At 45.2% G+C, this 288,358-nt stretch overlaps 5 protein-coding genes across 13 annotated transcripts in view; 2 read left to right on the top strand and 3 right to left on the bottom strand.

Annotated features, from left to right (window-relative positions):
• Positions 1 to 7,098: 7,098 nt before the first annotated feature.
• On the bottom strand, positions 7,099 to 81,924 carry eas (ethanolamine kinase 1). Of its 5 annotated transcripts, none has more exons than XR_008613995.2 (11): positions 81,414 to 81,924; positions 63,911 to 64,237; positions 55,908 to 56,173; positions 46,838 to 46,978; positions 37,105 to 37,247; positions 36,400 to 36,483; positions 33,699 to 33,859; positions 29,403 to 29,568; positions 29,189 to 29,291; positions 28,929 to 29,110; positions 19,593 to 19,666 (listed from the first exon to the last, which is right to left on the bottom strand). XR_008613995.2 is itself a non-coding variant. In XM_050185377.3 (9 exons), exons 2-9 carry the CDS (start codon positions 64,130 to 64,132, stop codon positions 17,106 to 17,108), a joined length of 1,167 nt encoding a protein of 388 aa, XP_050041334.1. In that variant the 5' UTR covers positions 64,133 to 64,243; positions 81,414 to 81,846; the 3' UTR covers positions 7,099 to 17,105. The 5 variants fall into 5 exon arrangements, 2 of the variants coding, with proteins under 2 accessions (XP_050041334.1, XP_054930799.1); XR_008613994.2 differs by having other exon boundaries at positions 28,990 to 29,110; positions 63,911 to 64,243; XR_008613993.2 differs by having other exon boundaries at positions 63,911 to 64,243.
• A 671-nt stretch (positions 81,925 to 82,595) lies between these two features.
• On the top strand, positions 82,596 to 94,831 carry LOC126538524 (succinate dehydrogenase assembly factor 2-A, mitochondrial-like). 3 transcript variants are annotated; one of them, XR_008613992.1, is made up of 5 exons: positions 82,596 to 82,704; positions 89,731 to 89,891; positions 91,750 to 91,859; positions 91,994 to 92,188; positions 94,479 to 94,564. XR_008613992.1 is itself a non-coding variant. In XM_050185381.2 (4 exons), exons 1-4 carry the CDS (start codon positions 82,660 to 82,662, stop codon positions 94,586 to 94,588), a joined length of 426 nt encoding a protein of 141 aa, XP_050041338.1. In that variant the 5' UTR covers positions 82,596 to 82,659; the 3' UTR covers positions 94,589 to 94,831. The 3 variants fall into 3 exon arrangements, 2 of the variants coding, with proteins under 2 accessions (XP_050041338.1, XP_054930798.1); XM_050185381.2 differs by lacking the exon at positions 91,994 to 92,188 and having other exon boundaries at positions 94,479 to 94,831; XM_055074823.2 differs by lacking the exons at positions 82,596 to 82,704; positions 91,994 to 92,188 and adding an exon at positions 88,746 to 88,822 and having other exon boundaries at positions 94,479 to 94,831.
• A 2,222-nt stretch (positions 94,832 to 97,053) lies between these two features.
• On the top strand, positions 97,054 to 131,030 carry LOC126538523 (N(4)-(Beta-N-acetylglucosaminyl)-L-asparaginase-like). Of its 3 annotated transcripts, none has more exons than XM_055074821.2 (8): positions 97,054 to 97,549; positions 98,044 to 98,200; positions 108,600 to 108,712; positions 109,928 to 110,040; positions 111,702 to 111,892; positions 114,203 to 114,310; positions 118,196 to 118,329; positions 124,096 to 130,319. In XM_055074821.2, the coding sequence occupies exons 1-8, from the start codon at positions 97,393 to 97,395 to the stop codon at positions 124,251 to 124,253; spliced, it is 1,131 nt and encodes a 376-aa protein (XP_054930796.1). In that variant the 5' UTR covers positions 97,054 to 97,392; the 3' UTR covers positions 124,254 to 130,319. The 3 variants fall into 3 exon arrangements, with proteins under 3 accessions (XP_054930796.1, XP_050041337.1, XP_054930797.1); XM_050185380.3 differs by lacking the exon at positions 124,096 to 130,319 and adding an exon at positions 130,326 to 131,030 and having other exon boundaries at positions 97,071 to 97,549; XM_055074822.2 differs by lacking the exon at positions 97,054 to 97,549 and having other exon boundaries at positions 98,111 to 98,200; positions 108,559 to 108,712.
• A 10,925-nt stretch (positions 131,031 to 141,955) lies between these two features.
• LOC126538521 (putative transferase CAF17 homolog, mitochondrial) lies at positions 141,956 to 152,144 on the bottom strand. The gene has a single exon (XM_055074820.2). It carries the CDS (start codon positions 151,803 to 151,805, stop codon positions 150,714 to 150,716), a length of 1,092 nt encoding a protein of 363 aa, XP_054930795.1. The 5' UTR covers positions 151,806 to 152,144; the 3' UTR covers positions 141,956 to 150,713.
• A 13,836-nt stretch (positions 152,145 to 165,980) lies between these two features.
• smo (smoothened, frizzled class receptor) overlaps positions 165,981 to 288,358 on the bottom strand; it is a 137,594-nt gene continuing 15,216 nt past the window's right edge. The window contains exons 5-12 of the mRNA XM_050185370.3: positions 270,337 to 270,559; positions 264,464 to 264,587; positions 254,156 to 254,248; positions 240,369 to 240,477; positions 220,999 to 221,190; positions 202,259 to 202,398; positions 174,844 to 174,987; positions 165,981 to 168,208 (exon numbers count right to left, since the gene is read on the bottom strand). Coding sequence (XP_050041327.1) covers positions 166,242 to 168,208; positions 174,844 to 174,987; positions 202,259 to 202,398; positions 220,999 to 221,190; positions 240,369 to 240,477; positions 254,156 to 254,248; positions 264,464 to 264,587; positions 270,337 to 270,559 — 2,992 coding nt within the window. The 3' untranslated portion in view covers positions 165,981 to 166,241. The remainder of the gene's footprint in view (positions 168,209 to 174,843; positions 174,988 to 202,258; positions 202,399 to 220,998; positions 221,191 to 240,368; positions 240,478 to 254,155; positions 254,249 to 264,463; positions 264,588 to 270,336; positions 270,560 to 288,358) is intronic.

The raw sequence follows: 288,358 nt of genomic DNA on the forward strand, positions 1-288,358 counted from the left end.
CACTGTGCCATAACTCTTCACTGTGTGGGGCTCAACTTCTTTACGAGAGCCAGAATCTTGCAGGCAACTCTTGATGTGATGTTTTTTGACACGCTAGGTGCGTGACAGCTTGTTAAGCTTTTTGACAATTTTTCTACAAAAGGAACCATTGCTGGCCCCTGTGGCGCTGCAACTGATTCACCGTGTCATTAAATAAAGTCTCAGGGCTGAGTGTTTGGGCTTCATTAAAAATGGGACATTTCAAACCACAAGAGACGTGTGCCTCTTGTATCAGAGCTCGCAAATGCACATGCCAAAGTTGGTGTACTTACGTGAGCACAAAAGTGCATGTGCTCCTTTGTTTGAGGCCTCTGCTGTTCGACTGCATAGAAAACTTAGCATTCTTTTTTGGGAGATACTCTGGGCTTTTTCCTTGATACCGATGACAAAAAGTGGCATTTAGAATCCTCAGTGCGTGTTACTAGGAGCTGCTTCCTTTGCCTGCAAGGTAGTGTTTTACAGCACTCATTTCTGCTGTGGAAGTTCCAGCACTGTTTCCCGTAGCGAAAAATGTCTAGTGCCTTGGGAAATGCGCAGCAGCACTGCGTATGCCGTCCTTTAACGTGAGAGACCAGCGTGTATTGATTAGGTTTTGTTTGCTTGTCCGAACTGTCAAGTCAGTCAGACATCATTCTTTGCTCAGTGGTCATCTTTCAAAATTATACAAACAAATCGGGGACTGGAAACTTGTACTGCACTGATGGAGCTGCTGTATGGGTTACGCCACTGAGCAAGTGGAATGAGCAGATGACGTGCCTCTGTGCTCAGTTGAAAGACATGCTGCACTGGCATCTCCTGCTCTAGTACTGTGTGTAACACTTGAATTTTCTTCCTAGCGATTTCCTGGGAATTCGGCAGCCTTAATGTCATTAGGTGGCATGCGAGGGATTATTAGCCACATGCCCGCTCTCCCAAGGGCACATGTTACGTGATGCCATTGGGGAAGAATGTTCCACATCCAGCTAGCTTGGCTTTGAGTGGTGCTGGCTAACACTTCTCGGCTAATTTCCCCATTGCTTTCCTTGGCTGCATCGTCTGTTGGCTTTACATGGTCTTGAACAACAGCAAGATTTGTATTTTCATTGGTTGGAGAGGGAGAATACCTGTGGAGGCAGTGTGTGTCCTGACAGAAAAAAAGTAGGGTTCCAACTTCCTCGTTGCTTTTTTTGTTTTTAGTTCACTCCACATCAGACTACATACATGCTTTATAAACACAGCCATCTGTGTTTACATTGCCATTGTAACATTTCAAGCCTTAACTACTGAATGTTACTTAATTAGTTGTGCATTTTTTTTAGTGGTGGAACATCTCTAAATTATAAGTTAAATTCTGTGGTTCTTTGTGCCAAAACCATAATCTGATTATGAGGCACACCGTAGTGGGGGACTCCGGATTAATTTAGACCACCTGAGGTCCTTTAACCGTTAAACGGGTACTGACATACCTTTGACAATTAATTTTCTTTGCGGTCTCTGAAGGCCCTAGACGTCTACACCCTAGAAAAATATAATCTCAAGCCTCGGAGCGCCCTAAGTGATTTAATATCGTAGCTTTTCTAGAGCCAGTCTTGGTTCTGTTTTCTAGGAAGATACTGTGTTGTGATATGATGCGGCATATGCTGTGACCACATATGTGGTCACATGGGAACAGGACATTGCGACATTTTGACACTTGTTCCAACTTGCTCGGTCACCTCGTATGCTGCTATTTGTTGTGAGGGCTGATGTAGTAGCCTAGCATACGACGGAGCAAAAACAAACCAAGTGTCAAAACTGCAGATGGACATGTTGCTGGGCTTAATGATATGATGTAGCGCAAGGGCGCAACCACAAAGAAGAGACACACAGAACACGCCACAGGTGCTTTGATGTGCGGTTATGCCCTTGCACTACACCATGTCATTGAGCGTCAAAATGTCACAATGTCCTGTTCCCATACACTGTCTTGTGACATCACAACACAGTATCCTCATGGAAATGAAACCAAATGTACAAAAGCTGTTTTATTGCATGAGCAATTATATGGACATTCCAGGCGCATTTTTGTCTCCGCCGTCGCCGTGATGTGCCATATAAAGTCCAAGGGCGATAACACTGTCGCTGAGCATCGTGTGCTGCATGTGCGAGTGAAACCATACGTGGAAAGCCGATGATCGCGGCTCAATCTGGCTCGCACGAAAGCAGAAAGCAAGAGAGCAAATACGCTGTCTTCCGTCGTGCAAAAACCCATGGGGGGATGGGAGGGCAGCATTGTGCTCCGGTAGCAAGTGCGCATTTTGCGACCGGATGCAAGAGGAACTGACTATTGCGGGTCGATCTCACGTGCCATATGTGGAGGCAAGCAGAGGGGCAGTGCGGGAGGGAGGGGCGGCTTCGACTCCACTAACAAATATGCACTTTGCACGGTCGCGTGCGCTTTATCTTGAAAGGGATCTGCAAATGGCTCATACCTTTGTGCGTGCTGTGTTCTCGCCACTCTTGCACTGAAGCGGTAGACCACACGAAGGTCACTTCACTCGCTCCTCCTGCCGCACTTGCTCACACCGGCGTTTTGACAGCAAGTGTCTGCGCTCATCGAGTGTGATGTGTTCGCATTCGTTTGCGCACACTGACACCATGCTTGTTACTTCATTTAGTAAGCAAATGTTTCCAAGTTTATACGTCCCATAAAACTACTATCCTTACTTCGTATAGCTGTCTACTAATTTCCTATTGTAATCGATGCTTCGCCTTTTGGGCGAAACTGCAACCTTTTAAATTACTAACGGCACTCTCGGGCTTGTCGCTATTTTTTCTAAGGCTTAGACGTCTAGAACCTTCATTTAACAAAAGAAGTTAAATCAAACGTTCATCTCTTACTACATATTTGTCTACTACATCATGTCTTACTACATACATGTTTTACTACATGTACGTCAGCACTTTTTCAGTGCTTGAAGGCCACATTGATTCAGTCTTCATGTCCTACAACATAGCTCATACAACAACATCAGCGCTGGAGTGGTGAATTTGTTGCGGTATTTGTTTTCTGCTGCACATATGGCAGCACTTTTTCAGTGCCCAAAGACCTTGTTTTTAGAATTGCATGCATTTTCCACCTTTTGACAGATTTCAATAATGGGGTCTGCCACTGACAGCTTGCACGCGAGTCACGCGTGCAAAAGAAAGCTGCTGCTCAACACTGACCTACCTTAGAAGTGCCAGAATGCACAAGAACTTTCTTCAGTAAAGAACTTTGCTTCACAGGATAGTTGATTTTGAAATAGGGTAAAATAAAGCATTTTTCCTCCTTTCTAACCACAGTTTGTGGCAATGACAAGTACATGCAGGGTGTCCCATGTATAATTTGTGCCAAAATGAGAAAAATATACGAGTTTCACATAGCTGGACAGAACCAAGGCAGTGTTGTTTGCCATTGCTGGGAGCGAGTGAGACTTTTTATTTAGCCTAATTGCATAATTAGTTATTAACTTCTCATATTATAACCTGCGTGAAATTGTCAATCAAAAGATTGTAGGTTTATCATGAAAAATTCCCTATCTGACTAGCCTCATGACTAGTCGTGCAGCAGATTTTTGTTTTGCAGACTTTCTTTCAGGCTTGTAAAAAAGTTTTATGTAGTGCATATACAAGAGATTGGGAATTTTTCATGATGACACACAATTTTCTGACTGACAGTTTTGCTTCGATTATAATATTTGAGCAGTTAATTAAATAATTGATAATTATGAATTAGGCTAAATAAAGAATGGTCAATTGCTCCAAGGGACAGCAAACATTACCTTAGTTCTGTCAATCTACGTGGCACTCGCATACTTTTAAGGTTTGGCACAAGTTACGTGGGACACTGCATATGTTGCATAGTGAAGAGGTAAAATGAGGTTTTCACGCTTAAAACGTGAAGCAAATTAGCTGAAAAAGCTTTAGAATGGTTTTCGATGGAGTGAAGCTTGAAAGTAAACCATATAAAGAAAAATCAGAATAAGGTCACGTTTGGTCAAAATAAAATCACGTAATAGGTTTGCATGAACCCACATGCACAAGCCTTTTTGCATTTCGCCCCTACCTAAACGTGACTGCGGCAGCTGGGGTCGAACCCACAACTTCGAGCTCGGCAGTGCAGCATTGTAGCCATTGTGTTACTGCACAGGTGGGAGCATTTCCTCAGAAATCTTTTCTTTCAAATCTGGCATTGTTAAAGAGATTATAAAGCAGCAGGAGTGCAATTTTATGAAGAAAAACGTTTCAAAAACAGCCTCTTGCATGTACGGTCGTGATCAATATGAAAGGGAACAGCTAACTCATGATGCACGAGTTCATATCTAAGAACTTGGTACATATCAATAAGCTTTCCCGTTGAATTTTTAGCATCATTGAAAACTTATAGAGGGCATGTATGTTTAGCCCTTACAGGAGTTTGAAAAAAATGGCGCATTACATTTCACATAGATGAATGTACTCTTAGAGTTCTATGCATGTACCCCTATGGTGCAAAAATAACTGACCCTCTCTTTGGTTTTAACCTCAATTTTTTTTTTAAATTGGCAAAGATGTAGTTGTACTTTCTACTTGATGCTCTTCAGGCTTATGACTATGCGTTAAACAAAAATAAAAGGTAACCAATCTGTCAAATGATTCTCATTTCCAATCTGAAAAATGCTGAGGAGGGACTCTGTTGCTTTGGCATGTGTCCGTACGTTTTCTAGACATATACCAACTACACTTTGCTAATGAGAACAGTTGCATCAGATTGTCTACTGCAATACTACTGTGCTCTTCACATTAAACCTATACTGCCATTCATCATCACCAGAACTTCAACGACATGTAGCCTTAGCCTCCTTTGCATATTGGATATGTATATTGCACCCTGCTGTCTTGCTAATGCTGGCAGGCCTCTACATGAAGCATACATCTTGCTGAAATTTCCTGAATTATCTTGCTGACACTGACATGATGTAGTGCTTCCATCCATGACCAGTGTATTGAAATTATAGGGCAAGCCCTATCGCACGTCTGAAACACTAAATATTCTATAATGACAGAGAAAGTGGTCAACAGTAAAGGTGTTGCAAGATACTGAAGGGCATAACTCCACACTGTAAATTGCACCTCCTGCATGTTTTCAGCAGTGTACATGCCAGTCTAAGATGTTAGGCTACTACTTTTACAGCAAATTATTGTAGGCTATCTCACAGCAGGATAATCTTCTGCAGCTCATTGTTTTGATTACTACCTTGCTAGTGCTTGCAAAAAATCTGCTGTTGGCCTTGGTGCCCACCAGTTGTGCAGTCACCCTTGGAAAAGGTGTTTTTAAAGATATAACATAATCTGAATTGTTGGACAATAAGGGATGTTCACTCCTTTGAACAATTAATTGAATAATGAATTGGCTTCCAAGGCAACGGTAAAATAATTTTGCCAAGCTACAGCAGCGTTTGGCAGCAGATGGATCATTTAGCACACTAAAAAATTTGCAAAGAGGTGTCAAGCTGCTGACAACCATATGTCCCTGGAAAGAGTTAAATGTATTGTGTCTACTGTTTCCTTTGTGCAATATCTCCTACTGATAACTCCAACATCCCAGAATAACAGTGTATGCTTCTATTATCAATATTATTATTATTAATGCAATAGTGTTAAGGAACCTGTGTCGCCGAAAATCCGGCCTCGGACTTCGTTTCAGCAAAAAGATTTTCGAACCACCTATACCCAGGCCTTCCATGCGACACAAAAGATTTCCTAAAGTAATTTAATTTCTCAAGTTAAAATACGTGAAAAAAATGTAAACTACGACTTACGCACAACCTAAAGACATGATAGCTCTCGGATCGTAATTTGACTGTATGAGAAAACGCAATTCTGTTACGTGAAAACTCGGAAACCCCCTTTTCCAGCACTTCTACCATTCACACCGGCCATGGTTTCCGCCATTTGCATGCACCTGCATGCGGGTGTCTTGAGGGCCACAGAGCGGCACACCCGGTTCCTTGCAATACCTCTAGCTGGCGCTCACCTCCATCACATCACGGCCCACGCAAGAGGCCGCATTTCTACCACAAAGCCAACTTTCGTGCATAGCATTTCCTGGTAAAAATTATGGTGACATATGCTCCAGTTTCCAGGAAGTGTGAGAAGCAGTTTGGGACCTTTGAATGCTATCGCGTTCCACTCTTAAAGGCGAAGCTTAAGAGTGGAATATTTTATTTGATCTTATTTAAGCTGCAATCATAATTTGACGCACTTAAATGCAGTGACCCTTATATGGAAAGTTGACTGGACTGCACTTGTATGTCGGATTTGGCAGCAGCAGTGTTACTATTAAAGAGAGCAGCAACCCATAATGCGAGGGGGATCAGTCCTCAACCATGTGGTCAGAAGAGCAATGCTTGGCTTACCAAGCTGAATTTTCTTCTCTGCCCTTGCGACTTCCACCAAACAGCCTTGACCAGTGGTGTCGTCCCAAGTGACTGTCAGACAAAGACAAGATTGTCCAGGACAAGATCCTACCTCTTATCAACCAGGCAAGACTTCAGAAAGCTACCTGAATGAGCAGCCCCTTACCCTTACACACCCAACGCCCCCACACCTCTGTCCACGGATGACTCCAGTCAAGAGCTGCACCTGTACCAGCTGTATTTAAGATATCAATACATCTCTCCTTTACAAGAACATTCAAGAAAGCAGGCTTTCTGTTCTCTTTTGCAGTGGTGTGGTTGTCCTCATTTCAAGCGCAGTTTGCGTGGAAGGTCGTTTTATCAACATCTTGGTCATACCTTAGTGCTGCTCTTGTTGGAATGTCAGTTCCATCCTCTGATACTACTGTTAATAGAACAAACCAGGTTCTATCTTCGTTTATATTACTGCCTCCTCCTGGCTGGAGCTTTTTATTAGTATGCACTAAAAACTGAACACACAGGCAGTTTTCTGCTCTGTACATTTCAAAATGCAGCCAGGATACCAGAACATCGTGCTCAGCGAGCCACTACGGTTGGCAGCAAACCTATTGCTACCACCACCACTGCATTGTAGTAGCAAAATAAAACAAGCACAGAGACATTCAGTGTTTGCTTGAATGTGTTTAATGCTGTCAATAAGAACCCATGTACACAACAGGCAGCCCACAGGCCTCAGTAGAGAGGACAGAGGGGTCATCACAAAAACGGCTCGCTGTCACACAAAGCCTGCTTGGCTCCTCTCAGCCATCAGTAGCAGTAAAGTGAAGTAACCATTCCAGAAAATATTCACAATTAGTGTACAGAACTTGTCAAAAGTGCAGCATGAAGGAAGTGCAAGAAATAACTGTGAAACATCACTTCTTGCGCTTCACTTACAAGATCACCCTGCACAGCAGCATCGGCTCAAACGACATGCCTTGCAACAGACAACACTGCTCCAAAATATTTCAAGTTGGACAACATGTCTTTCTACAATGCCACAGTGTTCCTGAGGCATTAGTCAACAATGAGGTTACACAATCGAGACCTTTGGTCTAGCGAGTCTTGATTTTGCATTCCAAAAGATGCATTCATTTCTTGTGAGGATGGGATGACAGTTCACAGACCACAGGAACTAAGAAGGTACTGCACTTTCTTGCATCTAAGCCACAGGTGTAAAGGCACCCACAATTTTTAATCTAAGCTGCATGTGTTGGGTGCAAGAAAATTCAGCCTTTTCCGGCGTCTCCAGTGCTTCATAAGCTTTGTTTTTTTATTTCATCATACTGCAGTGCATTTCATCAAAGCGCAGTGCATGTCAGATTTAATTGGAACGCTCAGTATGTGAGGAGATGAAACCAACATTTACATTTTGGCTGTTTGTGTAGCGGCTGACGTTGGCCACCAGTCATCAAAGAATGGCTAGACCCTTCTGGGCCTGGTCTGAGATGTCATTTGGGCTAGAGCACAGACCCAAAGCCATGCACTGCACGTGGCCAGACATGCTTAGCTTTAGAAAGAAAAAAATATGGCTAGGCTTATGTACACATTTTATTGTGCACTTGTGCAGAAAAATATCTGGGAGACGGTCAGGCAAATGCACAGAGGCCTAACAAAATGGACAGCAGGGCTCAAAACGGCAGAACAACAAGAACGCACTCAAACTTCTTTGGCCAGAAAGTATTTATGCGCTGTACATTCACACCGCAATGCGCACGTGTGCTGTGCGTATATGTTTTGTGTACATGTGTACATACACGTGTTTGCTTCTAGCCAGCAATCCTAATGTGCTCTTTCTCGAAGCATGCCTAAAGAAGACCAAACCAGCTTTGGTGTCGCTGAACAGGTTCTTAGTAGTGTTTTGCAAATGTGCTATTGCTGACCAGCAGCAACCAGTGATGGATCATGTCCACATTTCACACAACCCTGTAAACAGCCCATGTGCCCAAATTATTCTGGCTGCTGCAGTCTATCGGTACAACCATAATGAAACTGACACCATATACAAAATGCTCACCTCTTGCAACCTTAAAAATATATACAGTGCATAAAGGTGTCCATTCATTTTCTAACTGAACGGAATCACGACGACTTCTCTGTGATGTCCAGTATTCATTTTCTCATTTCCAGTTCGACCTCACAACGAACGCAGCACATGCGCAGTTTATGCTGGCACTGATCACCCCACTGCAATGCCAAACACTTGCAAGTGTTTATTATGTGCACACTAACAATGTTTCAAAACATTGATACATTTTTGTTAGCAGGGATAACAGCTAAAAGAGCTAACAACTCTAAAGGAAGATTTTGCACTTACCACTGCATTGTTGTTTACCTTTTTGTTGCAAATTTCAATGCAAGAATGTATATTTTGGTCCGCATCACACAACAAAGCACCTGGTATCTTTGCTCGCTTGGTTTGTCTAAACACTTAGTTGGCAGTAAAATCAGTCACCTCAGAAGCCTGGTTTTTGGATGGCAAAGGATGCATACAAAAGTTTTTTTATTTTTTCATTTTCTCAGAGCGAACAAGACAATCAAGGGTGCCAATATTGCAGATAAAATTTCTACCGTGTTGCGTAATTGGAGCAAAACAAAAGCAGCAGCATGTTTTAAATCTCTTTCAAAGTTATAATAAATATGCATGACTGAAAAGCACTGCTTCTTGGACAACAAAAATGCAGAATAGGTGCACAAAACACGGGAAGAACGCACAGCTAGCAAACACTAATTTTACTCAATCACAAGGAGCATGTATATATATGCACAGATTTCAGAATATCCTGACACTGTGACTGTCTCAAGCTTTTCATGTGTTTCCTCCATTCATTACACTTGTGACGCCTTGGTGTGCCGATATCTGTGCCGTACATACACAACCAGTACAATGAACATGGATATAACGAAGTAAATCTAAAATGTTCCTCACTGATATCAATGTGTAACGAACATATGCTAATAATGCAGAATTAATGTAACGAAGGTATTTTCATGCAGGATGCGACTTGTTGTAACGAGGTTTAAATGCATCCCATGATTGAGCAAAACAAACAGTCGCTAGACATACTCTGTCCCCTAAACTGTGGTCTTGCCATTTTTAACCTATTGGGAAATTTATTCCGTGCAAAGAATGACGTACAACATTTACTAAACTGGCTCTGTGCAGACTCAACCGAATTGACTAGATCAGCTATCAGCTAACTTCTATGGCAAGTGGCACTGCAGTACCAAAGCAAGACATTAACAGTCGCAGTGTTCCTACGAACACTGCAGCATTACTATGATTGTGTCAGGGTTGCCCCAGGGTTGTGTGGACAATGGACATGGTCCGTGCAAGCTGATGTCATAAATGACACACTGACTGCTGCACACTGACACCCAAGCATGTCTGCTGAAGTCATGTGAAGAACTTCATGTTAACAGCTAGGCAGCGTTTCAACAAAAGTGCCCTGTGCTTCTATCTTACTCCATTATAGTTAATGCGAACTTCTCTTGACTAAATTTAAGTGTAACTGAGCATTTCAAGCTTCCAGGGATTTTGGCAGCTCACGGTTAAATCGGCAAAAATAGTTCAGCTGGGTTTTCAACCAAAGAACAGACACGCTTTTGCAATCTGAGCTTTCTTACAGTCAGTGCATTTATTTCTATTTGCTTTGACAAGTCTAAGAGGCAAACAAAAGTTTAGGACTGCAAAGCTTTTCCGATGCAGATGTTACTTGTGGCAAGACCATGGGTGTGTGTAGCTATTGCCTTTATTCGTATTATATGTACGTTGTCCAATTGTGAGTGCTGTTACATGCGAGATGCCTTGCGAGTTTGGTTTATGTATAAAGAAAGAAAGCCTGGAGTCGCTCCTTTTTATGAAGCAGCATGATAAACATGAACTACTAAAGGAAATGCCTGTCCTGTTCTCTTGCCTATGACTGAAACAGTTACGCTGGTTCGAACAAGCCAGAGTTCTGTGTTGAAATGTGTGTGCTTCACTCTAATCAGTCTAATTAGCCTCCAGTACTGTCAGGAAAAACAAAAGAAAACTTTGGTGCCAACAAGGCTGCTTCAAAGAGGCAAGCTGTATGTTGGTGGCTTCAGTGACCAGAAAATGCCGCCGAGTTCCGTGGTGCTTCTTGATACTTGTGACTAGCTGAATGAGATTATGCACACTTGCTGGAGCACTCCTTGGTGTTTCTTGGGCTGAGCTACTTCTTTCACAGCAGTTCTGCACTCCATAAACATGCTTCAGTTGTGATAAATGCAACTTCCCACCTTTAATTGACGTTTGTATATTACGGCTTCCAATAACTGGCATTACGCATCTCGGTGGAGCACAACTTTGCTATTGCAAAATAACAGCTAGACCTTAAAAGGATGCTCTGAAACACCATCGCCTGCCCGTGTCTCAGTTATCAATCGTTTGCCACTTCTGCTGAATTGGGAAGAGAAAAGCCACCACTATCTGAATCCCTTTAAAAGGAATTAAATACCATACAGGACAATGTAATATATTAGCCACAATATGTTTTCTAATATTTCCCATGACAATTAGGAGAAATATACATTTTCTTCAATATGCTTTCTTGTGAAGATCAACTTATATTTCTACATAAAATAAAACTACTGTATGAACACACACAGACTGGGATTGACAGTGCTGGCAAGTACAAGCCACATGAAAGCAAGACAATGGCTATGGCTTGAAAAGGCTATGCCAAGTTTGTTGCTTCCATCACACCAAGGTGTCTTCTTTCACACTGTGAACTTACCGATCCAGCTTATACACAAGTAAAGCCTGTTTCACATGGTGTAATCTTGCTTGCAATTTTGTACCTGCGAATTGAATGGTGCAACGAATGTGCCATCAGGCGTGGTCCTCTGCACACATGCAGCATGGATCAGGAACCATCAACATGGACCATCAGACGTGCCACTGTGGCTTGCCTGCTTATTTTTGGCTTTGGTAAAGTAATGAGTTTCAAACATGAAAAGCTTTTTTACGAAAACGGCTCCTGCTTTGCTTTACTTTGTTTTTACCAAAGCGGACTGAACAAGCCTATGCCAAGAATAATTCAGGCTCCCACTGGGTGCTCACAAATGTGCAAAATCGCAGCTACCGAGATTGGTGCACGTGCAGCTGCAATGCGAGGCTCACATTTGCAGAAAAGCATAACTGCGAGAAATGCAGCGCAACATCACAGCATGTGAAACTGGTTTGAGATTTAGGACTCATCTATTCAAGGAACTTTTGATTTGGTGTGGGGGACACAGCCATCGCACGTACGTACCCGTATTACTTAACATCTCCCAAGGGTTTCAGTACAATGGGGAAAAAAAGAAGAAAAAAAAAGCTGCACAGTTTGTACTTGAGAGTGCAACTACGTTGGCTTGTAGCATGCACAGTATTGTCCACTCTTAAAGGGAACACACATGCATTATCATAAGTCTATTACAACGGCAGCTGCTTAACTTAATGGGAAGTGTATCGTGAGGGATTCGTGCATACAAATAAAGCACAGCAAACCAGGTAATGCTACCAATTTGAGCAGCACATAAATTGGATGCACACAAATGTAGTCTGCAGGCCTTCCCATTGTATAATCGATAATGAAGCACTAACTGGGAGAGTAGACCACATCGTACTGCACTGAAGTCTGTTCTTGCGCCATCCAGAGCATATGCATAAGGGGAGAAGGAACAACTCAGGCGATTATAAAGCTGCTGTGCTGACAAAAGGTGTTTCAGAGCCTCTTTAAGACACACCGTGCAAGCTCTGTTCTATGCAAAGAATGCACAAAGCATGACATGTATCTGTTCTTGTTATCATAATAGACTCCACAACATAGTAGCAAGTCCCCTTCATGCACAGCTGATTATCCTTGACTAAATAACACACTCTGTTCAAAGCACACCGAGTAGACAGAACAGCCTGTTGAGCAATACACCGTGCTCACATCTCATTCTGATGACATGAATGACGCGATATAGTTACCTTTTGTTATAATTTGAGGCCCACAAACTTTTATAAAAGACTGAACCATGCTACACCTAGGATCACAGCCCATCCTTTTTCGTAAAGAAGGACAAACCCCTTTTGTGACATCGTTCATTTACCATTCAGCACACGTGGCCAAAGGTTAAGTGCGGGAGATTAATAAAAATAATGGCATCAGCAAAATCTCACTTGGCGATATGCACACTCTTTGAGCTTTCAGGAAACCCTGCGGCTGGGTCGATAACTAATCGCTACACTATTGATCAACTACTTTCAGCAATGCTTTCAGGAAACCCTGTGGCTGAGTCAATCACTAATTGCTGCACTACTGATCAACCACTTTTAGCAATGCTTTATCATTTTTATGGTGGTATGCCCATCCATCACAATGCGTCACTGCATTGGAATTTATGTGCTGGAGTTGGGACATTGGTGTTGCTCGTCATGTCAATGCACTTGACAATTGTGACTTACAAAAATATTAAAACTGTAATGTGCTCCCCCCAAATTTTCACTACCATGTTTGCATTTGCTTCTGTGCCAGATTACTGCCCCGAAAGCAACGCACAACAATGTTTGCACGTTTACAGTGCGCACAATTTTCCGCTTGTGCATTAACGGTGCAGAACATTTAAAATGCCCCGCTCACACAACACGATTTGGACCATGCATGTTTATTTAATTTTTTTTTACACAAAATGCATTCTGTCGCGCTTAAAAAATTCTGAGTGTATCAAAGAGGTTCAAACTTTTCTCCCGATTGTGGTAGATCAAGTAGACAGCCCTCAAGAGGTGCAGTGAACTGAATTCCAATATAAATAGTGAAATCTTGTCCCTACCTTTGTACGTTCAACAATGTATTATATGAAAAAAGCACTAGCATTAAAAAAAAAAGCTTCATTTAACAAAATAGTTTTTACTGCAACCTTGTTTAAAGCACTTGTCTAAGTCAATTCAGAACAGGCTCTGAAGTGCAGTGACAATGAGGGCCGCACAATCAAATATTCAATGTAAAGGAATGTATAAATCACACACAGCTTGTCCCACCCTTTTACATGCCCTCTGTGTTTCCAGCAACTAAAGCATAGAACCAAACCAATAGCAAATAGTTTTTCATTTCAGCAAAATATAAAAGATGAAAAGAAAAGAACTTCTAACAGCTAAGAATTAAACTATTTACAGCTGAGCACATACCCAATACTATTTTTTCCACTAAGTGGCATGCATTGTTGCCATAATCCACAAACTCACAGTTTTCCTTCCAAAGACAACTGCAATAGCCTGTTATGCTCAGCAGTGGTAATGAAAAAAAAAATGAATCAAGAAAAGACATTACCATAACAAATTCTATAAAAGGAACAATATAACAACAAGAATGATCAATACAACAACTACAACTGATATTTTCAAAGAAGGCCAATGCAGCCACCAGAAGCTTATCATCAGGAAATCACATTGACTCCAGACGCAAAGTCTTTACAATGTTACAGTGCACATGATAATGTTCTCATTAGCCACTCATCAGCCAAGCTCGAAAGCTCCGATTAAAAGAAAAGTGCAATTGTCGAAGAGCAAAGCACAAACTGCAGTCACTGACACAAGCTCATGTACTGGCAGTGGTGCCAAGTTGTGACAGGATCTGCATCCTTGAGTCTGTATCACACGCAGAGATCAAAATTTAAATTGTGTCTTTCTTGTGAAAACACTGCACACGGTCCACACACAACAACACACAACTTCTAAACGTTACAAAAGTACACAGAAATAGTCACCTTCACAACGCGGTTTTCGCTTTTGTTCTACGTTCTTTTATCACTTAGTGCATCCAAAGTGCAGACAGCATGGACAAGGCAGTGCGCATATCACGGCTTTGGAAGTGGAAGGCATTGTGCGATGAAGATGCTTCTGCTTCAAAGAACTGCGCAACTGATGCACGAAGCTGTATCTACAATTGGTGGCTTCTGCTGGTATACTTCTCTGCCCCACAAAATGCCCACCAACATGTACTGTAGCAGTGCTGAATGTTCGGTACCACAACGACAATTTCTCCTGACCACCCAGTGAATGCGTCTAACAATGATGCAAACATCAAAATGAAGATTAAAGGAAGTTTTTCTCGCCCACAGGGTTGGTCTGTCACGTCTGGTACCACTGCTACGTCAATCGGCGTGCATCGACAGCATGCGTGTTCACTCTAAGTTGTCATCGCAATGCTCTGATAACATGCTGCAGGCAACCTGAAACTGCACAAAGGGCACGTGTAGGCTATAGAAGCTAAACTGCGTCTTAGGAAGTAGTTTGGCAACAAAAAGATATAGCTCATGCACACTGCCAATATTTGTGCAAGTGTTTTTAAGGCAAGCTTTTTCACTTTCTGCAGTCACAGTTTAGCGTAGTTTGGCGTAGCTAATTCATTTCTTGTTTTTTATTCTTGTAGATCTGCAAAAACACCTGGCAGTGTCATATTCTGTTATAGTTTTATTAGTTTTTTTTTCTTTTCTGTAGTTCTGTAACAATACCTGCCAGCATCATGTTTTGTTATATAGTTGCAAGATGCTTATTTTATTTTATTCCAACTTCCTTTTCTCTTTAAATGTTCTGAAATATATACGAGGTCTGTCCAGAAAGCTTGTTAACTTAAAATTATAAACTGTTCGCACTGATCTAGAAATTAGAAAAATTCATTTCCTTTCACACAAATACTGCTGAGCTGCATCAAGTGGGCACAGTGCTTCACTGCTATGGGAACTTTCATCAGCTCATCAGCTCCAGTTGGATTTCATGCTGACTTCTAGAAAAAGTTCGTGCCCAGTGATACTTACAGAACTGATAGATAAACACCTCGACAATCTTCCTTAAAGCGTTTTGCCTCCAATGGAAATATGGGATTCCTGTGTTGGTGTTTGCTGCATTTTCTCACTAAATGCGCAAGTGGCGTTTTTAACACCTAATGTATCTCCATAATGTAGCTTTAAAGATTTGAACTAAATTCCTGACAAGCTCGCTGCTCCTCAAACTTGGCTGTCTCACCCAAGCAAAGAAAAAGAAAGCATGATCAGCGTGCATTACCATGTGTAAAAACAAAGTAACACAGTCATACAATCTAAGCAGTTTTCTGTCGGTAGTACCCAGGACATGCTCATCGAGGTTTATTCAAGGCGCACCAGCGTCCAACTTGCTGCATAAAAAAAAAAAAAGTTATCGATTTTTTGGACGACTCTCATACACCAAAATATGTGGTACATAGCTTTTCTGAAATAAGCAGAGGTAGTATTTCTATCATTTCTTGGAGAAAAGGAAAAAAAGATGGGCCTCCTGAGATTTTGACGCAACTCGTATTGCTGAATATATGATGCGATGTAGGATAGGTACAGTTTTACAACTTTGGTCACAGTAACATTATTCTCACCAAGCAACACTTGTAAACAGAAATCTCTGGAAATCACAGTTATCAATAACAGCTGTCTCTGCACATATGGCTTCGCATATTATCATAGAGATTTACATACATCTAACAGCTCAACTGCCCAGTGACTGACCAGATCCTGAAATTGCCAGCTCTTTGCCTTTTAAATTTATGCTGAAGTATGGGTGAGAAAAGAATATAGCCTATTCTTTGACATATGACATTCAAGACAATTTTTTTCCCCAGATAATTTGGCTAGCTCCAAAGACATCTCTTACAGAGACATCTTTTTTTCCCCACATAATATGGTTAGCTGACATTGCCACCTCTAAGATAGGCAACTTTAAATTGGGGGGGGTTAAGAATTTACTTTGTTTTTCATGCTCATGACAGAAAATTCTCCAAAAGAGTCTTCAAATCCCCATGCACTGACTCATTCGCTTGACTAACCAGGTGGCGAAGACACCATACTGCTTCAATGTGAGATCTCAAACAAACATCTTAATATTTTGTTTGTTTTTCCTGCAGTAGTTAGCACAGGTCAAACTGCCAAGCTTTTTTATTTCTTTTAATTGCGCGGAAGGACTATTCAAAGGCAACTACAGCTCTGACCAGCATCTTACCATGCTGCACCGATCACGAGTAAAGTAAATGACTGACTCCCAGCAGTACAAGTTGACTGTTCAATTTTTTTCTGTAAGTCTGACAGCCTGACTGCCAAAAATGGCTCAAGTGCAAACAAAAAGAGGTATCAGCCTCTACAAACTCACAAAGCTGCAACAAACACGCAAAAGTGTGGAAGGCCGTGACACTTAGTTGAAGAGTTACATGGCTTCACCACATGTCTCTCTCGTCTCTTGTAAAACAAGTACTCATAGCCGGTAGCAAGACACGCAGCATGTGGCTTGCGTAAGGCACTGGAAAAAGCCAGTCTGAAGAAAGACAACTCACGCGAGAAAACTTAAAATACAAATGAGATGTAGCAAAAATATCTGATACACTCTTTGCTCATCACTGCAGACTGAAGAAAACACACAATGCCTCCGCAGTGAACTAACTGTTCAAACATACACAAGCCCCGAGCGAAGGCACCCTCGACGAGCAGCGGTGCACGGCGGCCAGCCGCAAACAAGACTGGATCGTGCTCGTTCCCTGCGGTAGCCGAGGTAGGTCCGGAGGTCGCGTTGCGGGTGAGTTCCATCGGTGGCAGTGGGCACTTCCGCCTGGGTGGCCACTCCTAGGAGGGTGGCAAGGTCATGTCCAAGAACTCGGCCTTATGCCTCTTGTACATGTCAAGCCGCTCCATGGCAAACCTAGGGAAAGTAAAGCAGACGACGTACAGCCCAAAATGCAGGATCTGTTCACGCCCGTACTGTGCATGTTACAGCAAACTTTTATTTTTTTTTACTTTATATGTAGAAGTAACAAAAAAGCAAGAAAAAAATAAAGAAAAATAAAGAAATTAAGAATATACAAAAAATATAAAAGCAAATTTTAAAAAAAGACGAAGCAAGCAACAAAGTTATGCTGTTGACAAAAACAATGAGCCGGAGCGATGCTGTTGCTCAAATGCTAGTCCATGACGATGACTGTCGAAATGTCAGTGTATATGTATAAATAATAATAATAATGATAAAATAAAAAAGAAACAAACAAAGTTATGTGTTTGTGTCTTTATTTGACCAATACAGCTTTGCTGGTCTTCCACCTTCACATAGTGGAAGGGCTCTGAATGTTTTGTTTTGCAGAAGAGACTTGCAGCCTGAAACTGAGTTTTCACAAGATATGAACTGAAACAGGGTGTGAGACCGAGCTAATTGATATTCCATTGCTGAATTGGCTAGCACAAAAGTAGACATGGGGCACAAAAGGGCGACAAGGACCTGCGCTTGTCGTCCTTTTGTGCCCTGTGTCTACTTTTGCGCTAGCTAATTCAGCATTTTTTACAAGAGTGCATATGTCTTTTCTGCATGTTCAAATCATAACTGCTGCTCTCCACTGAAGTGCGCTGCGGCATCACAGCATGGAGCAACATTGAACCACTTAAAGGCAACCCCTACTTTGTGCCTAATGTTTTTCGTGGCACTAGATCACATAAAGATGCCCTTCCAAATTTTATTTATTGGTGCTGCCGCAGTTAAACATAACCTTCTCAGTGGCTATCATGTCCCGGTGATTGACCGCATTCTAACAGGGGCAGAATGCAAACACCCTCATGTTCTGAATAACTGTGAAGGTCTAGGTGTGCACATCAGAGAAACCGAGGTGGTCACAATTAATCCAGGACCCCGCTGAGCCTGTGTAACTCTGGGATCTTAAACCCCACAAATCAATCAAATTGGATGCCACCTTTAGAAATGGATACGGTTGCCATCTAATTATTCGGACGGCTTCATGGCACTGCTACTCGCCTCACAGACAAAAGGTACCAGAATGATTGAAATTTCGAACCACATTACACTGTGCCGTTCGAAAATTCAGACTCTGCCAGCACGATCACATGCATTTAATTTCTGCCATAGAGTCTAGTAGAAAGTGCTTATTATTCTTTTTAAGATGTCACCGGTTCCATTTAAAAACTGAAAATAGCGATGCCACGAGCTAAGCCAAGCCTAGCTTATAAGTTGTAGCAGCTACAATTGTAGCTTGTTTTGTACTTTCTGCACTTACAATGTTCCTCGATGTGTGAATAACAACACGGTGCCAGGTGGCTTCTTTGGCAGCTATTACAAATTTTTGTCACTAAGAATCATTAAAGGGACATTAAAGCGAAACAATAAATCAGCTTAGACTAATGAAGCATTGTTTGAGAACCCTGCAGGCAGTCATTAAAAAATATAATTTGGTTATTAGGTGAGAAAATGAAGCTTCAAGTATCAGTATTTGAATTTCGCGCCGAAACCCCAGCGTCGGTACGTCAGCGTGACGTCAGGGATTCCAAAGTATGTTTTCGCATTTGGGCCGCGTTGGCTGAATAAAGGTTCCCGAAATTTGCCATGTTCAATATTTGGTTCCTTTAGAAGACAATGTAGTCAATCTGTACCACTATATATAATCAGTAGGCCCTAGAAGATGCCATCAAAATCCAAGACGTCACAGCCCCCAGCTGCAGGAACTTAAGTAGGCGTCGCCACCCATATTTCGTCCTTGCGCTTTTTCTGGCTTACCAAACGTCTTAACGTTGTAAGAGTGGTGTTTTTGGTGTTGTAGAACGGTAATTTACTCATGCAGAAGAAATAATTTTCCACTTTAGTGTCCCTTTAAGCGGTTTTAATTTGGCGTCAACTTCACCTTAGATGTCTGTACCTTGTTGGTTACAAACCAACAAGGTGCCACACAGTGAGAGCTGAAAAGAAACAATTTGGCTATCGGAGCACAGCTGACGTCCGTTTAGGTTTCTAGCAGATGAAAATTTGGTGCGTACATTGATAGTACTTTCAACTATCTGTAGCAACAGCAAGATAACGGCTGAAATAGACTGGCCAGGTTACACACAAGCATTTACAGGTGTACGTGTACAGGAACGTGATGCCAAGCTTTTCTGGCCGCTTGTTGATTAAAGACTTATTCCTTAGGGGATCCATTATTTCGGAATCTCGATTGTTTGGACTTTTAGGCAGTCCTCGCCAAGTCCGAATTATTGGTTGGCAACTGCACAGGCATGGGCACAAACCTGTCACAGCACAACAGGAGAGCATAAAACTACTGACAAACGGTCACTCACTGGAGGAAGTCAAACTTGATGGTGGAATGCGCAGACTGAATGAGCGCCCACAGGCACCAGAGCATGCACGAGGCCTGGAAAGGGACAGAGAACATTCGTGTACGAACAGTCTCGTCCACCAAAAAGAAAAAAAAAAGCAGTAGACACAGTGCTATGCGAAATAAAAGTAGACATAAGAGAAGCTGCAAAAGTGTGGCCCGATTGGCCACACATACCTGTATCTACCCTCTGTTTATTTAGTTATCACAGAAGCCTTAGTACCAACAAGGCATTATGGGGGTGGAGGGGGGGGGGGGTTGCACACTGCACCATATGGAATTATAGGACATGTACAGGTAGCACATGCACATCAAAAGCAAGTTTTAATATTGGAATTTTAAAAACCATATCGCATCAAATAGCAGACTTGAAAGAAGAAGAAAAAAAGACATGTCACACTAAACAACATCCATCAAATGCTGGAATTTAAAAACAAGAAAACAAAACAAATTCTAGCAATGAGGAAAAGACATTTATTAGAAGTAGTAGTGGAAACACAATATGCTAAGAAACTCTATGTTTAAATTGTGCATGGCAGAAAAAATTTCTAAGTGAGTCAGTTCTGCACTTTTATTCTCTAACCTTATTAAGTTTACCAGAAAGATGCGGGGCTTAGGTCACCGGAAGGACAAAATTCTTAGAGGCAGAATATCTAGCAAGATAGCATATACCAAATATGAGAAATAAACCGGGCGCTTAGCATCCAAGCAATTTCCTGCTTTTTTAAAACAAAAATTCAGGTGCTTCACAATTGCTTGCACAGGAAAAGTGAGCATCGTTGGCTCGCACACCATCTCCTAAGAAAGACACGGCAGTCATCATCTTGTGCAAGCTGTACACCATTTCTCGATGGGATATAGCTAGGGCTCAGTGCTTTCGGTTTTAACAAAAAAAGAAAAATGAAAACTTTATGCAGACGTTTTTTTTTTCTTTGGGAACTCGGTTTTAACCGAGGAGACTGTAACAAATTTACCAGAGCTAAGAAGGTGACTGGTTTCTGGCTGTGAACCTGTGTGCACTTTGATCCAAGGAGCCTAGCGTGGTCAGTCACCTGCAGCCTATGCAATCCTCACTTCTTGAAGTGATAGCTTTCTTTTCCTCTTCCTCTTACTTTGCGGTTTGTATGTATACATGTCTTTGTGGCAATTTATGCGACCTTGAGAGTGACTTTGACACATGCACTTGTACATGCTGACGTGAACATTGAGCCGAAACATTATTCTGACGCGTTCAAGTTTTCATAGCGGCCTCCAGTGCAGATGTGCACCACAAGTGCGCGACGATGTGCTCAAGGATGAGGGGAGTTCCCACGGCATAGGCATCATGCCAAGATCACACGCACTTTGAAACTGCCCTGACGAAGAGAGTTTCACTCTTGAAACTGTTAGCATAAATAAATTTAGTTTTCATTTTCGCCTCCAATGTGCCATCATTATATATATATATATATATATATATATATATATATATATATATATATATATATATATATATATATATATAGGAGCTTCATTATAACTATAACGAAATTCCCGTCATAAGAAAGTATCAAACTTTTCATAACTCCTTGTCCATAGAACACTAGAACACCATATACTATTTAGAACCTCTATATAGCGAAGTGTGTTTGTATGAGATTTCAATATAATGAAATTTCGCTTCCGGCAGCAGAGGAATGCAGAGACAATAAATGGAAACTTCCGCGGACACAGATGGTCAAATGAGTGAATTACAAATGGCTGCTTGCAAACGCACCTCTCAAATTGCGCTGGCGTGACATGAGCGACCACCAAAGTGGAGCCGCATCATCTTCCATATAAAGTCCAATCGATAAGATCCTATCGCGCCCCCCGTGCACTTAGTGCTTTAGGTACGAGTGAAAGTGTGCGAGGGAGAGAAGATGGTGCCACCTTCCCATGCAAGCAAAGGGAAAGTGGGGTGGGGTGGGGGGGGGGGGGGGCGAGCTTTCGGTAACACAATGAAGCACGTGCGAGGGGGGTAGGGGTTGTAGAAGGCGCACGGCTCGGCCGTGGCTTTGCATGGCTGTAAGCGTGGCCAAGCGCTTACGCAGCCGCGCACCCTGTTTTATAGGTAATCTGCCGCGTGTGTAAAGAGTGGCCGTGCTGAGATGGAGTGGCATCACATAGGGCTGTCTTCCCGCGCATTTAGTATTAGAGGTTGCGTAATCTAGAGTTTCGGTGAACTGTTGGAGTGAGAAGCAGACAAAGCATTTGCACCCTGCTGCTGGCGCTTTTCATGATAGTGTTGTCCCAGTGCGGTTGACACTATCAGCTGCAGGGGCAGAGTGCATGTGAAAGCATGGCTGGCTTCGCTTAATTCGTACCGCCGATGTGAAGATATCATCGACGTGGCATGAAATCATATTGTTACGTAAGACGATGCAGAGGAAAAGCTATGTACAAGTATATTTACAACGTAATACGCCGCACTTGGCCAAGAGGCAACAGTCCGCGCTAGCCTCCAATCGTTGTCGTCGTCTTCTTACTGCTTGCCTCTTCGTCATTGGTAATACTATTCCGTAGCACTACCCCTGGTGGCAAAAGCGCCGTCCTGGAGCGACTAAAGGCCGAACTCGGAAGCAGTGTAGTAGGCCTTGAGCCTACTGACGTGCACGACATCACTAGATGCCAGAGTAGATGACGAGGTTGAGCTCACAGGAGCAATTTCGTACGTCACAGGCGTCACCTGGTGCAGCACGCGGTAGGGCCCTGTGTATCACGAAAGGAGCTTTTCTGAAAGTCTGACGTGACGAGAGGGCGACCACAAGAGCACGAGCGCACCAGGCGAAAACTGTACGTCACGGTGGCGGGCGTTGTACTGACGCTGCTGAGTGGTTTGCAAGTCCGTCAGTCGAGCACGGGCAAGCTGGCGTGCATGGTCGGCGAGGGCGATGGCGTCGCGCGCATACTCGCTTGTTGAGATCGAAGCAGAAGGAAGTGCCGTGTCAAGGGGCAAGGTCGGTTCGCGACCGTAGAGTAGATAAAAGGGAGAAAATCCGGCAGTGTCGTGCCGGGAAGAATTATAAGCAAATGTAACGTAAGGAAGGGCAATGTCCCAGTCGTGGTGGTCCTTAGAAACGTACTTGGACAGCATATCGGTAAGAGTACGGTTTAACCGCTCTGTCAGGCCATTGGTTTGAGGATGGTATGAGGTAGTCAGCTTGTGTTGAGTGGAGCAGGAACGCACAATGTCGGCGATAACTTTCAAGAGGAAGTTACGACCACGATCAGTGAGCAGCTGTTGCGGGGCGCCATGAAGTAAGATAATGTCACGCAAGAGAAAGTCCGCGACGTCAGTGGCGCAACTGGTAGGGAGAGCCCGCGTGATAGCGCATCGGGTGGCGTAATCAGTTGCAAAGGCTACCCATTTGTTCCCAGAGGACAACGTGGGAAAGGTACCGAGGAGGTCTAATCCAACACGAAGGAACGGTTCCACAGGGACAGTGATCAGCTGGAGATGACCGGCAGGTAGCACCTGAGGTGTTTTCCGATGCTGGCAGGTATCACAGGCAGCAACATAGCGTCGGACGGAGCGAGCGAGACCAGGCCAATAGAAGCGACGGCAGACGCGGTCGTACGTGCAGGTTACGCCAAGATGTCCTGCAGTAGGTGCGTCATGGATCTCAAAGAACACAGTCTGTCGTAGATGTTTTGGCACGACAAGAAGAAGATCAGATCTGTCAGGGAGGAAGTTCCTTCGGTAAAGAATGCCGCCCTGGAGGACATATCGGCGAACGGACGCGTTGGTAGGTGTAGAGCGCAGACGCTCGATGAGTGCTCGCAGCGGTAGGTCTCGGTACTGCTCATCGGCGATATTAGCGAAGGCAGACAGAGAAAATGCCGCTGGCAGTACTACTGTTGGCGTCGTCAGGCTTGTCTACCGGGTAACGAGACAGGCAGTCAGCGTCCTTGTGTAGTCGGCCAGATTTATAGGTGACAGTATACGAATATTCTTGGAGGCGTAAGGCCCAGTGACCAAGTCTTCCTGTAGTCTTCCTGTAGTCTTCCTGTAAGGCCCAGCGACCAAGTCTTCCTACAGCGACCAAGTCTTCCTGTAGTTTTCCTGTCTCAGACCATCACGCGCAAAGCGCGTGATGGTCTGAGACAACGGAAAACGGTCGGCCATATAAGTATGGGCGGAACTTCGCAACCGCCCAAACTAGGGCCAGACACTCACGCTCAGTGATGGAATAGTTGCGCTCGGAGGGTGAGAGGAGCCTGCTGGCGTAAGCGATAACACGGTCGTCGCCGCGCTGGCGTTGTGCCAGTACTGCGCCAATTCCGTGACCGCTGGCATCAGTACGGACTTCGGTAGGCGCAGAAGGATCGAAATGGGCCAGAACGGGAGGCATTGTGAGAACGTCGATTAGATGCGAGAATGCAGAGGCCTCGTTATCACCCCACTGGAAAGGGGCGTCTTTTTTCAAAAGCTCAGTTAGTGGTCGTGCAATGGCCGTGAAATTTTTCACGAGACGGTGGAACTAGGAACAAAGGCCGATGAAGCTGCGCACATCCTTGACACACTTCGGAACAGGGAAGTGCGTAACAGCATGGATCTTGCCTGGGTCCGGTTGCACTCCGTTCGCGTCAACAAGATGCCCAAGGACGGTAATCTGGCGACTCCCGAATTGGCACTTCGATGCATTCAGTTGGAGACCGGCGCGACGAAAAACGTCCAGGACTGCCGAGAGGCGCTCGATGTGCGTAGCGAACGTTGGGGAGAATACTATAACGTCGTCCAAGTAGCACAGGCATGTGGACTATTTGAAACCGTGAAGAAGGGAGTCCATCATGCGTTCAAAAGTGGCAGGAGAGTTACATAGACCGAACGGCATCACTATGAATTGATAAAGACCGTCCGGAGTTACAAAAGCAGTCTTCTCGCGGTCGAGATCGTCCACGGCAATCTGCCAGTAGCCGGAGCGGAGGTCAATAGAGGAGAAGTAGCGAGCACCATGGAGGCAGTCAAGGGTGTCATCGATCCGAGGTAGGGGATACACGTCCTTTTTGGTAACCCTGTTAAGGTGCCGATAATCCACGCAACAGCGCCATGAGCCATCCTTCTTTTTTACCAGTACAACAGGTGACGCCCGTGGACTACATGACGGTTCTATGATGTTCTTGGCAAGCATTTTGCGAGCTTCTGCGTGAACAACTTGACGCTCAGCCGGTGACACTCGATACGGGCGGCGATGAATAGGAGGGGCATCGCCGGTATTAATGCGATGTTTAACAGCTGTAGTTTGGGCCAAAGGACGATCGTTAAAGTAAAAAATATTGTAGGAAAACAGAACGCGGTAGAGCTCACGAGCGTGCTCGGACGGCATGTCGGGTGCAATAATTTTCTGTAAGTCGGCGATGGTACAAGTTGTCGACTGCGATGGTAGAGGAGGATCGGCTAAATTGTCGTCTACCTCAATAGATGCTATTGAGTGATCCTCGAATGAGCAAAGCTGGACCAGAGACATCCCGCGTGGCAGCACTTGTGTCATCAAGCCAAAATTGACCACTGGCAGGCAGACGCAATTCGCCGTAATACATAAAACGGTATGAGGTACCGTGATCCCGTGTGTAAGGAGGACATCTTGCGTAGGAGCCGCGATATAGTGACCGTCGGGCACTGGTGGGGATGACAGTAGGTCGACGTAAGTCAGTGCTGAAGGTGGCAAGCGAACGAAGTCGACGGAACTGAGGCGACTGGGGTGTGGTTCAGCGGGATCTAGAACAAGCAGGTCAAGGCGGAGAGTACTGGCGGAACAATCGATGAGAGCAGAATGTGCGGAGAGGAAGTCTAAGCCAAGGATGATGTCGTGGGGACAGTGGGCGATGACTGTGAATAGTACAATTGTGGAGCGGTCGGCGAAGGAGACACGGGCGGCACACATACCAATTACGGGGGCTGTTCCGCCATCGGCGACACGGACAACATGCGTCGTGGCGGGTGTGATTATTTTTTTCAGGCGGGTACGAAGGTCAGCGCTCATTACCGACAAATGCGCCCCAGTGTCTATAAGAGCAGATACAGGAACATCGTCGACTTGCACGTCAAGAAGGCTCAGATGAGTGAGCAACGTCAGTAGAGGATTTGGTGGCGTAGGGAGCAATGCAGCGTCACCTCGAGGTGCTGCATCATCTACTTTTCCGGCTGGGAGCGGCGTCCGAAGGGAGTCGACGAAAAGGAGCGACGGGGCTGGGGAGAGCAAGATTGTCGTCGTTGGGGCGAAGGTGAACGAGAATAGGGGCGGTTCAGCGCAGGAGAGTCAGTGGCAGCATTATCGGAGCGTGCGGCATAGGAACGAGAAGGGCCACCTGAGGGGCGAGAGTAGGCAGTATAAGCAGACCGGGTCGGAAAAGTCCAGCGACTTCGACAGTGCCGAGAAATGTGCCCGATGCGACGGCAGTGAAAACAAATGGGCTTGTCGTCAGCAGTGCGCCATTCAGATGGGTTGCGGAAACGTGGTGGGTAAGAAGATGCGGGACGGGGTGGAATCGAAGAAGCCAGATGGGTATCAGGGCGATGGGCCGAGCAGATGGTGTGAAGGCCCATGTTTTCGAACTACTGGCGGACAACTGCCTGGATCAGGGAAACCGTGACTGCAGGTGCGTTGGCGGGGCTGGAGTCGAAGGCAGCCGGATAGGCGGCCTCAATCTCATGCCGGACGATCTTGGTAATATCGCCAGTGTTGTTGGGACGAGGAGCGTCGGCACAGGAAGATGTCGCTGGGGTGTTGGGCAAACGGGCAAACTACTGGTCGATACGTCGGCTTTTAGAGAGTTCCAGGCGGCGGCACTCTTTTATAACAGCATCCACCGTCGCGACATTGTTGAATACGAGCAATTTGAAGGCGTCATCGGCAATGCCTTTGAGGATGTGGGATACCTTGTCTGACTCAGTCATGTGTGCATCAACTTTGCGGCACAGAGCCAAGACGTCCTGAATGCATGTGACATAGGGCTCTGTTGACGCCTGCACACGGCCGGAAAGCGCCTTCTGCGCGGCAAGCTTGTGACCGCAGGGGTTGCCGAACAAGTCTCGGAGCTTTTGCTTGAGCGAATCCCAACTGGTGAGCTCATCTTCGTGCGTCCGAAACCAAACTTGAGGTGTGCCACCGAGGTAAAAGACTACGTTGGCGAGGATGATAGTAGGGTCCCACCGGTTATTGCGGCTGACGTGTTCGTACAGGCTGATCCAGTCCTCGACGTCTTCCTCATCTTTGCCCGAGAATACGCCAGGGTCACGAGGAGCAGGGAGAGTGATGTAGGTCGCTGAAGTGGCAGCAGGTGTCGGAGGCGGCTGAGTCGAGTTGTCATCGCCGGGACCCATGAAGCTAGACTCGACGTACCGTTCACTGCGAAGCTCCGTGACGAGGTACAGGGAACGTCCACCTCCACCAGATATGTTACGTAAGAAGACGCAGATGAAAAGCTATATACAAGTATATTTACAACGTAATACGCCGCACTCGGCCAAGAGGCAACAGCCCGCGCTAGCCTCCAATCGTCGTCGTCGTCTTCTTACTGCTCGCCTCTTCGTCATTGGTAATACTATTCCGTAGCAATATCATTCGTCATTGACTCCTGAATTCTACAAAATCAATTGTTTTCTCATTCAAATGAGATTTTTTTATTGCCCAATAATTCGGAAAATTCTGCTGCCCCTTTCCATGTAATTTGCATAAAAGGTCAAATTTCAATACAAAGAAATTTCGATATAAAAAAGCAAATTGCCGATTTAACTACTTCGTTATATTGTCACGTGGAGTGACGTATGAAGAACACAGTAGCAATACTGTGAAAGACGAAACTAACTTTTATTGGGTGAGCTTGTGCCCACACAAACAGGCTACACTTAAAGAACGGCGAACACAGTCGGCGATCGTCAAAATCTGATTAGCGGGTTCAGCGGGTCAAGCGCATCGGCTTTCCTAGATCAGTCGTCGAATGTTCCAGAGTAACCGCTAGGACCCGCGTGCGTTCCACACAGTTCTACATTATTCGTGTCACGCACACATGCGATCAGATTACACAAGGTTCGGTCACAGACAGCGGATGGAAGCATTGATAACATTCCAGAAACTTCCGATACATGCAGGTGCGTCCTGCGCTGTGCGATAACATTTGTTAGGCGGTGAAACGTGTCGCTTGATAAAGACAAACAAGTACACATGTCAATATTGAGGTTTAACTGTGTGTATAACCAGCCATCAGAAATGTAAGTTCACACACACACACATATATACTATATATATGAACTTAAATTTCTGATGGTTGGTTTCAAACTTTGTTCCCTGAGCACAGAGGCCTGAGATCACGAATGCACGCATAAAAAGGTGGAATAAAACAATGTTACGAAATTCCTTCTGCGAGTCAGTGCTTTCAGACATTTGGCATGCTAGGTATGTTGTCTCACTGGCACAATTTACTTATAAAATGTGAGCGCACACTTCTTTTAACTGACAATCGAAAAAGACGTTACAGGATGTGTTCATCGACGAAATTCGCTGCACCTCTCCCGTCGTACTGTGGCACTGTGGTGCATTCCTATGAGGTCAAGCACATGGTGTCCCATGATGCGACACATCTTATTGTCGAATAGAATTTTCGCTTGCTCTGTAAAGTCTACCATGGTGGCTGAGGGATCGTTCGTCAACTGCAGCACGTCTCTTGTTGTAATGTGCCATTTTGCCTTGCTTTCTCATCAAAGTTCGCGAACACCAATTCCCACAATGCATGAGATTTGCATAATTTTTCTTATTGCATCCCTTTTGTGTGTCTTGCAATGAAAAGGAGACACAACATAGAAAAAAGAAGGGGAGAGGTGCAGTATTGCACCTCTCCCCTTGCAGTGTTGGATGTATTGTAGGCAAGTTTGTTGATGGCAAATGGGTTCATATGTACCATATTTACACGACTGTAAGTCGACATATTTTTTTTTATTTGGAAATTTGAAGTAGAGGGGTTGACTTACAATCTAAACCAAAATATGGCACCGCCTAAAAAGCGAGACCAACGAGATATCAGGGGAGCTACAACATAGTTACAATTTTATGTTTGCTCAATGGCCCTACTCGTAGCTTTTCACTATCCTGCGCATTTGTTTGCTTTTCGGAGGGGTTTTTCAGAATTTTTGAGAGTGTTACAGTGCACACAGCACTCACGGGGGGGGGGGGGGTCGATAGTTGATGGAAGTGGAGCTGTTCTATTCGCGGCAGCACCCTCAGAACGGCGGCACTTGTAGGGAGTATCGATAGTTCATAGAAGAGCAGACACTGCTCACATGTTTCTTTTTCCCTGTAGCTTTTAGTTTGACACGTTCGACTTGACTGCCGGCTACGTACTGCTACCATGCTTCCTCAGTCGTCATGAGTGCTCCAGTCCACTCCAGGCCCACTCCATTCGGCGCTCGTTCACAGCAGCCTCCAAGAGGGCTGCCATCCTTTCCGCCAAAGAAACAAATCACTGCGCAGCGGGCCACAAGTTCGATGTTTCTGAACAGGTGGTGTGACAGTGGCGACTGCAGCGAAGCAAAATTTTCACCTGTGACGGCAAGTGAAGAATTTTCCACGGGCCGAAATCTGGATGCTTTCCGGAGCTGTAGGCCAAGATTGCGGGGTACATTGTTGAAATCCATGATCGGTCCCTGCCAGTGAAGTGCGACATGGTCATGAAACATGCCCGGATCTTCGCCTTTTAAGGACCTGCTCCGCCGTGAGTACAATGAGTGGCTGGCGGCAGAAGACCGCGAACTTACACCAACCAGACCTGTCAAAAGAGCCTCCCTGATGGCTGCGTGTGGTTGGGTGCATTTGGCATGGGCTGCTGTTCCACAAGATGATGTGGTGTGGTCTTTGCGAAATGTGAAATTTCGCTGGACGACGATGCGCTGTAGGACCGCAGCAGCGATGACGATGGCAGCACTAGTGAGGACAATGGCACAAGTGAAGTTGAGTAGTCCAGTGACCATGTCAGCTACTAATAAATTTTCGTTATCGAATGCACCTTCAATATGCTCTTTTTTTTTTCCCTGTCACACAGGATATGAGGGGTCGACTTACATTTGAGTTGACTTACAATCGTGTAAATACGGTACCTCGTGATATCTGTGGTGCCTTACTTTTTGCAGCTCGGAACCACCCGCAAGATGTTACAAATAAGCTAATTCATTTTTGTTGCAAATACCAAATGCATTGTAATTCCTGTATGGTCACATCCCTATATGACATTGGTTCCTTCGTATAGAGTGCTTCTCGAAAACTTTGTTATTCTATACATTAGATGCAACTGCATTGTTGAATAGCAGGATGTGTAGCTATACAGCACGTTTCGGCATTTACAAAATTAGTCGACCAGGCACTTGCCACACACAAAAAGAAAGAAAGAAAGGTAAGGTGGATGTAACAAATCATCCACTAAAGAAGCTGGTGAAAGTTAAAAAATATATATATTGAAAAAAAAGAATACATTTTCAAATGAAAAAAAAAACACAGAAAGAAAGTTGCAGTTCTGTCCAAAAGGTGAAGCATTCATATTGATCGACAACTATTAGACAACTAAACAAAGTAAGGTTCGTAGTTTTATTAACCACATAAATTGCAGTTGCCATATGCTTACAATTTAAATTAACAAGCATGGCATCACGCACACACACACACAAACAGAAAAACATGAACAGATCATATTCGATCACTGTCACAGTGCTGGCATGATGGAATAGCACTGGCATTGGAGAGCGAACACTTTGAGCTGCTTCTCACTTCGTGTGTCCGACATTCGAGATTATGCAGCCTCCAAGACTAGGTACGTGGGACGACATTGCATGTGAAGTGACCAACCATCCGGTTCATTCAGGCTTTGCACCTGCCACAGATTACCTCCAAGATATGGCAAGTGGCCTGGATATGCACTCAGCTGCACGGACAGCCATGCGTAGCTATGGCTGCGGTGAAGGAGTAGACGCATCCTCGCCTGCCCTCGCCTCTTAGCCAGAGCACACATTTGATCACATGATCTCCAACACTGGGCTCGCAAGAGGACAGCACGCGTCGAGCCCCCATCCTTGCTCCTTGCCGACTCACCCTTGCAGGCTTTCCCACAGAGAAAAAAAAAATCTCAGAGAAGCCTTGGCATACAACGTTTCTCGTACATATACAGTTCTATACTCGCACTATAGCAGCAATAATAAATAAAAAGTTGTTCTACACATTCAATAAAATGCTACTTGTGCTTTTCTGTTCGATTCAAGAAAAAAAAAAAAAATTCATGGCGCTATCCTTGAGAATGATGAGAGTGGTAGAAATGTTTTGCTTTTGCCGGGCCCTGCTCTGCTGGCACAGTCGCATCTCAATAGTAGTAGTTTCGTTATCGGTACTGCTGCGCGGGCTTTTCTTGCTCACGAAACTCGCTCTAACTGCAAGTTAGAGAAAATGCCGCGTCCATGTGATGTCATCTTATGCCAGAATGGTGTGTGCCACTTGACCAAGAGCAGATGCACCAATCAAGCCAACTTGACTTGCCACTGGGTGGCACAGAGTGAACCTCCAGCCGTACCTCAGCAAGCACTCGACAGCTTTGTCCGCATCACATTGTGACGTGTCTAGCAGGAAGACACCAAAATGGCACCAACTCGTTGGCACAATTACAGTGCGGCGTTTAAGCGGAAGGTTATTCTTCACGCCAAATCAACCAACAACTTAACAGCAATGCATCATTATGGCGTTTCGGAAAAATGCATACGAAGTTGGCGGCAACAAAGGGTCAAGCTTTTTGCATGCACAGGATCATGAAAGTCCTTCCGGGTCCTAAAGGAGGGCAAGTATTCTTTCAATGCAATGAAGTTGTAGAAAAGTGAGTGAAAGGACAGCAGGACAAAGGCCTGAGCGTATCCTACGAGGACATTCAGGTGAAGGCTCGCAGTGTCGTGCATGAATTGAAAATCGCCTGCAACGTGTTCAAAGTTTCGGAAAAGTGGTGATGAACTTTATGTAGTGGAACGGGCCAAGTTTCAGGCGTGCCACCATTTGCCAGAAGCTGATGCTTACAGCGAGAAGAAAGAAGCCTTCGTAGAGTTCATCAGTGAGCTTAAGGCACAGCATGCCATCACACTCTGCCAGATCGGTAACGCCGGTCAGACATCTTCTGGCTCGACATGCCAAGCAAGCGGAGTGTTGCAGTGAAAGGTCAGCAGCCAGCGCGCCTAATGATGACGGGCAATGAGCACAACCGATCTACAGTAATGGTGTGCTGCACTATCGATGGCCACAAACTTCCTCCTTTCATTGTCTTCAAATGCAAAATGATGCCCAAAGAGAAATTCCCCCCAAAAGTGATCGTTTGCGTGAACAAAAAGGTTTTTTTTTTTTTACTGAGGAGACGGTCCTAGAATGGTTCCGCCTCGTCTGGCTCTGGCACCCAGGCAGTCTCCTAAACCTAAAAAGCATGTTGGTAGTACTGGACTCATTCCGTGGCCACAACACAAAATGCGTCAAGAGAGCCGTGGTCAACGTGGAGTGTCAGTTGGCAACTATCTCAGGCTGTTTGACTCACGTTCTTCAGCCTTTCGACATGGAATTAGGCAAGCCATTTAAGGATCGGAGAGGAGCACTCTACAATGAGTGGTTGGAACAGGACGATAAGCGCCAATCACCAATGGGCACGTGAAGTGGGTGTGCAACGCGTCGTATGGTCTGCTGACAACATGGTGCGGGAAGCTTTTTGTTAAGTGCTCAATCATGATGGCGAGTTGAAAATTGTTTGCGCAACGGCGCAAACATCGAAGATGCATGTAGTAGCCCAATAAATGAATTTATTTTTTTGTGAATGCGGCCCATTTTTAGAATAATTATTGCGTACATCTTTCTTTTTTTTCCGACCGGGAGGTAGAAAGTTGGGGGGGTTGACTTATATTCAGAGTCGATTAATACGCAGCAATACAGTAATACTTTGTTAATTCGACCCTTCTTATTTTGGAAAATTGGATCATTCGGACTCATCCTTTGGTCCTGGAAGGCGCATGCATTATTTAATGCAATGAAACTCTCGTTAATTCAGACGTATATGGCCACACATCGGTTAACTCGGACAAACTCAAAGCTCAGCGGGCGTCAGAGTACTGCAAATGTGTGACGTAAAACAGCAAAAATGGTGTCAGCGTCCACCAAAATGAAGCAGCAGAGTCTGCATTGCCACAGTCATCAGGGTATATCATACGTGAATGACAGCAATGCCAGAAAGCTTCGTGCCTAGTTATGCCTCTAAAGCCTGCCTCTAAAGCCTGCCTCTAATTCCTGCGTTTACCAGCACGCAGAGCCCCGCACTGGCTGCGTGCCTTCATGACTGCATAGTTACCATACATGATCGCGGCGATAGCAGCCATGGTTTCGTCCATGGCAGTTGCGGCTAACAGTAGTTTCATTTCGGCTCAGTATGTGCGTCGGCCGAATGCCTTCAGAACCGAATGGTCGCCATCCACGATTGCATCGACAGCGGCCACGGTTTCACCCACAGCACTTGCGACAAACAGTAGTTTCATTTTGACAAGTTTTCGAGGATGAAAAGTGCCGGCTACATCGCGATGGACAGCAACCAGCTCATTCATTCAGTAAATAAAAGCATGTTGACACAATAAGCATTTGTTTATTGTTTTCTTGGTACCCTCAATAATGCAACATTCGGTTAATTCAGGCATTTTTTTTCTGTCCTGTGAAATCCAAATTGATGAGGTTTTACTGCATACGATAGCCTTCTTGCATTGTCGTATGTGAGTGCCACCTCTGACATGGCATAACGCAATCTTCCCATGTGTAGTGGCTCCTCTATAAGAATGTGTACATTCCTCATAATTATGAGCAGGAAGTTAGTGCTGTGTCTTGTGTCACTATTGCTATCTGTCTTCGTCCTTGCAGCACTACTCAATTTCCCAGCATCACAAACCAACCGAGTCCAAACTACTCGTATTGGTGAGTAATGTGTGGCTGGCTGCTAAATACAGACTGTGAACACATCCCTCACTGCCACCATTGTGGCCCATTTTGACCATTCGTTCACTCACCAGGGCAAACTTATTCACTTGGATGTAGAGGACCTCAACATCGCGGGTGGAGGCGCTCTCACCACGGCCTGCCAGCCTGTGCCACTCATCCAGGTAGTGCTGCAGCCAATCGAGCTGGAACTTGCGGTCTGGATAGAGGGAGCTGTCGAAATGCTCCACACCTGAAACGCATGGCACAGTGAAATGACAACGAACCAAAACTGCTTTTCAAAAGCTCAGGCTGGTCTGCTAAAGCAATAGTCAAAATGCCACCCAAATGCCTGCCACACTGTATTTCCAAGCAAGATTTGGAAATTCTGACACAGTATGAAAAGAATCCGAATTGATATCTTATCTTATGGAATCAGATTTGATAACAAGACGTACACCGCAGTGTATACTTTACACCAACATTCAATGTTATGCTTAGCCAGTGGGGACTGGACCATGTAACTTCAGATTTATTTCAGGAAAACTGGGTTGTCTTAAAACTGAACAAAATAAGTTCTTTTTAACAAACAACCTTTAGTTTCACCGTGAGTCATTGCGGTATTATTATTGTTCCTGTCATCTTGGTTGTCACAGTAATTCATGAGCTGAATTGGACAGGATGTGTGATATCTAATAGGTTGAAGCAACAGGTACAATTAGTGGCTGTATACTGGAGTTTGCACACAGGGTTAATTTTCATAACTGACAGCAGAACTTATGTTTAGTTAAGGCAAGTTTGTCAGGCTTGGCTGCTGACTATATTGCTTCTTCTTTCTACCTGCCATGGTTGCATAGTGGCTATGGCACTGAGCTGCTAAGCAAGAGGTCGCGGGATCAAATCCCGGCCACGGCGGCCGCATTCAGATGGGGGCGAAATGCAAAAACACCCCTGGTACTTAGATTTCATCATCATCATCATCATCATCAGCCTGGTTACGCCCACTGCAGGGCAAAGGCCTCTTTCATACTTCTCCAACTACCCCGGTCATGTACTAATTGTGACCACGTTCTCCCTGCAAACTTCTTAATCTCATCTGCCCACCTCACTTTCTGCCGTCCCCTGCTACGCTTCCCTTCCCTTGGAAACCAGTTTGTAACCCTTAATGACCATCGGTTATCTTCCCTCCTCATTATGTGTCCAACCCATGCCCATTTCTTTTTCTTGATTTCAACTAGGATGTCATTAACTCGCGTTTGTTCCCTCACCCAGTCTGCTCTTTTCTTATCCCTTAAGGTTACACCTATCATTCTTCGGTGCAGCGGTGCAGTGGTGGCGTAGAGGTAGAGCATCCGCCTCACGTGCAAGAGGACCGTGGTTCGAATCCCGGTGCTGCACAATTTTCACCGGATTAAAAAAAAAAAAGAACAATCCGCGTGTTGATAAAATTGCATAAATAGGCCTGGGGTGCGGCCTGATCCTGGTGACCAGAACCGGTAACACACTCCCTCACCAGAGCAGGATTGGCCACCCTGGTGCAGTACTTGGCCACAACCTCCTATATGACTACAACAATCAAACTTAGATTTAGCTGCACATTAAAGAACCCCAGGTGGTCCAAAGTATTACGGAGTCCCCCACTACAGCATGCCTCATAATTATATCGTGGTATTGACACATAAAACCCATTAATTTTTCTCTTGAATAGCAGCTTGGGCTTGTTGGTTTTCCATCCTGCTAGTAACAGCGCAAAATGTAGACAAGGGACGAGACAAGAAGACACCACAAGCGCTGACTTTCAACAACGTTTATTCCAAAAGAAACACGGCTTCTTATAAACATTGCCCTCACGTGTCGCAGTCACGTGATCACACATCATGTGAAACAAGCACTTTTTTTCCTTTTATACACTCAAGATAGCGGTTGCACGTGCAAAAGCTCAAGTTCTTTTTTTGTCAGTAACAAGGACGGCGTGCTAACGCATTGGTCACGAAGTCTAGTAATCTCGGCCGCCTCAATTATCTCCCGGACCAGCTGGTCATTGTGTTTCTTCAGCACTTCACAGCGTCTAAATTCTGCGGCGCAATCTTTTGAGGGGCAATCCCTGATATGTATGCCAAGATTCCTGTTAGCCTGCTCGACGCTAGCCTGCTCGACTTAGCGTCGAGCAGGCTAACAGGAATCTTGGCATACATATCAGGGATTGCCCCTCAAAAGATTGCGCCGCAGAATTTAGACGCTGTCGAGCAGGCTAACAGGAATCTTGGCATACATATCAGGGATTGCCCCTCAAAAGATTGCGCCGCAGAATTTAGACGCTGTGAAGTGCTGAAGAAACACAATGACCAGCTGGTCCGGGAGATAATTGAGGCGGCCGAGATTACTAGACTTCGTGACCAATGCGTTAGCACGCCGTCCTTGTTACTGACAAAAAAAGAACTTGAGCTTTTGCACGTGCAACCGCTATCTTGAGTGTATAAAAGGAAAAAAAGTGCTTGTTTCACATGATGTGTGATCACGTGACTGCGACACGTGAGGGCAATGTTTATAAGAAGCCGTGTTTCTTTTGGAATAAACGTTGTTGAAAGTCAGCGCTTGTGGTGTCTTCTTGTCTCGTCCCTTGTCTACATTTTGCGCTGTTACTACCATTAATTTTTGCTTCTTCTTTCTCTCATTTTTCACCAAACAAAGCATAAGACTCTATTTGTGACTGAAGTTTCACTTTGTAATAAACAATATAAAGGTATATTGCATGTGAAGAGAAAAATTTCAAGGAAGAAAACGGAAACGTACCTCCAAATTCACAAAAGTGGTTTCCAATGTCTAATGCCTGGTAGTTGTTGTCGGCATATTCGAAGTCAATGAAGATCACTCTGTCTGGAATAGTAGATGGAAGTTGAATGGCCAAACTTGAGTCGCAAAAAGTAGTCATCAACCAGTACTGTGACCACGATTTGACGTGAGAAAAAAAAATTGCCTAGCACCAATTTTCTAGAATGCTTTCTACAAGACCCCGAAACCAATATTTTAGGAACACCTGAAATCTATTACCCTTCATGCTAAAAACTAGTCTTATTGCATGGTGCACAAAATACGATGTGCACACTGTGACAAATACTCATAATAGCAATTTATGGGCTTTCACATCATCAATCTGCACCCGGGCAGTAGTGCATAATTTGTAGTGGAGAAATTGACTTTTGCCTCATGGTCATTGCATACGATTTTGCCGTCTGGCCCTGCAGCTGCCATGACTGAGAACTAAAACTACTCTGTTCAGAAGCAGGTCATAGTGCTAGACTCGGTTCATGTCCCTTCTGCCCGAAGGTACTGTAACATTGTGCTTGCATTATTTTATATTTCAACGGAGAGGAAGCCAAGAGTGACAAGGCATGTGCAATTCTTGCAGCTACAAGCAAGAGGACTACAAAAACACGAAGGAGACATGCAAGACAGCACCGCCAGGAGCACAAACCCTGAAGGCCCACCCCTTTTTACCTTGTTTCTCCTGGTAGATGATGTTCTTGACGAGCAGGTCATTGTGGCAAAACACAACAGGTGAGCCCAAGCCCGACAGGTGCTCCTCCAGTAGGGACACCTCCAGCTCCAGCTCTGCTCTGCTTGGGATGCACGACACAAACCTGTGCGAAGACAGGTCAGTCCAGGCTCACGACGACCACTGAACAAGAGCAGCGCAGTAAGACGCGTGTGGTGAAAGTAATCTACAAAGCAATTATTTCTGAAAACGCCAGCAATGATGACAAGGCTCGCTGCTGAAGTGGCTGACTGCTGAACTTACAGGAATAATGTGAGCTAGCTTAAAGAGACACTAGCGGATATAGCTAGAGTGACAGACTGCACGTGTGACAGCAACTGAGCTTTTGCTTTATGCCACCAAGAGGTAACTTAGTTGTGGAGAACATCGCAAACAGAGACAGCATGCTCCCTTCCTAAGTGTAGCACACTAGCAAGTAAAGTGCAGTTGCGTGAAACTCTTTTGTCACCCCCCGTTGGGAGTCCTGTGCTGTGCAGTGTTTCTGCAGAGGTATCAGATAAACAAAACCGAATTGAACTGAACTGAATCTGAAAGGTTATGCCCCGCTGTTTCTCGAGAGTGACACAGAGAGGGTGCCACATGCCCGTAAACAGCATTGATCCAGCGAACACCTCTGCAGAGGAAGCCAATAACTTATTTCATTTTCAAATGCAATGCAATTTGTTTTTGTTATCGCTCATTGCGTAATCTACACAGGTCACTGCTGAGATGACGTACATCAGCAAGAGGTGTTTTCTCAGTTCCTTAGTGGTAGTGCACTTAACTCTCTCCTATTTACATGATCTTCCCTCTTGTTGAAGCTCTGTTCTCAGCAATGGTGGTGTATTTGTTGTTGTTCAACATCCATCAGTCCGGCCTTATTTGGCTTTTGCCTCTGGTGTTTCTTTATGCAGAAACAGGGACCGTGGCTGGATGTCATTCTGCTGTTCAATAACAGTTTGTGCTTCCTTCAAGTAGATACTGTAGAAACATTCTGTGCATTTCATGCAAAAATGTGTCATTCAAGGGCAATATGAGGTCAGTTCACTGCAGTCAGAGTGTTCTCCTCAGTTGGGGACAGGCAGACAGCATGCTGTTAGCAGAAGATGAGTCAGTCTTGAGAAAGAAAACAGAATGACCTAGCACACAGTACTAAAGCTTGCCGACTGATTGTCCTACCGTAGCAACTGCTTTATAGCCAGCCAAATGTGTTCACTTGCTGTTTTTCTTCCGCAACTAATGCTGAATACAGCATAAGCAGATCAGCAAACAGACCTTCTTATACACCAACTCTATGGTGTACATCGTGGTGCCGTGAAGGTGTCCGAGTTATCGGGCATATCTGAAAAATTGGTCATCGACTATGAATTGCGTGACCACGATCAAAATGCACAGTGAAAGTGCTGTTTACAGGAATAGGATGGGCAGCACCCGTTACAACATTCCAACAGTCAACTGTGTGTGTGAACAACGATAACAGAGGTGAAGGTGGCTTACAGAGGTGAAGGCACTCAGTGTTTTAGTGAGATGAACTCATTTTTCTAGAACTATTAGAAGGCACAGTACTAGGTCCCACAACTTGTTCCTCAAAGCAACACCACACTTAGGTTTCATATTCTTATTCCTTTGGGGCACGGGCCTACTTGACAAGCTTTAGGCCATCATCATCTGTAGGATTCTTTCTGTACCCTTAAATTCTTTTCCGCATTCCCTTTCCCGCCTCTCCTCCTCCTCATAGAACCATTTTGTCACTGACCCATTTCTTTACACAAGTAGGTTGTTACGTACGTGATGGAAGAATTCTCTGGTTTTCATTAAAGAGCTTCTGCTTTTTCTAAAGGGTGTTTTATTTCTAGACTATACAGATTTTTTAAGATGGCTACGAGCATAGCGAAAGCAGCATTTTTTCAGAGGAGTTCCTAGGTGAGGCAGACATACTCTGCTGCAAATAAAGCAAGTTTCAGAACACTAATCAACAAAAAAAGTTTGACCTTTTTATTAGAGCCTTGGTGGTTGTTGCTTATATAGCAAATCTCGAGGCGGTTGCATTTTAATGTGCCCCCATTTTTTTGGAAACCTTGAGAATCACACCTAATTCAAGACAATCATCATTGAATTTCAGTGCTCAATCTAGGCAATAACGAAGCAGCGCGCACCCTGCAGCTACATCGAGTAGAATTCCTTGTGACAAAGTTTGAACGATGGCATGTCGTGGCACACACTGATACAGCAGGTCGCAGCAAATGTTTTACAGATTAAAATCTGCTGTACCAGTGTCTGCCACGACTGGCCACAACGTTCAGCTTTAAGAGGAAGCTTTAGCCCCGGCCCAACTTCCTTACATATAAGGCTCGCACAAGACAATGCAACTACATGTTTATTAATTATCTCCTTGCCCACTCACTATCACGCAGCTTACAAACTTGCATATTAATGTATTTTTGGAACTGTGAAGGCATTTGATTTATTGTGTATCTGCTTGTCTCTAATAGATGTCATTCATCCCAGCCTAAGAACGGGGAACTTGAAAGATATCTCTCACGTAATGAATGTGAATGACACTCAGAGTTTTGCAATCAGGACCAAGAAAGCACAATGTAAACTGAAGGGAAAAATAGATGCGCAAGCATAAAAAGGTGTTTGCTGCCAATAAAGGAGAAAAAGGTACAGCAGTGCAAAAATAAAAGAAAGAGAGTTGCTAAAAAAAATCTGGAAAGTCAGCAGTGAAGAAATTCTTAGCATGGCCTAATCATATTCACAGCGTTCAACAGAGTCTTATTTGAATTCAACTGAATCCTGAACCCCTTGAACGTGCCTCAACGTGTGAGCACAGCCTCCTGTATTTTTGCAACGCCATCCCAATCAAGCCAAAATTGCTGGAAGCCAATGGCTCATGGTGGCAGTGGCCCCTTCCCAGACATTTTACTGCGACAGCAGATGTAAGCTCAAAACTGATTTCGCTCTGTTCACCTGTCCCTTCCGTGATCCCGATAGAGACAGTGGCCTCAGTCGTCCTTGCAATGTTGTCAAGCCACCTTGACATCCGCAGCTTCGCATCAGCATGGGGCGAAGAAAATGAAAATGTGGCCCACGACCACCGCTGCATTGCTTGCACTGTAGAAATTAGAAGTCCTAGCAAGCTGGGTTACATATAGAGCTGCATTTTGAGCCACAAAGTAGAGTTAGCACCCACATCCCTGTTCTGCGTAATGAAATAGTAAACCACGACCGGTACATACTCGGTTGGTTAACAAGGAAACTTGAGAAGAAATTAAGGACCGTGTAATGAGTGATGGAACAAAAAATGTTAGCCATAAACCTCAACAGATAGGAGGACAGCGACATGGATTAGAGAGCAAGGAGGGTAGACGATATTCCACATGACATCAATATGTGTAGGGCAGACAGTCAGTGGTCAATCACAATTACAGAGTGGGTGCCAAGAGAAGGGAAGTGCAGTCGAGGATGCAGATAATTAGATGGTGCAATGTAATTAGGAAGTTCGCAGATACAACTTGGAATAAGCTGGCACAAGACGGGTAAATTGGAGATCGCTGGGAGAGGTCTTCATCCTGCCAGCCGACATAAAAAAAAGACTGATGATGATGATTATGATGACTTCTGTGCTGTTCATCCATCCGTGTTTCATGTCGTGCTTTTACATCGCTGCCGCTCTGTGTTCTGTCAGTCTACAGAGTGTTGAAATTTGTGACACTCAAAGCTCAGTACACGAGCAATTTTATATTCCATCCCCAATAGAATGTGGCCACCAAAGCCGGGGATCAAACTCGCAACCTTTTGTTGATCAAACTCGCAACCTTTTATTCCGTGGCATTTGTGCCTCCCTAGTGAGCGGTGCACTTTTGCACCTGCTTTCCACATGGCGGCTTTTCGTGATGTAATTTTTCTGGGCAACGGTTGATCGCTGAATATGAGAGAACTGCACCTGCTTGGGTTAGACAGCCTCCTCCTCTTGCCATCTGTTATGCCTTGCTCCTTTCAATGGGCCCACTGCTGGTACACATAGTCAGTAGTCACGGTGCCAGCAAATGTTGAGCTTGCATCACATTGACCTGCTAGCATCGCAAAACACAGTGACAAAGCAAAACTTCTGTGCCCGCAGCATGTTGCCAGTGTTACACGAAGACTCGTGGCTCAGTCACCAGAGACATCCAGTGTGATGGAAAAGCTAAGAGTTTAGCCTGAATCGAAGTTTTGACCATCTACTCAGCACTGGGGAAGGAGAACGGGAGTAAAAAGAGAAAGATAGAATTGTTTAGATGAATAGAATTAAAGTGGTGGTTTGAATGAACATGAACAGCAAAGACTCTTCAAAGTCTAAAATCCAGACAATGCTAATGCAAGAATTCGATGACAGCCTTTACAACATCACGCTGATGACACGTGTCCAGCCAATGTCCCATGAGAATATTTTTGCGCAGAGGTTCGTTGCTGAAATCCAACAAATCATCTGCCAGTGATTCTACTGGGTACCGTGGGAAGATGCACAACATGTGTTCTGTAGCCTCAGTCACTTCTGTGCACGATGCAAGCACAGATACACCAACAGCCATATAATGGTCGTCAATGAGGCACGCATAAGTAATGTGTGGGTCGACCCAGATGCAGTTGCTATGACAACGTTGCTCAAAAGGACAGACTCGTGGGCTAGTTGGTATGGCATTATTTATGCAGTAGCACAAAAACCACAGGGCCGTCTGCTCCTTCAGCCGTCAGTGTGCTTTTAGCACGACTGTGTTAAGGGGGGACGTGGCATTCGATAACAACTTTCTTATTTCTTTGTGGATTTTTATGAAAATTTGCAGACTTATCAGCAATGTTTCTGTGATACTACTGTATAAATTTCATAAAGATATCTTTAGAACTTTCTTATGTATAATATTTTTCTCCTTCTGGCCTTGTTCCAAACATGAATCACTTAAAACATATGACAGAACACTTGTGCAAAGCGCTGTGCATTCTAAGATGAATGGTTGAGGTTGTGACATTCTTAGATTTCTTTATTTGCAATGCAATTTATTTTAGTTCTCATTTTTTAAGAGGTGACTGTACCACAGGCGTTTAGGCTGTGAGCAAGTAGCCATATAGTTAATTGTAGTAAAGTCAAACTGCAAAAGCAAGAGTGTCATGCCCTGGACAGTACGTCCAGGAATACAGGCAAAAAAAAAAAAAAAAGGAACCGAAATAGACCTAGTGGTAACAAAGCAATCAGTGGTACAAGCAAAGCAGGAAGCAAGAGAAGTCATTTTGAGAAAAAGGCTTTCAAAGTTGTACCTTAGATTTTACATTATCAATAGGCACCAGGGTTGTAGTCTTTTGTGTCCTTTTCAGTGTTTGGCTTCTCGAGTGCCCTGCCTTTCGTTTGATGTGCCTTGCTTGACTTTTATTTTCCGCAAGATATCCTTTTCAGCTGCTCTGCGAAGAGCACGTTGTCCCGGTTGCAGTCCAAGTATTGCACAATACGCAGCATACGCACAGCATGCCCCAGCATTGTATTTGCAGACTGCCTCATGGACAGCTGTCTCTGTCGCAACCAATGATGCGTTTTTACCTTTTGGCAGCAGCGATCATATGAATGAAGTTATTCGCAGCGTTTTGGGTTTTTTTCCCCTAGGCAACGGCTGAGAAGCTGCATGTCAGAAAGGCATTGGTACACGGGCAGTAATGCATCGGCAACATGCTTTCCAAGCCGGTACTTGTGAGAAGGTGGAGGCTTCCTCTCTGTTTCTGCAGCCTGATATTGGCATCAACTTTGGGGCCCCTGTGGGCAAAGGTCACAATGGGGGTCTTCATCGGTAGATGTTATATGATAATATGCTGCCATCACGGCCTTTTGCATGTCTTGAACATTGTCGTTGTCATGCAGAGCCATGCCATAGTAATTTGTCAGTTTCTTTATTAAATCTTGAGTGAGGCCATCTTTCCCTCCAAGATGTTGCCCTTTCTTGCCTTTTGTGATCAGAGCATGCAGAGCCGCCCCGTCCTTTTCTTGACATGATTAATGCAGTCCTCCTTTGTAAATGGAACAAATCCATAAGTCTTGTCCTGACAGAGTGCTACAAAGGTTCTACTGTCACCATCACAAACAATGTTTGTATATCGCAAACCATGTTTGCTAAGTGACCTCCTGAATAGAGTCAACGCTGCTTCAACCTCCATTCTGCCAGAGTTCACACCTGTGTTTTTTTGGCAGACGTGTGGTGCTTTCCAATCATCATAGCCTTCTTCCCCTTCATTGGGGCCAAGTGTGCAACCATGGCATCGGTCTGATAGGACCACACAGTCGAGCACCAGTCCTGTGAAAAATTCTATTACAGTGCCGACACCTAGGTGGGATGTATGGCCACGTGTTAACCATGTCCCATCATAAACCACTGTTATGTTGTTATTAAAGGTAGAATCCATCTCCCTGCAGACACTGCGCACTGCCACCACAGCATCAGAAAAAATATTGGCAGCAGATGTCTCACTGGCAGGTCTGAACTCAGCCTTGAGAGGTTTCCGAAAAGTTCTATGATGCAACCCTCTGTGGGAGACATTCATTATTGACCAGAAATCGGTCAAACCTGTTGCCCCTTTGCCAATACTTTTAACAGCCTGTACAGCTCTCATATTCAAATAAAAAAATTGTTCTTTTCTTTCGCGGCGATGATTATCCCTTCGCGACAGCACCGCAAAACGCGCACGTCAGTATTATTTGCGCTGCTAATCTATGTCTTGTTCCCAGCTGAATTGAAAGTCCTGGTTGGGAGCACTGCTGGCACTTAGATTTTCCGAGAAGGGCATTCAGGGCAGTCATTTGAACGATGAGAAACTCTTCCGCTTGTTCCGTACAGGCAAGCACCTCGCCTTCACCCGTCAGTTCTATTTTCCAAGTGGTCACCGACACTGAACTTAGTTTTGCTTACACTTTCGCGGTGACCTCCCGGGATGCTTTGGCCGATACAAGAGGTGGCTCCAGGCACCCCTGAATGGTGCCGCCCGTACTTGTAGATGGCGTAGCAACATCGTGCGAAGTGCCGAGACGATAATCGGACACATCCGAGGCGCGATCGCTGGGTGCATCCGACGATGTGGAACGCGGCACGACAAGTTCAACAGTGCCACTGCTGCTCGCACGAGATGTTTCGCCTGCGTAAGAAGTGCCAGAGAGCTACTCGTCAACATCGTCGACACAAGTAGGTATTCCGCCCATGTGTGAAGTGCTCGGCGGCGGCTCCTGAACGGCATCATCGGCACGCGTACACATCCTGCCCGCATGTGGAGTCCTCGGCTGCACGTCTGTGACTTCTACACTATGCTGCACAGTACTGCGACGTGACCTTGAAGCAGTCTTTTTCACCGTCAGAGATTTTCGCTTGCGAGTGCCATAAGCATGAGCCGTCTTGTACTTCAGTGGTCGCCGACCCATGGTCACCAGTAAACATCTGAAACTACGCCCCGCAAGCACTGATGAATGCGTCGAGCTGATATGTCCAGTGTAGCGTATCACAACACAAACCAGCTTCTGGAACTATGCTCCTCACGCACTGACGGCGAGCCAATATGTCCAGAGGCGCATATCGCAACACAAGTCAGCCAAGTTCCGCAAGTACTGATGAATGCATCGAGCTGGTATGCCTAGAATAGCGTATCACAACACAAACCAGATTCTGAAGCTATGCTCCTCACGCACTGGCAGCAAGCCGGTATTTACACAGGCGCATATCACAACACAAGTCAGCTACATTCCGCAAGTACTGGTGATCCTGGCGAGCCGAGATGCAAGGAGGCGCTTATCACTTGTGGAGTCCGCTGCCGAAACTACGCTCCGTACGTGGTCGCGAACAATGCGAGGCGATGTCAGACGTGCGAGCCACGGGCGATATCAGATGTAAGCTTCTGAAACCATAACTGCACATACAGACGAACATCACGCGCCGAGAGGCGTAGCCTGCGCGCAGCGGCGTAGTAGCAGAAGACGCACACCGTCAACAAGGCCAATGGCGAAGCTCCAATAGGCCATGTGACGGGCGTGGCCAAGCGGAGGCCTCGGGACGGCCTTGAATCATTTGCTTTTTGTTCGCTTGCTTCTGAATGGAGAAGGTGGATGGCACGGCAAATTTAAAGACGGAGAAATGAGCTTTCCAACAAGAGCAAAATGGCTGCGCTCGGTTGTGCCATTGCGGAGATATCGTGGCTTGAAAAACGCTGTTTTTTCGCTATTTCCGTGGAATTTTTTCGTCACATTGGCTGCTACAAAAATTTTTTTTAGCACTTCTACGTGGTTTTCAGCATTCATATTTCGGAATCAGATAAAAATAGTTATAGAAACGGAATATGTGCTTTTTAAAAAATCAATTTTTTGGTGATTTTTCGCGATACGAAAGCCAGGTCCCCCCTTAAATATGTTACTGTTTGGCCTACTTGTTTCAATGCTGGTTTTCAAGAAAACGTGCCACTTCTGCTATATTTCTCCTGGGCAGCCAAGATAACTGGGGTCTCTCATAAGCTTTACTTCCGCCATGCATAGATTGAAGTAGCCAATGGTACCCACTTTTCGCAATAAATACATAGTATGCTTACAAAACATGCTTATATACAATACAAAACATGCTTATATTAAGCAAGTGATATGCAGTAGAGACCTCAGCAATATCAACACTGAACTGCCAAAAAACGGGTGCATTGAGTTCACAATAAAGAAGCAAAACCATATAACCAACATTTTTAAAACTAGTGAAGTCAATATAACGAGCTTCCATATAACGAAGTATTTAACGTTCATAACTTTTTCATGAACACCATGTCTGCTGAAGCTCAATATAACAAAGTGTGCTGGCACACATAATTTCATTTAATCGAAATTTCACTGCCATTGCAAAGGAGTACTGAGACAGTAAATGAAAACTGCTATGAATGCAAATAGAATTACGTGCGGCTGCTTATGAACACAGCTCTCAAATCACATGCTGTGCGACACAGAGCGTACGTAGCTGGCATGCCCCATTTTTCAGGTAATCTGCAGTAGGTGCAAAGTTTGGGCGAGCTGAGATGGCTGTGCCTTCATGTGTGGTGTCGTCCTGTGTGTTTTGTGCTAGAGGTCGTGTAATCCTGAGTTTCGGAGATGTGTTGAAGCAAGAGGTAGACTAAGTGTTCGCTCCCTTCTGTGAAAAATACTTTGGTGTAACCTCACTCATACAAGAGCCAACTAGCCAAATTTCTTTTCAAGAGAATCAGCGATGGTAGCTTTTGAGGTTTGGGGCGTTTTGCGTGAAACGGCCCTTATAGGAAATGTTCAGATACAGCTTTCAATTGCACGACAGTAAATTTGCTGTAAGCATGCTCTACTGTAATAGCTACTAGCAGGGCCTTTAGCAGGATTTACTTGAATAATGAACACACCCTCTAAAGAGTCATCAAACAGTGGTGCTTCTTTTTCCTCGCAATATGACTGCAGGCATCATTCTCCTACCGTGAAAAATGAATGCTTGCCATCTGGTACTGCTGTAGCTGATGTGTGCTTCTGACTTATTAAAAAAATATGGCATGAAACAATGCCTACGTGCAAAATTTGAGCGTCACTTGAGCCAGCAATTGACTTGGAAGAGCCATTTATACCACCTCTCCCTCATTTATGCAACATAATGCATATGTATGTAAGACAGATGTGTGCAGGTAGCAGTGCCTACCTACCTGAGGTTCTTCTCGATGTCATCAAAACGTGTGGGCACCAGGCGCAGGTACTTGTGCAGAGTGGGGAAAAGAGAGGGCGCCACCTGTCCTCCTTTGCGCAGCTTCACAGAGTGCATGCGTGCTAGCGTCTGTGCTATCAGCCTGCAATGACGCACAAATTGCACCCCAGAACTTAGAATGCAGCAGATGTGGGTTCATGTAAAGGGACAGAAGGCACTTCCAAGGAGCCACCACATAATGCTAACTTAACCAATCTTGTTGGAAAGTTCTGTAAGCTTTTACTGCCTCCCTGCAATAAGCAATGTGCCATTTCATGAAAGTTCCGCATCACAAACAGAAAACAGAAATGCATGCTGTTAAGGAATGCACTCCCATTTCGACCATGTTAATGATTTTCCATGATGTATAGGGATAATGAAATCATGGAACTTGATTTTTTATTAATTCATGCTGATGTGCATGTTGTATTTGCATAGTGTCCTTTGGATCAAGTTTCCATTTAAGAACATCAAGGAAGATAATTTGTTGCAAATCTCATAACACACAGTACCCATAACAAAAGGCGTAGATGGCCACTGAAAGGAAAGTCTCAAATACGTCCCAAGATGGCGCTAGCTAGCCTGACATTTAGAAGCATGGCCTTTGAGATGTCCACAAGACAACACTATTTAAATGTCTTGCTCACCAATATACACCATGAAACCTTGATATAATGAACATATATCTAGCAAATTATTGTATATAATGAAGTAACTCTGCCATTAGGAAAATTAATTTTTTTCCCCGATATCTGCATGTATGTTTATAAAGAAGGTATTTTCATGCCTGATGCAATTTCATAATAACAAGGTTCAACTGTTTACACTGTCTAATTTGGATGTCTATGAGCAAGGCATCTTATCTCTAATAGAGTCTACAGATTTTGCAGATACATAAGTGCAACTTTATAGGACACCAAAAATTAGTCTGCAAGGAGTTTTCATTCTATCGACTATAAGTTGACGTTACAGTGAAATAAACTGCTCAGGACCTCAAAAATTCTTTGTTGTACCGGCCACTTCATAGTAAAGACTGTGCACCACACCATTGCTAGTAGAGCAGGTAAGCCCATCCATCAAAAAAAAAAAAGAACTTATTTAGCATGAATTCAGGAGATACTGCTAATTTCCTTCTGCACACTTCACCCAAAGGAACGTGTGAGTGCGACCCGACCAACCTTATGGTATCAAGGTTCATGGCTTGCTCCGTACCACAATCTGGGAGCAACGCAGGGTGCAGCATCAGAGCATCCAAGGCCTCTTTTACGTCCTTTGTCAGGATTCTTGGTTCACCTACAGGCTCTTCAATAATTGAAATCTTCGTTGACTTTTGCATCCTTTTAGTCATTGACGGCTTTAAGGACGTCATCAATCGTCAGTTCTGAGCAACTTCCATCGTGAAAAATGACATATGCAATGTTTGAACCCTCCTCTCTGTTCTTGTGTGACCTGCAGGTGTAACTTGAATGTATAACATTAGTTGGAGACCAGAGTCCTTCCTGTATTCTTTTTTTCTCTCTCTCTCCACAATTGTTCATCTTTCCTATAAACACTGAGAATGTCACGAATGTTCAGGTTCCAACTAGCCCAGCTTTTATCTTTAAATATTGCTGTATCACCAATTTCTTCAAGGGCCCTTGAAACACTTTTTGAACATGGTAAATCTGTTAATGAGGCTCCTGTAAGCAAGTGAACCAAATATTATTGCACTGCATGCCGCAGGGCAGTTACAAAATTGTAGAACAGATTGCTGGCTCTCTCCTTTGCATATAACATCAGCCACTCCATAACAAGTGCGCTGAAGCAAACTCAATAAGTTTGATGGGTTAGGCAGATTTTGTGATGATGAGATCATTCTCAGTAATGCTATTATTGCTAATTTTAGTCCTATATATAGGACTATGTAAACACACACACACACACGCACGCACACACGCACCCCTTTCCCCCCCCCCCACACACACACATTGCCACCAGGTTTCACGAGCCAGCGCTGAGAAAGAAGTGACTGGAACGCACGACAATGTGTCCGCATCTTCGTGTTTGTGGCCCGATTTGTAGACGACGCTAACATCGAACTCCTGCAGATGGAGACTCCATCAAGCTTGCCCGGACGGGTCTCATAAGTTGGCTAACCGACACAAAGAATGGTGGTCTGTCACTACTTGAAAGGGCAACCGTAGAGATAAGGCCGAAATTTCATGATGGCCCAAACAACCGCTAGACACTCTTTCTAGCAGGTGGAGTAGTTCATTTTGGCGCATGAAAGGGTGCGACTGGCGTAAGCGATCACTCGCTCAAAGCCTTCCTGGTGTTGAACGAGTACAGCACCAAGACCGATGTTGCTTGCAACGGTACGCACCTGGGTGTCAGCGTCCTCATCAAAGTGAGCGAGGACGGGCGATTCCTGCAGGCGCTGTGAAAGCTCGTCCTGCTCATCCATCCAAACGAAGGGTGTGTCCTCTCGCGTGAGGCGTATGAGTGGTTCGGCGATCCGGAAGAAATTAGCGATGAAGCAACGATAGTATGCACACAGACCGAGAAAGCAGCGAACTCCTTTCTTGTGACGAGGGGTCGGAAAAGCAGCAACAGCAGATGTTTTGTCTGGGTCAGGCTGGACGCCGTCGGCGTTTACGGCATGCCCGAGAAACTTCAGCTATTCGTAACAGAAGTGACATTTTCCTAGCTTTAGTGTGAGATTAGTGGAGCGGAGCGCCTCAAGTACCGCCTCTATACGCCTCAGATGTTCTTTGAAGGTTGCCACAAACATGACGACATCATCTAAGTATACTAAACAACTGTGCCACTTCAGACTCGTCAGAACAGTGTCCATCATCCTCTGGAATGTGGCCAGTGCAGAACACAGGCCGAATGGAAGTACTTTAAATTCGTACAGTTCATCTGGGGTAACAAAGGCAGTTTTTTCGCGATCTCATTCGTCAACTTCGATTTGCCATTATCCACTCTTCAGGTCTATAGATGAAAAATACCTGGTTCGCTGCAGTCGACCTAACAAATCATCGATCCGTGGAAGCGGATAAACATGTTTTTTTTTATGTTGTTGAACTTTCTATAGTCAACACAGAACCGAAGCGTTCTGTCTTTCTTTTTGACGAGGACTTGCGGCGACGACCAAGGGCTTTGGGATGGTTGTATGACGTCATCATCAAGCATTTCTTTCACTTGTGCATTAATCACCTTGTGCTCTTTTGCCGATACGCGATAAGGCAGTTGTCGTATGGGACGAGAATCGTCGTACGTGATTACTCGGTGTCCCGTGATGGGTGTGTCTGGCATACCTTAGAAGAAGATGCGAAGCACTCCTTGAGCCGAAGTAGCAACTCGCGCAGCGCTTTCTGCTTTTCCTCCGAAAGGTCTGAATTGATGTCGATATTGCCGAGTGTCTGAGCTGGGTTGTCCTTTGGCAACGTCTGCTATGGGCTCAGAAAAAGCGATAGTAGTACGAAGAAACAGGTGGCGATGTTTTTGGCTGAAGTTCGTCACGAGGAGCGCAGAATGTCCACCTCGAAGCATAATGAAACTGCGGGCTGCACATACACCATGAGTCAGCATAAGGGAGGAATTGCCCTCTGCAATAGCTTCGCCGTCACGCAGATCGTCACAAACGACCGCTACCAGGACACTTGCGCGTGGTGATAAAGTTACACTGTCTGCGTAAACCCGAAGCGTGTTACGTCGGCAATTGTCGCGGCTCTTCGCTGCTCTCTCTGTCCGAAAAGTGACTGTGCGCTCCCGGAGGTCTATAATGGCACCATACTCTGGCAGAAAGTCGACGCCCAAGATGAGGTCCCGACAACAATCGCGGAGTATAAGGCAGCTGGCTGGAAACGTACACCCACGAATTTGTACTCTGACCATGCACATGCCCGACGGTGTTACGATATGCCAGCCAGCAGTACGAATTCGTGTTCCAGACCAAGGCGTGACAACTTTTCTATGTTCCGTCACTAGTTTTCCGCACAAGATTGAGTAGTCGGCACCCGTATCCAATAACGCACTAACATGGCGGCCGTTGCGCACAACATGCATGTCTAACAAGAGTCTGTCGCTGAGTTTGGCTGCTATAGTCGCTGAATCGTGCTGAATAGACCGTGCTCGCGTCGATGGGAGGTCTTCGGAAGGGCGATTATCGGCGGCCTCGCCCCCGAAGGTCGCTGTTGTTAGTTTTCCCGGTGAGGGCTTGGCGATCGTCTCTGCGCTGCCACTGGAGGGCTTCTAGGAGCTGGAGAAGATCGCCTGGGGGACGGCGAGCGCGACGGCTGCCACGGGAACAGTGGCATACTTTGCTGGTTCACCTGCCGAAAGTTGCATTTTTTCTTTTATTGCATGCAGCGTTGTAATAATTAAGGTTGCAGTGATTTTGGCAATTGTTCGTGTGTATGTGTCCAGTTTCTTAATGAGCAATGTGAAATTGGCTAAACGAAAAGCTGAGTGGCCACCATACAGTTTTACACTGTGCGTTAAATTGCTCCCTGTTCTCATTTATGTGTTGGCTCAGGCTCTTACTGAGGTTAGTGCATGCCGAAATGTCTGGGGAGTAACATTATAGGTGGGAAGTCGTAGGATGCAAAGGTGTCAGTGGTAGCATGAGAACGTTTCGAGTGCCTCAAAATGCCGAGTCATAGCAAACATGACAGCTTTGCATCCGGCTCATCAGGCATATAAAGCCAACAGGCAATGAAGCCAAAGAAATTATAGAGGCAATTAGCTGTGGTTGAAATTGAAACACAGAAAATAATGAAGAGAAATGAAACTGGACAAAAAGATAACTTGTCGTTGGTGGGGACCAAACCCACAACCTTCGCAGGATTAACAAAAATTGGGCCCCTCTGTTTACCCCTTTTCTTTTCCTTCATGAGTGCCCGACATTGTCATAAAAGTAAGTCTTTTCTCTCCCTCTTTTTGTTCAGCTTACAGAGGTGATTCAGGGACACCTCACTCATGCACCATCTTGCAGGGCAGTGCATGAGCATAGGAATCAAAACCCATCTTGGTTGTCATCCAGTCTGCACACACGCACAAGTAGGCGTCCATGGGTGGTCGAGCTCTGGCAACACAAAAAACGTTCCCACAGTGGCTAAGCAAGTGTAGTTGGCCTAGTGTGGCTTGTCAGGTTGTTCCAAGAGTCATGCAAGAAGAGCTACCTTCGCCAAAAAGACAGACGTGGTGGTCCAGGTGAGTACAGCTGATTGCGCACTCAAGTAGAGCAAGAGCCACACATGTGTGAATCAAAAGTAATGGCCAACACGCTGCAAAGAAAGCAAAATAAAATGCCCAAGGCCTTGATACGAGGGTGGGGCTTTGTGGCAGTTGTACCCTTGCCATTCCCCACTGTGTAGCATTCAGCGCACTAGTGGAGACGAAATGTGAGAGAAAGTGGCGAGATACCAGCTTTCTAACTTTGCTTATACATGTACATGAAGAATTAAAATCATTTTTGTGACAGTAGATTCGTGAGGCGACACCCCCCAATGGACAGGCCTTTCTACGATTACATTGAAGGGCGTTTCAGGGCCCCTTTCAGTCATTTATCATCTTGCCATGTTCCGCTGCATTACGGTCATGTACCCATGTAAACAGTGCATAAAGGTGGAAAGCTAAAAAAAAAAGAAACTCTTTGTCCAGTTTGTATGCCAGTAAAGCAGTTCAGCATTCTCGAAAGTAAAAAAAAACAATCAAGGTCTTATTTTAAAACTTTTTGTGCGCAAACAAACAAGGAGGAAGAATAGGAGCAACACAAGGACGAGCACTCGTCCTTGTGTTGCTCCTATTCTTCGTCCCTGTTTGTTTACGCACAAAAAGTTTTAAGATGAATCTGTTCCAACTAGGCTGACTCGCAGTTATGCTCAAGGTCTTATTTTGCTTTTTCGTTGTATCCAGCCTGCAAAGTCTGCAAGGCTTATTTAAAAACATTGCCAGCTGCATCAAGTTTTACTGCATGTCTAACCTGTCTGATGATTAACACAGCTTATGAAGGACAATAATATCCTGTTGCTTAGTACACGTAGAAAACTGAACCGCATTTCCTTCCTTCATAAAATTTCGGAAGGAAAGCTTAGCGTTGCTCCCCCCTCATTCCTCAGGCACTCCACTACTCGAAGGACCCGCCAATATAGCAAACACTTATTACAGCCTATATTTTCTAAAACAAACTCATTTAAGCATAGTTTTTTCCCTAAAACAATAGCTGATTGGAACGCGCTTCCTGAATCGGTTTTTCGCTCTCCTGACGTGGAACAGTCCCTTCAAACTTTGTTTCTTCAGTAGAAAGGAAACAATTTTCTTATGAGAAATTTCAATGTTCATTGCTTTCATTTATGCTCTGTCATCTTTTAATTTTTCATTCTGTTGTATGTCACATGCAATGTAATATTTCTTTTTCTTATTTTTTTTTGCATGTACATGCTGTTATGATTTGTTTTTTCATGCCCTTCCTGCTTGGGCCAATCTGGCCTGCAGTATTGTGAAATAAATAAATAAATAATGCATCTGCAGTTTATTTCCTTAAATGCATAAATTCTTGAACAATGGACTTAAGAGACGAAGAAATACCAAACCAAAATGCAAATACAGTGAAACCTCGTTAAACCGTACCAGCTTAAACAGTAGTTTCGTTTTAAAAGTTGTAAAGTCAAATCCCCGACTCAGTGGCCATTGAACATAATTTGTTTTGTATCCGCATAACTAGTACCAGCTTATTGCGTACGTATCGGTTAACACATCATGTTTCCCCTTTTCGGTGCACAAACACGGCGGTGCTTCATCTCCATCGGGTGGCCCGGCAGAACAAGCCTCAGAGATCTGAACAACGACCTCCAAGTGCCCTGTGCGTTTGCGCGTGAACCACATCGATGTGAACATCATTTCGGCACCGGTCCAGAGAGCATTGTGGCGTTGTGTAAGCGAGGACTCGTGTCATGCCGAAGCTCAGATAAAAAAGACGCCGGGTGCTCAGCATAGAAGAAAAATTAGACATTGTTCATGTAGTCGAACGTGACATGAAGAAGTCGGCGCTGGCAGGCAACATGGGTCTACTGTTGACTACGGTGTGTGGCATTTGCAATGTGAAAAAGTTGATCGGTAGCGCTGCTGCGACCACGAAGAGATGTCGGCTTCGAGGGTCGACTTTTCACCATCGTTGCCTCTGTTTTGCCGAAGTGTCGCCCAGCAACAGTGATAAGGATGACACAGAAATCGACAGCTTGGGCGACTCAGGCCTGACAGTGGCAGAAGCTGCACGTTACGTCAACCATATGAATACAATCGTCACGACGAGAACAGCACCTCGCAATGAAAAGGTGCCCCGCGACTTCTGCAATGCTACCGTGCCTGCGCACGGAGAATATGCAACACTAACGAGGAATCTGCAATGCGAGTGTTTGCTGAGTACAGGGGGCTAGTTGAAAAGCTGGCTCGCAGCTTCAGTAAGTTTGAGGCCACTGTCGTCGCTGCTAGGCCACTGCGGCATCGAACGAAAATAACACTTTTGTCGCGGGAAGTAAAAAAATACTGCATGTTTTTTTTCCCTTTCATCATACTCTCTCTCTTCCGTTTTTGACAGGCAAGTGGGCGATCTCATGCTATTTCGGTTAAGCAGTACTACCGTTTAGTATGTACTTTTTGCGAACTCCGGCCAACGACGGTTTAACGAGGTTTCACTGTAGTGGTTTCAAATTGCCGACGCTAAAACAGCAAATGAAGTCTACCCAATACAGCTTACACAGGGAAAACCGATATACATGCCCAAAAGAAGTTATATATAGTACAGGAAGCATCTCTTAAGTATGCATGCATACACTATCAAATAATTTTTGGTTTCTACATGGCTCCGACATTTCTGCAAGTCATTGCTCATATATAGCAGATGTCTCGTCGCAAACAGCTTCCTGCCACTCATTTCTTGGGTGTAGCGCACAATACACACTAAGTCCTTTAAGAAACCACAACTGTCAGTGAAAATAGTTCACAGACGCTCAGCTAAGCTAAGCTAAGCTAGGAGGACAGTGCAATGGTTGGTGAAATGAAAAACAATAGTTGTAATATTCGGAGGCATGAAGATAGCAACGTGGATTAAAGAGCAAAACATGGGTAGCTGACATTTAAATTGGCAGTGGCTTAGCTCAGCTAACCTTGGATACGCAAAGCAAAAGCTTGGTCTAACCTGGTTAAATCTTGGTTTCACTGTGGTTAACCTTCGATTTAGCTGTAATTATTATACTTATGTATACAATCATCGTTAAGCCAGGTATGACGGCTGTGCCTAGGTCGGTGGGTAGACATGACTGTGATTAGGCTTGGGTAGACACACGTCGTTCAACGGTGTGACGCCTGTTGTGCCACAGGGAAAGCGCAAGTGCTAGACATGCAAAGAGATGCTGCAAACATGCGCAGCGTCGAAGCACAAACGGACAGGGTGCGAATGCAGTCACTATACTGATCTCGATAGTGCGACACCTGTTGCATTCCAGAACCTCTGCAGTGAAGCAGCTCGCCTGGCGATATCCACCGAGTGGTCAGACGCCGCGTGGCGACGACGGCTCAAAGCCTCCCGCTCCCGCGCAACGCTCAGAGACGACGGCCTGTCCTCACTCTCATCCATGGCCAAGCTTGCATTGACTAGGCGAGCGCGACGGTCCTTTTAGCCAGGCACGTGGCAAGTCACGTGATGCGTTTCCAAGGCTACAGCGCAGCTGCGGTCAAATGAAGGTCAAATTCGTGGCAACGGCAAAACTCGGCTCGACAAGGTTAGTAAAGCTTTCACTTTAAAAATGGAGCTGGGCAGCTTATGTAATGTGTAAGGCAGATAAATGGTTGACCATTAGAGTTACAGAATGGGTGCCAAGGGAATAAAAGTGCAGTCGAGGACAGCAGAGAATTATGTGGTGCAATGAAACCAGAAAATTTGCAGGCACAAAACACAGAGCCAGCTGGTGGGAGAGACGGGTAACTGGAGATCACTGCCTTTGTCCTGCAGTGAACATAACTAGTATGATGACGATGATGATGATCACCTGGAGATGTGCGGGTCTCTGACAAGCTGCGTGTCGCCCACCCGTCCAGGGTTGAACCCGTAGCAGAGGCCATTGCGGAAGGCACAGTGCAGTGGTGCCGCAAGGCCATGCGCATGCAGCAGGCGCATGTTGAGCACCTCGGCCGACCTGTCGATGAAGAGCTCTGTCTTTTGGCCGTAGATGCGCATCAGCAGCGCCTCCTCGCCAAGCTCTTCTCCGCCTTGCCAGCAGCCAACCAGCTGGTTTGTGATGCCATCTGTGAACGTCTGCAGGAACAACAAGACAGATTTCATACACTTCCAAACAAGGAACTCCTCTCAATGCTTTTTTATTAGCTGTATTCGCACAAATACGACGCAAGTTCATTTGCCCTAATTATCAGCATAGCAATGCACTATGCGTTATACCTGGGAGCACACTATGCACTTAATGCAAGATTATCTTTTTTTTTACCAATGCCTGGTGTCCAATCACCCAAGAAGCAGAAGAAGGCCCATTTTAATATGCTACACAATATTCCGTAAGTGAATGTTCCCATACATGTAACAGCAATGCAACCGCTCCAGGACGGCAATGTTCACAAGGGTTGTTCTACTGGCTCAGCTATGTTGTTCAGCTCACACAGCAAGGACTGATTTGATCTTATGTTTGGCAAACAAAGCTTGTTGGTTCTGATTCATAGTGAACGAATAACAGTGTGAAAAGACAAGGATGAGAAGGCGACACAGACAGCACATGCATGTGTCGCCTTTTCGTCTTTTTGTGCTGTTATTCGTTCACTGCAACACGCAAATACTGCTTTCAGACTGATGATGGCAAAAGTGTAGATGAAGTTAATACAGTGCAACTTGCACTGAAGGGCTTAATAATGAACGAAAGCAAAGCAGGGACCGGTGCACTATGGGAAGGCTCGGGATTAATTCTAGGTGCCTCGAGGATCATACAACAGCCATTGTGAGAGGCGTTGAATGTTTCCTGTACGGAAGGCACTATCTCACAAATTTTTTCTCAGGAAAAGTTTTTGAATGCACCTGATATGAAGTGAGCTGCAGTCTGTGGTACCCCATGACCATCTGGATAACTCCATGAAAAGCTGCATGCATGCATCTCCCTTGCTTAGGTGTGGATCACCCCCAAAGGCCCTTACCACGTCACACAGCAAATTTTGGTTATATGCTGGAAGCAGGGGCGTAGCCAGGGGTGGGGGTGGGGGGGGGGGGGGGCTTATGGAGCTCCAGCCCCTCGCCGAAATTTTTTCGAGCTATCCATGCACGGCCGACCAAAGCAACCTCCGGTGCCAGAAATCATTCTGGATTTTGTCTAGAATGTCCTTTTCAGGCTCGAAAAGACATTTTACCGCGAATATTGCGAACTCTGGCTGGATTTCGCGGCAACGCCCATGCATCGGGAGTCACATAATGCAAGGAGCTCCATCCGAGCACCAAATTTCAAGGGCATTTTGATGGTGAACGGGCTCGCCGGGGCATCTCGCGGAGACTGCGGAATCTACGGAGCGCATGGATGTCAACTACGAAACTTTATGGGTATAAAGGTTTCATAAACTTTTGATGCGAAAGGTGCATTGACATTTCCAAAGTTGTGCTTCAGATTTTCAATTGCGGAACTTTGTGGGTTTAATGTAGTTATGAGCATTTGACGCCAAAGGTGCAATGACTTTTCTAAAGTCTTATATCGGAGCATACAACGAGACAAGCCTAATCAACACACTTTCAGGCAAGATAAACAAATAAAGAGTAAATCAATCAAGTTGACAAAGCACGCAGTGAGATCCCATAAGAAGAAGCGTTGTGGTGGTTCATTCATGCCGTCATGTCACATAAAAAAATATCAATTTTTTTTTTTCACCTACGCCAAAGCATCCATGCCAACACACTAAAGCCAGCCAAGGGAACTACGTTCCTATTTATTTTTCTACTTTGACTTTTACTCGCGAAGACACATTGAGCCTCTTCATTTTTTTTTTTTTTCTCCCGACCCTACCTGCAGGCTGCGAAAGCCAGCCACAGTGCATGCGTTTTTCTCATGTTGCCCCGATCATCACGCAGCGCACTTTGGTGCGCGTTCGGTTTTCTCTGGCCGAGTGAATTTCGCCTGGCAGAGTTTTGGACGTTTCGTGGATAGCAGACTAGAAAAAGAAACAATGGTCGCTAGCCCCCATCACTGTGGGGACCCGACGGATTGCATCGTGTTTGCTTGAGAGCAACTTCTTCGGAAACTGCGCATACTGAGCAGTATGCGTATGGTTCTCGGTGGACCAAGCGTCTCACGTTTTTTTTATATTCCTGTGGTAGCCACATTAGGTGTCCAAAGTAGGCATTCGATTGTGGCCAACATACTTTCCTTCACGTTCTTTTTTCATTTCGGTGCTACTGTCCCACAAAGCGAACAAAAAAATACATTGTTGCGGCGCAGCGCATTGTGGCATGGTGAAAGTTCGATTTTGTTACTTCTTCTTTTCCGGAAAGAAATGAGCTACGGTATGCTTCAGTTGCCGGATGCTTTTATTATATTATTGCAATAGCAATTATATGGACATTCCAGGCGCATTTCTGCCGTCGCCCTCATGTTTCAAATAAAGTCCAAGGGCGAAAACATCGTGACCGCGCGCCGCATACTGCATGTGCGAGTGATCGAAAGCGTGGCGGCGGGAGGGGGGGTGGAATGGGTGAGCCGACGATGGTGGCTAAGTCTTGTGTGCGCAAAGGAGAAAAGCGGGGAGCAAGCGCGCCGCCTTTCATCGCGCGCGATACATCGGGGAGAGTGGATGGAATGGGGGCGGGTTCTAGGATTATGTGAATCTGTGATTGCGCAACATGTTTACTTGCCTTGTTTGACACATTATATACAATGACTTTTTCTTAGATAGGTAAATTTATTGGAGACTTATGCGTATACTTAAATGTGTATACATGCAGGTGTTGTGTATACATGCAGTGAACTTTGTTACTAGTGACACTTTTTTGCACTTTATCAAGCTGTATCTTCGCATCTGTATATGCCGTTGTATCTTCGCATTTCTAATGTACGAGGGCGAGTGAAATGAAAGCCTACCCACCCCACACAATAATGGTTCGGTTCATTATCTGTGACGCATGCGCGTAGCACACAGGCATCTCTCATTTACAAGTGACACGCAGGTGTGATGATAAATGTTCTTTAATGCTCCCATACATGGTTGAACACGGTTGCATGACGTAATGGGTGCTCCAGAAGTTGAGCAGCGTGGTGCTGTGAGGTTTTTGACAGCTGAAGGTGTTTCCCAAAAAGAAATTTGTCGCCGTATGGCTGCCATGTTCGGTGAACATTTCATTTCATTGGCCACTGTGAAGCGTTGAAGCAAACGGTTCAAAGAAGGACGTGAATGTTGCAAAGACGATCCAAGGCCGGGCCAAAGCCATCGTGCAATCACCCCCAACAAAATTCCAAAGTTGATGCTCTGATGAGACAAGTACGGAGGATAAGCATCGATGAACTGGCAGAGCGTGTGGACATCAGTCACAGTTCGGTTCACGCCATAATTCATGAACATCTCGGTTATCGGCTCTTGTGTCCGCAAACGATGCCCAAGATTTTGAACCACCGCCAGAAGACGCAGAAGTTCGGCGCTGCCTTGACTCATCTGATCCGGTATCATAATGAGGGTGACGACTTCTTGCCCACAATTGTGTCCGACGAACAAGGTTCGTGTCGGACGATGACGTGAAAGAGTCAGTTATAGACTTTTTGAAGCAGCAACCCAAGGAGTTCTATGCGACATGAATCACGCCACTCGTTAGTCAGTGGTACAAATGTCTAAATGGTCATGGAGACTACTTTTAAATAAAGTACACCGTTTGTCATATATTCGCATCGGCTCACTTTCATTTGACTCACCGTCGTATATTCTGCAGAACTCTTGCTTTTTATATGTGCTCTCTGTTCCGACTATAATTTAAGTGCAATTACTCACAATACACGACTGGTTGCAGGTACTTCTGCGCCACACATTGGAACAAAGAACAGCGTCAGTAAGATTTTTCCCTGGCCGTTGCATTTGTACAAGAATCTAAGCAAGGTTCTTGAATGACAGAGTTTCATTACAATATTTGTCCTCAGCTTCTTAATTTCATGGACTTTACATTTTTCATAGCAGCGGCATGCACTGCCTTGCTGGTTTCGAACTGATATAGTTTTAAAGTTCGTGTGATATTTCCTTTACTTATTAAATAGACAGAAAAGATGGAAGCGTTGACATCAGGTATTCTGGGCACAATTTTTGGCACATACGAGTATATTCTTTTATGAAAAAATACATTTTACTTGTTTTGACAGTGTGTAGCATTCCAGAATCTGTTTGCAGCATCTTTGGCAATGGCAATGCAGTTATTATTCATGTATTTGAAACCTCGACAAATTGTTTAAGAGGAAGCATTAGCTCGGGCCCAACTCCGACACGGCCTATTGAAATAAATGTAAAACGCAGAAACGCTTTTCTGAGATAACCCCTGGATCACTTTTAATGGAATTTGTTGCACTTGAAAGAGAAAGTTAAATTCTAGTGTCTGTTGGAAACGGAATTACTATTTAGGCTCTGAATTTTGTTTAAATATCTTCAAAATTTTGAAAGTTCGCGAAAGAATAGAAGCACGACGTTTAAAAGCTAATAGCTCTGCATCAAGATCAGATATCGTGGTTCTGTAAACGGCATCGATTATAACAGTCAAAGCAGACAAATTTGCTATGTCAATTTATATCTTACGTGAACTGGTTACGTTGTGTACAAGGGTTCTGCAAAAGCCGTATTTCCATGATACTAAATTTCTTGAGATTCATGTGTAACATATCAATTTTGTCCGCTGTAGATACACTATTAGGTGCAATTCATAGAATTGCGATATTATTTTTCATTGTTGAGTTACAGTGTTAAACTTGATAGTTTCGTTTTCTGAAAATCTGTGATTTTTTTACCAATTTTTCATAAAGAATTGATAACCTAAATGAAAAAATCAAAACGAAAAGTCAGTAGAATTTAATTTTTTTTTTTAATGCAGCAAACCTTGTCAAATTTGGTGCAGTCGTTGCCGAGAAAAACGAATTCTCCTTCTACATGTATTTAGATAAGAGTACACGAGGTAAAGCTACTTCTTAAGGAGGAGGCCGAGCTGCAAAGTGAGCCCCCCCCCCCGAACGAAATTTCTGGCTACGCCACTGGCTGGAAGTTGTTACATGCCCTCTTGGGAGCATTCTACCGCAAGAACTTTTCAAATTGGTTCATTAATTGCCGAGATAGAAATATTCCAATACCGCGAACCTTTGATTTTTGGAGGTGAGCGTCGCCGCCAACAAGGACATCTCTCCCCTTACCCTGAACAGCCTCTGCAAGAGAAATTCCCTTCCTACCTTCTCTCATACCAGAGCTTAAGGATTGTGTGACGCATATGTCACAGTCCCCACCTTTTTTTTTTTTCTCTCTTGCTTTTTTGCTGTGCGGTGTACTTCTGCTGATGGTTGCGCGTGCAAGCTGTTGAGTTTGTGTCATTTCGATTTAGCATGCTGTGCACGAGAGTACGCGGCCAGTGGCATAAGTCAGTGCTCAGTGATACACGAACACTGAGGCAGGCACAAGAGGATCACAAAGCACGACTGAACACTGGAACACGGTAGAAAATGACATAGTTTCGCATAACATGGTAACAAGCAGAAGAAACTCAAGTACATATCTCCTGCTGTGATGCAAAGTAAAACAAAAACACGCAGGCATTCAGTTTGTTTGTTTCATTATTTCTCTAAACTTTAATTTGTCTATTGAAGGAACAAATTAAACAAACAACAGATGTTCCCTTGAATAGTACAACAGATGTTCCCTTGAATAATTATCCAAGTGTCACATGTCACTATGAGCGATGTCACAGCATCTACATGTACATAGGTGCACTTGCTGATATGCGCCATCCTCCTGTCTTGGAGCACGGTGCCAGCAAGGAGAAGGGCAAATGGCATTTAGTTCACGATCACATCCGTGAGTGTGCGTAGTATGCAGTGCATTTGTTGGCTCTATATGGCCAGACATGATGAGGGGCCCTTTAAGGACACATCTCAGCTCATTCTTTGGCAAAAGGGTGTTGAATTTGTCTTCCTTACTTTTGTATGACTGTAATGAATGACAAACAAGAGAGAAGTCCAAAGGAAGATAGAAAATTGTAATGATGAGGATTAGTCAAACAGGGAATGTCGCTTTAAGGCAACACTTCGCAAGACCTCTAGTTGAAATGTTGGCTTAAAGCGACATTCCCCGTTTGAATACTCCACATAATTGCAATGACTGACAGTGTTTTATGCCCTAAAGCTGCACTGTGGTCTATCAAAAATGTTGTGGAAGACTGAACAACTTTGGCTAATTTGGCTTCTTTAAGCATGCCACTTACGTTTAATATAACACACACAAGTGTTGTGTAACTGGCTGGCAGGAAGGCTGCAGGTATGATGATGATTATTATGTTTATTGGCATCCCCTTTGAAACAGGGCAGCGACAAATATAGTCACCTCCCTTGCTTTAACTAATCATGTTTCACATCTATCGCAGTCTAACATTTTGCTCAACTCTTCTTGATCTTTTTTTGCTCATTCATTAAAACGTCCTTTTCTATAGTGTTGTGCAGTTACCTATGCTCGTAACGGCTATGGTTGTATCAATCTGGACCCCGTTTGTTTTCCACCAATAGTGTAAATGTCTCTTACTTATCCCAACTGCTGACCAGTTAATGCTTCCAACCAACTTTGAATTGCAGAGCTTCTGGATGGTGGATGTTACCTATGGGCCTTGCTGAGTGAATATTTCTTGGAATTCCACTGCAATATGCCGAGTAGTTTGTGCACTTTTGCCACAGCAGACACATGCTTCGCCCTGCAGCGCATGTTTGCTGCGGCATGTCTTTATACTCAGGCAGACAGCTCGGGCTTCAATAGCAAGGTGTCAGCAAGTAAGCAGTGACGCCTATGGCTTATGTATACAGCAGGCGTCTGTTAATTTAACTCCAGTTAACTTGATCCCCACTGAAGGTCCTGGCCAGTACCCATGCAGTTATATGGGCCCAAACTTTCATTATTTAAATAACAAAATTGGCCTTTGTCAGATATTTAGAACTTGACCAGTCAATATGCATATGCTTATGGTGACTTTAATAGCAATCCCTTTACTGGCAGCATCTGTCTCAGCAAAGCTTGGGGGACAATGAATGCGTCATCTCCTGTCGAAAACGCCTATTTCTGGCCTGCCCTAGAAACATTTACAAGCAATAATGGGAGCTCACAATGTCCGATTATGGTATTTACCCGATTCGATGCACACCTTTCTTATTCCCCAAGAAAATTGAGCCAAAAATCGTGTCTGCAGCGTCCATTTGATTCACACCACATGAGACGACTGTACTGTGGTGAAGCTGACTTTAGAAAATTAGCCGCCACTGTTCAGCAAAGACCCTTGCCTACTTTTCTTTTACTAAAAAATAGTGCGCATTTAATTTTTACTTTGTTTAAGGGCTTTAATGCTATCTCTAAATTGGTTTTCTACTTTCTACAGATAGAAAGCGGGCGCGCATTTGATTCAGGATTGTGTTGGAACCGGCAAATACTGCCAAATGAATCAACAGTGTGTTTTGTCATATTTTTCTGAATCTTCTTTAATTCAGGCTGCCGGATAATTCGACCAATTTCGTTGGTCACGTCAGGGTTGATTTAACGGAAGTCGACTGTATAAACCCCAGCCAGATCAGGGAGTGTGTGTTTTGGTGCATTCGTGTCGGTGCGGCAAGCTGCCGCCGAACAAGGGCGTCTTCTGCCTGGTGGTTGTGTGGCACCTAAATTCCCATAAGAGTGGGAATTGCAGACTCATCTGACAATGAGCATGCAGTCATAACAAAAAAACATGCTGCAACTGTTCAACAAACTTTACACAAGTACTAAAGCTGCCCGAGGCATCCAAAGGGGTTCGAAGATTGCTTGCCTTGAATCGAACAGAAGCCAGGTCCCAGCAAGGGCGCACGTGCTGGAGCACTCGTAGTGCACCTTCTCGCAGCGATACCTCGCTGGAGCCATCCACAAAGATGTCCACCACGTCCAGTGGGGGCTCACCGGCACCGTTCTGCGCACACACTGCCGTGGCCGAAGCTGCAGAGGAAGCCGGCTCTGCAGTTGGCTCGGCATGGTTCACGGCTGCGGCAGCCATAGGCAACAGCCGTGTCGGGATGGTCAATGCATCACCTCAAGAGCCCGAAGCATGGCACCTTCCTTGCCTGCCTTCCAGGCACAGGCAGAGAGGCAGTGATAGCACCTGCAGCTGAGGAGGAAAGCCCACGCTATGACTCCATGACACTCAAAGACTCTGTAGCGTTCTACGATGGCCTAAGGATTCAGTACAAGCTACACCCACAAACCTCTGTTGGGCCTGACCTTTGTGTTCTAAAACAGTCCCCTAGACGTCAGCTGTGACAGAAATTAGCAAATGTAATTGACTGGCGCATATATAACAAATTCTCAGAGTTCAACAGCAGTGTAAGTTGAATCTCGTTAATTCGAACATGCTTAATTCCAACTTCCAGTTTATTTGAACTGACACTGTGGACCCGTCAAAGTTACGTGTATTCCAATGGGTGAAAACGGCTGGTAACTCAAACGCGCAAGCATTTACGAGGGTTAATTAGAACATACCGCACTCCTACAATGCTCTCAGCAACGCGCCAAATCATGCGGCGGCGCCTCCGACCAGCATTGCTCTGACCCCGACATAGAGGACAGGCTAAAGAGAAACCACTCAATGCCGCACACAGAATAAAAAAAATTTTTTTTTAAATGTGGCGGAAATTTCACCCTCTTGCCATTTCTGCGTCACGCCGTAATGCCCCAGCCACCTTAGTGCCAAACGCGTGCCACGGGAGGGATCGGTCCTGGGCCGATTTTTTGTGAATCATCATCATCATCATCATCAGCCTGGTTACGCCCACTGCAGGGCAAAGGCCTCTCCCATACTTCTCCAACAACCCCGGTCATGTACTAATTGCAGCCATGCCATCCCTGCAAACTTCTTAATCTCATCCGCCCACCTAACTTTCTGCCGCCCCCTGCTACGCTTCCCTTCCCTTGGGATCCAGTCCGTAACCCTTAATGACCATCGGTTATCTTCCTTCCTCATTACATGTCCTGCCCATGCCCATTTCTTTTTCTTGATTTCAACTAAGATGTCATTAACTCGCGTTTGTTCCCTCACCCAATCTGCTCTTTTCTTATCCCTTAACGTTACACCTATCATTCTTCTTTCCATAGCTCGTTGCGTCGTCCTCAATTTGAGTAGAACCCTTTTCGTAAGCCTCCAGGTTTCTGCCCCGTAGGTGAGTACTGGTAAGACACAGCTATTATACACTTTTCTCTTGAGGGATAATGGCAACCTGCTGTTCATGATCTGAGAATGCCTGCCAAACGCACCCCAGCCCATTCTTATTCTTCTGATTATTTCCGTCTCATGATCCGGATCCACCGTCACTACCTGCCCTAAGTAGATGTATTCCCTTACGGCTTCCAGTGCCTCGCTGCCTATTGTAAATTGCTGTTCTCTTCCGAGACTGTTAAACATTACTTTAGTTTTCTGCAGATTAATTTTTAGACCCACTCTTCTGCTTTGCCTCTCCAGGTCAGTGAGCATGCACTGCAATTGGTCCCCTGAGTTACTAAGCAAGGCAATGTCATCAGCGAATCGCAAGTTACTAAGGTATTCTCCATTAATTTTTATCCCCAATTCTTCCCAATCCAGGTCTCTGAATACCTCCTGTAAACACGCTGTGAATAGCATTGGAGAGATCATATCTCCCTGCCTGACGCCTTTCTTTATTGGGATTTTGTTGCTTTCTTTATGGAGGACTACGGTGGCTGTGGAGCCGCTATAGATATTTTTCAGTATTTTTACATACGGCTCGTCCACACCCTGATTCCGTAATGCCTCCATGACTGCTGAGGTTTCGACAGAATCAAAAGCTTTCTCGTAATCAATGAAAGCTATATATAAGGGTTGGTTATATTCTGCACATTTCTCTATCACCTGATTGATAGTGTGAATATGATCTATTGTTGAGTAGCCTTTACGGAATCCTGCCTGGTCCTTTGCTTGACAGAAGTCTAAGGTGTTCCTGATTCTATTTGCGATTACCTTAGTAAATATTTTGTAGGCAACGGACAGTAAGCTGATCGGTCTATAATTTTTCAAGTCTTTGCCGTCCCCTTTCTTATGGATTAGGATTATGTTAGCGTTCTTCCAAGATTCCGGTACGCTCGACGTCATGAGGCATTGCGTATACAGGGTGGCCAGTTTCTCTAGAACAATCTGCCCACCATCCTTCAACAAATCTGCTGTTACCTGATCCTCCCCAGCTGCCTTCCCCCTTTGCATATCTCCCGAGGCTTTCTTTACTTCTTCCGGCGTTACCTTTGGGACTTCGAATTCCTCTAGACTATTTTCTCTTCCATTATCGTCGTGGGTGCCACTGGTACTGTATAAATCTCTATAGAACTCCTCAGCCACTTGAACTATCTCATCCATATTAGTAATGATATTGCCGGCTTTGTCTCTTAACGCATACATCTGATTCTTGCCAATTCCTAGTTTCTTCTTCACTGTTTTTAGGCTTCCGTTGTTCCTGAGAGCATGTTCAATTCTATCCATATTATACTTCCTTATGTCAGCTGTCTTAAGCTTGTTGATTAACTTCGAAAGTTCTGCCAGTTCTGTTCTAGCTGTAGGGTTAGAGGCTTTCATACATTGGCGTTTCTTGATCAGATCTTTCGTCTCCTGCGATAGTTTACTGGTATCCTGCCTAACCGAGTTACCACCGACTTCCATTGCACACTTCTTAATGATGCCCACAAGATTGTCGTTCATTGCTTCAACACTAAGGTCCTCTTACTGAGTTAAAGCCGAATGCCTGTTCTGTAGCTTGATCTGGAATTCCTCTATTTTCCCTCTTACCGCTAACTCATTGATCGGCTTCGTGAATCGCCAAGGCAGTAAGGGAGCCGCGAGCGGAGGAGACAGTGGCCCCTACAGTGACGTACATGCGGAAAACTGGTATCGTGAGGACCCACCAGAACGCTCTACTTGTACTGGCATCTTGTCCAGCCTGACCGCTTGTTTCACACTATCTTCTGCTCGCATCAACTCTTGCTTACACTTGTTTTGGTAGGCTTGATTGGTCTCATTCATGCTTCTTTTTTTACAATGACACGTCTAAACCGAGACGTCCCGATGGAAAGGTTGTTGGAGACTGCGCCATATCCGATTCTGTAGGACAAGACAGACACTCAATATAAGGACGCGAAGGCAATACCGAGTACCTCATTCTCCTTGTCTCTTGAACGCGGGAACACCGCAATGGAAGGGAGCACACAAACATGTTTATGATCAGCGGCAATGACTTCGTCATCTTCATAAGACATGACCCGCATTAAGAAAGCAGGACGAAGAAGGTAAAGATAGTGCTGATCTGTCAGCAGACGCTAGAAAAAACACATGAGCACGCAGAGGGAAGCAGCAGTGGAGGCCCAGTCTGGCTCGGCAACTCCGTTGCTTTGGTGGTGGCAGAAGTAATTAGCGCCAACCAGGAAGTTGGCGGGAAAGCAAATCACCTTCTCTCCAGCCCTTTCTTGCCAACTACTCTCCCCTCACCCTCCCTTTCAACTCCCTCATCTTCGATGGTTTCCGCGGGCGGCCGCCTTTGTGCTGATGCCAGCTTAACCCACTCCCCGAAGTTTCGTTTTCTGCCGTTATCAGGAAGCGAGCGTTGGCCGGCATGAGCAGTTTTGTGGTCCTTGCTCGCTGTGTGCTTGCACACAGCGATATTTCACGACTTGCACCGTTCGTGCGTCGTGTTATGGTGCACGAAGAAAGTATATTTCAAAAACAAGTCCTTCTTTTAATTCGAACTTCCTTTAATGCAAACGAAGTTTTGGGCCCCTTCGAGTTCGAATTATTGAGATTCGACTGTATTTTTCACTAAATTCTTAGGATGCTGCCAACTGTAACATGAAGTTCCTGGGAACAAGTTATGACGTCTTGAAATCCAGATGGTTCCTACAGTAAGGAGAAACTACTAGTAGCACTAAGAGCAATGCCATATGGTGGGGCTTCAACTCGGTCTGGTTCCGAGCTAAAATATTACCGAACTAACTTCTTGGTCTGTTTCTGAGTCATTTTAATACTGGTTATGTTAATGCCACTAAAAAATTATTTCTCACTGCAGTTTTGCGTGTTGCGCTTCCATACCACAAATGATTGCTTTACAGTATCAGTTAATCATTTTTTAAATCATTTTTTGATGTTTACAATAAATCTAAGCCCTTCGTCAATAAAATGTAGTTTGCACTTGTGTTTGTCCTTTTTTTTGTGTACACTTTGCACTATCCACAGTATTCAATGCAGTGCCAAATGGCCCAAACTGTCACATTGCAACAGCTTGGGCTTTATATTACATTATAATTTACGCTTTATTACCAAATGTAAACACCAACGATGGCCCTATTAAGTTTTTCTTCCAGCACACATTAACACCCCATCCAAGTATATTATTTTATTTTTTTGCCTAACAACCAGAAATGCTATATGAATGCACATGCTGCTTCAGCCTCCACTTTCTTTATAGACTGTGCTTCTTGTCTTTACTGGCAAACATCCAGTGATTTTTTACGGCTGAGATGGTTATAACTAGTGCAATAAAGGCAGAATACATAGAACAATAAACACACAGGATACACTGTTGCTGCTAAACTTAAAACCATGTTTTACTGCTCAAAACCACAACCACCCACTAATCAAGAGATGTACAAAGCCCTGACTGCAGGAACAAAATATTTATACTAATGAAGTCATAAAAAGAAAACACTGACCCATGTATTTTTATCCAGATAAGGAATCGCTCTACAGCCCAAGTGTCAGTGATAGGGAACTTGTACACATTTCTTTGTTTTTTTAATAAAACACCTTTCCAAAGCTTCCTTGTGAGCTCTCGAAAACGCATCAACCAGGTTTGCTTTTACCTATGAATCATCTTTACGCTGAAATAATCAAACAGAAATGCACCAATAACATCACTTTTGCTTTGCATGCTGCTGTTTTATGGCTGACAACAAGCAACAGAAATGCCAACTTGCACTTCATTTTTCACTTCCTCTTTACTTAAGTCTCCCGAAAATCTAAAAGTTAAAAGGCACCTGAATCTCTTTTCAGTCGTTCTATCAAAATGTTGTAGTGTTTGGAATAGTGCTCAAATTTCATTCAATGTGCAAAGCACATAGTTGCATAACATTCAAATTGACATGGCATTGATGTGCCCAATGATCTGCCACACCTTCAGTGAACCCTTGCGCTTACAGAGGTCATTATCAGTGTGTCGGTTCATATGGCAGAAACCTAATCCAAGCCAGACCTTGGCAGGGGCAACCATCTTTCAACACTATCTCTGCTATCAGTCAGTGGTGATGGAGGCAACATGGGCAGACGGCATGCAGTTGTGCCCTCAGCCAGCTGACGACTTGACACACGGATGTCAGACTGCAAAGCCTGCACTTCCCCAGCGGTCACTTTGAACTGCTGGCAAGACACCAGATATCAGACAAGCAGCTGAGGCCATCACTCTTGTCGCAATGTTTTGGCTCCCATTAAGCATCTGTCCTGAAGCGGAAGTTGGCCTTTATTTTTTTTAGACCCCTTCGTCCACTGGTCTTTGATAGAAGAAGCAAAGGCAGAAGGAAGGAAACAAATGTCTTTGCAAGAAGATGGCTGTCAGCGATGTCAGTTCTTCTGTAATTTAGTTCTCATGAATATAATAAATTTTATGTGCATGTAGAAGACGGCTGCCAGCCTCCTATCTTTCTAATGATAAAATTCTGAATAGACATACAGAACCGAAATATATATAATATTTCTTAATACGATTATGGAAGTTACTGAACTGTGTTAAACAGCACACCATTCCACTGCAAGTTATTTTTGCAATGATGCCCATTGCAATTTTGCAATAGATGTTCCTAGTTAAAGCTCACTGCAAGATCTAACGGCTACCTCAATCATAACGAAAAAAAAAATTGCCAATTATTTGCCCTTCTAACAACAAGCTGGCCTAACCTCCATATTTCCAACTGCTAAACCACTGTCTGCACATGCTTGCTTGCAATGGCACAAAACAGCCTTCTAGCATTAGAAGCCCAGACTTTACCAGCCTATGTTTTTAATTACACAATAAGAAAAAAAAGGCTTTATTTTAAATTGTAAATTCCTAGCAAGAGAATAATCATAAGCATAATTTTAACAATCGCACAAGCGGGGTAAAAAGTAGTCGCTGCTAGCAGATACACAAACATCATGAATCCTATAAAGCTACACAGAACAACCTGTATGACTACTGCAATAGTAATGAGTACACAGTGCTTTAAATTGAAATGTTTCCAATAAATGGAAGGTTCAGAGACAAGCTTCAAATAATCATCAGGTACATAGCTGGCATGTCACCTGAAGCCACCACAAGCCACAAAATGAGGCAACAGCTGTCACACACAGTGTCCGGGAGTGCCCTTGCACCCCCCCCCCCCCCGCATGTGTGCAGCGGCCACGCCCCCTAATGGCCCTGTTGGCCTTGGCTGGGGCAATTATCCACCCCCCCCCGACACATGAGAAGGCTGGCTGGCTTGGAGGCTGTTTGCCTCAATGGCAGACTGTGCCTAAGAACAAAAATAAAATAAAATAAAAATAAAACATGAAGCACAAAGCACAATCCAGAGCTGATCGATGCTAAGGGACATGGCAATGTTATGAAACATGACACAGGTGTTCTATAAAGAATTGATTTTGAATACACTGTACATCATGCAATGCCACAAGCAATGGCCACTTGCTTCAGGGTCATTGTTGGATGGCGCAAGTGTAAGTAAACCATTTGTAAAAGCAAATGCTTCCTCCACCCCAACAGACTACACCAATGTCATGAAACAAGGAAACACCTCTAAACAGTATTAATTTTTAGAAGGACTAAAGAAAGGCATCAAAGGGGTCCCTGAACCACTATTTATCGAAGTGGAGAAAGGCATTTGAAGTGAAAATAGGCTATTTCAGACATACTTTGCCGCAAGAAAGTCCTTCTATGTGTTCGGCAGAAGTGGAGTTAATGGTAATCAAACACAGCCTCCGCTGTGCTCCCATTTTTTCTTCAACGCCTTGCACTTCAAAGGCTACGGCGCAGTGGTGCATGCCTTCTAAATGTCAGTGGCGAGCAGTTCAAATTTCGTTTTGGATGTTAACGCAGACACCATAACTTCCGCTTTTGATGCCTACGACGCGCTAAACACAAGCCAAACGCGGTTGTCCTCAGCGAGGCACAGTGCACTTAGCCAGTGGACTCGTTGTGGCACCCCACGGTCGCCGCGGTATCTACACCATGTAGCTGATTGCACCTTGATGTCAGCTATCGGCCAATAGCCGCCGTCTAAGGTAATGACAAAATAGTGTGTCTAGAAGAGAAAGAGGACCGGGCCTTCTGTTGAAATGAGAGCGTTTGAGAGAAAGGTGACTTCGTGATCCACTTGCGACCTCCACGCACCGTGTACAACAGCAAAACTTGGCTGAGATGTTCATAGCAGCATATGCTACCGGTGGACTATGTTATTTCACCAAGCCCGAGGGGTGGCTCAGGGCCCCTTTAAATTAGTTGACATCGGTAGTCTGTTTCTTCAGAACTCTATATGCATTTATTTGATGAAAAACATTTGCTAGTAGACAAAACTAAGCCCAAAATTTTATTTACAAATTGTATGTGCAAATCATATTGCCGACGTCAGTATGACATCACAAATTTCACTGCCTTTCTGTGTATTTGGGCCACTTCTCTGCTGAAGAGCATTGAAGTCAGTACACTGCATCCTTGCTAAGTCAATTCAATGCGATTACTCAAATAGGCTTAAGAAGATGCTACCAAGCCCCATTACATCGCAAGGAGCTGGTGTAGAAATTTCAAGATGGTGTCACCTCCCTGCATATTAGATTCTGATGTTCTTTAAGGCCTATGAAGCCTCAGCTAGTAGTCATAGTGGCCCACTTAGTCTCTAACGGGTGTACTCTACTTTCCTTAATATCTCACATAGTGTCCCTTAAAGGCCCAGCACAATGCAGTGTCAAGCTACAAGGCTGTATAAAATGCAAAGGCCAGACACATCAGTGAAACAGACCAGGAAGCAGATAACTAGAAACGAAAAGTGCAACAAAAGATACTGTAAGAGACACATGCACACAAAGAAAATGACAAAGCCACGTTAATGAGGAATGTGATTGCTAGGACTGAAGTGCAAACACACAAACGGCAAAGTAACAGTGTGAGCCACCACAATATGCATCTTCCAACAATTGTATTTCAGAAAATGACACCACATGTATAGTCCACTTCTCAGTACACAGAGTTGCCAGAAATCTGCAGGATAAGTGACCAATGGTGTAAAAACAAATAAGACAGTAGTTTCTGTCATCAGGGTTACAAAAGGAGTACCGACACATATCCCTCCCTCCCTCCCCCCCCCTTCCCTGGGCTGTCGAAAGCATTAATAACCTCATTGGTGCTTTCATGGTAAAGTGGGGAACACCCACTCATTTTGGCAATAAGCTGAGAGTGCCTCCATGCATTCTTGTAATTATGTTCGAGTCTACCATTCAAGCACTAAACCAGTCTGTTATGGCATATTGCTTATTTATTTATTTATTTATTTATTTATTTATTTATTTATTTCACAATACTGCAGGCTCTCGTCGGGCCCATGCAGGAGTGGTTACAACATGGAATACACTACAAAAAAAAAAGAAAGAAGTGAAACTACTGTATCCAAAATAAAAAGCATTAGCAGGCACAAAAATGAACATACTCAATAAATACATATACTCTGCTCAAATGAGCAATTCGTGAAGCAGGAATAACGACTACCATAAGTATGCATCGACAAGAGGCTGCATATGAAATACAGGTAACTGCAGTTACTTATCACCATTCAAATTCCAGATTCTCAATACTGTCAATAAATGCGTTGGCAGATGGGCAGTTTATGACTCTAGAGGGTAGCATGTTGCAATGGGAAATGGTGTGTGGGAATATAGAGTTCTTGTGAGTGTTATTATGGCTGGGATGGTGCCGTACCGATTCATTATGATTAGTTTGGGCATAAAGTCTGAATGACGCTTGAATGTATGTTGCTTGTGGCATTCAATAGGAGCCGTGATAAAGCAAGTATAGAAATTTTAATCTCGAAATCATTCTACGTTGAGCCAGTGGTTGAATGTTAGCCTTGACGTGCAGGTTCGTAATGCTCGTTTGACGCAAATATTGTGAATATATAAATCTCAATGCTAAGTTCTGTATGTGTTCTAGTTTGTCGGTTATATACTTCTGGTGCGGGGCCCAAATAATGTCAGCATACTCTAAAGTGGGTCTAATGAAGGTTCTGTATGCATTTAATTTAACACTAGGAGATGTGTTTCTGAGTTTCCTTCTCAAGAAATGTAGTTTACCTAGTGCCTTGTCATATGTGTTATTTATATGAGCTTCCCAATTTAATTTCGTTGTAAGAGTGACTCCGAGACATGTGACCTCATCGAATTTTCTTAGTGGTATATTGTTGAAGCACATTTTTCTTGTGTGTGAAGGAGATACTGGTAGTTTTTGTTGCATTCAGTTTCATCCCCCATTTGTTGCACCAAATTTTTATTGCAGCTAACGAATCGTTTAGTTTTACCTGATCCTCTCTGGTATTCACTGTTGTGTACATTACGCAATCATCAGCGAATAGGCGCATTTGAATAGGCGGCTGAATGCATGAACGAATATCATTGATGTAGGTCAGAAATCGGAGGGGCGCAAGAACCGAGCCTTGTGGTACACCAGAAAAAATGTTGATGTAACCAGACATAATATCATTCATAGCTACGCATTGCTTTATGTTTTCGAGATAGTTCTTGATCCATGATACTGTTTTCTCGTGTATACCAATGGCAGTTAGTTTACTAATAAGATCTGGATGAGGAACAACATCAAAGGCCTTTGAAAAATCTAAGAAAATGGCATCTATTTGGCTTCTGTTATTTATAGCGGTAGCTATATCATGGTTTATCTCAGCTAACTCAGTAATAGTACTTAGACCTGAACAGAATCCATGTTGCCGGCTGTATAGTAGGTTATTATTCTCTAAGTGCAATATTATGGCCTTAGAAATAATATGTTCAAACAATTTACTGGACGCACATGTTAATGAAACAGGTCTATAGTTACGTCAAGTTTAGCACCAGATTTGTGCACAGGTATTACTTTGGCCATTCGCCAGTCGTCGGGTAACGCTGAAGTTTCCAAAGATTGCCTGTAAATTACATACAAGTATCTTGACGTCCAAACTGCAAGTTTTTGCAAAAATGTGTTTGATATAAGATCAAGGCCACAGGGTTTCTTTACATCCAGTTTTTACAAGAGTTGAAAAATTCCTTCTTGGTCGATATCTATTTCAGGCATTGGATCGTCGAACTGATACCATGGAGAGGGGCCATTAAAGGTAGTTCTGTTAAATACAGATTGAAAAAATTCATTAAATTTGCTTGCTATGACGTCAGGCTGAACAACAGTCTCGTTTGAAACAGTAATCTGTGATACGGTGTGCCGCTTCCTTGATAAGTAGCGCCAGAATTTTTGTGGTTTATTCATCATGTAAGAAGGCAGAGTAACAGTGAAAAAAATGCTCCTTGGCCGTTTGGATCTTATCTTGTAGCAAGCATACGAGATCTTGAAGGTCACGTGTGGTTTTATTTCTGCGCTTCCTTTTAATTTTTCATTTTAAATGTATTATTTCGCGTGATAACCAAGGATGTTCTCTGTTCACTCGTTTCTTTCTGAGCGGAATGTATTTTTCTTCACAAAAATGTGCAATATTCTTAAAATGTAACCATAATTCATTTATGTCAAGAAGTAATCAAAACTGCAGAAAACAGGCATTCAAATATTCTGAGATAGCATTGTCATCCGCTCTTGAGTAATCCCTGATAACAGCAATCGATGGCTTAATGCGTTCACGGTTTCCTAAAACTGGGCAGGAGAATACAATCATTTTGTGGTCCGAAATGCCATTTTCAATGTTTAATGTGTTATGTTGAAATAGGCTGCTTACGAACATCAGATCAAGCACAGAACATGATGGACCAGCTATTCTAGTAGATTTCGAAACTAGTTGGTCTAGAGAGAAAGTAAATGACAAACAATAGTGATTCAGCACTTTTTGCGTCAGAGCTGTAGTGCGAAAGATTAGTCCAATTGATTCCTGGTAAATTGAAATCACCTGTGATGATAATATTGGAATGTGAGTTAGTGTGTTGTGCAATGTAATCGTGCATAATGTCTAGATATTCAGGTGGCGCATTCGGAGGTCGGTACATACCACCCAGAAATATGCTTTTTCCATTAAATATAAGTTTACACCATACGCTTTCATGGTCAGGTATGCTGTTTAAAACTGTGAATTTTATATTAGATTTAATTGCGACAGCTAACTTCCCCTCCCGTGATTCTCTGTCTTTCCGTATGAGCCGATAACAAGGTGGAAACACTTCGGAATCCTGGACGCCTTCGTGAAGCCAGGTTTCCGAGATGACTATGAACTGCGGTTGATTGGCTGCAACTATGCTTTCAAGTAGGCTGAACTTATTGGCTACGCTGCGTGCATTCGGAAAAATGCTTGCGGGAGAAATTTTATAATAATATAATATTAACTAATGAATACTGATTGCTGCTGTATTTTCCACAAGGATCACACAGAGTAATTTCAGTTGTGCTTAAGAACTTGTGAATATATATGCCACAGAAAAATAAACCAAATGCCCATACCGGTTGAATAGTGTAAAGTTGTCCTTCGGTTAATTCCCGATCGCTCTATCTACCAACCAAATTCCCACCTTCACTAAAACTAAGTCCTTTAAATGAGCGTCTCTGAAAGATAGAAAGCTTCCCACCTTTTGCTAAATGTTACTTGTGCCATAATAACAGGTGAAACAAGTTAATGCAACTTGCATAAGCGAAAATAAAAGAATTCTGGGGTTTTACATGCCAAAACCACAATCTGATTATGAGGCGTGTCGTAGTGGAGGACTCCAGATTATTTTGACCACCTGGGTTTTTGTACATGCACCCAATGCACGGTACAGGGCATTTTTGCATTTCGCCCTCATCGACGTCCATGACGCCACGCGTACCTTCGTCACTTAATATTTCATGAGTTCTGCTAGGCATTGCTGGCACTCTTACATTCTTTTACTGTGCTGTGCACCAGATGCTTCTTTTTTTGACAGCCATCTACACGTGCATGAAAGATGCTCTGCCAGTTGTTGGCATTATATCATGTCAGTCGAGCTGCAAGATGTGTAGTTTGTTTTGTATGCAAGATAACTTTTCACATATAGTATTTCGGTTTGCTAACAACTGAAGAAAAAAGGCCTTGGTCGTTTTATGCATAGGAAAATACATCACAGCATTTAAGTCTGGCAACATTCACGGTATTACTATAGAATCTTTTTATAAGCAAAGTAAGTTTTTAACTATGACTGCCTGTCAAGAGTTCTGCAAAGCATCACTTTATTTGTATGTTTCTAAATCCCTATTACAATGCAAGAGATGTTACGCTAAGCTGGAAAAGAGAGAGAGAGAAAGTAGTGGCGCATCCTGGGATGACAAACAATGAGTAAAATAAGCCTGCTTATATGGTGGTTGCAACTTCAACCTTCGGTTGACAGAGCCAGCAAGGTTATGTCCCCTCAAAAATAGCACAGCAAGGATACCATAGTGTCGAGGGGCTTATCTTGCAATGCTTGTCCTGCAGTGAGTTCTGGCAGTGAATGATTGGCACACTGAAACCTCCTTTTATTATCATACCATAGAAGCACTGCAGCAAACTGCTATTTGTGTAGTACAAATCGAGAGAAAATAAAGAATCAAACACGGAACCCAAATGCAATTGATACTCCATCATACAGACGAATATTGATTCACTTTAATGCCCTGGAGCAAAAACAGCGCCCTGAGAGATGCCACAGTGGAGGCTCTGGAATAATTCGAAGTGCTTGGGATCTTTTTTAAGTACATTGGCATTTATTTCACAGTGCGACTAGGAATTTAACCAGTGACCACATGCCTAACAAAAGAATGTCATTGACAATGATGCCTAACAAATGTATTTAAAAAATTTAATATATGCTTCACACCTCTTAACAGAAGTTCTTTAGTTGACGATTCAATGCCTGTGCTGTGTGCAAGTATCTTTTCAATGTGCACCCGCAGTGCAACGAGTCAGTCTCAAAGGCAATTATGTAGTGAACACAGGTGCCAACATTTTTGCTTATTTGAAGGCATATGTGACAGCAAAACTGTGATGGCAGAAACTCAGAAACTGGCCTCAATGGGGAAAGGAAAGGCTAAAAGCATTTTGACTGTCTCACTTTGCAGTGAGTAAGGGAAACAGAGGGGCCCAACTTTTGTTAATCACAACCACACAAAGCCAGCAGGCAATGAAGCCAAGGAAAGCATAGGGGATATTTGCTTCGGTCGAAACTGAAATGCATAAAATAATGAAGAAAAGGGTAAATAAAAGTTGATGGAAAGATTACTTGTCACCGGTGGGGACCAAACCCACAGCCTTCGCATTATGCGTGCGATGCACTACCAATTGTGCTACAGCGATGACCATCAATCCGTCCACTAACTCTGGTATTTCTGTGTACTTACTAGATCTAGTCTTGGGACTGTTAGCCAGTGCCACTCAGAGCTATAGCAGGCAGATGTGGAACACCTTTTCTAGCTCTAAGTCATCACATGATACATGAACTTAGAAAGAGCAGGCATGTGGCTAATGAACTCTTGTGTGCTACCTAATGGCATCAAGGTAGCACACAAGATTTGAGATCATCGCTATGAATGGATGAGACGAAGGGGAGCTCAAGTCGCACACTTGAACTATCCTGTGGCCATGGAAAAGATGCAGACTAAGGAAAAAGATAGGGGAAAGCTACTATAAAGGAGGTTGTTAAAATTTTCAACAGGAAATTACAGATCTGGACAAATGAACTAAGTACCACTGTTATGTCCTGGAAGTCTCTAAGCCATAAGAATTTAAACACTCTCTACATCTATACTTTAACATGCAGTCATAACTAATTATGGTGTCACACGGCCATTTTCGATTGCGATCAAGCCCAATCCAGATCTAAACTCTCGACGACCGTGATTGACTCCCTCATCTGGCTTGTGCAAAGGAGCCAATCGTCACCAAGAAATTCGAAGTGTGCCATGTGGCACATGTATAAAACAATCTTTCAAATAAATGCCTTCATATTTTCCGCAGCATTGTGAAAACATTTTTGCAAATTAATCAACTTACATGGAAGTTAATGTGTGTTCAGTTCCTCTCGTGCCATTCTTACCGCTTTTGCTGCACTTTGTGCATTACTCATGATTGACTTAAGAGCAAACAAAGCTTTGTGAACAAATGTTTACCAAGTGCTCTTCAAGTTATGTTCAAAGCCAATACTTTACTAATAGTGCCAAAAAGGTCATTGCTCGTCATGAAGCAACAAGTTTGCTGTACCACCAATGCAAATGTCCTGTTGCATATACATTTGCAAGTATGACAAGGCATCATGGGGTCTGCTCCCTTTCTTATAGAGCAAACAAGGGCCTTGGGTCATGTTGGCACGTGATTCAAATGAAGAGAGTAAAAAGACAGAACTACAGCCATGGAGAAAAAGATAGCAGCTCCAAAACAACATGCGTGTTAGGCTAAGATAAAAAGCATGGCTCAAGAGCGGTACACTAGAGATTACAAGCTATCTATGTGCAGCAGATTTATCTTCACAGCCTCCTCATGCTCACAAAGTCCTTAACGTATGTGACATAACTGGTGCTCTCAGGCGATGCCGCAATCTCCCTTTGTACTCTTATCTCGTCGTCTGCTTTCCGTCCAGACGGCACACAAATTCATGCATGATAGATGCCAGTTGCTCAAGAACAAGATAACTGCCAACAGACTGAGTACGTGGCTTTAGACAACATGTGTCGGTACAGCAGGACAGCACAGAACAATAACTGTGCAAGTAGTCTTCCACTGCAAAAGGCCTGCCATGGTGTCACCACCATGAAGAAGGAAGGAATGCACATGCCAAGTGCTTCCCGAAAATGACAACACAGCAGCCCTGCACAGACATGAAGTCTAGAAGCGTACGGTGAGGGGCTAGTTGGTATGACATTATGAGAACAAAAAAAAAACTGCGCAAAAAAGAACAGGACAGAGAAAGAACCACACGACACGGGCGCAGACTAACTACTGCAAGTTGTTAGTCTGCGCCCGTGTCGTGTGGTTCTTTCTCTTTCCTGTTCTTTTTTGCGCAGTTTTTCTTTGTTTTCATAACTGCACAGACATCCCGTTTGGCCCAGACAGGCGCTAAAAAAATGCCCACGAGAAACAATTCTGCATGCATTTCATTTGTTCAGCAACACGGTCCTGGAATTGGATGCTGCACTAAAAATGGTGGGCACACGAGCACTCTTTGTCATGCAACACACCTCACCACCACAAATTTCTTCAAAACTAAGTAAAAGCAAGGACTGTTGTATGAAACACATGGCAAAGGAAGAATAGGTACCACACACCCACAAAAAAAAAAAAAAGAGATATTGAACCAAAAACAAAAACACAGATTTTTTAATTTAGAGCATGTGCTCTGTCCTTTGTGCATGCTGTTTCGACATTACTCAGATAGGACATTTCCGGTTGGGCTGCAGTTACACAATGATACAACCGAGATTACATTCTGATCTTCTTCTATTCATGTTGAATGAATGAATTATGGGGTTTTACGTGCCAAAACCACTTTCTGATTATGAGGCACGCCGTAGTGGAGGACTCCGGAAATTTCGACCACCTGGGGTTCTTTAACGTGCACCTAAATCTAAGTACACGGGTGTTTTCGCATTTCGCCCCCATCGAAATGCGGCCGCCGTGGCCGGGATTCGATCCCGCGGCCTCGTGCTCAGCAGCCTAACACCATAGCCACTGAGCAACCACGGCGGGTTCTATTCATGTTTTATCACTAATTCAACATGATGAGCTGCCTTTCCTATTCCCAGGGTTTCCATTTGTACCAGTGGTAGATGACAGGGATAGTGACTGTTTGGTACCAAAGTTGTAAAACCTTAAAAACCTTGTAGGCTTTTAAACAACAAAAGGGATTTAAAGAAAAGTAAAATACATAGCAAGATGTGGCTCTGCTCCAGAGAAAAGTTAACACAGCTGAAAAAAAAAAAAAAGAACAGCTTTGAACTCAAAACATACGGCCCCTTGTGACACCTTTATCTCATGTGCTCAGCAGCATCAGCTGTGCAACAGATCGTCTGTTTGATGCATGATGTGGCAGCATTAGTCAAGTCTGCTTTTTATTACACTGAAAGCAAATATTTAAAAAGGCAATATTAATAGTGTACCTGCAACTGTCCACATTAGATTGTGCTGCACAGTGATGTCCCAAGAACATTTTCATTGATTGCAACGGGGCTACATCAAAATGAAAAGCAATATGCACACATCTTTGCCTTGACAGCCTTTTCATGCATATAAATCAAAATACTATACAAGTGCCTAGAAGATGTAATGGGTATGTAACATACACATCGTATTGTCATTGGAAAAACATTTTCCTTTATTATTTCTGTTTTCAAAGTTCTCTACGGATAATTTCAGTCGCGCCTTTCGAGGTATACGTAGCGCCCAGCTACACCTTGGGTTGACATCCTTTCTCTCTCCTCGGGCACCACACTCTTTAGACATGGTGTCATTTCTGGGTATATGCAGAATACACTTATGCTTCATCTATGCTGAATTTTACGCATGTGCAAGCACTGGATATATTTAGCCATAATAAAAACTAAATTTCCTCCCCCTTAGTACGTTTCTTTTTCAGACAATTTTTCGTGACACATCTGCAGGAAGAGATCAACCCGACACAGAATGAGTGGACCGCGCACGCATACGCGCAACAGACTGAATGAATGGGAACGGCAGGCGCGGATCATTAGAGAACACTCTCTCATGCACACGAATGGGATATAATAAACAAATAAAAACTAAACGCACGAAAAGGCCGGCCCTCGCAGGCCAGTTAAGCAGCGTTTCGTATCGGTCTCCGCCGTGCCACTGATCGATTCGCACGTTTAACAGGACGAATCGAGAAGTTAGGAGCGCAACACGGCGCAACACATCGCGACCGAGCGGGGACTGTCAACGACAAATGAATGACGATCCGCTGGCGGAGAGGCAAGTCGCGATTTGAGGGTCACTCGAGCGGCCTGCAGCACGGCACGATTTGCTGACTCCACGTGAAACGGGGCGAAGCAACCGCACGCTTTGGGGCGCGTTACCTGCGTCGTCGTGTTTTCGAGCGCCGGAGCGTGGACCTCGATTCTCCCGTCCGCTGTCTCGTGCTCCGGACTCGCACGGCCGCCGTCCGGTCTCCTCGCTTCGGACGATGAAAAGTCGCCGCTTCAGACGAGCCGCAGCTGCCTTCCGACGGCGGGACACGTGAACGAGCACCTGCACACTCGCGTCTGCTCCCCCGTCGTCATTACAGCCGCGGCGAGTCGTAAAGCGCTGTTAATAACCGACACATGCGAAACTGGGAAGCTGCGAAAGCAGAAAAAAAAAACCACAGAGCGCGCCACTGGCGGCACCTTTGTTCGGCTGCAGACAGTGCATTAAAATACCTTTAACTTCGGGCACGTTGTGGCACTACGGTACTGTTTAACTCGGCCCATCGGACACACACACTTCTTCTAGTATGTCCAGTTTATTGAATAGCATGTGTCCACTACTCGCCTAAAACGAGCCGCTTCGAAAATTTTAAGAGAAGCTCAGCGCAGCATGCCGGATGTGGTTCTCTACCACGGCATTAATATTTTTACACCGTGAGAAACCAGAGGGTACGTTCGATTCGCCTGCACCACTCGAACAGTTCGCGAGGTGCTGCACCCTGCCATTCGTTTTAGCGGTGCAGCAATGGCGTCCGCAGAACCACGAAGTTCGTTTTAAAAGGTGCAGGGCTGGTTCACGATTTTGCTGCACCCGCTCCACTGTCGGTGCCGACTTGGTGCAGGCATACAGGTGCGAAGCAGCGGCGCAGCAGACGACGCAGTACACGGGCGCGAGCACCGTTAAAACCGCGCTTACGCACGTCTGATGTGTTTACGCAACCGTGATGTGTATTTACGTCAGAAACCGATCATACCTTCAGTTCAGGACTTCTCAAACTTACGCACTCCGTGCACATTAATCTGACATAGCATAACGCCTACACCGCGTCTGCACCTTTGCATTCGTTTCGAGTGTTTCGCTGGGCCTGCACCTGCGGATCGAGCTGGGGACGTATTCTGAAACGTTCGCCGCGGCGAAACTGTCGCCGCGGCGAACGTTTCAGAATACGTCCCCTGCACAGTTTCTGAACGTCTCGTGAACCGCCGTAAACTGGTTCACGGTGATGCAGGCGAATCGAACAGACCTTCTATGCTTACACCGTGTTCCATAATCCCTACTAAAACACAAACGAACACCACTTGAGCGCGCCTTTGGCAAAGCTGACTTCCTGTCGTCTGCCGTCGTGCAAGCGGCAACATGTTATTGCGTTCTGCATTTATTCGCTTGCGGCCGTCGACGCTCGTATGTATTAGCTCTGCTGTGATTTTAATTTGTTCGTTGATTCAACTTTGTACCTTAATTTAACAGTCAATGAAAGATGCCATGCATATAGTTATAATTTTTGTAGGTCGTCACCTTGCTACTCTGCCCATGTTACTTGCGCGAGGTTGCCCTGCGACTTACTTGCCGGTTATTTACCAGTGCCAGTCGTTTGTTATCGGTTGATAATGATTTTATATGTGCCTGATTTTCGCACCGGGGGTCTTCTCCCTAATGCCAAAGCTATGTGCGGGTCTGTGTTGTGAGAGAGAGGGGATGAATGGTAGATGGTAGATCAGTGGTGAAGTAGGCGCATGGCGACATTGGTTCATTATGAGCGGGTCTACACTACTTTAATCACTCACACCTTCTGCTTTGTGCTGAAATATTTGCCAAAATGCAACTGGAAAGCTAAACGAAGTTCGTGTGGGAAGTCAGCATTTGTTCATTCTAAGAGTGGTTTTTGTTTTGGCGAACTACGCACGTACGGGCAGGGGGGGGGGGGGGGGGGGGGCATTGTATGCGCGAGGAATCCAGTTATGACGAACCGATTTGATACAGCGAATTATTTGCTATATTGAAACATTAGAAATGTATGAATGTTATCAGGATGATCGAACTTGATTATCATTAAGGTCAACTTGGATGTACCACCAAGCATTGAGTTTCATACAATAATTACTATAACTATGGCGCTAGTGTCTGCGGGAGCTGCAATGGGAGCAGTTGTACCAGCAAGTGAATTATGGGAATTACATGGATTTGCCTAAATTTCGTCCTTCTGGCATCAAACAGCTTTGTGTCTTTATAAACTTGTCATTTTCAACAATGTACTGTTCAAGAGGTAATTAAATATGCATTATTAAAATTGTCTGACAGCAGGATTTTAACACAGGACCTCTAGCATAGAGCCGGATATTTAAACCATTAAGCCACGGAAGCATGTATCGACAAGCGATGTGAAACGCCCTTATGGATTTATCGCAGGCATGAGACGCCTTGACGCCTTGAGACACTTGGCGCGTTTCGATTTGGCCACCTCGACAAGCTCAATTGTTGCAATTAGTAGTGATCGTGCATGTTCGCAGCATCGTCTGCACTTCGAAGAGTATAGATTGCTCTGAAATTTACGACAATAAGATTTATATAGCGTAATATACAAAGCCACAAGCACGAAGATCAGACAAATGCATCTACTTCCCATCATGGTGGTACAACGACTGCAGTGCCAGAATTCTCTCTAGTAATTATTGAAGGAAACTCTGTGCCACCAAGATGTGCCCACCTTTTCCCCCCTCTCGGCAGCATCCACAGATGCAATCAAGACAAATAACCTTGTCATCAAAAACATAGACTTAGCCTCTTCCTCTGTTATATTAATAAGCTTTGCACTATTGTGATTGCTGCAGTAGTTTGGCAAATTGTGGGTCAGGTCACAGGCAGGTGAAAGAAAGCCATTTTCACCTTAAACTACTTCATGAAAGTTTTACTTCATTAAACAGTGAGCTCCATAATAAACATTATTATGCCCTCGTGTCTGAGCGAAAGCCTTTATTCCTCATTTACCATCACAATGAGTAAGTTTAAGTACTTAAGTTATATTGAAATATACCTGGTACAATATAGATTTTTCTTTGAAATAAAAGAAAAAAAAAGATGGGTGGCTGTGTCCGAGGCCGAGAAGAGTAAAATCATCAACTACCAATTGCAGTAAATGTTGGCCTTGTCTACAGATGTTACTAAAGTGTCTGCTTTGTCGTCTGTGTATGACAAACTTGTTAACATAAACAAAATTTGTTATATTTGGCTTTGAATAATTGAAAATACTGGGTATACTGAAGGAATGTTTGTTAAAGAGGAAGGAATCAATGACAAGTGGACTTCTTTGTACAGAAAAGTCTTATAGACATGCAAGCTAGCAGATATATTAATTGAAGTAGCTTAATCCTTGGTGGGGCATGTTTTAGATCTCATTAGTGGTGTTGTCCATTCTATGTTTTTTATCCTGTTTTAGAATTCAAATTCCGAATTTTTAAATATGAGGTCGAAATATTCTTTACAAACACTGCCTAAATTTGGTTTTGTCTAAAATTTTTATTGATTTATGTCACAATCCTGCACAGTCTTCATTTTGACAAAGCTCGCTTGAGTTGCTGGGAAAACTTACTTCTGTTATGACAAGTGACTATATCCTTTGCATATACCGAGTGTTTCATGATGAATGCCTTGAGCTATAAAAATAGAGGATTTTAGGCAGCAGAAGCATGCACATTTCAGCTCGTTGGTTGACCAGAAAAATGGTGTAATGCACAGGGCATAAGGAAGGGTCATTCCTGACAGCCTGTCTCTTGAGCTGTTTTTGATGCCCAATTCTGTAGACAAGAACATTTCTGCTGGCCAATATTCGTTGCGATATAGTGCTTCTGCTAGCTTCCTGTAAGCTAACCTTCACTAATTGGCCAATTAATGCTTGCCCACTAAGTTGGAATCCTGAGAACTGCACTATATAGTTTCGAGATACTAGTTCGAAAACTGTATTTCCGAGATGCATTCCATGTATACATGTACCAATTTTCTCACGAAGCCTTCCTCAAGCACTGCAGAACAAAATTTATCATTCTGTCCTGAAATATCTATTTTCTATACCTTAAATGTACAATCCGAGCACTACACCCATACGGAACAGTACGCTGTACTGAGCACATGCAGTTGAGATTGTACAATGGCAAGTTTAGAAAAAGTTAGAGCATATTAATGACTGTATATTTTTTGAACATTATTCATATTTTTAATGTTATGTGCTGACTGGAAGCAGGCAAGGCCAATAATTTTTTTTTTTTAATGTTCCATGAGGGAACTGAATTTGAGTCTGCAAAAGGGGATTAATGCTTGAGCTAGTTCTGGCACATAAATTTATATGTGAGGGGGGCTTACCATTTTTGCTTGCTCCAACTATTCTTTTGCATCGAATACACCAGTTGCCTTAGCAAGACATTTTCTTAGACAACAGAAGAATTGACAGCTGGTACAGTTGGTGCACTTTAGGAACCTGCTAGTAGCAGTACACAGGGAGTGCGAGACTGTGTAAAACACCACATGGGACCCTGACTCAAAACAAAATCAATTTTGTTGGGAAAGCATCCAGTACACATACAGGAACAAAACATGCATACTACAAGCAATGTAGAAATGAACAAAAGTACCGCCTGGTAATCGGGTATCACCAGGCTGTACTTTTGTTTTTGCCCTGCCTGGTGCATGTGTTTTACAGACACACGTGCACACTAGATCACTTCGGGTGCCGATGACGGGGTGAAGTGATGCCACGTGACATGATGTGCATTCCTCGCTCTTATGTGTTGCACAGATTGACCTCAATGAGCAGACGATAACCCACATAAACCACCTGCCGTAAAGCTGGAAGAACCCTCCCATTTTCTAGAAGAAATGCGGAAAGAAATACTTTCTAGGCAATAGAAGATTCCCATTAAGCACATAAAGTATGGCCCACTATTAAACTGAAAATCCCATTAGTAGTTAGGACAAATTAGCTATTTCTTCAGCTTCAGAGGGCAAAAAAAGCACCGAATACTATTTGACAGACATCATCATCATCAGCCTGGCTACGCCCACTGCAGGGCAAGGGCCTCTCCCATACTTCTCCAACTACCCCGGTCATGTGTTAATTGTGGCCATGTTGTCCCTGCAAACTTCCTATTCTCATCCACCCACCTAACTTTCTGCCGCCCCCTTCTATGCTTCCCTTATCTTGGAATCCAGTCCGTAACTCTTAATGACCATCGGTTATCTTCACTCCTCATTACATGTTCTGCCCATGCCCATTTATTTTTCTTGATTTCAACTAAGATGTCATTAACTCGCGTTTGTTCCCTCACTCAATCTGGTCTTTTCGTATCCTTTAACGTTATGCCCATCATTCTTCTTTCCATAGCTTGTTGCGTCGTCCTCATTTTAAGTAGAACCCTTTTCGTAAGCCTCCAGGTTTCTGCCCTGTAGGTGAGTACTAGTAAGACAAAGCTGTTATACACTTTTCCTTTGAGGGATAATGGCAACCTGCTGTTCATGATCTGAGAATGCCTGCCAAACGTACCCCAACCCATTCTTATTCTCCTGATTATTTTAGTCTCATGATCCAGATCCATGGTCACTACCTGCCCTAAGTAGATGCATTCCCTTACTACTTCCAGTGCCTCACTACCTATTGTAAACTGCTGTTCTCTTCCGAGACTGTTAAACATTACTTTAGTTTTCTGCAGATTAATTTTTAGACCCACCCTTCTGCTTTGCCTCTCCAGGTCAGTGAGCATGCATTGCAATTGGTCCCCTGAGTTTCTAAGCAAGGCAATATCATCAGCGAATCACAAGTTACTAAGGTATTCTTCATTGACTCCTATCCCCAATTCCCAATCCAGGTCTCTGAATACCTCCTGTAAACACGCTGTGGATGTCACTGGAGTGATTGTATCTCCCTGCCTGGTGCCCTTCTTTATTGGGATTTTGTTGCTTTCTTTATGGAGGACTACGGTGGCTGTGGAGCTGCTATAGATATCTTTCAGTATTTGTACATACGGCCCGTCTACACCCTGATTCCGTAATGCCTCCATGACTGCTGAGGTTTCGACTGAATCAAACACTTTCTCGTAATCAATGAAAGCTGATAGGGTCGGTTATATTACGCACACTAGATGCTCTCACTATTAGCGGCGAGAATTAGGAGTGGCGCCCTCTCGCGAGTGACGTCACGGCCAGGACGCCGCTCGCTCCGGCTCACTCGGCTGCCGTGCGTGCTCGTTCCCTTTGTGTATGCTTGGGGTATGGGTGGCTCGAGCCATACGTATTGAAGGATACATCGACTTCTTTCAGCTGCCATGGCTTAACCACAGTTTCTTCTTAAAAAGCGCGTGAGTCGAGAAACTTTGCGGCTTGGATATCGCAAGCTATGCGGCGTTAAAGTGGTCGACTGGTTTTGCAATGCACATATGCGCCGTGTCTATCCGTAAATTTTGCGTAAAAAGAATGTTTGCAAATTCAACACGCGAAGTTGTGTATGATGCTTACATTTAACATTCCCTTAGTATTTAGCTATGAGAGACATTGAATTTTACATGGAAGAAAAATCTTGGTAATTGGCGTCAGCCTGTTATCCGATGTTAGAAAGACACTGCCCAGCGAAGCTGTCATCATGATTCTTATTACTTTGGTGTGTTGTTCTATTCAAATATGGCCATTCATTAATGAGTAAAAAAATTGGCGCGCATTGCTTATGAAAAAGCTTGCTGCTACTTTCATCCTCCTCTGAAACAGGCCTCCAAAAAATGAATTGCTCATGGCTGCTAACACGATTTGGCGCGTCATATAGAGTATTTACATAGTTAATTCACAAACACCATCGTAGCAATCACCTGAGAGAAAAGTTTCGTTGTTAAGATCGAGAGTGAATCAATTGAAGGTGATGAAATGTTTCATAGTGGCCCTCAGTAGCCTTTATCGACAATATGGCACACCCCTGATCACGTAACGGTAGCAATCGACCGTCGGTATGGCGAGGCACGCTATGTTCGCGAAACCCATCAGTTCACTACAACTTGAATTGAAACAATAAAGCATTTTTTTACAGTGCCAACTGGAATGACTATAGTATTCTGGAGCTACTACAGCGCAGGTTAGATTGCCTAGAAAAGGAAAATTCAAGCACCTTCTGTCTCACCATGTCTCGATCCAGCGTTCTTTAATTATACAAATGGATGACTATTTGCTTCGTCGGTACATAAAAGAGAACCTTGCCTAACTGCAGGCTAAATAAAGTTTGCTCCAATCCAATCACAAACATTCACAAAAAAAGCACTGCAAGCCTTGCGTATACTTTCACTTGATTTCTGACCCTCCACCGGGGAATTTCGGTATCTTCAATATGTCCCATACTACTAATGATTGATGCTTTGACTTCTTTCTGGCTGCAGCCATGCGGTCCAACAGGCAGACTTCACTAAAAAAAATTGGGCCGAGCAGCCTGTGTCAGTTCGCCAAACAGATTCGTCATGTATATTCTTCAAGCAACAAGCACCAGTAAATTTCTCAAGTGAGTTGAACGTGAATCACGGAAAAGGAAATATATATTGATACATTTCTATTTGTATTCTGTAAATAGCTGTAAGCCTTCATTAACTTTACTTCAAATTTCCGCCGCTTAAAATAAACACGGGAAGAACCGCCTAATGTTGACAAGCAGTTAAAGAAGCAAGTGGTGCTTGTAGAATCTAAACTCCAGTATTAGTCAAGTCCCCGTGTTACTGCCGAGCATTTCTCTGAAGAATTATACCATGAACTACTCGTCGTGAGCAAACCTGTTTTTTGCGGATTAAAATCAACATAACTGTTGTAGAAGTCATGTATAGCCAGCGTTTGTGACATGCTTGTTGCACCGCGGCAAGTATGGTATCATCACTGGATTCCTGTATGCTACGTTTTTGCGATTGTCCATCCGTGCATGAAAAACCCGCAATGGGCTCTGTTGCGCTTCTTCGGCTGGCACTGTAGCGTTGCCTTTGAGAGCTGCATTGTTGTATAAGAAATTAGCTCTTTGAATAAATGTTCGCAAAGGAAGACGTCGTAAAAATATATTTGAGACGACCACCATAAGTATGCAAGCAGAGAGAACGAGGGCGAACGAATGGAAACACCGCAGAAAGCGCCCGGACAACGCCCAAACTGTAGCAGACGACAGGTGCTAGTCCTTGCCCTGACGTCACGTGAGCGGCGCTCGCAGCGCCCCTGTAGTTCGTTCTTGGGGCTAATAAAATTCAGTTGCAAGTCAGAATCTGTGTTGTGCCTTTCAGTATTCTTTCCCTCTTGTGTGCTGCTGTTATGTTTTCTTGGCCAAGTTCATTCATAGTGAGGAATGGAAAACATTGCACAGAGAAGAAAAGATCCCAGTTTGTTTGTTTGTTCTATGCCAGATGGCAGTGTTCCCCTTTGTCACTTCTGCAGCGGCTGTTGCAACCAATGTGCACGCACTCGGAGGGCAGCAGGGAGACCATCCTCAGCAAGGGCTTCATCCAGAGGGCAAACGAAGACACCGACACCCTGCGGGCGCGACTGCTCTACCAGAGCCGCAAGCGCGGCATGCTCGAGAACGACCTCATCCTCAGGTGAGCGCTTAAATTGTGGTGTCGTGCATGGTATGTGTTTTGCGCGCAAGACGCAAATCATCGGGAGAAAGCATGTGGAAGAGTGTGTCGTAAAAGCAGAAAAGTGAAGAAAATATCATAACCCGGGCTTGACGAACTTTGTAAGATGACTGAGAACAGATATCAACAGAAGGCAATCAAGGGAAGTGTCAGGCTTGAGCTGGAGTTTTGGTGAGGGCACTTGTCTTTGTCACCAAAAAGGAAGTGCCTTGTTGAAATGATGTTGCCTCAATGAATACAAGTGACTCTCTTCAAACATTGTCTCCAGTGGCATTGCTTGTTTGACCATTGTTGATTACTTTGGGTCTCCATCTTTTTGTGAACAGCTTGTCTTGCTTCAAGAACAGACTGTCTCGTAAATATTTGTCATTAGAGTGTGCTAATTTTAAGATGCTGGTAAATATGTACTTTTGCAAAGAACACTGACGGGTAAACAATAAAATGCACTGCGGCTTTCACAGGGGTAGGCCAATCTGTCAGTGTTATTGGTGAAATTGATGAAAGGCAAAGTTTGTCATTCATCCAACTGTAGTGTGGAGCTACAAAAGAAACCCATATACATTTTATCTCAAAAAAGAATCTTTGCAGTTGAAGAAAAAATAATCCTTCTCCAGGAATTAAACCCGAGACCAACACCTTTTTGGGATGGTCACACTACCGTCTGAGCTAACCAGGAAGCTGACAGATTGTAGAGCGAGGCTGAATTGATTGACAACTCGAATCACGGGAATGCAAAGTGTGCACACCCATAGGCTTTCCCAAATCTTTTTCAAAGATTGTGAATTTGGGCTCATTTTATTATGATATGAATGGCTCATCAAAGTTTTTGGAAAGTACTTTCCGTTTGTAAAAAGAAGTTTTGTAGGTGTTGCAGGATGGGGTAGTGCGAGATTGTAAAAAATGCTCACAAGAAAGAAATTATTGTAGTACCTGTGCCACACTTTTGTAGCAGCACAAAACGGCTTATACTATAGGGGCACCTACTTTGAGAAGATTTATTCAAATATGTTTCTGCAGCAGCTGAAATTACCAACAGCAAAGTCGCTGAAAAAGCCACTGTTTCTAAAAAAATAATGTGCTGATTCTCATTCTCTGCTCTGCCAAGTTTGCTACTTACTGCTACTGCTTGCTTTGACTGATTGCTGCTAAATGTGGCTAGTCGCTGTAAAGAACATCTTTGGCCATTTCTTAAGGAAACACCGTGTGGTGGAAACAATCACTGTGGTGTGTCCTTACTGGAGCCTCCAGTGTTTGCAATGTCCAAGCGCAGTCTCTTAACTTGCAGTAGGGTTTCACTTATTCTGGGCACATTCTTTTGCCTGCCGCTTTCTCAGCTCGAAGTATTATTTGCTTTTTGCTTTAAACATTTCTGTCCTGCATTGTTTGCGCGTTTGCCTTGTTGCACTACTGTTTCTCTCGGGAGCGGCTGGTGATCTTGCCATTCATAAATGAGATAAGCATCTACCTTTGTTATAGTGAAGTCACACTAGCATTGATCTAGTTAGCCTGTGCATGATAGATCAAGTTCAGTTACTACAGCTGAGGCTTGCTTGGCCAAAAGTGAGTTGGCATTCAATTTCCTGTGCCACTGAAATGTCCAAGACTTTCTTCACGTCATAAAAATTAACTGCACGGGATTGTTTGGGATAATTAGAACTGCAGGAGACACAAACTGGGACACTTTTCCTGACAGAATTCCCATGTAACTGGGTGACAAAACTCGGATGCTTTGAGAGTTGAATATAACTCTTGAAATCACCTCAGTTGACTTCAAGCCAGGAGTGTGGTTTGAAAATTTTTGTTTTTTCATTTATTACAGCACGTTCGCAGCCAAGCACCTGGCCTCCTTCAATACGGAGCAGCTCCAGCACTACGACAGGCTCATCAACCTGCCTTCCAACGACTGGGACATCTACTACTGGGCAACGGGTAATCATTGAAATTCTGATAAGGCCTTACAGCATGGAAGCACGTGCAAGTGATCAGAGCAGATGCTATTGTGTTCTGCTTAGTTTATTTCTAATGCTTGCTTTTTGCTCTTTTTGCATTCACCAATCCTCTAGAGAGTCATCACACAGTCCTGCTATATCCTCTGCGAAGGCCCTAGCCGTTGTAGTACTACACTCTCTCTACAGAAAGTTGCAGGAAGTGGGAAGGTAACCAGAAGAGTTCATCAGGAAATTTCACAGTGGAGGTGGTTTAGTAGAAGAAAAAATTTTGTGATCCCCCCATTTGGCAGGACAGCGCAACCTCTTAAGGTAAATTTCCTTGGAAAGCTAACTTTTCAGTAGATGAACAAAAAAAAAAGCTTTCTAATGAGGAATCAAACCCAGGGCCAACACCAGCCTGTTCACTGTACTAAATTAACTACAGTAATTGAAAGGCTAGGTGGGAGACGGCAGCACAAGGTCGTAATAATGATTCCTGTGGAAAATTTTTTCCACTGCCAATTATATGGGCACTCCAGCTGTGTTTGCCCCATCAAGCTGCGACAGCAGTCAGCGCATGTGATGCAAGAGACGTGCAGTGCATGTCGCCCCCATGTATCGTTGAGTGTCCTCCGAATAGCTTCAGCGCAGCGCTTAACCTTGCTATGAAACTGCCAATTTCTTTTTTAAGAAAGCTGGCGAAATTTACCTAGTCTTTTAATGACTGATTCATTGTGAACCACCTTCGTTATTGCAGGATCAGCACTTCATTTGTTATTTTCTCTTGTTTGTTAATGTTTTTTGCATGTGCTTTTAAGTTGCAGGTAGGCATGGCCACAAAAACAGTCTGTATGAAACTTGACGTTTCTTGAAAACATAACTCAAGCATTCTAGCTTTTGGTGTCCTCTGGGCAATGGTGTCATTCTTGGCACTGTGAGGAAAGACCGTTGTAGGCATGTTAGTGGCAAAACATTTTCGTTCAGCTGTGTCCACGCGAGATAAGCTCGAACTCTTTATTGAAATTGTCAGTACTAAGTTGAAGTTCCAAAGACTACTCACTGCAAATTTCCAGGTCTAAATATTTATTTAAGAAGCTTTTGCTCTGGGCCTACTCCAATGCCACCTATTCAAATATGTGTAAAACGCAGAAATCCTTTTATGAATAACCTCTTGACTGATTTGAATGAAATTTGTTGTATATGAGAGGAAAAGTTAAATTCTCGGGACTGTTGGAAGTGGAATTTTGATTTAGGGCCTGAATATTTTTAAATATTGTCAAACCTTGGCAAGATTGAAAGAAATAGGATCACAAAGTTCACAAATTTCTAACACTGCATTAAAAACAGATATTGCAATTCTGTAAACAGCATCCATCAGAGCATCCAAAGCAGACAAACTATCTATTAATTTATAACTTGCATAAATTTGTTACAGTGCTTACAAAGGTTTGCAATGTCTTATTCATAAGATATATATTTTTCAGGGGTGTATGATATATCACTTTTGACCACTTTAAATGTATTATTAAATGCAGCTTACATATTTTTTATATCATTTTTTATTGTTGAGTTGCAGAGCTGTAAACTTCATAGTTTCATTTTTCAAAATTTTTGCATTTCCAGAAATTTTTCCTAGTCTTGCAGTCACTTTTTCTTTTAATTGTAACAAACCTCATCAAATTCTGTGCAGTGGTTGCTGAGAAACACGATTTCGCCTTTAAAGTCCTATTCGTAAATTAGTTATATATATTTTTCAGGGGTGTATGATATATCAATTTTGACAACATTAAGTGTATTATTAAACGCAGCTTACATAGTTTCTATATTGTTTTTAATTGTTGAGTTGCAGAGTTGTAAACTTCATAGTTTGTTTTCCAAAATTTCCCACTTTTCGACAATTTTCCCTAGTCTTCCAGTCACTTTTTCTTTTAAATGTAACAAACCTCATCAAATTCTGTGCAAAGCTTCCTCTTAAATAAAAAAAAAAAACTTATAAAATGCCGCACTTTCCCCACACTGCCATTTGTAAAACCCAGGAAAGCCAGACTTCCCCTGCCCTTCCACCATCTGCATGCACAAAGAAGAAAAAAAAAGTGTTTTCGGGGAAGTTTGTGCCATCTAGTAGAGCAGCATTCACATTCAAATGATAAAACGACTGCGTGGGGCATGCAGTAGACAAAAGGAAATCCCTGGACTAGCGAGACTCTTCCCTAGCACAAGAAAGGTTAATTGACAAGAATTGCTGCAAAGGAAACTGTTGACAGTTGCAGCATGTGCTTTTCATCAGTTAGCATGCTTGCTTGTACACTCTTTGCAAAGGGGCAATGCAAGAGAACAAATATACATGCAAGAAAAAAAATTACCCCATATCAGCAAGTGATGTGAAACTAATTTTGGTTGTTACCGCCTCATATACAAGTAATTTTAAGTGCAATTCAAATGTTTCTCTTTAGGCAAGAACTGTTCAGGCATTAAGAGGTCAGGCTTCTTTTGTTTCTGAGAACCTTGACCACTGTTTCCCCCGTTAGTAAGGCAAATGTGCTGCAACCTTCACAATGATGCCATACTGGTACAGAAATTTGAAATGTTTTTTCATCTTGCTTCACTGTTTTTCTCGTAGGTGCCAGGGAGACTCCACCAGAGTTTGAGAATGAGGTCATGTCACTACTGCGAGAGCATGTGCGCAATGATGAGCGCGAGAAAAGATTCAAGCAGCCCGACATTTCGTAGTGGTCTAGGAGCAAAGTGACAGAGGCTACCTGACACGCTTGAAAAAAGGTTTGGGCGTTGAGGCGAGAGTCGCCAAAAAGTTGCCTAGCACAATATTTGTCTAGTCAGCCTGTTGCTTCGCTCTGCCTTCTGGTCTTTTCCCACACAACACTAACCTCTCAACCAGACAGCAGTCAGTTCAAAGAGTGCAAACCCTTCTTCCTGTAGAAGTTGAAACTGCAGATTAAAGTTTTCTGGCACAGGTGTGTTGTCTGTCTGTTTTTCTATGCATGCTATCGAAAATAATTTGCAGAGCATGGCATCGCTGAACACGCTAAATACCGTGCGTGCTGTTTAGAATTTCGGTAGAAAATCTCTTTCATTGTGGGTGATGTTGTGTCAAGAAGTTCAGAGATAAAAATACTGCTCAGTCCAACTTTGATATAAGGAAGGATGTAACAAATTATTGGATATAACAAAGTAAATATAAATGGTTCTTTTCTGATGTAGGCATGTAAACATAAGTTCATAATTAATATTTCATATAACAAAGGTAATTTCCTGCTGGAAGTAAGTTTGCTACTATAAGGAGGTTACAGTGTACATGATTTGTAGGATAAGTTCATTGCATTACTGCAACTAACAGCAGTATACCTCGCCAACGAAAACAACTTGCTCTGTGGTCTTGGTGATCAGGCACCAAGCCACGATTACTGATTGGATGAGGCTCTCGAGGTGACGTCTTATGCATGTACACAAGCAGCACATGTTGCCATGTGTGTGAGGCACTGCCGGCACTCATCTAATGACAGCGCTATGAAACACTTTGTAAGTGTTTTGGATATATATAGTGTGCACAACCTGAAAGTGGGAAGCTTTCCAAAGAGGATAGCAATAATAAGACTGATATGTAGGCTAATTGGTTGAAATGCACATCGGAAATGGCAGTACAAACCATACACATATACAGAGAATAAAAACCAAGAAACATGGCACCACGTTTCGTATGGCCCTTCTCTGTGTACTTGTGTTGTTTGCAGAGTTGTTTCAAGTAGGAATAGTGACTTGGTCAAGTCTGACGAGCTCATAATTAAAAAGCAGCACAATAAAATCACAAGTGCAGAATGAAAGTTTATAGAGCGAAGCTAAATAATTATACAGACACAAGCATTCTTTTCTCTCACTTTCACACCAGTAAAACAGCACAACAGAGACCAGTGTACTAGAAATTCGTTGAAGCAGAATACCAGTTTAGATGATTTCATTGTCCTTCATGATTGAACCCTGCTTGTGCCTGTATTCCTTTCATTTTGGTGTGTAACCTTGCTATTGTTTTTCTTTTCCACATGTTCTGCGCCACTTTTCAATCATGAATGTCTATGCCAATATTCTCGCAGCCTTTCTGTGCATCGTAGTATGAATATCTGCAGTCTGCACATGAATGCACGAGCACTGCACTTTTTAGACAGTGCATAAAATTAAATTTCACGTACATTATACATATAACATATAGTAAATAGAACCGTACCACCATATGTTTATTGTTTATTGCCTTACATGTCAATAATTTTCAATTTCTAGTGCATGAGGTGAAGAAAGGATTAAATTATTGTGTCCTAATAAGTGGAATTGCATTGTACAGCTGGGAAGCTTTGTGCAAAGGTAGCCACAAGCACATTGTTTTTCTTTCAGCCATTGCCGTTATTATACATATATAGTCGTATTTTTATAGCTGTCTATTCGAAAATTAGTGCACTGCATGCTCCTGTAACAAATTAATCTCCATACCAATCTGTAGTATCATAAGACGTACATGCGCAGAAACAATGTTGGCACAAATTAATTTGCCAAATCTTCTATTCTGCTGAAATGAAACAAACTCTGCACAGAACTAGAAAGCAACTTGCTTTTTTCTTTTCAGAAGCCTTAGGTTTTCTTTGAAACATTTTTTTCTGCACTGAAATATCTCTTATGCTTTGTATTAAATAATATGGATAATTGAAGCGTTACCTAGCTTGGAGTTATAACATAAAAAAGGCAGGCAAAGTTGCGAAGCACTGCAAAGCTTTACGGTTTGGGTACATTACTATTTCCAAAGGAACCCACGAATTTATATTGAGAGGAACCACTATCGCATAGACAATGCCCGAAAGATGCCCGTGGTTGAAAGTAATAATCCCCATCCTTCCTTTACGCTGAATGAGGAATTAACTTTGGCTTTGACATTAAAGCAGGCGAACTCATATTCGAACAACGCGTGCCTTTTGATACGGCTCTCAGAAAAAGAAACGTGAACAGTCTTACCCAGACGGTGCGTGTTTCCCGTAGTTGTGCAGTGGCGCGGCATCCGAAAACGCGTCGCGCATGCAGTTTCTCTTGTTTCAGTTTTGGTTTCGCTTTTACGTTTAGTTTCGATGACGTAGACGGTTTTGGTGATGACGACGTCATTGTTTGCGTGTTTATGTGAGTATGCCGGTTCAGATAAACGTGCGTGGACTCTTATCACTGGTTTAGCTCTGACGACAATAATTTGGACGGTTTCGTTGGGCGTTCGTTTCGTTCGTTGCGGGTATCTAGTTTACTTTCCAGTGCATGCGCGCGATGGGAAGCTTGCTGCTTTGCCTTAAGGTTTTCAAGGCCTATAGTCACACGTATCAGCTGGCATTGATTGGTAACTTTTATCAGCGGTACGTCTGGCTCACGTGCTACCTGCGATAGGAACGTGGTGCCACGGTGTTCAAACTCAAGTAACGTGCCTACGTCGGTACGCGTCGGTCTGTCACGCGGTGCTGTGTCTTGGTGTGGTCGCCGACGAACGTATAGCTATGGGGACTGACCGCATCTCGCAGAAGTGCCTGGCGGTAACGGCACTTCTTTTGATGCATTGTCCGCTACTGCTTGCGCTTCACCTAACGGAAGGTTACTGCAGCGCGTTCCCTCTCGTCGTTAACACTTGGGGATTCTCCAACGCTACACTCCGAGGTAGGAGGATGGTGTGCTCCTTGCGTACTACACGCGTCCTTGCTGAAATAAATCCAACCAAAGAAGCTGCGCTTACGAAGCAGCATGCAGTATATGGTTGCCGCGCAAGAACGCATGTAAAACTGCAGCTATAAACACGTGAAACAAATAAAATCTGTCAATAATTCCACTGCCCGCAGGTTGCGGTTCAAAGTTGGTGAAAAACGCAAAACATTGTTGACTGCCACGTACGCATTCATCGCCCCATGAAATTTGGCCCGATTCGACTGGTGTTATGATTTGCCATAGGAGAGTGCCTCTGCAAAGCCAAACATTTTTTTTTTCCCTCAAGCTTTCATATGCATAGGTCCATATTTCCTCTAGATCGTGGCACATATGAATATATACATAGCTACAACTATAGAATGCTCTAAAGATAGTTGTGGAGAAAAATCTCAACTTGTGTCAGTAATAAGAACGGCTTTGTCGCGCTTAAAAATATTTCTTGCCTGCAGCATGGGAAGTGCTTACTGCCGAGAATGGGACAGCGCTGGATGCTGTGGAGCAGGGCTGCGCACAGTGCGAGAGGGACCAGTGTGATGGCACAGTTGGGTACGGCGGCAGTCCAGACGAAGGCGGAGAGACGACTTTGGATGCGCTGATCATTGATGGGTCAGTTGGAGACAATTATTCCCACACCTTGGGAACGTGAAATTCTTGTGTTCCATATTCCCAGCTCGAGCACAGACTTAGTTCGTCTGACACTGGGACCATAGCACTTAAAAAACGTAAACACATTTTATTTATTTCAGGAGTACTGCTGGCCTCTCACATGAGGCTTTAGGCAGGTGTGGGTCGTAAAAAAATAGAAAAAGAAAAGCAGATGTGCTAATACAACAGTAAAACTTGAACAAGGCAAGTCCACAAATGCAGTTACGAAGTCATCACCTAATACAGTGTATCAAACTTAACATTTTGAATCTTTAGAACAATTGTAACTAAAACGATAGTACTTATACATTTTATAAGTCTTTTGCGTATGCACACTGAATAAAAAAACAAGGAACATCAGAATATGAACGATAAGAAACATCTTAGTAAAGCATTATCAGTAACCTTTCTAAATACAAAGCCTTGTAAATACGTAATAATGCAATGGACGCCAATGAAATCTTTCTGGCATACATAAAAGCACAAGAAAATGAAACATAAATTGGAATTTAATACGCATGCATTATTTGAGGCCGAATGATGGGAAAAATAATAAAAGAAAGAGAAAAATCAAGTGTATTTTTCGCAGTTTTGACATGAACAATTGAACATTTGCACAGTTTACCAGGTCTGCAGACACAGCATTCCAATCAGTGACGGTGCGTGGAAAAAATAAATTTTTTAAAGCTTGTGTCTTGCAGGAATACCGTAGTCCCTCAATTCTTTTGGATACTTGGGTCGTGTTAGTCGGTGATGAAATAATTCTGCGTATGTGTTCTTATTTATGCGCAGCTTATCATGGTACAGTGAGACTATCAATTTCCATCGATCTTGCTGTCATCTTGTCTGCAATCCATCCAAGTCGGCGTTTTTTAGAAGTATGCTGCGTGATGTAAAGGAACTGCAGTGATTATAAACAAATTTCATTGCTTTCCTTGAACCATTTCAAGTTTCTTAATATATACTTGGCTGTGGGGATCCCATACCACCAATGATGCACTCAAGGATTGGACGGATGAAAGTTTTGTACGCAATTAACTTCAATTTGGGGTTGATCTATGCAAGGACCTTAGGAATCCTAGTTTCTGCATAGCTCTCTTTTCAATGTAGGCAACATGATCATTCCACTTAAAATCTGCACTGAGTACAACACCTAAGTATTTATGGGTATTAACGAATGATAGTTTATGGCCATTGATTGAGTATTCATACCGTAAAGGGAGTTGTTTACATGTTGTAGTCATAGCCACCATTTTCTTTTCGTTAAGCTTCATTTGCCAGGTTGCACACCAAGAAGATATTCTCGTTAAAGCTGCGTTTAAAAGAGCCTGGTCACATGGGCTACTTATTCCTAGGTAAAGAATGTAGTCATCTGCAAATAACCTTGTAGTAACCGGAATATCATGGGTGATGTCTTCAATAAAAATTAAGAAAGAGCACCTGGCCCGCAAGCACTAAATCCTGAGGAATTCCAGGCTTAACCGGTTGTGAATCAAAGCATATATTATCAATAGAAACTACGTATTTGATTTTGGTGAGAAAGGTGGGCTTCAATCCATGAAATTAAAGTATCATTTTTCAGTATAGGTTTAAGTTTTACAAGAAGTTTTGGATGCGATATGCAATCAAATGCTTTTTCAGTCTATGAATATTATGTCAATTGGGCCTTGTTTATCTAGAAAGGCTGCAATATCATGAATGGTTTCCAGAAGTTGTGTAACAGTAGAGAATTCTTTACGTAAACTGTGCTGCCGGTCGTTGATTAAATTGTGTTCCTCGAGGAGAATTGAAAGGTCCTTGAATATGATGTGTTCTAGAATTTTGGCGCATGTGTACAATAGGGAAATGGGTCTGTAGGAAGAAATTAGAGAAAAGTTAGATGTTTTTGGTGTAGGAATAATTTTTGCAAACTTCCAACCGTTTGGAAGCTCGCCCCGTGACAATGATTTCGTAGAAATAATGCACAAGAACTTCGAGCAGCATTCAGCATACCTCAGAAGAAACGCATTAGGTATGTCATCAATACCAGACGACTTCTTGGATCAGTATTAAGGAGCAGTGACAAGATCCCTTTGTTAGATATGGAGATGTCACTTATTGGTGGAACATCATGAACTGTTTTTGAACATGGTTTTCTACAATCATCATCGGTAAATACTGAGCAGAAGGACATATTAAATTATTCTGTAATTGCTTTATTGTTAGTAACAATAGCCCCATTTACAGACATAATAAAGGGACCCTGAAACGATTTTGACAATTTGTACAAACCTACTGAGTCGTTAGAGTAGGTCTTCCTGGTCATTAATTGACGCATCTAAGTGTTCCGCGTAAAGCGTGTAATTTATTATAAGGTTTTCAAAATGTACATTGCTGCTGATCGCAGCACACTGCTCGGCGGAATTTTCAGCCACCCCTACCCGTACGACATAAATCACCCAATTGACGTCAGTAGGGTAAGCTATCTGATTGGCTGCCTAGGGTGTGACATCGATAATTTTTCCTCCTTTATGGTGCACAAATGATGTTCGTAATAGTTGGAATGTTAGTTTAATTTGTTTCTTTAAAAAAAAGTAACAGAAAGAGAATGCACAAGAACTATTTCTCACTACACTTAAGCACTTCCAGCACACAGCAAGTGTCATCTGCTTGTGTTACAACATGCTCCATTTTGACGAGAGCTCCACAGTCAGAATCGGTCTCAGTCTTTTTGCAAGCACTATGATTCGACTTTGTTGCGTTCTGGACTGCAAACGTAGCGACTGACAGTATGTCAAGCTGCGGCATCGTATCTCTCTGCAAGGCAGCAGACGAGTGGACTAGCTGCAGCGGATTGGACTGCCGCTATCCGATCGGCACCAGGATTTGCGCTTTTACGTCCGTCACTTTACACCGAAAGATTACTAACGTTTGCGAGTCCGGTATTAGGGTATACGCAAGCGCAAGGGGACAGGGCCTGGCTGTTTGACTGTGTCGCTTCATGGGATGAGCAGAAGCGCAAATGTGAATGGTCTGCACGGTGCAGCCACCTGGTAGCATAGAGCTCAACCACACACAGTAGCAGTAACGAAATGTATTCTTCTTTGGTGCTGATGTTAATTTTTTGCAGAGTGTAATCGTGAACATGTTGTTTTTGTAAATGTTTAAGGTGTTTTACACTTGGTTAGAGCAATATTAGCTCTTTGTTTGGCTGGTTAGGCTCTGCGCCAACGGGTGGCTGGGCCATGGAGACTGATCAGGCAGCTCACGTACGTCTACGCTGAAGTTCCCTATCAGCTTGAGTTTATGCCTCCACCTTTTTGTCGAAACGCCCAGCTAGCCTGTGGTTACCAGAATGCCAGACACGTTCGGTGCTGCGACAGAATGCTCGCAACATATGCTTCTTCGATAACTCTCGTTTGGGGTCGACTGCCAAGCAGCTGGCACAGAGTTTCGAGAGGCTTTGCATGCTTGCTTCTAGAGAACCAGAAGTTTACGACACGATGTGCCATTATGACGCAGAGCCAATGAAGGCGGACCTTAGCCCCGATCACTTGGCAAACGAGTTGAGGAGAAAATGCATGACTATGGAGGAGGGTAACTTGTAATCCTCCATAGCTCTCTTAATATAAGACATTTCACACAAATTGTGGTGTGAATGATTAACTTCAGCTGTACCCTACACGTCTACAAAATTTGTCCAAACCGTTTCAGGGGCCCTTTAAGGAAAATTCTTTCTAGGGGAAAATTGCTGCCAGAATTTCGCTGGGGACGAAAGTAAGAAGTTTTCCAAGGTAACATTATAATAGTAATCTTCCGCTTTTTTTATAGTGTCTTTCGACTGTTTGCGCACAATGCAGGCTTTATGCATGTTAGTCAAAGAGGGGTTCTGGTGGTTCTGTTTTCTTATCTTCTTCGCCTTTGGTCCCAAGCGAACAGCTGACTTAGCAATCAACGGGCTTACATTTCTTATTACTTTTACTTTTGTCGGTATGCAATCATGAACGCACTGCAATACAAGGTTCTTGAAGAAACCAAAGACCGTCAACAGAACAATCGTTAGATTCAGAATGTATGGTAAATCGAGAAAGATATGTCTAATGTGGGTCTAGTATTTCTACCTCATTGGCACGTGAGAAGACAGGGACTACTTGTTCTTCCCTCTTGCTTTTTAATACTTCGTTAAGGTTAATGCTCAAGTACATCAATTTATGATGCGATATTCCATCAAACACATAAGTGTCCGACACTCGACATAACATGCTGTTGCTAACAAAAAAGAAATCCAGGGTTGAAGCAGTGGCATTCTGGATGCGGGTGGGTTGCTTAACTAGTTGGGTTAGATCATGAAAAAGGACTATATCAATGAAGCGTTTAGCTGCATTTGATAACGGTACAGAAAAGTCAATGTCCCATGTAACTGAAGGGACGCTAAAATTACCACCTAATATTATATTGCTAGAGTAACCGGGTACGGAACAAAGAAATTCATTAATCTTATCAAACAATGCTTCATCTGTGTCTGGGGGTCGGTAAAATTCGCTGTCTATAAACTTAAGATCACTAGTGTCTACCTTCATGATAATGCATTCGAGACCTGGTATATCGGCCAGTCTTTCAAGTCGTAAAGTTTCCTTAAAAATTATTGCTACTCCGCCACCTTGTGAATGTCTATTCTTGCAGTTGATTTGGTAACCCTGAATCGTGATCTCGTCGTCACCAATGTCGTTGTGCAGCCAGGTTTCAGTAATTATAAGTAGATGAGGTTGATATGTTAACACGACACTGTCTAAATCGTCACTTTTTGTTAGAATGCTACGAGTGTTAAGATTTACACATCAAAAAAAGGCCTGTTAAAGTTTCATTTAATATGAATTTGTCTGGTAGTTGATGTGCAGGCAGAGACCATTTCATGCTGTACTTCATGTAGCGTTAGTGATTGATTGTCAATCTTAATTTTATCATGTACAAGCTTTACTTTTGTGCCCGATTTCCTAATATCCGAAGTACTGTTCTAAAGTAGATTTCTCACGTGCCCAGGGATTGTGGAAAAACCCTTTGAGATAGAAATTCCCTTCCCTTTTAATTTGTAGCAACTTTTCAAGACGTTAACTTTTTTCCTGTAATCGAAGAACTTCACAATCACTGGTCCCCTTTTACCGTGCTGCTTTCTCCCCAGCCTATGAATTCGTTCAGCTGAGCTCACGCTCACATCTAAAGTATGCTTGAACAGATTGTCTACAACGCTATCCATGAGGTCTTCAGAGGCGTCATCAATCTTTTCCGGTATGCCGAACACAACAACGTTGCTACACCTACTCCTATCCTCTAAACCAATTAGCTTACTTTCTAAGTTATGAACGGTCTTTTTGACACTATTAATTTTATTGATGAATCATTTAATTAACACAGAAGATTCCTCGACAGTTTTTAGTTTTGACCCGATGTCATCAAGCCTTTTTTGGATATTGATCTGAACTTCAATCAACTCCGCCAACATAAATAAATGGGCAAGCACAGTTTTATAATTTAGCTTTGAAGGTAGCAAACTGTCGTCATCTTTCTATGTCTGCATCGCTTAAGTGTTACAGTCCTATTACCATTTTCCAAGGAAGACGGCGGCACATGTCTCTGTCCAGAAGTAAAGATAATACAATGACAAAATAAATTGGTGAGGCTTCGTGTATCCTCAGCATTGGTCGAACAATGGTTAATTGGTTGCCACCAATTAGTAGTTTGGAAAAGAAACTTAGTGCTACTTGCAGCAGAACTGATAGTTGGGCGAGTTGGTCCGCCTTCACTGTGTCCTTGTCGATTGTGTGTGCTAAATATTTCACTATGAATTAGTGCTACTGGGTTTGCAAGCTCCCCCACTATAAGCTTTATGGCATGAGAAATGGCTAGTGTATAAGATAACTTGCTTGGAATGGAAAGTGCACTATAGGTTTTTAGTTCTCACATTAGCGATGCAAAAATATAGTAAACTGCACAAAAGTATGTTGTCCTGTCTGGGAAACATTTGTCATCTCTTTTTTGGAATCTACCAATGCAAGCAGATAATGTGACATATGCAAGAGAGCTGGGATAGTTGGTAGAGATTCATTGTAAAGGAGTGCAAGAAGATAATGGACACAGAACACCTAGACACCACAAGCGCTTGTAGTGTCTAGGTGTCCTGTGTCTGTTTGTTTGCATTCTTTTACAATGAATGTGATGCATGATGTTGGCTCGCTGATTGCCATGGTGGTTTCAAGGTGACAATCTGGATTAAGAGCTTAAAAAAATTCTCGCATAAGTTGGGCATCCACAATTTTATTGTGAAATGCCCAATCTTTAGTGCTTGTTTACAATCTTCATATTGATGCAAATATTTTATCATTTTCTATTTGCATGTGGTTTAGAGCAAAACCAAGTTATATAAAAAAATTTAATGCAGTTTGCCGAGTGATATTTTATGGTCCAATTTTTTGTACCCATTGATTGCACAGGCATACCCGCCCAGCAGTGACACGAACTGGTGTAACAAATGTACAACGGCAACTGAATGTTTGACATCCGTTACGTGAATATTTTATTAATAAACTTCATAAACATTTCTGCTTGTCTGCAGCACAGATCGTCATTGCTGCAACATTATATATAGAGCAGAGTTCCTGCTCACAGCATTCCTGCAAAAGAACGTCCACGCATCTTCAACAGACGTTCAGTGTGATATAATGAATAATCAAATAATTGTTACTATTATTCTACAAATTTTGTATTTTTTGGGTTCCATTGTAATGCTTTTTGAATCCTAAGGTTGGAAACTGTAGATATAATAGAGGTTTTGCTGGAAAACAAAGTAAAAGCACATAAAATTTTTTAATCCTGGTGCACTTGTAGAATTAAGATGTAAAATGCTTGTGTCTGTGTGTTATGCTACATTTGAAATGTAGTTTCTGTGTGAGTATATTTTCTTGTGAAAAAAAAAAAGAGCTTTGGAGGCTATTACCAGGCATGGAGGGCAAGGTGATTAATGCATACCTTTTCTTTAGGATGATACCAATTGTCACATACGATGCCTTGTCATGCATTTTAATCTGTCACGGTTTCTGTGCATGAAAGTATTGTATACAATGGGGAGTTTTAGCCTGTTGATAGATGTATTAAAGTTTATGGAACACGAAAGAGACAGGTGTGTGCAACTGCATTGGCGATGGCATCTTGTGGTCCTGATATGTCAGCTAGAGCGCTCATAACTAGAATTACAATTGTGGTCGACCTATTTGCTACTGCAAAAATGTTGCAGCGAAGTCATTAGCATATTGTGGATTTTAGTTTATTCCCCCTGTCTGTGAGAACAGTTACGTAACACAAAAGCACTTCTAAAGCATTGTGGTTGAAGAAAGTTTCATAAGCTGGTGCTGTCAATGCTGCTGCCATCGACATCACTGGCGTTCTGATATTTTATAATGTGGTTATAGACAGGCTAATAAAACTGAAAAATCTGCAAAAGATTGCATACATTAACAATATGCAATTTGTTATACAAATCTTAATACATTCTTGGCAGTGCTGGCCACACATCCTGGCCCATTACGTTGCATCATTTTTACTCTAAAAAAGACAGGAAGCTGCAACCAAAGTTTACTGTGAGCATGAAATGGTGGAGCACCCACGGCACCTGTAGTAATCTCGCCCCTGAAGAAATGGCTGGACTGCCTCTGAAATGTCGTGTTTCAATGAATTTTGATTGGAGATTCCTTAGTTTTGCTTTGGTTAGTGTTTCTCAGCCTGGTGTATCTCTGCTGAATGTTTACCCTTGAATTGCTTCCACTGCTTTATTCTTTCTAAAGTACACCGCTGTACAAATTAAGCTGGCGTGCACCACATTATTGTTGGAGTTCATGTATGAAAATATAATTACTTCTTGTGGTCTTGTGCAAAATAACTCCGTTAAGTTGAACTATCATTTTACTTTGAGCATCATGACCATGAAATGTAGCTTCTTCCACACTTGGCATCTTATTGAAAAATCTGTCGGCTGAACCTGTTGCTAAAATGCACCAGCATGCCAGCCCCCTTTTATGATCAATCCACTCTCCTGTACCGATGCGACATTGGATTGGTTATGATCGAAAAGCAGACATCAAGTTAAGTGATTTAATTTCATTTTTGTTTCATTTTATTTCATTTTATTTATTTTCTGAAAGTGCCCAAGATCAGCTTTCATCATCATCATCATCGTCATATTTATGTCCACTGCAGGACGAAGGCCTCTCCCCGCGATCTCCAATTACCCCTGACCTGCGCCAACCGATTCTAACTAGCGCCCACAAATTTCCTAATTTCGTCGCGCCACCTAGTCTTCTGCCGTCCTCTACTGCGCTTCCCTTCTCTTGGTACCCATTCTGTGACCCTAATGGTCCAACGGTTATCTAATCTGTGCATTACATGACCTGCCCGGTGCTATTTCTTTCTCTTAATGTCAATTAGAATATCGTCTATACCCGTTTGCTCTCTGATCCAAACCGCTCTCTTTCTGTCTCTTAAAGTTATGCCTAGTATTCTTCGCTCCGTCGCTCTTTGCACAGTCCTTAACTTGTTATCAAGCTTCTTTGTCAGTCTCCAAGTATCTTCCCCATGTGTCAGTACTGGTAAAATGCACTGATTGTATACTTTCCTTTTCAATGATAACGGTAAGCTCCCAGTCAGGAGCTCACAATGTCTGCCGTATGCAATCCAACCCATTTCAGATCAGCTTTACACCTTAATAGTGGTGCACTTGTGTTACACAAAGAACATAAAACCGAAAAACAAAACAGAATATCTCAAACAACGTTGGTACAAAGTGCAGCAAAAATTGAATCAAAGACAGAAGCGAAATAATGAGCAAGTAGTGGAGCTGAATATATCAAGATCATCATGCAATATATTTTGTTGTGTTACAGACGTGTTATAGCATTAGAGGTGCAAGAGGAATTCACGTAAAAAATGCTAAGATTACGCAAGTTAGGGCTAGGCACTCAGAACATTACAGCTGACAGTGATACAGAGCCATTTCCTTTCAAAATCCTTTTGTCCTCATATGGCTCAATTGAGTGGGACCATCTTGCTGCTGGAGTAGCAAACATTGAAAATAACTGCCACATTTGTGATGCTTTGGCTAATGTTACTATATACAAAGTCATAACTCAAGTTTATTGAATTTCACTGCATACTTAGTTATACTCGCTGCATATCCCTTTGTTTATGTTTTTGTATTGTAATTCTCTTTAACAACAGCTTTAAACAGCATGGCACAAGACCCAGCAAAATAACTACTGGACTGTATCCAGCAGTTCAAAAAAGCACTGCCCTGTGGTTCTCTCTCTCCTACAATGCCTTTTATGTTGAGGGCAAAAGAAAATGTGGCTGATGCCATCTGTGATGCATTGTGCCGGTTTTTAATTAGTGATGGAGTATGATCAGAGAGGTCAGGGCACCGTTATGTAGTACTGCAGTTTTACAACATGTGACAGTCATTGATCACTGTATTGGCTACCATTGTGTTATGAACATTGAGAATGATGCTACAAGAGGTTTTGTGAGCCCATGCAGATGCACGTTTGCTGTTACAATGTCGATTGCCTGTCACAGCAGAGATCTACCAACTGCCCATTTATTCAACAGTTGTCGCTGGATGGCTGAACCTTTATGCCAAAGATCACCGGGGACACCATTTTACTCTGCAGTTCTGATCAGAATGTCAGAAAACATTCCTTGCATTGGAGCCCAGTGACTGTGGAAGGCAACACAGGTGTAACAGAATGCGAGCTCATCCTTTCACCAGAACTTGATCAGTTTACATCCATGCGGAGCACTGAAACAATAGTCTGAGGTGTCAAAGATGAGGATGATCCGCCACAGCAATGCACCTCCTTGCAGAGCTTATAGGGAAGTGACACATTTTCCTGCAGCTGCCACAATTCAGACCCACTCAATGTGCCAGGTTGAACCTCATGCAGAATTCTGTTTGTAATGCTACAATGCAGCATGAAGGGATGCCAATTTCAAGTCATTAATGAGGTTTGCCACAAACCTCAGAAAGTGCTTGACAAGTTTTAAGGAGAGGGCTACTGGAGAGCAATTTGAGGAATTGATAAAGACACTTAGAGAAGTGTACTGCCTCACCTTGAGAATGAAATTCACTAAATCTTTATGCTACAATTACATGGTTGCACTCAGGCCTGGTTTCAAAACACTTTTATCACGCCTTGTACATTGTGTGCATTTCAGGTAGTGAGTGCATTTAGCAAGTGAAACGAGAGCTTTGGGCCAATTCTGATGCACCAACTGTAGTCGTCTGTGCCTGCCCCCAGATGCTGTTTTTCCTGTCAACCTCACAGCTTGCATCTTGCAGCCCCAGCTACTCCATGGGGGCTGTGGGTGACTTGCGCCGGGTGAAGCATGCCATCTCCGTGGCACGGGCAGTGATGGAGCGTTCCACTCACACGTTCCTCGTTGGCGAGAAAGGTGTGGCTGGTTCTTGTTTGTTGGAAGGGTAAATGTGCTGGTTACAACCTGTGGCAGCTCTGTGCTTGGCCAATACCACAGTTCCCACATTCATTGATGAACTCTGTCATTTGTCCAGTGCCAACTCTTTTTGATACTGTTGACTTGCCTATTCATTTCCTGAATTGGAGCAATGTCACTACTTTCTCACGTATTCTTGTTAGCTAACCACCTTATGGTTGAAAGAGCATGCTTACATGAACACAAAGCAGAAAGAAACGAGCAACAGTCACTCCTGTGCCCCTTATCAGACTGCCTTCTATTTTCAAAGTGTTCTTGTGCATTCCATGATTGCAAAAGTGAGACAGTTAGCTCCTTATGCTTATGCTGGTCATTTTCTCACATTTTAGCTGATTCATTGCACTGTTGTTCTTTTATAATGAGAGTCACGATGACAATTGAAAAAAAAAAATAAAAACAGCTTGTTGTCCATGCTGCTGCCAGTGTGACATTGGAGAAATGGTGCCACGGTAGCTCAATTGGTTAGAGCATCGCACGCATAATGCGAAGACAAGAGATCGTTCCTCACCTTTGGCAAGTTGTTTTTTCATCCACTTTCATTGCCATTAATTTATCATTTCTTTAATTCAATTAGTAAGTACAAGTAATTTCCCCTGTGTTGTCCTCGGTGTCTTTGTTTGTTGGCTTCACATGATATGATCAATAAAAATTGGGCCCCTCAGTTTACCACCTTTCTTCTCATTCGTACATAACGAGGGTCTCGAGTCTGGCAACATTGATGCCTTCAGGTAGCATTTGCGGGTTTATTGACCAGTTGCCTGCACCCAGAAAGATCACATACTCGTGATGCCTGTGGCAGAAAGGGTGTCCCACATCCGCCGCCAAGGTTTGTGAGTGGTGGCGCTGGCTAACACTCCCAAGGTTAGTTCTAATAGTAACACATAAGTGCCCGAGAAGGTGGATGGGGAAACGGAGCCGCAGTAGCTCAATTGGTTAGAGCATCGCACGCGTAATGCGAAGAAGGGGGATTGTTCCCCATCTGCGACAAGTTTCTTTTTCATCCACTTTGATTGCCATTAATTTATCATTTCTTTAATTCAATTAGTAAGTACAAGTAATTTTCCTCGTGTTGTCCTTGGTGTCTTTGTTTGTTGGCTTCTCATGAATGGAGCATGCTGTGTGACTACATGGTCTTTCCAAACTCTGCCGGTGCAGCCACCCAGTTTGCAGTCGAAATGGGCTTCCAAGAAGAGTCGCTGGCCACGAACCACTCCAAGCAGATGTGGGCTGAATGGAAGGCCAACAACTGCCAGCCAAACTACCGCCAGGTTAGTACTGCACTCGTGGTCACAAGTTTTCTTGCCACTTGTATGCTATGAAATAGTGGTAACCAATAGGGAAATAGGCACTTTTACTGTGTGGAGGTTATGGTTATTGTCAGAGTTTTGCAGTTTAGCGTAAAGGGCAAACCATTGACAGCGATACCAAGGGTGCATTGCACTTGAAATCCTCGAACAGCGTTTTAACTACACACGATGGCAACATGGTGCTACAAAGCACCTGAGGCAAATGCCACTGTGCAGCAAAAACAGAACCCTGGCAGCTGCCAGGCGTCTCACAATGTTGGCGTAATGAGGAATGCCACTTGCGGCGTTGCAGGTGACGTGCCTCAACGGTCCATGAGATGAGAGCGACGGAAAACTGTTATTGTTTGTCAGCTCCCAATCCAATATTTAGCTTGGTGTTTACTAGTCCGTTCTGCTCAGACCAGCGTATACACACAGCTGCTCGGCACATATGTTGATGTGCATGCACACAGTACTCGTGCCAGCAGCAGAAGGCAGAACACTGCCCATGCTCCACTGGTGAGCTGAATAAGCGGACAGATATGTTTCGTCCTCTTAGAACTAATCCAGAGTATGTCAGTTTGAATTGAGCAACTTCTGGTTGTCACTATTGCCGTGCGCCAGTGTCCGACTGCAAGAAAGATGAACTAACTGCATTTGGGGTAATGTATGCGTAATGTTGCATGATTCACAAGGTAACCGTTTGTATTTGCTTTTAAAAGCGAGTGTTGGTCCTAATTTTGTGTGTGCACATTGTCAAAGCTTTACTCCCATTTTACAGCATTCACTGTCCATTCTTGGACACCCCTTTCATCACAACATATTGACAGTGCTGTTTCCTGTGTGCTAACTAAACATCTGTTGGTTTTTCTGCCGGGGCTTATCAATAATATGCTTTTGTACTGTGTTACCTGTAAAGGGTGACAATACTATAAAACACACACAATAAAGCACAGCTTCTGCGAAAGAGCCGAGATCACCATTGTTTTTAAACTGCTGCTTTATAACACTGGCTTTCAATACCTATGTCTACCTTTTCTTTCTTTATTTTTTTTGTTTGTTGGCAGTGTGATTCAGTGCTCGAAGTTTATGTTACCTTGGGATCACTTACTTACGAGATCACTTATTATTTTAATGTCCAAGCACCATCAACTGGTTCACGTGTGGGCTGTTAATGCCATTGAAGCATTACATTACCTCAGTGACAACTGCGGCTGATTATACTTGCGTGATATGCTAACGACTTGAAAGTGGTGCTCAGTGTATTTTATGCAGGCCTTAACGACATGATGCATCCATTACAGGCAGCATGCAAATAGATGAGGAGCACCAAGGAAGAACATAGGGCAAGCACCTTTTGTCAACTGAAAGTTAAAAAAACAATTGTGCTAATACCAATATAACAGCCTTAGAACCAATAATAATTAAAAAAAGAAACCTTTAAGGTCACATAAGCAAAAAAGTGGTACCACATGTTGTCACGTGGAAAAATAAGGGTCGCAGGAACTGCTGTAACAGATGTGCTATATTCTTGTGCCAATGTCCTAATCCCTGCATACAACCGTCTCCTGCATATAGACATTCCCTACATATCAGAACTGTGCAAAATGAAGTTTGCCTTTTGGCATCACTGTGCCTTGTAGAATGTGGTTCCGAACCCCCGGACAAGTTGTGGTCCGTACCAGCCAACGAAACAGCTGTCTGCAGACAGGCGTGCCTGCCCATCTGCAGCCAGTGAGCTCAACCACGACACTATTGGCATGGTGGTCATCGATGGCAGCAAGAGGCTGGCAGCAGGCACCTCCACAAATGGCATGAACCACAAGATCCCAGGGTCAGTCCCAGATGTCACGACGCTGCAAGCAGTGTTCCTTTAACTTGCAGCATGATGAATTCAAGGTAACAGCAGATTTGTTGAAGGATGGTGCGCAGATTGTTCTAGAAAAACTGGTCACCCTGTATACGCAATGCCTCATGACCTCGAGGGTACCGGAATCTTGGAAAAACGCTAACATTATCCTAATCCATAAGAAAGGGGACGCCAAGGACTTGAAAAATTATAGACCGATCAGCTTACTGTCCGTTGTCTACAAAGTATTTACTAAAGTAATCGCAGATAGAATCAGGAACACCTTAGACTTCTGTCAACCAAAGGACCAGGCAGGATTCCGTAAAGGCTACTCAACAATAGACCAAATTCACACCATCAATCAGGTGATATAGGAATGTGCGGAATATAACCAACCCTTATAAATAGCTTTCATTGATTATGAGAAAGCGTTTGATTCAGTTGAAACCTCAGCAGTCGTGGAGGCATTACGGAATCAGGGTGTAGACGAGCCGTATGTAAAAATACTGAAAGATATCTATAGTGGCTCCACAGCCACCGTAGTCCTCCATAAAGCAAGCAACAAAATCCCCTATAAAGAAAGGCGTCAGGCAGGGAGATACGATCTTTCCAATGCTATTCGTAGCGTGTTTACAGGAGGTATTCAGAGACCTGGAGTGGGAAGAATTGGGGATAAGAGTTAATGGAGAATACCTTAGTAACTTACGATTCGCTGATGATATTGCCTTGCTTAGTAACTCAGGGGACCAATTACAATGCGTGCTCACTGACCTGGAGAGGCAAAGCAGAAGGGTGGGTCTAAAAATTAATCTGCAGAGAACTAAAGTAATGTTTAACAGTCTCGGAAGAGAACAGCAGTTTACGATAGGTAGCAAGGCACTCGAAGTGGTAAGGGAATACATCTACTTAGGACAGGTAGTGACCGCGGATCCGGATCATAAGACTGAAATAATCCGAAGAATAAGAATGGGCTGGGGTGCATTTGGCAGAAATTCTCAGATCATGAACAGCAGGTTGCCATTATCCCACAAGAGAAAAGTGTATAATAGCTGTGTCTCACCAGTACTCACCTACGGGGCAGAAACCTGGAGGCTTACGAAAAGGGTTGTACTTAAATTGATGACGATGCAACGAGCTATGGAAAGAAGAATGGTGGGTGTAACGTTAAGGGAGAAGAAAAGAGCAGATTGGGTGAGGGAACAAACGTGAGTTAATGACATCTTAGTTGAAATCAAGAAAAAGAAATGGGCATGGGCAGGACATTTAATGAGGCGGGAAGATAGCCGACGGTCATTAAGGGTTATGGACTGGATTCCAAGGGAAGGGAAGCGTAGCAGGGGGCGGCGGAAAGTTAGGTGGGCGAATGAGATTAAGAAGTTTGCAGGGACAACATGGCCACAATTAGTACATGACTGGGGTAGTTGGAAAAGTATGGGAGAGGCCTTTGCCCTGCAGTGGACGTAACCAGGCTGATGATGATGATGATGGTGATGAATTCAATTTACTACTTGTTTTTTTGAATCTTATAAAATATCACTGATACTGATACTGTACTGTGATATCATAAATATTTGTACTGTGATATTTGTATATAAATTCACAGTACAAAACCAACAAGGCTTTCTTATGGGCTGTTAGTACGGTATTCCTTCATAGCATAAATCTCCTGTTGGAAATTACAGTAAGAATACAGTACGAAAAAAATGCATTTTCTTTATTTCTTCCCCAAATAAAATTCAATTTGCTTTTACTTTGAAGTGATTACTCCTCACAAATAATTGTCAGGATGATCTATGTAGCAGGTGCTGACTCCATATTTCCGAAGTGGTGCTGCCGTTTCATTCTCACATTTATGTCATTTTGTGACCTGTGTTCATGGCAGCCATAGCATATTTGTAATTTTATGTCATTAATCCATGAATTTAGTTTTTAATAATTGCTTTTAGGATCCCTTTGACACTGCACTGTTGAGGATTACAAAAATAACAGTTGTTCAGTGGGACAGGTGGAAGCAAGGACACCCCTTAGTGCTTCTGCTGCTCGCTTGTGAAACAGCCGCAACTGTGAAAACCTAATGCAAACTTTGTACTTTTTCTTTCTTTTTAGAAGCTGTGCATATAAATCAACACGAGTTTACGAGCTGCAGAACGAAACGAAATGGTTAAGACAATTATTTCATGTGCATTCCCAATTTTAACAAAGCTCTGCTTTACATTGGAGGCTTCAGTTTAACCCTCGGCACCTTGGCTGCCTCATCATGCAAAGCATTGTGGTGTTCTGATTGGTGCATTGTAGCCGCATCGGGGACTCGCCCATCCCTGGCGCGGGCGCCTATGCTGACCAGGAAGTGGGCGGGGCTGCGGCCACTGGCGATGGCGACATCCTCATGCGCTACTTGCCAAGGTGAGCCATTGCCACCCATCGTTTGATTTTTGTCATTCAGAAGGGCCACCAGAGGCAAATATTAAATGCAACCACACTTGCAAGCTTATTCTCGTGAAGCTCTCTCCATACTTGGCAAAGAAGGTAGATTCAGTGGAGGAACTTGCACTTGAACGTTGAACGTCTTCCTTTTCAATATCTGTGGCTCCCGAACAGTGGCATCGTCAGTATCGCTGTGTGATGTCACAAGTTCTGTAGCTTTTTTTTTTTTCAGATCCGCATGCTTTTATACTGCAGAAGTAGCCCGGGAATGTCACCGGCACATGTTTTAAAACAACATCAGCAATTAACTAGCTTTGGCCAGTTGTTACTGCAACCTGCCACTTCACAGGGAGCTGCTACAAGTACGTGAAAGTGGCTTTAGTCTCTCTGCGATTTTGTTACGCAGGAAAGCTGGATATAGTTGCAGACCTGCTGTGTACCTCAGTGTGCCAATCTTACTTGACTTCATGTTTGCTCTTGTCTTGCCTTCAGAATAATAATAATAATAATAATAATAATAATAATAATAATAATGTTTATTAAAATACAGTAACAAAAGCAGGCCTGCTTAATTCCAAATGAGGGCTTGAGGGGCGGTACCCAACAGCTGGAGACATGAGGAAACAGAGTCAACGAAAATAAATAGATTTAAATGCAATAAATTTCAAAATGTTATTTCTTTATACCTTTGCAGGCATTGATTCAAATTATTAAAAGGAGCAGAATGTAATTTATTTGCAAATACGCTTCCTGTGCCTGGTGAACACAAAAGGAAGAACAAAACGCTGATGTGAACGGACCTCTTGGTCAGGCCTATAAGGAAGGCAAAACTCTTTTTTGCCAGATGTACTTTAAACAGAGTTTTTTTTTAAGCATAACTCAATATTAGGCATCTTCTGGTATGAGAATACACTCTGGTCATGGTTTTTGTTTAAGCTCTACATAACATATTTTAACATAATTTTACAGTGTAAACTGATATGGGCTCAATCAAATAGCTGTTTCGGCTGGCAGTTTTGTCCGTAGGCGCCACCGGTGTCCATTGCAGCTGTCGCTAGGAATGGGAAAAAAATACCCAGTTCCCACCGAGATCAAACCTGGGCCCTCTGCATGGGAGTCAGCTACTCTACCACTGTGCCATGCCAGCATTTGCTAGCTGCTATGGAAACATGCCCTGTACACGCATCCTAGCACGCAAGGAGTCATGCGATGCGAGATGAGAGCCACATATCGTCGATACATGCACACTTAGCATTGCAGTTGCATATTATAGCACCAGGTGGCATGCCATGTAGCAGTTGTATAGGTAGCAGTACAATGTAGATAGAGAAGCTTTAAGGAAGAAAAATAAGATTAAGGAGATGTACACAAAAATACTAGAATGCAGAACACGTGCAGCATACCTCATTAAATTAAACAGGCTAGGTGACTGTTTGATTTAATGCCCTGTTTCAAAGGGAATGCCAATAAATCATCACCTTCATAACAAGCTTCAAGCTTAGCAATGTATGAGCTGCTACAAAGAAGTGAATCTTAGACCTACGCATGCAGTGGCAACCACCGTGCAAAGGGCAGCACGACCCGCAGCTAACTGTTGATGCAGGGCAGAAAGTTCAGTTTGTGCTTGTGAAAACGATGCAAAGAGACTTTGCCATGAAGATCCTGTAGCGCGTGCTGTCGAAAACAAAGCTCCTATGGAGCTGCTCCTCCAGCTTATGCTGTGACCGTGCTGCATGCTTCGTGCAGGCCTGAAACTTTTTTTTAGAAGAAGGTCGAGCGTATTTCGCCAAGTATTGGATGAAAATGCGAGCGATACCAAGCCGTAATGTATTGTATGCTAAAGCATATGCTGTCTGCCTTCATATTTGCCGCAGACACAGTGACTTAATGGATTTCAGAAAATAAGCAATTTTTTGAATTTCAGAGCAAACATGTTCCATATGAGTGCTCCAAGCCATATCAGCATAAAAATAAATTCCCGAATGCTTCACAGGAGATACAGGTTGGTTAGGTAGACTGGCATCTAGCAGCCATCGTCATCTTCTTTGACCTCCCTTCAGCGTTGTTCGGTCAGCATTGTTCCTGCCACGCGACTAGGCCAGCTGCGTGCCCCCTCCAAAAAAACCACTCCCCTTCGAGCAGCCAACAGCTGTTCTATACACACATATGGCCTGTGTTCTCTTACCATCGACTTGGGTCTCTGACGCACCACGCACCTTTTCATGGGTGTTCATTATTGCAGACCTTGGGTGCATGGCCATATTGCATGGCCATATTGGGTGCGGATTTACCGACCTATTTTGTCCTTAGGCACAGTTGCTACAACCATTCATGTGTCGAATAAATGAAACATTGGTACGGAATCATTTAAAAGCATTCCAAAAATGTACCTGCTTCGTCTTACTGCTGTTTACGTAGATCATTTTATTATGAAACGAATTTACAACTTGTTGTGAATCACATCTTTAGGTAAGCCAAAGCATCTTCATAATTAGAATGCCTAGATATAAGCAGAGTGTTGTTAGCATATTTGAACACTTTACAATGTGAAATGTTATTACCTAAATCACTTACAGGCAAGTTAGAGAGAGGTACAAGCATAGAGCCCTGCGGTACACCGCCGTGAAGCTGTAGAATCACTATAGATTTGCGCCAGTGCCACAGTTGGTGAATGATCATGTAAGTGTGATTCATAATAAGGAATAAAAAGAATGCCTGAATCCGTAACAATATGGTTTATTTCGTAGTATGTTGTAACTAACTGTGTCATATGCTTTTGACATCGAGAAAAAGTGCACATGCAAATTCGTTGTTTTCAGTTGCGGAATATAAAACACCACAAACCGCATCAAGTGCTGCTGGCGTACCGCAGTCACTTATAAAACCAAACAGGTTATAGGAGAATACAATATAAGTGTTAAGGAAGCTAAACATTACTATTTTATTGATTTTTTTTCCAAAAAGCAATTGTTAGAAGTATTGATATTGTACAGTAGTTTCCAACTCTATTTTTATTGGCACTATTGTAAAGTGGTATGACTAAGGCCTGCTTTAAAGAACTAGGGTGGTGGCTCGTTTGCCTGGACATATTAAAGGTGGTACATATAGGGTTTGGTCTAGTAATGGCTTAGGAAGATGCCCTGTGCACACTCAGCTTCCTATTGCTATAGCAGCAGACCTCCCAGGTTGTTGCATGCTGCATTCACAGCTATCGCCACCAATTCTACTGCGATAAGCATCTTGACCTATCTGTTTCACAGCAAATTGGGCCTAGTGCAGTTGGAAGCGTACTGCACGCTTTTAATAGGCGGTAACCCAAATGCACCACCATTTCCTGCTGCCGGCAGTGCAAAATGAGTGTCATGTTTTGCTCCGGCGGCATCATAGTCATCTTATTCAGGTGTTGCCTACCCGCTTGATTTGGTTTTGGTTTCCAGGCAGCATCCTAAGACACTATGCAATAGGAAAATGACGTGTGTCTCAGTTTCGCTTGGGTCCCACCAGCCTGGTGCGTGTTGACGTTTCGTGCCGAGTGGGCATGTCAAGCGTTCCGGTCAAAATGCCCTGCTCGAAAAAGCTGCTGGCCCAGGCCAAATTTGAGGAGCGCAAACGTAAGCTTGCCGAAGCCGCAAAAATGACGGGTGTCTCGAGCTGCTCGGGCCCATTTGGTGCACGTCAGTGTCCCACACTGCACCGATGCGCATTGCGTAAATGTCAACTACAGTTGAGTCTGTCAAATTTTTTGTGTCTTCAGATTGTATGTTCTCCCAGATAAGTTTTTTCTCTTGTTTTTCCTTTTTCCAGAATGTATGATCGAGGTTCTGTTGTATTGCTGGTAGTATATAGTTACGATCTGTCCCACAGCTTCCATGCAGTGGAGAGCATGCGTCGGGGTGCGGACCCACGGAGTGCGAGCGTTGCTGCCCTCCATCTCATCGTACGGCACCATCCACAGTTTGTAGGTGCCCTGGTGGCTGTCAGCGTCGACGGGACTTATGGTGCGTATCCCGGGCAGATTTGGGTAATTACACTGTGTCCACACTGTGGAAGATTCTGGAGACGGCAGTTATGCAAACAGTAATTCGTCTGCATGTCCAGCATCCACACAACAAACAAGGCGAGCAGACGATGGAGCCAGAAAGACATTGCTACTCTCTGCCCTACATTCTCCGCAAATGCTAGCAGCAGACTGGTTTGAGTGTACGTAGTGTGAATGGAGATTGCAAACAAATGATGTCTCGCTGCTGTAGCTGTTGCACTGTGCAAATTGTATGACGACAAGCGCTTCTTTCCTTGAAAACAGGTTCTTACGCAAACAAACGGCTTTTGTTTCCAGACATGCAATGCACTCTAGGCTAAGCCGGCTTTGCTAAATCTGCTAGGCTAAATGGTAGTTGTGCTTCACACATGCATGGCGTACGAGCAACAAAGTGTGATTCATTTTCTATGCAGCAAGGTATGAATTCCCATCGAAATCTACACTGAAATGCAGCTCACATAGGGGAAAGGTGTCCCGCCTTGAGAAGTGTGAAATGGTGGTGTTGTGAGTTTGCAAAAGGCTGTGAAGGGCTGCATGACAAAGAGCGTTCGGGTTCCACAGTCAACCGGACGAATTCTACCACAGGGGCATGTCAAATTTAGTGCTGCGACGGGACAAATGTCTGAACCGGTGTGGGGATTATGTGGAAAAATAGTCCAAGGTACGTAGAATAGTACACTTATTTGTAATTACCTGTATGTACCTTACTTTGGCTAATAAGAAATTGGGGCAAAGACTGTCTATTCACCCTCATATAAAGCTCCCAAACAAAGCAGAAATTTAATGTGCACCCAATTTTTTTGGTGAGAAAAATTGGCAAAGGTTTAACTTGGACTGCACAATGGCAGCTGGTTTTCTAGAGTCAGCTTCACCACAGTACATTAAGGTTGTGGTAAAGCATTTGAACGTTGTGAAGGCGCTTGTAGTAGCATGTGTGATTGCACTGCCCAAACAGTTTTCAGCTCAATTGTCTTAAAAAATGAAAAATTAAGAAAAGGCCCATCTTAGAATGGGATAAATACTGTGATCAGACATTGTGAGTTACGATTATTGCTTGAAAATCTTTCTAAGGCCGGCAGGAAACGGGTGTTTTCGTTGGGACTGTCGGGTTCACCATAGGGGCTAGGTGCGTGCATGCTGACTGGTAAAGTTCAAATTATTTGGCAAAGTCCAATTTTAGGATTGAAGTAAAGAAAGTTTGGGCTCAGAGAAATGCATAGGATCCAACTTTGGCTGCAATCAAATTAACTGAAGAATCGTATTAACTGGAGTTGAGTTAATGGAATTCTACTGTATAATGCTCTCCAGTAGTGTACTAAAACGGTGACAGACAGATAGACAGACATACATATAGACAGTCAGACAAGGAACTTTATTGATTGTCCTAAGATGCTTCGATGCCCCCTTTTCACTAAAACAGTGGGGGAAAAAATGCAAAGAATTAAGCTTTATCTACAATACAAAGTGGCACCTTTCAGTTCAGAACCCTAACTGGCAGTCACAGACTTATTTTCTACACGGTAAAGTTTGAAACTCACACGCATGTGGAGAGCAGCACTTCATTTTTCACACACCCATCTGCTGTCACTTTCTTGTTTTCTTTTTTTTTTTTGACTGCACACTTTGTGCTGCCATGATGGATTTTGTTTGTCGAACGGCGGCGAAATGTGACAAGCAAAGTGCGCCCACTGTGCTGCTTCAAGGTACATTCTGCAAATATAAACAAAAAGTTTTAAAATTAACCGCATCTGAAGTGTATGACTAGTGCCATCTCCAGTGCGTACTGGCTGCCTGGCATGTACGAATAGCTTTTCTTGACCAACACTAGTCCCCACCCGGCGAATCACCACCAGCAATATGGTTGGTTCCCTGTTTGGCATCTCATTAGCTTGGTAGCCAGCAGGTTGAAGTAAGGGCAGCAGTTTAGAATGATAAGGCATTTTTTCTCAAAAGCACATTGTTGTTAAGGGGGGGGCACGGGTTTTAGAAAGAAAAAAATCGCGAAAAAAAGAAATATTTTGAAAATGGTATTGTCGAAATTTCCAACTATTATTCCACCACTTCGCCAAATTTTGCACATTCTAAATCAATATTTTAGTCGTAATATAAATTTTTGGCACCAGTATGGGCTAAATATGAGCCGAAGTTTCCATAAAAAGCGCTTTTTCCACTATGCATGACGGCCCCCGCAGTTGTTCGCTTGCGCCGACCCATATATCGTTTAATGGAGCAGTCTCTCATCTTCATTTTCTCTCCACCATCAGCTCTGTCCGCACATTGGCAGTGAAGAAATTCCGCCTCAAAAAGAAAACCCAGTGCGTGCTGTAATTGGTCAACAAAGGCACGTGACCCTCAGTTAGCCACGTCATTGGCTAGACTGGCGTCATCTGCATCACTCCACGGCCGGTCTGCACGCGCCGTACGTGCCAACGAGGTTTCCCACACCGACAGCGATGCCGACCTCGACTCTGAAGTTCACTACGAAGTTCAAATTTAGAAAAAAAAAAGGAAGAGAAGGTCGTTGTACAACGTCGAGAAACGACACTCTGCTGCGCTGCTTCCCAATGGCATCGATAACGCGCGTTTATAGCAGGATTGCCAGATTGGGCTGTTAATAGCCAAATTGTGCTACTTTTTATGCGTATTGGCATTGAAAATTCTGAGTTGGCTACATTGGCTATATTTGGGTTATTTTTGTCTTAAGAAATTCCGAGTCCCGAGGACACATCAACACTGACAAAATTTGTGAACAGCGGCTGATGAAAACCCAAAACTCATTGCTGCTACAAAAATATGTGGCCGATTATGAAAGCTGTGTATTTAGGCAACATCGGCGCTTGGAGGATGGTGGTAAGTTGTGGCTGCCATGTTTATACGTCATTCCAGCGTTAAGCTCTCTTCTTTTTGTTTTGGTTTCGGTGCCATCTGCGACCGATTCATGCCTGGTTCGGTCAGAAAAATGGTGTGGTGGCTGACAGCTGTCGAGTACGTGTTCCATGGCGGCTGCTATACAGCAACTTACACAACCACTGAGGTATTCAAATGCATATCGTGGCAAGTCGTTTTGGCCCGTGGTTCTTCAATGTTTATCAAGGGTTCGTGTTATTTATCAAGAGTTTTAAAGCACCGTGTTATTTATTTGCCCAGTAACTTTAGGAAAAAATTCACAGGTCCCTTTAAACGAGAAACGTGACGGTTCGAGTCTTTATGTACATGCTCAGCGAAGCAGTGTTCTCGACTGTCGATCAGAACGAAATATTCAAGCCTAGTATCACCAAGCCTCAGGAATGCAAGAAACAGTGCCAGAAATCCAATGTTCCTGCTACTGTCTGAGCTTGCTTTGTCCTCACTTGCACTGCAGCTTTCAAACGCAGCCGTCAAACACGTGTTCAGCCAGGTTTTGTTGACAAGAAGAATGATTTGACAAACCGCAAGTCGAATGAGACACTGCAAGCTCTTCTTCACGTGTTTCAACTCTGCAATTCTATATAGTCCAAGTGGCCGTGGAAGTAGATTCAAATGGGGCTAGATTGCATATTTAATCCATTTGTGCATATCCCCAGTGTGAGAAGTATTAACTGGGACTCTTCGTAATGCTTTTTTTTTTTCGTTCTTTGTTTTAGTAAAGCAGCTACATATTAAGTAAAAGTTGTGATTGTTTCATGGTATTTGTTGAACGTTGCATATTATTACAATGATAAGCTCTGTCCTCAGTGAAGATGCCAAGGCAATTGCTCACCAAAGGTCGGTGAGTGATTGTCTTGCCCACCGAACATCAGGATGATAACTCGTCGGTTTTCATACCGAACTCCTGCGTCAATTTGTTCCCTTTAAGCCTTGTGCGTGCGAGTAATTGTGATTATACCTTACTTTTTATATGCACTACTTTATCATCATTTTAATTCCTCTCTGTCTGTCTTACTAGTCATTACATTGTACTTTACTAACTCGTATTTTTCAGCTGTGATAAGGAAAACTACTTCAATATACGTAATAGATGCTTGTGGTACTGTTACGTCCACATTTTATTATTTATGCACACATCGCAGTGGTGGTTGGGCAAAAAGTCCTTGCCAGTTTGTAAAGTTGTATATAGCGTTCTACTGACTTCCTATTCTGATATTTGGTGCTTGAATTTGTTAGACAAAGGGCTTTACTTTGTACTTCATGACAGTCGTGCGCAACCCATATAAATCGAATTTGCGAGTTCCCTAGTGAAACTACATTTATTATTTTTTCAAGTCACCCTGAATGTAAGGTACACAGCCCCAAGGGAGCCTTGGAAATTTCCAAGGGGGCCTTGGAAATTTGGCAACACACGCATTCGTGCCTGCATTCATAGAAACTGGAGTACACGTTTTCATATTGCACGAATTTTACCACCGAATCCCTGCTTAAGCATTGCACAGTTCAACTTTTTTGATACTAATACCACCAGGATTATTGCCAGTGCCGTAACCTACATGGCATTTAAAAGTATGAATATTAATTCACCTCTTCTGTTATAGGCCAGCAGGTCGTTCTGTTTGTTCCCACTGAAAAGCGAATTGCAGTAACAACTGCCGCTTTTTCACACGAGGAACATGCGAGAAGGTTTCAAGTTTTCTCCAGAGTCAAGTGCACCTCCAAGTGGCAGCATTTGCTAACTAAGCGTGGAGCTGCTTTCGAGTAAATTGAAAAAGAAAGAGAGGGCGGGAGAGAAATAACATGTTTATTTTATGAATCAGGGTTAGGAAAGGCATCCCTATTCTAATGCCTTAAGCTTGGGCCGCCTCTTGGGCAGACGATCGTGAACAGTTGAAGCTGATGCTCGAGCTTGGAGCTGGCCATATATTGCCCAACTCTTAAAATGCTCCGGGTACAGTGAAGCGTGAACTAACGTTAGCTCAGAACATGGCTCAGTAAGTAGCAATAACGTCATGAGTAAATCAGAAAAGAAACCCTTTGGTTCATTGTACCAATAAGCGGTGTTGAAATCCACATCTGAGTGGAAGCTCTCACTTGAATTCTTTACGCAGATCTTGAGGCCAGTGTTGTACTCGCAGCATGCGGCGGAAGTAATTTTAGGGCTGGAAATATGTAGTGAAATTTACACCTTCTATAAGACACCTGCAGAGCATCATCAAATGTTTTGTCTATGTTTTTGGCTACTTCTCGCTCATGAAAAATTTGGGTGTGGCTATTTTTGGGCTGCATTTTGAGATCATTTGGCTATGTTTTGTTGGGGCCATCTGGCAACCCTGGTTTATAGTTCAACATTATCAGTGCATGGGCGAGTATCGCTTGACGTGGGGCGCGTCAGAGTCCATTGGCCAGTTCCGGTTACGCTGGCTGCAGCACTCTGTCGAACTATTGGTCTAACGATAGACGCTGTTGTTCTCGCCAATGTGACATAACGTGTGTGCGCGCTCACGCTACGTCGGACTATATTTAGCCCGCCCGCTCCCGCAGTCGAGCAACGCTGGAGATCCCGATCAACGTTCTTAGATATACTTCAGTTTCACAACTCCGTTCGGGAGGTGGGCGAAGTGGTGGTCACGCGAACTAGCGGCACTGCGATCACGTCTTTTGTCACTTCTACCACTTCTGGTTTCGCCTCTGCTTTCATTTTGGTGGTGCAGCTTTGTCTGTCGCTAGTGTGGTCATGTTGTTGGTGCCATGCAATGTGTAGTGGTTTCTTCCGGTGAAAAGTTTCACGCAGACGCGTTTCGGCATCTCATCACAGGAAGAAGTTTCCCGTGCAGTTCTGCTTTGCCCATAGCTGTTCGTGCGGCCAGATACAACGTGAAGCTTGTGGTCACTATTTTTTTGTACTGCGACGACAGCAGAGAGTTCTATATATGGAAACATGCTGCGCCAAAAGAAAGAATGCCCCACAGATAAGTCCAAAGTGTGTGAACGTCATGTTGAGGACGACGATCTGTATTTGAATTCTTGAGAACAAGTATATATTGATTCCTCACTGGAAATGTGGACGCTTGTTCATGGCGCGATTCCATGATTTAGTTATTATCGGTCTTCGCGAACACATCTCGAAGCCAAAAAATGTGATGCAAAAGCGAAGTTCTCTAACAGAAGCAGCTCGAGAGTCAACAGGCATTTCGACGGAAGCTTGCAGGGATGCACTTCATGCAGGTTTCAAACCAAATGTAATTAGAATATTGTTGTGCTTGCCTTCAAAATATGCGCTACAACAGACTGTGATCAACAACCTCATGACTGTGATTTTGCCTTCTGTACTCTGAAAGCGTGTATTTATTGAAGACAAAGCTACGCAGCAGCGATATCTGGATCGTTTTACATGAGGCAACTCGTAGGTGAAATTTTTTTAGTTACGAGAAGTGTTGTCCGTGAAGTGTATCGCACCTAATTTGCTTCATGAAAAGCTGCAACAAAATCCACAAAATGTTATTTCGAGCGCCTATACTACCCTCAAAGGCATAATTGAAATCATCCTCAGAGAAGCAGATGGCTTGACAATTAAGCACGGCCAGGTGAGCATAACATCAAGCCAAAGTAAAGCAGCAAGATACACGATCATATGTGCAACACAAACAGTGTAGTGCACTACTTGCGAAAGGTTATGAACGTTACCTCTTGCTGTAGATGCAACTTTGTTCAAGCAAGCCGCTGAACACAACCTTAGGAGACTACAGAAATGTAAGTATGGGCAACACGATGAAGTAAGATACCTGTGACTTTAAATGTAGGCGATTCTGTACCCCCACAAGCCTCTTTATTCACAGAGATATGAGGTCGTTCAAAACGATCCAGGCATATTCACCATTGATGAACTTGTACAGAATTAAACATTGATTCATCACACTTTCGTGAATCCTGCTTCCGGCGATTTATTCTGGAACACCCCAGTCAGGCTGGAGAAACCATCCCCGAGTGCCTGCATTTGGATGTGAAGATTTGTAGTTGTTCACACGACTAATCAAGCTTGATATGATCACGCGCATTCACTTGACAAAAAAGAAAAGAAAAAGAACGAATATTAAGCGACCACTTGCAGAGCACGTGCACGTGACCTGCCAGTAAAGAAATGCAAGATTATTTTGAAAAAGGTTGCTCAAGTAAATAAAAGACTTCACAGTGTTTGTTGCCAATTTTGTTCGTAGAAAATAAAATAATCCTTTGACCTATGAATGTTTGGTTGTCAAATCGGTTCTTGCCACTTCCTGCTGATCACATTGAGCATACATATTTTTGGATGCGTGAGGGACATGTAAAAGGGCATGCACAAATTAGGTTTATGAGACAAGGAACAGATGACGGGCGGAGGAATTCACCGAGCACATTCAGTTTCCATATAGGAGTTTCGTTTGTTTATTGTTTATAACTTATACAGATGCGAATAATCTGCATTTACACTACTTTAACAAATTAATGTACATCTTAACTTTGGAAATGATGCATTTTTGTGCCGATACAAGGCATTACACTTTTAATGTGACAGACAGATTTTGTAAAGGGCACTCGCCAAAGAATGCTTATGCATTAAAATAATCAGAGGCAGTTAGCTTACCAGCAGAGGAGTAGCATTTGGTGCACCTTACAATCTTAAGCTGCGCGCAATGTGTTCTTAATACCACTGCAAAAAATATACAGGCGCTTGTATTTATTATACATAATATGAATATGCTGCTAGAAAAAAAGCACTGAGCAATCCAGTTTGGCGCTTCTGACTAGGAAAAGTTGGTTGGAAAACCGAATCGCCGCGCCTGGCTGCTCATTTGCCCTGTACAGCTACATCCTCGATACGCCAACCACATGTGCATTTCAAGGTCGCCACAGGAACATATCATTTTTTGCATTAACCTTGGCGTAAAAACATTGACCAGGCAGCTAAATTACATTCAGTAACAAGCAAGCGGTACGGGTTAGGTGGGGGCAAACGACGCATTGCACCAATCATAGTGGACGAAGCACAGTACTGTGCGTGAAGAGAGATGCGACTACAAGTCACATTGACACAGATACATAGACACAATAAAGTCACGGTTACTTAAGCGCGGCAGGTTTGTGACAAAACTCAGAGTGTGTATCTCAACTACATTTACCGATGGAGAAGCGCTACAGGCCAGTTGGTGCAAATGACACATTGCAGCAGGAGCAGACGACGCGTGGTGTGTGACGAAATACGCGACTGCAGCACCGGTAGTTCCAGTGACAGCCACTGCAACCACATCGGCTAGTGAGCTTGTGTTCTGTGGTGAGCTGTGAAACTGAAGTATGTCTAAGAACGTTGATCCTGATGGCGTGTTTTTAGTGATTAATTTTAGTTATATCTGGAACCACTCAGTCGATTTACAAAGTAATTAATTTTTGAAATTAGCATGAAAAACTGCCTGTGTGACAATTTTCATTAAATTTAGCCAAAAATAAAAAAAAGTTTCTAAACCCCTCCTCCCCCTTAATTTAATTGCAAGTGTTTGATTATTAAAGAGAAATTGAAGGCCAAATCTTCGTTCTTTGAAATTTCATGCTAAAACCTCGGTGCCTGTATGCCAGTGTGATGCCACAAACAAGGCATCTCTTTTTTTGTGTGTGAGTTTAAGCCATTGTAGTGTGGCAAAGGTTCTCAAAAATTGCCAAGTGCGGTGTTTGGCTTCTTTAGAATTAAATGCCACCCACCTTTACCTATAAAAAATTAACAGAGGCCGAGCTGCCAAAATCCACGATGTCACATCAAGCTGGTGTGGCAACTTGAGGACAGTGGACGTCACCCGTATTATGTCTTTACCGGCTTTGCTTAGTCTCCTCTCACAATAAAGACGGCTTCATATTGTAGATGCATAGTTTAGCAACACAGATTAACTTATTTTACCTCTTTAGTGTCCCCCTAAAGTGACATTAATGAGGTTGGTAAACTGCTCTTTAAAAGCTTTTTGGCAGGAAAAGGGCGACTGTATCTGGAGAAAGTGAGGGTCAAACTTTAACCTTGCTCATTTCGTGCTGAATCCTTGGCAGCGGCATATTGCACATCATGCATTTCAAAGCATTTTCGTGTATTTTGGCTGTTTGGGCACTGCGAAACTCACTGGATTGAGTTTTCTGCTTCTTAATTTAGTTCTTTATTAGTGACAAAGAGTTAACTAGACCAGAGTACTATATGCAATAAAAATCCATCACGTCATACTGAGCTGGTTTTAGAACTTCAGGACGTAGTTCCAACACGCCTTTGGTTTTTGCATATTTTGTGGCTTACCAAACCTTGTCTTGTGTTTCTTGGGCGCATCTTAAAGGGGCCCTGCGACCCAAATTATGCGTGTTATGTTGTTCCACATTTGCTAACTACAAGACTTGACCCTGCAATGCCTTCAGCACCAGCAAAAGCACTAAAATCGGAGCATTTGATATTTTTATTTGCTTCTGAAATCAGTTTTCTGCGCCGACTGCAGCGTCACACAAACAATCTTCGACAGTGGATGTGATGCAGAAACACGTGACGTGTGCTGATCGTTTTTGTTGGTTGGGCAGGAAGAATATATTGTCACATTGTGGTGACCATCAAAAACAGAGTAGCAAAGCTGTGAATGACACGAAACTAACTTTTTATTGTGCGATCTTGTGCCCACAAAAGCAAGTGACATTCGAAGCACAACGATAGCACCAAACACAGTCAGCGATTGTCGAAATCTGATCAGCAGGTCAAGCACGTCAGTTTTTATACATGACTCATCCTCAAAGTACTACATAATTTGCGTAGCACCTACAAGTGGATTGCACAAGGTTCAGTGCCAACGGAAAACGGATAGAGCCATCGATAACATTCGTGAAACTTGCAATACATGCAGCTGATTCCTGCATCGAGCGATAGCATTTAACATTTGTTTGCTGGCGAAAAGTAGTCACCGGAGATAGATAAACAAGTACACATGTCAATATATCAAGCAAGGCCATGAAGGGAAGGCCTCAATGGGAAAAAGACTTCCAGTATCACAGGATGTATGGCCACATTTTGATTGGAAGCATTACAAGTCCTCTCTGGTTGAGCGAAATGTAAAATGATATACCTCTTCCTGTCTGCTTGTATCTCGAATATGTAAGTTGAACCACTTTCTTTTGGCCATGTCAGTTTTTGTAATTCTTTTTTTTGCATGCACCTTGGGATAACACTTGGAACATGTCGTGATGCAGAATTTGACAGGTGTAAACCCCAGCTGGTCAAAACTAATGGGAAGTGGCATTCATCGTAGCTTAATGTACGGCTTCAGAACATTAAGCCACACAATTGGATTCGTTTCGTTTTACAGAAGATGTCTTATAGTGAACTGCTCACTACAGCTTGACTGCTTTATTTGTGCGATAGGAGAAGCTGCAGACGACTAGCAATAATGTACGAGAACAGCCCTGCACTAATGAAAAAATGGTCGCGGCCAGCTGCTAAGAAGACAGATGCAGGAGATGTGAAGGTAGTGTGCAGCTGTTGCTGGACTGCTTTTATTTGAAGAGTAAGCACACAAGCACGGTATTTTTTCTTGTTCTTTCTTTTTTCTTGGGTTAAACCACTTGACTTCTTTAACTGACTTTCTGCATTGTGCTGGCTGCATATCGATTGATAGAGCACTTATCAGTGCCAATGCATTCACTAGAGGCCACGTTCACCTGCGGGCTCTCCACACATTCATTGCCTAGTCTGTATGTTTGAAAGTTTACTTAACATAATGAACGTATACAATTGCAAAGTACACACTTTTGGGACCCAACAAATTTGTTAAAAGGTCCCTACCGATTGTTATTTGGAAAAAACACTTCTATGGCAGCTGTTCTTTTTATACTGTAAAATCGCATAAAACTGATATAGCTGAATAAGTAAAACAAGAAAATACAGTATTAGGGAAAATTTCACAAATGCGATACATTTTTCTGACAATTTTCTTTGTTACGTCATCGAAAACATCTGTACAGGAAAAGAAAAAAAAAAGAAAAGTGAGGACATGTGCAAGCATGTGCAGTGTTATGCATTGTTAATAAGTGAGTGTTTTAATTGTTTAAGAAATGTATGCGATGTTCTTAGAGTGGTTAGGTCACTATCAAGCTTATTCCAAACTGAGGTGCCTGTAAACTGTAGTGTAGAGCGGCCATAATTAGTGTTTACCTTAGGCTATAAAAAACGACAGCGAGATGCGTTTCCAACATTGCGAAGTGAGGGATGGAGTGAGACTGTTGTCAAGGCTAGTTTTTCATTAACTATTTGATGCATGACTGAGGCGATGTTGTATGTTGTCAAATCGTAAGTGTTGAGGATGTTGAGGGTTTTAAATAAATCTTCACTCTTAATATGCATACTGTTGGGCGCTATAATGTGAAGAGCTCTTTTTTGAAGTGTAAACACCGGTGACAGATGAGTTTTGTATGTGCAACACCAGCTCGCTAAGGAGTAATTAATGTGAGAGTGAACAAATGCGTAGTAAAGATTGATAAGCATGTGGGGAGGGAAATAGTTTCGACATTTCGGCAGCACATGCAAGCCATATGAAGCCTTATGAACTACCGAACGCACATGAAGGCGGAATTTTAAATGGTTATCGATAATAACACCAAGAAATTTTGTCTCACTAGATTGTTTTATCGGATGGATATTGTAAACGACATCTGTATGAATAGCCGTTTTCCTTTTTTCAGAGTGAAATAAGATAAGAACTGTTTTCGTTGGGTTAAGGTGAAGGGCATTCAGTGTACACCAATGGTGCAAAATTTGTAATTCAGAGTTAAGCTTATTAATTAGGTTGCATTCTTCACGATCGGCAATAATAAGGTTAGTATCGTCTGCATAGAGTACAGGGGTAGCACACACAAGCTGCAAAGGCAAGTCATTTATATAGAGTATTTATTACAGTGCATAAAGTGATGCAAACAAGTTACATCACCTGGTAAACGAACTGTTAGCACTCATAATGACAGACAAGTGATACAATCACCAGGTGTACATTTCTTTCATTGCAGGTGCAGCTTGCCATGGCATTCCATTGTTCCCTTACTCAGTGGCCAAGCCAGAGTACGGCACTGCTGTGGTGGAACACGTAAAGTGCACCAACTGAGCTTGCTTAGAACCATCGCCGAGGGAAAACTATAGAGATTGTCTTCGTCTCATCGGAAGAGTTGCAAGAGAAAGCACAGACATAGCACTAGTTACGTCTGCAGTTCATCTTTCGACATCGCAGTCTAGGCGCACCTATGCCTTGTGTGAGGAGCCTGGTGTGGTTAACACTTTTTAAGACAACGCAGTGAGGGCCCAACATTACTGGTCAGTGGCATCAAATGCACCGTGACATTGTTGCACTACTCAGCACCTGCAAGTACATCATGTAAATTTACTCGCAATCATGCACTGGCCAACTTGCTGTTTGATAACCGCATGCGGTTATCTGTTTGCTGAACAAAAGGGCAAGTGTTTACATTAAAGTAGTTCTTTCGCTCCACAGTACACTCCTGTGCTTTCACAATGCAGGCTATTGCAGGCCTTCTCTTGGTAAGCCTTTGTGGCGGAGTGATTTTTCTGCGGCTTAGCTGCGGTAATGAGTGGACGAGCATAAAGTCACGGGTTCGATTACCGGTCACGGTGGCTGCATTTCCAATGGGAACGGAATGTAAAAAGATGCCTGTGCAGTAGTGCGTGCTACATGTGATTTAAATAATTCTGGAGCCCTCCATGACAGTGTCATCTCATTGCTCGCCGTGCAGTTTTGGGACATGAAAAACCCTACAATTCGATTTTTTTTTAAATTTCAGTGTAAGTGTTAGTTTCTAAATAATTTTAGAGAGATCTCATAGTAAGGAGTGCATTCTGTGAATTATGCCATAATTGTACTATACTTAGCTCCCAATGAAAAAGTGGCTCTGCCACTGTTCAGAAAAGTAATTGGTGAGATTTCTGGAACATTAGCATTGCACCAGAGTCAGTATCACAGTGTTATTTAAAGCAAGATAAATGCTGAAGAATATGGCCAAATTTGATATTGACGCGTATATTCCACTTAGAAGACAATGACGATGGGGGCAATAACGGACTCCGTCTAGTGGGTGGCTGAGATTTTGGGAGAGGACGAAGAAGACGTGCCTCGGCTCCGTTTGTTTTTGAACAGGTAGTCCTGTTGTTCTTGAACGTCTCCCTGTCTTCTGTCCGCATTGTACCGCAACACTGGTGGAGGTGCGGGGTACTGAGTTCGCCTGATGCTCTGGAGTCCTTCTGGGAGTCGTTCATCTAGCCCGGAGGCATTGTCACCAGTTATGACACCCGTGCATCGCTTTAGTCGCCGACTGCTAGGCCTTCCCCGGAGTTTTCCCCTCTTCAACCACCTCTCTCCGGCAGCGGCACACATCTCGTAATGGCCGAAACCAGCTCACCGCAAGCACCCCAAAGCAGCCGGTTTCCCAGTCCACAACAGGTAACCGTTCTGCATCCACTGGTTCCTGATCGCTATGGCGGTACAGTCTTCGAAGACATTGAAGACTGGCTTGACAAGTATGAACGCGTCGCACAGATTAACCAGTGGACTGAGCAGCAAAAGCTTTCCCACGTCTATTTCGCCCTTGACGACAGTGGCCGTACTTGGTACGAGAACCGTGAAGCTAGCCTGACGATGTGGAATGACTTTCGGCAGAAGATTACGGATACTTTTGCAAACCCAGCAGATGATGGAGCTATGGGTGCAACAACCTAATGAGTCGGTCACAATGTTCGCCGAGGACATGGCCCGCCTCTTTCGTAGAGCCGACCCGAACATGACCAAAGATAGGAAGTAGCGCTACCTCATGCGAGGTGTAAAAGAGCAGTTGTTCGCAGCGCTTGAGCGGAATCCACCAGTCACCGTCGCTGACTTTATCAAAGAGGCTACCGTTATTGATTGGGCCCTTCATCAACGGTGAGGCAGTACGATCGATTGCCCACCAGCAGTGCAATCAATGTCACCGCAGGGACTGCCGAGTATCGGAATTCCTTGCGTGAATTGATCAGAGAGGCAGTGCAAAAGATTCTGACACCGACGTTGGATAGACCTGTAGCATCAATCGCTGAAGTGGTGCACGACGAAATCAGGCAGGTGTTCCCGGCAGCCGATTTTCAAGATCACCAGCGTCCCATGACTTACGCCGCCGCTCTCCGATGTCCAACACCCATCACAACCACACCGCCGTACCACCAGCCTCCAACGGCCGCTCCTTGGTCGCCGCCGCAAGAGGACGCTTCGAGGCGCGCACCTGTTATGCCTCTGCAGTCACACCAGCAGCCGTCGTTTGCCGCCCCTTGGTCAAGGCTGCAAAACGACGCTACGGGACGGGCACAATTTCAGAAAACCGACGTATGGCGCACCGTTGATAGGCGACCACTTTGCTTTCACTGTGGAGGCGCCGGCGAAATTTCGCGTAATTGCTGGCATCGTGACACGTCATTGCGACCTCATCGTCCGTGGTCCTATGGTCGACGTGCAAATGACGATTCCATGCTACGCCGTGACGACGCTACTTTTCAGGAACCTCCAATAGCGCACCCGAATGACGAATCCATGCTCAACGATAGGTCCGATTTCGGCCATCGGTCACGTTCTCCAACCCCTCCAAGTCAGATGGCTTCACCTACTGGACGTACTTTTGCTGACCTCCGAGGACGAAGGTCGCCCAGCCCACGCCAGTGAAACTGAAGGCGGCGACCTCTGGGGGTAAGGTTGCAGGCCCGCCGCAATACAATAAAAAAGCCCCCAACACTCCCGCTGCAGAACGCTGTGAAGCCAATAAATACCGAAGAAATTGTGAGCACCGACATTGATGTTTTGGTGGACGGACAGCCAGTGACAGCGTTAGTCGACACTGGTGCCGACTTCTCAATAATGAGTCAGGAACTCGTCCTCCACCTAAAGAAAGTAAAGACGCCATGGACGGGAGCACACATAAGGACGGCAGGCGGTCAATTACTGATGCCTACTGGAAGATGTACTTCTAGAAGTAATATCGGGGATTCTTCTTTCATGGCCGCTTTCATCGTTCTGCCTCTGTCTTGTAAAGATATGATTATTGGAATGGATTTTCTGAAAGAAAATGGCGCCGTAATTAACATCCCGGATCGCATGATGACGTTTTATAAGAGTCCTGGTTTAGTCTATTGCTTAATGCCGCAACACCACTCCTTTCGTCTAACAGAAGACGACGTCATCCCACCTCGATCATGTACCCTTGTTTCGGTAGCATGTTACGTACTGTTTCATTGCGAAGGCGTTGCCGATCAAATAACCACGTTGTTGTTCACTCATGGTGTCTCGGTCGCACGAGGAATCGTAAATGTCACCGACGGGTGCACGAACCTGTTGCTCACAAATTTTAGCACAGAGCGACAGCGCCTTCCAAAGGGCACGGCTGTGGCTTATTTTGACGGTGTTGCGGATGTCCGCGGCTGCTGTTCACTACTCGAAGAAGCACCTACGCAAGACCCAGCTCCTGCACTTGACGTCAGCACTGCTTTGTCGCCACACGATCGAGAATGGCTTCTTACGCTACTGGCCAAATTCAGCGACTGCTTTGTGTCGACGTCCAGCGTCGGTCGGACACCTCTAACAAAGCACTGAATAATTACAAAGGATATGGCAAGACCAATTCACCAAAATTCTTATCGTGTTGCTCCCAGAGAATGTGAAGCCATACAACATCAAGTAACAAAAATGCTTAAAGATGACGTTATCCAACCATCAATGAGTCCCTGGGCATCTCCTGTAGTTATAGTCAAGAAAAAGGACAGCAGCTTGCGTTTTTGTGTGGACTACCGAAAACTAAATCAGGTGACAAAGAAAGATGTGTACCCGCTTCCCCATATAGACGATTAACTCGACAGGCTTCGACACGTGTGTTACTTCTCTTCAATGGATTTAAAAAGCAGATATTGGCAAATCGAGGTAGACCCGAGAGACCGTGAAAAAACTCCTTTTGTGACACCAGACGGCCTATACGAATTTAAGGTCTTGCCTTTCGGCTTGTGCTCTGCCCCTGCTACGTATATATATATATATATATATATATATATATATATATATATATATATATATATATATATATATATATATATATATATATACATAGACAAGAAGAAAGGGGGTTAACCGAGGGGCCCGATTTTTATTAGTCATACCATAAGAAGCCAACAAACACTGACACCAAGGACAACATAGGGGAAATTACATGTGCTTAATAAATGAAATAATGAAACGATAAATTAATGGAAATGAAAGTGGCTGAAAAAACAACTTGCCACAGGTGGGGAACGATCCACAATGCGAATGATCCTGCATAATGCGAAGGTTGTGGGATTGTTCCCCACCTGTGGCAAGTTGTTTTTTCATCCACTTTCATTTCCATTAATTTATCGTTTCTTTATTTCATTTATTAAGCACACGTAATTTCCCCTATGTTGTCCTTCTTCTTTTATATATATATATATATATATATATATATATATATATATATATATATATATATAGTGGGCAATTATTGTGCACTTCTTCATCATCTGTATATTATCATCATGTGTGTGCCCGCCTTCTTCAATGTGCGAGTAGTCGCATCATCATAGTGGACTGTGCCGAGCGTTCTTCACCGCATCTCTCAGGCTCAATAAAAGTCGGCCCTTACAGTGACATCACAAGTGGTGGCGGAGCTTCTTGGTCCCCCGTCCTCTGCACGCCTACCCTACTCCCTGGAGCTTCGTTCAGGTCGACGTTTGTGCCGACTGTCCGCCAACATGTCGCGGGACGAGCGGCCTGGTGCTTCTTCCGTAACCATCTCGACATCGCAAGCCACACCTTCTTTGCTCATCAGTGGCCACCAGCGTGATCCCCATCTGTTCGCTGGTCTTCGCAGTGAAGATGTTGAGAATTGGATTATGAGTGCGTAAGCCCTGCTAATCGGTGGGATGACCTACTCAAGCTCCGCCACGTCTCGTTCTATCTGACAGGTGTGGCGAACACCTGGTTTTTCAACCATGAGATTGATTTCTCCAATTGGACCACCTTCAAGCGGCAGCTTCGACAAGTATTTGGAATGCCGGCGGTTCGCTCGCTCCACCCTTGCGAAGAAAACTCTTGATGCTCGCAAATAACACTCTGGTGAGTCTTACACTTCGTACATCGAGGATGCGCTTGCGCTCTGTTGCCGTGTCAGTGATGCTACGGCTGAGTCGGACAGGGTACTTCATAAAGGTATTCTTCATTCTTAAAGGTATTGGGACTGTGGCCTTCAACACGCTTGCCATGAAGAACCCAGCTACCGTCGCCGACATTGCCTTGACATGCCAGTGCCTCAACGAGCTTGAGTCTGTATGCTTGCAGGCGGACTGCGAACATCGTTCTACGGCAGACCCTGACCTACGTGTGATGATTCAGGCGATTATCCGTGAGAAGCTTCAATCACTTGGCTTTTCATCTCCGTTGGTCCTTCCTCCTCAGCCTTTTGGTTCAGCTTTGCATGACGCCATCAAGGAGGAGCTCGCGTCCATGGCTTGCTCTGTGCATGTTAACCCTCCTGCTCCTCGCCCCTTACCAACATACGCCCAGGTTGCTACTGCGCCTCCAACCGGCATCCGTACAACGTTGCCTCTACCCACATGCGCAGAGGTTGGTGTCGCTCCTCCGGCCAATGTCCCCTCAATACCACTTGAGCCTTCATCACCCGATCTGACCGCAGTATCCCCCAGCATATCGAGCGGCCCCTACTACCCTCCATAGCCTATACACTATTACTGTGGTTATCGCGGCCACATATAAAGTTTTTGCCACAAGCGCCAACAAGATGAGCGTCGCGGGTACGGCATGAGTGAATGCGATGCATATTCTGGTGGGGCCACTTCTCAAAACCGGCATTACGCGTCCCCTCTGCGCCGTTCTACACCTCCGCCCGCAACGACTGTGACACTAAACAGTTACCGCAGCACCAGCTGACGCCCACCTTCACCCTTCCGCCGGTCCTCGTCACTGCTCTGGCCTGCCACGGTCACCTCTGACCATCGCCCAGAAAACTAAGTAATGCAGTTTTCGCAGGAAAAACTGCATTTACTGACAGGACTACAATTCTTCCAGCGTGCCCTCGTAATGTGATGTCTCTGTTAGTTGAAGGTGTGCAAGTTGAAGCTTTGGTGGACATTGGTGCCACTTTATCTGTTATGCAGGCTGATTTGTGTAAGCATCTCAGGAAAGTTACGTCTTACGATGGACCACTGCTGGTTACGGCGCAAGGGGACTCTATCCGGCCTTCCGCATTTTGTACAGTGCATATAATGATCGACGGCATTATCCGTCACATACAGTTTGCTGTGCTGTCGCCATGCTCCCACCAGCTTATTTTAGGATGGGATTTCCTTGTCTCTGCTTCTGCTGCTATGTGTTGTGGGAAACGTGTCGTACATATGAGTGACACCGATTATTCACTTGGCGATGAAAAGTACAAGCCACTTTGTTTGCTCGCTGCAGAAGATATCGAGCTACCTCCAGGCTGTCAACAAATTCTGACCATCACGTCTGATGTCGTCGATCATGGAGAGGCGTTCGTGTTACCTTCTGCGTGTTCTTTCACAAAGGCGAGAGCCATTGTATCAGGCCTAGTTAGATTTGACAATGGGTCTGCGTTTCTCGCCGCAAGGAACACAACACTCGAGAAAATTCTCCTTCCTAAAGGCGCCACTTTGGTTTGTGTTGATCCCGAGCCCCTCTGTGTCATTCCCCTTAAAGCCGCTCCCCCTGAAATCGCTTATGCTGGACATTCTTCCTCTACCTCCACTCTTGCAGCCGTTATCAGCCTCAACTTTACCCCCTCGCAGATGCAACAGTTACTTAGTTCGTTGAAGAGGCATGAAACTTCATTCGATGCCCATTCTTCAACATTGGGTCAAACTACCGTCACAACACATAGGATTCAGACGGCAGATCCATCGTACGTCGCCGGCCGTATCACATGTCTCTAGCCGAGCGCAAAATTTTTGACGAAAATGTCGCCGACATGCTGCAATGTGAGATAATCCGCCCCTCTGCTAGCCCTTGGTCGTCTCCCATCGTTTTGCTCCGAAAGAAAGATGGCTCCGTGCAATATTGTGTCGATTACCGAGTGCTCAACAAGATCACCCGCAAGGATGTATACCCTATGTCTCGCATTGACGATCCCCTCGATTCTGTGCAAGGTGCCCAGTACTTCTCCAGACTTGATCTGCATTCAGGTTACTGGCAAATTCTGATTCACGAAGACAACAAAGAAAAGACAATGTTTGCAACCCCAGATGGCCTTTACGAGTTTAACGTCATGCCCTTCGGCCTCTGCAATGCTCCCGCAACTTTTGAGTGCGTGATTGACACTGTTCTGCGTGGCCTGAAATGGAAAACATGCTTGTGCTATCTGGACAATATCATTGTTTTCTTGTCCACATTTGCCCAGCACCTGCAATGTCTGGACGAGGTTCTCACATACCTCGCTAACGCAGGTCTTCAGATCAACACCAAAAAGTACCATTCTGCAAGCAAGACGATCAAGGTGTTAGGACACATTGTGAGCACTAATGGTATTCGACCTGATCCTGATAAAATTCAGAAAATACCAAAGAACTACGCAGTTTCCTAGGCATTGCTTCCTATTTTCGCCGATTTATATGCGACTTCGCCTGTATAGCTGCTCCTTCACAGAATCTACTTTGTTCTGGTGCTCCCTTCATGTGGTCACCGGAATGTGAATCTGCCTTTGACCAGCTGAAGGGCGCCCTCACATCTGAACCTGTCCTGTGTCATTTTGATGAGACTGCACGCACAATCTTGCACACGGACGCTAGCGCCCATGGAATTGGTGCTGTTCTTCTTCAGCGAGACACCCGCGCACTCACACTTGCCGAGAAGAACTATACCATCACCAAGCAGGAATGCCTAGCTGTTGTTTGGTCTGTCCATAAGTTTCGCCCTTATCTCCACGTTCGCCATTTTACCATCGTTACGGACCATCACGCCTTATGTCGGCTCTCCACACTCAAGAACTTGTCGGGACGTCTTGGTCACTGGATTCTTTGTCTGCAAGAATATGACTTTGAGATCACCTACAAGTCTGGTAAAAAGCATCAAGACGCAGATGCTCTTTCTTGCTGCCCGCTTCTTACAGCCGCACTCATCAATGACTCCGCAACCACCTCTAGGGACACAATCACTTACGACTCGTCAACTGCGATTTTCTCTTTCGCCGCTCTTGACCATCTCACTTCGGATGACTATGAATCATTTTCATATCTCAACAACTCGCCGATTCGTACTGTCAACGTATTATAGACTGCCTTTGTGGAGCTTCACGTCTGTTCAACGCCAGGCTCCGATGACAGCTGACACAATTCAAGCTACAAAACTCCGTGCTGTATCGCCATATCCATCATCCTGACAGACAACGCTGGGTGCCCATACTGCCTCGCTGCCTTCATGCTCGTGTCCTTCAGGTCTTTCATGACGATTTTGCTGCTGGCCACGTTGGCATCTAGAAAACTTACAACCGCATAAGAAGTCACTTCTACTGGCCTGGCCTATCTACCAGTGTGGTGAGGTACGTCTCTTCCTGCGCCATTTGTCAGCATCGAAAGTGGCCAACATCAGCTCCTGCCGCGCAGCTACTACCAGTCTCATGTCCCGTGGAACCGTTCGAAGTTGTTGGCATTGATCTCTACGGGCCACTTCCCATGACTCCCGCCGGTAGTCGATGGATAGTTTCAGCCATCGACCACCTCACGCGCTATGCCGAAACAGCTTAAGTCAGTTCTGCATCTGCTTCCAAAGTTGCTACCTCCATTCTTCAAGTCATAATCCTGCGTCACGGCACCCTTCATGTCCTTCTGAGCAACCGTGCAAATACATTTTTTTCAGAACTGGTAGGCGAAGTGCTCAGAGTCTCTGGCACAACTCACAAGACTACTTCAGGTTACCATTTTCAGACCAACGGGCTGACTGAGAGGTTTCATTGTAGGCTCTCTGAAATGATAGCTGCCTATATTCAACCTGATCACAGAAATTGGGATGCAATTTTGCCATTCGTCACCTTCGCGTTTAACACCGCCGTTCAACACTCAACCGGTTACTCACCATTCTACCTTGTTTATGGCCGTTAGCCCAGTTCCTTTCTCAACGTTTCTTTCTTCTCTGCCCCTATCAGTCCATCTCCATCTTCCTGTGAAGAATATGTTTCTGGCCTTGACCATTGTCGCCAGCGTGTTTGTTTCAACATCGAAGCCAGACAGCAGGACTGCAAAGATCATCATGACGCATGTCATCGCATAGTTTTCTACCAGGCCGTCTCCTGGGTTGTGTGAGAAGTCTCAGTCCCGCTTTATTGGCCCATACACGATCCTGGAAATGACTTCTCCCGTTAATTATCGTGTGACCCCTGTTGTCCCCTCAACTGACCGCCGTTGCCGCTCTACCGAAGTGGTCCACATTTCTCGTATGAAGCCCTTCACGCGGCATTCCCTCTACCTTTAGGCTGCAGCCAGGATGGCCGCTCTTGCGTGGGGGAAATTAGTGTGGGCATTTATTGTGCACGTCATCATCTGTATTTCATCATCATCATGTGGGTGCCCTTCATCGTGCGGGTAGTCATATCATCATAGTGGACTGTGCCGAGGGTCCTTCGCCACGTCTCTCAGGCTCAATAAAAGTCTGCTCTTACTGTGACGCCACAATATATACATTTTTGCTGCATCTTGAAGGTCATGGCTTTTGCCAGCATGTCACCAATGCAACTTGTTCAAATCAGCATTGCACCTTTTTGCTGGGATGGTGGGGAAAAAAATAGATAAATTATGCTCAAGTAGTGTACAGGTGTGGGCACCTGAAAATGTATAATTTGAATAGTTAACTTTATAGATGGCTATTTATGATTTTCTTCCAACTTCCTCGCCGTACTAAAGCTATTGACATGTACTAGCAGAATCAGCACAAATGCGTCACACTACTGCTGCACTCATGGAGTGACAAAGCGAGAAATTTTACAAAATTTGATCACCACTGTGCTAGCCCAGAGCAACGTTTACTGCGACAGCACATAAGAGCTTGAAATTGGGTCATGGACCTGTCGCCTTCAATATATCGCGGAGGTGAGCTGCTATCGCTGTGACAGCAATTAAAGCTGTACTGACACGAAAATTTTCTTTCTGGTTTTTGTCTGCTTTAAGGTAGCTGTCGACGCCATAATTATGGTACGAAGCCTCAGTTTCTTTAGAGATAATTATTTGCAGCAACGTTTATGGGAACCATTCAAAATGCACACAAAATGTAGCGCAGCTTGGGATGTGAAAAAGGAGACAATTTATGTCACTAAAAACTGAGGTGGTGGTCTTGAGGTAGTGAAAACAGCCTGGAGCATACAAGTCGGCCCAGTGCAGTGGTTAAAGGCCATACAGTGACATGTTGCTGAAAGCTGCCAAGTCTTTTCAATTATTGTGCACTTCACTTTAGAAACGCAGAGGAATCCACTATTCCCTCTCATCTCGCTGAGTGCCGAATGGAGTCTGCTTTCGAGAGCATGGTCATAGTGTATATGTACTACGTCAGGTTTCGGGGACGTGAATTGCCTCCTTTTTTTATGTCCCAAATCCACTCTGTATTTGGACTGCATTTTGAACTGGCCTCATTCAAAGGTAACATAACTTACTTTTTTTTTTGCACTTTCGAAGAAATGAGGTTCCATAGCATAGTACTGTTGGGTTAAAAGCTATTTAATAAAGACATAAAAACGAGATGAAAATTTTGTGTTGGGGCACAGCTCCTTGAAAAGCTCAAAACTGACTTTGCTCTGTCTGTCCATCGATCCATTCATTATGCCATCATTACTATGGCCAAACCTTTTCACACTACCTCCACTGGTGATTTCAACTTGTGCCCCTGTGACTATGTGCAATTGAGAGCTGGATGCGCTAACCAATGCTCTGTTGTGCAGCTGTGGGTGCTTGACAACTTGTGCGGGATCTTGCCCTCTGTGTAGGCTCCAAGAGACGCACATTTAATTAAAAGCAATAGGCAGTACTACTGCTGCAAACGAGGACAATGCTGTGTGCACTTCAAAAGTGAATGTGCTCTCAAGATTCTCGTAAACGTGATGTCCATTTTGTGAGAGCCTGCTGCCATCACAGCGAATCCAGAGCCGGAGCAATTGATGCAGTCTCCTGAATTTTCAAGCACTAGCTTCTTTGTTATGGTTCAGTCTGTCGATCAATGGACTGTTGGTCTGAAGGAGTGCGAGGAAAAATGTGCTGTGGAGGGGGGAAGGAATGAAGGAGGAATAGGCTAGTACACCGCCACTGCTAAAGATGTACTGGTGATTGGCTCTGTAGAATTGCACAAAGAAAAAACATATGGTACTTGAATATCTTCACTGTCAGAAATGCACTTTCAAGTTAATAATTCTTTCATGAAAATTTCAATCGTGCTGTATGTGCTTGAAGGGGGGGGGGGGGGGGGGGTTGCCTCTGTGGCGGTGTCACAATTGGCTAGAACGTCGCCAACAAAGACAACCGCATGTGGATGAGAATGCACTAGTATGCCTAGTTTGAGCAGCTGTGCTTACCTAGTGCACCTGGAAGACACATATAGTACATATGAAAGCGGGTTTATTAAGGTTGGACGACAGGCGGAAGGACCGCATGACGGGCACAGCAAAGGCAGTCTCAGCCAGCGTCAACAGTTCGCGATCTGCGCTCGCACCTGCTGCCCAGAAAGTGTCCCACTGCTGCGCACGATGCTTCATCCCCACTACAGCACCCCGGTGGTGAAGGGAAGCCATCCTGGCGACTCAAGGCGACGTGAGAATAAGGAGGTCATGATATGGTTTGAGGCAGCTCACGTGGACCACCTGGCGGCCAAGACAACGCTTGTCGTAGGATGAGGTGATCGGCTCAACAACATAGGTGACGGTAGACAGGGACTTGATGACCCGATATGGGCTTTGGCACTTGGGGGCAAACTTAGGAGTCAGGCAAGGGGAATGAAACGGCTTGCGGAGCCAGACGAGGGAGCCAACGGTGAAAGCTTCAGTAGTCGGTGTGCGGTCATGGCGATGTTTTTGGAGGGCTTGATTGTCTGAAGTAAAGGAGCGGGCCAGCTACCGACACTCTTCAGCATATTGAGCCATTTCAGAAACTGGGCTGAATTCGGAGGCGTCCGGACGATATGGCAAAATGGTGTCGAGTGTGGTGCATGGTTTGCGGCCATACAAAAGAAAAGATGGGGAAAAGCCGCTTGTCGACTGTGTCGCGGTATTATATGCGTAAGTGACGAAGGGAAGAACATCCCAGTTAGAGTGTTCAGAAGTAATGTACATAGACAGCATGTCTCCCAGCGTGCGGTTAAAGCACTCCGTTAGTCCGTTGGTCTGCGGGTGGTATGCTGTAGATGTGCGGTGAACTGTACGGCATGAACGAAGGAGCTCCTGAAGGACATCGGATAAAACACGCCCTCTGTCGCTGAATAGTTTGCGTGGTGCGCCATGCTGGAGGATGAAACGACGCAAGACAAAGTTTGTAACGTCACGAGCACCAGCCGAAGGAAGCCCAGCCGTTTTCGTATACCGCGTTAAGTGGTCGATGGCGACGATGACCCATCTGTTACCAGTGACAGAGCATGGAAGTGGGCCATAAAGATCGATGCCGACAAGGTCGAAGGGGTGTGCAGGACACGGTAAAGGCTGCAGGAGACCGGGCGAATGGGGAAATGGTTTCCGTCTTCGACACAATTGGCAAGACTGCATGTATATGTGGACACGTGTACATGCCACACCAGTAATAACGTTATCGGAGCTGCTCATGTTTTCAGCGCACCAGTGTGAGCATGTTGAGGGTCAGCATGAAAGTAGGTGCAGACATGCAGACATTGGACTGCATATGGCTAGGGATGACGAGCAGCCAATTACGGCCCTCTGGTTGATAGTTGCGACGATATAATAGTTCGTCCCATATAGCAAAATGCGTGGCTTGGCGGCGAAGTGCACGTGGGTGTGCAGAAGTTGGCGGAGCGGAAAGAACATTCAGGTGGGAGACGATCCAGAAGTCTTTTCACTGTTCAGAAGGCATGCTTATGGCAGTAAGAGCAGCCAAGGGAAACGCACCAGTTGAATGCCATTCTGCAGTCGATTTCACGGGAGATCGCATCCGCGTCAGAGTGTTTTTGCCCCAATCTGTACACCACACGAATGTCAAACTCTTGTAGGTGAAGAGCCCAACGTCCAAGGCGACCAGAAGGATCCTTCAGGGATGCCAACCAAAACAGTGTGTGATGGTCAGTCACCACATCGAAAGTGTGGCCGTATAAGTAGGGACGAAACTTGCTTATTGCCCACACAATCGCGAGACACTTCTTTTCAGTTACCAAGTAGTTGGATTCCGCCTTGGTGAGGGCACGGCTAGCACAAGCGACAACATACTCGGAGAAGCCTGGTTTGCGTTGCTCGTGTGTACTTCGGTTGGTGCAGCCTGGTCATAATGGCACAGAATGGGTGGTGAGGTAAGCAGATGCCGTAATGTAGTGAAGGCATTGTCACAGGCTTGAGTCCAATCGGAAAGGTTACCAGGGCTAGCAAGGAGCTTCGCAAGCGGTGCTATGATGCCGGAAAAGTTGTGGACAAAGCTGCGCAGTTCCTTTACGGTGGTCGGCTTAGGAAACATTGCGATGGCGCGAAGTTTGTCAGAGTCGCGACGGGAAGAATCGGGAAGAATCCCATGTTTTGAGACTACATGGCATAGTATGGTGAGCTGGCGAGCACCAAAGTGACACTTCTTCAGGTTGACTTGAAGGCTTGCATTGGTAAATCACTGGAGAATCGTGTGCAGATGGGTGAGGTGTATAGCGAAATCTGGGGCGAACACGACGACGTTATCTAGATAACACAGACACATCTGCCATTTTAGACCACGTAGGATGCTGTACATCATTCGCTCAAATGTTGCAGGCACATTGCAAAGTCCAAATGGCGTGACTGAATTCGTACAGACCATCCGGGGTGATGAATGCCATCTTTAAATGATCACACTCTGCCATCAGGACTTGCCAAGAACCCGAACGCAGGTCGAGTGAAGAATTTGGTGCCCTGCAAGCAATCGAGGGTGTCGTCTATGCGGGGAAGAGGGTAAACATCTTTTCTAGTAATTTTGTTGAGACACTGTTAATCCACACAGAACCTAATTAAACCGTCTTTCTTCTTGACCAGCACAATGGGGGATGACCAAGGACTACAAGGAAGGCTGAATGACTCCACACTGAAGCACGTCGTTAACTTGCTCCATAATTATACGATGCTCTGCTGGTGATACATAGTAGGGACACTGTTGCAAAGGGGTGTTGGTTCCGGGGTCAATTGGTTCTGGGGACAATGGTGCTCGTTCGACCTAACGATGCTTGGTGGAAGTCAAACGAACTTCTGAACTCGGTCAGAAGGGTAACAAGATACGCATGTTGATCCGGAACGAGGTTGCTGTCGATGGATGGGAAAAATACGTCCAAGGACACGTCAGCGGATCCGAGAAGCAGTGTCAACGCATTCAGATCAGGCTTGGAAAGTGGCTCGGAGGAATCAATAGGAACGATAACATCACCGGTGATTGACTGAATGCGGCCAAGCATCTCATTGCGGCGTAATGTGAGAGGGCATGAGGTAGTGTTGGAAATTAGTATTCCGGAGGCATCCTGTTGGGAAGTGCTAGAACGGCAAATGGTAGTGACGTATGGTGGCGGCGACTGAATACGTCAGACGGCGTGAACACAAATGTAGTTTCAGAAAGGGCAGCACAGTAAATAGGAACAACGGCGGCACTGAGAGAGGAAAGGGTTGTGTCAGCAGCCACAACAAGCTTGTCAACACCAGGCACGGGCACATGGGCAGAAGGTGCATCGCCAAACACAGACAGCTCCATCTGAGCGCGAGCGCAGTCTATAACGGCGTGATGGTGCGATAAGAAATCCCACCCAAGGATCATATCCTGTGAACACGAAGTTAACACAATTAACTCAATGTTGTAGAGCACATCTCCAATGATGACTTTAGCCGTGCAGGCTGCAACCAGATAAATTCGCTGTGCGCTTGCAGTATTGAGGGAAAACGCTGTAAATGGCATTGTCACTTTACGAAGAGAATGGCAAATTTTCTGACTAATGACGGATGTAGTGGAACCGGTATTGACGAGCGCAAGAGTTCACCTTCAATAAAAACTTCGACGAAATTGGCGGGGGACAAGCGAGGACTTACACAGGTCGCCAATGACGCAGCTCGTGCCTCCGGAGCTGCGGCAGTCAGTTTTCCGTCTCAGCACTGGGTCAGTGACACATAGGTGACAAAGATTGGCGGCATGGTGAGGCTGAGCGACGAGAAGGGAAGGGTTGAAAGGCGGAGTCAGGCTGAGGGTCTCGGTTGTACAGATCAGGTGGTGCGTCCTGTGGCGTGTAGTACTGGGGCGGGAGAGAATAGTCGTGGTACCAGGTGCACCTGGGGCTGCCGTGTAGCGCCGACGACCGAAGCATGTAACGTGACCCGGAATTTCACAAGCGTAGCATATTCGTTGGTTGTCAGCAGTGCGCCACGGATTTACAATGGGCTGCTGTGCATTAGGGGATGGCGCCGGTGGCTGTGGGAGTGGTTGAGGGGCCAATGTTGGCAGCCGCATAAGTGAGTGGTGCGGCAACAGGTCTCGGCTGAGAGGTGGGCAGCAGCACCTCGGAGACTTGCTCCTGAATAACTTTTGTGACAGATGGCGCTACATTGTGCGTAGGCACTTCTGGAGTCTGCAAATACGGCAAACACGAGAGCTGCCGTGCCACTTCCTCACGCACGTATTCTTTGATTTGTGACAGTAGCATATTGTGGTCACCAGATGTGGTTAAAACGGCGAGAGAATCGTCTGTTGTTATTGGCCGAACTAAGACGCATTGTTTGCATAGCTCATCAAAGCTCTGGCACAAGGTCGTAAGCTCAACAACGGTGCGTGGGTCCTTGGCCAGCACCATTTGAAAGGCATCATCGTCAATGTCTTTCAGGATGTGTTTAATCTTCTCTTGCTCGGTCATGGAAGGATTCAGGTGCTTACATAAGTCGATCACGTCTTCTATGTAGCTAGTAAAATTTTCACCTTGTGGCTGCGCACGTCCGCGGAGGCGCTGTTTGGCGCAGGGTTTGCGCACGGCAGGGCGGTCGAACACATGTGCGAAGTGTTTCTTGAATGTATTCCATGTAGGGAAGTCGGACTCGTGGTTGTGGTACCACAGGTTTGTGACATCCGAGATAAAACTAGACATTCTGGAGTTTCGAAGGGTAGTCCCACTTATTGTGGCCGCTCACCTTTTCGAATGTCGCCTACCAATCTTCCACATCGTGGTCATCTGTTCCACTAAAGAAGGGAGGATCGCACTGGCGCAGTGTGCCAGTTGCGAAAACGTGAGGGGATTTGGCGACAGCCAGCTGGGTGGTTTTGTCAGGCATTGTCGTGGCAGTTGGTAGCGTCAGACTTTGGAGTTCCAGGTTTGAATACCTAGCACCTCCACCACTTTGAAAGGGGATCTATTAAGGTTGGGGATCTATCAAGGTTGGACGGCAGGCGGAAGGACTGCAGGACGGGCATAGCAAAGACAGTCTCAGCCGGCGTCTCGTGATCTGCGCTCGAACCTGCCGCCTAGACAGTGCTCTACTGCTGCGTGCGATGCTTCATCCCCACTACACATAGATGTTTTTCATAGTTTTCCTTTGCACTGCATAGCAAAGACCTCATGGAAAAATTGTACATGAAACTGAAAGTGTTGAGAGTGCACATTAGGCACGTTGCCCGTGCCCGTTCCCACCATCTGGCAAAACTACCGTCAAAAAGGCCGCAGGCGTCATTTTGTACCACGATTGCGGATTATTACACCTGCCTTCCATCAGGCTTCACCCCCGCAACTAAGCCATCAATTCCTCCATGGTGTTTGGCTCGACCTGCAGTGCACCTCACCATACCAGGAATCAGGAAAAAATCTGAGCTGTCATCACCTGCTCTTAAACAACTCTGCTCCTTTTGCACGAGAGGTTCGCTGACCACGTACATATTTATACTGATGGATCGGCAACTCTCCAGTGTTCCTCTGGGGCCATGGTTTTCCCAGCGAAAGCCACCACCATCAGTTTCAAGACATGTCACCCAACGACACCGATGGCTGCGGAGCTTGCAGCTCTTCGCGCTGAACTTTGTCTCGTCAGCCAAGGACAACCTCGAAGATGGTCAATATTCAGTGACTCGAAGGCAACGCTGCAGTCTTTGGTATCAGCCCTGCGGCGCGGACCACACGAACAACTGGTATACGAGATTAGAGAACTAATCCATACCTTCCTTGACTGAGAAAGGACACCACGTGACATTTCAGTGGCTTCCAAGTCACTGCGGCGTCATAGGAAACGAACACGCCGATAACGCTGCTTGGTCGGCTCTTCAAGGCGACGAAGAGGAGCCGATACCATTATCAAGCACAGATGCCGCAAGAAAACTTCGAATGCTCAGCTGAGATATCACGTTCTCCTTGTGGAATGCAGAAAGTTTTCAAAGCAACCGGCTGCACAACCTAGACTCTTCTCTACGCCTTTGTGTTCCAGCTGGACTCTGCCGTCGCGAAGCTACCCTGCTTTTTCGAATATGGCTAGGGGTGGCGTTCACCAAGTCTTTCGCTTTCCACATCGGATGGGCCGACGACGCCTCGTGTGATAACTGTGGTAACGAGGAGACTCTTGAGCACCTTCTCTGTGGCTGTCCTTGCTATAATTTACAGACACGACCACTCGCAAACGCGATAGGGCGCTTTGACCGAAGACCTCTTACAGAGGAAGTTACATTAAAATGCCTAGTTATATTAAAATGCTTGAGGCGTCGCGCGCTCCCACCACCGGCCAAGCAACTTGACAAAACGCAAGCAGTCGCGTTTCGGCGACTTCAGACAAACACATACCCACACCCAAAGTACATAAACAAAATCACAGGGGGCAAGGAAAGCGACCAATGTAGGCTCTGTTCAGAAACAGGAACACTCACACACATAATGTGGGAATGCACCTCGCTCCTGTTATCTCATCCCCCCGTCAGCAGCGAGACTGACTGGACAGCCTGGCTCAGTTCCGGGGGCGTCGACCGACAGCTTGAGCTGGTGGACTGGGCGGAGAAGACCAAGCAGGCCCAAGGCCTTACTTGAGCCCAATCCCTCAGCCACGTCCCCCTTTACCCTTCCCCCTTTCAATAAAGTTTATCACCACCTAAAATGCTGCCATCATAAGCCATCGCAGCAGAGGGCGACGAGAGCACTGTTGCAGTATTTAAGGGCTACAGAATTGGACAAGCGGCTGTAGCATGAACAGATGTTCATAGTGCTGCAAGTGCTACTGTGCTGTGCGGCGACAGTGTGCGGCAACAGTGACCAACTGTGATTGTATGTCTGTGCTCCTTTCTTTCTTTATCTTTACTTTGTTATCACTTTACCTCCCTCTCCCCTCTTTCCCCAGCGTAGGGTAGCAAACCTAATCTTCCCCTCTGGTTAACCTCCCTGCCTTTCCCCTTTCCTCCATCTCTCTCTCTCTGTACATGAAACAGCCACTACATTTTCGGGATGCTCATCTTAAAACTGGTGCTAATTTCAGGATTCCTACTAAATGGAGGGCACATCTTGAGCAGTCACTCGCTTCGACTGCTATTTCTGCGTGTTACTCTGGCACTTGCAGAGCACTTTAAAAACTTTTGATAAAGAACTTTGTATAGTGCATTCATTCTTTTTTTTACCAGCATTTTGGTTGCGAAGAGATCAGGCTTTTGAATTTTGCTTCAGTGTTCCAATTTTTTTTCGTAAGCAGACGCACCTGTCAAAGTGCTGCACATCTATGTTAAGAAAATGCTAGAAAACTACCAGTAACTTATTTAACAAATGACTAGAACCAGGCACATCAAGTGCTAGCAAAACGCACCCATGTCCAATGCACACAAACATATAGCAAACTATTGCTCTCTAACATCGCTCGGTATGTAGTGAGGACAGTGCACTTCAAAACTAGACAGCTACCCAAGTACAATGCACAACCCTGCATGTTGCCACCAATAATAGGACATGTTGACAAAGCGCTTGAATTTTCTGTATCTATGTTGTTTCACGTTCACTCTATATGTTCTGTTATGAAAATCACTCACTAAACAAATGCCATATCATAGCGGTAAGGCCATAAATATTAAGTATATACCCGATTAAATCTTGTGTGCAAAGTGCACGATTGTTCTGCTCATTTTCAACTTACCCTTTGAGCTGTAAAAATTTATGAGCTAGTCGGAAACATTAGTCTAACAATGGTGACCTAGCAGGAATTTAACATGGCTGAAGACCATGTCACCTTTAAAGTTATTCACCTCATCTGGTAGATTTTATAAAACAAAACTGTTCTTGCCAATTGTACACAAACTGCAGGATTATCATTATAGGCAGGAATTTAAATCAGCCAGATGAACTTCAAACAGTAGTACCTAGTTTGACATTGAATTAAATTGTGGGGTTTGACGTGCCAGAACCACGTTATGATCATGGGGCACGCCGTAGCGGACTAATTTTTATCACCTGTGGTTCTTTAAAGAGCACCCAATGCATGGTACGTCGGTGTCTTTGCATTTTGTCTCCATAGAAATGCGGCCGCCGCAGCCAGGATTCATTCCCGCACCTTTCGGCTTAGCAGCTCAATGCCAAAGCGACTACACCACCACTTGAGTATATATTCGCGACATGTTCATGCTCAGGTAAGCCCTACATGTTGAAGGTCACTTCCTGAGGTGTTCCAATTCCAGGATTTTCATGGATGCTACCGAACTTGTAGCCAGCAATGGCTTGGTTAGACATGGAAAAATACGAGTTTTTGGGCTTTGTCCTTGGAAGCATGGTCTAGTACAAAGCCCTGCAAAGTGCTACAAAAAACCAAATGGAACATGATGGCAATTGCAGCAGTGTATGTGCTGTGCGTGTTTCCCATTCGTCAAGTTTCCACCGATTCGCCGAGTTGCGTCAGTAGCATTGGAGTTCTGTTGAAGTTATGCAGAAGAAAACTGTACAGCCGGCGTTTGGAAATAATCAACTACAACGTGAAAGCCGTGTCGGGCCGGGCACTGCATACTCCACGATCACGCAACGTGACTGCGACTATTACTGAAAGTCTGTAAGGCGTATGTGCGCTGGTGACATACGTCATCCCACGCTTGCGGTGTAATAGAAGACTCCACAGGGCAAACGTCGACACTAGCGGCCTCTGCACTTCCGAAGGACTAGGTACACGCTGGCCCAAACAGGGGCACGAGGTCCGGCCCGGGCGTAGCTAGATCGAGGTCTACGTGGTCGCCTGTCCCTCGGCGACTGCAGCGGCCGGCCTCGCGACCTGGCGCGGCCACCACCCAGGCTTGGTGACGCTCAGCGGCACGCCCTCCACCTGCAGCATGTCGGCAGCCAGGGCCTCCCGGACGCGCAGCAGCGCCAGTCCCAGCGGACCCCGGTGCGCGCGAAGCTTGCCCAGCGCCGCGCCGGCCGCGTCCCGCACGACCGCGTCAGGCGGCAGCGACGTGTTCGGTTCGTGCAGCATCACGACCGGCATGAGCCGCTTGCGCACCACGCCCGTGTGGTGGGTTCGCGCCGTGAGCTCCTGACCCACGTAGCAGCCCTTGTGGAAGCTCACGCCGCCCATGTAGTCCGCGTTGCACTCCAGGGGAAAGCAAGCCGCCGGAGGAAGCTCGCGAAGCCCTTCGCCCACGCCCAGCTGCATTCGAAGGTGCGCGTAGCTCGGTTCTTTGCTTTCGGCAGCGCGCACCAAAGTCGGGTCGGTGCTCGTCAGGTCCTCTCCGGCGTCCGCTAGCACTCGCGACCCCAGGAGGCTGAGCCTCGGATCGCGCACAACGCAGCGGCCCTTCGTCGTGTACGGCCAGTGATCGCTAGCGGGCGGCGGTTCATCCACAGCGCCGCAGAACGGGTGGAAGACTGCCCACACGTCCAGGTCGTCGCACGGCCCGATCTCGATGGGCTTGCGCAACCGGTAGAGCTGGAGCAGTCGCAGCAAGCCCTGGCGGGCATCGGCGTCACACTCGACGAGCACTTCGTCTTCGCCGGTCCCCGGTCGGTAGATGATCAGGTCGTAGAGGACGCGCCCGACGCTATTCAGCATGAGCGCGTACATGCAGCGGCGGGGCTTGCCGCCAGCCGCCCCTTCCGTCGCACTCAGGTGCCGCGTGTCGTTGGTGACCAGACCCTGCAAGAAGGCGAGGCTCTCGGCACCGCGAAGTCGCACCAACTTGCGCGACTTGGCCAGCTGCTCGCACACGATCAGTCTCTGGTGGTCACTCTTACTGCACAGGCGCCGCCGCGCCGAGGTCGAGAGGTTGGCTAGGGGTCGCGGAAGCTTCGCGGTGGCAATTGTGACGAAGCTCTGCATCTTGTAAGGACGAAAGGTCGATGCTGTCTACAGCAACGCGAAACTGGCACATATGCTGGCACAGAACCGGCGTTACCGTCGCTGTCTCGGTAAAGCATGCGGTAAAGCAACCTGCACATCAAATTGGATTTTACCGCTCTTTCTGCGCATGTGTGAGGAGCCGAGGTTACGAGGTGAAAATTTGGACACCTGCGGTCCTTGGAATAATAACTTTTTGTAGAAAACTCTATGCTTGAAATTTGTCTAGGTACCGCAGGTACCACAGAACACCAGAAGAAAAACTGTACCTTCCACAATGCAACGGAAATAAAAGTAGCGGTGGCGTTGCAAACTAAAGTATGCGACCTAGAGATGGCGCTGGCACTATTACCTTGCCGGCCTATCTTACTGCGTGCTTGCAGCGGTAAAGCTAGGGAAACGACGGAGCATATCTTATTAGAATGTGAAGACGTCTACCCAGCGGTCGATTTAGGCACCACTGGCCTCCTTGAAGCCCTTGGGTTCGGCGGGAGCAGTGGACATTAGTAAGAGGCGATTGGAGGATTGGTGGAAGAAAAGTAGGGAAACGACAAAAGATGGAGACGTACAAAAGCACAATTCGCAATAGGGGATCAGAAAGTTTGGACATGGTATTCCGTAGTGTTTTTTTTTTTTCTTTTTTCATTGGTTAACCTAAGTAGGATATTAGGCAGGCAATAGCTTGGTGGCGCAACCCACCGCCCCGTTCCAAAGGAGACGCTCATAACATCTATCCATCTATCCATCCATCCATCTATCATTACGTAGGGAGCAATATACGCTATAGCAGTCCCCACTCACTCTCAAGTTCAACAAATGGCCATAGAGGGCGAAAAATCAATCGAGGCGTGTTTCAGCGTAAGCGCGCAAGTGGAGTTACTGTAATTTTGTCGCATACTTTGATTTGTGCTTTTTCTGCTAGGGGCGCTGAACATGCTGAATTTTGCGGCCAGCAAGTATGCGGCCTGTGGGGTGGGCAACACAGCAACAAAGAAGGTCAAGCGGAAAGTCAGAGAGGCTGAATTAATCTCATGGGTGGCGGCAATGGAAAAGAAACCTGCCATGAGTAACTACTTAAGGGGAAAAAACGAAATTAGGAGAGAAACCATTTATGATAACTCAAAGGGAAGCTCATTACTTTTCGAAGCGAGATCGGGATGCCTTAGAACACGCACCTATAAAGCGAGATATAAGAATGAAGAAGAAACATGTGCTTGCTGCGGTAAAGCTAGGGAAACGACGGAACATATTTTATTAGAATGTGAGGACGTCTACCCAGCGGTCGATTTAGGCACCACTGGCCTCCTTGAAGCCCTTGGGTTCAGCGGGAGCAGTGGTAAAGCAAACAGGTCCGCAATAGACATCAGTAAGAGGCGATTGGAGGATTGGTGGAAGAAAAGTAGGGAAACGACAAAAGACGGAGACGTACAAAAGCACAGTTCGCAATAGGGTATCAGAAAATTTGGACGTGGTAGTTCATAGTGGGTTTTTTTTTTTTTTTTTTTCATTGGTGAACATAGGTAGGATATTAGGCAGCATAGTAGTAAGAGCTTGGTGGCGCAAGCCACCGCCCCGTTCCAAAGGGGACGCTCATAACATCCATCCATCCATCCATTTTTACTTTACACAAACCGTTGACATATAGCGTCCTCGATCACCTTGCCCCGGAGTTGCCCCGAAACCAGAATGGTGCGCTTTGTACCGCCATGGTGGCGCACTGCGGAGGGTCAACATCGAGGACAAAACTGCACCCCGTGCAGGGTGCTTGCCTGCAGCGCTACATTGCCCCTGGCGCGAAAATGCGCGAACACGCACATTTTATTGTTTGCAGGTGCTGAGCATCTGCGGCAAGCGCTCGAACATTGTCAAACTGCGTGCTCCGACATAACTGGTTGCAAGCAAACACCAATGGATTTTAATAATTAATCCTGACGACCCGTTCCTGACGACCTGTTCAACGAACCTGTCCACTTTCGGCCGCTCTTCACCACATTGTTTTTGGACGAGGTCAATCAGCATGTCGTCTTCGCTGTCAGACGAACTTGAAAAAAGCTCATCGATTGCAGCAACTAGGAGCGCTTCCTTTCTTATTGCCGACATCTCCACTAGCTAACTCCGTCAACTTCGTTGCAACCACAGCTTGCGCAGCTATCGGGCCAGAGCGTCCGCGGGTCTGCCATAGAATGGTTCTGCAGTCGGCAGTGCGCGCGCGCGTCGCACGTCCCGCAGTGCTTGCTGGGATTGCACCCCGGCGCACCGCCGATTTTCTCGGTGCGAGACGGGGCAACGGAAAACCGCTCCAACAGGGTGCGCTTCCGGTGAATCGAGCGTGCGTCTATTTGTCGTACAAAAATCCCTCACGTGACCTGATCCTAGGTGCCTAGGGACAACATCATTTAGGGATTTTTGAGAAGGCGCGACGCTGGCGCCGAGCGACGCCGTGGCGTGTTCGTCCTCGGCGTGATCGTTCTCTGGACCGCGCGTTGTTAAACATTGCTCATGTAATCGTGCGTGCGTTGCTTGTGTGTTGGTTGTAGGTTCTGTGTTACTTGGCGGAAAGCCGTGAGTAGTGGCGGTGCGGCAATGCGGCTTTGGCCTCGATGAGCTCTGGCACTAGAGAATCTGCGTTGTGTGACCCGTGCTTTCTTGAGAACCCGGCGGTGGTGACAATTAAAATATCGAAGTGGCCTAGCGCCTCGGCAGCGAAGTTCTGCGAACCGCGGTGTGGCGTCGCCGTGTCCGACTTTGCTTAACGGACATCGAGGCATGTGCTGCTCGCTGCAAGTCATGTAAATGCAACTGCGTCGACCGCCCACTGTTCAGCGCTGAATGTGTGTTTGGTGTGCTGTGCATGAAACGAGTGGTGCAGCCGTGCAGTGGGGGTGGCGGAGGAGCAGAGTGGCTCCGTTTGCGCGTTCACAGACATGTGCTCCCGTCTTGGTCTCATTAGCGGCTGTCGCGGGACTGTGGTGTGCTAGCTCCTTGCCTAGTATGAAGTTTACAACTTTCTCTCTCTCTTTTTTTTAAATCTTTCCGTCCCCCTTTCCCTTTCCCTAGCGTAGGGTAGCCAACCGGGCTCAGTCCTGGTTAACCTCCCTACCTTTCATTCATCATTTTCTCTCTCTCTCTACGACGCTAGCACACAGCATGTTCACGTTTTTCCGCGCTATATGTCATTTGCATGACGGCCGAGTTGAAAACGAGACATATAGTGTTCTTTGCGTTTGTGTGTTGTAAATTACTTTCTATTGTGGAAGTTCTGGGAGTCTTATTACGCAAGGAGTGCGAACGTAAACATAGACACACATGTGTGTCTGAAATTTTGAATTGCCCATAATACCCTTTACGACTGTTAAGTGGGCTACACGGCCTGTGTGAATCAGCTACCGTATGTTGCGACGCTCTTTCGTGTGGTAGAATGATGCATGGTGCGCGCTTATTTCTGTACTGTTGTAAAAACCATTTGTTTATTCACTCAATACAAATGTACGGCTTCTTCGCCGCAGTACAGCTTAGTTACGCGGTGAAGCATACTAAAAGTGGGAGGGGGCCGCTATCAGCCAGAATTAGTATGTCCTCTTAGTTGACCTGAGAGGCGGCGAGTGCGCGAGTGTATAATTTAAGAACTCTTATTATGTCCAGTGACAGTGGAGATCATTAACTGTAGCACCAAAGTAGTGGACCACTACCAGAACAAAGGCATGTAGTATGCCCATCTCAATTCTTGTGCTTATGCCCGTCTTATTTTTTACAGCAATAGCTGCTATGGGCTAACTCCCCTGGTTGTTCTGATGTCTACTGGTGTTGTCACTGGAATTCCCGAATTTCTTGCTAGAATATTGCAAATAAAGTTCTCATTGTGCTGCGAGGATTCAAACATACGATCAAAAGAGTGGCAGTCCACAATTCTACATTTCAGCCACTCTGCTGAAGGTACAGTCATGGTGAATACTGATCCCGGAGAGCGTGATCTAGCCAACAGGTGCCTAGATTGGCTAACACCTGCTCAATGTCTGCATACTGTATATAGAGCTGGCATCCACACCTTCAAGTTATTACACATCACCTTCCCATTGTGAAGGCAGTCCTATATTAAGTTTTCTTCTTGCATGTGATGACAATGATTGGGTGCATCTGCTTCATTAATCTTCTTCTAGTGCTTGGCTTCTCAGATTTACTGGATGGAGCTGTTGGTGTCTTGTTTTCCTCAAGCAAAGCGCGAGATATAGCAATGCGTAGCCCAAATATAGATTTGAGAAAACCAAAACGAATTCAGCAGCAAGAAGCTAAAATGTTGTTTTGGTGTAGATCAGTGGCTAAGTCCGGATATGAAAGAGGAGGAAGAAAAGCCGAGTCCTTCCACTTCAACACTGAGGCACAACTCCCACAAATAAACATGACTCTTACTTATTTTACTTTTTTAAGGAGATTACTGACTTGCATTGGCAAGTGTTCACTTCAACAAACACTGCATGAAGTAAGCTTCCTGTGCATATTTCACCAGCTACTGCATCATTGTTTCACATTATGAGTGAAACTGCAATTTTCTTGATGCCACAACTTTCCCAACTTTGTGTTTTGCAGTGGGATGTTAGCAGTGCTAATAAGGCACCTAAATACTCATGAATAGTAATACAGAGAAAATAAAGTAAGAAAGCAGCGGCTTTTTGTGCGTAGAGTATGCATACACCTGGTGCTCTTATGGTCATTTTTTCCCTATCCGCTCAGCCATTCTAAACAAGAAAAGTTTATACACAATTAGTTTATACACAGACCACAACTAAACCACAGGTATCGTTGGTAAGCAAAGTATATTTATTCGGTGACATTTTCTGCAGCCCTGCTATTGAGCTTTCCTTCCTTCCTTTTCAGCCGTGCAGGTTCATTAAGTGATGATACAGTTTGTCAATTTTAATCATTGAAAGACTTAGCGAAACCTTTTTCGGGTTGTTTTTTCTTGGTTTCAGACTCTGCACATTGTATTTTAAGGCGTGTTTTTTGTGTTTGTTGCTTTTTCTTTATGGGTAGGGCATGTCAACATTTTTTACACCATTTCAAGTATGTGGTGCCATAGACTGTTCTTAGATGAAGTCTTGCCCTTTCATTCTGTACAATATGATGTCGGTTTTTTGTGTCCAAGGCCGTTTTACAGCGTGATTGTAGCATTTTGCTAAGTTTTGCCTCTGTCACCCAAGCTTGAAAGATTGCTACCCACTGGTGGTGGCATGACACAGGTCATGTTTCTTTTTCAATAAAAGGAAGTCTGTCACTTATCTTGTGCACTGGTTGCCTTTTGTCTCTTTGAATTGCAATTTGTTGCCTATGTTTGCTCTTTTGTTGCATTTCAGATTAGGAATGGCTATCATAATTGACATTTAACCATATTGCACACAGTGTGGATGATATGTAATTGCAATATATGGGCACCATAAATATAATAGAAGTTAATCATTCAAGAATAGTGCCTTTGCATGGTGGTGCAGCCATGAATTGTGGCTATAAGGTACCAGCGCTGCAGATAGCACTGCTTGTGCAGAATATAGTGCAGCTCTACTACTTTCAAACATCATTGTTTTTATCTGCATTTGTATAGCTCCAGTTTCTGTGAACAACACACATCTGGTGGAAGGGTGGCTTGCACCTGCAGTTGGGTCCAATGAATAGCCAAATTTCTGCCCGTTTTCATGTTATTAGCATATTAGTAAAGGCAGTCGTTTTTATAGTAGCCTGTTTGCCCAGTGTAGAAGCTGTTGCAGGGTGTCAGGATCTCATACACATCTTCAGCTTTGCAGGGGACACAGCATCTGGCACATAGTTTGTCACATGCCATGTATTCGGGGCAAGTTGAGTTCACTCACTAGCAAAGGGAGAACCAAGCTTGTCGGATATGAAGTAAACCGCCTGTATACTCAGTGGCCTTCATTTCGTGCGACATATGTGGTTATAGCGACCCTTGTTTTAAGCACTTCTTGTCCAGCAGTGGTCGTTTGCTTTTGAAACACTCAGGATAGCTTTCAGCAAGCTGGACAGGAATAACACTGAAAAACCAGCAGATGTTGTCGCACTTTTCATGCGAAGCTTCATACAGTATGATGAGGGCGTAAATAAATGAGGGTGTTCCTCAAGGCCTTGTAGCACATGTTACGAGTTTGGAGCAACATGATGTATAGCACTTTTTTGATCGCATGCTATAGGTTTAGCAGGTGTGGCCATGGTTGAAGTGCAGTGCAAGGTCAAGAAAACAGATATCTATGAGCAGCACCCTAGTAAGGAGACTGGGAAAACTAATGGGAAGCCTGTTGAACATCTGGTTGACCCACTTGCTGGCTCCACCAGGAAAAGTATGATAAAGAGAAGGAAGTCATGAACACATCGGAAGGTTTTTACATATAAACACTGTGCTAAGGTCATAACATGCCAACAAGTCTTAGTGCGCAGGCTATGCACGACCAACTACATATGCCTTCTGTTCGGACATTGCTCATTGTAACTAACAAGGATGGAGTGGACAAAAAAAGAACAGCAGCTCCATTAATTTAGTTTCACTGGTATCGACAGTGTTTTGTAAGCGTACATTGCCATACTCCCCAATGCCTTCTTGGGTGACATCAGCAAAGACCAGCTTGAGGCAAGGGGTAATAGACGTCTTTACAAGCTAAAAATGCATGAAGCATGGAGTGCACATTGTGTCCAAAAAGTAGGCACTTCACAGGGGCACTGGAGAAGGAACAGGTTATTAACAGTGGGCAAAGACAAGCTACTAAACACCCAACACTGTTGCCATGTAACGACCTCTGAAACAATCCCTCTTAAAGAGGAAATCATCTTTGTGTATCCATAAAGAGGGCAGATGGGTAAAGCCCCTTCAGTAATGCTGCCAGCATCAAAAGCCTATTTTGCACATCCTGAATGCTTCCTTCTTAAGACTTTGCTGGGTGCAAGCATTCTACTGTCCAAAAGCTGTCATTGAGAGCCCTGTTGGTTTGGTGGCAATAAAGTTCAGACGCAATTGCAACAAACCTCCCTTCCTAGTTGGCCTGGATGCTCACGATGCTTATGAAGCAGCACCATGAGGCAAGCAAGGTGAATGGATGCCTCCAAGCCCTTGTTCGTTTATCACACTGTTCTGTTAGTAACAACCATGAGACTTGAAACCAACAAGCTCAAGCTCAGCACTCGCATGGTTACTGCGGAGGATGCATAAAAAGCACAAAAACAGAAAACTCAAGGGAAAGGATAAAGCACCATTTAACACTTAGTACTGCTACAGCCCACCCCCTACTTTTATTTTGTCTGGTCGTGTTACATCTATTTACTATATATAGGCATGAACTTAGGTGATGTTCCCAATCAGTGTCCAATATTTATATACGCTATGTGCTGGTTCAATGAGGTTCGAAACACTGCAATGGAAGCTTCAAGTAGAAAAGGTGCCTGGAAGAAAAAAAAAAGCTGTGCAGCAACCATTTTGGCAACATCTTGTCCCCTTAATAAAAATTGTGCTTTCATATCAACTTGAGCCCTCCAGTTTAGAGTAAAGTACCAGTGCACTTATGAACAATGAATCAATTCTCAAAGAGCATGTGCAGTCCAGCCAAAAGCAGGGGCAAGAATCTGCATTGTGCTCCTGCATTGAAGGTGAATAACACGTACCATAATGGCGAATGTGCTTTAGTAAGCTTAATTGCAATATTAATTTGTAATGTACAAAGAATTGTCAATGAAGCTTACCACGAGCACAGATGCACTTGCAAATTATGTCACAATTGAAAGTAATGAGCACAGTGTAAACCTATGTGCCCTTTCCACTCTTAGTATGCTTTACTGCACGATGCTTATTTACGCCCCTGTATTGCGGTGTAGCAAGCTACAAAAGAAACGTTGCATAATTAGGCTTTTTACGATTATCTTTGTCGCAATTCACTATTATTTCGCGGTGAAGCCTAAGCAATGTACTGCGGTGAAGCATACTAAAAGTGAAAAGGGACCACTGTCACTGGACATAATAAGAGTTCTTTAATCATACACTCGCGAACCCGCCGCCTCTCAGGTCGCCTAAGTGGACATACTATGCTGGCTGATAGTGGCCCCCTCCCACTTTTAGTATGCTTCACTGCGTAACTAAGACGTACTGCGGCGAAGAAGCCGTACATTTGTATTGAGTGAATAAACAAATGGTTTTTACAACAGTACAGAAATAAACGCGCACCATGCATCAGTCTACCACACGGAAGAGCGTCGCAACATACGGCAGCTGATTCACACAGGCCGTGTAGCCCACTTATCAGTCGTAAAGGGTATTATGGGTAATTCAAAATTTCAGACACACATGTGTGTCTATGTTTACGTTCGCACTCCTTGCGTAATAAGACTCCCAGAACTTCCACAATAGAAAGTAATTTACAACACACAAACGCAAAGAACACTATATGTCTCGTTTTCAACTCGGCCGTCATGCAAATGACATATAGCGCGGAAAAACGTGAACATGCTGTGTGTTAGCGTCGTAAACTTCATACTAGGCAAGGAGCTAGCACACCACAGTCCCGCGACAGCCGCTAATGAGACCAAGACGGGAGCACATGTCTGTGAATGCGCAAACGGAGCCACTCTGCTCCTCCGCCACCCCCACTGCACGGCTGCACCACTCGTTTCAAGCACAGCACACCAAACACACATTCAGCGCTGAACAGTGGGCGGTCGACGCAGTTGCATTTACATGACTTGCAGCGAGCAGCACATGCCTCGATGTCCGTTAAGCAAAGTCGGACACGGCGACGCCACACCGCGGTTCGCAGAACTTCGCTGCCGAGGCGCTAGGCCACTTCGATATTTTAATTGTCACCACCGCCGGGTTCTCAAGAAAGCACGGGTCACACAACGCAGATTCTCTAGTGCCAGAGCTCATCGAGGCCAAAGCCGCATTGCCGCACCGCCACTACTCACGGCTTTCCGCCAAGTAACACAGAACCTACAACCAACACACAAGCAACGCACGCACGATCACATGAGCAATGTTTAACAACGCGCGGTCCAGAGAACGATCACGCCGAGGACGAACACGCCACGGCGTCGCTCGGCGCCAGCATCGCGCCTTCTCAAAAATCCCTAAATGATGTTGTCCCTAGGCACCTAGGATCAGGTCACGTGAGGGATTTTTGTACGACAAATAGACGCACGCGGTGATCGAGGATGGTCAGTGCGCACCGGTGCGGTTGATCGGGGATGAAAGTGCGCACCAAGGCGCCCCGGTGCGCACCGGTGCGGGTGATCGAGGACGCTAATAAACAATCGAGGTGTCTAGGGATGTTTTTTTATCTCAGGCAAATAGGCAGTTGATTTTTTTTTTTTAATTTCATTGTTGAAGCTGCTTTTTAGTCATAGCGTCAAGGTTTTTGAATAGAGTTTCCTACAAGAATTTTGTAGGAAACTCTATGGGTTTTTGTACTTGATTAACAACCGACAGCCTATTGGTATCGATGTGTTGGCGTTCGAATACTACGGCGGTAAAACATTTTCGAAAGCATGCTGGTTTCGTCTGCGAGTCATTACATAGACTTGCTGTAAAGAGGTCTACCCTTGGCAAAAAATAGTGCCTCATTTTGTTTAGGCGTTGATTATCATAATGAATGCGGCGGAGGTTGCGGGAGTACGCTTGAAGGTACGTTTTTATGCCGTTGATCTCCATAACACCGTAAGTACGCAAACCGATGTCACAGAACACCCGATGCATCATTGTTCTCCGTCATCGCTTGTTTGCTGTACGCCTACTAATTCTTCATTTCTTCTTCAAGTGTTGTATCCTCCTTTTGTCCTTGTTCTCTTGTGCTTCACTTACAGTATGTCGTTCCGTCAGCTGTAATGCGCATTTGCAAAACCAATGCCTTTGATAAGACGCAGTGGTTATCATAATTTCACTACACGTGTAATAAGCTGGCACATATGGTTCAGATACAGATACCTGTATGCGGACTTGCACGACGTTGATGCGGAGATTAGGATAATTATGACAACCGTAAGGAAGAGGCAGCTGACGGCCGTAAGCTGTTGCGTTCTTACCGCCAAACTACCCGACCTGGTAGTGCTGTAAAGATGCTGTATAAAAGTTACACGCGGTTACAGGGAAAACCGTACGTTCCGTAGCTTAGGTCTTCTTGTACGTTTGTGCTACCCTTATTAATGAGCCATTTCTTGTCTATGTTCTTGACTATATAACCGCGCTTGTGTGGGCAGCGTAGACGTGTGCTTTTTGTTGTACTTGTAAAATGCAAATAAAATATTTTCAGGCTTACTCAATCTTTGGTGTCGTGTGCGTTTATTCCAGTCGAGGCCATCGTGCCACCTGGAAACCGCTTTCTGTCAGTAGCCCTACACGAAATGCAAAAGCTGGAGCGCGGCGGCACAACTCGGGGTAACGGCGGCGTAATAAACGAAAAACCGCTCGGGATGCCCTTATAAGGGGATCCCGAGCGGTTTTTCGTTTATTACGCCGCCGTTACCCCGAGTTCAGTGTGTGCCTTAACTCGACATGACTCAGCGCTACATGTATTCTGCTGCGCCTCGATCGTGCTCCCGCCAGTTTGGTTGCTGTGTGGCAAACGTAGCGCCTACATATGTAGGCGCTACCAAACTGTGCGCCTACATATGTAGGCGCACAGCAACCAACCTGGCGGGAGCACATGTAGGCGCTACGTTTGCCACACAGCAACCAAACTGGCGGGAGCACGATCGAGGCGCAGCAGCCAGAAACCCAGTAAAGCCACAGAACACCTGGTAATGCGGCCATACTGTGCAAAAGTGCAAAACCCCGTTTCCGTATGGATGGATGTTATGAGCGTCCCCTTTGGAACGGGGCGGTGGCTTGCGCCACCAAGCTCTTGCTACTATGCTGCCTAATATCCTACCTAGGTTAACCAATGAAGAAAAAAAAAAAAAAAACCACTATGAACTACCATGTCCAAATTTTCTGATCCCCTATTGCGAACTGTGCTTTTGTACATCTCCGTCTTTTGTCGTTTCGCTACTTTTCTTCCACCAATCCTCCAATCGCCTCTTACTGATGTCTATTGCGGACCTGTTTGCTTTACCACTGCTCCCGCTGAACCCAAGGGCTTCAAGGAGGCCAGTGGTGCCTAAATCGACCGCTGGGTACACGTCTTCACATTCTAATAAAATATGCTCCGTTGTTTCCCTAGCTTTACCGCAGCAAGCACATGCTTCTTCTTCCTTCTTATATCTCGCTTTATAGGTGCATGTTCTAAGGCATCCCGATCTCGCTTCGAAAAGTAATGAGCTTCCCTTTGAGTTATCATAAATGGTTTCTTTCCTAATTTCGTTTTTCCTCTTAAGTAGTTACTCATGGCAGGTTTCTTTTCCATTGCCGCCACCCATGAGATTAATTCAGCCTCTCTGACTTTCCACTTGACCTTCTTTGTTGCTGTGTTGCCCACCCCACAGGCCGCATACTTGCTGGTAAGCTTCCTAGTTCTTTTCCTCCACTGTGAATCAATGTTTTGTCTGTACAGACACCTGAACACTCTCCCAGCCCATTTACTTTCCTCCATATTCCTCAGCCGTTCTTCATACTCAATTTTACTGCGAGCTTCCCTCACTTCAAAACTAGTCCAGCCCATATCCCCTTGCACAGCTTCATTTGTAGTCTTCCCGTGAGCGCCCAATGCGAGGCGACCCACTGACCTTTGGTTCCCGTCGAGTCCTGATTGTACCCCTGATTTAAAGCAAACAACCGCATTTCCAAAAGTAAGTCCTGGAACCATTACCCCTTTCCATATACCTCGGAGGACCTCGTACCTATTGTATCCCCATAGCGCTCTGTGCTTCATTATGGCTGCATTTCTCTTCCCCTTGACTGTTATGGTTTTTTCCTGTGTTTCCACATATCCGTTGCCTTCGTTTATCCATATACCAAGGTATTTATATTCTGTTACCCGAGGTATTTCTTGGCCCTGTATCTCCAGTGTCTGTTCACTGTTTTCATTGAATACAATAACACCTGATTTTCTAACACTAAATTTCAAACCTAAAATGTTGCCTTCCTGTCCACAGATATTAGCCAGACGTTGCAAATCACTTTGCTTGTTTGCGAGCAACACAATGTCGTCCGCATAAAATAAACCTGGGAGTTGCTGCTCTATTACTGTACCTGCCTGTTTGTATGAGAGATCAAACCCGATATTACTTCCTCCTAGCGCCCTCTCCATCCTCACCATGTACATCATAAACAGCAGCGGGGATAAAGGGCACCCCTGCCTCAGTCCCTTGTTGATATGAACTTTCTCCGGGCTCCTCATCCCTTCCCATTCAACGCAAACAGTATTTTCTAGGTAAATCTCTCTCAAAAGCTGTAGACAATCGTTACCTAAGCCTTCCCCTTCCAGAATATCCCACAAAATGTTGCGGTCTACGTTGTCATAGGCTCCTGTAATGTCCAAAAAGGCCACATACAACGGTCTGCTTTCTGCTTTTGATATTTCAATACACTGAGTAAGAACAAACAAGTTATCATCCAAACGCCTACCTATTCTAAAGCCATTCTGAAGCTCTCCCAAAATGCCATTATTTTCTGCCCATGCTTGAAGCTTTAATTTGATCGCTTGCATTGCTAGCCTGTATATTACCGATGTAATGGTCAACGGTCTATACGAGTGAATTCTGTCTTTCTCCCCCTTACCTTTATAAATTAAATTCATTCTACTTTGTCGCTAGCTGTCTGGTATTCGTCTATCTTTTAAAGTTTTTTCCACTGCTTTCACCAGAGCTTCCTTACTTTTTGGTCCCAGTTCATTTATCAGCCTAACGGGAACCTCGTCTAGCCCTGTGGCTGTGCGCTTAGGAATTTTCTCTTCCGCTTTCTTCCAGTTTAAATTTGTAAGCACCAGTTCCTTTTCCACTTGGGTCTCTTTCATGCTCTTTTTTTCTTCAAATACAACCTCGTCCTTGCCTTGGAATGATTCGGCTGTTACTTTTTGGATGTAATTTATTGCTGCCTCTCCTTCCAGTCTGTTTTCATCTTCGTCTAGGATATGTTGTTGTATTGTTGTTGACTTCCTGCCTAATAATTTTATGTGATTGCAAAATATTCTAGGTGCGGCCTTCTTTTTCTCACGTATTTCTGACAACCAACGTTCACTTTCACCTTTTAATTTTGCTTCCACCAGTATTTGAACCATAGACTTTTTCGCCCGGTATATTTCCCATTTACTGGTTATTCATCCTGTGGCAACTGCGCCTTCTTTGCCTGCCTGTGCTCTCGAGATGCTTTCTGTCGTTCGGCGATCGCTTCTCGTATCTCCTTGTTCCACCAGCTTTTCGGTTTCTTTTTTCCTTTCCAACGAACATGTTGTTTCTCTTTCCGTATTTCTGTCGTTACTACACTTAGAAGCTCACCATATTCCCACCCCTTACTTGGCCACTTGCCAAGTTCTTCCTCAACTCTAGTGACTATATTTGCTATTTGTTCAGCGTTCAAATTTGGACTGGCCATTGTGCTTTCCTTGCTCTCTTTCCCAACTACATATCCCATTTTCAAAATGATGCGTTTATGGTCACTCCCTATGCTGCTAAACCCTTCCTCATCGACCCTTCCTAAACCCTTCCTGTTGTACAGTGCCACCTGTGGTCGCATACTTTAGTTCACGATGCCACCGCTACGCTTATTTCCGTAGCACTGTGGAAGGTACAGTTTCCCTTCTCTAAGTTTGTATAGGTGTTCTGTGATATAGCCTTATACGGTCAACGTTACTAGATAGAAGTGATCTAGTAATGGTGGTTACGGTAGCGGCTGCCACTGGCATGGCTGGTCCACAACCTACTACAGTAGGTCGTGGGCTGGTCCGAGGCGGGCGGACGGTGTCGGGTGTCGTCACACGGTCACAGCAAACATGGCGCTTGCCCGAAGCGAAGCGGGGGACGCGAGCTACAGCCGCGTCAGAAACAGTCTATATTTCTCCTTATGATTTTTACTAGAGTTATCTGGCACCCACGGAAATAGTCACCGAAGGCAGCAAGCCGGTGCACAGCCGGTCAGCAGGGAATTTCTGAAAAGTTTGTTAATGTGGTGTTCATAGTAACAGGGTTTTACTGTATACCTATTTTCTCAAGCTGTCTGAATAAAAATGCAAGTCATTGTAACAAAAATTAAACTGCATTGCAACTCTTTGTCGGGTATATTTTATGGTGTTCAACAGAAGGCACAGTATGTAAAGCCACCAATGTCACAGTAAATTTATAACTACACAACAATCAACGTGTGTCTGGTAACCACATGGCAGCCACTGTTCTTGAAGCTGCACAGCACTGACAACTGTTTTCCTTCTTGAGCTGGCAGGAACGAAGACACGATAAATCTGTGAAGATGCAACAAAATATGGGCAGGCAGAGTCTGGCACAATCAAAAAGTCACCTAGACACAAACCCTGGCTCTGTCAGTCCCTGCGGTCCGAGATTCTGTTGTTGTGCTGAAGATGGACCCTCACAACATCCACTGAAAGGAGGATGCGGAAAAGGTGGTGGTGTTGCAAGATGGTCACTGGTGAACTTCTCCTGTGGTTGTGCGACAGCTGTGTGGCACTGTTCCGTACATTGTGCTGTACCGCCATTTCCACTGAAGCTCTGCAGCTCGTCTTCTGCACCGTTGCTTTCCACAGGCGCAAAGAGGTACGTGTGACAGCTGTGTGGACCATCTGAATTTGAGTGGCCCGATGTGGTTGAGTCTAAAGTGTTGGGCTCAGTGCTTCCGGATGCTAGTCCGGTACAGTACTGGTCCATGCACAGAGCTCCTTGCTGGTAGCCACTGTTGGACCCGTGCAGGTATGATGATGCATGTGATGGAGCGTGCAACAGCACCTCAGGACCGTACAGTGGACACGAACAATGCTGGAGCCCTTGATGTACCTGTTGATGGCAGGGAGGCCATGACACTTGAGTGTTAAGGTTGCTGTGTTGAGTATTGTTACTACCACAAGGGTCATGGAGGGCAACGGCTTGGTAGTCTTCACAACATCTTGGTGACACACTCTCTCTCTGCTGCTGGACCAGAGGTGACAATGCAGACGGCGACTGAGTCACAGGTGGCGACACAGAACTGAACCTGTGCAACGGCGTGTTAGTCTTTGATGCCTGTGACGAGAGCTTTGGCTGTTGCTGTTGTCCAGGTGGAGATTTGGATACTCTCGCCTTGGACAGCACCGATGCATTTGACCACCTTGACTGGCCAGACTTGATTTCCCGCATCTCGATTGTCTCTGGCTGTTGTTGCATGGCAGCTGGCCTGTCACCCTGTGCCTTCCTCAAGGGAGTTGGTGTCAGGAGAGTCTCCTGTTTCCGTTCAGTCTGCGTCTCCTGGTGCGTTTGAGGTCGTGATGGCGAAGCCATTGCTGCTGCTGCAAGCACCCTCTCACGCTCTTCCACTGCGCGCTGAGCTGACAGCATGCGAGGACTGCGTATGCCAGCATCCGTGAAGTCTGAATCTGATGTTATGATTGGTATGAAGCCAGTCTCGCTGGAACTGTCTGGCATTGGATGCAGTGGAATGAGCGGCACATGTGCAGGATCCAGTTCAGGGTACGATGCAAAGCCCTGACCATAGGGGTAGAGACTGGGAGGGTAGAAAGGAAAGCCTGGGTAGCCAAATGGCGCGGGATAGCCAAAAGGTGGCAGGGTGGCTTCGGGTGGAGGGTGTCCCGGCAAGCGGAGGCCATTCAGATAGCTCAAGTAGGCGGCGTAAGGATTGGCTGCAGCCAGAGCAGGGTAGCCCGGAAGAATGCCAGGCATCTGAGGAGCTGCTGGGTTGGGTTGGCTTGTCTGAGCTGTGGCAGAAGTCCCATTTGCTGCCACAGTTGAAGAGTTGATGCTTTCCGCAGTGTTAGATGGTGCAGTGATACTATTCCGCATAGACATGCGTGTAGACCCCGATTCAGACATGCCATGGGTGAATGGTGGGTTGATTAGTAGCTCATTGCGCCTCTGTGTGACGACAGATGGCCTCAGCAGAGACAAATGGTTTTGTGAGAGCACACTGCCAGGGTTTAGGTCTCCGGTGCTTGTGGCCCGAGCCACTGACGCTGGTTTGGAAATAGTCGATGCACCGTGCAGGCCGCGTTGAAGCGACGATGTTGCTGCGGCCACCAGGCTTTGCATTGACGAGTCGCTGCCACGCCTGATGGGTGCCGAGTGTGGAAAAGGCGAGGGTCGGTGCAGAGCTGCCATGTGCAAGAGTCGTTCACGCTCACGTCGTGTCTTCCGGCGTTGATGGCGTGCAATAGCTCGTTGTGCTGCAAGCCATTGCTGCTCTGCTGCCACCTGGTAGCTCATCTGCGAGTCAAGAGACTGCCGCCGCACACTCAACGACAGCTGCCGGCTCACATCTGCATCAGGAGAAGGAACAAGATTCAGCAGGCTGTGGACATTGTACCGAATGGCATTGCACAATAAGTTAACCTTTCTAAGTCAGTACACCTAGTGCTTCTGTTTGACTTATGCAGGGAATAAGAAACTTGACAGAATAAACATCTAACACATGCTGTGATGTCAACCCAAGCACACATGGCAGTAACCAGCTATTGTGCAAGCAGCACATATCTTTACATCAATAGCATAGGCACTGTGTACACAATGCTTGTGTTCATTCTGAAACAAATAATGGTGCATTCACAATTGCTTCTGTGCACTAATGCCAAATGATATGACATCTTGAAGGGTGTGTGTCTTACATAGCAAGACTTTCTTGAACCCATAATCTACCTTTACAAATGGTGCTGTTCAAGAGAAGAGCCTGCAAATATGTTCATTTTGCAAGTCTCCTGCCAACCAAGCATTGAAACAGCAATTTAAATAGGTGACTTATATAGAGATATTCAAAGCACGAAACATTTAATTTAGTTAGATAAAAGAATCTCTATTACCACAGAACAAGCAATTAATACTTAAAGCTTCCTGTTATCATCCTTTGTCATCAAACTTTAAAAAAAATTCAAGTATGAGGTTTTACATGCCAAAACCACCATGTGAGTATGAGGCACTATGTAGTTGGGGACTCCGGAAATTTGGACCACCTGGGGTTCTTTAACATGCACTTAAATCTAAGTACACGGGTGTTTTTGCATTTTTCCCCCGTCAAAATGTGGCCGCCATAGCTTGATTCCGCGACCTTGTGCTTAGCAGCCCAACACCATAGCCACAAAGCAACCATGGCGGGTCATCATCAAACTTTAGTTGATTTCGATGCATGCAGCAGTGGACTGGTTAGGTTATTTTGACAAACCTTGCAGTATTGCCAAGTGTGTAGGATCACAAAAGCAATCGTACTGAATCATCACAATCAACAGGATGTTTTTTTTTTTTTTCCTTTCTGCATGAATAGACGAATACTGTACAAAATACTATCACTTTATGTGCCAAAGGTAGGCATCACACAAGAAAGATCACGATTATTTTAATTATAAATTACTCTCTCTCAGTCGTTCCACTAAAAATATTCCTGTTTATAAAATTTTTATACAGTAGAACCTCGTTCGTACTATCTTGAAAAAATGTGAGCAGACATAATAACTGAGAAAACGTACAATCCAAATTAACTAAGAATTTGGCAGACTCAACTGTAGTTAACATTACGTAATGCGAAGCATCGCATGAATCGTTGCGCAACCAGACGCCAACGTGCATGGTGCTGTTGGGGCTCCGGCGGCCCGAGAGATGGCAACGGGAAACCGAAACTAAATCAAGCTGGTGGGCGATGCTGGAGCGAAACGTGATGCTTACATCGCGCCGCCTGTAGCACAGAACGGCGGCGCATTTGGGTTATCGCCTGCTAATAGCGTGCAGTATGCTTCCAACGGCCCTACGCCCCACGTGATTCATCAGCACTCGCAGCGGCGAAGGCCTCGCAATTTCTTCTGGAGTTCGGCAGTGGCGCAAGACATGTGTCATCATCGAAACATTCACTTCAGTTCCGCACGCACATCCCAATTAATTTAGACACAGATCGACACATGCACTAGGAGATCGTGTGAGGCAAAATTCTAATACACACTTTAAAAAAAGTTTGTACCCTTTGCGGTGTATATCTGCCACACAACAATAATCGTCATCTGCGTTGACATGTTTCTGTTATTTAATGCTGCGAGCCCGATACTTTCCAGTAATGAGTCGCATGCGCGTTATCAGCATGACATATCATTCCCGACAGGAAAGTAGCGGACGCGGCGTTTTCAAGAAAGGAAATGCATCAAGGCAGATGACGATTATTGTTGTGTGGCAGAGATACACTCCAAAAGGTGCAAACTTTTCTTAGAGTGTAGATTACATGATGGCTGGTTTCCTGAAGTTAGCTTTGCTGCATTACATTTATGTTACCTAGTGAAGCATACAGGGAGTGAAAAGTGTCTCCACCACTCCCCGGTTGGGGAGTCGTGGAGAATGTCAAAAGTCATCACCGCCCTTTACTATCGTCAGTAAAATGGCACCCGAAAGATGGCGCTACAGTTTCTTGTGCAAAACGCAAACGTGCGGCCATGAACAAACCGAGCCAAGGCAGAGCCCTGGATTTACCAGTGTAGCTGCTCTTGGTCAAGTGGCGAAGACTGTTCGGGCATTGTGCAACTTTACATGAATGTGGCATTCTCTGCTACTTGCCAGTTTGTGGAATTTTCGCAAGCCAACAAAAGCAGCGCTGCACTATGTGATAATGAAACTACTGGAACACGAAAGCGCAGGCGACACAGAGTCAAGCAAAAACGAAAGATTTCAACTGCCGACGTCGTTGTCAAGGGTACTATCAGTGAGCTCTTTTTTCTAAATATCAAATATAACTCTACAAATAGCATCTTCTTCCATGTTATAATGCAATGATCTTATTATTACAAGTGGTTGAGTACTAATGAAAAAATATTGAGGAGTGCCCATGTTATTGGGCTAGTAATTGATTATCGAGGGGGAGTCTCAAATCATGTCCTGCATTTGCCTCAATTTCTTTATTACTAAAGCTCTGTTTGCAATATGATGCCTCAGATGTTCTTGAGCATTAATCTATCATTTTAGCTTGACTTAATATTTGCCTTTAGTGTCCCTTTAAAGGTGCCCTGAACCACACCTCTGGCTTGGTGAAACACATTCTGCGGATAGCATGCGCTGCTGTGAACATCTCCGCCAAATTTTGCAGTTGTGCACGGTCCTGGCATGCAGCTAGTCCTGTTGACTGCTTCTACCACGGATCTTACCGGACTTGCCATGTTGGCTGACAAATTCATGGTAGTGGTCACCCCAACCATCGCAGCAATGACATAGTCTCCGGGTGACAATACAACTTTCTTGCAAACCCTCCCGTGCTCTTCGGCAGCGCTATCTCTGCCTTACTCCTTGTATGAGTGCCTGAAACGTAACATTTGTGCAGCGGAACACTGCCACACGTCATCTCGTCGCCCATGCAGCCACAGTTCCAGAAAATCAAGATGCACAGGCACCCACCATGAAACATCACCTACAACACCTCGCACCCCCCGCCATTTTGGAAATGGCGCTCACCACAGTTGGCGTCCCTGCACTTGGCAGGGAAGCAGGCCTCCAACATCTAATGGCGACGAGTGGTCCAGCCAAACACACAAGTTGCCTTTTCTACGTGATGGACAAAGTTACGAAACAACAGTTCGTAGTTGACACAGGAGCTGACGTAAGCATTATTCCCGCCCAACACCCTAACCGAAAAGCGACATCTGTGCCGTTTTTGCAAGCTGTCAATGGCACCAGCATTCCAGTTTTCTTCGTCAGGCTGAACCTTGGTCTTCAACGAGCATTCCACTGGATTTTCCTTGTTGCAGACGTCCGTCGTGTACTCACTGGAGCAGACTTCTTGCACAACTACGGACTCTTTGTCGACGTCCAACAACGCCATCTCATTGACTCCATCACCCAGCTGTCCGTACCAGGCGTTCCAGCAACAAGCACATCTCCAATCGTGCCTATTTCTGCCATGTTGGACGAACCATTCACCGAGCTTCTAGGCAAGTTTCCTACTTTGACCCACCTGCCGGACTGGACGCAACCAGTCCAACATGACGTGTGCCATCACATTGCGACCTGCAGCCCACCAGTCTATTTCCGAATGCGGCATTTGTTCCCAGAGAAACTCAAGATTGCTCGCGCAGAGTTCGAACATACGCTGCAACTTGGCATCACCTGCCCTTCCTCCAGTAATTGGGTATTGCCACTTCACACAGTACCTAAGAAGACTGGAGACTGGCACCCATGCAGCGATTACTGGGTGCTAAACAACATTGCAGTTCCTGCTCGCTACTCTCTCCCGAACATTCAGGACTTCATGATAGCGTAGCACAGTGGCACAATCTTTTCTAAGATTGATCTCGTTCATGCTTATCATCAACTACCGGTCGCTGCAGAAGACATTCCCAAGACAGGCATCACCACACTGTTCAGTCTTTTACAGCGAAGCTGTTTATGGCTAGGGTTCCGCGCATTTTTGCTCTGCATATGCAAAAACCGTGGGCTGATCCCGTAGATAGCGCAATACTGGGCTGACCCGCGGCACAAGTGAAGACTTCAAGCACTCCTCCAACTTGCAAATATGTTTAATGTCTTGGGTCCAAATAGAATCCGTATCAGACATTAAGCGGATAAGACCAGACAGTACAACAATGTTCCGTCATATCAAGGGCACATTCCAGCCAACGTTCTGAGTTGCGTCAATGCCATTTCCATATTGGCATCAGAACCTTTCGCCATCGATGTGGACTTACTCGCCAGTCAACAGCATGACAAAATTGAACTTTGTACCTTGAATTGATCAACCTCCCTAAATTGGAGGTCATCGTTTTGACTCCAGATGGTACATCAGTTGTGTGTGACACTACTACCGGCACACCGCGACCATATGTTCCAGCCTTCCTTCACAGATGTTTATTCGAAATTGGGCACAACTTGTCGCATATTGAAATACGTACGACACAGAAGCTTCTTTCTAGTCGTTTGGTTTGACCTCAGCTAATCGCACAAGTTCGTGAATGGTGTTGCTGATGTTTGTCGTGTCAATGCGCCAAGATCCAGCGTCAACCTGATCCGCTTGCCAAATCTTTTATTCCACCAGATGCTCGTTTTGACACCATGCACCTCGACCTCGTCAGCCCTGTTGCACCTTCGAAAGGTTACTGACACATACTGACATGCATTGACGGCTACACACGGTGGCCAGAAGGTTCTTATCCTTATCTGACATCTTAACGCCCACTGTTACAGCGGCTTTCATATCTACATGGGTTGGAAATTTGGGCTGCCCATCCACAATAGTCACCGGTTGCGGTCAGCAGTTCGACTCGGCACTTTTCAATGAGCTACTCGAACTTCTCGGAATGACTGCAGGTGGTAAGCAGTTGTGTGACATCTTTCACCAGCATCTCAAGCCCTTCTTTATGGCGCATGAATCGCCGGAGAAGTGTGTTCCACATTTGCCTCTCGTCTCACTTGGCATCAGAGCCGCACTCAAAAGCGACTTAGGTTACTCCTGTGCTGAGCTAGTCTGCGGAACTTACCTACGCCTTCCATGCGATTTCTTTACCGCGACCACCAGAACACGTATGCCATCACCTGCCGACTACGTTGCCGAACTGCAAGCTTTCTTCAGCCAGATATGCCCTATGCCTACACATACGCAAGAAGCAAGGTCTCCATACGTTTCTCCTGTGCTTACCTCTGCTACTCACGTTTTCATCCATAACTGTGCTGTGCAGAAGTCTTTGCAGCCATACTACTCCCACTTGCAACCCACTTTGCCATAGCCCTCACAGTGCGAATCATTGATTAAGGAATGCAAACACCGTGAATGGTATGTTTGATTGCCGGTAACTTCGCTTCTGCTCAACGCATTGAAGAACTTTCTGCAGCAAAGTATTCCTTAAATAGTCTAATTTCATTTCAAATGCATTTCTCAACTTTGATAAACAGTGGTTCGGAGCCCCTTTTATTATAAATGCATGCACGCCATCTGCAGTCATAGTACGAGTGCCAAAGCATCTAATAATTGTACTGGCAGCCATTCAGAGCTGTTTCTGATGTTGCTGTGATCCAGAAATACAAGAGCAAAATTTTTAAAATTATCTGTCTGGTGGTCAATGCCACAAAAATCTCCAAATAATCGGGCAGCCCGAAAAAAGTAATTGTGACGGTAAAATGGTTCTTTTTTTTATAAGTGCCAGTACAGATGAAAATTCCCTTAGGCTTTTCCTCAGTGTTGTGCTCTACTAAAATAAACTGTACATGAAATTTCGTGATGGCAGAAGCAGCGGGTGCACTTCGCGTTCGCTAGTGTTGTGCTCTACTAAAATAAACTGTCCATGAAATTTCGTGATGGCAGAAGCAGCGGGTGCACTTCACGTTCGCTCATCGTGCAGCCATACATGCATCGCTGGTCATTGTGAAGTGCAGGTACTGCACATGTAACCTTGACTCTGCGACACACTGCCAGTCTGGCCTCTCCTGCATAAAATCAGTTTACAGCTTTATTGGCTTTATGCCCACAAGCAAGCTTACAGTATTTTGTCCAGTCCACATGAACTTGGTAGTTGGCATCTTTTTCCCTTCATGCACATGGCCGTAAGTCCAGACCATGCATGTGATTTTATGCCCAGTCACCAATCTGGTCTTCTAGTACAAAGAATTTAAAGGTGAACTTCTTGCAACAGCTTGGTGCTCACTGCACCCACTGGCTACCACACCACTCTGCCATGCTGTTTTATCACCGCACCGCTTTGTCGGCAACCAAAGTGGTGCTTTGGTAGGAATGGTACTAAGTGCGGGATATGGTGATGGTAATGCCACTGCTGGTAAGACAGCTAGTGCCATCTAGTGGTGGCGTGGAAATTCACAAGCATGCCAAAATGCGAATGAAGCTTAATGAAACTTTTTTTCAAAATTCTTGCACTTCTATGTGGGTGCAGGATTTACACGAGTAAATGTGGTGGTTTAGCATCACTATTATTTCTTTTGCAGAGCTTACCAGAAGTGGATGAGTAACGGCGAACTGGTGGAATTGCAGTTGGCCCTGCAACAGCACCTCGACGGTGCAGAAATCCTGGAAGTGCTGCAGCCCAAGTAGATGACAGGTCTTGCGATGTCACGCTGTTCATGTCCAGGTTCATTCCTGCACAAGAACAAGGTCTATGCTTGAACACTTGAATTGGAATTGAATTCTGGCGTTTTACAAGCTAAAACTGCAATTTGATTATGAGGCGCACCATAGTGGGGTACTCTGGATTAATTTTGATCGCCAGGGGATCTTTAATGTGCCCCCAATGGTGAAGACAGGTGTTTTTGCATTTTGCCCCCATCGAAATGCGGCTGTCGTGGCCGGGATTTGATCCCGTGAACTTGTGCTTAGCAGCGCAACACCATAGATGCTATGCCACCATGGCAGGTACTCAAACACTTGGATGATCTTCATGCAGGAAAGGAATTCCAGTAGGATTTTGCCAGCCTCCTATGAAGTCCACAGTAATAGGTACAGCGCGAAAAACACAAGAATGACAGAAGAGCAGACACTACAAGAGCTGAGCTTTCCATTCTCATTCTTTCGGAAGTCTTGCAGGATATTTTGCTGACCTTGCACAGCTTTATTAAATACTCTGAATGAACGGAACCTTAAGGGACCAGGGAAATACATTCCGTTTTCAGGAGTTTCATTTACAGAGAGATTGAGCTGCACGGTACGCGATGCTCTTTCGAAAGGGGATAATAGCGGATAATAGGCTCGGCAGATCTGATTAGAAACCTTCTTGTTATAATATTTATACCTTCATACAGACACCGACTAGAGCTAGCAGCATAAAATCTACCGTATTTACTCGATTTTAATGCGCCCTCGATTGTAACGTGCACCCGTTTTCCGTGACCAAAAAAAAAAAAAGGAAAAGAAAAACGCCTTCGATTGTAACGCGCACCCGTTTGCCATGACCTCAAAATAGGAAAGTTCTTTACAGTACCGTGCACCTCATTCTTTCACACAGAAATACAACTTTCTCTCATTCGGAAAAACAAAGATTTACTCCCAATACACTAAAGTTGCGATAAATAAAAAAAGTTTCAGTTTCGCCTGAATGGCGAAGCATGAATTGCGATAGCAAATTAGTAGACAGCTATAAGGAAACTAAGGATAGTTGTTTTATAGGCCATGTAAACTTTTAAACATTCGCTCACTAACTAAATTAACAAGTATGGTGTCACATGCGCACAAGCAAACATGAACACGTCTCGCACAATGACCACGGAAGCTCTATCAGCGGTAGCAGGAGCAAGCGAATCATGGAGTGAATTGACCTTTGTGCGGCCTCTCACTTCAACACGAACTAAACGATGAGAGCACAGCGCGGTGCACCTAGATGCGCAGACACTGTCTCTATAGCAGATCGTTTTCAAGAGAGGCTCCACGTGACAGCGACGTACGCAGCAGTCGCCGTAGTAGAATGCATTGCCCGTTTGCGCCAGTCCCGCACACAAGTTTCGAGAACTCCAATATCCCGTGATGTGGCCCAATTTTTGTCTCTGCACACGTGATCACTTTCTTTTTAATTACGGCATCGTAATGAAGTCAGCATGTCTTTGCAGTCAGCACGTCCATGCTGACAGCAGAAAACGGGAATGCAGCAGAATGCAGAAAACGGGAAGACGGACGGTGCAACACGTAGTACAGCACATGGGAGGAAGCTATGGCAGCTAGGCTTGAAGCGCGTATGAGGCGGCCATTTTGAAATGCCAATAGCAATATGGTAATGCAGATTTAGGGTCGTACTCGATTCTAATGCGCACGCAATTTATGGACCCGCTTTATTGGAAAAAAAGTGTGTGTTAGATTCGAGTAAATACGATAAGTACAAAAAAAGAAAAGAGACAAGTCATTTAGAGAAAAAAATGACGAAAATCTAATAACGGAAATCGGTGCAGTCACATGCATCGCAATGTGATTTTTAGAGAGCTCATTTCACATGACTGCGATTTCAACAATGTGACTGGTGCGGCGGCCAGGGTTGCTTACTGCCAGGTTTTGTGGCACACAGTGCAAAATTTTTTTACTGTAATGAATAAAATGTGTACATTATAATATTGTTGACGTTTCTTTATTAGGAGCAAATAATATGCATGTTTTGTAATTTAACAATGTGTTGAAGTTAAGATTTGCTTTGGAGTGCGCAACGGCGGTTTCTGAAATTCAGTCCAATGAGACACGGTGCACGTAAACAGCTGTTCGCAGCTGGTTCAGCGCTCAGTGTTATCTCATCTTCCTTCTATGACCTTTCCGCTCTGCCTGCACTACAACAATCTACAAGATGACCTATCAATAAGTTCCTACAGCTACCCTTGCCACATATGCAGTATTCGGAATCTGGCTGCGGCGAAGTCGTCGTGTCAGCCCAACAAGATCATCGCGCTACCCGTGTTCAGCGTCAACTTCTGGAGAAATGATGCGTGTACATTGCTCATGATTGCACATATGCAGTGCCTGCTCCTAGCCATATTCTTGCACCATCTGCAACAAGCACCAACTCGAAAGCCCGTGTCTGCCCCTGAACGAAGCTGCAAATGATCTGTGTGATTACTGAACCTGGAATGGAAATTGTGTTGTGAAATTCAACCTTAGCGCTAGCCCGGCTCATCCATCACGGTGCGTGTGCTGTGAATATATATATGGGAGTCCTCTCTGAATATCTCTAAAGACACAAAAGCTGACGCATAAAATTTTTTTAGCAGTTACCGTCACTTTTGTAGAAACCTGTACGTTGTACCATCGCATTCTAAAAGACACACTTTTTGTCCACTTTTCCTGTGTCTCGCGCCAGTAGTATACTCTGAACTTCTAACAAGAAGACCATATTGCCACATCCTATATGGTCGCTGCAGGTATGTGCCAGGCGATGAAAACGACGCTGAAGTAGCATGCTGGTAGGAAAACAGAGACGACCATGACGTCACATTGACTGCTCTGAGAAAGTGGTTTTGTACGTCCTCTACACCGGCTTTCTTGTCTCCTACTGGGCAGTGACACTGGTGGAGGTGCTGGGTAGGATTGCCTCATGCTTGGCACCCCTTCGCGGAGCCATATATCGAATGCGGAATCACCTTCATTCGTCCAAACTCCTGTTCACTGGTACAGTTGCCGCCTGCTAGGCCTGACGCCAGAGTTCAACCCTTTGCAGGACCTTGCAGGAATGCGTCTACCTACTTCCGCCATGGCCACTGCAACTCCATCGCAGGTGACGCTGCAGAATCCTAAGATCCCAGATAGTTTCCATGGTGACGCTCTTGAAGATGCCCAAGATTGGTTGGACCAATTCGAGTGTGTTGCCAGTTACAATGACTGGGGCTCCCAGCAAAAGCTGGCTGATGTCATTTTGCTCTTCAAGACAGTGCCCAGACGTGGTTTGTGAGCCGGGAGAGAAGTTTGACCACATGGGACGCCTTCCGCACCCAGCTGTTGGACACATTCACTAGTAGCGACAGAAAAGACAATGTGCAATCCCTTCTTGAATCCCGTATTCAAAAACCAAACGAGAGTGTTGCCATGTCTGCAGAATATATCGCCCGCCTTTTCCACAGAGCAGGCCCTGAGGTGGCCGAAGAAAAGAAGTTGCGCTATCTCATGAGCGGAGTGAAGCAGGAACTGTTTGCCGGACTCGTAAGGAATCTACCGATGACAGTGGCCGAATTTACCAAGGAGGCTACCACTATTGAACGGGCACTACAGCAGTGGTACCGCCAATATGATCGCAAGAACTCACCTGCGAGTGCTTCAATTCTACCTGAGAGCTGCGGCACATCTCTGCGTGAAGTTATCCGACAGATTGTGCGAGAGGAGATCCGGCAGCTCGGGATTTCTCCCATGGCACCAGTGGTGGCCTTTGTCGCTGATATTGTTTGGGAGGAAGTTCGACAGGCTTTTTTGTCGCCTGACTGGCAGGCGGTGCCGTGACGATTAACCTACATGGAAGCTGTTTGTCATCCACCCCCCGCCACTTCGATGCTATTTACACCGTCAAACACTACGACGCAGCCGTCACCGCCACCCACGACACCCTATTTTCGACAGTCACCGCCGCCGCCAGCTATGCCGTATCGCCGACAGTCGATCACTGTGCCCTGTCTTATGGCGAATCCCCTGCCAGCTACCTGCTTCAAATGACTGATTTGTTGCGCACCGCTGACGACCGGCTGCTATGCTTTCATTGCGGCGAAGCAGGACATGTTTACCGCGCGTGCCACTACCGCAGAGCTGGGTATCCAAGATTTCCCAACTGCAATTGCCCTCTGTTTAATGCTGCACATACCTGCGACGACAATTCTACAAACTTCTGGATGGAAGATTCAACTACGCCTCGATTGCGTTCGACATCTCCGGCTCGTTACACCCCACCGACCTGTCGCGATTTTCCTGACGCTTCTAGGGGCAGGTCCCCTAGCCTGCGCCGGGGAAACTAGAGGCAGCGACCTCCGGGGGTGAGGTTGCAAATCGTCAAGCTTTCCAAGAGCTCCCATCACTACCGGTCAACGACTATAAAACTCCGACGACTCCAAGCACACTTCCTGTAACCAACGCCGTCAGCGCCGATCTGGTCGTTCGCATTGACGGCCACCAAGTGGCCGCTCTCGTCGATACTGGTTCGCATTTTTCGATAATAAGTCTAAAGGTGGACGACAAGGCTGAGAAAAGTGAAGATGCCGTCGATTGGAAAATGCTCAGACAGAATAGTAATCTCCGGTTCAGCCTTCATCGCCACCCTCGTCATTCTCTTTGAAGGCTGCAAGGAACTTATATTGGGGATGAATTTCTTGAGAGTACGGTGCAGTGATTAATGTCCACGACTTTGTTGTTATATTTTCTACAAGCTCGGACGACGTTGACCCTGCGGAACACCAGCGACCCCGCTTACGCATCACAGACGATGACGTCACGCTTCCGCCGCAAAGCTGTTCCTTCGTGCCTGTAATCTGCGACAACTTGCACACCGGGACTGGCGTCACTAACACATCGACCCACTGGTACTGAGTCAAGGCATTTCCATTGCCAGGGCTGTAATTAATGTACTCGACGGACATGCTGAACTCCTACTGACGAATTTTAGCAGGGAACGTAGACACATCGTTAAAGGCACGGCTGTTGCTTACTTTGACGAATTTACCCTAATACAACACTGCCTCTCAGTGCAGCAGCAAGCAGCGTCCACGGCGGCTATGCCTGCCCCTGTGGTTGATGTCAGTCCCACCTTATTGCCCGTTGAATGCAACAGCCTTCTTGAGCTCACCGATGACTTTAAGAGCTGCTTCTCATCTACATCACGAGTTAGCCAGACGCCACTCACTAAGCACCGTATTGTCACCGAAGCCGACGCCAGACCAATTCGGCAGAATACTTATTGTGTAGCACCAAAAGAGCGCGAGGCAATACAAACACAAGTGAGGACGATGCTTGAGGACGAGGTTATTCGGCCATCTAAGAGTCCTTGGGCATGGCCTGTCGTATTGGTGACAAAGAAGGACGGTAGCCTGCACTTCTGTGTATATATATACATTCGTATATATATATTCTGTGTATATCTTCTATAGAAAACTCAACCAGATCACAAAGAACGACGTTTATCCGCTACCGCATAACGATGATTCACTGGACAGGCCACGAAACGCACATTACTTTTTGTCGATGGACTTGAAAAGCGGTTACTGGCAAATAGAAGTTGATAAGAGAGACCGTGAGAAGACCGTTTTTGTGATGCCCAACGGACTTTATGAATTTCAGGTGCTTCCCTTCGGTTTGTCTTCTGCGCCAGCAACGTTTCAACGACTACTGGACACGGTACTCTCAGGCCTTAAATGGTAAGTCAACCTATCTTTCTAAATTTGAGAATATGAAGTGGGGGGGGGGGGGGGGGAGGGGGGTCGACTTATAATCGAAACCAAAACATGGCACCACCAAAAAAAGCGAGACCAACGATATCAAACGTAGCTACGATTTTATGTTTGCTCTATGGCCCTACCCGTAACTTTCGCTATCCCGCACATTTGTCCGCTTTTCAGAAGGGTTTTTCAACATTTTTTAGAGTTTTACAGCTTACGCAACACTCACGGGGATGTTGATAGTCGATGGAAGTGCTGCTGTTCCATTCGCAGCGGCGCCCCCAGAATGGTGGCACTTGCAGGGAGTTTCGATAGTTCATGGAAGAGCAGACGCCGCTCACGTGTTTCTATTACCCTGTAGCTCTTAGTTTGAAGCGTTTGACTCGATTGCCGGCTACTTGCTACTTCCATGCTTCGTCGGTTGTCATGAGTGCTCCAGGCCCACTAAACATTCCGCCCTCGTTCACAGCAGCGTTCAAGAGGGCTGCCATCCTTTAAGCCAAAGAAACAAACCACTGTGCAGTGGGCTGCATGTTTGATGTTTCCGAATGGGTGGTGCAAGAGTTGCGACGGCAGTGAAGCAAAATTTTCACCTGTGACGGCAAGTGAAGAATTTCCAACGGGCCGAAGTTGGGACACTTTCCGGAGCTGTAGGCCAAGCTTGCAGGGTATGTCGCTTAAATGCGTGTTCGGTCCCTGCCAGTGAAGTGCGACATGGTCATGAAACAAGCCTGGAACTGCGCCTTTTAAGTGGCTGGCGGCAGAAGACTGCGAACTTACGCCAACCGGACCTGTCAAAAGAGCCTCCCTGACGGCTGCGTGTGGTTGGGTGTATTCGGCGTGGGCTGATGTTCCACTAGATGTCGTGGTGTGGTCGTTTGCCAAATGTGGAATTTCGCTGTATGACGACGCGCTGTGGGACCGTAGCAGCGATGATGATGGCAGCACTAGTGAGGACGATGGCACAAGTGAAGATGAGTAGTCTAGTGACCATGCCAGCTACTAATAAATTTTCATTATGGAATGCACCCTCGGGTATGCTCTTTCTTTTTTTTCCCTGTCACGCGATGTAGGGGGGTCGACTTACATTCGAGTCGACTTACAATCGTGTTTTCTCCGTCACGTTCAAGGAACACTTACGGAGACTAAAGGTGGTTTTTGAAGCAATACGCTTAGCTGGTCTAACTTTGAAACCTGAAAAGTGCCATTTTGGTTTTGAAGAACTTCAATTCCTCGGTCACATTAGCCGTGAAGGTGTCTGACCTGACCCTGATAAAATCTCTGCCATTGCTAATTTCCCAATGCCATCCAATAAAAAGGCCGTGCGATGTTTTCTGAACCTTTGCGTATACTACCTACGGTTTATAGCGGAATTTTCGCGCATCGCATGGTCATTAACACATCTCACCAGACAAGATGTCCCCTTCGTGTGGGGTGAAGACCAGCAACGGGCATTTCACGACCTATGGCAATGGCTGCAGACGCCTCCTGTGCTCGCACACTTTGATAAAGACGCTCCGACGATTCTGCATACCAATGCGAGTAATTTCAGCCTTGGCGCAGTGCTTGTACAGCAGCAGGACGGCACCAAAAGAGTGATCGCTTAAGCCAGCAGAATGCTATCAAGAACGGAGGCTAACTACTCCCCTACAGAAAAAGAATGTCTCGCACAGGTATAGGCCATCCTGAAATTTCGCCCCTATTTGTATGGTCGGTGTTTCACTGTTGTGAGTGATCATCATGCACTTTGCTGGCTGACTAATTTAAAAGATCCAGCTGGTCGGCTTGCGCGCTGGAGTCTTCGGCTCCAAGAGTTCGACTTCACTGTTGTGTACAAATCGGGGAAACGACACATTGACGCTGACTGCCTTTTTTGGTCTCCTGTTGAGACTGCAGCGCACGACGATTATGACGTGGCTTTTCTAGGCGTGCTACATACTGTCGCCGTTTCACGCCACCAACGTGAGGACGCAGAACTGGTTCCTCTTATTGATTACTTGGAGGGAAGAACCAGCAGCGTGCCGAGGTTATTCGCCAGAGGGCTGCCTTCATTGTGCTTGTGCCACTACTTTCTCTATAAAAATAATTTTTCACCTAGTGGCAGCAGCTACCTACTTGTCATTTCCGCATCCGTTCACGACAACGTCCTACATGCCTGTCACAACGAGCGAACCGCTGGTCGCTTGGGCTACGCCCGCACATTGGCAAGAATTAGGCTAAACTATTCCTGGCCAAGGCTTGCGGCGGTCGTGAAACATTACATCCAGACATGCCTGGATTGCCAGCGCTGCAAAGCCCTACCCGGCAAGCCTGCTGGGCTGCTGCATCCTGTTCAGATACTGCAAGTGCTGTTCGAGCAAATCGGCATGGACCTTTTTGGTCCGTTTCCACTGTCTACTGTACTGCCGGAAATAGATGGATAATCATCGCCACAGATTATCTTACTAGATACGCCAAAACAGGTGCTATACAACGGGGAATAGCAGCTGAATTTTTGATCGAAGCCGTCGCCCTAAGGCATGGCGCTCCTGCAGTGGTCATAACGGACAGAGGTACTGCATTCACAGCTGCGCTTCTAGATACCGTTTTTTGACTTAATGGTACCACTCGCCGAAAGACCACGGCTTATCATCCCCGAGTGAATGGGCTGACAGAATGTTTGAATAAGACTCTGGCAGACATGATGAGTATGTACATCAACGTCGACCACAAGAACTGTGACGAGATTTTACCATATGTTACACTTGCGTATAACATGGCTCGCCAAGAGACAACATGCGTGACACCTTTCAACCTTGTTTACGGCTGGAAAGTGACAACAAGACTAGTGCCCACGGGCCCACGAGTTTAAGCAATGCACAGAGGAAGCCAGGCAGCTTGCGTGTTTGGGAATCCAAGAACAACAGGACTATGGTGCTAGGACACTACAATCTTCGGCACAGAGCCGTCACATACAACGTCGGTGACCAGGTGTGGGTCTGGAATTCTATTCGTTGACGGAGGTTATCTGAGAAGCTCCTGCAAAGATACTTCGGGCTGTACACAGTTCTCCACCTCATCAGCAAAGTGAATTATGAAGTCCCCGACAGTCATAACTGCCCCAAACGCCGGCGGCATTTGCCCGAGGTTGTGCACATACTTTGTATGAAGCCATACTTTTGCTAATGACCTCCACTTTTCACCATCTGTGCACTGCCTGCGAAAGGTTGCTGCATCGGGACGATGCTTTTTTTTTCCAGACGAGAGGCAAATGCTACATCCTGTATGGTCGCAGCGGGTATGTACCAGGCGATGAAAACGACGCTGAAGTAGCGCGCGGGTAGGAAAATAGAGACGACAACGATGTTGCGTTGACCGCTCTAATAAAGTGCTTTTGTACGTCCTCTACACCGGATTTCCCATCTCCTACTAGGCCGTGACAATATCAATATGCACTATCCATAATGCAGGAACGTAGGCCCACGGCAGGCACACTTGCCATAGCTTTTTTTCACCTTTCTGGCCAGCATCCCACGCCGCTCATGGTTAGCCTGTTTTGTGGAAATAAATATTATTATTATATTTTATAATGTTATTAGATATTACAGTTCCTTCACTGTAATTTATAGCAATCACTCAAATTTCTTGAGCTAGTCATGCATTTAACCTGTATTAGATCAACAGAGTTATGACATGCTTATGTGAGTTATTTTAAACTAGACTGCTCAGCCAGAGAAAGTACAAATGAAAGCCTCAACGTTTATCCCTATCTGGTATTCCTAAACAGATTATATTTTCAGAATTTTACATCTGCTTGCATTGCCTGCAATTCAATGCTCAAAGTTGGAAAAACTGACTCCTTTTCTTGCTGTCAAAAGGCTGCTTCAATGTCGACAGCAAGCTATAATTAATTTAGAAAGTGTTAAGCAATGACTATATTTCTAAGCTTAACAATGTGATTTTGTTGCATGAACACAATTAAGTTTTCTTTCTCCCTCTCATTAACAGCCATGGAATGAAACTGTTCACATTCATAAGTATCAGGATGCAAACATTCTGGAGTTTCTCCTGAGCATTTGTCCGCATCCTATAGTGTGCGTGTTTGTATCAAGTTCTGGTGTTGCAATTGCAGTGATGTACGCATTCTTTAAAATATGGTGCACAAACTAATTTATTGAACTTTGCTTTCAAATCTACAAGATGTAGCCATGCAGTAACGAACACATTAATAAGCACAAAAAACTGCAGATTTAGTGCACATGTTGGAATCTATGTGAAGTAAAGTTTTTGTCAAGTGGTCAATTAAATGCTGTTAAAGTAACTGTGATATACGCAATTGGTCTAATTTTCAACAATCCAACATGTCATATTTTGCAAGGTTTGTTTATGCACCGCAGAGGTCACAACCTTAATGTCATGTAATGTCTATGCACTACACTGTTCACAAACTATACCAAAATGCAAACGGCAGTTAATGCAGATGCGCACTGCGAGACATCAACAAAGCGATGTTTGTTGAGGAAGGGATGGTGCGAGGTGTATGCAGATGAATGAATGACATGTGCTTATGTACTTATTTATTTATATACCTAGCAGGCTGCACGGTTGCAGTATTAGCTGAGGGTGAATAAAAAAGTAGTTACAAAAGGAAGAAGGGCACAACGTTAAGAAAAAAACTGCACCAATAGAATGCACCAACTAGCCCAACAATGTGTTTTACTGGTACAACATTATACAATACTTAACAAACAATAACAGAAAAATTTACCGCCCATGCACCGTATACAGATGGTAAACCAGTGAAGCTGAAATGTGCGGCCCTGGCGTTTATCACTGGGTTAATTCCAATGGCTTATTAAAGTCTTTCTAAATTATTGGTGACATCTGTGTTTCTAATGAGGATATGCACAGATTTGGCCTCGGGTTTATCACATAGTTTACTTGAAATGCCACACATCGCGCTTGGCATAATCACCATCATGGAGGGTGCAATGAGGGGTTGACTATGCTAATGCAGCGGGTTAATCAAAGCCTTTCAGAAGTATGCTACCCATTTGTGTTTCATAATGCGTTAATCGTAGTATTTATGACTCGGTTATGCACTGTAATTACCAAGTGACACACCGGGGCTGCACATTTCATTTCATTAAATACAGGGACACATTATTGAACCTATTGCGAAGTTGGAGAGTGACTGCTGCACGCGCATTCTGCTGCGAGAAAGAAACAACCTCACTATCGGTGTAGCCAATGATCCGCCACACCTTTGCTGCGAGATAATTGTCATCATGATTTTGTCTTAACCCTGTTCTCCTCAGTGTCCCTTCCCTGCAATAATATATAGATAAATGTATATGTTTTAAATGCATAGGCCTTTCTATGCCTACCCAATGAGGAATTTGTCCATCCATCACGTAAGACGAGTGCAATGGCTCATACCCTCTAAATAATAGCTCATACTACTGCAGTAGGGTTTCTGTGGTTGGACCACGAGTGTTTGTTTTACCTAGGCATATACAGCTTCGCTGCAAAAAGAATGAACACCTTTCTGCTGGAGACCAAGACGATCATAAGGTGCACTAACAAATGAAAGGTTATTGAACATGCCGAGTAAATGCTGGTTGACAAGAAATAAATCGAAGTTGCACAAAAAGGAGAAGCAAAAACTGATGTGTGTCTATATAAATCCCAACAGGAAACACATCCATCTCTGAAAGTCTAACAGAGGCCATGCTGACACAAGATTCTCCCACTATCCTTGCATCTACAGCTTCCATATTTTCTCTAGGCAGCCGATCTCCACAGAATGCTGGCTTCTTCCTCTACAATGCACTCTTGACATCTGAGAATGCATTGTAGAGGAAGAAGCTAGCATTCTGTGCAGATCTGCTGCCTAGAGAAATTATGGAAGCTGTAGATTTAAAAATGCTGGGAGAATGTTGTCAGCATGGCCTCTGTTAGAAATGGATGCATTTCCTGTCAGAAAACACACATTAAATTTTGCTTCTCCTTTTTGTGTATGTTCGGTTTGTTGCTTGTTAGCCAGCCTTTACTCGGCATGTACAATAAACTTTCGGTTGTTAGATCTCTCGGTTTTCTTGTTCGTCCTATGTGGTGCCGTTTGCAGCCAGGCTATCCTTTACTTTTTTAGACTGCAACAAGTCACTTTAATGGCCCTTATGATGCTTCTCTGTACCTTATCAAATCTTTTATTTGGCCAATGTGTAGCAAGAATGTATAGTGTGAAGCAGTAAGAACAGGGTACGCTAACTTCTAATTAAAAGGTTTATTGTGAAAATGCAGTGATTTATAAAGGTTACCAGAAAGTAGTACAGCAAGAAAGCCTGATAAACACTAGTGCTTGATGAAACCATACATAATCAAAAACAGGAAAGAGAGAAAATAGAAATAAATATACAAGTCCAGGGAAAAAATAAAATTGTGACCACCAAGTGTACATGCGGCTACTTTCCAAGAAACTAAAGTTTTTTTTTTCCAATGGCATGGAACTGGAAGAGTGTGCTTGCATGAGCAAGCTGTCGGTCTGTCTACTGGAATAAGAAAAATGTTTCTTGAAAGGTGCTGGCACGCATGATTGGTGATTGTAATTTTTTCCTGCACTTGGAATTTTTTCTGTATTTTCTTTTTGTAGCATGTTTATTTATGTTTGGTTGAATCAAGCACCAGTTTTTATGTAGCCTTCAAATCTGTCTTTTTTTTTCCCGGTAAACTGTATAAATCGCCACATTTTTACAATGAACCTTAGTTGGAAGTTAGCCCTCATCTATCTCTAGTGTCATCCTGTTGATACTGCTTCATGGTATGCACCCTTGCAACATATATCGGTCTCTGTGTGTGTGTGTGTGTGTGCGTATAGATTTAACATGATAGATCTGCAGAAACCCGCAAGGTGGAGAGAAGTAATTAATAAAGAGAAAACCAGACATCCACCCGTTCGTAGCAATTACTACAAAGGAAACCCATACGGGTTCCTCGAAAGAAAAGCTTCACAGTTGCCACACACCGGGATGAATTTTTCTTCAACTGTGGGGTTTGTTATTCGAGGAACCCGTATGGGCTTCTTTTGTAGCAATTGCTACGAACGGGTGGATGTCTGATTTTCCCTTTATTAAGCACATAGATCTGGATGTCAAATTGGGGCCTTGGGCGGGGGGGTATTGTTCTTCTCCTGTGCAGCCTCATGAATACAGTGGAACAAAAATACAATCGACAAGAATGAAGCGAAAACACAAAGTGCTTCATTCTTATCCGTCGTCTATCTGTTGCGCTTTAGTTAATAATGAATGCACACCAACTCGTCCAGTTTTCAGTTCTTATGTCGGGCTCATAAGCCCGCTTGTGTCCTGGAATATCTGCATGGCAATGTATCCTGTAATTTAATTTCTGGCCATGTGCTTGCAAGTCGCATGTCAATCTCCTGAATTTCCTGACAATCTTGTGCTATGTGCAGGCCCAGACAGTTTCTGGTGAATCCATGTAGGCATGCAGGGTGTTGTAGTCTGCAAATGTGCACTGAAAGTGCTGCTTTGCTTTCAGTTTAGCTTTTCTAGGTGTAGGATATCCTGGAATGGAACTCACTTGTATGGGGTTTAATTTTATGTACTGTCATTACTGTTACACTGCTATTGCTACAACAGTGTACTATATGTGCCTGATGTTTGCTTGCATCTTCATGATTAGCAACCGCCTTTGTGTGTTTGGCAGTTGCATATGGTCTCCTGGCCTAACTGTCTGCCGCTATATTGCACGGTATGGGCCTGTTGTGCTTCAAGTTCAGGTGCTCCTGAGGTTGTGTTTCTGAAGGGAGAAGTAGTCGTCTTTGCATCTCATATGCTAGCTGGCATAGTATCTTGGGACCAGGTTCTGAGCTCTTGAGGCAAAGAACTTGTGCTGCAGGCTGCAACTCTACTGTCTAGGTGCTTGTTTGTTTAATCATTCTCATAGGTCTTCAAGCATGGTAAAGTTAGAAAGACACGTCATTGCCCGATGCCTGTATTCGATGAGCTGCCTTTTTTATGCGCTGCTGGTAACACTAACGGGGCGAGGATTGCATTTCCATGGCAGTGAGTCGCAACACGGTCATTCAGTGAACATCGCGTCGAAACGAGTCAGCAGTGACGACAGGCGTGCCTTCTCGTGCACCGACAAGCTGTACGACAAAGGCAGCAGCGAGCAGTCCGAGCTGCTGCTTAATGGGGTGGTCACCAGGGTAGCTGACACCTTCACTGCCGTAGCAGCGCAATGTTTGTGAGAAAGCGGTTCGCACTGACTGTTTTCCGCCGTGCCAGCCAAGGGGCCAGTATTGGCGATGGAGTGAGGGACAAGAGCCAAGGGGGCAGTGCTAGGTTTCCTCTCCTCCTGCTCTCGCGTGGCATCTGGCGTCTGAGGGGCTGCGGCGGCCAGCGGGAGTGTAGCAAAGGGTTGCAGGGAGTCAGAAAGGCCTGCCCTGTAGCCTCCGCTGCGACGTCAATCACGATACCTCTGCATGCGAGGAAGTCGCGTCCGAGAATCACAGGCACGGAAAGACCCGGGAGATACACAAAGCACTGGCGATTCTCCCAGTGCACAACCAACCGCACAGAGTCGCACGAGGTAGCCGTGTCGCTCGCGAGGTGGAAGGTGGTGTCGCAGGCTCTAATGCGGACAGAACGCTGGCGCAAATGAGCCATAACCTCCTTGCTAAACAGTGAGACCGAAGCCCAGCTATCCAGCAGCACCACAAACTGTCGACCAGCGATCGTAAGGGCGATAAAAGGCACCGGCATTGGGGAAGAGTCAGTTCCAGTGCAACATGCCATCAGAGCCAGAGGTTCCATTTCACCACCATGTGCTACTGCTGTCGCCGCCAACGAGGGGGATCTCACCAGCTCCTGCTTCGGGTGGTGCACTTTGCACGTTTGGGCAATATGGCTGCATTCATAAAAATGGTAGCAGACAATGCCTCGGTCTGACTGAGGGGGCCTGGGCGCGTCTCGAGCACTAGGTAGCTTCTGTTCGCTAGCCAAAGGGGCCCCGTAATCAGATTTCCCCTCGTGCGCAAGGGCACGGGGTTCGCATTCTTGTTGGGCGTGTGGGGCAGAACAGCGCACTTGGGCGTACAAGTACGGATCGAAAGCACAGCCAGAAACGTCATGCGCATCTCGGTGTTCTCTTGTGGCTGAGGCCGCCTCGTATTTCGGGGAATTACGAGCTAACATGTCACCGCCAGCCCACACACAACAGGGTTTGAGAGAGGAGGACGGCGGTAGAGGCAGGCGGCAGGCTTTTGCTGCCAGTATGTTGCCCTGAATCCGCTTCACATCGGAGGCCAACTCGTTTAGGTCACGATAACGGGCGCTCCGAAGGTAAGCGGAGAAGGTTCGATGGGCTTGACGAATGGCCCACTCCACCTTTTCGGCATCTGGCATCTGACAAAGTCCTGACATACTTGAGCAGAGATTCGTCGCCGTGTTGGGTGTGAAGCCCTAGCTCGCGATGCGATGCGATGCGGAAAAGCGTCCTGAATTCCTCCATCGAACGAGCTTGGTGGCCGACAAGGCAGAACCACCGTGCCGCGTGGGCTGTTAGTGAGACGGGCAATGCAGTGCCTAGCATTACGCTGTCGTCCAGCGGCATTGCCTGCTAAAAGCAGTGCAGCGCCTCGAGGTACTCCGTAGCACTCATGTGGTCCGAATAACCGCTGTACTCCGGGAGAGGTACCCGTAGGCCACTTGGTATGCCCGGCTGAGGGTACAGGAGGTCTCCCTTTAGAGCACTAGGCTGCGAGTGCGCCACTTCCACCAGGACTTGGAGAAGCTGTGCGGCTGCAGTGTGCAGCGGCGTTTGCTCCGGACCAGGCGCGGTTGTCTGAGAAGGGCCAACCTGCGGCTGATCTCCCAAATGCACGCCCAACCCTGAGGGACCAGTAAGCGGCATACAGGAGAGCTGGGCTGCTGCTCCAACAGGTGCATGAGGCCTCACACGACTGGCGAACGGATCGACGGCGGAGCGGGGTAGCTTCCTCACGTCAAAAATGTTGCCTAGCTGCGCATGAGGGAAGCGGTAGTTGGAAAGCGCGGCGACGTTGTCGGCTGAGCAGGGTGGCTCGAGCACAACAATGCCTACAAGCTGCGCTCGGGACAAGGAGAGGCCAGCGAGCGGTTTTGCACCAACAGCGAGGCAGAGAGGCTCTGCTGCGACGCACCGGACATCGAACTGCGCTCGGGACAAAGAGGGGCCAGCGAGCGAGCTCGCACCTATGGCAGAACTGCTCCGCAGCGAATTCATATGAGAGAGGCACTCGGGACAAAGAGAGGCCGGCCAGCGAGTTTGTGCCAGCACCTAAGCTGGGTAACTCCGATACGGCACAGGGGGTACTCAACTGTGCTCGGGATGAAAAGGGGCCAGTGAGAGCGAACAGCACGTCGGAGGGGCTAGTAGGCACCTGTTCCACGCGCGTCTCAAACAGTTGAGGAAACCCAAAACTGGCAAGGCTAGGACTAGGGCACACATCCGAGCGGTCGACATCACCAAGGGGCTGTCGAAAGAAGGGATTGCTCCCGGTGGCCGAAAGCAGAGGGTCGCTGAGGCGAACGTACCTCATGCTGTAGGTGTTGTCCATGTCAAAGGACATTAAGTCCGTAGCCAAGGGATCAAGCAGGAATGAGGGCCGTGAAGGGGCCTGCTCTGATGCCATGCTGAAACCGAGTTGGGTGCCAGTTATGTGGAGATGGGTTTGCACAAGGCTCACCCTACGAGCGACGGTCAGGAAAGGGCACGACACTCCTCAACTCCACAACGCACAAAAGTGCTACAGCAGGGTTCGTCGACTCTCCAACACACTGCAGAGAAGGCTCCAGAGTCAGATTGCCAACAAATGCGGGATTATTCGCCCAACATACAGCACAGTGCGACAGTCATGGCGCTTACGGGCAAAGGCTCACCGCAAGACCGATCGAGTACGCGCGCCCGCTGTGCTAGGGCTAACCTGTAAGCAGTCCACCAAGAGCTCGAGAACGAGAAGCCGTGGGAGCAAAGGTCCCATGTAGCAAACTCGTTGCGGGCCTGTGAGCATAATAATAATAATAATAATAATAATAATAATAATAATAATAATACTAAAAATAATAATAATAATAAGCTTGTTTTATCTCCACTACAGGATGAAGGCCTCTCACTGCGATCTGCAATTACCCCTTCCCTGTGCCAACCGATTTCAACTAGCGCCCGCGAATTTCGTCATTTCATCGCTCCACCTAGTTTTTTGTCGTCCTCGATTGCGTTTTCCTTCTATTGGTACCCATTCTGTAACCCTAATGGTCCAACGGTTATCTAACCGGCGCATTACATGACCTGCGCAGCTCCATTTTTTTTCCTATTGACATCAATTAGAATATGGTCTATACCGTTTGCTCTCTGTTCCAAACCGTTCTCTTTCTGTCTCTTAACATTATGCCTCGCAATCTTTGTTCCATTGCTCATTGCACGGTCCATAACTTGTTCTCAAGCTTCTTTGTCAGCCTCCAAGTCTCTGCCCTATATGTCAGCACTGGTAAAATGCACTGATTGTACACTTTCCTTTTCAATGATAATGGTAAGCTTTCAGTCAGGAGCTGGCAATGTCTGCCATGTGCGATCCAACCCATTTTTATTCTGTGAATTTCCTTCTCATGATCAGGGTTCCCTGTGATTAATTGACCTAGGTAAACGTACTCCTTCACAGACTCTAGAGGCCGACTGGCAACCTTGAACACTTGTTCCTTTGCCTGGCTATTTATCATTATCTTTGTCTTCTGCATATTAATCCTAAACCCCACTCTTACACTCTTCCTGTTAAGGTCCTCAATAATTTTTTGTAAATCATCTGCATTGTTGCTGAATAGAACAATGTCATCGGCAAACCAAAGGTTGCTTAGATATTCGCCGTCGGTCTTTACTCCTAAGCCTTCCCAGTTTAATAGCTTGAACGCTTCTAAGCATGCAGTGAATAGCATTGGAGATTGTGTCTCCCTGTCTGACCCCTTTCTTTATATGTATCTTCCTGCTTTTCTTGTGTAGAATTAGGGTAGCTGTAGAACCTCTGTAGATATTTTCCAAGGTATTTACGTAAGTGTTCTGTACTCCTTGATTACGTAATGCCTCTATGACTGCTGGTATCGCTACTAAATCAAATGCCTTTTCGTAATCTATGAAAGCCATATAGAGACACTTATTGTACTCTGGGGATTTCTCAATAACCTGATTAATGGCCTCTGAGCATCTGCAGCGGCCATAAAGAGCTCAGCGAAAGAGAGCTCGGGTGGAGAGGGTGCCGGGGGGCCGCCACTCGGGAGGCCAATCAGGGTGCGTCCTGGTGACACTTGCTCATGAGGTGATTTGAGCCGGGGAGAAAAAAGCATGGTTTGCGTCAAAAATTAGCTCGAGATGGAAAGAACAAAGACACAATCGACGGCTGAGGAAAAGAATTTCTTCCCTCAACCGGCTGATTGCAGAATATTGCACACAACTATCTAACCAGCAATAGAACGAAGTGTGTGACGCCGCGGACGGCCGCATCAACAGCGGGACGACGTGGCACCTGCTCAAACACCTTTTAGACAGAACCAGGACCAAAGCGGACCAGGGTCGTACGCTGAACAGGATCATGGAGAGGAACTCAAGATTACCACGAAAAATGAGCTCATTGACCGTCTCGCCGACAAGTACCTCCCGCTGGCCAAAAATGCTAGAGGCACGACCACTGAAGCATATCGCGGCAAGGCCAACCCAGAGCTAGATCGGGACTTCTCAACCAAAGAGATACGCACGGCGTTTCAGAACCTAAACAGCAAGTCAGCGCCAGGGCCGGATGGCGTAACTAACAAGGCACTTAGAAACCTAGATGACACCTCCATCGAAACCCTCACAGAGGAAATCAACAAAATCTGGAGGAACGGAGCACTACCCGAGGACTGGAAAACGGCCCTCATCGTGCTCATCCCAAAGCCTGGCAAGGTGCCCAACATCAATAACTTCATACCGACCTCGCTGACGTCTTGCGTCGGCAAGGTAGCCAATACGCGGTCCTAACTCTCGAAACATCTCGAAGAAAAAGATATCTACCCCGCAACAATGATCGGCTTCAGACCCGGGCTATCCACCCAAGACGCCATGAAGCTCCTTAAACATGAGATCATTGACGCAGACACGAGCGACGCGAGAGTAATCCCAGGACTAGACCTCGAAAAGGCCTTCGATAATTTAACACATGACTACATGCTCGACACGATCTCCAACCTCGACCTCGGCACGATACTCTACACTTATACAAAATAGTTCCTGAGCGACAGAACGGCTACTCTCCATCTAGAGGAAATTAAGTCTCAGAAATACAAGCTCGGTGGCAAGGGCACCCCACAAGGTTCTGTCATCTCTCCGATGCTTTTTAACCTTGCGCTAGCCGGCCTAGGCAAGAGACTGGATCAAATCGAGAACGTCAAATACACCATATATGCAGATGACGTAATGCTCTGGATCCCCGGAGGTAGCCTGGGATCCATTGAGAATGCTCTACAGCAAGCGATCGACGCGATCGAGGAATCACACACCTTTGCGCTATGCCACTTCACGTACGAGGCGGCCATGCACAGATAGAAGGTAGGGGAGAAAGACAAACTCAATGTGCAACTGAGGAAGCTAGTCAAACTAGTGCTGGGAATCCCCAAGAACACTGAGACAGAGCTCCTGCTGCAACTGGGGGTACACAATACACTTGAAAAAATCGCCAAGGCTTAAGAACGGGCCCAATTGACAAGACTCTCTGGCACCAAACCAGGTGGAAAAATCCTAGCCAAACTAGGTCATGACATCGCAGCAATCGAGAATCTATACCAAAGCATTCTGACAGACACACGTAACTCCTACATGGTTCACCCACTCTCGCGGAACATGAACCCTGCGGAACATGAACCCTGCGTACCATCAACCCAGAAGGCTGGCATGCAGATTGTTCATCCTGCGCGAAATATGTGATAAGAAGATTCTAGCCTGTTTCGTGGACACGGCACAGTACCCGTCCAGGAAGGCCTTCGTTGACGCCACGGTCAATAAGCAAGGTCAAGTCACAAATGCTCTCACAGTCAAGACCCACAAGTCCGAGACAGCAGAACAGGTCGCCATCGCACTCGCGCTCACAGACCCGACCACCACCCACGTCTACAGCGATTCACGCTTGGCCGTCAAAGCCTTTCAGAAAGGAGCCGTTGCAAGCCAAGCACTACAAATAATCAATAGATCCGCACCGCTGCAGTATCACACCATCTGCTGGTTCCCGGCCCACCTCAGAGAGATCGAGGACGCCCCTCCCAATCTCAATGAGATGGCTCACAGGAGCGCGCGAGACCTAACCCTCCGCGACACCACCTATTCTGGTCGTGACCATCCCAGCAAGAATCGGAACCCTCCCTCCACATATAACGAGATCACAAAGCACTTTTATCTAGACCGCAGAATATACAGCACACCTCACAATAAGCTCACCAGGCCTCAAGCCCTCACGTTCAGAATGCTTCAAACCAACACGTACCCTACGCAGAACAGACTATATTACTACATGCCTGACCTATACACAACATCATATTGCGAAAATTGCCACAGCCCACTAGACGTATATCACTTGCTCTGGCCGTGTGGTTGGACCCACGCAAACAATCAAGACTCCGCCAGGCTAAAAGAAGCATTACGCAGCACAGACCTGGCGGAGCAGCTCTGGGCTGTCCAGCGAGCCCACGATGCGGCCAGGGAGTTACAACTCCCGGTCCCAACGTGGGAGTAGCCCGCTCTATGGGGCCTTGCGCCCCGTAGCTCGCAGGACCTTTCATTAAAGTTATTCCATCCATCCATTCAGCTAGCCGCGTCCGCCATGTTGCCGTTACGGCGATGCATCCCGCAGATCGAGCTGAGCACAATGCACGAGCTGGGGGACGAGGCGTGGGAAGGCACCTCGATCCCCACATAATTTAAAAGAGATCCCTTAAAATTTATTCCTTGTTTGGCCGATTAGAGCCTGTGTCGCATGGCTTTCTCAAGCACAGCAGCCCGGCGTGTCAGCGCAGTGCCATGAATGGCCGCAGGCAGCGAGGGATTAATTCTAAGCATTAGCATGCACCAGCGCACGACTGGTGCAATCTTGGAGGCCATGCAACCTCGGAGGGGCACTTCACGCACACGTGGCAAGTATGTGCAGTGGGAAGCACAAGAGGGGAGCCCGACTGCAGTACACAGCTCATACACGATGTGTTTTGGCGGTGCCAATAGGATGTGTTGCTACATTGCTTGAGTGCAAATCACATTAATGTTGACAGTCATCATGAGATACATTCTGCTGGAATTCTTCCTTTCTCTTTTCCTCAACCGGAACATCCGCCACCTGCGTTCGCTCTCTATCACCTCCCGTCTCCATTTCATCACTTTCTGCATAGTCCTTAGCACCTTTTCAAACTTCTTTTCTATACAGTAAAACTTTAATAATTCGACCTTGGCTTGCTTGAAAAATTCATTTAATTCACAGAACTTGTGCAGTCCCATGATTTGCGATATGAATTAAACTGGATAATTTGAACAGTTTGTGTGCACATCCATCACGTAGTTTCTCGCTGTGGCCTCGGAGACTGGCATGCGGTGACACATTTCCAGCTTTGCACATCTTGAAGGCATTGTCAGAGGTATGGAGGCCACGATGTGTTTCTGGCTCCTGCAATTGCTGCTATCTGATGTAGATTCCTTCTGGTGCTTGCAGCACATAGATAGATGGCCTTCAAGATCGAACTTTGAGAAAGCTGCCTCTGGGCTGTGATTCGGACACCATCGATTGAGCAAGTACTAGATTACGAGATGTGGGCGCTGATAGGCCACACGTTAAGGCCACACGTGTGCGTTAATTTTATGTGTTTGCGCCCGCTACAATGAAAGGAGTGTAAGCATCATCGTCATCAATAAACAAGTTGCTTTTGGCTTTCCTTTTTCTCGCTTTTCTGGTGTAAATACCAGCTGCACTACATTTGCAGTCACGTTTTCTTTACGGTTAATATGCTGTCTATGATTCCCAACTGCATGAAAATTCTCAGCCAAGTGCACAACAGAAGTGATGGACAAGGCTGCCTACACTTCACCGATTATCTGAATATATAATAATACCTTGTTAACTCAAACTCGCATATCATGAAAAATTGGCTAAGCCGAAATTTTCTGCAGCACCAAACCATTTCTCATACTTGCCATGTATTTATTGGCCTTTACCTCGAAGTATTTCTGAGCCAAATTGCAGATATCTTGAAATACTGCCTGAGAGTGGAACAAACACTCCACCACTGGACCATTCAACAAGCTTCGCGCGAGGCTGCCACACCTACCACTAAGTGGTTGCTTTCCCCGAATTAAAAGTTGGAACTCAGCAGCATAACAACTTTGCCACGCAACCATGTGGCATGTCACGTGATGGGAGAGATGTGCAGAGGCAGGCCCTACAAAATAGCATGCTTGACGCAGTTCATTTTCTTCGCTTTATGCAACACACGTGATTTACCATCGGAGGCGTGATTTTTTATTTAATTTTATTCTATGCAATGCACGCAGCACATACTCTTTATTCTACGCAACGTAGAATAAAAAAGCAAGAACCCCACGTGTCGCATATTATTTTATTCTATGCAACGCATGCGGCACGGACTTAACGGGAACAGAAAGTAATATGAGTAGGGGTGTGCAAATATCAAAATTTTGTAATATGAATAGAAAATTAGATAATGATTTGCACATGCATTTATCAGCAAGTTGGGTTAAATTGTTATTTTGGAACATTGCAATTACGCTGTCAATGTTAAGAAAGTAGACTAATAAGCCATTATATTTAACATTGTGTATTTGGCTCATGTTAACTTGGAACGAGCTGTCCTCGCCAGCCTGCACCTTATTATACTGCATCAAATGCCCGTGAAATCAGAGGCATTTGACCATGTGCCAGCCATCACTCATTGCACTTGCTGTCAAGCAATAAGCTCAGAATTGGGGGTAATGCTGAAAAAAAAAAAGTTGTGAGCCATTTTATTCTGTGAAGGTGGATGACCAGCGAAGTAGTTTTAACACATGACACAGAGGTGACATAGAATTTTGAACAAAGGTACGGACACAGGCACGTACCCAGGGGGAACCTCCTTCCCTATCCACACTACCACTCCTCACACACATTCCTAAAGCGCCGACAAATCAAACTATTCGGTGGTCAACATTTTGCTGCCTTTTACAGCGAAAGCTGTATATGACTAACATTCTGTAGTTTTTTCAGCATCCATCAACAGAAGAAATTATCATGTGGGCCGATCTTGGTGATAGTGCAAAAAAGGTCCAAGCTCAAAGGCACATATCTCTGTGGGCTCGGGAACCTGTAACGCACCTTTTGAGATCTTCGGGATGGGCCCACGTATGAGCCCATGCGCCGCGGGTCGGCCTGGCATTGTACTACCTTCGGATGGACCCACGTATGTGGAGCGCTCAACGCCTGGTTCACCTCTGCCGCGGGAGGGCTCGGTATTGCACTAGCTTTGGGATCGGCCCACGTATGGGGAGTGCTTAACGCCTGCTTCACCTATGCCGCGCGTCGGCCCAGCATTGCAGTACCTTCGGAAGGGCATACGTATGCTGAGGTGAAGCTCTTTGCTTTTCGTTTCAGAGCTTATCTTTCGTCATCTCTCGCTGCCATTCCATCTTCACAGAGTGGAATGGTTGTCAATTTTTTTCACTCCTTTTGGATGGCAGTAGTTTTTGGCATCTCCTGGGGTGTGAAGGCCAGTTATCTCATCGATTCGGTGCACGCGCGATTAACGAGATGAGTTCAGTTGTCGCCATCTATTCAACGATCACGCCCATCGCTGTTGCTTCATTAGTTCAACCTTCTTTGTTTAGACTGATCCAGGGACCAGGAAAGGGATTCGGCTCGTAGTCAGCTGGTTTGTATGGCTGTGGAACAAGTTGTGGCCATACAAAACACCAGTTTCGTTAAACCTTTCCTTTTGCTTAATTATTTCCTCAAGTGACGGCTCGCCACGATGCTGGCAGATCCTTGGAACCATATACCCGCGATGTGGGTTAGATAAGGTGGAAAATAGAATAATGCGAAACAGCGTCCGTCATCAAACCCTGCAATAACCGCTAAACCCATAAGCAATATGAATGTCACCCGTTACGTCGCCTGGCTTTTCCCTAATTGTGCATCACTTTTCGTGCAAAATTGGCAACTGGAAACAAGAGACGCAAGGAGTTGAGAAATTAAGCAATCTACTAACAGAGAGAGCCAAGGCAACAGCCAAACAAGAAGGAAAAGCGAAAATTAACAAATTTAACCGTTGTTTATGAAAATATTTATGGATCAACATCTTTTTATTTAAAAAGGAAGTAGAGAAAAAGCCGCCCAAAGTGGAGAATAATTACATGTGTTTTGAATTACGCTTCTACAGTCAAGCTGCCTGACGTAGCCACTTCTCTGCTGTGCTAATGTGGGTGTTTTTCTAACCTTCCGCAGTGTCCTGTGCTCTACGTGGTTATACGGGACTGGTGACCAAGCATCGTTATGCAACTTCCCAAATAACAACACGAGTTGGTTTTGGCACTTAAATTGGTAGAGCAGTAAACGAGGGATCCAAAAGAACTGTGATTGTTCTGCAAACATATATGTTTCTCTATAATTCTGCCAGAGCTAATTAAGAAAACGCTACTAGACAACTTTATTTTATACCTTCGCTTGTTTACTTGTTCTTGGTAGTGTTCTTCCTGCGCTCCTGTCATGCGTGAGTCCATTTGATGTGGTTACTTGATTGCCAAGTAAAGGAGAGGCGTACTTGTGAGGTACACCTTATACCAATTCTCTTTTGCAGGTTTACACATCTTTATGGCGAATGGAGGGCATTATTCACATTTGTAGTAGTAAAGGTACCTCACACCCCCCTCCTTTGCATAGAAAAGTTAACTTGGGTTGGGCCTGATTCAGGGTCATCATGACAATGGGTGTGCGCACACATTCTCGTACCACCTCTTTTATTAAATGCGTCCATCACGTAAGACAGTGAGTGGCTCATATCTCCTTAAGCAATGGTTTATACCACTGGAAGTAAAAAAGATTTTAACATGGCCTACCCGTTACGACGAGAAATGAAATTCTACGTTTGAATGATGAGCTGCAAACGAGCCAGCTGTGGAAGAAGACGATGCTCGAGCCATCACTGATGATAACTGTTGATGATGATGAAGACGATAGTTCCATATTGCCAATGAATGGCTCATACGCCATTAACTCTTTCCATACCATGGTGAAAATAGGAGTTTTTTGCAGGTTATGCCAGATATTTTTTTCTGAAGGAGCCACTGCACTCAATATTTTATGCAATATATAAACAAAAAGCAGAATAAATGCACCTTTCATGCATAAAAGCTTTATGAATTACGTGTATGTCATAAAAAAGATATAAATTGCCAGAATCAAGATTGTGGAGTAAAATTGAACGAAGTTTGGAAAGATACGCTTGTATGTACTAAGAAAAAAATGTAACAAAAATTATGAGATATACAAAATGTATTGCCATCTAATAGGCACTATATCCCAAAAATCAAAATTTTTCATTCAATAGGCTTCCCACTAGAAAAATTTAAGTGCAAGCACTACAGTTTGGCGTGCCAGGCTGCGGCCGCTGATATTCTGGGCTGGCTTGCTTCGTTGTCACTCTCAGAGCCAAAGCCTGATGAAAAGACAGCATCCTCAGGCTCGCTGTTGCCCGATCCACCGATAAAATCAGCCGCAAACACAGCAGAATCACGAGATCTGCGATCTTTCGAAGTGCGCGCACCGCTCCCCGAAGCAGCCATTTTAGCTTTCTGCTTTGATGATTGTGAAACTTCGGAGTGCATTAAAAATTAACACCTTGCGGGAAAATAGCGAACTGCTTAAAAACGAAAATATAGTTATCCTCCTTCACGTCCTATGGTGCAGAGTGTCCGTGAGCGGCGAGGAAGGTCTTGAAAGCGGCGTTTCAAACCATCGATAGTAGGCAGTCATTTTTGCTTGCTACTTTGATGATCTTAAAAGCTTCGGAAGGCATTCAAAAATCACAGCCTGGGGGAAAAAAGCGAACTGCTTAGAAAACAAAAAAAAAAAAATTATGAGGTTTTACGTGCCAAAACCACTTTCTGATTATGAGGCACGCCGTAGTGGAGGGCTCCGGAAATTTCGACCACCTTTAACATTCTTTAAGTTCTTTAATGTGCACCTAAATCTAAGCACACGGGTGTTTTCGCATTTCGCCCCCATCGAAATGCGGCCGCCGTGGCCGGGATTAGATCCTGCGACCTCGTGCTCAGCAGCCCAACACTGCTTAGAAAACAAAAGAATAGTTCTCCTCCTTCATGTCTGATAGCGCAGTGTCTCGGTGGGTGGTGCAGAAGGTCTCTAAACCGCTGTTTCAAACTATTGTTAGTGGGCTAACGATGCCCAATGGGCATAGTGCGGAAAGAGCTAAGCACTGAGGGACAACGGAGCCAGCCGTGGAAGACGATGAGAACAAACACGTGAGCAGTGACACGAGTGCATTCGCGCGGTTGCTCCAAGGGGTACCAACAAGCTAGTTCGCAGACGACGGAAATTCCCTAGCCATACACAGCTTCACTGTAAGGAAAAAAAAAGAAAAGTGCACCCTCGTCTGCAAACACGTGCCCCTCGTACGGAGAGGCTGGCTTTCCCGCGCGGTTTATACGCTTAGTGGCTAAGCATGCTTTGCGGGCAATATTTCGCATGCAGCACGAAATTGTCGCACAATTCAGCACAATATCGCGTCAATATTCTTAGATTACATAGAAAAAAATACTAAGAACCGTGTTTGCTCCCGCAGGGCCAGCAATATATTCGACTTCATTCGAATATGTGTATCCGACCGAATATTCAAACATTATCAAATATCTATTTTTCAAATCGAATATGAATAATAAATATATAATATTCGATAATATTACAACTTTCCGAATATTCGCACACCCCTATAAAACTGATTTTAAATATGTTTTAAGGTACCTTCCCCGTTGATATGTTGCAGATGACGTGTGTGTGTATGTCCAAAGAAATCAATCTCGCAACTTATCTCGACCTTGAAATGTTGTGTCAGTACTGCATTGTCTTTTTATGTCTCCTGCAGATGATGCAGAGATTTCTGGTTGGAGTACCTTGAATCGTGCTAGCTTAATGCGCTTTCCTTCTAAACCATTTAATGTTTTTTCTCTGGAGCCCATTTTGGCTAAAGTTCAGCAGCCGAAGATGCGTCTTCATTGTGTGGGTTAAGTCTGATGGTGGCTGTACATGGACAAGCTAAAGCTCTTTAACAGTGGTACACCTTGCCCAGTAAGTTTGCATGAAACTCCACGAGCCCAAAACAAACATGCCTGATACATCCGACCCGTCCTCGCAAGTAAGAGCAAATGTGCTTGCCCACAATGCACCCGCTGCATGCTAACGTTGCATGCTAACGTTGCAAGCCACTTACCAACTGGGTCGTCGTGTACACTGTGAAAGCTGATTGAGCCCTGGCCCCGATTCAGCTCATGCCGGCGAGAGAATGCCTCTGCTACCAGCTTGTGTCGTTGCACTCGTGGAGCATCCTGTGAGGGCTGCCGCAGGATGGTTCTGCACCAGGGAAGAAGGCACACTTCATGAGTGCCAATATTAGGCATGTGCCAATCTAAAAATTTCTGAAAAATCATGAGCCATTCACTCTGTGTAGGTGGACGACCAGCGAAGCTATGTAGCACACAACAAAGAGGTGACACAGAATCTAGAACAAAGGCACAAGCACATTTATGGCCTCGATCAGTGGACATTGTGACGAAAGGTACGCACACACATTTATTTTTGTACATCCACGTTCATTCATGTTTTCATTTCGGGATATATTGAGGCAAAGAATTTGAGACCGATATCAACACACTGACTGGCAGTGGGCTAGTGCCATCAGTGCCTTCCCAGAGGGAGAGGCAGTATGTGAATGCTGGCATGATGAGTTGCATGGGAGCCAGCTGTGGAAGACAACGACGACTAACATGCGAGCAGTGGCACAAGTGCATTTGCGCAGTTACGCCGAGGGGTGCCAATGAGCCAGCCGTGGTAGAAGACGACGATGAACGCGCGAGCAGTGGCACCAGCCATTACTCATGATGATAGTTTTTGCTCACAGATTTGTTGACAGACAAGAAAAATGCATGAAACCTTAGCCATAAACAGCTTCGCTGTAAAATCAAATACGAATACTGCAATTTGAATACTGAATGATAGTATACAGATAAATTTATTAGCAAGTTTCTTTGACATGTCGGACCATAACAGTTAGGTTGCTAAAAGTGAGAGTAGTCAGCCATTCTAGTAAAGCTTTGTTTACTTGAGGCATGTTAATTTGGCAAATTCACTGATTGGTATTGTCTGGTCTCACCAACAGCATTATTATATAGAGCACCAAATGCCTGCTAACTTTGATCTTGAGGCATTTGGCCCTGTGCATTTGTCACAATTTGTCATCAAGTGAGACGACGCTCAGGAGCGCCAGCAGTGCTTCAAAAGTACTCATGACAAATGAGTGGGGCAAAAGCTGCACTAGCACTGAACTAAAATGAAGTATTGGCATGCTGTTCACTATGACCAGTGATTAGAAAAGAACCACGAGAAGACCGCGTGTTTTCTTTTCACTACAGGTGTGCAGAACTCCTGCAGTACAAGAGGCAAGGCAACCCCCTTCCCTTGTTTTCCTTCAGTATCAAACACCTGATCAGCTCATTGACTTTGAAATACTGTGAAAATATCACACAACCACGCATGTCACACAAGGTCTGAAGGTGGTGGAGAGCACTTTAGAAAGCTTGAAAAAGAAGCTATTATGATTACAGTCGATCCTGGATATATCGAATTATTGTTTATATCAAACATTTGTCAGATTGCCTTAGAAATCCGATGCAAAAGTATAGTGGAGTACTATGCATAGATCAAACTCCCATTCACTGCTACATTTAATACACTGAACACTGTGCTGCACCACACCCCGAGAACTGCGCTTCTCCCAACAAAGATGCGATCGCTTTTTACGTCATCGGAGATGTTTGTTGCCGACAAACTTGCAACGGCTCTGTTTTGCCAGACGCTGTCACACAAGAGATTGAATCTGAAGGGCAGTACATGCCGCAGAAGAAAAATGAGAAGGGTGCTCTCAGTTTTTCTCGCTGCACCTATAGATGACTTGTGCAAATTGCTGTCATTCATTATCACGAACGGCATTTTAGGATTTCGCAACTGGCTGTAAAGAACTTGACGACAACCCCCACTTGAATGGATCTTTATATTACAGCTTGACTTTAACGACACCACAGCACAGCAGACACTAGACATAACCTCCGCCTGTCTCATCGCCCACATATAGTGATTGGCTGTTTAAACGGCATATTGTTGGTATTGTAACAGACATGTGGCCAGGTTCATTTATATGCATTTTACAGTACAAGTGCACTGATGGAGGCATGGTGTGTATCCATATAGGCTAGCTTGCTCTTGCAGGTGTCCATTTTGATCCTTTATGTTTTACTTCACTGCTGGTGTAAATTTTTGGCAGCAACATGCTTATACCACTGCCAGAAATTTATACCAGCAGGGATGTAGAATACACTTGGTCACTGTAATATTAGCTCTGCGCTTGTCTAGTTAGCTCTGCACCACCACGTAGCTGCACCTTGCAGGTCGTTCACATTTGCACCTCCACTCATCTGGTAAAACATCGAGTCCGCTTGCATTCACCGGAATACTGGATACGCCAAGACACTCTGTTATCGAATATTATGCTCTTTATATTGGTATTCGACTTGAAAACTAGGTATTGAAAATTTTTTCAATATTCCGTTGGAAACAAATATCCGAAACAAATAGAATATTAGCTGGCTGTGTGAGAGCAAACATGATTCTTACCATTTGTTTCTATCTAATCCCAGAATATGTGTTTAATTTTGCGGTGATTGCGTGCTGCTGGCAAAATTTTGCCTGTAAAGCATGCTCAGCCACTGGATGGCTATACCTGGCGACAACTTTCTGTGGCAGCACGGCCAAGGCTACGTGGGTGGAGCCTATAAACAAGTTTTATAACGCCAAGTAGTACGACCATTTCGCGCAGGGTTTCGGTTTCGATTTTGCCAATGCATTCTGTGAAAGCACGTTGATCATAACGTTGCCATGTGAGCATGCACTGAATAGGTGTGATCTGTGTGAAAATAGCCTAAAGCCTAATCAAACGTGCATAACATTTATCGAACAATACACAGTTAAACTTCAACATAAAGAACTACAACACAATGAAATTCTCAATATAACGAAGTATTTAACTTTTCACATCCTCTTGTCCATAGAACAGCACGCATTTAAAACCTCAACATAGCAAAAGTATGTTTGTGTGCGATTTCAATATAATTAAATTTCACTACCGCCACAGAGGAATTCCGAGGCAATAAATGGAAACTTCTACGGATGCAAATGGCCAAATGATTGAATTGCATGTGACTGCTTGCAAACGCACCTCTCAAATCACGCTCCACGCGACAAGAGCGACCGCCGAAGTGGAGCCCATCGTGTTTCGTATAAAGTCCAAGTGTGCTTTCGGTGCAAGTGAATGTGTATGAGGGTGAGACAAGAAAGATGGTGGCTTCACAAGTGTCGCCTTCCCGCACAAGCAATGGGAAAGAGGTGGCGAGGAGGGGTAAGTTGGCACGTGTCATGGCTGTGGCTGCGCAATGCGCAATCTGCTTTAGAGCTAATCTACTGCGTGTTCAAAGAGCGGGCGTGCCGAGTCGCTGCGACATCATGTAAGCTGCCTTCCCGCACGTTTAGTACTGGAGGTTGCATAATCTCGAGTTTCGGTGACCCGTTGGAGCGCGAGGCGAACCATTCACTCCCTCCTGCCAGCGCTTTTCACAATAGCATTATTCCAGTGGGGGCAACGCTATCAGCTGCGGGGGTGGAGTGCCCAAGAAAGCGTGGCTGGCTTTGCTTAATTCATACCACCTATGTGAAGATATCGTCAACGTATCCGTATCATTCGTTGCCAACTCCCAAATTCATAAAAATTAATTGTTTTCTCATTAAAATTTGCATTTTTCGATTGCCCGATAATTAGGAAAATTCTGCGGCCCCTTTTCGTTTAAGAAGAATAGATGAGTGACTGTAGTTATTTGCATAAAAGGTCAAATTTTACTACAACGAAATTTCGATATAATGAAGCAAATTGCTGATTTTGCCTACTTTGTTATTTTGAGAAAACAATTTAATGAATTTGGCAGTCGGCGACAAGTGATACGATTTCATGCCACATCAACGATATCTTCACATAGGTGGTAGGAATTAAGTGAAGCCAGCCACGTACACTTTCGCATGCAATCTGCCCACATGGCTGATAGCGTCGCCCACACTGGGATGACGCTATCATGAAAAGTGCCAGCAGTGCAGCAGAGAGCAAATGCTTCGTCTGCCTCTCGCTCCAACGGGTCACTGAAAGTCGAGATTATGCAACCTTCAATACCAAAGATGCGGAAAGAAAGCTTAAGTGATGCCACGCCGTGTCGGCACACCAACTGTTTGCGCACGAGGCAGATTACCTCTAAAGCAGGATGTGTGGCTGCGTATGCACTCCACCACGCTCACAGCCAAGACGCGTGCAAACTTACCCCCCCCCCCCTCCCCACCCCTTGCACGCGCTTGTTTGCATTACCACTAGCTCGCTGCCCTTTTCCTCTTTCCCTTTCTTTGCGCGGGGAGGCAGCACTCATGCGTGAAGCCACCATCTTTCTTTCTCACCCTCGTACACTTTCACTCACACCTAAAGCACAAAGTGTGTGGGGCATGATAGGATCTTATCACACTTGGATTTTATACAGAACATGAGGTGGCTTCACTTCGGCAGTCACTCTTGTCATGCCGTACACGATTTGAGAGGTGTGTTTGCAAGCAGCCACTTGTAATTCAATCATTTGACCGTCTGCATCTGTGGAAGTTTCCATTTATTGTCTCGACATTCCTTTGCTGCGCAAGCAAAATTTCATTATATTGCAATCGCATACAAAACACTTCCTTATTGAGGTTCTAATTACACGGTGTTTTATGGACAAGAAGTTATGAAAGTTAAATACTTTGTTGTACCGAGAATTTCATTACGTATACTGAAGTTCATTATCTTGAGGTTTAACTGTACAGTATATATACTCACATATATACAGACAGTGTTGCAATGCAGCACAATGACATGCCATGCGATGTTTCACTGCAAGGGACTATAGTAAACCCCTCTATGAAAACACTTATTTCCAGAGGATTTCGGCACATTTTGCTGTGGGCAAAATACAAAAGCGCCAATACAGTTATAGTTAGGCGCAAGTTAAGTAACACCGGCCGGTGTAAAATGGTGGATTCTAAACTACACCGTGCCTCATAATATTGTGTCTTTAACACATAAAACTTCAGAATAAACGATTGTAATGCTGTGGGTTTAGTAAAAGCACGTGACATAGGCACAAGTAGACAACATAATGTTGTGGTGGCTTCTGCGGCTGTGTTCACCTTCGCGCGAGCTCTTCCGCTCCTCTCATGTCACTGTCACTCGCATCACTCTTGTTACTTGAATCCAATCCAGGTGAAATTACAAACTGGTCGAGGCATGCGTCAATGGGGCCGTCACATTGCCAGAACTCCTCTTCGATTTTCTGGACATGAGCACATGCCCAAAACCATTTGTGTGCCGTCACAAGATTGGCGCTTTTATGCAGCAATATCTTTATGCCAGCAAGGGTGAATGTGGTATTGGTAGCAGCGACGTAACCTTTCACCTGGCTCCAGTTAAATAGGATTGAACTCGCAATGATATAGAGGAAGCATCACGACGTCATGATCCAGGCAATAGGCGGAAAACATCTTTTTGTGTTGACTCACTACCTCCAATAACTCTGCCTTTAACTGGTCCTGGGAAAATGCAATGTTCTTCTCCGTGAACCAAGACTGAACGTCACTCTTTCGTGTTGAAGACGTTGGAACTTTCTCAATGCGAACGCTAGGGTAAGGGAGCATTGTCCATTACTATGACACTGCGCAGTTTGATGTTAGGCAAAAGCTGTACAATGAACCACATCTCGAAGCGCGGCCCATCTATTTCCTTGTGGTAGTCAGCAGTTCCTTTTGCTGCTCAGAAAACAAGGCACGCAGCAATTAAGAAGCCGTTCTCCCTACCGGCGTTTTGTGGCACCTTTGTGCGAAGCACTGTTCAAACCTTGCCAAAAAGCATTTTCCCGTGTGGTGACGTTCACGTCCTCCCATACTTTCTGCTTTGTATGGCCGGCATTGACCCAAGTTTTGTCAAGGCAGTACAGTCGAACCTCGATATATTGAACAATGCGGTGATCGCGAAATAGTTCGATATAGCCAGAAGTTGATATATAAAATTACATAAAAAATGCGCCAAATACTTCTGCAAATCAATCAATGAGCCAAGGGCGTGATTGGGGATCGTTGTTCGGAGTGTGCGTTCGGTTGCGCCACTTGCAATTGGCCTATGTAGCGCTGACTTTGTCCGCTGCACGAAGTCGGCGCGGTCTAGGCCGATTGCACGCTCCGAACAACGATCACCCATGGCGCCCGAATCGTGGTGCAGTAAATACTTGAAGCTTCACACAAAGTATTTATTTATATGGCTGAAAGTACTGTAGTAGTGTAGCCTGTTTCTTATTGACAGCCGCGTGCTTAAACACGGAGTCCTCAACATAGCCTAAATGATCCAAAAGCGATAGGTCGGTGCCCTCTATTGCGCCGTAGTAGCGGTGTAGAAGGGCCAAAGCAGCTACAGCCTCAGTTGAAGCTGGGAGTGGGGCAACATCAGCGCTTGCGGGATCAACCTCAGCAGCGTCTTCATTTGGCCACTACTTCTGCTGCGATCTCCACATCCGTCAGTTGAGGCATTTCGAAACACTGTCGATAACAAAGCATTAAGTGGCATCTGCCAAGGCGTCCATGAGTGAGCCCAATGAGTGTGCGCTGTCATGCGTCTTTGCCGATCCAAAGCGACAGTTCTCGCGAGGCGCAGCAGGCGCAGAGTGCAGCACTGAGGAGGAGTCAGTGTGGCAAATGCAATGCGTCATTGATATTGCAGAACTAGCCAAGCCGCTGCATGTGTATGCTACTACGTTCAAACAGCGCCCTCGGTGCGATCGATGTATGCAGCTATAGTGCGCAGCAGTCAGGAACGCACATCGCACCACCGCTATTTTCGAGAGTGTTGTGGGAAAGCTTGCTGCCTGTCCACAGAGCGCACGTGGTCTGGGATGGTGGAGTTAGATATATCCATTTTACATCCGACCCCATTCAACATAAAAAATAAAAAATGCATGCGATTTTCCAGGTGATATAGAAAGTGTTCGATATATGCAATAATTCGACATATCTGTGTTCGCTATATTGAGGTTTGACTGAATATCGGTCTGCAAGAACAAACAAACAATCAAAATTAATTGAAGCATGTCATCAGCTACAAAGACGGCATTTTCAGAAGATAGGAGAAGCAATGAGACAATCGGCACTGTTCAGCTAATATTGCTACACACGTGTGATATTTGATCGTTTGAACGAGGCACATGGGTGCCATCACTCGAAAAAAGAGGAAGAACAAACTGGGCTCGCGCTGTGGATCTAACCAGTCAGCGCTGCAACCGCTATTGTAAATATAACCTGCAAATAATTGCTCGTCTTACTGACTCGTCCTTCGCGTAACATTGTGGTGGAGGTGTGGGGTTGGTCCCCGTCTCACCAGCCATGCCGCTATTCGTCGCCGACCAATTATAGACCATCCCGGACGGAAAACTAGGCCATGCAGTTCTTAGAGGCAGAGTTTCCTACAAAAATTACTAGAGGGAACTCTAGCGCTGCAGTCGTTGTCCTACCATGGGAATGATGGGAAGTACATGGATTTGTCGGATCTTCGTGTTTGTGGATTCAGACGTTCTTGTGGCTTTGTATATTACGCTATATAAATCTTATTGTCGTATATTTCAGCACAATCTATATTCTTCGAAGTGCAGAAGACGCCGAGAACGCGTACAATTGCTATTAATTGCAACGATTGAGCTTGTCCTGGTGGCCAAATCGAAATGCGCCAAGCGTCTCAAGGCACTGGCATGCTTGCGATAAATTCATAAGGGCGTTTCATTCACTTGTCGATACATGCGTCCGTGGCTTAATGTTTTCAATATCAGGCTTCTGTGCTAGAGTCCCTGTGTTCAAATCCTGCCGTCGGGCAATTTTAATGATGTTTATTTATTTATTACGCAATACAGTGTTGAACATGACGAATTTACAAAGTCACAAAGCCGTTTGAAGCCAAGAGGACGAAGTTTAGGTACATCAATGTACTTCCCATAATTCCCGTGCTGGGACAACCGCTCCCATTGTAGCTCCCGTAGACACTAGCGCCAGAATTCCCTCTAGTAATTTTTGTAGGAAACTATGCTAGGAGGTAGTGCTGCATCATGTTTGTCCTGTCCAAATCCTCCACTGATGCTCCTCACCAACACCAACCTAATTGAAGTAGATGTAGATTGTGTTCCGTTGACGGTATTAATTGATACTGGCGCCCAAGTGTCCATAATGAGCGCTAACCTAAGTCGTCGCCTCAAAAAAGTTCTTAAGCCTGCCATCACTCGAGCCGTACGCATCGCCAATGGCGCCTCTGTTGCCGTCAGGTGTATGTGCACTGATCGCATAGAAATTGCTGGCCGACAAGTTCCAGTCCTGTTCACCGTGCTGACCAGCTGCCCTCATGACCTAATCTTCAGGCTCGACTTTCTGATGACGCATTCCGCCCTCATCGACTGTTCCACCGGTACGCTGTGCCTCGAAATATGTTGCAACAGAACTGCTTGTTGGCTTATTTGGTGCTTGCTAAAAGACATGTTTTTGCCGCAATTTGACACACACAAAAGGAAGACACATAAAGACAACACGGGCGTGCGTGTGTTAAATTGCGGCAAAAAACATGTCTTTTAGCTGTGCCTCGAGCTTCTTCTTCTTTCAGACATTCGCCCCGAACAACTGAACGCCCTCTGCACTACAGAATTTGTTCGCTTACCTCCAAAAGCCCTAACTTTTGTCAAATTGGCCTCAACGGCAATTGTGCCTGATGGTGACTATGTCGTCGCACCTGTTCGTGATATCCTCCTGGTGCGCGATATCTCTGTGCAACACTTCGTTGTAACCCTTGCCACTAATCGCATGTGTCTCCCCGTTATCAATTTTGGCTTGACGAAGCAAGTGTTACTTGAAGGCATAGCAGTGGCCATGCTCAGGTCAGTGACAGACGGCCATGTCACTACTTTTGCAGCCGACGTGTCTCCAGATCCTCCTGATTACCCGCAGGATGCCTTGAACCTCGACGGCCTATTACGGCCCATGGTCGCTCTGGACCTCGCACCCAACCAAGCAGCCGCCCTATATCACCTTTTGCTTTCCTACTGCGACATATTTGACATTGACAATCGACCACTTGTTCAGACGTCCCTTGGTAAGCATCGGATAAACACTGGTGATGCGGTTTCCATTAACCGCCGACCATATCGCGTGTCCACGGCAGAGCGGCGCTATTCAGCAGGAAGTAAACAAGACGCTTGCCAGAGGTATTGTTGAGCCTTCGTCTAGTCCTTGGGCGTCGCCGGTCGGGCTCGTCAAAAAGAAAGATGGCGCGTGGCGTTTCTGCGTTGATTACCGCCACCTCAACCGAATTACTAAAAAGAATGTTTACCCTTTACCACGAATCGACGACGCTCTTGATTGTTTTCACGGTGCTAAATACTTTTCGCCCAACGACCTTCGATCTGGTTATTGTCAGATTTCTGTTGATGAACAAGACCAAGAAAAGACCGCTTTCGTCACTCCAGATGGCCTCTACCAATTCAAGGTTATGCCGTTCGGTTTATGCAATGCCCCCTCCATGTTCGAACGGATGATCGACTCTCTGCTTCAAGGTTTCAAATGGTCAACTTGCCTTTGTTACCTCGATGGCGTGCTTGTGTTTTCTCCTAGATTTGAGACACACCTTGAGCGCGTCGCAGCTATCCTTGATGTCTTCCACAAGGCTGGGCTCCAATTAAACTCATCGAAGTGCCACTTTGGGTGCCTACAGATTACAGTGCTAGGCCATCTCGTCGATGCTTCCGGAGTACAACCCGAGCCAAAGAAGGTTCAAGCAGTAAAGGCTGTTTCTGTACCTCAGTCTGTCAAAGACGTCTGGAGTTTTGTGGGGCTCTGTTCTTACTTCCTATGGTTCGTGAAAGATTTTGCAGCAATCGCTCGACCACTCACTGAACTTTTAAAGAAAGACGTGCCGCCTTTCACGTGGGGTTACCCTCAGGCTGCCGCATTTTCACGCCTTATCACGATCCTCACCAATCTACCGCTCTTGGCCCACTTTGACCCGTCTGCACCTACAGAAGTCCGTACCAATGCCAGTGATTATGGGATCGCCGCCGTTTTATCGCAACGCCAACACGGACACAACTGCGTTATAGCCTACGCTAGCCGGCTCCTGACAACTGCAGAGCGCAACTATTCGATTACCGAGCGCGAATGTCTTGCTCTTGTCTGGGCTGTTTCAAAGTTCCGCCCACACTTATATGGCAAGCCCTTCTCAGTAATCACAGACCGTCATGCGCTCTGTTGGCTTTCGTCGCTCAAGGATCCTACTGGCCGGCTCGGTCATAGTGCCCTCCGACTACAAGAATATCCCTACACAGTGACTTACAAGTCGGGACGCCAACACCAGGACGCAGACTGCCTCTCTCGCTACCCAGTCGAAGACGCGACCTCTATGTCTGATACTGATACCGACGCCAGTGTTCTTTGTTTTTCCACTGCTCCACGTCGCTGACGAGCAGCGCCGTGATCCGTCCTTGCTTATCATCATTGACCACTTGGAATCGTCACTTGCCAACAGTTCCCTTCGCTTATTCACACTTCAAGATGGCGTACTCTACTGCCACAATGTTCACCCCGATGGCCCTGCATTACTCCTTGTGATCCCTAAACACCTCCGCTCGCCTGTTCTCCACGAACTTCATCACCTCCCCACTGCCGGTCACCTGGGTGTATCACGTACCTACAACCGGATCCGCCGACGCTTCTTTTGGCCAGAGCTTGCTCGCTCCGTTCAAAGATACGTAGCTGCATGTGAGAAATGCCAGCGACGCAACACACCATCGACACTCCCTGCTGGATACCTTCAACCACTCGACACTCCCCTGGAACCATTCTTTCGGGTCGGTTTGGACTTACTTGGCCCTTTTCCTCTTTCTACCTCTGGGAACAGGTGGATCGCTGTGGCCACAGATTATGCCATGCGCTATGCCATCACCCGAGCGCTTCCTACAAGCTGCTCCACAGATGTCGCCGATTTTCTTCTACGCGACGTGATTTTATTAAATGGAGCTCCGCGACAACTTCTCACAGACCGTGGCCGGACATTCCTATCAAAAGTTATCGCAGAAATCCGCAGTCCCGTGCCACGAGGCACAAGCTATCCACGTCATATCATCCGCACTCTCACAGACACGCTCATGAAATATGTCTTTTCAAACCACACTGACTGGGACCTCGCTCTACTGTTTGCCACATTTGCTTATAATTCTTCGCGCCACGACACCACCAGTTATTCCCCATTTTTTATTCTGTTCGGCCGAGAGCCAGCACTACCCCTCGACACAACCCTCCTTGTTCACGCGGCACCGACCAGTGAATAATATGCACTTGATGCCATCGCCCGCTGTGCCCACGCAAGGGAAATTGCCCGTGACCGTCTTCTGAAATCACAAGAGAGTCGAAGGCATTTGTACGGCCGGTAACATCAAGACGTGCACTTCTTGCCTGGTTCTTTGGTGCTTCTATGGTCTCTGTCGCGCCAGGTCGGCCTATCAGAAAAACTGCTGTCTCGTTACACAGGCCCATACCGAGTGCTTTGTGCCATGACTCCCGTCACCTACGAGATCGCCCCTGATGCCCCATCTGCTTTCCAGTCCAGTGATATCGTGCACGTTACACGACTGAAACAGTATCACCCTCCCAGTGATGACATTTAGACGCTCCGGGATGTCGCTTCTGCCGCCCGGGGATTATGCTACACGCGTGTGATATTTGTTTGAATGAGGTGCGTGGGCGCCATCACTCGAGAAAAGAGGAGGAAGAACGAACTGGGCTCGTGCTGTGAATCTAACCGGTCAGCACTGCAACCGCTGTTGTAAATATAACCTGTAAATAGTTGCTCGTCTTACTGACTCGTCCTTCGCGTAACAATATGATCAAACAATGCACAGAACTGCTTGTTCATGCTAACCAACAACCAAGACATATTGTTTAATGCTGGCCAGGTGAGTGCAGTGAGCGGCGTTGCTACTGTCAAAATGCGACAATGCTTGACATGAGGCTGCAAAAAACAGCGGCGTTTGCAAGGTCCACTTTAATGAGTGTTACGCTGAAATAATGCATGCACAGAACTGGCAAGCAAGAACGTTTGTGTTTGTTTCGATCGCGAGCACCAAAAGACTGGACACTACTGTGTCCTCACTGAAGTGTATTGGGCTGGATCTGACGGAGCATCCTCTACGATTCCACGTAATTGCAGCCAAGTGCGCGCCATGCTTCTGGCGTCTCGAGAGCAATGTTTTCATGATATAGGTTGCTGGGTGAATAAAAAAATTTACTTAGTCATCTACACGCTACAAAACTTATAAAATGAACTGACCCTCGTACGTACGGTATTTCAGTGCGAAGTTTTTGGATAGTACACAGGTACTGCTGTTGCCACATAATGACATCGTTTCTCTCGAAGAGCGCACAATTTCTCTTCCATTTGTAAAAGGAAAAGTCGATAACAGTAAGTGGCCTTTGCATCGCTTGTGCGCTCATTTTAGGCAAATTCATGTCGCTGTCACGGGCTACAACTTGAGCAAGTTTTGCAGTTGTCGGAATTTCATTTTGCAGAAAGTACTGATACACTTCGTAGAGCTGCGAGGGAGCTGTCAGGAAGTAGCAGTCTTGTCCTTCCGGTTTTCGCATGGGCATTTACGGCTGGGAGATGCAAGGTACTTGCACTTCGGTGACTTCAGGGTGGCACTCACTACGTTGAGTTTAATCCCGAACACACTGCATTTGCTAACACTAGTGAGCTCACAGACCTTCAGACATGCGGCTCTCACAGACAGCTGCGGGTTGTTTTCCCTTACTTGTGCATTAACATTACGCACCAGTTTCTTGGCCTGTGCAGACAGCTTTTGGTTCGAGAACTCTTGGTATGGCTGCAAAGCTGGTGAACTCATGAGATGCAATGGAGCTTTCTCCATAGTCTACGAGCTGCAACCGGGGGACACCATCTTTGTTTGAAGGTGATGGAAAAGAGCTACCGACACCAGAAAACCACAAAACCCAAAAGAGCGTGAAATGGAATTCCTTCTACCCTGCAACATTTTCATTCATTAGTTAATAAATAAAGAGACCCTGGTAAATTTTAATTTATCCTGAATAGTCTACAGATGTTTTCATTAGGGTACTACATGTTGGGGTGCAGAGCACAAGTGTGCTTTGGCTCCGTAGCCTTGGCCATGCTGCCGCACAAAGATGTCGCCAGGTATAAGCTTTACGGGAAAGCCAGCTTCTGAGTAGCAAGGGCCACTGGTTTGCGGACAGCAAGGGTGCACATAGAGCACAACGAAAGGGGTTTGGCGCGACTGCACAAAAGAATTCAACTGCAATAAAAATGCTTTTTCCGGGAGTATAGGTCTAATGGGCCAATCTTCAGTAGCGATGCCCGGCCACACAGCCTCGCTATGCAAATATGCCAGGTCCTCGCCGCACGCTCATGTCAAGCCTCCGTGGAGCATATCGCAAGCTTGTTAAAATATTTCAACAGAGAGTGATGGCCGATCCGCCAGTGCAATACATGCCCGAGCAAAATCCGGGACTTGCAGTACAGATCCCATAGGCACTGGGGATTTTGGGATGGTCATTACCAGGATGCCTGCACACATCATAGTATGGTAAACAGCGTTATTCTGAACCAGTACAGATGTATTGCATATGCTTACTTGGAGTTATACTCGAAACATTTTTTTCATGCAATCAAGGATGCCATCACCGTTCTTCTTCTAGTATAATGTAGTAATATACCTCGCATTATATCAGTGGTTGCATTATATTCTTGCGAATGCAATACCTCGACACCAGTGGGTCGGTCATAGGTCTCATCCTGAAGGGAAACAACAGAAAAGGCCTGCTACACAAGCTGTGCTGCAAATGTCCTCGTTCCATGAGGCATAAAACACAGAAAAAAGAAAAGACAATGTTCTTGCAGTTCTTGTCTAAGCAATGGGCATAACAAACCGTACAACGTCACTTTGTTTTTACTGGGTGTGACCGTAGCTTCTGCCTTGCTCATTTGTTACTTTTCAAGCGCCACCCCCAATCCTAAGTTTATTGCTGGACAGCAAATGCAATGAGCAATGGCTGGCATAGGTTCAGATGCCTCTGAGTTTAAAAGCATTTGATGCCGCATGTGTAGGTTGGCGAGAACAGACAACTACTACAGTATTCCGAGAGAAGCCCCATCCCTGAAAGAAAACCCACCCTTGATTTTGTCAAGATTTGCCATTTTCCCCAAAACACCTAAAGATAGCCCACTTCTTGAAATCCCACTGCCCTGAGAGATTGGCGTAACTGCCACCGTCACCGATGATGATCATGGCAAAAACGGGATCAGTTAGCTACTGCTCGAGATAAGAAAAAATGCTGACTAGGAAGGACAGTTATCTTTAATTCATCTTCATTTGCTGCAATGATGACCTTAACGAGACGTCGTGAACTTTGTGTCCAAGGTTTTGGCATCCTTATATGAGGAAGTTGTGGCCCAATTGTTAAAGCACTGTGGAATATCGACAGTCTCTGATGGGTCTGAAGATGGCGAGCTCCATAAATGACTGCCATCGGCAGTTCCCTCTTCCACTTTCCTGCCAACCTAACCATGTGCATCTAACATCTAACCAGGTGCATGACGAGGTCACCGACATGTTGTTTAACCCTCTCAGGGTCAATGATGTAAATACATGGCACCGCGAACAAGTCCAAAATGGTCGATGCCGTATATTTAGAGCACTGTCTGTACGTTTAAAAAGCACGCCAATTTCCAAACTTTTTCTTTCCTGGCATGTGCTGCCACTATGTGGGAATCCACGGAATTTTTTTCTCGCGCTTCCCTCTCTCGCTTTTCGTTGCATGGTTTGTTGTAGAGCTAGTTTGTTTGCTCCGACGCGTCTTTATACCACCACTCGCGCATTGGCATGCAAGCGGGCGGGCGGAGGCTAGTTTAGATTTTGTTCCACGGGCAGTTTCGGCTCCTTGAACTCGCAAAACTGACAGCTATCTCGTTACTAAACGCTCAAAGTATGAGCGCCGGTTACTCGCTCGTTTATTGCTCACAGGGGTGCGCATACGAAGGATGCTGCCATGCATGCGTTTCCTTTTCTTCTTTTGGAGACTCGCGAATGCCTCTGCTTAACGCCTCTGCATCTTAATGCCTCTGCTTGGTGTTAAGATGAAGATGAGCAGAAGTTTGTGACACGTTTTGCTTTTTTGACAGGCACACAACCATACAGTCTTCTTGAGTGTGCTCACCTACACAGTTTGATTATGCTATGGACGTAAATATTAGTGTAAGAGCAGGAACATTTGAGACACCTGAAATATTCTCGTGCGCGAATTTTTAAAGCCTTAAACTATGTGTATAACAATGCATCAAATTTTTAATTCTTACAGGTTTATTTCTTTTTTTTATTGTCATTGATGAATAAACAGTACATATATACCAAACAAAATATTTTTTTTCTTACTTTACAGTCACCCTAGGAATGTTATGGTAAATTATTTTTGGAAGTAAAATTTAAATCTGTAATTAAAAAAAAATCGACCCTGGGCAGTCGCATATGGCGAAACAAATCGACGCTGAAAAGATTAACAGTGATAGTTACTGTTCTTTTGAAGGTGTTGATTAAGACTGAACAAGGGCATGTAAACAAACCTTCCTAACCTCTGGCTATGATGGTGTTTTTTTTTTTTACTTTTCTTTGATTGTGTAATGAAAGTTAGCCCACTCTGTCATTTCACCCGATTTGCTCTAGATTTGAGGCAGGCTATCTCTCAGCATATTACGGCAGTGGGAGTTACTCATTTTTCTAGGCTAACATGAGCCAAATACAGTAGAACCTTGTGATATGGCCCTATTTCGTATGACTTCCCAGCACTAACATTCATGATCTTGAACATGAAAAATGACCCAATACAGTTAAGATCCTGTTTTACTGGTTAATATGTGCCCACAAAATGCATCTTTCGGCTCTAATATATGGTACATTGCCAAATTGTGTTCATATGATGTTTCTAGTTGCTAGATTCCATGTGAACAAGAAAAAGCACGAGGCATGCACGATCGAGAGCAGTAGGCGTTCCCCGTGGCGGTTTTCCAAAGCACTTGCCTGCCGTGTCACGTGAAAGTGCCGGTATGCACTCAGTTTCCTCTTCCAGTACCAGCAAATCTCTTCATGGGGCTGCTATTCAGGGTACTGTCGAATTCCATCACATTCTCGAATTTGCAATCTGGACAGCTCTGATTAGCCTAGAGAGCTGCCACAGCCTCACTCAGTGGCTCAAAATGCTGCCATTACCTAATCTGAGAATATGGTGGTATTCGACCATGTCCCAGATAGCACCCAAGGAGGTTGCCACAAGTCGCATTTGTCAACCCTATTGCGGTAAGCAGCTTCACCTGTCTGTTTCAAAGTGAGTGTGGCTTAGTGTTGCTGGAAGCATACTTCTCACTTTTAATAGCGAATAACCCAAACGCGTCACCGTTCCCTGCTGCAGGTGGCGTGAAGTGAGCGTTGTGTTTCACCCTCCCGGCATTGTAACACGGCGTTGCCCACCAGTTCAATTTTCCTTCAGTTTCCTGCTGCTAGTATTAAAACACATAATAGGAAAACAACAGAGCACTTCCTGGGCTGCTCGGGTCCCACCAGCTCCACACACATTGGCGTTTCATGCCACAACAATCCTTGCCGAGTGGGCACGTCAAAACTTCCCACCAAAATGGCCTGCCCAAGGAAACTGCTGACCCATGCCAAATTCAAGAAGCGTAAACATAAGCTTGCCGAATCGCCATTAATGACAACGCATTCCGGCTGCTTGAACCCCACCAGATTAGTGTGAGTCGGTGCCTTATGCTGTAACGATCCATGCAAAGCTTCGCATTACATATGTGTCAGTTACGATTGAGTCTGCGACATTTTTTTTGTGAATTCAGATCGTACGTTCTACCAGTTAGTATGTTTTTTCTCATGCTTTTTTCTAAAACTTATGAATGAAGCTCTACTGTACACAATGTTCTAGCATAACAGCTAACTAGTCAAATTTTTTACTGTTGACAATATTTGAAAAGGCGGCAGCACAAGAAGAAGACACGGACGGAGACAAGACGACCGGGACGAGAGCTGAACTTCCAACAACTTTTATTGTGAATGATTCACGAATAAATACATGCCGTCCGGTCCAGGGGTTGTCATCTGTGCATGTGCAAATATGCCAGCCCTTCGTCTGAAAGCATGATAGAGGCCATGCTGACACATCCCTCCCAGAGTCTAGAAATTCCTTCAGACTCTGTTATTTCCCGTGTCACACGCGTCTTACTCTTAAGTGTTTGCAAGGTCGGCTGAACAGTCCTTGCAAGTCAGACAATGACTTGCCAGAAAACCTTACAAATCTTTTCGTTTACGTAGATTTTTTACGCTGTTTCGTGCTCCCTTAACCTATCCTTAACACATCTTCCAGTTTGGCCAATGTACCAAACTAAGGCACAGGCAGCTTTTTGTTGGATGTGCAGAAGGCGTAGTGTGTCAAATCTCTTTAAGGTACAGAAAAGTGTTCATACATCTTCTTTGTGGTGCTGCCTTGTTAAATATGTACGAACATGCCCAATTTGCTGCATTAATCAAGTTGACAATGTAATTGCATCGTTCCAGCATGTTAAAGTAACTGAACTTGCTAATATAAATGCATATGCATATCATAATTCAATATTCGATATTCGAAGCTAAGCATTCGTATTCAATTCATATTTGAAAATGTTCATATTCGCACAGCCCTACCTATGTTAGACACAAACATGCTGCAAATGGTTTTAGCTTCCCATTACTCATCCAAATTAATATGAACGTCAAGAAATTAAAAAGATGTTGCATAAATTGGATACCTTTATGTTGCACATAAAACTGGTAATTCCAGGTTCGGTTTCACAGACATCAGGGGGAGGGGGGGTTATAACCTTCGCTATAACATTTGAAAGCAACAACACAGGAACATAACTTTTGCTGCAAAATGATCAGTTGTGAATCTTACATTCAACTAAGCAAACAAAAATGTGACTATTGTGAAAATCTTTTAGTTTTCAACTTTCTTAATCTTAAAGCTTCATCAAAAGCTCCTTAGATTGAGGAATTTGGAAAGCAGTAATGGCGCAAACGCAAGGAGGAGCAAATTTTTACAAATTTTAAGAACAGGGTTAGGCACATGTATGCTGAAGAAAAATTCAAGAGACGACTTAGCACCATGTAATGGAATGCCAAGATATTCACCCATTGAGAACTGTAGGGAGCATACAATTTTCAGGAGCAATGAGGCTCAAAGAGGATGGGAACATAAACTGGTAAAATGTGTAATTCATTAAGCAACAGACAAATGGAGGGAAAAAAGCAGGGAAGATATGGGGACAGCATTGTACCAGGTGTGGGTAGTTTTATGAGAAAAAGCCGAGATAGATTACAATATCATAACATGTAAGCAGCTCAAGCAGGCTAAATGAACTTTTGTTGCCACCCTGATTTAAAAGGGATGTCGTTGTGATCATCAGGAAGAGTCCCTGAACTGAGGCATTTATTTTGTTGTGGCACTTGTTAAGCACAACTCCAAAGTGGCACCCTGACTGCAGTGTAATCTTGTGCAATGCCAAATCCGAGCAACATGCCAAATCTGAGCAAAAATAAAAAGCAATGGCACACACAAAGTCTTCTTTTAAAGTTGCCAGCATGAAAACATGCGTCATTTGTAGAAGGCTGCACTACTGTGCTCATAGGAGAAACAGCCCACCTGCGCCAGAAGTGGCTCCAGGCGGTGGCTGTGGCTGAGGTGAGCACCCAAGACGCTAGGGCTAGGCAGGCACCCAGGAAGGCCACCAGGTGGAGTTGCAGCATGGCCAGGCTGGGACGGGCATCTGGCTCGCACGCACGCACAGGAAGCTCTGGCACAGGGCTCTGTGCCGTCTCCACATTGGCTCGACAGCTGCACATGACAGACAACACCTTTGGCTACTCCCTTCCCAGCATGTATCAGATCCCGCAGGAGATAATGTGGTCAGGCAACCTGACCATGAGCACAGCATTAATACAGCTCACAGGCAAGGAGCTGCCACTTATTTCACAATTTAGAGGGCATACTGGCCCTGATGTCACAAACTTCATTGCTTTACTTTGTATAACTTGACATCCATAAAATGCCATATATTTTCAGCCTCAATATAATGGTGTGTTCATCGCGGATTTCAATGTAGCAAAATTTCACCACTGCTGCAAAGAAAGACTGAGGATTGTAATGGAAACTACTGCAGGCACCAGTGGTCAAATGATTGAAATATGTGCAGTTATTTACAGACCCACCCTACTTGGCAACTTAGGCGAGTGTGCTGCGAGAGTAAGGAAAAATGACTGCACAGATCATATAGTAAAAGCTTGTTAATTCACAACTCGTTAATTCGAAATTTCAGATAATTCGAAGTAGCCGTCGCAGTTCATCCAACAATGTATTGAAAGCAATATGTAACACATCCTGCTAATTCACACTGAAATTGGCACCACCACCGATAATTCGAACTCCGCACCATTGTGGATGGGGAGAGTGCTAGTGCGCAAGAGCACGTTGGCGACGCTGGCGTCGCCGCGTGGGCTGCGCAGCTTTGCTTTCTTCATTAGCGGCAAGCATGATAACATCGTCGCCACGTGGCGCCGCATTCTTCGCGTACAAGTGAAAGTGTGCGAAGGCGAGCCAGCGGAAGCGCCTCAATCTCACGTGCGTGAGCGAGGGAAGCAGGGCAGAGCACGCCCTTGCCTGTAGCGCTCAAGGCACGGGGCAAGGCGAGCGAGGGAGGGCAGACGTTCTCCAGAGGCGACTGCTTACGGCGCGGCTATGTGGGAAGCGTATCTTGAAACCGATCTGCGACGTGGCCAAAGTGCACGCCCGCGTAGGCCTCATCTTCAAAGCGATCTGCGATGTTTATAGAGTGCAAACAGTGCCAGTAGCTTCGTATGCAATGTGCTTTCTACGTTTCATTCGAGTTGAAGCAAGAGCTGTGCGAAGGTCAATTCGCTCACTGCTACTGCTGCATTTCCTCACTCCAGCGTTTTTCAGCGAGTTTCCAGTCATCGAGCGAGATGTGTTCATACTTACCTGTGTGCACACAACACCGTCCTTGTTAATTTAGTTAGTAAGCGAATGTTAACAAGTTTATACGGCCAATAAAACTGCTATCGTTACTTCATATAGCTATCTACTAATTTGCTATCGTAATCGATGCTTCGCTTTTCGAGCAAAACTGTGACTTTTTTTTTTCTTCGCACCAGCCAGCGCGACGAATGCGCGGATGGAGCAAAAGCCATCTCGACATCGAGCCCGTCAGACCGTGTGGGCCGCATCAGGTTACGTTCGCTGCACCAGTGCGACGTAGCGCGTGTGCACACATGCTCACACCACGTCAGACTATATACGCGCCTTAACCGAGTGATTTTTTTTCTCTGACTTTCATTAGTGCGAATTTTGTATAATTCGAATTTTTTTAGCATCCCTGCGGAATTCGAATTAACAAGCTTTTAGTGTATCACTTACTGTTCTTGTTTTTACTTTCACATCCCATGAACATACATGTGTGTGGATGTTCGAAAATAAACTTTATGTGGGAGACAGTGCTGTGGCTATCTTTCATTTTACATTTCTCTGCTGGCTGCCGCTGACCCTTAAGCGTGCCTGTAGTGCTTACAGTGACTGCTGTTATATGTGCACCTTCACCCTGGTTTCAGCAAAGGCATGATTTAATTGTTTACTTACAGCATTAATTACACTGCTGTAAGTAAATAACTAAATTAAACAAAATTAAACATTAGAGGATAGGCCAGTACAAGTATGTGGAAAATAATACAAGAGTGAAATAAGATAAATAACATGGCAACATGCAACATCATTGTGCTAACATGCAACACTCCTCATGTCCTGTTCATTGCTGATCAGATGAGCTTTCATAAAACCCTCAATTTCAACAACTACTGTATATCCCAGATTTATCAAACTCAAAGAGGATCGCGAAATAGTTTGCTATATCGAGAATTCGAAATATAAAGTATGCTTATCTGAAGCTCAAATGAAATATCCGCATGTCTTGGAAAGCTTCCAGAGATAGTGAAATGCAGAAACTAACCGACTTGCTTACTTAATGCCATGCCAAATACACAAAAGTTCACTTATTTCTTGCTCACAAACATTGCATGTTGCTCAAACTGTGGAATGGTCTTTGATATACTGACTGCAATGATAACCCTAACGCTCACGTCGCTTGGACAATTGATGGTGGTGCGCCTCGATCAGGTACACGAAAGTGCTTGTCGCACAATTTTATTAAAGGTAAGGTAAAAATGGACACCCCAGAGAAGCAGTCTCGCCTGCATGGATACATTCGGTGCCATCATCAGCACACTTGTACAGTGGGACCCAGATTATACTAATTTCTCGGGACCGCGAAAAAGCATAGTAAAATGTGGGCATCGTAAAATCTGAACATAAATTATGCCTATAACAATACTAACTTTGCATGACAGATTTACGAGAAACTTAAATGTAAACTACTAACATACTCTGCAGGGCTTGGAAACACAAATTACCAAAAAAAGTAAATGCAATAAGAATTAATGCTGCAGTACAGGTACCAATCATGCTTTATTCAAACGAACCTTTACAGCACTCCACTGCCCACTGCCGCGATTCCCGCCAGCCGGTGCGAACTTTCAAAAACGTCGTTAAGTTTCTTTTGGACCTTGTCTGATCCGTGAACCAAGAGCTTTCACTCGAGATGGGCAACTTCCAAAAGGAGGTCCTCTGCGACGTCGCATGAACAGATGAAGTTCCGGATGCTGTCTATGTGCCGTAGCACCTTGGCAAACGTGGCAGGCACCGGCACGCCATCTGTGGCGTCGTCGTTGTCCTCATCCGATGTTGCAGCGGTGTCGGCACTAGGCAAAGCCTCCTCGATGGCGTCATCCAGCGACACCTCGCCGCAGATTGCAACATTGTTGTCGGCCTCCACGCACTCGGCGAAGGTCGTGGTGAGGCTTAAACCCTTGAAATCGTCGCCAGCGAAGCCTGCATCGGCCTCGAGCGGCATCGAGATTATTGCGTCCCCAGCAGAGGAGGTAGTCTCTCGCTTAAAGCCACAGTGCTTGAACGAGTTAGCGATTGTGCTTCGTGACACTGCGTTCCACAAACTGGCAATAAAATGCGTGGCGTCGAACACAGTGATCTTTTTTTCCACCTCGCTGCACTCCATAGCTGTCAGCCGACGCTGCACTAACCGCTTCCGGTACCCTTGCTTCACGCACTTAATGATGCCAGCATCCAGCGGCTGCAGCTGGCTTGTGCAGTTGGGCAGAAAAAAAAACAACCTTTATGTTCCTCAGGCTGGAGGGTGGGTGGCACGGTGCGTTGTCCACGAAAAGCAATATTTTCATCGCCTTAGCACCAATTTTGTTATCCAGCTGCTGCAAAGAATTGCTGAAGAGCAAAGACGTCATTCACGCCTTTTTGTAGAAGTTTTAGCTGCACGGCAGCATCTTCAAGTTCTTAAAGCACTATGGCTTTGCAAACTTTCCAACAACGAGCACGGTCAGCATCTCGGAACCGTCCTCGTTAGCACAGAATAGTGCTGTCACACGCTCTTTACTACACTTGCCACCATGACAGCTGTCACCCTTAAACGCAAGGGTTTGCTCGGGCTGCATATGGTAAAAAATACCGCTCTCATCGACGTTGAAAATGTCGCAGGGCTTGTATGCAGCAATCATCTCCGGCAGCGACTCCATCCACTCGTTCACCGTCGAAACGTCCACGGAAGTGCTTTCTCCGCAGGAGCGGCTGTACATAAACCTGTTTAGTTTTTTTGAAACGATCCTGCCACCCATTCTATGCCTGAAAGTCGTCGATGCCCAGACGCAATGCCACAAGGCACGCCTTTTCTTTTAGAATGGCGCGGTCAACGTTGATTGCAGAGTTCCGTGCTTGATGCAGCCACTTGACAAGAACATTTTCTAACTTCTCATGCTGTCCTTCTTTTGCCACCTTCTGCTTGAGCCCCAACTTGTTGGCATTCTGCAATATCACCGCTTTGTTTGCCAGGATCGTCTTTAGCGAAGATTTGGGTATCTTAAGGTCCTGGGCAGTGCTGACTTTCGTGGCCCCATGCCGCCTTTCCGCTTCCTCGATAATATTCAGCTTATCGCCGAGCGACAAAACTGTCTGCTTTCGGGACATCTTGCATCGCGTTGCTCCACACAACTCAAAACCTCCGCTGAACGCTGGTCGCTAGGATTATGACGAAGAGGAGGAGGAGGAACTTTATTATTACAGAAGTCGTTACGTGGTTTATTCCCGGGTGGTTCCCTCTGACAGGGCTCCATTGACGATCGCGGCTCGCCGTGCCTGGCCGAGGGTTGCCAGTTGGCATCCCAGGTCCAGTTTGGAGAGTCTCGCCTCCGAAGACCCCATAGTGAGTGCGTGTGCTTTGACTTGTGGCGAAATTGCGTCGCCCGGACGGTCAGTGCATTCGTGTGTTATGTGCATGAGTGTCGCTGTGTGGTTGCTACACCAGGGACATGTCCGGGACGTATATCTGTCTGGGAAGATTGCGCGTAGATGAGACAAGTGTGGGTATATGTTCGTTTGCAGGCGGCGCCAGTATCTTGCCTGGAGTTTATTGAAAGCTTTGTGTGGAGGAGCGTATTGTCTTCTTTCGAGACATTGGCCCTGCAGTATTTGTTGACTTGTGGTTAACTCGTGGGTCGCTCGTCAGTCTGTTGGAGGCTGAAGAACGGTGTGGTCTGCCGTTCGACTAGTGAGACCTCGAGCTGCGCAGTCCGCCTCTTCGTTGCCCCGCAGGCCTTCGTGCCCGGTGCACCAGATGATACTGTGGATTCATTGTAGTGAGCGGCCCAGGATTCGAAGAACACGTGCAATAAACCTAGGCCTCTCCACGCTACCTTGTCGGTGATCTGCTGCTGGGAAACTGGAAGGAGAGAAACGCTTCCCCAACGCGACGAGAGGCAACGCCACCGAGAAGAGAGGGAGAAAGTGACTGTGGAGAAGAAAAGGCGCTATTTCAGCATAGTGGGCAAGAAAAGAGGCCCGCGGCACTTTTCTTTCGTTCGCCATTCTGTCCCATTTGGTTTCGCATTCCAGTCGTTGCGCTATTCAGAATCTATGAGTATATTTGAAGAAAACACGAATGTTAGGCTTATGGTGTGCCCTGTTATCGATTAAGCTGTTATATTTGTCACATCCTAAACGCTAAATGTTTTAAAATCTTCTGCTTAACATTTCACAGGAAACCCAGCTTTGTCGTGGCTTTTCCTGGCCTGCACTGCAGGGCAGAAAGGGACACACAAATGTAAAAACACTGCCCATGGTCACAGCAGCCATATTTGTGTCTTTATCTTTGTGTCTCTGTCGCGCACTTCGCGAGGGTCATCATATAATGCGGGTCAGGCGTAAAATTGCGTCGGATAACCGGGGTTTTTAATGCTTTGCTTCTATGGGGACTTCGCCGGGACTGTGCTAATCCATCATAAAACCCGGGTCTTTACAAAACCGGGGGACTTATGGCCGGGGTTCCACTGTACTGTGAACCGAATAAGAATCGAACGAGCTTGGTTGCGTGTCCATCACAATGCCAATCACATGCCTTTTAAACAGCTAATCATCATATGCGGGCAACGAGTCAGGCGGATGGCTGTGTTGGGTATCGGAACAGACTTTCTTTTGGAGGCAGTACTCCTCGTTTCTTGACCACCCCAAAAAGCCTGTGTGTTTCTTCTTGCGTGCCACTGGGCGCCCAATGCCTCGTGGCTGGTATGTCCCTTAGTCTCGGGCCTTCCCCTATGGCCCCTGCATCGGTGACTGCAGGGGCCGGGACGAAGCGCAGCTCAATGCAGCATTCAATATACTGAACAGTGTGGTGAACAGGAGTCCAATACTGACACACATACTTATTCATCCTTTTCTCAGGGACTGCATTTCACCTGCTAACAACTAAAGTTTTCGCTGAATGCAAGATGTGCCTGCATGGTACGTAACTTACTCGAATGTTATCACTGATTCTAACTGTTGTGTATGTTCTCGCCGGACCTTTTATAATCAGATTGCATGTGCAACACGAATTACGGGAACTTTCCCTGGAACTTCTCAACAAGTCATGTATAAAAGCAGTCGTGCTTGCCCCGCCGAGGAGATTTTCGACAATCACCGACTTTGCTCGCCGCTTTCGGTGAGCTTGAGTGTTACTTGTTTTGCTGGGCACAAGTTCACCCAATAAAGAGTTAAATTTGTAACTCACAGCTTTGACACTATGTCGTTCTTCACCGTCACTACAATGTGACAACATACATGTAGTACATCATACTATTGCGTGAGATTGTCAAATAGATTTTCTGTTCGATCTAGACAATAATTCGATATATTCGAGTTCTATATGCCTGGGATCAACTGTAGCCAGAATAAACATGTTTGAACGTATCTGCGATACCCTACAATTATCGGCATCAACACGCAGCATCCTCAATTGTGTTTCTGCAAGCAAAAGGCACTTGCCAGTCGCCCCTACACAACACTTGTGCATGTTCAATTAAAGCACACTCATAAGAATTTGACAGAGAAACCTGTAGTGTCCCCCATCACAGTACATAACAAATGGCACACTAATATAAATAAAGTGCTCCCAGTAACACACTTTTTGTTTGGTGCAAACTGCATCATTGGTTAACTATTATTTGGGCAGTAGCTAAAAGCAAGCACTACCTTGGAAGTTGCTGCATATAACATCACCGGTTTTACCTCATACTACAGCAGAACCCTGTTGGTACGTTCCTCACTGTTGCAAATTCCTAGTTGCTATATTGTGTTTATGTGGTCTCAACCTAAAGCTCATCGATTACTAGGTATTATAGTGAAACCTCGATATAACGAAGTCAGCAATTTGCTTCGCTACATCAAGATTTTGTTGTTTTGAAATTCGATCTTTTATGCAAATAAGTAGTCACTGGTAAATCTATATTAGACGAAGAAGCAGCAAAGATTTCGAAATTATCGGGCAATCAGAAAAAGCAAATATGAATGAGAAAAAAAAATCATTTTGTTGAATTTGAGAGTCGGCAATGCAAGATACAGTTTCTGCCATGTCGACAATACCTTCACATCAGTGGTACGAAGCAAAGCCAGCCACACTTTCGCATCCACTTCATGCCCATGGCTGATAGCGTCACCCGCAGTGGGATGACGCCATCATGAAAAGCGCCATCAGCCGGGAGCGAATGCTTCATCTGCCTCTTGCTTCAATGCATCTCCAAAACTGGAGATTATGCAATCTCCAGCACTACACATGCGGCAAGACACCGCATGCGGCAGATTACCTCTAAAAAAGGGCATGCAGACTGTGCATGTGCTCAGCCACATGCATGCGCAGCCCTGCTAGAAAACGAGACGCGCCAGTCTGCCTCCACTCCCTCCCACTCCCCTGTCCTAATGCGTGCTTGATCGCGTTTCCGCAAGCACACTCCCCTCCTCCCCCTTTCTCTTTGCTCGTGCAGGAATACTGCACTCATCAAGCCATCATCCTTCTGGGCTCACTCTGGCATGCTTTCACTCACACCCAAAGTATACAGTGCGAGGGGCACGATAGGATCTTATCGCACTTGGACTTTAAATAGCACATGATACTGCTCCACTTCAGAAGCCGCTCTGGTCCCACCCCATGCCATTTGAGAGATGCGTTCGCAAGTAGCTGCATGTAGGCCAACCATTTGACTAGCTGCGTACGTGGAAATTTCCATTTGTCTTGGTACTTCTTCGTGACAGTGGTGCAGTTTCGTTATATTGAAATTGTGTAGAAACACCATTTGATATACAGTTAAAACTCGATCCAACGAAACTCGATTTTATGAAGTTCCCGATTTAACGAAGAAATTTCTATTCCCCAATGGGTACCCATAGGGTTCAATGTTGTCATCGACCAACGAAACTAACTTGGCCACCAAACTCGGTTTAATGAAGTTTTTCCTGAAATAAATGAGTGAAAAAGGAGCGATTTCATTCTTATTTTGACGAGGCTGCATGCCGCACCTATGCACGGAACAATGGACTCGATAGGTCAATTTCTCGAGGCAGTTTGCTGGGACCCATGAGGAAATTGAAGACACATTGCAAGCGCTTGTGGGCTACGAGAAGTGCGTGCGAAGTGAGAACTATGAGAAGTGTCTGCTGGTGAAGAGTATGCAAGCGAAGATCACAAGTTTTTTCCACTGCAGCATAATAAATTTGCAGTTCTCTCCAGAAGACCTGAGGGTTTTTTTTTTCTTTCGGTTTCACTCACAAGCAATTCGGGCAGGCATCACAGACTTTTCACACACGCAGGCGTGCATTAGCGTTTCTTCTCATGTACCACAGGGTAGCGTCCTCGGTTCCTTGTATTTTTAATCTTTATTAACGAACTACCCCACAATGTGTCCTCCACTATAAGAATATTTGCCGACAACTGCATAATTTATTGCCCTATTTAAAGTTTAGATGATCATCTTGTTCTTCAGTGAGACCTTAAACAAATTATTAGCTGGTGCAATAAATGGCTACTGACATTTGTGGTGTTATTCCCTTTTGCACAGACACCCAGTAGTCAGACTTAATTGTTATAACCAATAATACGGCATGGGAACATTGTAGTATGTGGTTTATTTTACCACAGAACACATACCAACACTGACAGTGCCATGCTTGCTCATGTCATATCTGAGATATTGCTGAAACCGGTATTGTTATAAGTGGGTTCGGCCGTATCCCAATACATGGGAATGGCAAAATAATTTTGTCCAAAATTCACTGAAGCATTTTTAGAAGTTTGTTAGACCACTTTTCACCAGTTAAAAAATTTTAAACACTGCTCAGTGCAGGAAGCACCTGCATGCATCAGGTTCTATCCATTGTCTGCTGTCGCCGCACCTAGTATAATCTGATGGCATGCATGCGCGATGCAAATGGTGTAGAACTTCCTGGAAGACATGCGGGCACCAGCGATTACTCTGGAACCTTCGATTACTGATATATAAAACCCGACGTACTTAACCCGCTCATCAGATTTTCGCCGATTGCTGACCGTGTTCGCATCTATCGTTGTGCTTTGAAAGTAGCCTGTTTTTGTGGGCACAGGTTCACCCAATAAAAACTTAGTTTCGTCATACCCAGTTTTGCTGCTTTTTTCACCATCACTACTATGTGACATCTGGTGGAGGTGCTAGTGTGTTCATGTACCGAACGCCCCTGCAAAGCCGCGATCCAAGCCCGAAGCCTGAGGACAACACCAACGTCGCCAAGGACCAGCAAGCTAGCCGACCAGTAGCTAGCCGACCAGCGAGCCCAACGCAGTGACATGACAGGAGTTTCTAGTATGGAGGCCCTGCCAACGCCAGCCACTTATAACCCTGCCATCGGCCCTGCCATCGCTGCTTATAACCAAATACAGCATAACCAAGACTGGTTAGCCACACAAGGTTAACCCTTGCCACCCAGAAAATCAGAAGTAAAAGGAAGTGACTAGAAGATAGGAAAGATTGAAGTGAGAGAGAAAGAGGAAGGTCAGAGAGGACAGGAAAATGTGACTTCCTCCAGGTGGCTTAGTCTGAAGGTACCGTCTATGTGAAGCCGAGGCCAAAGAGGTGTGTTGTCTCTGTCGGGCGGTCTTAAAGGTCCAAACACCTGACATCGGCTCAACTTTCAGGATCCCCCTTTCTCCAGACACGGCTAAGCCATGCACGGCTACACACGGGAAGGGCCGACCCCCATGTGCTCGGCTCCGTGGTGTCGCAGCACACCAAATGCCTGCTAATGCAGGCGCACCTGTGGGAGATTCGTAATCTACTACAGTCAAACATGTTTATAACAATATTCCAGAGTCACAAAAATTCCATTGTTATAATTGATAATTGTTATGACTGGGTTGCATGAAAAAAGGAAATTGAAATGGGAAATGGCAGAACTGTTGAGCGAAAACTGTAATGATGGGGAGGCCCAGTGCCCCTCCCCACTACCTTCCTCCATCCAGCTGTTGATTGCGTTCATTCGTTTAACTGTTTCACTTTGCATCCTGCGGGCTCCGATCACGTGTAACAAGCTGCAGTTGTCGGCTTTCGAGAATGGCACTGCTATAATTGCAAAGCGGGGTCCCAGGCGGCAAGTGACATGCGAGCTCCACCAAGACATCGCTTTGGTGGCCTCAAAAGGGGCCTTTTAAAATATATGCGGATCCCACGCACTGTGGGAATCAATGTAAGTGACGCTTTCTGTGCAGTTTGCTTTGATTAATGGTAATTTGCGGTGATGTCGACGGCAAATGTTTAATTTCCTAAACGTTTAATCCAACACATGAGTGGTGAGTTGATGTTAAATATTACCTTGTTTGTACCACTGCTGCCTGTCTACTTGGTGTTTGCTTGAGGCATTGTTGTGCACCATATTTCGTAACCTCTGAGAGGGTTAAGCATTGTCATTGCCTCACATGGCACATCGCATTGTGGCAGCAGTATTAAACTTTAATTGAATTATGGGGCTGTACGTGCTAAAACTACAATTGGATTATGTGGCATGCCGTAGTGGCAGACTCTGGATTCATTTTGACGCCACGGTGTTCTTTAAAGTGTCCCTAAATCTAAATGCACGAGTGTCCTTAATTTCGCCCCCATCAAAATGCGGCTGCCATGGTCGGGCTCAAACCCGCGACCACAAGCAATGCCATAGCTGCAAATCTACTGCGGCGGGCACAAAAGTGTTGAATTGATGTGTGACCACTTCCGTAGTGTCACCTAGACCCTATGGTGTGCTTTAATGTGGCTCTGCTTCTGCACGCCCTGCGTAGGTTACCCACATAAAAAATTTGCATGGTGTTTACTTTTTCAGAAATAGGAGAAACATACCGTACTTTACCTTTGAATTTAAATTTTATCGCGATTTCCCACAACCGTTGTCATGTCCATAGTGCTAGCATTTCCTTGCCTTCTCACATCACCTTTTCCCTATCCAGTACCCCCCCCCCCCCACCCTTTACATGCGAACTGCGAGCGAAGAGTGGCAAGGCTGCTACAGTAAAACATCATTACTAAGAACACTACATTAACAAACCTTTCAGAATACCAAACTTTTCAGAGATCCCCTGCTGACTTCTTACAGTTTCAATGTAAAAATATTTCAGTACTATGAACTTCAGAATACCAAACTTTTCAGTGGAGGCAACGACGCATCAGGTTTCCAGATTGTATGCTCCACCCAGAAAAGTGTTGCCTAGCAACGAAGGCGCATCTCTGCCTTCTTTCTTCTTTCCGCAGAAGCCTCTGTCGTGCTTCTTTCGGCGGCCATGCTAGCTATGTCTGCGGTAAAACGTAACCTCCGTACTAGCAGAAATGCCACACAGTCACACTTTGCATTTTCCAGACGGTGTCATTTATGCGCGCTTCTGCTGTCCGCCTCAAGCGAGACAGCCGCAGTGTCCACGGCAAGAAATGTGAAAACCAAACAAAAAGCAAGAAACTTATTGTGCTTTGGAGGCGACACGGAGCTACCTTTTCGTCATTAGTTTTCTCAGCATCAGCGCCTGTATTGTGCACTTCACTCTTATTATACGGTGCTTCGGTGGTGTGTGGCAGCAGAATCCACGAAATATAGCAACAGCGCATGCCGAGAGCCACCAGCGACATTTTCGTGGATAGCTCATATGGTGACAACTTATGAACCGATGGGTTGACGGGCGGAATAGTTAATTTTGTGGCTTTCACTATAACGCTCTTTCAGACTAACAAAGAATTTACCATGGTCCCCTGAAGTTCATTATATCGAGATTTCACTGTATTCACTCATATTGTTACAGTGTCGGTTCTACCCATTCTCTGCCTACACTCCACCCTCCTCTCTACTATTCTATCTAGCTTCCCTCTGGACTTGTTCATTAGTAGAATGTAAGCACTGCAATTTCTGAAATGCTTTTGCGGAAGGTCATGGATAATTACAGTTGCCAAGAGGCTAATGTGGCGATGCCCAGGGAGCTTCACAGGGCATTGTGCAAATACGACGTGGTGCAAAGGTCCAAACGAGTTTCTAGCATTGTCTTTCCCCTCTGCCGCACTCCTGTCATGTATACACAGGCTCCGAACCATCCCCCGACGCGGTGTGCCAGACAGCATCAGCAGTAGCAGCAGCACCAGCAGTGGGAAAGTTAAAGGAAGAGGCAAAGAAATGTCCGCATTAAAATGCGAGAAAGTTGCTGCGGCATCCTCTCAGCTTAAAAAATCCAAAAGAAACACTGGGGCAAGATCGCCACAAGCATCTCCCAATGCACTTTTCATTGGCTTGCACGAGAAAACCTCCTGTCCATCAATTTTGCTTGTTTTACGTGAAGCTTGCCAACATCCTTCTCCAAGGCATCCAGGTACTCCACATAGTGCAGCGGAAGGTCCCTCGTGAAAACAAAGCCATAGGGAGGACAGAATCATCCACAGTGCCTCCTGCGAGATCAATGCTAAGGCAGCCTGCCCTACCACGTATTCGCTGCCGTCATCGCCGTCACTGTTGCTATCCGATGTAAGCACGTTCGCGAAATCGCCTCATTGGTTAGAAGCACTTCATTTCCAAATCTATAGCAGTAAACTTTCTTTTTACTGGCAACATCATGCATTGTCGATGATTAGGGGGCAGATCAGCCATCTTCCGTTTTGGTGACGAGTCAAATGCAGCTGAGAAGCCACGTGGCCAGGAATGAACCAACCAAGATGACCACAAGCAGCTCAATCCGTTGGCAAAACTGTGCAACATGAGGGCTAGCGAGCAATCTTGAAGCAGCACCCAGCCATGGCCCAGCGCTGTCAGCGAAGTTGGCACGGCTCATTCATGTTTCGGAGGGTAGGGCAGCAAAGAGCTATGGGCACAGCCCATCCGTGTTCAGAGGGGTGGAGGGGCGATGGGAGAGAGGCCTGCGAGGCTGGTGATGTGGAGAAGACTGGAAAAAGGCACGCGGTGGCGTGCAGTGTTTACAAAGTGTTTATCTGAGTCTTGTTTACCGCGTGATTGGAAGCTGGCACGGGTTGTACCCATTCACAAAGGCGGATCGAGAAGTGCCGTTGAGAACTACAGACTGGTGCCTTTAACAAGTATCACATGCAAGTTAATGGAACATGTAATTTATGCTTCAATCATGTCGCATTTAGTTATGCACAATATTCTAAGCTCACGTCAACATGGTTTTACACAAGGCTTTTCACGTTCTACACAATTAATTGAATTATTTCATGATCTGGCCTCGGCAATAGACAAAACCAAAATAATAGACTGCATATTTCCCGATTTCAAAAAAGCCTTCGATGTGGTTGCACATGATCTTCTCATCTCAAAACTTAGGGCTTACAAATTGGACAACAGTGTCATAGCTTGGACTGCTGAATATCTTCATGCAAGTCTGTGGTGCTCAACGGTTTTTCTTCTGTATATGTTCCAGTGACCTCAGGCGTTCCTCAGGAATCAGTTTTGGGTCCCCTTTTATTTTTACTCTATTAATGATATTAAAGGGACCTTACGTCTTCATTTAGAATGTTTGTGGATGACTGTCATTTATAGAGTCAGAGATAACGCAAGTGACACTTCATCATTACAGACTGATTTAGACATTATAGGAACATGGTGCAATACATGGGAAATGTCACTAAATGTTCAAAAATGTGTTCACATCACCTTTTCAAGGAAGTGTGCATTTTAGTCATGCACTTATACCTTGAGTAATATGGCATTAAAGAAGATTGACGAATAAATATTTAGGAATATTAATGACGTTCGACTTAAGATGGAACAGGCACATTATGCATATTAAGAATAAGGCAATAGGTTCATTGGGATTCCTGCGCCACAACTTCAGTCAATTATCGGATGAACTAAAAGAGCAATTGTATTTAACTTATGTTCGTAGTTTACTTGATTACAGTTGTATCTGTTGGGATCCATACACGGCTGATCTCACGGAACAGCTTAAAAGAGTGCAGAATAGAGCAAGGTTCGTTCTCAATAATTATAATAGAAAATTAAGTATGATAGAAAGTAAAATTAAATTACCGTGGCAAGCATTAAAAGACCGGCAAGAAAATCTGAGGTTGAAATTTTTTCATGCTGTTTATTATTCAAAAACAGGGATTGAGAAAGATATATTAAGTCGTCTACTTATACATCGTTGAGACGCGATCATGCACTGAAACTCCGTGAGTTTTCTTTCAGGGGTGACGTCTTTAGCTATTCTTTTTTTTTTGTTCAATCTATAAGAGAATGGAATGGTCTTTTGCCTGACATTGTTAATATTGAAAACAATGATGCGTTTTATTGCACTTTATGTATGTGATCACTTCTTTCTTCCTTTAAATGTAATCCCCCCTGCTGTAATGCCTGCATGGGCGATGCAGGTATGTAATAAATAAATAAATAAATAAATAAATAAATAAATAAATAAATAAATAAATAAATAAATAAATAAATAGCATAAGGTTATACTGGTGAAGTCCAAATTATCAAACAGCGTGCTGTAAGGTGTTCGAAATTTCGGTTCTTATTTCAGCCACCTATGGCGGTTCTGCCGGTGGCGGTTCTGCCAAGCTGTCCGGACTGCACAGATGGTGCATTAAGTATCTATGAAATTTTTGCATGCTTGAATCTTTGCGACTGCTTTTTAAGGATGGGTTTCTGCATAGAAGACAGGTGCTGCGAAATAAAAATCAGATTTTGGCTTCTTCTGAAAAGGAAAGAGTACTTTAGAGCTTGCTTCTGTTGTTCTGTTTAGCGAGAGTTGCGAAAATTCTCTGATAAATAAGAGTCTTTTTGCATTTCCAAACACAAAACCAACCAATATAGATGCTGTTCAGTTTAACCAAGAATTCTGTTCAACTGATTTCCATTTACTGAGATTTTACTGCGCGGTAATATCTTGATAACTCGATCTGGGTTTATTTGAAAATTCAGTTAAATTCTAGAACTTGTGCAGTCCCATATTTTGCAATGCGAAATATACTGCTTAATTTAAAAAGGATGTATGCACATTCATCTGGATCATTTGTAGTTTCCGATTGTGGCCTCCAAGACTGGCATGCTTATGACACGCTCCTGGCTTCGCATATTTCGAAAAGGAACTGTCAGGACTATGGCTGTTGCGACGTGTTTCCTGCTGCTGCAATTGCTTTCAACGAGTGATTTCATGCACATCCCAATCGCAGCAGTGACAGCTTTCTTGGAGTGCAAGCTTGGCGGCCACACATTTATGTAGTGCTAGCACCGGTAGCAATCACCACAACTAGATAGCAAGAATCGGACGCCACCGGTTGGGTAAGCATTGCATTCCGCGATGTGGGCATTGATAAACTGTGAGCTATGCGAAGCGATTACATTGTGTGGTGGGTGCGTGTGGGTGAGTCACAGCATCATCATCAATAAACACACCGTTTTTACTTTTCCGTTTCTGGTTTTTTCCTGTGTACTAAGTACCGTAACAGCTGCATCACATGCCTTGTTGCATGTGCTGTCATGTTTTTGCCATTGCTGGTGTGCTGCGTGTGCATGATTTCCGACCGCATGAAAAATCTTGGCCACTTGCATGTTTCCGCTACTGTACGAAGACGGCGATGGGAGCGACGGAATAGGGTGACTAGGTTTCGGCGACTACCGTATTTACACAATTGTAAGTCGACCCCCCCATATCGCATGTGACAGGGGAAAAATAGAAACAAGAGCATACCCGTGGGCACACTCGATAACGAAAATTTATCGGTAGCTGGCATGGTCACTGGACTACTCGTCTTCACTTGTGCCATCATCCTCACTATTGCTGCCATTGTCATCACTGCTATGGTCCCACAGCGCGTCGTCTAGCGAAATTCCACATTTGGCAAACAACCGCACCACATCTTGTGGAACAGCAGCCCACGCCGAGTGCACCTAACCACACGCAGCCATCAGGGAGGCTGTTTTGACAGGTCTGGTTGGCATGAGTTCACGGTCTTCTGCTGCCAGCCACTCGTACTCACGGCGGAGATCCGGGCTTGTTTCATGACCATGTCGCACTTCACTGGCAGGGACCGATCACGCATTTCAGCGACGCACGCCGCAAGCTTGGCCTACAGCTCCGGGAAGCGTCCAGACTTCAGCACGTGGGAAATTCTTCACTTGCTGTCACAGGTGAAAATTTTGCTTCACTGCAGTCGCCACTCTCGCACCACCCGTCAAGAAAAATTTAACTTGCAGCCCGCTGCGCAGTGATCTGTTTCTTCGGCATGTAGAATGGCAGCCCTCTTGAACGTTGCTGTGAACGAGTGCCGAATGTCTAGTGGGATTGGAGCACTCATGACAACTAAGAAAGCATGGAAGTAGCACATAGCCAGCAGTCAAGTCGAACACGTCAAACTAAGAGCTACAGGGAAAGAGAAACACGTGAGCAATGTCTACTCTTCCATGAACTATGGATACTCCCCGCAAGCGCCGCCGTTCTGAGAAAGCCACCGCGAATGAAACAGCAGCACTTCCATCAACTATCGCCCCCCCCCCATGAGTGTTGTGTGCACTGTAACACTCCCAAAATGTTGAAAAACCCTTCCGAAAAGTGAACAAATGCACAAGATAGCGAAAAGCTACGGGTAGGGCCATAGAGCAAACATAAAATTGTAACTGCGTTGTAGCTCCCCTGATATGTCATTGGTCTCGTTCTTTTGGCGGTGCCATGTTTTGGTTTCAATTATAAGTCGACGCCCCCAATTCAGATTTTCAAATAAAAAAAAAAAAGGTCGACTTACAATCGTGTAAATGTGGTACTTGAAAGTAGAAGCAGACATGCATACATTGTATGCTAATGTGGTAGATGAAGTCAACGACAGTGCCAACCGTGTGCCTGCAGGTGATGGCAGAGACGTAATGAGCCCACTTGGGCACCTTCTTTGGCAATGATTACCGAGTCCCTGGACGTCATCAACAGCTCTGTTGAGTGTGGCGGTCATAACTGTGAGACAGTCATGGTTGTGGCCTCCAAAACCGGCATGCTTATGATGCACTCCTAGCTTAGCATATCTTGGAGGCACTGTCTGAAATATGGATGTCAAACCCGCATGGCTAGCAGGTATAGAGATAATGACCCATGATTAATATCACAACCCATCCAATTTCTGCTGAGTCTTTTTCCTATTGTCTCAAGAAAAAATAGAGTGGCAGCTTTATCGATCTAGTGACCGCAAGAAAAATTATTGCATATTTAAAATCAGCATGAAGAACGAATCAAAGGACGTGAATTTTCATCACATTTGGCCATAAAGCACAGAAAGTATCTAAACAATCCACATCCCGTCTTAATCACACCATTATGGCGTGAACTGCTTGCAATAATTTGTTTATAAAGATCAACAACGATATAAGGAACATCAATATAACAAAATTCTTGATATAACAAAGCACTTAACTTTTTATAACTTCTTGTCCATAGAACGCCATGTAGCTAGAACGTCAATATAACGAAGTGTGTTTATACACGATTCCAATATAATGAAATTTCACTACCACCACGAAGGAATACTGAGACAATATATGGACACTTCCCTGGAAGCAGGAGGTCCTATGGTTTGAATTGAAGCTGCTTGCAAACGCACCTCTCAAATCACACGCCGTGCAACCAAACCAAAGTGCAGCAGCGTCATGTTCTGTATAAAGTCCAAGTGTGATAAGATCCTATCATGCTCCACGTGCTGTCTGCTTTGGGTGTGAGTGAAAGCATATGATGGTGAGCCAAGAAGGACGGTGGTTTGACGAGCGCCATCATCTTGCATGAGTTAGGGGGACACGTGGGTGACAGGTTTGCATGCGCCTCCTTTTTAAGTACGGCCATGGCTGTGAGTGACTGTCAGTGCGACTGAACATATACACAGCCCGTGTGCCCTATTTTATGGATAATCTGGCACATGTGCAAAGAGAGAGCGAATCGAGATGGCATGGCATCATGTGCGCTGTCCTCCCGCACGTTTAGTACTGGAGCTTGCGTAATCTTGAGTTTCAGAGATGCTTTGAAGCAAGAGGCAGACGAAGCATTCGCTGCCCACGGCCTGCACTTTTACTGCGGGTGACACAGTGAGCCACGCAGGCAGAGTGAATGCGAATGCGTGGCTGGCTTTGCATCCTACCACCCATGTGAAGATATTGTCAACACGGCACGAAACCATAATTTTCGTCGCAGACTCTCAAATTGGACAAAATGAACTTTTTTCTCATTCTAATTTGCTTTTTCCGATTGCCCAATAATTCTCAAAATATTGCGGCGACTGTGCTTATTCGCATAAGATGTCTTAATTCAATATAATAAATGTTCAATATAACAATGCAAGTTGCAGATTTTAGCAACTTTGTTGTATCAAGGTTTAACTGTAAGTTCTTACTGGCAAAATAATATCCACCAGAAATGTTCTGGGAACCTCTGAAATTATTTTTACTACTGAATCTATAAAACTTCTACGTAATGAAATTTGCAATTTAGCACAGCTTTTTGCTTGCAAGTACAACTTCATTATATTGAAGTTTGAGTGTCACATATCAAGGGCGAGGCATCTCGCGGCAGCGACAGCTTACTAAGCACCATATTTCCTGGCTAGGCTTAACCAACACTGCTTCATCAGAAGTCTATGGCCAAATAGTGCCGAGTCGATTAAACACTATTCAATGTGGCTGTACAGCCCTCGGAAACCTGAAGCGTTGACTTGATGATCAAAGTGAGGGAGCAGAACACAGTCTAAATGGCACTAACCTTGTTTGCGGTGTCATGTGTACAGATCAGTCCGAAAATTTATCTGAAACCATGCTGCGTTTGAAATTTCATTCAACATTATAAATGTGTTCTACGGAGTTGGTCGTGGCACCACATGGAAGTCTGAATAACTGGTTATGCTTTAAAAATCAGGCGCCTGAAAAATTGGCCACCAACTGTGCAATGAAAACATGGTCACAGCTGCCAAGTATGTTGCCTTCCCATTTTCTGCTTTGGAGTAAACTTTCCAGGTGCCCACATCAGCTGTTAGGCAAAAATAGAGTGGGAATAAAAATAACACAGAAAGAACAGTGCTCACGCAACATATCTGCGCAGGCTTCTCTCCCAAATGGGCTGATTGCGGAATTCGTAGATGTGGCAGACATATGTGCATGACACCAGCAGCACTGCTGTCACCAGGAACAGGCCTGCACAAGAACAATAACAAGAGGCACTCAGTTAGGCTAGTGCGAACATCCAATATTTTTGACATTCGATTGAATATTATGCTATTCGATATTCGCTTCGGCTCGAATTTCAGTACTCTAAATTTTCAAAGTATCCGAAATGAACCAATAAGTATACATATTTTTTTCATGTACTGTTTCTAACTGTACTGTTTCTAACTATTCTAACTATACGAGACCAAAAAAATTGTCCAAATTAAATGGATGTCGAATTATTGCAGTCATCAAGACAAATGCTTACTACATCAACACATGTTTATTTACTAAATTAATCAACGACTCCTGTTTCTGTTTTGTACAAAAGCAGTGTGGAAGCTGCTATTCTCAACATCTCGTGACTGGTTAGCGTTCACAGCAAAAAAGGCCTCGCGAGATCCTTTGCAGCATGACTGCGGCTCGTGTCTTCTTCTGAGACATGCTTTTCATTACCACACACGCATTCCAATTATTTTTTCGCCAGTGGGCTCATCACCAACAGATTGTCTCTCTATTGCGACATAGCTGATGCTCTTCATCCTCAAGAGTTTTGCAGTGAGTAAAAATTGAACTACTCTTTTCCGCAATTGCTGCAGACGAGACCACGGTGGCTCTCGATGTGATCACGAATTGCGACTGTGCAACTGTGAAGGGACGTGGCCAACGCGGTGTTATGCAAAACAGTAAACACAAGAAAAGGCTTTAAAGGCACAAATAGGGATGATGTGTTCTGGCATTGCTGTCATTTGCGCACAATTTCCACTGATGATTTTGGCGATGCAGACTCCGCCGCTTCATTTCAGTTGGACGCTAGTGCCATTTTTGCTCTTTTGTATTGCACACTTGTGGCGCTCCGCTCTCGCAGAGCTCCGAGAGTTGTCCAAATTAACCAATGTGTGGCCAAACATATCAGAATTAACGAGAATTTGATTGCATTAAATAATGCACACGGCTTCTGGGACCAGGGGACGAGTACGAATTACCTGATTTTCCGAATTAACAAGGGTTGAATTAAGGAAGTTTTACTGTATAAGCTGCACCCACAATTACAACCCCCTCCACTCCACCGCCCCCCAAAGAAAAAGAAAGAAGAAAAAAATTCGTGTGTATAAACTGCAGAAATACGTGCACACACCGCCCGAATCTTTATAATAACAGTCTCTATTCACGGAAGCACAAATCATCCACATCTTATTTTCAGCCAGTCGCCCCGTTTCCCACCTCTTCAGCGGCACTTATGACGAATAACTTTGCTCTAAAGGTGGTTTCCCGGCAGCGCATGCTGCACTGCCACACCTTAATCTGAAATTCGCATATAATGTGCACCCTGATTTTACTGGTAATATTTATTTAATTTTCCACAAGGCACTAAACAGTAACCGGTGGCCGGCAAACAGCATTGGTTAGGCCTAACAGCCAAGGCAAGTGTGGCTTTAGAAGGTAAACTCTTCCGAGAAGTTTGTCACCCATCGGTGATTGGGCCCAAGATCATGCACACGGGTCCACAAAAGCAGCAAGCGTGCCTACCAAGTTCGTATGTGCACTTACTAAACAGAACAGGTTAAGCTCGCGTGTCGGCGGAAGGCCTCAAGATGAACTTGTGCAACACAGCATAAACCTCCGCCATCGTGCAGTCACGGTTGTGCTTCACAGCATCACGATGATGGGAAAGTGCAAAATACTCTCGCGGCCTCAGCCATGACAAAATTTTAAGTATACTGAAGCACAACAGTGAGCAAAAGCCTGTAAACGAATTTTCGGTGCTGCTGGAGTTGTCTGCTGGAGTGCTGAAGAAATGTCAAATTTGCATATTTGCATGAATACATTTTAGCAGCACTTTGAAAACAAACTGGCTTCAGAGATGAACTTGTTTCTTTTTTGGCAAGTAAAAAAAATTTTTTTAGATATGTTAACATCTGGCACTTGTGTCAAGGTTTCAAGGAAATCCCACAACTATTTAAACTATTAGCTTTACATTTATTCTATACTATATTGTTCGCTTAGAGTTCGCTTTGAACCAAAAAATTTATATTTGCACAGGCCTACATACAGTGAAGGCATCAAGTGGTGCTAGCAAACACCAGAAGGCTTGATGCTACCAAAACAAGGTTGGTTATACAATTTGTTTTTACTATTCATTTCATTAAGGTTACTTTCTTATCATCAAATATCACTTCCCCAATACTTCAAAATATCCTGCCTTGTTAAATGAACAAGTCTGAAAATTGCATCATTGATACCGACGATTTAAAATCATCAGGGATTAGGGACTACATTCATTTATCCATTTGTTTTTTTTTTTACTATTTGTGCTAGTGCTACCTTTTTGTCTATTGCGTTCACTGCATGCTCTTTCCATGTGCAACCTTTTAGATATACTCAAGTGCAAGTTATAAAATATTTTCCTTCATAAGTTATGTGCTGTTTTGCTCGGGCTACCATATTCGTTAACTGTCAAAATTCCCGATGAGCATTACTTCTAAGTGCACACAGATGTCAGTAACAAAAAAGAAAAATCTATTGGAGCACACATACACTGTAAGCAAAGTCACAATTAAGACAGTTGATGAATTCGAGTACCTTGGTGTGATCATGGCATGTGAACTTAGCTGGAAAACCCACGTAAAATATAGTATATTAGTAGCACTAAAAATTATGGTTACAAAGACACTGCTTGAGGCACTGTACTAGTAAAACAAACCTTGTCGCGCACACAATGTCAACTCTTTGGTTACCAGGCCTATTCAAATCGGTCACCGGTGATCGATGCTTCAGATTGCCAATTTCGACTATTGGAGTCATATCTTACCCACTTAAAACCATTCAGTACTTAGCACAGGCACTGAACTTTCAGAATCAGTTAAAATTTTCTTGTTCTGGCAATGTCGTGATTTTTGACGGACCTTTTTGCGAACCAATGTGCGTATGTTGTAGCGGAAAGAGGCATGGCTGTCACCTTCTGCTGCGCTCGAGAAAAAAGCATGCCACTCACAATTATGCTGCATTAGCATCAAAATTTTGTAATGAAATAATTCCCAGCAAGTCAAGAATTAAATTTTATCACTGGCTTTGCCATCCGACAGTGCTGAGCAATGACAATTAACTGAAAATGCTGCCAGCTGTTCACTAGTGTGCTTTGGCTCGCAGTCCGAGTCGTCTTACTCAGCCAAAGTGTATTTCTGAAGGTCCGCCACATGTCCGCAAGAAACTTCCATTCATGCCAAGACAGCCGCTCGTAGCACATCTCGGCCAAACACTACAGATCAGCGCAAGACAGTTTACAACGGCGTGGGATTTCTTTCTACTCTTCTTTTGTGCAGGGGTGATTAAGAAAATCTGCAAAAATGCAGAGATATGCATGGATGCAAAATAGTGTAGTTGGCCGGATACACTGAGAGCAATCGCTCCAGAAGGAGGTGCATGATTCTAGACGAACTGGTAAAGTATGTTCTTTGGACTTTTCATCGGACCATCCTCAGAAGATGCCGAAAAGGCGAAGCCGCAAAATGTGTTACGAGGACTGCAAAGTTGAACAAAAACCAGACGTTTTGTGGGAAAAGTGCGGAGTGCACCTATGCTTCACAAAATCCGGAAACTGCTTCACTGCATGGCACGAGCGATACACTCATCTTAGTTTCTTTTAACAGCGGAGCTGTTTAAGCTTTAGTTCCACCGTGGAGCATTACCAGAAAACTCAGTCCAGCCTTGCGCCGCCTCACCTTGCCTAGAAACCACATACGAGAGCACCGAGCCATGTAACCTCCTCGCACCCACGCACATATGGTGAAGTGATGTCACAGGCCTCGGAACAGCCAGTGCAGCGACACACCTCTTGCCTCCTCTACTCCGTGCATACGTGCTGCTGCCATGGGAAGCCCAAAGAAAGTCCCGGCACCTGAAGAAAAAGTGGTTTACCAGGAAGAGCGCTGTACTGCCAAGCGAGAAGCGATGCGTCGCCGCCGAGCTGCTCCGGAACACTGCGGCAAAGCTGCAGCTGAGAAGAGGAGATGCCGAGTCGATGACCGCGAGTTTCAGTCCAGGGAGCGCAAGAGTCGATGCCTGAATGCTCAACGTCGCCAAGAAAGCGATCCCGGCCTGCGACTGCTCGAAAACTTCCCGCGTCAAGCGCACCAAGACAACAACTTGGGAAAACCTAGCATAACCTCGCAAAATCTAGAAACAACTTAGCCAAGCCTACTAAAACTTCAACAAACCTAGAAACGCTTTAGCCAAGCCTACCAACAACTTAGCGAAACCTAGCATAACCTCGCAAAACAAACAAACAACTTATACAAGCCACGTAAAAGCTAGGTGATCACAAGCTTCGCTGTTGACTCCAGCCTTGCACCACTAGTGCAAGCTGGGCACATTTTTTTGTATCTGAAGAACGGAGGGGTAATGAGCCTTTATTTTTGGCTCATGCTCGCGGTCACGTCCGTCCGTGCGCTGGAATCGTGCCAACTGTGGCCTCTGCTCCACGCAGCGGCGCAACCTCCTCCCCTCCTTAGCAACCAGCGCGCCGGTGGGGGGCGCCGCTGTGCATAGCAACCGTGACGTCACACAGCGGTAGAATGAGCGCGTGCATGTTGGCCATGCATCAGCGGTGGCAGCTGCACCGCCGCTCTATCGACGGACGTCTCGTTGCAGTCGAGTGAGTGAGACGCATGGCTCCGAAGTGGCCCAGTGATTTCGCGCCAAGCGGTTCGGGGAAGCGGACGCCGGATTCCCCCAACATCGAACGCCAGAAGAACAAGGAGCGAATGCACATGCGACAACTGAACATGTCACCAGATGCGAAAGCAAGGGAGGCAGAACGGAAACGGTAACAGCGACTGGTTAGATTGCCGGGTACCAAAGGCAGGGAAGCAGAACGAAAGTGGCAGCAGCAACAGGCGATATCGCCGAACCCCAAAGCAAATGAATTGGAGCGCATACGGCAGCAGCAACTGGCTATGTCACCGAACAGCAAAGCCAGGGAAGCGGAGCACACACAGCAGCAGCGTCTGGCTTTCACCAAGCACACTTTAGAATTTCCAGTGTCTTCGGTAATTTTCGTATCAACCGACGCAGGTCGAATATATTCGTAACAACCATTTTCTGGCACGTTGCAAAGTAATGGGGCTCGGCCGGAACCACAGAAAAATTCGTATTAGCCATGATCGTATCATCGAGATTCCAGTGTATAAACTTTTATATTCACATGCACACACAAACACAAGCAAGCATGAAGACGTCTCGCACAATGACCACAGAAACTATCAAAATGCTGGAGTGGGGAAGTGTGGTAGCAGGAGCGAGGGAATTGACCTTTGTGCAGACTCCCACTTCAACGCATACTAAGCAATGAGAACACAGCGCAGTGCGCTTAGATGCGTTGACTCTTGTCTCTATCGCAGTTCGCTTTCAAAATAGGGGCCGGACGGCTGCACCGTACGTAGCAGCCGCCGGAGTAGAAAGCTTCTTTTTGGACCAATCCCACATGCAAGGTTTGGGAACTCCGAATGCTCGTGATGCGGCCCACTTTCCGTCCGTCTCCGCACACATGATCACTTTCCTTTTAATTGCGGCATCATGGTGAACTTGGCATGACTTTGCAGTCGACACTTCTGTGCTGATAGAGCAAATGTGGAAAACACAAATGTGGAAGACCGGGAAGACGGACGGTGCACTAACCTAAGCACACGTACTATAGCACATGGAGAAAGCTATGGAAGCTAGGCTCAAAGCGCGTGCGAGGCGGCCATTATAAAATGCCGATGCCGATATGGTAGCGCAGGTTTAGGGTCGTACTCGATTCGAACATGCAGGCTATTTTTGGACCCGTTTTAGTGGAAAAAAAAGTGCATGTTAGATTCGAGTAAATATGGTATGTGAAGCTTAAGTACGAACGTTGCAGATGGAGCTAGCACTCATTCACCTCTACATAGAGAGTTGTCACAGGAGTTGTCCTGAAGACACCTGTGGTCAAGCAGATGGCTAGGTGGTGAGCAGGATCCAGTATTTTTAGGGTGCTTGGAATAGCAGACTGGTACACTATGCCACCGTAATCAAGTCATGTAAATATGAGGCTCTTGTAGAGGTTTGTCAGACACTTCCGATCACTACCCCATGTTGTATGCGACAATATTTTTAGAATGTTCATAGAGTTTAAGCATTTTCTCTTAATATGCTTAATGTGTGATATGAATGTCAGATGTGCATCCAAAATTATGCCTAAAAATTGTGTTCTGTGTTCGCATTTATGTGGTGTCCATATAGCACAATGTCTGCTTCTGGAATCAAGCCTCTTTTTCTTGAGAAAAGGATGCATGAGCTTTTGCCAGGATTTAGCCTAAGCCATCTTCAGTGGCCTACTTCGACACCTTGTTAAGACCAAGCTGCACTTGTCTTTCACAAATTGCAAGGCTAGATGATCTAAACCTTAACTGGAAATCATCTACATATACACAGTAAAAGATACTTCGTGGAATGATTGAACGTAAGGAGTTCATCTTTACAATAAAAAGAGCGTGGTACCCCAGTAACTCTCTATTAACATAAAGCATATTGCGACGTATACCCATTTCTGAGAGGTCTCTTAAAATACCAAATCAAAGAAAAGGGACAAAAAATTTTTCTTATGAACAAAGGCCTCAAGAATGTATGCCTTAATCCTTACGAGATAATCAGTTGTGGATCGACCTTCTCAAAAACCGCACGATAAGGGTTGAGCAACTTGTTTGTTTCAAGAAAGTGCAACAATCGGCGATTTATCATCTTTTCGAATACCTTTTTGATGCAACTCGTTAATGCAATAGGACGGTAGCTTGTCACTAAGGATAGGTCCTTTCTGTGTTTAGGACAGAGACTACAACAGCCTCTTTCCATGCCAATGGGAGGTATCCTGCTGCCCAAATATTATTGTAAAAAGATAGCAGTGAGATTGAGTGTCAGGGTGAAGGTGTTTTATCATTGTGTACATGATTCCATCAGCAGGCAACACTTTTATCTACTATTATAGCCACACCACCGGACGAGGCGAGAGCATTGTTGTGGTCTTTTCGAAAGATAGTGCAGTGTCTAAAAAAGTTTGTCAGCATGGATTTTAGGTGTGTTTCCTGAACACACAGCAATTTTGGACTTAGTTGGTGAAGAAGCTCTTTAAGATCATCAGGATTGCATAGAAATCCCTTTACATTCTAATGGGATATTTGTGTGTCTATATCGTAAAAGAGATGTGTGCTATGTGTGTAACGTAGGAAATACCGTATTTACTCGCACAATGATTGCACTCGCGTAATGATAGCACCCATAAATTTTTTCGTCAAAGGTAGATTTTTTTTTACCATATTTACTCGCATAATCATCGCACTTGTCAGAAAAATTTATGCAAAATCAGGGGTGCGATCATCACGCGGATTAAATTTCCTGCGAAAAAAAAAAAAATTTTTTTCGTCCTGCGTTTTCTGCGGAACACCAAAACAAAAATGGTGGCCGGCGGAGCAAGCCGAACGCGCCGAACGGGATTTTTTTTTTCTTCTAGTGAGTATATTACGTACATTAGTATCATAAAGAATGATAGGTGTAACGTTAAGGGATAAGAAAAGAGCAGATTCGGTGAGGGAACAAACGCGAGTTAATGAAATCTTAGTTGAAATCAAGAAAAATAAATGGGCATGGGCAGGACATGTAATGAGGAGGGAAGATAACCGATGGTCATTAAGGGTTACGGACTGGATTCCAAGGGAAAAGAAGCGTAGCAGGGGGCGGCAAAAAATTAGGTGGGCAGATGAGATTAAGAAGTTTGCAGGGACAACATGGCCACAATTAGTACATGACTGGGGAAGTTGGAGAAGTATGGGAGAGGCCTTTGCCCCTGCAGTGGGCTTAACCAGGCTGATGATGATGATGAGTACATTATGTGCATTGAAACAGTTTCTTCCATATCAGCAATGAATAATATCGTTAATATCGGCAAGTTTGCGGCAATAACATCGCCATGTCCACTTTGAGGGGACAGAAACAGATGGGCATGCTTAGCTGCCAGTGACATAGAAACACATGGCCGGCATGCTGCGGAAACTGCGGCATCCGTCTTCACTACTATCCTAATACAGCATATTTCCACTAAGGGTAGGTGAATATCTTAGCTGTGTTACAAGCGTCGGCACGCCCATCTGTTTCTGTCCCCTCAAAGTGGACATGGCTACGTTATTGCCGTAAACATGCCAATATTAACAATATTATTCATTACTGATATGAAAGAAACTGTTTCTATGCACATAATGTACTCACGAGAAGAAAAAATATTGCATTCGGCGCGTTCGGTTTCCTCCACCGGCCGCCATTTTTCTTTTGGTGTCCCGCACTACACACAGCGGCAGCCGCCTATTTGTTGACCTGTTGTCATCCTACAGCAAATGCGGGATAAAAAAAATTTTTTTTTCTTCTTGTGGAAAACTTAACCCGCGTAATGATCGCACCTCTGAATTTGCGTCAGTTTTTTTTACAAGCAAGTGTGATCATTATGCGAGTAAATACGGTACAACTTAAGTTAGAGGGCTTTTTGCCGGCTCCGTAATGCACAGTTTCTCTTTTCTGGAGCAGTCAAGAGACTCCCGCCACTCCTCAGGAACTTGCCGCACCGTCTGGCTAGAATACTTGTCCACTGCCTTTTCGGAGGCGCTGGACACTCGCTCTTTCGAGCAATTTGTTCACCTTTAAGGCCTTGCCTTTAGGAGACGAGACCCTGAAAGCCACCAACCCGGAAGTCGATGCCTTCTTCTTGTACAGCAGTGTAGCGCTGACTGCAACCGCCGAAGGGGCTGATGGCATCACCATCGGCTCACTGCGTGTGGGCTGGACAGCCACCGGAAGCCGTTGTGACAATGCCCCCTGATGCGCCACTTCGGCAAAGCTGTCCTTTGCAGATACAATACCCGCCTTTGTGCCTCCATGAACGATATATTCTCCTTCACTTTCATTGTAACAATTTGTTTTTCCTTTTTCCAGGATGGTAAGGACCGTGAGTATGCGGCATGCTCCCCATCACAGTTTACGCAATATGGAGTTCTTGCATGATTCAGACGTGTTCAGAAACACTGCATCTGGCACAAGTCAGTCGACCTCGACAGCTCTGTGAGCTATGGCCAAACCTCTTGCATTTGAAACATTGCAGGGTATTGGGGATATATGGCCTGACTCTGATCTTTATGTAGCCTGTCTCGATAGTCTCGGGCAGTACACTTCAGCCAAACGTTAAAACGAGATGCTTGGTCATAATTTCTTTTCCTTCACGCCTCATACTAATTCTTTTGACATGGGCGACGTTTTGTTCACTCCAGCCCTCTAAGAGTTAATCTCACTGAGCTCTATCAAATCATCATACGAAATTACACCTGGACTGGTGTTCATAGTGTGGTGTGGGGTCACAGTGATAGGAAAGTCTCCAATTGATATTAGGTTCTGCAGTTTCTCATGTTGTTTCACTTCTCGGATTTCAAGAAGAAGGTTGCCACTAGCCAATTTCGTAGCTTTGTAGCCGGCTCCTATTATCTGTCAGGCACTTTGAAACGAAGGAGGAGGGCACTTTGAAACAAAGAAGGGATGGCTCTCACCGTCTTTTTTGGTATTACGCTGTGTATGATGTGGTAGCAGGGAAAGTACTTTCTGGCGATCGGGTAATGCGGGGAAAGAGCAAACCATAAAAATAATATTTTTTCAGCAGGAACGCCAGCCACCCACCACAGAGCGCAACAAGGGGATGCTGTAGGACCTGTAAACACAGGTCCCATGAATGCCACCTGTATGTTCCTGCTATAGCCAAATATGTATGACCAAGAGTGGTTATGACACACAAGGTTAACCCTTGCCGCCAGGAATGTTGGAAGTAAATGGAAGAGAAAGACGAAGATTGAAGAGAAGAACAGGAAAAAGCAACTGCCAATTTCCTCCAGGTAGGTCAGTCTGGAGACGCCATCTATGTGACGCAGAGGCCAAAGAGGTGTGTTACCTCCGCCTTAAAGGTCCGAACACCAGGCATCAGCTCATCTCCCAGTATCCCCCTTTTCCAAGACACGGCTAAGCAGCACATGGCTACACGCGGGAGGGTCCAACCCTCAGTGAACAACTCTCATTTATCGATACCATCACAAACGATCACATTACATATGATCAATCATTTGAGATAGCAAGAGCGTTCAGTGATGCCTTTTTTCCGGACAAACCAGTCATCAGTAGCTGTCCTTTGTCACTGAATTGTGTGCCGCATTCATTTTTTCTTTACCCTCTCACTCCCCATGAGGTTCTTGATGTCATTTGCAAGCTGAAAGTAACCAGTGCCGGTCTTGATAATATTCATCCTAGTAACATAAAACTAGTTGCTCATCTCATATGTGTTTTATGTTTTATTATCAATTTAATATTCAGGACCGGCATTTTCCTATCTGAGCTGAAACGAGCAAAGGTAATTACAGTTTTTAAGAAAGGCGATCGTTCGTTACTAACAAATTACCACCTAATATATATACTGCCATTCTTTAGTAAAGTGACTGAAAAGTTGACTGTTACTCGATTAACCAATTACCTGTCTAAATTTAATATTCTTTCCAATTCTCAGTATGGTTTTCATCCTGGCTATTCGACCGCCTTGCTCTTATCTCCCTAACGGATCGCTTAAAGGAAGCTAATGATAAAGGGTATTTTGCTGGTTCAGTTTTTATTGATCTTACAAAAGCTTTTGACACTATTAACATCACATCTTGTTTTTAAAGTTGAAAGCTCTAGGCATAACTGGGCCAGCACTAATGTTACTACGAACCTATCTGCAGGATAGACATGACATGGTTAAAATTCCTGATGTTTTTTTTGAAGCTACGGTTACTACTCAGGGGTACAACAGGGTTCTATTCTCGGACCTTTATTATTTTTAATTTACATTAATGATCTGCCTGACTGTCTAACCTCCTCACACTGTGTATTGTACGCTGACGACACAACCATTATTAACTACGATAAATATATTTCGTCCTTGGTTACGAAACTCAATAATGACTTGGCTAAGGTTACAAACTGGTGTATAAATAATAATCTTGTTATTAATCCCTCGAACACCAAGTTTATTGTATTTCCCTCCAGAAACCATCTTGTTCAGTTCCATTGCTGATTCTTGGTTCCCATTTAATCCCTTCTAGCACTCATTGCTCATTCTTAGGGGTAGAACTAGACTCTAACCTCAAGTTTCATTATCATGTCTCGAATATTAAAAAGAAAGTTGCTTACGGCATTCGGTTACTGATCAGAGCCCGCCAATTCTTTAACTGTTCTACACTTGTCTCGCTATATTACACTTTTATACACTCACACATTACCTACTCGTTAATTTGTTGGGGAAATACATATAATACTCACCTCAGTTCACTTCAAACTTTGCAAAACCAAGCAATTAGAATAGTCACCTCTAGTTCCTATAATACTAGCGCTCTCCCATTTCTACACTCTAATAACATTCTGTCTGTCAAAGAAACTGTGTTGTATAATTTGAGTATATTTATTTTTAAGTTATTGGATAATGAAGTTCCTGCATGTATAATTCCTAAAACATGCCCGATAAATGCTAATGTCACTTGATTTGCTTTAAACAATAATCTCATTTTACCTCAGGTGCACACCAACTATGGCAAACAATCAGTTCATTTCGCAGCTTTTTCATTTTGGAATTCCATACCACTTTGCGTCAAAACTTTGCGTTCAACATCCATATTTAAAGAACATCTGAAGAATTTTCTTTTAACAGAAAATATTTAACATTAACTTTTATTTTCTTCCTTTCTTTCTCTTTTTTTTTCTTCACCCTTATTACTTGAAATATTCCGCTGTTCTGATACTTTTCTTTTTATTAATGGTCATGTATATTTCGAAGCTTTTTTTGTTGTTTCTATTGTTGCATTTATGGTTATGTATATTTGAAATTTTTTTTTGTATTACATGTTTAGGTAAAATGTTTTGTCTGTTACTGTCAAATTTGATAAGTTCATTTAGTTTTGCTGCACTTGCTCCTTGCAATTGTATAATTTCCTTCGTTAGGTTTATTGTAACTCCTAATCTTGTTTTGCCTTCTCCAGTACTTACTTTCTTCCATGTTCGCTTATATATGATTTTAATGTAGTTCTTTTCGTTGCTTCAGAAAATGCATATTTATAAATAACAGGAGTTCACAATACAGTCTTTGAATAGGGGACCTCCTTCTGTATATTATTCTTTTTTATAACCTGCAATCTATGTAATCTATAATGAATAAAATCAACTTCAATTTCATGTGCTTGGGCACATGGTGTCGCAACACACCAAATGCCTGCTGACACAGACACCTCTGGGGAGTAACAAAATTTGTAAGTCAAACATTCACACATCGCTTCATTTGTCCCACATATTCTCTACCCCATATGTCGAAGGCTGGTTTTTCTGATCAGGTAAATCGTTTACTGGACGCTGGTTACCCCGAAGCGATTATTTTATCTGTGAGTGAAAGTATGGTTCGCGGGGTCAAGAGCATAAATGAAGGTTTTATAACTAAATTAGAAGAAAAAAAGACGAGAAAATGCAGTAGTACCGTATGTACACAAGTTAGTGCATGGGCTTAAGAACGTTCGTTCAAGGTACAGCATTGATGTTTGTTTTTCTGCGAAACGTAAGATAGGTCGCATACACCCGTTAGTTGATAACTTGCTAAAGGATAAGCAAGTGAAGGGAAAATGCACTGTCAAATATGTGAACAGGCACATCATTTGTGCTAAGCAGGTTGCGTATGCCATTCCATTATCTTGTGGTAGAGAGTACGTGGAACAAACAAAGCGATGTGTGAATGTTCGACTTCGGGAGCATGAGCTATCTCTTCAAGGGGTTGCGCCACTTCATCTCCCGGAGCATTGCAAATCGTGTGGTTGTCGCCCCGAATTTAAAAAAACTAGTGTCATTTTTGAACACGCAAGCCAATTGACAAGGGAAATCGCCGAGGCTCACAATATAAAGGTTAGGGACAAAGCATGTATCAGCAAACCGTCTATCACTCTTCATGACAAGGAACTGCGTTACCTATGTCAATTTTGATTAAGCATCAGTTTGTCACAGTTGCCTTGATGCATCTCTGTGTCTCGTGCATGTCATGGTTATCAACTGGCACCTATATGTTGGACATATCTTTAATAAAATATCAGTTGAGAGTCAGCGCTGTGTCGTCGTTTTATACCTTCTTTTGTCTTTGTCTTGTGTTGCGCTGTAGCGAACCTTGCTATGAATCCCAACCAACTGGCCCAACTTGCCGTTTTGATGGAATATAACTTCATAGAACGGAAAATTGGGCCAGTTGGTTTATACTAAGCATGGTCTTCAGTAGCGCTAATGTCACGAAACACACGAATGAAGAAGAGGGGCACATACCAAGTGCTACCACTAAAGAATGCACTTAAATGCCTAAACTGATTCAGTGTTGCTCCTTAATGTCCGTTTACTGTCCCAAGGTGACGCATGGCCTGTGCCATAGAGGTAAGTGCTGGGACAATGCAGAACACTCAAGGGTTTTTTAAATGAATGTGGGCTCAGAACACATGTGCACGTTTGCATCCTGCTTCTATCAAAAAATGCCCAGTAATCGAGTCCACATGCAATAAGTGGAATGTGTGCTCACCAATGCGCAGGATCATGCTCTGGATCTTGGCTCGCACCCGATCGTTGATCATGTCACCTGTGCCACCTTTCAGACGAACAAGCTTGTACAGCTCTGCAGGAAGAGGGACAAGGGGGGGAGGGGCAAGGAAATGTGGTCAGTGCACTGGATGAAGTGAGCAGGTGCTGATGATATCTAACTTCACTTATCCTCACAACTCTGCTTTTTTGTTGCATTGGTTATGTCAGAGTCCTTCAATGCTCTTCTGGTCACGAAACTCTGCCCGCAGTTTTATACAGGGACAGAAGCTGCCGCTAGGGTCGCTGCTGTTAGCGTGGGGGCATTCCATGTCTGCGCGCACCACACTATGCTCAAACTCCTGCACCGGTTCGAAGCAATTGTTTATCTTTCATCCAACAGCTAACATTCTACTACTACTCATATTTCACCTTGCATACAATGCGGTTATTACATGTTCGCTTGAAAAAGTTACTTTCGCTTACTTTTGCAAGATAACAAGGCTACGATGTAGGTAATCGTGCTGATGCAGCAATATTGAATGTATGTGTCGTTGCAGCGCAGTTCCTTGTCTCAGGCAGAGGAGCATAAAATTATTTATTCAAGAATAGGCCGTTTGCTTCGGCTTGTGACACTATGCAAGCCTTTGCCTATATGAAATATGAAACACATGAAAAACTTCTTGCAATCGAGTGAGACTGTGAAGATACAAACTCTAGGTAGTAAGTTAAAGGAAGAAAAAGAATTAATCACTAAACTAGGAAACTGAATTCCCTGTACAGTGAACGAGTCAACAGATCTCCATGCAAAGCCAGCACTTCCCATGAATCTAGCAAGTTAGTGAAAGCCTTTATGGAAGGCAAGAGAGGAGTTAGAAAAGAGTCACGAGGCTCACTCACATGCACACCGTGGGCTGCAAAGGGAGAGAATGCAGGAAAAAGAGGTTAGCAAAAGAAACAAAGTCAAGCGAAGGCAGTGCACAACAGAGCAAATTGTGATTGCTGGTGTATGCATTTGCTATGTAAACTGTGTGTGTTTTGTATCTCATGGAGTACTATCAATCATGTTCTCGTAAAAGCATTTTTTCCCAACCTTGTAATAACACCAGTAGGAGACTGACAGTACTTTTGAAATAATAAAATATTAATGAGCAAGCCATTCTGAATAATACTAAACTGCCAAGCAGCCCTTAAGCAGTTAGAGAAGAAAAAAGAAAAATCTCCCTGATGCAGCAAGATCATGCACAGACCATGTATGACCCTTGACACTAACATTACACCAAGACAATGCTCATGTCAAGTTGCTCATGACAGCCAGCACACAGCCATTAAACCATTTCAAGTCTGCCTACAATAACAATAACACAGATAATTAATAAAAACACAAGATGCAGATGACGTACTATACACACAAGCACTTCAAGCCAGCACACGGCCATTAAACCCTTTCAAGTCTGCCTACAATAACAATACGAAAGATTGGGCTAGCTCACATTCAATTTTTGATTCTTGTAGCACAGATAATTAATAAAAACACAAGCTGCAGATGACGTACTATACACACAAGCACTTCAAGCCAGCACACAGCCATTAAAGAGGTTCTGCAAGACTTTCTAAACATGATAAGCAAACTGGCATATTTGCTAGGCGATACTGTTGTTGATATCTGATCCAAATGCAAAGGAGCCTAAAATGAAAGGCTGCCTTGAAAAGGCTGCCTGCTCTTTCCTTCAACTTTCTGAAACCCTAGCCCGATTTTTTTTTTGCTTACAGGTATGCAAGACACACAATATATTACTGCCACAACCAAGCGGTGCCTCAAGCCAAGGAAGGTAATTTTGTCACCGACAGCCAGTAGTGTCATCCAGTGGTGGAGAGTGACACCACAATTATGCTATGGCCTCTGAGATCAACTGACAAAGGGATGCACGACACAATCTTGCGGTCACCACATCAGCAAAGCTCAGTGCGACGTTAGGTGTAGCACAGCAAGTTTGCATTTTTGTCTGCACTGTCATGGTGACGCAGCTTTCAGTAAAGTAGAAACAAGGAAAATCAGAACAATAAAACATGCATGATATAATGTAAACAACTGTCTTCTATTTAACAAATGGGCTTCATGCGAGCTTTATATTTCCCTTGGTTTACAAATTCGAAACATTATATATATGATTTGGCATTCAGAGATCAATTTTCTAAGTTATTCATATTCTGTTGGGAAATTTGACTATTCAAACACCCCTACTTAATGCATTTAAATTATAGTAAACCTTCATTAACTTTAACTTTGATATCTTGAAATATTGGTCAAGTTGAAATTTTTTGTCTGGCTGTGGTGTCAACCCAAGTGTTTTTCACCTTTTATCTTCAAAAGTTATTGCACTAGACTCCAGGCATCTTGAAATCTCGACTTGGAAAATACCAGGCAAAAGGCGACAGAGCAGTGTCGGCACCGTCACTTGCACTCGCTTTCCACGAGGCGGTGGCAGCTCACTAGCTGAGCCAGACATAACAGCTGACCGTGGTACCCTTCCTTCTGTCCATCCCTGCTAGCACACATTTGTTTGGTTGCTTGCTGCCACCTTGTTGCGGCCTCGCGTAGCAGCTGGTAGTCCAAGTCATCATTTTTTTTTTCCTTCTCATTTAGGATGCTGTCCACCACGCATCAACGTGTTCATGACATGTTAACAATTACCTTGCGCAAGACTATTGGCATTTATGAGCAGGCACAATCAGCCCACATGCTGCAACCAAAACAAGCCAGAATGCAAGCCCACAGCATTGCAGCGACATTGCGCCTTGAAAAGAATGCCCGTTTCATGTTCGTGATGAGGTGTAAATGACGCATCACTTGTGGGTGTCTGCTAAAGGCGTGACAATTGCCCTCTTCCACAGTTTCAGTTTTCAAAGTGCAATTGTCTAGAATTCATTATGACGCAGAAAGTAGCAGTGTCAGCATTTTAGATGTCTGGAAGATATTATGCCCAGGTGACTGTCTTCAAATACAATTAAACCTCAATATAACAAACGTCAATATAAGAACGTATTTAACTTTTAATGACCTCTTGTCCATAGAACACCATGTATTTAGAACCTCAATATAACGAAATGTGTTTGTGTGTGATTTCAATACAACGAAATTTCATTACCGCCGCAAAGGAATGCCGAGACAATAAATGGAAACTTCCGCGGACGCACATGGTCAAATGATTTAATTACAAGTGGCTGCTTGCAAATGCACCTCTTAAATCACGCGCTGCGCAACAAGAGCAACCACCAAAGTGGAGCCGCATCATGTTCCATATAAAGTCCAAGTGCGATAAGATCCTATTGTGCCCTGTGCACTGTGTGCTTTAGGTGTGAGTGAAAATGTGCGAGGGCGAGACAAGAAAGATGGCTTCCGGAGTGACGCCTTTCCATGCGAACAAAAGGAAAGAGCGACGTGTGCAAGCTCACAATAACGTGATCAAGCACTCACAAGGGGGCGGCAGGCGGGGGGGGGGGGGGGCACAGATTGGGGGATAAGTTGGCACACATCTCAATTTCTGGCATGAATCTCCGCCATGGCTGTGCACGGCTGCAAGTGTGGCTGGCTATATATGCACACCCTGCTTTAGAGGTAATCTGCCGCATGTGCAAAGGATGGGCATGTAAGCGGTCTTCCTGCACGTTCAGTTGCATAATCTCAAGTTTTGGTGACCTGTTGGAGCGAGAGGCAGACAAAGCATTCGCTCCTTGCTGGCACCGCTTTCCCTGATGGCGTAGTCCCAGTGCGGGCGATGCTATCAGCTGCGGGGGCGGAGTGCACACAAAAGAGTGGATGGCTTCGCTAATTCATACCTCTGATGTGGAGATATCGAGGTATTTGGCATGAAACCGTATGATTCGTCGCCGACTCAGAAATTTATCAAAATGAATTGCTTTCTCACTCAAATTTGCTTTTTTTCGATCACAGAATAATACGGAAAATTCTGCTGCCCCTTTCTGTGTAAGAAAAATCTATTGGTGACTGTACTTATTTGCATAAAAGGTTGAATTTCAAACTACAAAATTTCGATATAAAGAGCAAATTGCCGATTTTACCAACTTCGTTATATCAAAGTTTAACCTACCTTCAAACCTTGATTTAACGAAATTTCATTTTGCCAAAAAATGTGCTGGTGTAGCTGAAAATGCCATGTCAGACAAGGGAGCTGCCAAGCGGGAATGATAGCTTTGCCGGGACTGTCGCTCCCAAAATCACACGCCAGCCGAGGGTGATGCAGCGCAATACTGCCATTAGCTATCAGCTCCCTTGTTCTCAAAGTTGATGAGCTTTTGCAACTAAAATCGACTTTAGTGGTTCCTCAACAATCGGTTGATTCCATTCAAGAATCAATTAACTTTCTTTCAAAAAAGTATGATGAGGTCATCGCTACTGCTGCTGCGCTACAAACCACAGTGGAACAATTGCAAAAAAAAAAAAAAAAAATCATGCCTTAACATCCACTGCATCAGATCAATCAGAAGAACTGGCAAGCCTTCGCAAAGAATTAAACGACATCGAACAATACAGCAGAAAGCCGAACTTAGAAATTCATGGTCTGCTGCAAAAGAAGGGTGAAAAGCTTCTGCCTATAATCTCCGACTTGGCACAGAAGCTGAAGGTAAAATACACGGAATCTGACATCGAGGCTATTCATCGCCTTCCTGTCAACAGAGATCGCCCACCAGTTCTGCTTGTTAGGTTCCCTTTTGTTACGCTGAAAGAAACTTGGTGGAGCTGTAGAGGCAATTAAAGGGCATTTGCGGAACAGGATGTGATCACTCAACTCTATTTTTCAGACAACTTGACCACACATAACAGAAATCTGTTCTGGGCAGCTCGCCAAAAAGGAAAAGAAAAATGGTACAAGTTTGTCTGGGCTAAGCATGGCAAAATTTTCGCCAAGTAATCTGAGGGATCGTCTCTTGTCCACATATCAGAGCATTATGACCCTGATAAGCTTGTTTAAAAATGAACAATTCCATTGACCTTGACTAATTCCAAAAATGAACTATGCATTTCATAATAGTGAGAGCTTGAATGATTTCACCAGTTTATCACGTCAAGGGAGACGGTCCTTCATGGTATTACACATTAACATCTGCAGTATCCGTAGGCACTGGAACTAATTCCTTGGCGTCACACAAAATACCGATGCTATCGTTGATGTGTTTGTACTAACTGAAATTAAGATTAACACCAACAAAACACCAATAAAACATTAACACCAATAAAATGGAACCTTACTTGGTGTGGTTGTATCTTTGCTATTGCCATCAATGCTTCGCCTTTCTGAAAATACTATGACATTTCTCTCTTTTTTTTTTTTCGGGACAGATATACGGATATCCGTATCTTTTTGCCCTGTTGTTTTTCATTTCAGGGCGCTACCTGATGGCAGCTGCGGGCACTATGTACAGTCAGCCATGACGTCCAAGATTTATGGCGCCATGCAACGCAATGTACTAATCTCGGGCGCCGTGAGCCACGCCAATGCACTGCTCCCAGCATGATTTGCACTGCGTGAGCTGGCACTCATAAACAAGCTATTATGGCCCAACTTTCTTGTGATTTGTTTATAAGTGATTACTAACAATATCCACCAGGAATGTTCTGGGAATTTGTGAAATGATTTTTACTCCTGAAACCTTAAAAACCCCGAATTAACAAAATTCGTAATTTAACAAAGTTTTTCGCTGAAAGTAAAAGTTCATTTACAGAGCTTTGACTATTGAATTAGGATCAATTTTCCCGACTCTGGGCCAAGCACACTGTCTTGGCATAGCGCCAGTAATGCCGTTGCCCATAGACACTGACATGTCCAGTGCCGATGCACATGAAAGTGACCAAAAATATTGGTGGCATTCTGGAAAGGCTCCATGTGGTCTGTATATGCAGCCAGCAGGCTTTGATTTTCGCAATTTTGCTTACCGCTGTATCAAACTACTTTCAAGAATTTCGCCACAGATTTCAAGCCAGATACTTGGCAAACCCCCCATTGGTGGTTAACATTGCAATGTTGTTGGCATCTTGAGAACGTCGACAGCAATTTGTACAAGACAACCGGTCTTCATAAATCACAAAAAGCACCCCCAATATGTGTTTCAAACCGCACAAGATGGTGTCAATCCAGAATACAGCATTCCAAGGTGGTGCACAATATCACCTCACGTACATCTTTTGCCAAACAAAACGGTTTTCAGTAAAATTAGAGAATAGTCTCACTTTGTCCACAAACATGGAGGTGCTGCTCCGCACATCTGGCTATGGTATTTGAACAAACAATAGATATTTCAAGTTCAAGTTCATGCACAAACGTCTTCAATATTTGCACTATAAAAAATGAACATTTAGGCAGCATAGAATTTTATTCCAGCTGGCCTTTACGAGGCTGCTATACATAAAAAATTCCTCTCTTCAATTAACAAGCTTTGATGGGATTTGTTCCATTTTTTTTAAGAGAAAGCTAAAAATCTATGGAATGTTGTTAGCAGGACCAGGTTATCGTAACAATGCTCTTCCATTGCTATTCCATTTCACGCTTCACGAGTGGTCAGAGTGGCAACCAACCCACATTATCAACGGGATCAGCCGGCCATAAACGGTGGGTGATAAGAGTGGCACAGAATTGAACAAGAGGAATTTACTACAGTACCTACATTTTACTAGCCACATATATTGCAGGACCACATGCGATGGTTTCTGACTCCCATTTACCTTCCCATAAACTCACTGTATACACATATCACTTATAGTGCAGCCGCATGAGACAAAATACCAGTTATAATGCAGTCGCCGCGAAATCCCGCAGATGCGAGTCAGCGAGCGCGCTTCTCAGCGAGGCGCGCTGTCAGATGTGAGTGCGACAAGGGCAATGCAGAGGTGGAGGAGGAGGAGATGCGGAAAGTGAGTGAACGCACAAGGGACAAAGGAAAGAAAAAAATAACACAGCGGCAGCGTGCTAGCTCAGCGGGCAGGCAGGGGTTGCTTAGGTGATAGAGAAGCCTTTTACTCTGGTCACTTGTCAGCAGCGTGTGGTCCACACTGAACGTGAGCATGGTCATCAGTGCCAGTGCGTGCGGTGCTAATCATGCCGAGAGCAATGCATTTATGTATTCCATTGTTTAGCAGTACAATTGTTCTTAGCAGGCCGAAAGACAGACTAGCAAGGGAGATCACAGAAGCTGGCCAGATTTTCGTACATTCAGCCACGTGCATTAGTGCTCCTTCTTTAACACCAACGGATATAGAAATAGGCTTCTTGAACTGTTAAATTTAAGGTCTTCAAACACATCTGATATCGAAAGTCTTTATCATTTGCCCTGTTGGCCCTGTATGACTACCCCTTGTGATATGTTTGACTGCACATGTGCGAATCTCTGCTTTCGTGAGCAACTTTCCAATAAACATCAGTTGTATGTGAGTGTCTGTCCTCTCAAGTCTTTTGACCCCTGCCGTTAAAACCACTCATACTTTTATGATTTGGTCTATTTTGCACTTGCACAGCCTTTGAAAAACATTGTTTTGGTTATAGTGTGGTACTGCTTTGTGGGGATGCGCGACTCTCACGCGTCCCCTCACGCATAGCTCCCGTCTCCCGTAATCCGGTTTCGCCGCGTGACCTGGGGCCCGCGGTGGTCGGTGTGATTGAAGCGCAGTACGAGAGATGGCACGAGTGTTGCGCTGCTAACGCCGCCTCACGACGGGGTTACTTGGGCGCCAAAAGGACAAGGCGCTTCCTCTTTGGTTCGAGGACGGCAAGCAGCGCGGAAGTGCCGCGCGTGCGCCGATCCATGCTTCTTTGAGACCTTCTTGTGAGGCCTCGTTCGAACGCGCAACCGTTCGCGTGACCGTACGCGTGAACGACCAGGCGTTGGGATCCAGCATGGCGCGAACATATTCGCTCGTTATATGGTCGCGGTGAGTCGGACTTCCTAGATTTGTCGCACACCCATTGGCATGTTTTGTGGATAGCAACTCGGCTAGCAGGCACTGAACTATGAAAGGTGCGATAAATGCCCTTGTGATTGTTTGCACTACTGTGTTGTCGTTCCTTTGTGCCAAGAGCACGGGTGTGAGAATCCCACAGCTTATAGTATGGAAACTCACGACTCTGGCGACTTAGCGTATTTTCACGATTCTAAGCACCCCTCTTATTTTCTCCAAAAAAATTTGGAAGAAAGTTCGTGCACTTGCTCACTCTGCCATCGAGCCAGAGCCGTCGGAATGCTGAGGTGGTGCAGCGTTCGTGGCACAACCTCCGGTTGCTGTGTTTCGACACTCCATGACACATGGCGGCACAGAACGCCAAAAACACCAAAAACCGACCAAAAGCGACCATGATAACTTTATCAGCATGTTGTCACGTGGGTTTGGTATCGGCAGCACTAGGCAGGTTTCTCAGGTATCGCGAGTGCGCATTGCTTTCTTTGTTTGATGTCAGTTGTTTGACAGCTCTAATGGAAGTCGGAATGAGTTTGAATCAAGCAGCCTACAGCTTGAAGTTGAAGCAAACTGTAATCACGTTTGCCAAAAATAATGCCAACCACAGTGTTGCTGCGGAATTCGGTGTGGACCGAGCCTGCATCATCAGGTGACGGAAGCAGCAGAACCAGATTATCAAAGGTGTCACGACACGTCAGAAGTTCACGGGACCACAAGTGAGCCAACATCCGCAAACTGAAGAAGTCTGTGAGTTTGTTCGAAGCAAACGATGCAGGGGCTTCGCTGTCCCTGCCGATGCAATCCAGATGAAAGCAATGATCACAACAAGAATGCAGATTCCCGACACGGTGTTTCATGCAAGTCAAGGCTGGATGGAGTGTATGATGAGAAGAAATGGATTATCTGTGAGGCACCACACAACAATCTGCCAGAAGTTGCCAGTTGATATTGAAGCAAAACTTATCGCTTTTCAGCAGTATTTGTTGAAGCTCCACAGGAAACACAGCCTCAAGCTCGGCCAGATCAGCAATGCCGATGAGGCGCTGGTGTATTTTGACATGCCGAGGGCGTGCACAGTTAATGAAGTAGGAGCCCGGAACTGGAGGTGAAAATGACAGGATACAAGAAGCAGCATGTCACAGTGATGGTGTGCATAACAGCTGACAGCCAAAAGCGTCTGTCATACACCATCCTCAAAAGGAAAAACAAGCCAAAAAATTAATGTTTTCTTAAAGATGTCATCATAAGAGTCCAGGAAAAAGGGTGGATGACAGCTCAGCTGATGTCGGACTGGTTCGAGTCGAGGGGCAGCAGTGCATGCGAGCTGCATGCAATCGATGCTTCTGTTCGACGCGTTTTCCGGCCACCTTTCCCCAGAGGTAAAGAGCAAGCTTCAGAACAACTGTGACTTGGGTGTGGTTCCAGGCAGCATGACACCATTGCTGCAACCCTTCGACGTTTCAGTCAACAAACCTTATTTTAAAGCTATTCATTGAGAGGAATACGAAGAATGGGTGCGGAACCCCGACCAGAAGGAGACGCCAACGAGAAAGCTGCAGAAAGCGTCCCAGTCAACCATCTGTGGATTTCGAACGCGTGGAAGCAGGCCAAAGTTGATGTTGTGGCCAAGTCATTTAAGAAGTGTTCGATCACAAACCACTTCAACAGGCCGGAAGATGACCTGCTGTGGGATACTGAGAGCGGCAGCTCAAGCGGTGGGTTCACTGTCTGCACCTAGGTATTTTTCTTTTCAATGTTTGCCAAATTAAAGCGTATTTGTCACGCCCGTTTCATCGAGACATCGCCGTGAAAAGAGGAGGGAGGTCATTTTATATTTTACAAATCTAAGCATCCCTTCTCACTTTCGACATCGCAAATGTGAAAAAAGAAGGGGGTGATTAGAATCGAGTAAATATGGTACGTTATACGTGGCCTAAACATCATCTTTGCCACTAGTCAAATGACAGCGTTACTGTGTTTCACATGTACTTGAACAGAGAAATCAGTTGGCCCTAATCCAGAAATTTTTCTTAGAACTCTAGAACTCATTTACGACCTTGGCAATGTAGATGAAAAAAAAATATATTCCTCGCCTGCACCTTGCCCATTATGTGCATCTCTGCATCATTCGTAACAACTTTGGCTCTTTACCAATGTTATAATTATAGTTCATTATGTTAGTGTCTCATCCTCTGCCACCAAACACAGAATACCTTGAACAAGGACAGCGTTTGCCTTCGAAACAATGTTGCCAGTGTCACACTCTTTCACAATAAACACCACAGAAAGCAAAAGCACACAAAGACAGCAATAAGCAAACAAGAATGCAACACACACACACACCTCGGATGAGAAAGTAGCTGGCAGCGAAAAAGGCTGTTGTGACAGGGAAGAGCACAAGCGCCGATCGTGCGTGTGGATTTGCTGCTGAGACAAAACAGATTCCTGACACGGGGTCCCCATCCACCTGCAACAATAACGAGACACAGCAACAAGAGCACTGGGGTGAACACAGCAGCACACAAGCAAAAGCTCAAACACACTGACGACAGAAAAAGCTGAAACAAGGGATGAATGTAGAATGCCGACAGGACAGCGACAGGACAGGACAAGTCATCCAGCCCAGCTCTAACACAGTCAATGGAGCGATGGAAGGCACTGGTTGGAGGTATAGTGAAATCTCCAATGTGTCAAACTTAGTTTCAATTTCATGAAGTTTCGTACTGAACTGCATGAGACTAGCACTGAGCACACTGATGAGTGAGTGTTCCTGGCATTGCGATAGACAGCCCGTGCCCAAAATGCCATCACCTGTACTAGATGCCGAAGTGTCTGGCGCTAGTCACACGAAACTGTGCGAGAGTATCCCCGAAAGTGACAATTCAAGAATATGGCACCTTTTCTGGTCACTTGTGGCACTTCATTTATTTCTAGCAAGTCATTTATTTTGTTGCAAATTCGATATTTCGGACTCGTGGTTATTTAGACGCTTAGGCAGTCACCAAGAGTCAGAATTAATGGTTGGCGACTGTATTCTACTAGTCTGTATATTTTTTCTTCTTTTGCTAATTTGTAGCACTTTTTTGTGTCTGTAATGTACTACTACAGTTAAACCTTGGTATAATTAAGTTGCAATATCAGTAATTTGCTTCGTTATACTGAAATTTGGTTATGCAAACTTATACCTTTTGTGTAAATAAGTACAGTCACCGATGAATTTGTCTTACATGGATAGGGCTATAACGTATTCAGAATAACTGGGCAATCAGAAAAAGCAAATCTGAATGACGAAAAATTGGCAGGCTGAACTCCAGTTGACATCTACAGAAAGTGAAGTACTTTTGGTTTGATTGGCTAATGAACCATGTGTGTATATGAAGTGTGGTTTTCGAGGAATAAACATTAGCATTAAAGAGCAGCATGTTACACAAAGATTGATATTGTCTGCAGTAAATTATAGACAGGCTGGATATTCATGTACACATATTTACATGATGTACATCACACATGCGCGCGCGCGCGCCCACACACACACACACATATATACCGTATTTATTCAAATCTAGGCAGGCCCCGATTCTAAGCCAACCCCGGAGTGTCCGAAGCCCCCCCAAAAAAACATACTTCAAATGTAGGCCGAACAAAAAAAGTGAGGACAGCATTCACAAAATGATAGCAGCATTTATTTAATATAAACATGCCGAGCTCACTCTACGTCGTCACTGCTGCTAGCCTCGTCCCAATAGACCACACGTACGCTTGTGGACATGCGCAAGCTCGCATCCGTGTGCCCATGCATGCACAGACAGTGTGGCATTGCACGCGTCGAAACGCGGCGCTATCTCGGTGAACAGCTCCTCTCTGTTATGCGCCACTTATCTTCCTTATCACTGTCATCTCCTCATTGCAGTATGCGCAAAAACGTCTTCCGTTGCCCCTTCCAACGACGGACATTTTTCTCATTGAGGCTGAAGTCCCGCCTGGCTTACTATGCCTCTGTGGCTAGCGCAACGTTTCGTTTGAAAGCGGCAATATAGTGGCATCATCTGTTTGGTGCCATTACGATAACGCCATGATGCACGCCGATACCATAGAATAAAGAACCAGCTCCGATACGACACAGGTAAATGCAGAGGTCAAAGCGATGACATCGCTCGTGTACTTTAGTTGGCTACTGGGGCAGCTAGTAGCGGCTTCAATACTGACTTTTCTAGATATCGCTAGCTATGCACCATATTTATCATTTTCGATTACAAATTGGCGCATTTTTTAAAATCCTCAAATCTAAGCCGACCCTAAAATTTTGTACGTGATTACTTAAAAAGCTATCGGCCTAGATTCGAATAGATATGGTGTATATATGTGAGTGTATGTATGTATGTATGTATGCATATATATATATAAACACACAGTAGAACACCATTGATACATTTATCAAGAGACCATCAAAAAAAATTTAACAGCTTGGAAAATGTAAGTGTGAGGAAGGCCGCCAATCACCACAGCTATTTCAGAAATAGCTCCGAGTGGCTGCCAGGACAGTTATTAGATGTCTCAGTGCTCGTAACGTGACCAAGAATGGTGTGGGCGCGCGTGTATAATTAAGAGACATGTACAATGTTTTGCGACAGTAGCCCCTTTAAATTCTCAATATTGTCTCGTGGCAGTGACTGTGAAGAAAGCAGCCAAACTGAGAAAGATGAAACTAGCATTTTATTGGGCGAACTTGTGCCCTCAAATACAGGCTACACTCAAAGAACGGCGACAGCGGCAAACACAGTCGGCGATCGGCGAAAATCTGATCAGCGGGTCAAGCGCGTCTGCTTTTATACATCAGTCGTCGAATGTTCCAGAGTAATCACTGGGATCCGTGTGCCTTCCACAAAGTTTAACATTATTCGCGTCGCGCACACATGCGATCAGATTACACAAGATTCGGTCACAGACAGCAGATGGAAGCATCAATAACATTCCAGAAACTTCCGATATATGCAGGCACATCCTGCGCTGTGCAATAATATTTGTTAGGCGATGAAACTTGTAGCCCGATAAAGACAAACAAGTACACGTGTCAATATGCCCGACTGCAATATTTTGCTTATGCTACACCGCACAACACGGCTCCATTGCGGCGAAGCCGACTTATGAGAACCAGCGATTATACTACGCATATGATCGTTGCCGGCTCGAATATCAATGTAATGCTGCACTCAGTGGATTTTGCCCAGTGTGGTCATTCCCGGTAGGCTTTAACTGATGTGCACTTTGCTTCGGGTGCCTCACCAACTGCTCTGTGCCTGTGTGCAGCACCTAGCTTCGTGCAACTTTGGTCGCTTATTGTAAATCATGGTCGATCACTGTAAGCTTTAGTTGCTTACTGCAAACTTCGGTCGCTTGTTGCAACTTGCCGATAGCTTGTTGCAACGTACAAGTTGGCTGCACAGCTAAATTTATGTAACCGCCAGATTCTAGCGCAAAGTAAGATGCAGGAACATTACAGATTGGTGACGCAAGGAGAATACAGTCACCGAATGATTTTTCGCACTCCAAAAACTCAGACATGCTCGATTATTCGGACTTTCTCGCGGCACCGCCATTCTCCCCATAGACTATAGTGTATAGTAACTGCCGAAAGTTCAGACACCTTGCAACCTCTCATTTGATTTTTTGGACACTGCTTGAGCCAACTCAATCGACGGCACTTACCCCCACCGACTCTGACCAGTGCATGGTTCAACTTACTGAACGCCATTTTTGTTTTGAACTGAGCCTCTTTGCTGCCCCACGAGGTGGCGCTACTGCAAATCCCCGCTCATCATCATTGTTTCTGCCTGGTTCAGTAAAGTGGCTACAGCAGTTCCGGTCTCAGCTTAGTAGGTCATGTCAAGGCAATCCAGCAGCTAATTTCTTTCTTTCTTCATGCACGACGCTGCGAGTAGGCCACGTTTTTATTTTGTGCAACTGGTGTCGGTGCGACGGCGCGGTAGTGTTTGCTTTGTGTGCTGAATCGAGGTTGCGGTGATACAATGCGGCATACGGAAATATCGCATCAAGTGTCTAATGGCGCCGACAGTGCCAACGCAGACTGCGCTGGGGAATGCCGGCAAGTGTGGTACTAAATATACCCCAATGCCAATGGAGAAAAAGATGGCCATTGTGCAGCAAGTCCAGAGTGGCCGGTCTCAAAGCGGAGTTACCCGAGAATTTAATATTTCGAAGCAGACGGTCTCGGATTACACGCGAAACAAAACGAAGATTCTCAGCGAAGCAACTAAGTCTTCCTCCAGCTTGGAAAAGAAAAATTCCAGAGACAGCAGCCAATCGAAGCTCGAAGAAGCCCTCCACATGTGGTAGTGTGCCACGGTCGCCAAGCGGATTCCTGTGCCTGGAGACCTGAAGCAGAAGGCAGAGACGCTCGCTCTCGGGAAGAACATTGAGGGCTTTATGTTCAGTGACAGATGGCTCCATAAATTCAAGAAAAGGTATGACCTCACTTTCAAGAGGATGTGTGGCAAGAGTGGTGCCGTCGAATGGACCCTTGTTGCAAATTACCGCACAGAGACTCTGGAGTCAATGTTGTGCCAGTTTTCGCCAGACAATGTTTTTAACTGCGACAAAATAACCCTATTCTATAAGATGCTGCTCGATAAGACCCTTTCTGTGTCTGGCGATCCCTACCACGGTGGGAAGCATAGTAAAGAGCGTGTTACTATAATGGTAGGCAGCAACATTTCAGGGACAGAGAAGTTTCCGCTTTTAGTGATTGGAAAATCAAAAAGCCCGAGGTGTTTAATGGGAGCGAAGTCGCTGCCCGTGTGGTATGAGGCCAACACAAAAGCGTGAATCATGCAGCAGCTATTTAGTGACTACATCAGCAAACTCAACAGGAAGCTCAAGTCGCAAAACTGGAAGGTACTGCTTTTTGTAGATAAATGCGGTGCACATGGTCACATCCATGATCTTGAGTCCATCCGCTTGGAATTCCTGCCGCCCAAAACCATGAGTGTCCTTCAGCCCATGGACCAGGGAGTTATAAAAAATTTGAAGGTCCTCTACAGAGTATGCCTCTTGAGCTGCATGGTCCTCTGCATCTACGCCGGCAAGCAATACGCTGTTAGCCTTCTGTCGGCAATAAACATGCTTGCAGATACTTGAAAGGCGGTGACCCCTGTCACTCTACAGAACTGCTTTCGGCATGCTGGATTTGTTGTAATCGACGAAGCAGGTGCCGTGGAGGCCCAGGATCTGTCTCCTTCTGATGTGCTCCCTACTGATGCTGAAAATGTTCTTCGAGACCTGCGCAGTGGTGGCATTGCAATTCCAGACACCGTCTCATTTGACAGTTTCACAGATGCTGACAGTTCTGTATTGACATGTGCAGAACTCAACAACGACGAGATCATTCGTCAGGTTTCTGCTGCCCCGCTGGACAATGACTCAGAGTCAGAAGATGATGCACCATCTGTACCGCTGCCATCGCTTGCGGAGCTTGTACAAGCAGTGACTGTGCTTTCAGCCGCCTATATGACGACACGACCCTCTCCGAGATTCAGGCTGATCTGATTGCGCACAAACGGAACAGCGTGCAACGGCGCATCCATGATTCCTTCAAGCCTACTGCCAAGCCCGAACAAGTAGGTGGAAATATAGGATTTTTTTTTTTCTGAATCAGTTTTTTCGGACACCTGTTTATTCGGACATTTCCGTGGTCCCCATGAAGTCCGAATAAATGGTCAGCGATTGTACGTAGAAGTCAATAGGATTTAGGTCGGGACCAAGAAAATTTGACATAGCAGCTTGGAAAATACAGTAGCAAGGAACGTATCAACGGGTTTCCACTGTGTGTGGTTGTGTGTCTGTGTGTGTGTGTGTATATATATATATATATATATATATATATATATATATATATGAGTGTAGGCTGCACCGAATATCTTGATTTCCATATATCCAAGTCACTCATAGCTTGCTACATTCTTGGTATGCAATTCTAGGAAAACTATTGAGCATGTGCAGCAACTTTTCTTTTTTTGCGTAATATAGGTAGGCAATAAATTTTGAGAAAACATTTCTGATATTTGTTATTTGATTCAATATTCAGGTTTCTTTCTTCATTCTATATGAAATCTACTATTCGGTATTCACACTTCAGAGAGCTCGAGAGTAGCTAGTCAAATGTACCAATCGCTGCATCTGAATAGGCAAGAGCCACCCACCAGCCCCAGGGCCATGACGATGATGAAGAGGACAAAGGGGACGCTCCAGGCAACCAGGTGGAAGTAGGCCGCCTTGGCCTGTAGGGGTGAGGAGGAGGGAGAAGAACCCTGCTGCAGCCGGTGCTCCCAGGCATAGGCGAGGAGGACCAGCCAGCAGAGGGATGCCAGGAGGAAGTAGTAACAGAGGAAGAAGATGGCCACACACGACAGGTTCTCCCCTGAGCTGGGTAATGAAAAACATTAAGGGTACACCAGGGAGGCACGGAAAAATGCGACACAACCACTTGTCAATGGCTTGTAGCACAAGCAGGACACACACTGCCTCTTTCCTCTCCCCCTTGCCTCTGAAAATGACATATTACTTCCTGTGACTTTTCTGCTACCAGTATTCCCTTTAACGTCTGTAGCACGAGACAGCTGGCTGCATCACATCCCGACCTTTCCTATTTTTGCTTCGTTCTCTCTCATACACTCCCCGCCACCCCTGCAACAAATCCAGTGAGGCAATGGTGACAAGAGTATAATGGTGACTGAAGCAAGAATGCCTCTTTCTGTTGTTTTCCAGGTCTGTTGTTTCCCTTCATTTCCATCAAGGAGCTAAGGGCCAAGGGAACAAAAAACCTTGCATGCAACCACATTATTCCAGTCAGGTTCATTTTCACCAGTTCTGGACCCTTTTGCTGGTAAGTTGTGTGCCTGATCAACCATGCTACAAGAGACTGGCATTTTCAGTTCCCTGCCTTCTCGATTGTTTGTGATCCGAATGGTAACTGAGCAGGACAAATCAGATATAAAAACACTAGGGAGTGGAGCATGCCATCAGTACTGCTGCACATTGTGCTGGCTGGATCAGTTGCACAACTCTCACATTAAAATGCCCTCTGCAACTGTGATACACCATTCTGGATACAAAGTAAACAAAACAAATCTTACCTGCCACCCTGACACTCTGCAGGTACAGTCGAGCACATTTATAATATATGTGGCAAAACAATTTAATTGCATTAAACTATAATTCTGATAACACAGTCACGCAAAAAATTTTAATTAGGCAGAACGAGGTACAGTTGAACCCCCCTACCCATTACCGGTTTTAACAATATATCACCGTGCTGCATGCAGTCTACTCGTGTTTTTAGGGGTGCAAGAGAGACTGGCGAGAGGCACGTGAGATGCACTGCAGCTAAGGCACAACAGCCTGCATTTATTCTTTTCTTTTTCCAGGATTTTGCGTTCCTCTTCCTTCCGGCACAAACACCCAGTAGCTAGATTTATTTGTTATAACCAATAATGTGGCATGGGAACACTATAGTAAGCAGTTTATTTTACCATAGAACACACACAAAAGTTCATGGCGTCATGGCTGCTCACTGTTACATCAGACATACAGTCAAACCTTGATGTAATGAAGTCGAACTTGCAGCAAAAACTTTGCTAAATTGGGAATTTTGTTAAGTTGAGGTTTTTTTAAAGATTTAGCAGTAATGATAATTTCACAGGTTCCCAGAACATTCCTTGCGTATATCGAAGACTTTCTATATCACTTGGAAAACGGCATCATCTTTATTTATTTATTTATTTTTTTCAAACGGGGTCAGACGTGAAATGGATATATCGAACTCTGGCACCCTAGACCATGTGCAATCTGTTGACAGATGGTGAGCTTTCCCGCAACACCCTCGAAGATAGCGGTGGTGCGATGGGCGTTCCCAACTGCTGCGCACTATAGCTGCACACATCAATCACACTGAGGGTGTCATTTGAACGTAGCGGCGTACATACAAGACGGCTTGGCTAGTTCGACAACATCAATGACGCATTGCATTTGCCGCACTGACTCCTCCGTGGTGCCGCGCTATGCGCCTGCCGTTCCTCGTGAGAACTGGCGGTTTGCATCCACAAAGACATGCGACAGCGCGCGCTCACTGGGCTCACTCATAGACGCCTTGGCAGATGCCACTAATACTTCATTACTGACAGTGTTTCAAAATGCTGCGACTGATGAACGTGGAGATCGCAGCAGAAGTAGTGGCCAAACGAAGATGCTGCCGAGGCTGATCCCGCAAGCACTGATGCTACAACTGAGGCTGTAGCTGCTTTGGCCCTTCTACACCACCGGCCTATCACTTGTGGATCTTTTACTATGTTAAGGACTCAGTGTTTAAGCACGCGGCTGCCAATAAGAAGCAGGCTACACTGCTGCAGTACTTTCAGTCAAATAAATAAATACTTTGTGTGAAGCTTCAAGTGAGTATTTACTGCGTCACGATTGGGATGCAATTTGGGATTGTTGTTCTAAACGCGTGGTCGGTTGCGCCGCACGCGATTGGCCTGGACCACACCGACTTCGCATGGCTGATGAAATAGGCGCGGCATACGCGGCACAATCGACCGCGCGCTCCCGGATGACAAAGTCGGTGCAGCCTAGGCCAATTGCACGCGGCGCAAACGAACAGCGATCCCCGATCGCGCCCTTGGTTCATTGATTGGTTTCAAGAAGATTTTTGACGCCTTTTTTACGTCATTTTATATATCGAATTCTGGCTATATCGAACTATTTCGCAATCACCTCGCTGTTCGATATATCGAGGTTCGACTGTATATCTTGTCAGTAAGCACTTATAAACAAACGATCGCAAGAAGGTTGGGCCAAAATTGTGCGATTACAAGTGCCCGCAGCATTGAGAGCAATGCATCAGCGTGGCTCATGGCATCCAAGATTTGCATGTAGCATGTTAAACAGCACCACAAATCTTCACCATGGTCGTGCTTAATGCCCGCAGCCATCATCAGATGATGCCCACAAATTAAAAACAAAAGTGTAAAAAGATACCAAGATTTGTCCTCCCCAAGCACCAAGATTTGTCCTTGCTGCGTGGTCAATACCCCCCCCCCCCCATTTCTTTGTATGCTGGAGGAACTGTCACTAGGGATGAAACATGGCTGACAACCTCGCTTCCAGCACCTTTACCCATAAAAGCATGGCCTTCGCCATCAGCACTGTTACTACAAGCAGCATTTGCATTGGCTTTCGTGACTGACTATTACTACTCCAAGATGCCATGCACCTGTGGCCTCTTCAGGTTCTTTACCAATGTGACAGCTGGCACAGTAGTATTTCCTGCATGCCGTGCTACTGCGTGCGTGCTTTGAGGAACCCAATTATGCCATTTAGATGACAATGTTTTTTGCCACTGAAACTTTAATAGCTCTTTGCTAGATTAATAGCCATAAAAGCACCATGCATACACTTGAAATGGCCAAAAACGTTAAATCAAAGCCATGGCACAAGATCACTTTGGGAAATTGTGATAAAGAATATTGTTTTTTATAGAACAAAGATAAGGAAATGAAGCTAGGTTGTTATATACCAAGTTTTGTTAAATCGAGGTCTGTTACATTGACGTTTGACTGTATTGTTAAATCCGGCAATGTTATAAGGGGGTTCGACTGCACAACAAATACACTGGCACACAAAGCTGCTTATAAGTTGATACTGTGGCAATACGCTCTCTGCAACATTTCAGCACAGCCTCCACCTCGTCAACGTCCACCCTGGCGAAGCATGGCTGCATGCTGCGCTGCGTCGCCAATAAGCAACATCGGCACCGCAGCGGCACCGCCTACCATTGGTGACAGGGAAGCTACAAAAAGCAGGCTACGTGGCTTGAAAAACACACTTGCTAACCAGACTTGCAAAGTGCTGGTACGATCACCTGCTACTGCTGCCGAGGCAATAAACTGCCGTCCTTGTTTTATTTTGGTATCCGTTCTCAGTCAATGCAACATCCCGCACTGGTGACCCAGACAACAGACATGACGCATCGCCATGAATGACCAGGAGGCCCTTCAACAACAGATTGAACAACTCCAGAGGAAGTACCGGACTCGCCACCTTTGCGTCGGGAGTGCTCAGGGGATTGCAGGAATGCAACACCAGCGAGTATGACTAGAAGAGAAGCGGGAATTGTGAAGGGCAACTGGCACTTAATTTATAATTCAGTTTTGTTGTCCCGGCCATGTTCGTTTTTTTCTTGTACTGCGTTTGTTAAATAGTTTATTTTTCTGCCCTTTACCAATCTCTCTGTATTTTGTGTATGTTTTTTTTTTGTGTGTGGGATACGTGTTGCGTCTCGAGTGCGCATACTGGCTCTGCCATGGTTTGCGCCAGTCACATGGCCCAAGGGGACAATATATTATCACATTTCTTTTGAAGCTGTGGTTTCTCGCGACCATTATTTTATCATCAGTTTTCATTTCTCTTTTTGCACTTGTGTTGTGGAGTGCACTGACTGGCTGAGAGCGAGGCGGACGCGATGTCTGCGGCCAAGTGACTTGTGCGGGACCTTCCATGAACTGTGACCCACACAATGACGTGATAGTGCATGTGACTTTCTAAAGTGCGTAGGGAGCATGGTCTCCTTAAGAAGACCCATCAAACACGGTAATGCTTACAGGGGTGGGACTGGCCAAAGTCATCTTGGAGCAATTTTTGGAGCAAGTAAAGTTGCATTTTGGAGCAGACAAAATTGCATGTTGGAGCAGCTTGGTGCAGACTAAATTTCATTTTGGAGCAATTTAGAGCAGATAAAATTTCATTTTGAAGCAGTTTGAAGCAGGCCAACCTGAACTTTGGTGCTATAAGGGATATACGGCAGCACACTTCAAAACCACAATGGAACACAGAATGGTTATATCAACACGAGCGCTGCACTGCAACTGTCCTAAGCAGAATCTTAAGCTGAATTTTGAAGCAGATTACCCTGATACTGAAACTGTCTAGCGCATGCAAATTTTGGTAATAGTGCCTGTAGATCTTTAATTAGTGATAAAAATCACGAAAACATTCAGTTTGCAATAGCGAGTCCACAATTTTCATAAGTAACCTAAGTAACCAAACATTTTTGACACGTTAATGCTTGATTTATTAAAGTAAAACATGTACATTAAACCCTACCTAGTGCAAAACAGATAAAATCAGTGATATCGAGCTGATGAGGAGGGGGGGGGGGGGGGCTACAAACACAAATCCAGCACTCTGCCGTGCCTTCAGGATGTTAGCAGCAGTGTGCATCTGGCGTGCCTCTGTACTGTGGCCAATCATTGCAGCCGCTTATTAAAGCCAGTTAACGTGAATTAAAATTACAACCAGTCATTAGGCGTATTAAGGCTCGTACTGTCATAGGAGACGACGGTCGTAGTATGTATAATTAAAGGAAACAAACCATGCCCCGTGACAATTGCCCCTTTAAACTTTTGCTATGCTTCCCCGCATAAAACTGATGTATAGACGTCCTCATGTCAAGTTTCATCCTAGACGCCAGCACTCGTCTCTCCCCTGGCGGAAGATTTCACCTCCCACGGGTGTACGTTTCCGTCGCTTCCCTCCAAGGTCGTGCTCGCGCTTAGGTTGTGCTGTGTGCGAAACGTCTCTTGTTTATGATGGCGTCTCATCGGAAGACTGGAAGTTAATATTGTTTTGCTAACTGCCATAACAGCAATGTAAATGCGAAAAGGTTGATACCACCAGTGAAATTCTATCAATCCCCAAGAAAAAAATACGCAAAAGGCAGACGAGAGACATCCGCGGTGCGCCAAACAAAGTAAGTAAACAACTGGCAAACAAAGAGATCTCGTTCAATGATTGCTCGTGAGTATATGATGATTTTTACATGTAATCCACATGGATTTCAAGATTACTGGGTATATAAACTCTTTCTTCAAATAAAAACTTTCAGTTGTTGAACCAGCGCTCGCGCTGTCTTCTTTCTCGTGTTTCGTTGGTCTGTGCGCTGCCCAAGAATGGAAACGTCTGCTGCATGTGCTAGCAGTGGCTGGAGTTCACATGTGCTGAGAAATTAAATATGTCCATGATGCATTGCACATGACCGCAGTTCATTTTTGCATCACCACTGCACCGATCGATCGAGTTACTGGAGGATACACACTCGCGTCTTGGTCACGCCGGTATTGCTGAAGCAGAAATGAATACTAATGCTTTCAACTTCCGTCTCTTGACCACTGTTAAAGAATTACCAAACTATTTACGCTGTTGCCTCTATTCTATATTGTAGGAGATGTACTAGTTAAAGTTCTGTATGCATGTTGTATATGTGCTATGCGGTGACATATTTTGTATATTTCGGCACAGTGCCAATGGAAATCCGTGTATGCCAACAGAGACAATTTGTAGCAGACATTTTAAGGGAAACTGCACAAATGACTTTAGCCAAGAGGCACCGTTCGTACAGACGATTTTTCCGGCGACACATACGATGTCGTTTCCGATTAACTGCTCTGCGTCACCTACGTGGCTAAGCAGATGCTGTCCTTTAGCCACACTGCAGCCATGAAAATAGTCATCAACCGCACAGATCTTCCTAAGGGGGGACCTGGTGCATGAGCAGAACTTTATTGTTGTTAACTCTGGAGACTTCAACTTTCAGTTTAGTGAGCTGATTGCAAATAAGCAATCAGTTTTTTTTCTATGTTTAAGGAAAATGAAGTTATGCAATATTTATTATTATAAATTTGGGATGTGACTTGCAAGACATTTATTGTACTGAGAGACCTAAAATTAACTAGGTATGTTTTTGAATCTTTGAAGAGGGCACACACAAAGTTTCGTATTTCTATCTACATATCAGCCAAAGTTATTAAAATATGAATTAGCAACTTTGTAACACAATTTTTTGTTGTTAATTCTTGCAAGATTTGAAGAAATTGCATTGCACTAGCATACTGTATCATAGTTTTCTTGCACTCTCTGACTGTTTAGCATTCAGGGAAAAAAAGAATTGTGCAAATCGAAGAACTAGCAGAGACACAGTGCACATCCCAAATGTTCGGGTCTGCGAAAATCATGATCTGAGAAAAACACAAAAAAATTTTAGCAATGTGAAAAATACTTTTTATGTGACCAAATCATGAAATTCACGACTACAATGAATCCTAACGCTCCTCGAGAATAGTCCAAAGCAGGCTTTTCTCTGAGTCTCTTCTTGATGGCTTCCTGGAATGCTGCCAATGTTGCATGCTTTCTGTCTGCGTTGACCACACGGCGGCTGTCTTTCTCGGCTGCTCGCCTACTGCCTGTGCAAGTTTGTTGCACGTGCAGCTCACTGAGTGTGTGCGAGCTAGACTGGTGGCTTCCAAGGTTGAACCGCATAAGAGCTTCTGCCACGGCAGCCTGAACATCAAACAGTGATGCATTCTTTTCTTTTGGCGCCAGGCTCCAAATGATCGAATGCAGCGATTCACTGGCATTTTGCGTCTTCACTCTCTGGCACCTCTGCAAGAGCTTCTTATCAGAGAGACGCTCATACACTGGCCGCAGTGCATTGCTTACAGCATATGACAGATTGGATCTGCCTTTTTAGGGGGGGGGGGGCTCATTTTTTGCCATGGGTGCATTATACAGTAGACTCCCTTTAAGATGAACATCAAGGGATCAAGGGATCGTGAGAAGTGTTCGTCGTATCAGAAGTGCTTCTAAAAATGATGTTTGAGCATGCAGTGTGTGTCCAAATACCTTGTATATGAGAACAAATGAATGAAATGGCCTTTCAGGGAAAAAATAACTGCAATAGAAGCATTTATAGCACTACTAGTGGTATACTACACATTGCCCTAGTAGAGCATCAGGCACTGTTGACTGTTGCTCAGGCTGTAACTTTTTTCTTTTTTTTTTGCCTGTCGAGAAAATCGCCTGGCTGCTACAAATGCAGATATCTCACTTAATTTTCTAAGATATGCCTCAGTGCCCTCGCATTGGCAGGAGACAGTGGCACACGGCGCGCACACATGCCACGAAGAAGGGATATGCCTACTGCGTAGTTGGCGTAGTTGGAGGTCAGCTAACGCGCGGAGGTTGGTAGCACTGGCATGACGGCACTATCACGTGATCACCATTGGGAAACAGCATTGGCTGCTTTTTCTTCTCGTTTTTTCTCTTCGCTCTTTTTTTTTTTCGAGTTTCGCTGGCTTTACTGGTCAGGCCGCGTTTGGTCTTTCTCTCTCTGCGTCCTGTTTCCTCCCTGCAGTCTGCAAGTTTGGAGAAAGCCAGCGCGACGCGAACCTGCTGCGGCGACAAAGAGGAGAGATCATTGTGGGAGGTGCTGCGGTGGGGGGGAAGGGGAGTAGCACAGCGCTGAAAATGCCTCGTATGAAGGGCTCATCGCATCGGCGCTGTGCAGGGCAGAGGGGGAGGGTCTGGCGATGGGGAGGCAAAGGAGAGAATGAACTTGAGGGCGCGGCTAATTTTTGTAGCCGAGCGAGGAGGAGACAGAGGAGTGAGTGAAGACGGGTGGGAGAGGAGGAGCGGAGGAGCAGCGGAACCTCCGCAGAAACACTGAGGTGGTTAGGTCTCCTCGTCTCCCTGCGTCGCACAGATGGTCGACAGTGCAGAAAAGCTTTCATTTTTGTCGTTTTTTTTTCTTTCTTTCCCCTAAAGTGCTGCTCAGATGGTTGAGTAAAGCTGCACGGGTAAGGCGCGGCCAGCCGTGAAAGTTCATCTTAACCGATTAGCGCATGTGCAGTGTTCATATTAAGCGGATTTTTTTTGCATTGACTCTATGGGAAACCAAACAAACGACTTCCACTGTTCATCTTAAGCGAGTTCGTCTTAACGGGAGTCTACTGTATTTGCACCATGAATAAGAGTCGTGGGGACAAAAGTTACAGTTGGGCTTCTCATCAGTTGAGGTTACGTGGTAATATGTAGCCCATACTGCTGTGTGTATCTCATCCACATTTCCAGAATATGATTTCAGTGCCCAACCATAATAGCTTGTTAGCTTATTTATGAGGTCTCCTGTCAGGCAGCCCTTACCGCTGATGCGCTCACCATTTTCCCCTTTCTGCTTCTGCACAAGATTCCATAGCACCGTTCCCAAGCGTTTCTGCACGTGGTTTGCGCAGTCTTCCTTTTCCAAAGGTATGAAGCCATAGACTTTTGCTCCATCAAAGGCACTGCATGATCTGCTGTCACCATCGGAGAGCATGGTTGTGTACCTCAGGCCATGAAGCGAAAGCGAGCGCTGAAATAAAATTTGTGCTGCCTCCACCTACACCTGGCCTGCCTTGGAAGACGTGTTCTTTTGTCATAAATGCTGCGACTTCCAGTAAGCATAATCTGGGGCTTCAGGTTTAGGGCCAAGCTCACAGCCAAGGCAGAAATTCGAAAGGACAACATGGTCAAGAACATAACCTGAAAAAAGCTCTATCACTGTGGCCACTCAAATGTGAGATGAATGTCCCCGAGTGTGCAAAGTGCCACCAAAAGAAAGTGCAATATTACCTGCATTCCCAAAATTCAGGCTTCGGTATACATTCTTCACTGAAGAGGCACACTTAGCCATATATTCTCAGTGCAGGCACTAGTTGCAGCTGGATTTAGCTTTGATTTCAGATAGTGCTGATAGGTCTTGTTGTGAAGGCCTGTGTGCGAAACTCCGATAGCGGCAAAAATATCGTTAAAAATATCGTTAAGCACCGTCTGTCCGTTTCCCGTGCTCTGTACGGCATGCGCCGCGAGAACATTAACCTCGATAGGATTGCAGTTGGCAGTGCCACCAACTCGTTGGAAGCTACATTTCGTGTCAATTTCACCGCAGTTGCTGCACAGAACTTTCAGCTTCACGGCAATGCCGTACACCCGCGAGTCCCGCTCAATAGTCACAGCTCTGCGGCACATTTGGCAACCAGCAACTTTCAGTGAACAGTTTACCATGTCGAGGTCGACGATGGTGTACGTTGTTGTCGACGCACTTTCCAGACGGGGCTCACTTGTTAGGCACTTCACCTTACGCTCCGTCGCTGAAACTGAGGAGAGTTCCACAGTTTTTTCCTGGGAGATCAGATCTCGCTCCGCCTCCGTGAGATATGCCGTGTCGATCCTCACGCGGTCTGGCCGAGTGCACATCTCTGTAGCACACGCCCCCGTGACGACCGCCACCTCGCAATCTGTTACCGGGGTGTCCGCTGTATGGTCACAGTCCACCGTCGACATCGCAAGCGGCATAGACGTTTTCCGTAGCACAGGCCAAGCGCCAATGCCGTCAGCCGCTTTTGGGACCGCTGCGGTGACAGCCGTCATGATTGCCTCTTCCCGTTGTGTTGCACCCAACTTCTCGGTCGCACCGCTGTTCCGCGGCGTCTGCAAGCCCGCCGGTCCGACAAGGTCGTATGCATCTTTTCGCTGCACCGCATGCTTTCTACTACGCTTCCCGAATTTATGCACTGTACGGAATTTCCGTGCACGGTTTGCATGGATGGATACAACTTTCTTGTACGTCCAGCAAGGTTTAACGCGACCCGGGCTCAGGTCTCCCACGAGGGAACGTCAAGGCCCTGCCTCAACGCCGCCTCACAGGCTTGCTGGACTGCCCACGTCTGGATTCCGAGGTCTGAGCTGCGCAGAGCGGCGGCCCACCTCGACGACAGGGTCTCCAGAGCAACTGCCATCCCTCCTATAACTACATTGCACTCCCACAGCATGTGTTTGAGTGTTGCTGGTCCTTGCTGGCACAATTTGCACGTGTCGTCCTGATGCTTATCTGGGAAGATACGTTTCAGACGGAATGGATTAGGGAAGGTGTTCGTCTGGAGTTGTCTCCACGCGACGGCCTGCCTCCTGTTCAATTTGGGACTCGGCGGTGGGTATATCCTTCTGGCGTTCAAATATGCACTGGTTATGACGTTGTATCTGGCGAGCCTGTACCATTCTGCGCGAGGAGTGTTCGCTATTGTGCGAGAGACGTTGCCCTGTTCGATGCAGCGGGTCATGTCTCGCGCCATCCGGTACGCCATCTCGTTTAGGTTCGGGAGTGCTTCGCCTTCCGTGGTGAAGTGCGCGAGGAACCATATGATCCTCGAGCTCGCAGTTTTGGATCTGCCTGCTTTGGCCAAATGGACAGGGCTTCCTTGGAAATTCGACCTTTAGCGTAATTCTTTACTGCGAGTCGCTTAGTACGACTTCGCATTCCTGTTCTGTGTTCTGCACGGTTCGGCATCTCGACTGATCACGTCCACGCTGAGCGATGGTTCAGGCAAAATGGTGTAGCCAACGCGCGGCATTCCCGCGCTCAAATCATGTGTTATTTAGTCACATGATGGTGGGATTGTGTCTCTTGTTCTTGCCTGGTTGCTCCCTCCTGAAGCGACCTTGAATGCTCGTTTTCGACGGGAAAGGGAGCGGGAAGGACATGCTTTCGAACAAGACCAAAATGGCGGTGCTCCGTTGACCGGTTTCGAAACTGTCAGCGGCACAAGATGGGAGATTTTCGGTGTGTCTTGCAGATGAAAATGAGCTCTCGCGTGATAAATATGGCATTTCACCCAAAGACGCGTTATTTCACGTTAATTTTTTGTCGACAAGCGCATGATGTTTAGATTGTGAAAATGACAAAACTGAAAAATCGGCTTCTTAGCGATTTTTTTAGTCTCCAAGACCCGTGCACCCCCTTAAAGGTAGATCAAAATGTGTACAGTCAACGACTGACTTTTCGGACGCCCAAATTTTCGGACATGCCTGATATTTCGGACGTCTTCACGGCATTGCCACGAGCCCCATAGAATCAATGCATAAGGACATCTGAAGTTTCGGATGCTCGAACCCTCCGCCATCCAATTTTCCTGACTTTTTGACGCGACGGAAGGTCCTTTGGCTCCTCGCTCAGCGCCCTTGCGAAGGAAATCGACTTGCAGCCGAAGCACATCACCGCTTTGAACCACAATTAGCCGAATCTAGCAGTCACACACCAATTTGGTCTATGTTGATGATGGCTATGTTCATCGCCGCACTTCCGCCTCCGGCGGAGCTTCCGGAGCAGCGCCATTTCGTTTTTTGCGGAGGCCACATTTTGGCTAGCATGGTGTGTGGTTGTACTGTTGCGTCAAGTATGCTCTGCGACGCTAGGCTTAGGTGCTTCGACGCTTGTCAGCGAACTCCACTGTTCGCAACTTGAGGATTTCGCTTGCCTTCGATGGCCCCCACTCCGTTTTCGTCGTCCTCGTCGATGGCATCGAAGCATGGAAAGCAGTACCGTCGGTTAACAATGGAGAAGAAAGCCGCCATTATTAAGCAAGTCGTGAGCGGCCGATCGCAGGCTGACGTGAGCAAGGAGTTCGGCATTTCTAAGCAAACAGTTTCGGATTTTCTCAAGAACAAGGGCAAGATCTTGGAAGCGGCCAAAAAACCATCTGGTGCCCAAAAGAAGAATGCAAGCCAAGGTGTTCATCCAAAGCTTGAGGAAGCTCTCGTCGTGTGGCCTAATTCGATGATACCAAAGCATTTGCCGGTTATTGCCGATTACAAGCGCCGAGTTGACGCAAGCACTGTTGACTTTCATCGGTGTACAGTGCTGACATGACCCTTGCTCAGATCGAGGCGAATATGATCGCATGCAACCGGAGCGCCGTCCAAACAACAATCAACAAGTTCTTCAAGCCACTGCAGCAATAACACCAGCTGCCCGACGATGCACATGTACATAATAAACCGGCAGTCGGCTGCATACAGAGTTTTTGAACGCCTCTTTTTATAGCCACTTCACTGATGCTTTGGCAGGGTTTCGGAAGCCTGGTACTTCGCCCTTTACCCTCTAGATCCAAGAAAAAAAGAAAAAAGGCGCGTTTTTTTGCATGCATTCATTTTTTCGGACTGCCTGAATTTTCGGAGGTTTTTACGTTCCCTAGAGGGTCCGAAAAATCGGTCGTTGACTGTACATCGTGCCCATGTCCTTCAAATGAAACGTCCACACAGAGACACATGCACGTGCGGTACAAAATCTACGCAAGCACGTGCAGTGCAGCAGGCAACCAAGGCGGCGTGAAGGAGAGATCAAAGAGACATACACCCGCTGGTTGAAATTTTACCCCGCATGCGGCGCTCTCACGCAGGTGCAAGAGCGCCGCTCTGCGGCGCCGTTGTTGTCTATTGGGGCAAAGTTGACTTTCTGGAACCGGCAATATGCAATGTGCGATGCCTTCAGCGCTCCGAAGCCACTGGCGAAGATTACAAAGGTGGAGTTGGCACCATTGCTAACAGCAGCGAATTGTTTTAATGAAAAACAAGCCACTGAACAACAAGAAGCTTGGTTGCGAACATAGAAATAGCTAGGCCTAGCGTTACCGTGGTATGCCTACAGCTGCCAACAGATCTGCGTGCGAGAGCGTCAGCTCGAAGTGGAGTGATAATCAAAATGGCGGTGGTGGTGGTTTTGATCAATGCCGTTTCGGACCTGCGGCCATGGTAAAAAGTCTGAAAAGTCGGATGGTGAAGGTTCTTTACGTTTGTAATTTCAAACATTCTTTACACATTGACTCTATGGGGTAGTACTACATGGCAGTGCTGTGACACTAACATGGCAGTGCTGCGACACTAACAGAAGTCACTAACCTGCCACTAACAGAAGTAATCGGTGATGCGCACCCACACATGCCTGCGCGCAAATTTCTGCCACATTCTCCTTTTTTTTTTTTTCGTTGCACGCGCCATTCAGGATTCTCTCCTAAGCTCTTCCTTTATGGCAGGGTCAGAGAAATGCTGGTTGAAAGCGCCGCCGCGTGATTTGGCACGCTGATAAGAGCATTGTCGGAGCCCGGTATGTTGGAATTAACTGTTGCAAATGGTTGCGCGTTTGAACTACGGGGCGTTTTCGCCCATTGGAATACAGTCGCCGACCGTTTATTCGGACCTCACGGGGACCGCGGAAATGTCCGAAAAAACAGATTCAGAAAAAAAATCCTTTATTTCCACGCCCTTATTTGGGCGTGGCAGCAGGCGCGAAGAAATCGTGAATGCGCCGTTGCACGCTGTTGCGTTTACGCGCAATCAGATCAGCCTCAATCTCGGAGAGGGTCGTGCGGTCACTGTAGGCGGCTGCAAGCACAGTCACTGCTTGTACAAGCTCCGCGTGCGACGGCAGCGGCGCACACGGTGCGTCATCCTCGAACTCAGAGTCATCATCCGGCGGAACAGCACAAACCTGACGAATGATCTCGTCGTCGTCAAGTTCTGCGCACGTCAGTACAGCACTGTCAGCATCTGTAAAACTATCAAATGAGACAGTGTCCGGAATCGCAATGCCACCACTGCGCAAGTCTTGAAGAACATTTTTGGCTTCAGTAGGGAGCACATCTGAAGGCGACAGATCTGGGGCCTCCATGGCACTCACTTCATCGGTTATAACAAATCCAGCGTGCCGAAAGCAGTTCTGTAGAGCGGCAGGGGACACCACCTTCCAGGCATCCGCAAGCATGTTTATAGCCAACAGAAGGCTAACAGCGTACTGCTTGCCGGCGTCAATGCAGACGACCATGCGGTTCAAGAGGCGAGCTCGGTATAGGACCTTCAAATTTTTTATAATGCCCTGGTCCATGGGCTGGAGGACACTCGTGGTGTTGGGCGGCAGGAATTCCAAGCGGATGCACTCGAGATCATGGATGTGACCGTGTGCACCGCAGTTATCCACAAAAAGCAATACCTTCCGGTTTTGCGACTTGAGCTTCCTGTCAAGTTTACGGACATAGTCGCTGAACAGCTGCTGTGTGATCCATGCTTTTTTGTTGACCTCATACCAGACGGGCAGCAACTTCGCTCCCTTGAAGCACCTCGGTCTTTTTGATTTGCCAATCACAAGAAGCGGAAGCTTCTTTGTCCCCGACATGTTGCTGCCTACCATGATGGTGACGCGCTCTTTACTGTGCTTCCCGCCGTGGCAGGGATCGCCAGACACAGAAAGGGTCTTATCAGGGAGCATCTTATAGAATAGGGTGGTTTCGTCACAGTTAAAAACGTCGTCTGGCGAAAACTGGGACAACAGCGACTCCAGAGTCTCCGAGCGATAATTCACAACAAGGGTCCGGTCGACGGCACCACTCTTGCCGCACATCCTCTTGAAAGCGAGGTCGTACCTTTTTTTTGAAGTTACGGAGCCATCCGTCACTGAACATAAAGCCCTCGATGTTCATCAGGAGAGCGAGCGTCTCTGCCTTCTGCTTCAGAAGGTCTCCAGACACAGGAATCCGCTTGGCAACTGTAGCACACAACCACATGTGGAGGGCTTCTTCGAGCTTCGGGTGGCTGCCGTCTCTAAAATTTTTTTCCAAGCTGGAGGAAGACTTCGTTGCTTCGCCGAGAATCTTCGTCTGGTTTCTCATGTAATCCGAGACCGTCTGCTTCGAGATGTTAAATTCTCGAGCAACTCCGCTTTCAGACCAGCCGCTCAGGACTTGCTGCACAATGGCGATCTTTTTCGCCATTGACATTGTGGTATATTTTGTACCACGCTTGCCAGCATTTCCCAGCGCAGTCTGCGTGGGCACTATCGGCGCCATTGGACACTTGACGCGATGTTTCCGTATACTAAAACGTTCGATCACCGCGACCTCGACACAGCACACAAACACCACTACGCTGTCACGCCGGCACCATTCGCACAAACTAAAAACGTGGCCTACTCGCAGCGTCGTGCACGAAGAAAGAAACAAATCAGCAGCTGGATTGCCTTGACATGGCTATGGTGACATGGCTTACTAAGCTGAGACCGGAACTGCTGTAGTCACTCATAGCCACTCTACCGAACCAGGCAGAAACGATGATGATGGGCGGGGATTTTCAGTAGCGCCACCTCGTGGGGCAGCAAGGAGGCTCAGTTCAAAACAAAAATGGCGTTCAGCAAGTCGAGCCTTGCACCGGACAGAGTCGGTGGGAGCGAGTGCCATCGATCGAGTTGGCTCAAGGAGTGTCCGAAAAATCGGACGAGAGGTTGAAAGGTGTCCGAACTTTCGGCAGTTGTTATACATTGTGGTCTATGGGGAGAATGGCGGTGCCGCGAAGCTGACCGCATAATCTAGCATGTCCGAATTTTTGGAGTCCGGAAAATCGGTCGGCGACTGTACACATAACTTTGACAGAACCACAGTGTCAGTTAGAATAAAGTGCAGTCCATTTACAGTCGCCGACTGATTTTCCGGACTCCAAAAATTCGGACATGACCGATTATTCGGTCAGCTTCGCGGCACTGCCATTCTCCCCATAGACCATAATGTATAACAACTGCCGAAAGTTCGGACACTCCTTAAGCCAACTTGATCGAGAGCACCATGCACCGACTCTGACCGGTGCATGGTTCGACTTGCTGAACGCCATTTTGTTTTGAACGGAGCCTCCTTGCTGCCCCACAAAGTGGCGCTACTGGAAATCCCCGCTCATCATCCTCGTTTCTGCCTGGTTCGATAGAGTGGCTCTACAGCAGTTCCAGTTTCAGCTTAGTAAGCCATGTCAAGACAATCCAGCAGTCGATTTGTTTCTTCGCGAACGACGCTGCGAGCAGGCCATGTTTTTCGTTTGTGCGACTGGTGTCGGCACGGTCGTGTTTGCTTTGTGTGCTGTGTCGAGGTTTCGGTGATCCAACGCGGCATACGTAAACATCGCGTCAAGTGTCTAATGGTGCCGACAGTGCCCGCGCAGACTGCGCTGGGGAATGCCGGCAAGCAGGTGCCGGGAGGCCTAAGATTTGTCGCCTTCCGATGTGCTCCCAATTGACGCGGAAAATGTTCTGCTGAGACCTGCGCAGTGGTTGCATTGCGATTCCGGACACCGTCAAATTTGACAGTTTCACAGGTGCTGACACTGCTGTATTGACATGCGCAGAACTCGACGACAGCGAGATCATTTGTCAGGTTTCTGCTGCACCGCCGGACGATGACTCTGAGTCGGAAGATGACGCACCATGTGCTACGCTGCCGTCGCAGCGGAACATGTACAAGCAGTGACTGTGCTTTCAGCCGCCTATAGTGACCGTACGACCCTCTCCGAGATTCAGGCTTATATGATTGCGCGTAAACGGAACAGCGTGCAACGGCGCATTCACGATTCCTTCAAACCTACTGCCGCGCCCGAATAAGTGCGTGGAAATAAAGGATTTCATGTTTTTTTTTTCTTATCTACTTTTTCGGACACCTGTTTATTTGGACATTTCCGCAGTCCCCGTGAGGTCCGAATAAACGGTCGGCGACTGTATAACAATATCAAGAAGAACGAAGAATCCGATCGTTATACCTGATCATCGCTATACCTGGACTGCCATAAAAAAAGAAAAAAGCTGCCGAACATACCTTCATAGCTCCGAAACCAAATTTGCCATTTACGATGGATAATTGGCATTGTAGAAAGTAGGGTGCGAAAAATGAAATGTTTATTTATACCTCTAAACAGCGTGTCAAGTGTTAGGCGTGCTGAAATAGTCAGAAGTCTGCACTTGCTTTTGCATAAGTTTCAGGTTCACAACCATGGTGTGCATCGCGTCCAGTGGCGGCACGAACACTAGCGGCTATAATGTAGCGTGCATGAAATCAGTGAGCGACTCTACCGACAACAGTGCACTTTGTGTGAACGTTGGGGTCGGCGTCACAGACGGGCCACTGTCAATCTCGTGGTCCCTGCTGCTGCTGTCGTCGCCTCTGTCTGTGTCGTGACAACGATCACCCTGTCAGAGATTCTTTGCAGAACGAGGCAGCGCCATCTGTACTCAGAAACTCCTCCATCGAACCACCATCTATTTTATAGCGAGTAGCGACGTGCTCCAAGAGTTCGGTATGTCAGCGTCTGCTACTGTGCTGGTTTCACACGTGCAGTTTCGTCCTAGTGCAAAAGCACGCCGTTTCCGTTGACCGGCATGGTCACTGGTTCTAGCCTTCATGATCGTGGCGCTCGCAGTTTTCAGAATCATCGATAGCATCGACTGCGCGAGCTCATACTTTGAATCTTGCTAAATTTGCAGCTTCGTCTCGGGTGACAGAGCTTTGCGCTTTGTCGACACACCTGCCGCTACTTCCGCGGCGCATTTCCGTGCTCGCTGAGGAAGAGAGGGAGATAGCAGAAAGGGAGCGCGGGCGTTGTTTGCTTTTCGCATTTTTTTTCTTCTCTCTGGACGCTCGCCGGCGACGCTGACGTGGAACAGCTGGCGCCATCTTGTGGCACGCTGCACTAACTTGCGATGCTCCCCGTGGCTTTTGC

This window comes from Dermacentor andersoni, chromosome 4 (genome assembly GCF_023375885.2).
Source record: "Dermacentor andersoni chromosome 4, qqDerAnde1_hic_scaffold, whole genome shotgun sequence".
NCBI lineage: Eukaryota > Metazoa > Arthropoda > Arachnida > Ixodida > Ixodidae > Dermacentor > Dermacentor andersoni.

What these genes read in the sequence shown, in the direction of transcription:
- LOC126538523 (XM_055074821.2), top strand. Translation starts at nt 97,393, where the DNA reads ATGGGGACTGACCGCATCTCGCAGAAGTGCCTGGCGGTAACGGCACTT. An exon ending in GATGCGCTGATCATTGATGG is followed by an intron (nt 98,201 to 108,599) that starts GTCAGTTGGAGA and finishes TGCATCTTGCAG; the next exon opens with CCCCAGCTACTCCATGGGGG. An exon ending in GCCAGCCAAACTACCGCCAG is followed by an intron (nt 110,041 to 111,701) that starts GTTAGTACTGCA and finishes TGTGCCTTGTAG; the next exon opens with AATGTGGTTCCGAACCCCCG.
- eas (XM_055074824.2), bottom strand. Translation starts at nt 64,132, where the DNA reads ATGGCTGCCGCAGCCGTGAACCATGCCGAGCCAACTGCAGAGCCGGCT. An exon ending in CCACTTTTGTGAATTTGGAG is followed by an intron (nt 33,860 to 36,399) that starts GTACGTTTCCGT and finishes CATGCGTTTCAG; the next exon opens with GTGTGGAGCATTTCGACAGC. An exon ending in AAGTGAATAAGTTTGCCCTG is followed by an intron (nt 29,569 to 33,698) that starts GTGAGTGAACGA and finishes TGTCCTCACTAG; the next exon opens with TGCTGCCATCGTCATCGCTG.
- LOC126538521 (XM_055074820.2), bottom strand. Translation starts at nt 151,805, where the DNA reads ATGCAGAGCTTCGTCACAATTGCCACCGCGAAGCTTCCGCGACCCCTA.
- LOC126538524 (XM_050185381.2), top strand. Translation starts at nt 82,660, where the DNA reads ATGTTATTGCGTTCTGCATTTATTCGCTTGCGGCCGTCGACGCTC. An exon ending in GAGAACGACCTCATCCTCAG is followed by an intron (nt 89,892 to 91,749) that starts GTGAGCGCTTAA and finishes CATTTATTACAG; the next exon opens with CACGTTCGCAGCCAAGCACC. An exon ending in CATCTACTACTGGGCAACGG is followed by an intron (nt 91,860 to 94,478) that starts GTAATCATTGAA and finishes TTTTTCTCGTAG; the next exon opens with GTGCCAGGGAGACTCCACCA.